The sequence below is a fragment of the Callithrix jacchus genome, chromosome 14 (assembly GCF_049354715.1).
Source record: "Callithrix jacchus isolate 240 chromosome 14, calJac240_pri, whole genome shotgun sequence".
Lineage (NCBI taxonomy): Eukaryota > Metazoa > Chordata > Mammalia > Primates > Cebidae > Callithrix > Callithrix jacchus.
In genome coordinates, this window is record NC_133515.1 from 83,933,350 (window position 1) to 84,199,184 (window position 265,835).

Genomic DNA, 265,835 nt, shown 5'->3' on the forward strand with positions numbered 1-265,835 from the left:
CGTAGAAAGCAGCTAATAGCACTGGAACATTTGATCATAGAACCTCCTGAGTGAAGGCCCTTAAGGAAAAGAAAAAAAAGGGAAATGATAATTCACTTGAGATTATGGAAAATGTTATGACATGTTGGAAAATTTGGAGAAAGGCATGAAAGATAGAGAACTAGGGAAGTGAAAAAATATAGAGGCCGTTATTAATTCCAGGAAAAACAAAAGATTGTACAAGAAAAGAGGTTTATTGTAATTCACTATTTGGCTTAGGACATAAATGCTGATTATCGGTTTTGCCAAAAATTATTTTATAAACATGTCACAGAGATAAAAGGAGAAAAATGTGAGCATTGGTGTGGAAAAACTAAGTTCTTATCTACCATGGCATGAAGTCAATAGATAATGTCTAAAACTCCTATTTCCAGAAATAGCAGAATAATTTTTAAATTGTAGAGGTAAATGCCAGGGGCAAGACCTAGAAGTGTGAAGGATGACTGTCTCTGGGGAAAGGGAGTGGGTGTGGACTGGAGGATTTCTATATGTAAGCATCACTTCAAATAACTATTACCTTGATTTTTAAAAAAAGTAGAAATGAGCTTTTTAAAGTGACAAAGCTTGCTGGTATGGCCCTTTAGTGCACTGAATGTCCTTTTACTCAATCAAACTGGCCACGTTATTGTCATCTCACAACCTCAGCTTTTCTTGTCATGATTGGAAAAGACAATTTGAAAAATATGTCACATTTTGAGCTTCTCAGTTACTCTACATATAACATTAGTCTCATGGTTTTTTAAATTAGATTTTTCTAAAAGTGAAACTTTCTAGAAGAAAAGGAAAGAGAATAGGGGCCCTATAGCTAAATGGATTCCAGCTCTGCCTGCCTCTTACTTGTTGTGTGTCCTTGGATAAGTTATTGCACTTGCCCTGTGGATCAGGATAACATCACCTTCCTCTCACATCACTTACAGGCAGGGCTGGGGGATCTTAGCTCACTGTAGCCTCAGTAGACCTGGTTACTTGCACTTAGTAGGTGTTCAGTAATTACTGATTTGATTTGAGTAAATTAACAATGATTTCTAAGATGTTTTAAAAATGGAAGCAAGTAGTTGCTATAATTTGGGCACAGGGCTGCACGAAGCTGGAGTTGGAGTAGAGATCCTCTTTTCAAAGTTCTATTCATGCTCAGTAGTCTAGATTTCTCTTTCATTCTGCCATAGAATTACAGAACTCAAGGAATACAAGTTGGGCTCTTGCAGTTAGAAAGACTCAATAGAGAAGAGATAGCACTTGTTTTTACAGGAATGGCTGGTTTTATAATGGAGCATTCCCAGCAGTTGAAGGGATGAATCTTTGTCATGCTCCTGATATTGTAGCTTCTGGCTCTGGAAGCTGAACTACTTCTGGTGGTTGGAACATGTCTACCTGTGGCCACCTGTGGTTGGCTGTTACCCTGAAGCTGGCTGGGTCTGTATGTCTCAAAGTTGGCTGTAGCAGGGGAGGGTAGTGAGTGGTTATCCCTCTAGACTCCTAGCTTGCGGTCCCCCCGATTTTTAGATGGACAGTCCTCTCAGGGAGCCCGGGGAACCCTGGGGACGGTGGAGGAGTCCTCTCTGATCCTGCTCCCTCCAGGCAGCTTCAGAACATCCCAAAGCTCCTGCTGGGTTTGTATACAGTTCCCCAGAGCTGGAGCACAGAAGCACCTGATTGTCCATTGTCAGGCTGGGACTGAGAGTTTTTCATCAGCTTCATGACCCCACATAAACAGTTCTTGGTAATTAGAATGAAATACAGTCTCTTTGTGCTATCCAAGTTGCAAGGACCTATTCTGGACAGAGAAATGATGTTGACCTGTTTGATTAGACATGGAAGCAGATGAAGGAGCAGCTGCATCTGGAAGACCTGGCTGGGTCTATTCAGGTTCAGTTTGACAAGCACCCTTGAGAGCCAGACCCTACCAGAGGCAGTGTGGGTTCCATCCTCTGAGGGGCTTACACACAGTGGGGGTGGGGAGACCAATACATGGACAGAGGACATACAGGTAATGGAGTGAGTGTTAAGATAGGCTGTGCAGAGAGTTCCCTTGGAACACAGAAGGACATGGAGACACAGAGTGTTCCAGGAGGACACAAGGGTGCTATGGGGACACAAAGGGAACACCTGCCTCCCACAGCCCTCCTTCTGGGGGCCCAGAAAGCAACTCCTTGAAGAGAGTTCCTCCTTCCTTCAGTCCAGTGTTCTTCTCCAATCTCAAAACAACTATTATAAAGTTCTTGAAGATAATGCTTCAAGGATATTACAGTGAGGATTAAATCATGTATTTAAAGCAAATGTGGGCCCGTGTCTAGAATTCTGCCATTTCTTCCTCTTATCCTGTCAACTTCACAACTCAGCCCTCTGATTCTCTGCCAAGCTTCTCCTTTCTCTCCTCTGTGCCCCTCGGACTCAAGCAGCCTCTGTGATAGCAGTGATCCCACTAAGCACATCCTCCCTCCCATTTTCTCTTTCCCTCCTCTCACTCTCAAATAGAACCTTCTCTCCTGTGCTTGCTGTCCTTGAAGGCAAGGACTGGTGGCCAATTTCTTTCATAGTGCCTGTTATGTACCATGTGTCTAGTAAATATTTATTGCTCGGTGATTTACATATACATTGGGGGGCTGATGCCATGTCAACTGGGAGACATGGCCACTGAGAAGAGGCTCTCGCTCTACCATGTCTATTGCCTGGGCAACCTCGACCAGTTATTTAACTTCTCTGAAGCTCAAGTTCCTCATCTATAAAACTGTGATAATATCTGTCTGGAATATTGCTTGCAGTAAATAAAAGAGTGAATGTAAAATACGTAAACATAGCATCGGCACATAATAGCAGCTCACTAAATGCTATGTCTCCTCTCCCTTCCTTACCTAAAAAATGACCCATGAATGAATGACTCTGAGTCAGTGGGGCTAACCATTTGTGAGTGACATAGAACCACTCAATTTTAAAAGTCAGCTCGTGAGGGAGTTTTCCACAAGGTACTTCAACTGTACTTACAGCATTTTCTTTCTGATAAGATGAGTTGTTATTTTATCTTCAGCGTGAGAGGCAGCAGAGCCTAGAACCAAAACCCAAGAACTCAAGAGTAGACTTCTTGAACTTGAATGTCACTTCTGCAAGTTGTATGACTTTGGACAAGTTACTTAACCTGCTTGGTTCTCAAGTTACTCACTTCTAAGATGGAGTTAATAAGAGTAGCTGTTACTATATGGCTACTGTTTTTATGTGCATTGACTAAGGTAAATTCCTTAAAACTCTAAGAACAATGCCAGGCACCAAGCAAGCACTGTATAAGTGGTTGCTATGTGACTAGTATTTCTCTTGTGTATGTCTGTTTTGCAATTAAGAAATTAAGCCTGGTTATTGGATACTCAAATAGATCAATTAAATATGGGGGCTGTGAAGGCGTTTACCCAGTAAGCTCAGCAGGATCTACTTGGCACGAAGGCCATCCTCTTACCTTGCTCCATCTTCCCTCCTCCCTCTTCTTCTGTCTCTCACGTCCACCCCCACAATGGGAAAATAAGCCATTGTCTATTTTTAGCTCTGACTGTCAGTAACATAGTTCAGGTCTCACACCTCTGGAGTCTTTAACAGGCCCTGCCTTCACAGAATCTCACCTGAAAAACACGTCCCTCCATGCTACTGAGTCAATCTTCCTCTTCTTACATCCTTCTTACAATGCTACTCCCTTGCTCCAAAGCCTTCAGTGGCTCACAGCTACTTTACTTGATTAAGTGCAGAATCCTCTGCCTGGCATTCAAGGTCCCCTTCCCAGCCTTACCTGCCTCCTACTTTTTTCCATGTCTCCTACACCACAGGCTGGTTGACTTGCTCCACATTCCCTGAGAAAGGCCTGTCTTTTCTTGTTTGTTTGTGCTGACGTTGTTCTTACCTCCTAGGATGCATCTGGACCAGGTGTCCAGAGCAAGGGGACAGGAGGTAAAGGACCCAAAGCTCCAGTGGCCCCCCAGTTTGGCAAGATGGAGCCAAGCCCACACCCAGAGCAGATGCCTCCTTGGTAGGCAGTAGAAGCGCAGGCTGGACCTGACACATCTGGGGTAGCTCCCAAACTGAAAATCATGCAGGTGCCAGGCTGAAGGGAGGCAGAAGTCAGGCGTGAGAGCTGAACCTGTGGGTTAGACCAGAAGTCTCTAACCAGAAGTAAGAAGCAGAGCTGGAGCTTGCACTATTCCCTAAATGTTGGCAAGAGGCATGGCCTCCTCATGAGGAGAAGGGTGCTTCTGGGGGTGCTGGGCCCCGCCTCCAGGTCCTTTTGGTGGTGCCTCCTGCCCTTTTCTTCTGCAGCACATGGCGTGGCTTCTCCACGGGGCCCAGCAGAGGAGGGAGTGACCTGTGTACAGCTGGGAAAGGAACAGGGGGCTGAGATCGCTTAAGAACTGCACGCGACGAAAGGGCACAAACCAGTGGGGGCACCATTCAGGGAGCTGATCCTCACTGCCCTTTTCTGTTTACTTTCCCTCCTGATCTCATCCCCAGTTTGGGACCAATGAGTTGTGCTTGCAGGGTATCTGAGTCTTCTCCAGGACTATATGCCCCAGGCAACTCCACAGGGGAGTCTCAGCCTGTCCTCTGATGGACCTCTGAGGATTGAAGAGTACAATGAACTGAAGGTTTTGTCTTCCCAAATTCATATGTTGAAACCCTAACCCCAAAGGTGAGGGTGTTAAGGAGTGCAGTCTTGGAGAGATGATTAGGTCACGAGGGTGGGGCCTCTGTGAGTGGGATTAGTGCCCTTATAAAAGGGACCCCCGGAGAGCGAACTCTCTCCTCCTCATTTTGCCAAGTCAGGACACAGGGAGAAAGTGAGTCCTCATCAGACACCAATGTGTTGGCACCATGATCTTGGACTCCCCAACCTCCAGAACTATAAGAAATAAATGCTTCTTTCTTTAAGCCACTCAGGGTGTGACATGTTACAGCAGCTTGCACAGGCTCAGACAAAGGGTCATCCCTCAACACTCACAGGCCCTCCCCTCTGCTCTGGGACCTGAGGTTTAATCCTCATGATGAACTACAGGATGACAAACATTTCTGAGGACATATATATATGTGCCTGGCTTTGAGCTGAGAACCTTACATGAATCATTTCAATCAATCTCACAGTAAAATTATGAGGCAGGTGTGATTATTAGCTCCTTGACAGGGGAGAAAAATTGAGTTCAGACAGGTTAAGTAACTTACTCTTAGCCACAGAGCTGAGAACTAGAGGAACCAGGGTTTGAACCCGTATTATCTACCACCAGAGCTCGTAGGACTAGCCTTTATGCTTTAGCGGGGCATGTCGATCAATGTGAGAGAGAAGCTCAGCCTCACAGGAAAGATTTTTGCTTTAAGTTCAGGTAGGAGAAATATATCTGCCACTCAGTTGCTAGGGAGGGGTTGGCAGAGGGGAGGCAAAAAGAGGGATCAAGAAGAGAGGGCAGCCTTGGAGGAGACTCTGGAGGCAAAGAAGAGGGAGCTCATTCCAAATGTCCTCAAATTCTTCCACTATTGGAGGAGAAAGCTATTTTCAGTGAAAGGAAAGGAATCTGGGGCCTGGATGGAATGGAGGGGCACCATCTTCCTGCTGTGGGGACAGGCCTGGGGCATCTCTTGAGCTGCAAGGCAGGTGTGCAGAATAAAATAGAAGGCCCAGCCATCTGTTGCCACTCTCCATCTGCACACCTCAGTGCTATTAATGAGAACAGCTTTTGGAAAGAGCTTCATCTCTCTGTTGGCTCCTATTTAGCCTCTGGCTGTCAGGTCACCCACGGTCACACCAAAAGCACCCTGCAGGATGGATGAAGGCAGAAACCCATTTTCCTTCCTTCATCTTAGGAATGGGTGAAGCTCCACTGTTGAAGCTGCTTTGCCTTCCAGAGCAAAGGACCCACTGCCCCCTCACCAGGGGCAGCCCTTCACCCTAGCACTGTGGCTGGCCCAGCAAAGGCTCCACTCTTGGAGGCTGGAATTTCTTAGAGGGCCATCCAGCTGGCCATTCCCAGGGGCACTCACCACTCCTTGCTGCATCTGGACAGTGAGTTATTGCAGCTTGTTATCTTCAGCAGCAGGTGCAGGCATTCTGGGCTGCTCCTTCCAGAGTGAGGCTGCAGAGTGAGGCCAGGTAATATTTACTGGCTCAAATGAATAAAGTAACTAGCCCTGTCACAGCACAGAGGATGCATCTCTCACCCAAGGTTTTTTTTTTCCCTCCATCTTTCTCTCTTCATTATGTTTGTAATTTTGTTTTATTATTTCCCATTGGAAAGCTGTGAAATGAAAATGATGCAATCTACTGCTGTGAAATAATGTCGTGCTCAAGTCCTTTTCCAATAAGCCCTGAGGTTTGCATTGTGATGGCTTCATTAAATTAGTCAGCTCCATGGCAAATGGAAAAGTGCTCAGAGCTTTGGAGTCTGCTAATCCGAGTTGGGCTGCCAGAGTCCACAGACCACGAGGGAGCTCAGGCAGTTGGCTCTGGATGGTGCAGGAGAAGAAGTGCCCATCTGCCACGTGGGGTGTCTCAGAGACCACATCTGCACAGCTGCCAGACTTTTGATATAACCCACAAACCTTCACCGTACCCCTTTGTGCCAGACTGGGTCCTAAGAGAATGAATGGGTTAGGGCAGGATGGTGGCTCAGTGTGTGGAGTCAGGGAAAGCAAGAGCACTTAACTCTCCTATGGGTAAACTATGGTGGTCCATAGGTACAAGTTGGACCTCTCTTTGAAGGACAGCCAGGACGCAGGTTGCCATATGTGAATGCATCTGCCTGAGATTCATGCAGATGAAATACATGGCTTCCCACCAACCCTTCCATCACCATCCCCCAGAGTTTATAAGAACAAATTCTCTCCTTTTGAGCTCTACTGAAGTATTAAAGACTTTCATTACTGATAGTTCTTTCCAGTTAGCATTTTCAGTATTAAGCTCTGTCATTATGAAGTAAAATATGCATGATCCCTAAATCTATGTGTATTATAACAAGATTTTTATTGTTACAAATTTGTCTTCTCGGTCCTCTGTTTCTGCTTTTGCTGTCTTTTCAAAACTCTAACGTTTGATAACTGTAGCCAGGAGATAATTAGGAAGTGGTACTAAAGAATCACAGGCTATGCTCTCACTCATTCACAGAAATTTATTGAGTGTCTACAGTAAGATATGGTCCCACAACCAGTGGGAAAGACAGTGGTGACAGCTAATTACAGCACTAAGGGATTTTGGTCTGAGTTGGCAGAGGGAGATCCCTTCCCCCACATATATAAATATTGGATAAAACAATTTGAAATCACAGCTGCATTTGAAAGGAAAAAGGGAGAAATTCCAGATTCTAAAAACAAGTAAGAATTCAGAGTCAGAGTCATGAATGAGCACTGAAGGGGAACTGAAGCCAGGTGCATATCAACAGGGCTGGGGCTTTAACACCCAGGCAGGTGCAGATGTGAAAACCACAGCCTCATGGGTGGCAGAGGCCAGAAATGGCGCCCTTCTATAGTTGTGTTCTAGAGAGACTAGACAACCCCATCCACCAGCTGGGTGAGTGGTGATGGCATGGAGCAGGACCAAAATTTTGGGTAGAAAAATGACAATCTGGAAAAGATCAAAATCCAAGCTTGTGCCAAGTAATAGAGTTGGGGTCCAAATTCTCATCACTCACAGTGTGGAAACCACCAACAGAGAAATCAATGTACAAATCCATTTGTAGTCTATGAAACCCAGTGGGACCCTGGCAAAGGCAAAGGTAAATCTTCCCTGAGGCATGCCTCCACAAGCAGGGCCCCTGGGATACCTAGAGGAAGAACCTCCTGCTGAAGATGAGTTCACAGGGAGAAATTACAGAAGGAAACTGTGGGTGAGTTGCAGATCACTGAAGAGAGCGAGTCTCAGATCCAACATGGTACCAGGCTCAACCACGCATGCTGAGCTCAGATTTACCTAAAAACTCCCATTTCTCCCCGTTCACTCAACACCATCATGACCTCAACTCTAATCCAAATAGCAAAGCATGCCTGCTATGCCCATATGCATACACACACACACCATATATATAGTATATAAAATATTCAGATGTATGTATAAACTCCCTTTCCTTTAATATATATATATATTCTATATGTGTGTGTGTGTGTATATATATATATATATGTATAAATTCCCTTTCCTTTAACACACGCATCATACCAATAAGATACTCAGATGTCCACACTGTTTCCACTACCAGATGCAACCTTATGGGAAGGAGCTTCTGCCACACCTGGCTGCTTCCTCACCTGGCAGTATGGTGAGACTGCTCTAGGGTGATGACTCTCCAAGTATGGTTTGAGGTCTAGCTCTTGTGAGCCCTTAAGATCCTTAGAGTGTAGGTCTTTTTTGTTGTCATAGGCTGATATCATTTGACAAACTTTCACCTTCACTCACAGCTACTGATGACCTACTAAGTGTGCTATCCAGGTTACTAAAGTTTGGCATTCAAACTCAGTATTCAGAGTTGCCTGAGGGCTCTCATTCAGTATTCACCAAAATACCAGACAGCCAGGGAAGGCTTGGCCACACTCATTCTGTGCTGCACATGTGCAGGCAAAGGCTTCCCTGGGGCTGGAGAATGTGACTATCCCACCCAGTGATTGTCAGCTTTGCCTTGAATTGGTGGAGGCTCAGAATGGCTGTTTTACTTGCTTTTAAATCCTAAACTCCTCTTGCTTTGGCTGCATCACCCTCAGGTTAGAGGCTAGAGAGCATTTGGATAACTGCACAGTTGTAGGGATTCCTATTTGCACCATCAGAGTTTTGAATCTCCATTTTCCACTAAGGAGGCTTTAAGACACATGCACAGCGCTCACATGAGAGCCATCCTATCTCCTTTAGCAAACTACCCTCCACACCCTTTAAGGTGACTCTTCATTATCAACCCAAGGGCTTTGGCTCTAAGAGGGAGGTCAGGGGTTGGCTGAGCCACATAAAAATAGGCTGCAATAAGGCATGTTTGCCCCTCTAGGGCTGAGGCCTTTATTCCTCTACCCCCATTCCTTTGGGTGTTTGAGAAAGACCCAACACCACCTGCATTCTGTGACTTTACAGGGGTAGTAAAATGTAAATAATGTCACTTGTCTCAGACAAGGAATAGTTTTTCAATCATCCATTTAGGAAAACACCCACTGAGAGGCTGCAAGTGCCCAGTCCAGAGGTGGCAATAAAGAAGAGATAACTTTCTTGCCACCAGGGAGCTCAAAGACAGGCACATACACTGAGGGTGACAGAGGACAGATGAGGACAATCCAAGGCTCTCTTGTATTTATTCTAGTGCGGTACCTGTTTCACTACATGGGGGAGAGGTTGCTAGTGAACGTGCCTGTTCTCGTTCTTCTCTGCAGGCCTGGTTTCAACTGTGTGGACAGAGTTTAGGAGCCGTCAGAATGTCTTCTATAGATGGCTTTATTGACCATGGCCTCCCTTCCTTTTCCCAGTGTGGAGTGAAACTGCTTCAACAAGAAAGCCACATCCTCACTACAGAAGGCCACAAGGGCATTGCTGAAACAAACAGATCCAGCACTGGAGGAGCTCCTGGGGCTGCACGCACTCCACTCTTTACTTTCCAAGTCTATAGCAGTCTGCAGTAATGGATTTTATAATGACGAGCTTGAACTAATTCCCATCACTGAAGGGCTTTCTGGATGAAGGGGAAATGGATACCTGCTTAGAATATAATAGTTCCTGTGGTTGGCAGATTCTAAAATGGCTCCCAGCAATTGCTGCCTCCTGATATTAATTCTTTCTCTTGAGTACGGGCTACACCTGATGCCTTGCTTCTCTAAAATAAAATATGCTAAAAGCAATGGCAAGTAACTTACAATGGAGATGAGGGTATAAAAGACTGTGACGTCTGTCTTGGTGGCACGCTTGCCATCCTGGCTTGCTTGCCTGGGTGAAGCAAGCGGTGATGCTGGAGAGTCCCACATGGCGGGGGACTGAGGGCAGCCTCTGGCCAACAGCTTGAGAGGAACCAAATCCTTCTAACAACTGCTGAGTGAGCTTCGAACAGATCCTGCCCCAGCTGAACCTTGAGATGACAGTGGCCCTGTCCAACACCTTAATGGTAGCCTTGTAAGACATTCTGAAGCAGAGGACCTCACTAAGATATGCCTATAACCTTGACCCACAGAAGCCATGAGGGAATAGATGTGTGTTTCTTCAGGCTGCCAAATTCCGGGGTCATTTGTTATGCAGCAGTGGATAACAGAGTCAGTTAGGGAACTCACCTGGGCAGAGAAGGTATGGGCATATATTGGGAGCTTCAAACAATATGGATTGGTTTTTCTCTTAAACCCTAGTCAATAAGAATGGACAACCACCATAATCCAGTCCCAGGGCACACCAGTACTCTGGGGATTTATTAGGGTGAGAAACTTCTATGCTAAAGGCCATAGGCCACAAAGCCCTAGCAGCCATTGAGACCATCTAGGGAGTGTTTTTAACCAAGGAGTGGTGTCAGAATCAGCTGAGATGTCTGGACTCTACCCTGCACCTACTGAACCAGGATCTCCACAGGGGAGCCTAGAGCCTCCAAATTAGACAATTCCCTAGAATGAGGCAGGTGTGCATCACCAATAGAAATCCCTGATCTGATCCCACGCCCCCACTTTGACATAACTGGAAATGGTGGGCAAAAGGAGCTACGTGTCACTTTAAGATACCACAGCTAGTTGGTGGCAGCCCAGGATAAGGGCACAGGTCTCCCATCTCCCGTCTTCTTTGTCCACTCTGCCACAGATGCCTCCCCACCCCATACCCCTATTCCATGAACAGCTCAGCTTAGCCCTGAGCCAACATAAGAAGAAAAGAGCAGGAGATGCCCAGAGACAACTTCTAAGGTTCTCTTTATTTGTTTTGAAAACAACCTCCATTCTTCATCTCTCAATGTAGTCCTGGCCTGGTGACAAAGAAGGCTTTTCTCTCTGGCCTCCAGAGAGTGCTTTCTTTGTAAGAAGAGGAACAACAAACACTTCCCATTAGGTTTCTGTCTCCAGATACCAATCAGGGAAAGACTGGCAAGGACTGGAACATAACAGCCTGGAGAATATGTGGGATTTGTCTCTGAGCCCCATTGGCTTGTGATGTTTTCCTCTGTCCTCCCTGAGACAGTTGCTCCTATCCTGGGGGTGCTCTGCCTCTACCTCCCAGTCCAGGATGTCCGAGGTGGTCACGGGCTGCTTGCTGCCCAGTTTCCAGTCTGTTCTGGTCCAGGGAAGCACCACCCTGTGGCCCTTGCTGCTTCTGGCAGGGTCCTCAAGAGCTTACCATGTCCCAGTGCTGGCTCATGAGCGAGGACTCACATGGGTTGACGACAATTTCCTTGCCATTCTCAGTGCCATCACCGAACATATCTGTATCTAGGCAGAGGTGGGATGCTATATGCTCAATGTGGGAACCAGTTTTGGTCCATTGCTGGGAAGACAAAGAGGAGAGTGAACGAACTAGGTGCCATCAGTAATATAGGAATTCTGGCATCATCAGAAAGGTGGATGCCTCATGTCTAGGGTCACTCAGAGACTTGATTTCATGGTTTCATGGAGCACTAAAACTGCAACTAATTGTTCTGCCAGGTATTGTTGTTGGTTTCTTTTTTTAAATTGGATTTAAAAAAGTTAAAAGCAAAATCAATATGTTCACTAGGAAAACTCATTAGGAGGCAATAACTTTCCAAGCAATAGCCCAGAAAACGTGAAGTGAGTTAGTCACAGGAGCAACCTGAGAAACGATCCGCACTTAGTATCTGCACGATGGCAAAGAAGTGGGGAAGAGCTGGGGGTGGTGGGAGCAGCGAGTGTGATGGTAGGAGGGGCCAGGGGCTCCTTAAAAATGTGTGAACATTCAAGGGGCCAGAGCAGAGAGGTGGGTCTCAGGTAGCAGGTTCTTACACTTGACCTTGCATGACAAAGGAGGGACTGGACACAGGGGAAGCACCCTGGAGCAGGCACTGAGTGCTTTGTTGCCTAGAGACAGTCTCAGCTGCCCTGTGTAATGGGCATCCTAATTCAGAGAGGAGGAAATGGACACTCAGAGAGGTCCAGTAATCTGCCGTGGGTCACACAGCCAGGGAGCTGTAAGAGGCATTCGAATCTTGCTTTCTTTAATACCAATACCCAGTTGAGAAGAAACTGAATGGAGACAACACTTTGCTGCTAGAGGAACTGGGCATTTGGTGCATCCAGAATGCTAGGAACTTTGGGGAACACACTGCCAGAGCCCAGGGCCCTGAAGGCAAAGGCCAAGTTGTGCTCATCCTTGGAACCCTGAGATCCTTGTCTGGGATCCCAGGTGGGGAACAGAGCAATGACAGGACAGTAGAAGACTAGCGGGCATGGTATGGTCAGTGGAGGTCAATAGACTTTCATGGGGCAGGCTGACCAGTGAGGGTGGAGGTGCCATTTCTGCTAGTGTCACAGAGGGGATCCCGGGCAGCACCTTCCCTCCCTCTCCTGACCATTCTTATCAAGTCTTCCTCTTCTAACAATTCCTCTCTTTTCCTGGTCATGAGACTAAGCCCTAAACAGGCAGTCACATTATGGAGATGGCCACATCCCAGGGACCTGCTGAGCACTTACCTGTCTGTCATCTCCATTCTTGCAAAGGGCAAGAACCACTGGGGCACCAGGGAACAAGGTGATGACCGACAGGCACAGCTCCTCCTGGAGGATCTGCTGGGTGTACGTGAAGGCCCACACCTGGGGAGAAGGAGACCAGGACGGTTTGTTCAGGATCTAGGAAGCTAGCCGCACCTATGGGCGTGATTAGTACAGGCTGGTAAGAAGCACCCGGGGTCCCAGTAGACAATAATCATCAGTGTCACCTTGGAAAATGCTACTCAAGTACAAGAGACTTAGAGGTGATATCTCTATGGAAATCTCCATCTCACACCCCATGAAGGGGCCTGGGCCATTCAGGCTGCTTCTGGGAGTCCTGAACAATTCTGGGATTTGGGCAGGAGCCTGAAAAAAAAAAAACCAGCTTAGCTGTGTGATCCGCAGTTTCTGTTAGGAGAAAACGTCTCCAGGGGGTCTATTCCAAACACCTGACTTTCAAGCATCCACATAGCAGGTCATCCCCCCACCCACTCCTCCATACCACATATCTTTAGACTGCCCCCCGTTCTTTGAAAGGGAGTCTGAGTCAGTGTCTAGAGCACATGAAAGTTATGACAAGAGGCAGATGGAAGGACAAATGGAACAAGTCTTCCAAGGGAATGGATGAAGAAGGGCTGAGGAAAAGAAGGTTATGAGGATTCAAATTATTTCAGGAAGGTGCATGTGCCAGGAAATAGATCTTTTGGCCCCTGACCTCTTGCAGGAAGAGAAGCTGAGAAATGGGATTGACAAGCAGAGTTCTGCTGGCATCAGGAAGAAGGGCATGCTGTGCTGTCCATTATGAAAAATGATTCCAACATTTTCCTCCAAAGTGCCAGAGATCACAGAAAAACTGTGGCTTATGAAGCCAGAAGCACTTCCCAGTACTTAATGCAGTGGGGCATAAAGTGCTGGTGTAATTGTTGTCGAAATGTGAACCTGGTTGTAAAATGAGGATAACATTGACCCTTTGCCTCCTTCCGGGGGCAAAGAAGATGATTCCTGAGTGGGGAAGCTGCAGAGGATGCTTTGAGGACTGCATCTGTTTCCACTACATCACTGAACCAAGTTGACCCGAGCCTCTGGACCAGGTCACTCACTGGCTACTTCCCCTTGGCCAAAGAATGAAAAAGTCCACTTAGCAGGCCAGCCCCCTACTCCAGGCAAGGTGTCCCCCAGGCAGACATGGTGGTCATCTGCCTCTCATTCTGCACCTTCCCTACTGGTCCCAGGTCCTCTCCTGACCTCCATGGGCTACTGAATGTCTTGAATTGTTTTCTGGGACCTGAGTGCTTCTTCCTCCTCTCTGACAGGCTCAGGACCTTCTGCTGTCCTGAATGTGTCCACCCTGAGTCAACCTGACTTGCTGGACAATGATGCCTGGCTCTCTTGATCTGGGACCCACAAGCCTAGTGGGAAAATGGCTCCTGCATAGGATTCTTTTGTAACTTTTCAAACTGCTGGTGTTGGGAGAAGCCTAGATCAGAATGTACTCCTTGGGGAGGGATGCAGATACAGGTGGAGCAAGACTGTCCATGAGTCTTGTTCTCACAGCAGGGCAATGGGTACATGGGTGTTATTTATACTATTTGACCTCTGTATCTACAGATATTTGAGATTTTCTGGTCAGGCACAGTGGTTCACACCTGTAATCCCTGCTCTTTGGGAGGCCAAGGTGGGTGGATCATCTGAGGTCAGGAGTTCCAGACCAGTCTGACCAACATGGTGAAACCCCGTCTTCACTAAAAATACAAAAATTAGCCAGCCATGGTGACAGGCACCTGTAATCCCAGCTACTCGGGAGGCTGAGGCAGGAGAATCACTTGAACCCAGGAGGCAGAGGTTGCAGTGAGCCACTCCAGCATGGGTGTCAGAGTAAGATTCCATCTCAAAAAAAAAAAAGGAAAGAAATTTTCTGTAATAAAAAGTCATGAGATACATTCCTTGGGACATATCAAGAAGTTCTTTTCTGGCCTTGTGAACATCACACTCTACACATCCCATTTGCCTTTCTCCAGGATAAGCTGAAAGGGGAAAGAAGTCTGTCTGCACAGAGCTGGTGCAATGACCAGGCTGCTGCTGCTGCTGCTAATAAGAGCTGAAGTTTATTGAGCGCTGATGATGTGCCCAGCATTATCCTGACAGCTTTACACAGATTGATTAATTTTCATAAGAATCCTATTAAATAGGTATTACTATTACCCTCATTTTCTAGATGATGAAACCAAGGCTAGGAGAGGCTATCCAAAGTCATACACCAGGAAGTGGCCCCCACACCAACTCTCTCCAGCAGCTCTGCTCTTGCTGATGCTGGAGAGTCAGGGCTGGCTCTGAGCTCTTTTAGACAACTTTAATCCAGGGAGAAGACACCTGCCCCTGAGATTCCTCTTCCAGGTTGTAAACATTAAAACCATAGATCAGCTCCTCCTTGACAGGGGAGAGTGGCAAGAGATTCTTCTTCTTGACCAGTTTCCAGTGACAACCTTTATGAAAAGATGAACAAAGGTTGTACTCCCTTACCAAGGTCTAGGGTGGGGCAGGCCAGACAGTAGCGCCCTCCCTCATATTTAGAGTAATTGGGCCATGAATATGAATGGAGACCCACACTCCTAATTCCATACCAGACCATCAGATACACACAGTGCTGGCTTCTAGCCTGAGCCGCTCCTCCGTTTCCCCCCAACCTTGGCTGCATATCCAAGCTGAATCATTCCCCTCTAACCAGTCTCCTGTGGTCCTACTAGAGACACAGTTCACCCTTGGAGGACCAACCCAGGGATGAGATCCATGCAAGTTTTTTAATTAGGCTGGGGCCATTTGGGTGGGGGATTCTGAAGTCCTAAATATCCAGAATGTGATCTAGAAGGTGGGCCCCTGGGCATAGGCCCAGAATATTACTTGGCCTGTAGGGAGGAGAGAAAAAGACCAAAAGGTCAAATCCAACAGCTGGGCTGCCAGGAAGCCGTATGCCCTGAGGTCAGCACAACTGACCTCAGATTTAGACTTCTCACCATTCTCTGGAATGAGGCTAAAGAGACAGTCACTGATAGGGAAAGATGAAGTTCATTCCTTCTGTCCCATTACCTGACTATACAGTCTGTAGGGAACCACAAATTAGTATTTCAAAAATAAATCCTCCCGTTATCTTACAATCACCATCATACAATGACATTGTGTTTTTTTGTGCTAAAAGCATTAACTGATGAAATGGAAAAGCCTCTTTGAGAGCCCACTTTGGCATTTCTTATTTTTTAATATCCTAGGGGCCTTGAAACTGGAAGTGCTGGCGGGGTGTACGGGTGGGTGGGCAGTTCTTTTGACATCTTCGACCCTTGTTGTCCACAGGTGCCTTTCAGGAAGAAATGCATTTGGGCATCTGGCGCCTCCCCAGGCTGGGACCTGATGAAAACATCTCGAAGATCCCAAAGGGGAATGTGTGAACAGGCACAGATAATGAAGCCCTCATGCTAAGTGGACTTTCCATTAGCTGGTGTTTCCTGGCATTTCCATAATTTAGCGTCTCCATGTCCCAGAGGACTAATGTCTGGCCAAATCTGGAAGAGGAGAGGAGGGAGGGGAAGCAGGAGACAGGAGCAAGCAGGCAGGAAGCAAGGAGAGGTTTTTCGGATTTCCATTCTGCAGCCTGTCAGACTTCCCAGAAGGGCCGTGATGGATGGTTTATTAAACGAATCCTGCAGTCAGAAATGGACTCCAGGAAGGCAGCAGTGGTTGCTCAGCAGGTCTGGCCTGGTGACTGCTGGGCCCTCTCCTGGTGGCTTTGTTTGGGGTCCTTGGCAAAATCCTAGCCCAAGAGGGAGGTCCTATGGCAGGCCAGGTCTCCCTAACGGCTGAACAGGCAGGCTTCCACCACTGTTTCAGCACTGACTGAGTGGTTAAGTTACATATGAAAGACTGAAAGGGCCAGTGCCCTTATACAAAGGCTGGAATGTAACAAAAGCCCACCAAGAGTTTGCCTAGGCTTTTCCTGGGCCTTGAAGCATGACAGGATAATGGAGGAATGCTTAACAGGACCCATTTAGGATGAAACACGTTTTACTGGGGGTCTAAAGAAACTCCCCAGGCCTCCACAACACGTTTTATTGGGGTCTGAAGGAGCTCCCCAAACCTCCATGATTTAGCAGGAGACAAGATAAGGGTAATCACCCCTGGCACCTGGACCCATCTAGATTAACTAAATTTACTGAGGCTCCAGAGGAAGGTCTTTAGGACTCAGACCGTAGTTATAGAGTAGAAGTTAATCACTTATGTCTTTGGATGAAGGCACACTTAGATGTAGACAAATGGCTTAGAAGGTATCTAAGCTCTGGAAAACTGTAATTTTGAGTTGGTCTGGTGATAATTTCCAGGCCTTCTCCCTGTACCTGGTTACAGAAATAAATTTTCTTCTTTCCCAGTTCATCTGCATCTCGTTATTGGGCCACCAGAATAAGCAGCTCGACCCTTGATTTGGTCTGGGAACTCTCTCCTATCGGGAAGCTGTAGCTATGGAAGGACAACCCAGAGACCGTCCTGGGGGTTGGTGTGGGTGGCTCCGCTCCTTCCACTGGGATAGGCCAGCTGGGGGCTGAGGAGGAGGGGAGTAGCTGCCAATGAATGAGGAGGGGATCAACTGGGCCAGACAGCCTTAAAACATTCTGTGCTTGGAGTACATTTCTGGGGACAACTACTGCTGGTGGGAACAGGGAGAGGCCAGGCAAGGGGTCAGCAGCCTTTTCTCTAGCAGATGGTGGTCTGGCCACAGTTGTGGAAGCTGGGATGCAGAGGGACCACAGCACACAGCCTGGAGCTTGGGGTCTTGCACCAGATGGTGAAGCAGGGAGGAAAGATTTTCTTAAGAGGTAACTAAGAGGGCTGGGGCGAAGTGGCTCATTCCTGTAATCCCAGCACTTTGGAAAGCCAAGGTGGGTAGACCATGAGGTCAGGAGTTCAAGACCAGCCTGGCTAACATGGTGAAACTCTGTCTCTACCAAAAATACAAAAATTAGCCCGGTATGGTGGCATGTGCCTGTAATCCCACCTACTCAGGAGGCTGAAGCGGAAGAATTGCTGGAACTCGGGAGATGGAGGTTGCAGTGAGCTGAGATCACATCATTGTACTTCAGTCCGGGCAACAGAGCGACTCCATCCCCCCATTCCCCCCCCCACCACCTGCTGTAAAAAAAGAGGTAGAAGCGAGGATGAGCCTCGGCCTAGGCAGAGGGGCTAGTCTTGGAATGGCCCAGGACCCCTTCCTCTAGTAGGCAAGAAGCAATCAATCAGCCCGGAGCAGTGGCTCTCAACCCTCCCCACACAGCAGACCTCTGGCAGTATCTGCAGACATTTTTTGCTTCTATGGCTGGGTGAAGGAGTGTTACTGGCTGCCAGTGGGTGGGGCCAGGGATGCTGCTAAACATCCTATGCTGCACAGGACAGCCCCTCAACAAAGAAGGATCTGACCCTAATACCAATAATGCTGAGGGCGAGAAGCCCTAGGCTCATCTTAAGGGCTTGGGCTCTGCACGACCTGTATCTGAAGCATGCACTGGCATTATTCACATACCACCTGGGCAGTCTCTCCAAGCCTCCCTTACCCCATCTGTCAATACTCTCTCTCCAGGAGGTGTGACAGCACCAGGCATGGGCAGGGTAATGCTGCTGGTTTTGTTGAAGTTAGACGGACAAAGGGATGCCTGTTTGTAAGGAACTCTTTCAAGGGCCGGGGCTGGTGTTAAGTGCTTCACATTCACTGTCTATTTAGTCCTGGTAACCACTACAGTTCCCATTTTGTAGAAGGGGAGTCTGAGGATCAAAGGGGTCAATGGTTACTTTGGGCAATGCCTGAGCAGACCCCAGGTTGATTCTGAACTTGGTCTCTCCTTGGTGAGGTGGGACCTGAGCCAAGAATCCAGGGCCTTGAACCTCCCTAGTCCATACTGGGTAACTTCATGGTCCCTGAAACATAGCCTTGAAGCTCTCCCTTCAAACAACGTTTCTAGACTGGATGAGCCTGAATTCAAATGAGCTGACCTCGTGATGCATTCAGCTCTCTGAAGCATCAGCCGTAGTGATTGCACCAGCTGTGACAATAGCCCAAGGGCACTGCGGGCTGCGCTGGGGTCTGCCTTAGCCCCTCCCTGGTGGAGGCTCTTTCTCCAGAGGCGGCAGGATGACCTGGCAGGCTCCCGGATATAACGCCTTCCATTGGAAACTTTGATGGACCCACTTTTGGGGTCTTTATTTTCAGCCCATTCTGACCTTTCCTCCCACATGGTAAGATTACACTTATATGTGTAATTAATGCCCACACTCAGAGTATTTTTTGCTGGGTCATGTTGTTGGACCCTGGGGTGATACCCGGGTTAGAATCCCCACAGAGCTGCTTGTTAACCTGTGGGTCTGAGCGAATTCGACTCTACTATAGTTACCCTGCATGTAAAATGAGGATGACATCAGTCCCTACTGCAGAGGGTCACTGCAAGGAACAAATGGGTTCGTACCTATCCCAGAGTGGTGCTTTCCATTGGTAAATGCTCAACTGCTGTCTGCCGTGTTGACAATGGTGACAAGGGGGAGCCAACAGGAAGAGAGATGACCCTTCAGACCTTCCTTTGAAATCCTGCCCAGGAGCTATGATGGAGGCAGGGATGGGGCCATTCCTAAAGCTGTGTTGAGAAAGCACAGGAAGGAAGGGTGGCATTGGGCAGGGAGGGTGGCGTGCAGGCAGCCTGTCCCGCCAGCAGACTCAGGCTCACACACCTCAAGGCACTGGTGCCTGTCCAGGTTAGGGGAGAGTTTAACTTCACCTGCCACCCGGGGTACCCACCTTGTATGCTCCACAGCCAGTAGCCCATACACTGGGATACAGGTATGAGGACGAGCTAAAAACATATTTTATATTTCCCTTTTCTTTAAATTGGGATGGAAACTAGATTGGTACACCTATATTCTTTCTACCTTTCATAAATATTTTTCTAGAGAGTCCAATAAAGTTAAGAGAAAACTTGTTAACCTGGAGATGTCTCAGGCTTCACCTGTTTACAAACGGAATGATGTATTTCTCTCGTATTTCACCTAAGGCATCAGTTTTCCGACGCCTTCAATACACACTCAGACTAAACATTTTGCGCCCAAGGTTGACAAGCCAGCCAAGAGAGGAGGGAAGGCAGGGTGAGGAATGGATAAGGCTGGGGGTGGAGTAGCATCAGGAGCCCATTTCAGAACAAGAGGACGAAACAGTCTCCTTTCAACAATGGGGACGCCCCAGTGCCTGGGGCTCACCCACCTGCAGAGAGCACGGGCAGCTAAAGCTGAACTCCGCCCCTGGTTCCCATTCTCTGGTACTTTTACTCTACAATTAAGGATCCTAGAGTCTCCAATCCAAAAGGTCCAAGCCTTATCAAAAAACCTGTGTAGATCTTATCCCTGGGTTCATACATCGTCCTGTATCCGCAGTCAGTTACTTAAACTGGGACTTTGCTTCTTTACCTTTGAATTTTTCCTCTGAGAAAAGACTATGTCCCTAGTACACACCCCCAGGCCTGAGGGAGACCATTTAGTGAGGAGTAACCCCTAGTTGGATATGCAACTAGGATGTGAAGAAAATGGGGCAGGCAAGGTAGGAAGCCAGCACCACCTGTGTCCCACATTCTGGTGTGGAATTGGGAGTAGGAGCCTCCATTCATACTCTTGTCACAATGCCCATAACTCTCAGGGAGGGAATTACTCTCTGGCCTGGTCCACCCTAGACCCTGACATGGGGGTACTACATTTGTTCATCATCTTTTCATAAAGGTTGTCATTGGAAACTAGCCAAGAAGAATCTCCTGCCACTCTCACCTGTCAAGGTGGAGCTGATCTATGGTTTTAATGTTTACAACCTAGAAGAGGTATTTCCAGGGCAGGTGTCTTCTCCCCTGATTAAACTTGTCTAAAAGAGCTCAGAGCCAGCCCTGACTCTCCAGCATCAGCAAGAGCAGGCTATGATATGTGGCCAGATTCTCCAAATCCATCTTCACCCTTTTTGGTAGGATATGACTTTGGATAATCTCTCTAAGCCTTGGTTTCATCATTTTGGCCTCAGCCCCATCTACTTAATAGGTTTTTATGTCACTTCCCTGATATGGCCTTTCAGGGACAAAAGAAGTGGGAGCAGAGAAGGCCAAACAAACCATGTTTGGGCATTTGAGGGGCAGATGTGACTCCCTCTGGATAGGCCAAGAGGCAGAACAAGTAGGGGGACAGAGGAGAAGAGGTGATGGGGGCAAAGCAGCTATAAGAGGAGAGAATGCAACAAAGCCCAGTGTTGGCAGAAAGGGTTGGGAAGCGGGAAGACAGAGGAGAGAACACTGAAAAGAGGAGAAAGGTCATGTAAGTCAGTCCTATGATAATATATACTAGACACACACTCAGGGATATCATCTTAGCTGGCATAGTCATGTGGGTTTCTATCAGTCCCATGTTGGTTTAACACCTCCAGATTACTTGGAATGTATCCGAGTCTCTCCATGGGCCCTGGAGGGCAGGGGCTCATCTCACCCAGCTTCAGGTCACCTTGCACGCCAGCAGGAGGGGTCTCTGGGTTGTGGTACAGTCTGTGAAGTGGACTGAGCATTGTCCTGTCTCAGAGTATTCCTCTAGCACCCTGTATTCACACCGTGGCAACACCAACCCAGTTGTTCTCTCCAAGGTAGAGAGGAGGGGCAGCTCAGTAACATCTTCCAGAGAAGATGCTTTGCTCACACGCAGGCCATGCCCAGGATGAGTGTGAGCTGCCCACAGAAGACTGCTGTTCCTCCCTTTTTCACATGATAGGAGGGTTAGTTGGGAAGGTCACTATTACCCTCTGATCAAATAAAGGCCTGACAACTCTCCTCAGGGCCAGGACATTGCAGGGCCCCTATGTGAGGCCCATAGGGACCTGGCTCCTTTCCTCCCACTTCCTTATGCAGTCAAAGGTGTCAGGTACGAGCAAAGCCTTCTGTTCTGCTGGAAACAGACCAAGCACACTCCTGCCCTAAGGAAAGGGAGAAGACAACACGCTGGCTGCAGCCCACCAGCACTGCTCACCGGCACTACCCACACACAGATTCAGAAGAGAGGGATGTATGTCACCTACTCATAATGTTTCGCAAAATGCGACTTGAGCAAATTATGTCATTCTCAGCCAAGTGCTCACTCCTAAAGTAAAATCAACACCTCGGTTTCCTTTCCCTTTTCCTGTCTGATTCAAGCAGCTCCCTCCCCTGCTCTACTAAAGCAGAGATATGGTTCCTGGAAAAGCCACAGCAAGATGGAGCTGGGTTGAGATGCCTCAAGGACCATGGCCAAGAGTCTGGCTTTTGTGGTAGACAACAGGAGCTATCAATGACTGTGCTGAGACTGGGAACAACGGGTTAATCACCACATGTAATGTCAGGAGTGGGGGCAGGGCTGCAGCCAGGGAGGAGAAGCGAATGGAGGCTGTTGATGTAATCTAACCCAATGGCTCCCAACCACGTGGTTTTATCCCTCAGGGGACATCTGATCATGTCGGAGATACTTTTGATGGCCATGACTTGTGTTGTGGGCAGGTGCTGCTGGCAACAGTGGGCACAGGCTAGGGATGCTGCTAGACTGCCCACAACACACAGGGCAGTCCCTACAACAAAGAAACATCTGGCTCAAATGTCAAGAGTGCTGAGATTGAGGAATGTGGATCTAGCATAAAGAAGTGAACATGGGATCTAAGAGCAGCCCTTCTAAGAATGAGACAATGAGGAACGCAGGAGAAAGAAGAGCTGCAGGAGTTGGACCAGACTGGAACCGGGCCTCCTGGGAGAAGGGGGTCACATGGAGAGAGCTAGTGGGACGAGGAGGTGGCCAGGGTACCTGACAGGGTACCATCTGTTGACTTGAGTGACAAGTGAGTTCAGTGTGGCCAGTGTTGAGAGAGAGTCCAGGTGGGAGAGCAATACCTGCAAATCCACAACTCCCAGCCCTCTCCTGGGACCTCATAGCATCCTGTTCCCGAGGACAAAACGCACCCTCTTCAGCATGGGAAGAGAGACCAGGATTTGGTTCCTGCTTCCTCTCCAGCCTCACCGTCAGCTGTTCCCTCCCCTCACATCCCACTCTCCAACCCCACTGTCCTGCAGCCCTATAAAGGTGGCACCCTCGCCAGTGTCCTTGCTCAGCTCCAGGTCTTTCCTGGGCCACCCTTTCTTCTCTTTCCTTCCCAACCTCGCCAGTTTCTACTCATCTCTGAGAATACAATTCCTCTCCAAGTCCTGTGGGAAACCTTCCCTGAGCCTCACACCTAACTTGGATGCCATCTCTTGCAACTTCTATGGTACCCTGGACAAAACTCTACCCAGGACAGAGATGACATCATAATGGCTACTTTCTAGCTTATTTTTGCATTACGCCCTTTGAGGGGCTCTTGAGGCCTGCAACCTAGTCTTTCGTCTCTGCATCTTTATAGTTAGCAGAGAAGTATCTGTTGAATGACTAAATGCATGGATAGGTGAAGATATGGCGTTTGTAAATCAATACACAGGAAACTGTCAAAGCTGGAAGCGTAAAGAAAATCTCCAAGAAATAGTTTGTAGAGAAAAGAACAGTGAGCTGAGAACCTTGGTGAATATCTGCCAGAAAGGTATGACTGTGTGGGTGAAGAGTTAGCAAGGAAAACAGATGAAAGGAACAGGAATGTAGGAGAAGGGGGACTGCACTGAGCCACAGAGCCAGGCAAGAAGCCATAGATGAATGTGCTTTATTTTTTTGAGACAGAGTTTCACTCTTATTGCCCACGCTGGAGTGCAATGGTGCAATCTCAGCTCGCTGCAACCTCTGCCTCCCGAGTTCAAGCAATTCTCCTGCCTCAGCTCCCCTGGTAGCTGGGATTACAGGCACATGCCACCATATCTGGCTGATTTTTCTGTATTTTTAGTAAAGATGGGGTTTCTCCATGTTGGCCAGGCTGGTCTTGAACTTCTGACCTCAGGTGATCCACCCACCTTGGCCTCCCAAACTGCTGGAATAACAGGTGTAAGCCACCGTGCTTTAATGCAGTCAGCAAGCCAAGTGCTATGAGACAGGCTGTGAATTTGCCGGTGACCTTTAAAATAGGAGTTCTAGCCTCAGATGGGAGAACACTGTCCCAAAAAACATGGCAGGGAGGGGGAGGTACTCTGTTGATGAATCAAGTAAAGCACAGGAAACCTTTCAGAGATGAGAACACAAATGGTCCTGCAGACTTAGGGGAGGCAGGAGATGCAGAGGTGAAGCTGGGGTTGAAGGAGGACGCTGCCCAGAGACAGGGTGTCTGACAGTGATGGTTTTACCAAATCTGACGTGACTACTTGCCAGTCACAGCTTAAATCAGCTGGGAGACTCACAGAGCAGGCATTCCCTCCTGTCCCAGGGGGCGGTGTCACCCAGCAGCAGCTTCTCCCCCTTTTCATTTCACATCTGCGAGGCAGCTCTGCCATTGGCCTTGCCTGACCCTGCCCACGGTTGCTGCCAGCAGGTAGGACACCAACTACAACAAACTCATTAAGCTCCTGCTAACTTAATGGGCAATTTCCTATAGGCAGAATGCTGCCTGTTAAGCTGTCTTTCAGAGGAACTCTATGCACTTGGAAAGCAAGTACTGTAAACACAGTGGCAGAGTGCGGGGATCACACCTCCCGTGCTCCACTGCTGATCTCTGGGAATAAATGGCATCTGATGTCATGTAAGAGCAGGTGATGGAGGGAGAGTCATCTGGCCACCTCCCTCTACTGTGACACATGGTCCTGTATCCCCAGCCAGTTACTTTACCTGGGACTTTGCATCTTCACCTTTGACCTTGGCACAGGGGCTCAGCTTTAGGTTTGGGGTTTCCTGGTTGTTCTGCCTTTGAGATTCCAGGCACTTCTGCCTCTGTCGGATATTGCCCTTCTGGATGGAGGACTCCTTGGGGATGCTGGAGGAGAGTCACAGGGAGAGAGGAGAGTCTACTGCTCATTGGATTAGCAACACTACCAGCTGGAGAGGGTGGGCAGTGTTCTTACATTGGCAGGGCCAGCTCAACCTGGGCTGTTACTGATCAGGCCAGCTCAACATGATCTACATTGCTCAGAAAAGGGCAGGATGCTACTAAGAATGAGGCAGCAAAGAAAGACCCAGGAGCCATAGAGGGAGACGAGTCCCTGCGATGGAGCTGGTGTCAGTGAGTCCATAAGCCAGGGCTCAAACCCTAGTGGGTGAGAAATACTGCTAACTGTAATGCCTCTTGCTACTGATTCAGTATATGGTCCCTGCTGGATTTAGGGGGTGAGGGGAGCCAACTGGTCTTCTTAGACCTCCAATATACATACAAGTCCTCATCCAGTTGGTCATTGTCAGTCTCCTCTCTAGAAAAAGCCAGCTGAGGGCCCCTCCTTGCAGTCAGCCAAAGAGTCAACAGGTAGGGCGGATACCTGAGTTCAGGGTAGACATTCTCCAGGTACCACTTGAAGCTCTGGCAGCGCAGATTCTTCCTCAGGTCCAATCTGCTCTCAACACTGGGGGCAATGGGGTTGTGGGCAGACACAAAGACAAAACACAGCTGTCAGAGGCAGGCACCAGCAACGACTCAGAGCACAAAGTGCAACCCATGCCCATGCTCGGTGCTCACATCTCTCTGGAGGGTGCTGGGGAAACTAAGCAAGAACAGATTTCTATAACTGCAGACAGAGCTGTGGAAACACTTAGCAATATCTCACAATGGTGCAGTAATGATGGCGAGGACTGGTGCTTTCACTGGAAGATGGAATTTGGGGGTGTTCTTACTTTTCATACAAAACAAAGCTGAAGAACATTCAGTGTGTTGTTAATAATTCACCATTAGGGCTCTGGGCCTACTTATTCACACTTTCTCTTTGGATTCTGCTGCAGAAACACCACTCCCCGCTGCCACGGCCTCAGAACCTCCTTTTGTTTGGCTGGTTCAGGGGCCTGGTCATGTATTTATTCATCAGATATTCACTGAGCACCTATTATGTGTCAGACATTCTACCCAACATGGGATACTATGGAAAGCATTTGAGCAATAGGCAAAGATAATAAAACAAGCCACCACAGCCCAGGTGACATAGGATGAGCAGGAGGGAACTACGGGAACACCTCAGAGGGGGACCCTTGCTTGTCGGGTCCATGGTGGTCAAGGTAGTACTAATGATGCTGGTATCTGGAAGGAAAAGGGGACATTATGTCATTATGTAGAGAAACCATTGGTAGGGGTCCCTGCAAGAGGCAGCGGGGAGAGCAGAGATGAGTACATGTGAAGACATGAAAGAAGTTCTGCTGGTAGGAAGAGTGCTGCAGGATCTTAAAACAGATGTGTATTCGAATGTATGGAGGGTGATTCGGAAGAGGGGAAATGGCTGAGCTGAGAGCAAAGACCATAAAAATTCCTGAGAGGCCCTGCCAAGGAGTTTGGGCTTTTTTTTCAAAGGGAACTGGGATGAAACTGACGGGTTCTAAGCAGGGCAAGATGTGGTGATGTTTGTACTTCGAGAGCATCTCACTGCTGGTCCACGAATGGGTCTGATGGGCAGAGCTGGGGCAGGGAGGGTAGTCAGGAGGCAGCTGTGGAAACTCAGGTGCGGCTCATGCTTTCAAACAGAGAAGTTGGGGTGGAAATGAACGACAGGCTGAGTTTCTCCACTGCTCTCCATCTGCACTGCCAGCACCCACTTAAGTTACATTCATGTCTTGTTCTTCCTGGGCAAACCCACAGAACTGGCCCTGCTTCCTGTTCAGCCTTACTTCCTTCCACTCTCCACCTCAAGATTGCACTAGAACTTCTTCTTACAGAGCACCAACCACAGCTCAACACCAGACTCTAAGCTCCATCAATATGGGAAGAATGTCAGGTTTCTAAAATGCTGAATATTGGGTGTTTAGTCAGGGCCTGCATGCTCAGCGCATGAAGGTAACACTTGGTGCTGTGTTACCAAGACTTGGTTATCATTTGGATGGGAAAGAGAAGGAGAAGGTTTCAAGGGTGACACCTAGATTTCTGACTCAGGCAACAGGTGCAAGGAAAACTCTTCACAAGGATGGGAAATATACGATGAGGAATAAGTTTAGGAGCAAACTTCACGAGTTCGGTTTAGGACTTGTTGAGTTGGAGGCACCAGGGAGATATCCTGGTGGAGGTGTCCAGCTGATAATTGGATAGAAGGGATTGGAGCTCAAAGGATAGGTTTGGCTTAGAAATAGAGATGCAAATACATCAGCAGCATAGATACAGTGCTTAATGCCCGTGGGACTATGTAGTAAGAAGAGGCTTTGTAACGGACGCTCTGGGAAGACCATCATACAAGGAGTAGGAAAAGGAAACTGAACCAGCAATGGGATCAAGCCAGCAGTGCCTAGCAGCAGAAGAAAAGCCATGACAGCAGAGGTCTGGAAGCCTGGGGACTGGGCAACATCAGAGGGGCCGGAGGTGGGAGAAGACTCATGCTGATAGGGCAGTGTAAGAGGAGAGAGTGCAGGGTACAGGGTGCAAGGAAGTCACGAGGGAGCTGGGTGGGAGCAGTCTCAGGGCTTGGGGGCCAGGAGTGAGGACAGGGAGAAGAGAGAGGAAGGCAGACCGTTGCTTCATGAAGCTGGGCACTGGAGGAGCAGAAAAGACAGGGCGTGGATGATAGCAATGCTGAACTGAAGGAGGGTTTTTGTAGTTCGTTTTCTTTCCTTCCCCTCCTATTTTTTTTTTAAGATGTAAGACACTGAATAAGTTTAAATGCTGATGGGAATAATGCAGCAGAGGAGAGAACAGAGATCAGGGAGAGAGTGGAGGTACCCAGAGGGCAAAACTTCCTTAGGAGTATGGTTCCCAAACTTGTCCCCATGTTAGAATCACCTGATATGGGGTCTTTAGAAAAATTCTGCTGCCAAGGCCACACCCCAGAGCAACTAAATCAATTCTCTGGAGGAGGGGCACAGACCGCAGTTGGGTTGAAACGCCCCAGGGACTCCAAGGTGCAGACTAGTTTGGGAACCTCCCGGCTAGAACTTGCTCCTGGAATTGTGGCACTCAGGCCTGCAGCATTGCCTTGCCTGCAGCTTATTAGAAATAGAGACCTCCAGAGTCAGAATTTTCATTTTAACAAGATCCCCAGGAAATTTGCGTGCACATTAATGTTTGAAAGGCCCCGTGCCAGGAGGCAAGAGGAGATGAATCCAGGCAGTGGGAACTCAATAAATGTTGATTTATGAATGAATGCAGTGATGAATGGTGCATCCAGAGTACAGGTGGAGGGATGGAGACCACAGCAGGAAGCACACCCTGTCCTTTGAGACAAGAGACAGAGAAGGATGCTGCAGATGTAGTGAAGTTAATGGGCTGGTTTGTTTTGGGAAGTTGGTTATCTACTTCAGCTGTAAAACAGAAGGTGTCATCTGCTGCCAGTAAAAGAGGGTGGACTAGGGGCTGGGAAGAGTGGAGGTTTAATGAAGATTGAGGGAGGACGCTAGCTAGGAGAGGCAGCAGGGCCAGTGGGCAGACTTCGGGCCTTGCTGAGACTGACGGCCATGGTGTATTATTAGCAGCACCAGCTGGCATTCCCAGTTCTGTTCAGCAGCCTGTGTGCACCGGAGGACAAGGTACAAAGTCAGGTTCATCCAGGGTTGAACCTGGATGAACTGTGGGGATGGTGTGGCTAGATGGACAATAGGGCAGAAGGTCTGAGGACAAGACCTTTTGAGCTCGGTTTTTAAAAGAGTAGAATTCAAGCTGGAGAGGGAAGGGAATGAGGGGGATGTGGTCGGCATGGCCAACAGATTGGAAGTTCTGATGAGGACTGAAAACGAATGCCTTGGAGGTTTGGAGTGAGAGAACTGGAGGGGCGGCATGGATTTATGGTTTTAGAGGTGCAAACCATTTTGGTGGGTTCTGATTTAATCCTCCCACACAGTGATGGGTTCGACCTATGAAGTTTAGGCTGCAAAAAACCCATCTGCTCAACAGCCTTCGTATGATGAGTGGGTGATGTTAGCATGACAAAAAGCCATTCGTTTCCCCCAAAGAAACATAAATGATAACATCAGTTAAGTTGCTATTTTTCTCTACTCTAATCAGCTCTGGGCTGGGGAATGCAAGGCCATTCCAAGTTTTGAAATCAGACAGGTGTGGTTTGAGCCTCCATCCCCCTCTGACCCGGAGTCATCTAGGGCAAGAACCTTAACCTGTAGAAGCCTCAGTCTCCTCATCTGTAAATGAGGAGTCATTATGCCCATTCCTCAGAGTTGGGAGGATTAATGAGATGGTTATGTAATGGTATCCAGCTTTTAATAAACATTCCTTTCTCTGTCCTCTCCTCCCATGAAACTTGAGCACTGCTGTAGGGGACAGCTGTACACATGCTGTTCCTCCAAGGAAAGAGAGAGCTTAGGCTTGGATGACCTAGAACTTGGAGGGAGGAAGTCCCACCTGGAGGGACTAAGGCTGTCTAGTCCTGCATCCTTCCTCTCTGTAAAAAGCAGGAAATATTGGTCCATTGCACAAGCCACAGCTCAGCCCCCCTAGAGTTGGCACTCCAGGTTGCCAGAGAGTCATTCCACAGGGCTGCCTAAAGCCCTGCACATCCAGAACTGGGCAGGAGCTCTGAGGAATAGGAAAAAACAGCCACAGCCTTGGGCCCAGCGGGAGCTCAGGGCAGCCAAGCTGATGGGTCCATTAGGACCCATTTGCCTTGGTCCTATGAGCCAGGCTCTTGTGGACTCTCTGCCCTCCACAACATGAAGGGACACTTACTTCCCAAAGGGCCTCTCCAGGGCGAATGGCCGGGCAGCGTAATAGTATTGCTTGTATTCGTCCATCCACACTTCAGCTGTTCGCTTGGTGTTCCTGGGGAGACAAAGAGTGGCAAGGAGTTTCAGTAAGAGGCTGTCTGAGAGGGCCTGTGAGTGCCAGTTTAAATACACATGTGTGGGCTGAGTCGGCAGCACCACCCAGGTGGGGGCCACCATGGTCAACCCACTATCATCACTGTTCCCAGTGCACTGAGCCTAGCCAAACCCCACCCAATCTCCAAAGGGGTCTTTGCCTCAAGGCACAAGATTTTAGTACAGGTTGAGTATCCTTTACAGAAATGCTTGGAAACAGATGTGTTTTGGGTTGTTTTTTTTTTTTTTGGAATATTTGCATACACATAATGAGATATCTTGGGGATGGGACTCACATCTAAACACGAAATTCATTCATGCTTCACCTACGCCTCCTACACATAGCCTGAAGGTACTTATATTTTTCCCTTGGGGATGTTGAATAAACTGTGGGTTGTATACCTGCATTTTGACTGCGACTTGTCACATGAGGTCAGCTGTGGAACTTTCCACCTGAGACATGATGTTGGTGCTCAGCGAGTTCCAGATTTTGGAGCATTTTAGATTTTAGATTTTTGGATAAGGGATGCTCACCTTTACTAACAACAAAAAACTTTCTCCCCAAAGATGCAGACCAGGAAAACCATGCCAGAAACTGAACTTCTGTGGCTCTCAAAGAAATAGGGAGAAAAGGCTCGGGAACCTGACACATGCCTTCACTGCCAGTAACCAAGAGTGCAAAGGCAGGGCCTGCACGGGCCATCTAGCCTCTGGCTGTCCACGGGCTCTTGCTCCCAGGTTCTGTTCTTTACCACAGTGGAAGCGCTCCGGTCCCAGCTCTCCAAGGGGAAAGTCGGCACACACAGGTCTTCCTGCAGGCTGTGCAGTCAGCCTGCTGCAGGTATAAAGAACTAAAGAATCAGGCTTCCTTTTCCAGACTTTTTGCTAGCCCTCTAGTTTTTATAATCAGGTTATCTGCCCTGACTCTGACCCCCATAAATCACAGAAAAGGAGACAGACAGAGAGACACACACTAAGGATGACATCCCTCAGCCATCATGGGTACCAGAAAGAGCCCCAGAAAAGAGAAACAAATGTCAGAAAACAGTCAGGTGGCTGGTGTGCTGGGCAGCAGTGGTATCTGCTGAAGCCAAGTAGGGGAACGTGGGGCCCACCTGTAAAGGGGGTGTTCTTTCAGATGCTAGCTCTGCTTTGGAGCAGAAGCATTCAAGAGAAGAACACGGCAAGCCCTTCTCATCTGGGACCTGCCATGACAGTTTGTACACACACAGCCTGGTCCGTGGGACACTGGAGGCAGTTAACAGCACCTTCCTGGCCCCTTCGTTGGCCTAGCCATCAGCACATTGGAAGCTGCTTAGCAGACATCTGTGCCACAATCCTCTATAAACTGAATGACCTACCAGTGGCAAGCAGAATGCCCACTGGCCAGGGCCCAGTCTCAAAGACAATGACTGTCTGGAGCTACAGGCTCTGCCCTTCATTCCCAGGCTGGCCCTGCTCCAGGAGGCCACATGGCTCCTGCACAGCCACCTCTTACCTGTGCCAGATGTCCCCAGCTCACCTTAACTTTTCAAAACCCGAGAGCTGAGGCAGCCCTGCCTTTGTTCCCTGCTGCCCCCTGGCCTGCTGATTTTTTCATCACTCTACCCCTGCCCTCCAGGTTTTTGCAAAAGGTGTGGCCAATTTTCCCATTTCTCAGACCCATGTCTCCTCCAGGACAGCTGTGTTGGGGTGGCAGTGTCGGGATATGATGCACACAGCTCCCCCTACCCCAATGGACCAAAGGACAGAAAAAGGAAGAGGGAGCCACATGGAGGAGTGAAGCTATCAGATGCTGAGACAGAGGGTGGGGGAAAGAGAGAGAATCAAGAAGAAAAGATGGAAAGAAGAATATTCACAAATAAATTCTGAAAGGAGAAGAGTGGAGAAATTGAGGGAGAGCAAATGAAGGGAGGAAGCAGGGAACAGGCAAGTGGGCACCCTTGGGTCTCTGGGCCCTGGTAAGAGCCACCCCAAAGATAGAAGAAGAGAGCAGCAGCAGACAGGAACACAGGGTCTCAGGCCCTACCCCAGCCTGGACCCTTTGACTGTGCTGCCAGGCCTTGGAGCAGGCACCTAAGCTGCATCCCTTGGGCCTTCCCATTCCCTGCATCTGCCCTTCGTGACCCAGCCCAAAGGTGAGGGCAGCAGCTCTTCTAGAACTCTGAGGTTAAAAGGGCCACCCCCTCCCCCACCCCCACACAACCCTAAATATCTGGAGCCCATGCCTTGCAGGAGGGCATTGACTGGTGACCTGAAGCCCACGAGGCCTCAGGTGAGGCCTTCCGAAGCCTCAGAAGCATGAGGAAAGCCTCTGGCCCTAATGCTGGACGTGACAGGCCTGCCCTCTCTGCCCAAGCAGAGTCTGGGTAGTACGAGGTGCAGCCTCTGCCAATCCAAATCACACAGGCAGCCTATCAGAGCACTAGGATGGCTGCAACCCTCACCAGCAGTCTCCTAGCCACGGCTCCCTGTGCTGCCACCCACCGCACTGAGCCCCTGGGCACTTACTTTATATACGTGTTGGCATTTCCATCAGGGAAAACGTACGGGTGCTTCTTCCGGAAGACGTGCCCCACGCGGCTGCAGGGGACGATCTCCAGGCTGCCCCCACACATCCACACTCGGAAGGAGATTTCTGCAAGATAGTCATGCCCCTCCTATGACCTCTTAGCACGGCTGCTCCAGCTTGGAGGCCCCAGCTCTAATGAAATGGTGAGGCGCCCACAGAGGCCAAAGAACAGACTCTGCAGCCAGTCTGTAGGCTTCACTGGCTGGAAGACTTCAGTTTCCCCATCTGTGGATGGGAATAGTCCTACCACTTTGGAGCGTGGTATAAGTGAGCTGATTGGAAATAGTACTAACTAGCACGCTGGCCCCTGGAGCACATTCAGGGACCAGCGTGGTGGGGGTGGGGGCTCTGCTGCAATGTCTTAGCCTGGAAAGGAGGAACCTTGGAAGGACCAAGAGAGTGGCCTTTGAACTTGCAGAAGAGTTCATTGTGGAAGTCTGGTTGGACGCACTCCCTGTGATCCCAGACGGTTAGAGTCAAGACCAAGAGAAAGAAATTCCATTTGAGAATATGAGAAAATTTTCTAACAGTCAGGGGCCAGATGACCATCATGAGAAGACTCAGAATAGGCTAGAAAATGTCATGGCAAGGATGCAAAAGAGAGGACTGAGTCCCCAGAAGGCCTCAGGGCAAGGTGTACATGAAAGCTCCTTTCACAATGAATGCGATTCTACCATTGTGGAAGAGCCACCTGAATCATAACCCAGGAGGAGAAAGTCTGTGCAGTTAACTAGAGCTGAAAGAAGCTCTAGAAAATGCTGGAAGCCTCAAAGCTGTTGTTTTGGGTGTTCCTAGGTTTGTACACACACCCATTTCTTTCTGGTTGGCTGCTGCTAGGGCCCTCAGAAAGGTGGGCGGGATAGAGTTAGCAGAGGAGGCTGTGATGAGTGTCTTTCTCCCTGGGACTGCACCCCAGCAGGCTTGGAGCAGTGCTCCAAGGGAGCGAGGGAATTTTATCACTGCCATTGGTTATAATTGCCAGTGCAAGGTGGCATTCAAAAGCAGAATGACTGTTAGTGCTAATATTGCTCTTAAATTCTCTACAGATAATGTACCCCCTAACTGACCGCACCAAGAACAGGCTGCTCCCTGAATCCCCCTGAGCCTGTCACGGGTAGAAAAGGCAGCTCCTGATCTGTAGATACTCTGTTCTGGCTGATGCTTCTGAAGTCAAGCCCGAGCATGTGGCTGCCCTGTGAGGGGCCATATGGAAGCAGGCTGTGTGTTCAGGGGCAGGGAACAAGGATGCAGGTACTCCAGGGCCTTCACATCACATATATATTTTTTCAAGATGGAGTTTGCTCTGTGGCCCGCACTGGAGTACAATAGCACAATCTCAGCTCACGGCAACCTCCGCCTTCTGGGTTCAAGCAACTCTCCTGCCTCAGCCTCCCGAGTAGCTGGGATTACAGGTGCCTGCCACCACGCCCAGCTAATTTTTTGTAGTTTTAGTAGAGATAGGGTTTCACCATGTTGGCCAGGCTGGTCCCAAACTCCTGACCTCGTGATCTGCCCACCTCAATCTCCCAAAATGCTCGGATTATAGGCATGAGCCACTGCACCTGGCCTTCATATCACATATGTATCCTGCACCCTGCTCTCGTTCACCTGTCCCCAGCCACCCTTACCTGTCACCTACCTGTCTCCTCACACATTTCCTAAGACTTCCTTCATACTAGCCCTATTTTACCACCTTCTCTGTACCTGCCTCTCTGCCTACTGCTCTTCGCTCCCATGAAGCCTGGATTCCCCTCAGAGTGGGGACCGTGTAGACTCCAGGAGGAAGAGAGGACTTCTCATGACTGCTACTGCATCATGGCGATCACATGGGGGGAAGGAAACAGGAAGAACTTAGCCTCAAGGTCAGCAGCCCCAAGTCTGCCATAACATACCAGCTGCATCTTTGGGAAACCTGCTTAAGCTCACCGAGGACTGATTTCTCTTAAAATCAGTCATAAAAATCAGATGTCATAAAAACACTTCACGGGACTGCTGTCAGCACAAATCAAATAGAACTTTGAGAACAACTGTTAAACTCTAAGTATGACTGAAAGATCGGCAGCAGTTATTATGAGACACCCCTCTGAAGCCAATCTCGTTAAAACATGGACATCACCCACCTGTACCCCTCTTTTAAATTCTTAGATGATTTACAGACGCTTCTTCACATCATCTGCCATGCTGCAGGAGACACCCGAAATGTGTGCACTTCACATTTGAGATTTTGACTTGCCATAAAGTCCCATGGTATAGAGGGAGTTGGCATTTGGCTGGGGCACTGTTTGAATCATTTTTCACATGAGTCATTGAGCAAGAAGTGAGCTCAGCCAACTGCCTGGCACCCACATCCCCATCTTGCAGTAAGCACATTGAGGAACCTGGGGGTCGGTGCGTGGAGCTGTGTCAGCACGTGTGAAACTAAGTCTCATGTCTGTGCTCCAAAGACTCAAAACAGGGTCTGCTCCAGTTCCCAAAAAGGAAAACCCTCCAATTCCTCAACACTAGAGATGGAGTCCTTGCTCACTAGATATAACTTACACATTTTGTGCCAGCTTTCTTCTAAAGATATGTATGTGTTTCATCTACGGCCTCTTCCTTTCCTTGTATTCAAATGAGACATATGTCCCTTTTCCTTTGCAAAGCGAATCCCTCCAACCTGTGCCTCCGCCCATGCCCCACCTCCATTCCCCACTAGCTGTTTCTTCTCCTATGCTCCCTCCTCCCAGCTCTTTATTCCTCTCTCCATCTATTGACCCCTCCTGTCTGCCACAGTCATGCACAGGTCCCAACTATGCCAGCACCATTGTCTGGCCCCGATCCTTTGCTACCTTCCTTCTGGTGTCCCCATGATCTCCTCCTACATCCCCTCAACACTCTGCCTTTGAGCATTTTCCTGACACTGCTGTCTTCTCTGCTCCCAGAGTTTGCTCTATGCTGAGGACTCACCTCTATCCTACCAGCCCCAACTCTGCCCTAGGCTCCAGCACCAACTTCCCACGGCTGGCTGAGGTATCTATTGAGGTGCATGGAACATTATCACACCCAAAATGTCTCCTATGCCCTCAACATCTTCCCACAGCCCCCTACAGCTCTGCCTCCTCTAAAGACATTCTTCCTCCTTCTCGTTTTCTTATGTCCATTGCCTTGATGCGAAAATTGAGTGTTGCAATTCTGCAAGCGTTGGCCATGGGAGGAAAATGATCCCTTCATGTACTTCTGGGCCAGATGGGCAGTAGCTGGTTAGTCTTAACAACCCTTCTCCATTATTATTAATGTTCTTATTTTGCGATACTGAAGCAGCTCTGATAGGACAACTGAGAGCAAGGACCTGGTGGCATTCAAAAGCAGGGAAGCACATCTCCCCAGCTCCAAAATTCATGCTCTGCACCTGACACCACCCTGCCTCCATACTGAACATCTTCCACCAGCCAGTACAGTTGTGGACACAAAGATACCGACTTCAAGGCACTCGCAAACTAACCAGAGTGACAAATATATAGCTAGCTGTCACATTCAGACCCTGTCAACTCACTCATCCAGTCCTGAAGGATGTCTGTCTCAGGTCTCCTTCAGGCCAGCTGCTGCTGCCCAGAGGAGCCTGCAGCCTGAGATGAGCTAAGAGTGTCTCTACTCTGGAGTTCAGATTTTTACTCCTGGAATTATTGGAGGTATGTGTCCAGACGTGGATCGCTGTGCTGCTTCCAGAGTCAACAGCTGCGGCTTGGAGTTTTCAGATTAGTGTCATGATTTATAGGGACTACGACATGGGATATTTAAAACCTAGGATATACAGGTGCTCTACCCTTACCTATATCACTGACTTCAAGAAAATGATGTGTATCCTCTCAGGACTGCAAGCCAGGCCTGGTGGTTTGCAGATATCTGCTGAGACCTTTGGGACAGTCTTGTAGTCCTGAGGCCCCGTGAAGGGGGCTTGCACAGGTGCCATCAGAAGGCTGTAGATTCAGGCGTGGGACAGTGGGCCTTCCAAGTACAGCTTAGGGGCTCTGCTCTTCAAGGCTGCAGCACCTGCAGAGTCATCATTTCTGAAGTGAGGAAGGAGGGAGCAAAAAAATTTTGCATAGGGAGTTTGTAGGGGGTTCTTGCTGACTCAGCACCCACATAATCTCCCTGGTGATGAATACCGCCTCACGGAGACCCAAATCCACTTTGAATTCCAGGCAGGGAGATGTGTAATTATTCCATCCTCATCAGGGGCACTGCTATCATCTTACTTTCTTTAAACCTTAGGTAAATATTTGAGAGCAAATTGCCCTCCCGCCCTCCATTCCCACCTCTTTCCTTTTATGTCTCCATTAGCTGATCAGTAGTTCTTACCACCCTTCCGGGGTCCTAACCTTTCACCAGAACTAACTTCTTCCTGGCAAGCCCATGAATGGTGGACAGGAATTCAGGGGAAAAGGGGCAGCTTTCTCTCCAGGAAGCAAACCACGGCTACTCATATGCCACTGCTTGGCCATACTGGTCAAGGTTCTAATTTCATTTTATAGGCTGGTTTCTAAACAAAGGCAAATAGAATTATTGCATGTGGGTACCACAATTTAAATGGAGCCTCGTATAATGTATATGTGTGTGTATTGTATATACATTATATATATGATATACACTATTATATATACACGATATACAACTGTCTGTTTCTCTGAGAGAAAGAGAGAAACAGACACTTAGCTGGCTATTGTCATTCATAAGTCCACACATATTTATGTACAATGGGGAACCTTGCCTTTCAGTAATTTTTACGTTCTCAGCATCTACTGAGCTAGAAAGTAAGCTCTGTTATTATTCTTTAATGAACGAATGGACTTGAGTAGAGATAATCTTATTGGCTCACAAAACATTGCCTTGAATCTGTGAGCAAAATTGCATTTCACCCACAACTGGGACAATCAAGTCTCCATTCACACTTCCTACTCTAGGCAAGTATTAAGCACAAGCATGCCATGATCTGCAATGGCCACACAACTGCAAATGCCAGGTGACACCCTTTATTTTTTCATATTCCCATGCAAACAGAACAGCCAGTGTCCGATGGGACTCAATGACACTTAGGGAAGTTCAGAAGCAGCAGGAAAGGATGGCCTCAAGGGGTCTCCCTTGGTCATGGGACTTTAGTTAGTAGCCCAGACAAAGAACAGAGTGTTGACTGTATGAGCTTTACTCTCCATCTGGCGGAAAAGATAATTTTCTATCACATTTGGATGTTCTTCCCAGATGAGGCCATTTCCCTGATCTTGAGCCACTAATCATGGAAAGGGTGAGGGTGAAAGAGAAAGTCAGGGAATAAGTGACTCCAACAGATCACACACAATCCTCTTACAACAAACCTTGCTCTCTAAAAGAGAAGGCAGCCCGCCTTGATGGAGCAGAGGCACTTTCATTATCTAATTCATCTTCACAATAGCCCTGTTACATGAGGACTACTCCCATTTTCCATTGTTGCAATAACAAATCCCCACAAACTTAGTGGGTGGGTTTGGTGGGGCCTTCTGCTTAGGGTCTCAGATTGAAATCGAGATGTTAAGGGGATGGCTTCTTTCTGAAGGCTCTGAAGAAGAATCTGCTTTCAAGCTCATTTAGGTTGTTTGTAGAACTCAGTTTTCTTTGGGGGTGCAGGACTGAGGTTCTCTTTTCCACATGGCAATTTGGGGCCTCTTTTGGCTACTTCCTTGTCATCCCCTCCAGCAGCCGTGATCGGGTCTCTTGGGCTTCGCATCTCTCTGGTTTCATCTGCTGCTTCTCCTCTGCCTCCAGCCTGAGAAAGTACTCTGCTTTTAAGGGCTCAGTTGTTTAAATTGGGTCCACTCAGAAAAGCCAAGATAATCCTGTACCATCAGGTCACTGATTAATGACCTCAAACACATCTGGGAAATCCGTTTGCTATGTACGCTAATATTCTGACAGGTCCAGGGATTAGGGTGTGGATATCTTTTGTGTAGGACCCTGTTCTCCCTTTACAGGGATCAGTTTCCACTTTAAAGACTTAGAAACAGGCTCAGTGAGGTGAAGTAACTTTCCCAAGGATGAAGTAACTTTCCTGCAGTGATTGCAGGATTTAAACTCAGGCCTACGAATGCTTGGTAATGATTATAGGATTTAAAATGAGGCCTACCTGATTCCACAGTTCTTCCTGTAACATACCCCCACCCCTGCCTCCAACCCCATCCCCTGCCTCCACACACGTACTCACACACTTGGGAGAGCTGAGCCTGACTACCTTCTGGGACAGCAGGTGGTGGTGGTTCCTCTCTGGGCCCCACCTCACCTCTCTCTTCTCAGCAGCCTTTTGTGCACACTGTGCTTTGGAAATCCCCTGTTTTAAATTCAGAACTCCCATATTTGCCCTTCATATATGTGCCAACGGTTCCTTTTTGGAAACATGCACCACCTACATACCTACAAACACACACACACACCCCACCCCTACACACACCCCTACACACACACACACACACACACACACACACTTTATACCAGGGCAGCAGATTCCTTTTATCTCTAAAGACCAACAGCTAAAAGTAGGATGCAGCTCAAAGTAAGTGGCTACATTACGTGTACCCTGTGTTATGTAAATTGCAGTTTAAGCATCCAATTTTAATGCAAATCAACTTCTGAAAAAAAATCTAAAAGCCACATTTTCCTAACATCTGCTCACAGGCTGAAATGCACATGTAATGATCAAAACTATTCAGCTCACCTTAGAAATACTTTGTGGAAATGGTGGCACTGTGGTCAGGGCATGCGAGTGTGTGAGACAGGGCTTTCACATGGCCACCACAGCCAATCCATCATCGTCTGCTTCTAATTCATGAAAACCAAGATGCGGCAGGACAGGACAGGGGCCACATGCTATTGAGTAGGTCATGGTCACCCTGGCCAGAGCCTGTCCCAATCATCTCATGCATCTTTGTGCTGTGAAATAAAGTCAACACAACATATGCAAACATATCTAGAACTCACAGAATTCTATTAATTAGAAAGGAATGATGTCTCCACCAGCTGCTATTACTCTTGTGTTTAAAGGAAACCCTTAAACATGTCTTTCTAGAGCTCTATTTAATGCAATAAAACTTATTTTAAATGGAGCCTCATATATATTGCCCTTCCTATCTTGAACCCCCTTCCCATCCAGTCTCTGGCTTTTTGAAACCACATTTAGTGAGCAGTTCCTACCATTACTGGCTCAGGAATGAGAAATTAGATGAATGATCTTGATTTTAAGGAGCCCCAAGTTTGGTAGAAGGCTGGGGGCAAGGATAGATGAAAAAGGAGACAAATGCATACAAGGGTTCAGTGCATTGATGGAGAAGAGAACCAGGTGCAGAGGGGTGCAGAGTGAGGGAGAGGGCTGCCCAGAGAGAGTGAAGGAAAGGGTTCCTGTTTGCAGAGGAGGCAGCCCCAGAGCTGAGTCTTGCAGAGTAGGTTGGGCAGAAAAGGGAAGCTAGGTTCTAATAGTGGGTTGGGCTTACTCTGGGAAGGGTGGGAGGTTCTGACAGTTGCTCTGGACCTAAGACTGAGGCAGGAGAAGGCTGATGAGGTTGGAGAGGCAGACAAGGCCATGGGAGGGAGGGATCCAGCTGAGGAGTATGGGGCTTCCCTTAGGACAAGAGGCAGCCCCTGAGAATGCCAGGCCAGGAAAGGGTGGGGAGGTTTGCATTTCAGAACGAGCACTTTGGCAGAAGTGTGAGAGCTCAGATTTATAGTACAGTAGAGATGGAGGACCACTAAGGAGAGTATTGGAGCAGATGGAGAGAAGGCAATGGATGTGAGTGATGCTGAGGGAGGGCAGCTGATCTGCAGCACTTGGTGACTTGGTGAGAAGGCCCCTTCTGCCACTCTGGAGCCAGGACTTCTTTCTTCACCTCTTAGTGCCATCTCCCCTTTGCATCTGGGCGTAACTCACACAACCCATCCAAATCCCTGATCTTCACAGGGTAGCCTCTTTCAACTTCCCCCTTCATGTACTCAGGTGCCTTGTTATCCCTGCCTGCAGATGTGACACTGTCCACGTGATACAGCCATCACTGGAAAAGCGCTGCATTTTCTGGCATATAGAATGCCAAAAAAAAACCAAAAAACAAAATCTAGAAATGGCTTTCAAAGTGCTGTTAGCTGGCTATAACATAATAGAACGTTGGGGTGGGGAAAATGAAGTATTTCCTGTGATGGCTGTTGGCAGTGCTTTTTTTGTGGTTTAAAAATTTTGTGACGGATTGTAAATGTCTCTCCCACACCTCCCAGCACCCTTTCCAACTTTTCTATTCCAATCAGCCCGTGTTGATGCCAAAAGAGTTGGAAGCCAGATAGATGAGATTGCGACTTGCTTTGAGCAGATGTGTGCTAACATTGCTACAAGGAAAGGTACTGCTACCAAAACCAAAATGGACCAGACTGTGCCATCCTTGAAATTCGGGCTGCCTGAATTCAAACAGAACTTCCATGTGGAAGAAGAATCAGACTCACTTTGTGCATTTCAAGAGGGCAGAACAAGCCCTGACAGGCAGAAGACGGGGTAGCTGGGCTTTGACTTAGAAGAATTCTCTAATAGTTCAACAAAAAATGTATCTACAACAGAATATACCAAACTGTGAAATAGTGAATGCATCATTAACAGAAGCATTTGTGCAGAGATTGGATGGCTGCTGTCTATAAGAAATTCTGTAGAGGGGATTCATCTGATGGCTGAGAGAAAGGCTGGAACAAATCACTAACTATAAGAAATACCGAGGTCGTCAAAACATAAAAATAGGCTCTGCTCCATAAGAGAGAAATTCCTGCCCCACTAAGAACACCAAAGGTTCATCTGCTCCAAGTTTTCCCGGGTTGGTGCAGGCAGACCCAGCCTCGAACCCCACACCAACAGTCCCCTATCACAGGCCTTTGTGGGCTGGGTCCCAGGGAAAGGATTCGATTTTGTACGAGTGTCAGGGTATTTTCCTGTTTTGTTTGCTGGGCATCCAGTCTGGACCCTGTATGGAAAGAGGCTGACTTTTCTGATGCATTTCTCTACACTGCCCAGTTTGGAGAACAGATGCTGTGGGTCAGGCCAGAAGCCATAAATTTCCAGGAAATAACTCTTAGTGACTGAGGGAGAAAGCCATAAAACACCCTAGAGGCAGAAACAGGAGAAAACAATGGCAGCGGACAACGCACGGATTACTGCTAAATGCCGGATGTGCCCCATGGATCATTCTCTTGGCCTGTGCCCCTGCTCAGAGAGCCCACACCAGACATGTGCCACAGTGTCCAGAGAGGGGAGGTGTCCTGACGCTTTGGGATGCTCCCTTTTACTCCACCGTGATGTGTTCATTCAACAAATCATTTCAGAGGGCCTCCTACCTCGCAGCCACTATGCTAAGCACCAGAGACAGCCAGGAACAAAACAGACCCAAACCCCTGCCCTCCTGCCGCTTCTATTCTCGTGATCTCCTAGGTCTCACCTGCTGGAGGAAACTAACATATATTATGCCTGCATACTGCCAAGATTTTACACACTTACTTCAGTGGCTTTTAGCAACCCCAAGAAGTAGAGTTAATATCCTGAAGTTACACCTTTAATACGCAAGGGAAATGAGGTAGTAAGTATCACTAGCTAGATGGAATGGGTCTTTCTGACTGTGATGTTTCTCCTGTGGCTCAGGAGAAACAAGCCTCAGCTCTACACCACCATGACTGGACCCAGTCATCTGTTTGTACAGTTTTGGGTCCTTAACCCAGCTCCCCTCCCTCACTCCTTCCTCTCCCATCATAAAATATGGGTGAAATATCCCTAGACCCTCCTCATTACCTGAAACTGACTGCTGCAATCACAGAAGCTAATAGACTTTAATGGCTGTTAATGGATGTCACTGTTCTTTCTGTTCCTCATTCTTTCTCCTCAAGCTCCTTCCAACTCCAGGTTTTCAAGTGCATCACTCCTAGTTCAAGCCTGTGTCTGACCCCTCAGACTTGGTGCTCCTCCTTGGTCTTCCTGGCTGTTGCATCTCAGCTTTCCCCTAACAGTAGGCCAGAGCGTGTTTCCCTGGTCCTCAACATCCATGCAACCCCATGGAGAGATTCCCTTGTTATCACTACCCTCCAACAACTATTCCTTCAGCACTGTACCCGCTTTCCCTGAAGGAGCAACTCACCATCTCCCAGGACCTCATCCCAAGCACGTGTGATTCTGACAGCTTGGCGCTGGATTCAAAACCACAGAGGTCCCCACCCCAGCCCCAGGGTGTATAGAATAGCGTAGGTCAGGATGCAGAGGCAGGGACTCACCAAAGTTCTCCCCACCCCAGATGTCCATGTCCATATCATATTTCCCCAGGTAATCGAACCAAGCTTTGTCGATCACGAAGAGCCCTCCAGCTATGATAGGAGTCCTGTGCATTTGGAAGAAAAAGAGAGGGGATCAGTTCTGGGGTGGGGGGAGGGTGGAGATCACTCTCAAACTCTTCTGCCTCTTGAGTCTGGAATACCCATTTACCATCCGGGAAAAGGAAACCTCACTGGGGGAAGGAAACTTATTTTCTTCCCATTTCTCTTCCTCTCGAGAAGGGACAATACATTTTCCAGTTACCTAAAATGAGAACAAGCTCCAGGGTTTTTCCCTGTGATTGTAAATCTCCTGACCTTGCAGACAGGCAAATTCACTCATTAACATACCTCCCATGGGGACACAGAGCTCACTTAGGACCCCAGTTATTCTGAGGACCTAGGGAGGTTTCCCTAGCCTCTGCCAAAGGCTCTGCACAGCAGGGCTCTCTTGGGAGCTCTGTTATTGGGAGAAGGGACAGTGGGATGCCAACCACATAAAGGAGAGGAGCTGAGGCAGCCCTGGTAGCAGCACATCCATTTCCTGAAACTGGGCTCTCCTTTTATTTTTTCCCTCTTTATGCCTTTGTTATGGGTTGAATTCCTTCTTAAAAAGATACACTGGAGTCCTAACTCCCGGTATCTTAGAATGTGACTGTAATAGGAGGCAAGGTCTTTACAGAGGTAATCAAGTTAAAATGAGGTAATGAACCCTGTATGACTGGAGTCCTAATAAAAAAGGGAAATTCGGACAGACACACAAACGGAGGATGTAAATATAGGGAAGAGACGGCCATCTACCGGCCAAGGAGAGAGGCCTAGAATAGCCCTCAGAAGGAACCAATCCTGTGGACAGCTTGATCTCAGACCTCTCCTCCAGGACTACGGGACAATACATTTCAGTTGTTTAAGCAACCCTGGGTGTGGCACGCTGTTACAGCAGCTCTACCAAACTCACATACCCTCATCTTTTTTTTCCCCCTTTCTTGGTCTCAGCCTCCAACCTTCTCTGGAGAGATGCCAGAGAAATGCCTGAAAAGGAGCTACCAAGAAGGCAGAAAGGGAGCAGTTTCCAAGCTAATCATCAGTGGTTGGTAGCTGGGCAAGCCCTCAGAGACCTGGCCCCCATTTAGTGGATCCAGAGGGTAAAGGGAGTTTTCTTTCATATCAAACAAGTAATTGATGGTCAGAAGCCCAGGTCTCCAGATGCTGCCACATCCTGCTGTTTCCTGAGAACTGACTTCATCCTGGGAAGTAACTGCTCTCTGATGAGCAGAGTTATCCCACAAGAAGAGAACCTGTCCTGAGAATGCCTCCCTTGGGACAGAGGCAGGAAAACCCCATGGGAGCTGCACATCATCACCTTGATCCCTTGCTCTTCCCATGCCCACACCATGTACTGACCCTGGTGAGGAGCTGATGTGAGCTATGTGATACTCAGCATGGGAAGAAGCTCCTTCTCCCTCTCCCTTTAGAAATGAAGGGCTTTGTCCCAGGTGCCATCTGGCTCCAATCTCCCTCTTGGTATCTCTCAAAATAGAGAAACCTAGAGGAGCAAGGAGGGGCCATCAGGCAGATGAGACCAAGGTCCTGTCCCACAGTAGAGTTCTCAGAGTCCCCATCCCCATCTGGAAGCTTACCATTCATAGTCCCATTCTTAGTTCTTGCTAGCCCTTTTGGTCCTCAGTTTGATTTAAGGCAATGAAACAAAACTGATGAAATATTTACTATGTGGCAGCACCAGAGACACAGAGATGCCCTTGGCTATTCCTGGGCATCCCTAAGTTGGTGGACTGAGAAATCCAGTGGCCTCTATATCTATCCATGTACTTCTTATCCTCCTGCTGCCCCGCCTGAGGCAGACTTGCTTTAGCTTAAATATTTCCAAGAGGCCTGGGACAGATTTACTGTCTAGTAGGTAGGACACCAAGGCCATCACTCTTGATGCTGAGACCACAAGCTCCCCTGTGTGGTGACCACTATACTCTATTCCACCCCAAACCCTCAGTTGGTCCCCAGGCTCAATGCAAACCCCTAGCCACCATACGTTGGGGTCACAGTGGAGCCAGGAGGAGAGAATGTGGGTCAGGGCAAAGCCATCCACAGCCTGGCAAAGCTGCCAGAGTTCATGCCACTGTCATGTTCCTGCACAGAACAGGGCAGCTGTGCTTATTAATACATCTCAGTGGCCTTAATGTTGGCCTCCACTTATAGCAGTGGCTGACTTAACCTCCCTGGACTGAATCCTGATACCCAAGACCCTGGGACTTTGCTCCTGGCCCTAAAGGACCAACATTCCCCTCGCTAGAAGCCCAATGGGACTCAACCAATGTTGGGCTCCAACATTAGCAGGAGGCACAAGGACATCATGGCTTGCATGAGGGTGGGCAGCACACCTCAGCACACGCTTCTGCTAGCCCCCAATGCCTTAGTGAGAAGTCTCCAAGAGGATGGAAACCTCCTCAAATAAAGGCAAAAGTGGAGATGGCATGGCAAAAGGCTCCCTTCCGCTGCTCAATGCTTCGACATCTGATATTGAACACATCTCTACACTTAACAGGACCCAGTGGTGATGGTCTACCCACCCCTGCGTGGACCTTTCCCACTTACCTGATGGGCTCCGTGGGGTCCAGGCGCCGAGCCTTCTGCTCTGGGGAGAGCTGCTCCCACTGGAAGTGGAGGCTCCAGTCAAACCCTACAACACAGCACCAACCCACCTGCTTTGGTTTCTCAAAAGCACTTTCTCATTCTCCGCCTTTTCCAGAGTCATGAATGTACCCACGTCCTGAAGAGGCAGGTTTCAAAGATGCTGGTCCCTGATATTATAGGTTTCCCTAGGCTGAGCAGCAGCATGGCTGCCAAAACTCCCTTCATAGCTTCCTGCTCTTCCTCTACCCATGACTGCTTCTCTGAGCCTTCTCTGCTATGTAGGGTTAGAAATGAAGGGTGGAGAATAAAAAGCCTAGGGGTAGGGCCTAAGGGTGATAGGACGGATAGTCATGGAATGTGGCCCTTGGCCCTGAGTTTCAGGAAGGAGTGAGCAGGAGGTTTGTGAGAGGCTCTTAGACTACCTGAGCCACCTAAAATTCATTCTTGCAGTGGAGGCAATAGCGGGCCCTATGTAGAGAGCTGGAGTGAGTCTCCCAGACATGCTCCCTTCCCGAGGGTTCGTAATTCTGTTAACAGAGTAATCACATGTCTCTAGGAGAAGGTGGTGCCTGTTGCTGGCATCAAAACAATGCAGGCCCCATGTGGCTGGGAAACCCTTGCTCTCATCATGTTATTGGGCCCTGGGGTAAGCCCTGTCTTAGAGCTGGAGCTCTGGGTGCTGGGAGCATCCTACCTACTCCCTAGCCCTTCCTTCCACAAACAAACAAAATATTTCCAAAAGGCCTGGGACAGATTTACTGTCTAGTAGGTAGGACACCCTTACCCTGGTGGTAAGGGCCAAGCTAAGCTATTACAGTGCAGGTTGAAGGATGAGCATTCTTGACAAGCCACTAAGAGCTTTTCTTTTCACTCTACCCACTTGAAAGCAATGATTGGGAGTAAATGAAAGTCCTTACTTGTGAGGAGGTGTCAACCTGACTCACCTCCTCTGAGCTCCGAGGCAGACTCAATGTAGGTGAAGGTGTCCAGGTTAATAATATCAATCACAGGGCATACCACCCGCGTGTAGTCCTGTAAGACAACAGACCTGCACTCAGCTTATGAAGAGGAGCCCAGCTGGGAGTCAGGGAGCTTGGGATGGCCTTGTGAGGGTAGTGCCAGAGATGAGTTCTGTGGCCTTGATGGAGCCCTTTCATTGCTGGATCTTAATTTTTCCATCTATAAAATGGGGCACTGGACACTGGGACCTCTCCGGTTCTGATGCCTAAAATGCTAAGGTTTTCCTTGACTGCTGGGACCCCCGTCTGCCACAGTAGCCATCTAAAAACAGTGGACATGATGGAGGCTGGCTGGGGAGTACTGCATATCCAGAAAGGGGAAATTGAGAAGAAGGGGCTCCAGAAATCCTTCACCATTAGTGGGGCTCTAGGAGATAGAGGACATGGTCAGCTGTTGAAACAGTTTGGACCTCTGTCCCCAGTCAAATCTCATGTCAAACTGCGGTCCCCAGTGTTGGAGGTGGGGCCTGTTGGGCAGTGACTTGATCATGGGGGCAGATTTCTCATGAACAGTTTAGCACCATCCCCTTGGTGCTGTTCTGGTGATAGTGAGTGAGTTCTTCTTACAAGATTTAGTTGTTTAAAAGTGTGTGGCACCTCCCCTCGCATTTTCTTTTTCTTTCTTTTTTTTGAGACGAGTTTTGCTCTTGTTACCCAGACTGGAGTGCAATGGCGCGATCTCGGCTCACCGCAACCTCCGCCTCCTGGGTTCAGGCAATTCTCCTGCCTCAGCCTCCCGAGTAGCTGGGATTACAGGCATGCGCCACCATGCCCAGCTAACTTTTTGTATTTTTAGTAGAGATGGGGTTTCACCATGTTGACCAAGATGGTCTCGATCTCTTGACCTCGTGATCTACCCGCCTCTGCCTCCCAATCCCGTCGCATTTTCTCTGTTGCTCTGGCTATGTGACGAGCCTACTCTCCCTTCACCTTCTGCCATGATTGTAAGTTTCCTGAGGTCTCCCCAGAAGCTGAGCAGATGCCGGCATCATGCTTCCAGTACAGCCTGTGGAATCATGAGCCAATTAGACCTCATTTTTTAAATAAATGATCCAGCCTTGGGTATCTCTTTATAGCAATGTGAGAATGGACTAATACAGCTGGGAAGGTGACCCCAAGACTGCAGCCCCAAGAAGCAAAACCGTACACCCACGGTACTTCATTCTAGGCCTGTGGTTCATGGATAAGTTGATGAATAGCATCTCTCAGAGTCCTAACTTTAATTGTCCCCTGCAGATGAATAGTTACAAATTTGTGCCAGGCCCCAACTTTCCTCTTAGCTTCCAGGCTCAGACACAATATGCCATTGGCCACCTCCATGTGAATTTCACCCACCCTTCGAAGGTTGGCTTTATTGTCTTCTCCTCAAACATGCCCCCTTCCTTAAGTTCCCTATTTCTGTTAACAGAATCATCAACTGTCTCCCCTCTCAGCAGCACTAAATGAAGAAGCTTCACTGAGCCCATCAACCAGACCAAATCCTGCTGGTTCTAACTCTAAAACTGCTCTTTGAGTTCAGCCTGCCTCTCCTCCATCCCCTCAAGCCTGGAGTACTGCAATGGTCTCCTAAACCCAACCCCACTCTATCTCCTGCTCGTCTCCTTTTATTCTACATATGGCTGCCGAAGTTCTTTCCGATTTGCAAATCTGACTCAGCCACTCAGCTGCTAAAAACTTCAACTGCCTCTAAGATAAAGTACTAACTCCTTAGCATAGCATCCCAGACCATCAAGAACAGGCCTGTCTCTAGCTTTCCAGCCTCATTACTTGCTACTTCCCTCAGGCCACCCCATCTATAGCATCAAAATCACGCAGGAAACATCTTCAAATTATGCAAGCCCAAGTCATCAGCTCCTGGGGCCACTGTATACGTATCTTTTCAAATTTCTCATTTCTGGGTGAGTAGCCCTGTACCTGATACGCAGTAAGGAAAACTTCCCACATTGCCCAGAGAGGTGTCAGTGAGCTGTGAACACAGAAAGTTTTGGACAGCTAAATGGGAATCAGGCAGCCCATCAAAACCAGCAGGTCCCTGGGAACCAGGCGGGACTGCTTTTCCAATCCTCTGCAATAAACGCCCCTTGGCCAGCACAGGCAGGAACCTCTGTTTCTCCTTGAAGCCGTTTAATTTCCTGGTTCAATCTTTCCCCCAAATGAGGCTGTCTTCTTATTTTAAACTCTAGATTCACTGAGTGCCTGATTTTAAGTTCACAGACTTAATTTGGCCCTCAGCCTCCCACATGTGACTCATTCTGACAGTAACAAGGTGCCTCTGAAAACCAATTGGCCCACATGGAAAGAAATGCTCATTTTCAATGCATTGCTTCTACCTCTGGGATGTCACAGATGGTTCATTCAAAATCAGCACTGCACCTGCCCAGCTGCCACAGTTCCTCTGGGGCTCTTGGGCCACTGTCATTGTGTGTTTGTGGATATGTCCACAGGATACATGGATACCTACTGCAGGCACACACACCACCACCCCACACAAATACCTGGACACGCACACACAAATACATACACAATCGTTCCTTGAATTCTGAAATAACTTCAGAAGTTCAGAAGTATCTTCTGTGTGTCTGACAAAGTCTTGGTTTTGCCTTTCCTTTGAGCTTTGGGGCCTCTGCAATTGTACTAGGTCCTTCTGTGACTCTCTGCAATAAAGGATTAACCATGCGCAAAGATGTTTGGCCTTGTCCAGCTCCTGGGATGTAACCTCTAACCCCTTAGAATGTCCTGCCTAGAGGAGTCTCTGTTTACCTGGGGCCACAGGCTACATCAGCTAATCTATGGTATGCTAACAATGTGGTTTATGGTTATGGGCCATGTGGTACCAACTCAACTTGACCTCTGGAAAAGCATGGAGACCATGAGGGTAGTCAGCCATGTCTATTTACTGATCCCCAGTAAAAGCTCTGAATACCGAGGCTTGGGGGAGCTTTCCTCTTTGGCAATACTCTGTGATGTTGCCAAGAGAATTAAGTGGTGTCTGTAGAATCTACCGAGAAAGGAGAAGTGGAAGCTTGTGCCTGGACGCTTTCTGGGCACCTTACCCATTGTTGATTTTAATCTATATCCTTCACTGTAGTTAAGCCATAACCATGATTCTAATAATTTTGCTGAGTTCTCAGTCCTTGTAGCAAATTATTGAACCTGAGGGTGGTCTTAGGGACCCCCAAACTGCAATCCTGTTTTGCTTTGACTTAAAAAAAATCTTTCCCCAGTATTTAAAATCTGCAAAGGAAAATGAAATGCTGGTTGCTTACTTTGGTCACAGACTTCCCCAGAAGCCATGCACGGGCCCTGCTCCAGGGCTGCACTGGGCTCTGACGTACTCCTCCTATAAGCTCTGAGGTCTCTGTCCTATTATTCCTGCCATAACTCAGTTGTGGCATCTGCTTGGCTGAGAGTCTTGGAGGCCAGACAGGTAGTGAGGAAAATTTGGGGCTAAGTACATGTAAAGTGATGACCTTGAATAAGCCTGCAAGAGGCTTTATAAATGAGTCACCGAAGCCAGGACATGACCTCTCTGAGTGCCCTGGAAGGTCAGTACCTGCTCCGCTTTTGTATCCCTCAGCCCCAGCCCAAAGCCTGGTAGGCAGCAGGTGTTTAATCTGCGCTGGCTAAAAGAGGGCATCTATTAGCTCCCTCTGAGGACACTGTGTCAGTGCTGCCAGCAAGCAGGTGGGTCAATTACAGCTGAACAAGATGGCTTCTCCTCCTGTAGGCTGGGGGATGGAGGGACTCTCAATTAAAGCACCGAGGTACACTGAGCTCTCTGTGTGCATGCCCCAGCAGGCTGTAGCTTTACAGCAAGGTCCATGCTTAGGCTCAAGCAGGCAGTTGATGGAACTCTGGCAGATCCTGGACCACACTCCCTCCCTCTCACCTCCCCCAAGCAAATCCAAGCCCTCTACCCTCCACCCCCACTCCTTGCCAACCGAAAGCAACTATAAGAGGCTAAATGCATCAGCCCATGGCTGTCCATCACCCCTGCCATCAGGCCTCTCGTTTCTCCACTGACTCATGTAATTAAAACCACACTGTGAATGGGCAATCAGAAAGCTCCTAGAGACATCCACACCTGTGATCAATCAGTACTCCCAAGCACCTACTATGGTTTAGGAATCGTGGCAGATACAAAGATGAGTAAGACCTCACAGTCTAGGGAAGATTAGGATGGGTGAGTAGATGGTTCTGATGTGGGTATAGACACAGAGCCTGGAGGCCTCTCAGCTGACCTGAAGGGAGGGGTGGGGAACACAGGAAGGAGTCCTCAAGGAGGTGACACTGTGGGGCAAAGACAAGGACACCTGAGTTGGTAGGACTCCTGGGTTCCCATTCTGATTCTGCATCTAGAATATGTGTGACCTTAAGTAAATCAGCCAGCTCTAGGGACTCTCTTTCTTCATCTACAAAAGAAAGACAAATTATTATTTGCAAAACTATCCTCTTGCCTCTCTAACTGGGCTTTTGTGAGAAAACAAGAGAGAAAGGCATGTGAGAAGGCTTTGAAGAATATATAAGCTATGATTTATGTAAATTTACCAAATGCATTACCAAGATTGAAGTTTCTTAAAATCTTTTTTTCCTACTAAAGAACTATGTGGATAAGGAGGGTGAAAAAAATAAGCTTATGTTTGAAAAAAAAAAAATCCCAACTTGGTACTTGTTTCAAGTACCATCATGTAATTGAAAGGAAAAGAAGGAAAATTGGGGAGGTTTTCAATGTGGAAAACACCAGCTGAGGACAGCGGATGACAGCTGAAGCCCAGCCTCTTTCTTATCTCTTTCTATTTTTGAAAATCTCAAACTCCAATTACAGCTTAAAATTTCCACTTCCACTCACAGGATCAAATCATGTTCTCTGAGACAAGACACATACAAAGACACCAGGAAATACAGGCTGACGCACGCCCTCACTCCCTGTCCCCAAAGGGCTGGCTGGCCCAGAGGAACTGTTCCAGGCCATTAAGAGTCAGAGTCTTAGCAAAAACCTCTGCAGCCCAGAAGGCCAGTGGAGACCTGGGAGGGTAAGAGCTGGATCATGGCTCCTGGGTTTGTCTGACTAATCTCTTTGCTACAAAAGCTTTAGCTCAGATAGTGGTGAGGACCCAGAAGTTTAGCTTAGGAGGCCGAGCTCAGTCTTGAGATTGAATGACTCCCAGAGGAGAAGGAGTGTGGTAGCAGGCAGACATTGCTCACATTTGGAAAGGAAGAGATGAAGGCTTCGCCAGACCAGCAGGTAAGGCTGGCCATGGATATAGAAATGAGAGCATTTTTCAGAGAGGGTTTCTGAGATGAACTTGGGGCCACTGGGACAGAAAGGGCTTCACAGGTTCATTAACTGCCCAAGGAAAGTAAGGCTCCCTTAACACATTCTGCAGGGACAATATCAGCCCGGGGGTCCCTGCCAGTTAAGCATCAAATTGCCATATGAGCCAGTGGCAATTCACATATAAACCCTAAATAATTGAAAACAGGGACCCAAACAAAAACTTGTATACAAATATTTATAACAGTGCTATTCACAAAGGTAAAAAGTGGAAACAACTCAAATGTTCATATGGATGGATAAACAAAATTTGGTGCACACTTGCCATGGAATATTATTAGCCATGCAAATGAATGCTAATACATGCTACAACATCGATAAAGCCCAAAGATATGCTAAGTGAAAGGAACCAGGATCAGAAGGCCCCATGTTGCATGATTCCATTTATATGAAATGTCCACCACTGGCAAATCCACTGAGACAGAAAGCAGATTAGCAGTGGCCAGGGGCTGGGAGAAGAGGAGAATGAGGAGTGAGTGATTGCCAGTGGGTATGAGGTTTCCTTTTGGGGTGATACAAAAGTTTCCTTTGGGGGTGATGAAAACTTTTAAAATTGAGTTGTGGTGAAGATTACACAACCCTGTGAATATACCAAAATTACTGAATTGCCCACTTTTAAAGGTTAAAATGGTAACTTTCATTATGTCTTTTATAACACAACACATAACACATGTGTGCACACACACACATGCATACTCATAGAAAGTCAGTTTGAGGACTGTGGCCATGGGGACTGAGTCCACTGCTGTGGCAGCTGCATCCAGAGAGGCCTGGGCACAGCTCTGGGCAGAGAGCTCCTGGAGTCAGGTCTACTGTGACCTCACCTAGCAGCCCCCAACATCCAAGGAGACCTGGGGCCCCATGAACTTCGGTTCCAGGGTGCATGACCAGCAAACTGAGAGGGGAAGGGGTCTGGTCAGAGGCAGAGGTCCCGAGGACTGAACAGCTTGAGGAGGAGACAGAAGTGCCAAGTGCGCACTGTAGTGTGCCCTGGACCTCAGCCCCTCTTTTCTTCCTCCTCTTCCAACCATAACGTCTCCCTATGGCATCTGGTTTTTTATTATCGTTTCTCAACACTGAGCACCTACTCTCTGACAGGCAGGGTGGCCACAAGGAGGCACTGGTGCCCCCACTGGATTTGTAAGCTACTGGGGAGGCAGAGGACTAAACCCAGAAGAGGAAATGGTGGGCTAAGGGGGCAATGACTGCCAGGAGTGATCCTAGCTGGCCATGCAGTCAGGAAAGTCTTTCTAGAGGAGGGGAGCGCAGATGCGGCCTCAAAGAGCAAGTGGGTTTGTGGAGAGGGGGTGATGGGCATCCAGGGACAGGAAGGGCTTGGTCAGAGCTGGTGCAGTGGGAATGTCAGGACATGTCCAGGGACAACGGGCTGCAGAAGAGAGCATGGAGGGAGGGGTGCATTTGGAAGGGTGCATTTACCAATCCAGATCTCTTTGCCTAGGTGATATCAAAAAGAGTGGGAGAGTAGGTGATGTCAAAAAAGAGTGGGAGAGAAGATTTTTTTTTTTGAGACAGAGTTTTGCTCTTATTGACCAGGCTGGGGTGCAATGGCACTATCTCAGCTCACTGCAACCTTCACCTCCTAGGTTCAAGAGATTCCGGAGAGGAGATTTTTCTAAATAACACTAAGTGGATGATACGCCCTCTGAATCTCAGAGAAAAGGGTTGATGAGGGGCCTTAACATCTAGGCCCATGTGACAGAACTTTGTAAACCCACTGAGGTTCTCTCATTGGAATGAACAATTGGGAAGGATTTCCTTGTTTTCTTCTGAGCAGATGAACATAGCTTGATTTTTTCATCCTCTCAACACTGTCATTATGCAGGGAGGAGTCAAGGAGCTACCATGAAGGGTGAACAGGAAATAACCACAGCACAGAGAAGACACTGCTGAGGCAATGCTGGGGTTCTGGCGCTGGTGGTACTGACTAAAAAACAGACCAGCCAGGCACCGTGGCTCATGACTGTAATCCCAGCACTCTATGGAGCGGGGGGCAAAGCAGGCAGATCATGAGGTTAGACCAGCCTGGCCAACATGGTGAAACCCTGCCTCTACTAAAATAAATAAATAAATAAATATATACATAATTATATATAAATAAATATATAAAATTATATATATATTTATATATATAAATATAATATATATAATATATATACATATATATTAGCTGGGCATGGTGGCGTGTGCCTCTAATACCAGCTACTTGGGAGGCTGAGGCAGGAGAATTGCTTGAACCCGGGAGGTGGAAGTTGCATGAGCCGAGATTGTGCCATTGCACTCCAGCTGGAGCAACAGAGTGAGACTCCGACTCAAAAAAAAACAAAAACCAAAAAAAAACACCACAAAAGAAACCCAAAAACAGACCAAGTGACATAATTGCCCTGAGACTGTTTCCTCCTCTGTGAAATGGGTATATTAAAAACATCTGAAGTCCTACTTCACAGAATGGCTGTAGGAATCAATAACTCAGGGAGAGGAACGTATAGGACAAGTGCCAGCCATTGAAATGATACTGCCATCTGCAATCGCCACATATTCTGTAGATCAGCAGGGAAGTGCGTAGACTTTGGGGAATATAAAAGAACAAGAAAAATTAAATTTCCTTTCACTTTTTGGGGAGTAACTGAGACACTGGAGGAATGAAGCATCCAGAATTGTAGAGTAATTTAAGGGCAAACAGGGTCAAGGAGTTCAGGTCTCTTGACATCTAGCCTGCCTGTCTGGTATAGCCTTTCAGTGAGGGGAGAAGTAAGACTGTCCCCAGGAATTAGGGGATGAAGCCTGGATAAGTTTGCTGCCTCCTTTCTGCAAAAGGCACCCATAAGGGTTCCCATTCTGGAATCTTCTGCTCTCCTATAGGACCAATTCTGGGCAGTTTTCTCCTGGCCAGGAAACTGCCTATGTTAAGTCCCAGCTGTTCCAAGTGCAGGCCTGCTATGGGTGACAGTCCCAGTCACAACACATCCCAGTCCTTGCTCCACCACTGACTGCCATGTGACCTCACACAGGCTGCTCTACCTTAGTCCTTCATCCACAAAATGGGGACTGCAATCTGTTCTGCCCACCTCCCAGAAGAACTGGGGGTGCATATGTGAAGTCATGAGCTGGAGAGAGAGCCTGGAGAAAGCTGGGGCATGAAGCCCAGCCCTGCTCCTCAGCCTCACTCACCTCTTTGACCCTGTGCAACAGAGGCTGGAGCCAGTCCCTGTTCACCTCACAGTGGCTGTCGAGGAAAGTCAGAGTAGTGCCCTGGGCAATGTCAGCACCCCGAATCCGGGACCGGACCAGACCTGCAGTCAGGAAGAAACCACTGAGTGGGTGCTACTGTCACTCCATTGTCCAGTGAGACCAGGGAGAAGCCACCCAACGTTCCCCCCCATCACCCAAACATACACACACCATCACAACCTTGACCCCCAAGACTCACACCGGAGGCTCTCGCACAGCAGCACAGACCTACCTTGCCGTTCATTATTGCGCAAGCATTTCACCTTGGGCAACTTGATGAGCTGTTGACAGTCATCAGCTGCAAAGACAAAAGGTTATGTCAAGTGAGTGCCTGGGGATGGGCTCACACGATGCAAGTGTGTACACTGCAGGTGAACCTGAAGGATAGGTGAGGCAGCCCCGCCCACTGTCCCCAACTGCAGTGTGGTACTCCAGGGTGTTTCCAGGCTGTGAGGACCTGGCGAATGAATCACTGTTGTCATTTTACAAGGTGGCCAGTCAAGCAAAGAGGCCTCAACTGGACCACTTTGGCCAGTACACAGTGGCACCTGCATACTTGCTTGAAAATGTTCTAGGTGGAAAATCTTGGCCTAGTCACCTGGGGATATTTCTCTTTTCTTTTTTGTCATTTTCTCTTTTAAAAAATTTTTAATTTAAATTTTTAACTTTAATTTTTATGGGCATATACCAGATATATATGTTTATGGGGCACAGGAAATATTTTGATACAGGCATGCAATGTCTAATAATCACATCATGGAGAATGGGGTATCCATCCCCTCAAGCATTTATCCTTGTTATTAATACAAACAATCTCATTTCTCGTTTCTTTTTTTTTTCTTTTTGAGACAGAGTCTCACTCTGTCGCCCAGGTTGGAGTTCAGTGGCGCAATCTTGGCTCACTGTAACTTGTGCCTCCCGAGTTCAAGCGATTCTCCTGCCTCAGCCTCCCGAGTAGCTGGGGTCACAGGGTGTGCTGCCACACCTGGGCAATTTTTGTATTTTTGGTAAAGATAAGGTTTCACCATGTTAGCCGGGCTGGTCTCTAACTCCTGACCTCAGGTGATCTACCCACCTCGGCCTTCCAAAGTGCTGCAATTATAGGTGTGAGCCACCCTCCCCGCTCCCATGTCTCTTTTTTTTATAGACCAATCAAAGCAAGAGATGAGAGTCCTGGTCACTTTAGTAGGTCTGGTAAAAACTGCTGGAAGTCCAGGAATAGATGAGATTTTAGACTTTCCTTTCAGCTCACAGACCTGCTGTTGGAAGGGTCCCACTCAGCATGCCTCCCATCACACAGAGCTGGTTCAGCTCTTCACTGCGCAGGAGACCCCATTCCAGGCATTTGTCCCTGTCACTCCCTGGCTTGCCTGCTGCTTCCTCACTCCTTTGGTTCACCAGCTCCCTGGCTCTGAACTCTGTATCTCCGCTCCACCATTGCAGTTTTGCTTTATTACTTTATTGAACTTGGCCTCCCTGCTTGGCTCTAAATTTTAAAGAAAAACAGAAAAGACTTACACTGGCTTCTAAGCTAGGTACTGTTCTAAGCACTTCAAACGTATTAACATGTTTAATCCTTAGATAAACCGTATATACTATAATTATCTTTGTTTTATAACAGGAAACTAATGCACATGAGGTTGATTATTTACTCAAGGCACATAGCTAGTGAGTGAGTGATTTACAGGTCTAGGATTTGAACCTAGGCAGTCTGGCTCCAGAGTCAATGTTGTAAGCACTGCTATTCTGCTTGCAAGTGAATCCAGCAGCACTCCCTTCTCTTGCCTCAGTGCCAGGCTACCCCTAAGCAGGGCAAGTGTCTGCCCACCTCCAAGCTCTTCTGCACTAGGGAAGGGAGAGCAGATCCTCGTGTTCCAGAACTCAGGGTCTTGATCTCATTACTCTGGGACTCATGTACAGCCCACTTCCACAACACCCCCAGAGGTTCCAAGGCTGTGGGTGTGGGTTCCAGCCTTCGTACAGCAGACCCCAGTGTGGGGGTGGCTCCCCATGCCCGGCTTCCAGCCTCAGTTCTGGTGGGGTGGGCTCCACTCTACTAGGACTCAGAGATGTCCACAGTGGTCATTTTCCCTAGTTCATCACCAGGAACAGGTGCTCTATCTGGCTCTGACTGACTGCACAGAACTGCACCCAGGCCCCTGAGAGGATGGCTTTCAGAGGAGGTGTTGGCAATACCAATATGTTCATTCTTAGAATGTTTTGACTATCAGGTACCTTTCAAATTTGACGTACAGTCTCTGGAAAGACCTTCATGTTTTTCTTGGGGAGAGTGGATTTGGTGTGAATTTGGATGGGACCCAGGTTCTTTGATAGGATAAGCGGGGGAAACGAGGTAGAAAATGGTGATGAGCAAGTGTGCCAAACGGTTGGAAGGCAGCCCTCACTGTGCCATGGCCAGGTGACAGGATGTCCCACGGGGAGGTCCCAAAGACAGGGCCCACTCAGGCCTCCCAGGGAATGATAGGAAGAGGGCCTTAGCTCAGACTGTAGATTATTGTAGAGAACTCAAAAAATCATTTTTTGGTTATAAAGCTTCTCTCCTTATGAGCCCAGCCACGGACACTGAAAGACTTCCATATCTATTACAGATCTGGGCTTCTCCCCATTCCCAGAAAACCAGTGGACTCACCTCTGCCTGCTACACAGTGGCTGCGAACAGACACTGGTGTCTAAGGAGCAAGTGAGAGACATGACTTACGATCATTGCTGAAGTCATCCACTAATATGATTTCCCGGATTAGATGCATAGGGGTGCGGTTTAATACACTGCGAAACGGAAAGAGAAAACATCATTGTGACTTCTAGTGGCAAAGGATATGTATTAACCTGAGTTTTAAATAGACACCATTGCATTTGAGGAATGAAAAATCAGAGCACCAAAGGGCTTGTCTAGTCACATTGCTTATCTGTGAGCCAGCAGGAATGTAATTCTGCCTTCTCCGTCTTAGTGAATGCCTCCACCACCCACACAGCCACCCAGACAGAAGGCCAGGAGTTAACCTCAGCTACCCTTCCACTCCCTGAAACCCCACAGCAAATCAGTAATGACTGGCTGGCTTGACTGGAAAATGTCACTCAAATCACTTTCACCTCTTATACCTCACCCTGATTTAACCTCTTCTGTCTGATTTATAGTCTCAACTTGTCCCAGCCTCTCCCAGGCCATCTTGCTCATGGTCTCCAGAGTGAGCTTTCTGACATGCAGCTTTGATTGTGTGACTCTCTTCGCCAGTGCAAATAAATAAACTGACAATCCCCCAGGGGCTCCTCACTATCACATCCCAAATCCTCAGCACGTTCCTAAGGCCTTTGCCATCGGAAGCTGGCCCACATTTCCCCACATCACATGCCCAGTGCCATTGTCTGAAGCTCATTCATAACCGAGAGCCTCTCTCCTGCTGCTGCTGCAGCTTGAAATGCCCGTGCTGCCCACAAGGACCAGTTTGAATGTTACTTCCTCCCTAACAGCTTTCCAAGCCACTTAGTGAGAATTAATTGCTTCCTCCTCTGGGATCCCACAGCAGTTTATATCTGATCCTATGGCTTTTCTCACTTTCCAGCCCTCAAGTTTGTTTTTGTACCTCGTCTGCCTGTGGTCCCCTCTGGCGGGAAAAATCCCAGGGCAAGACCCTTGCCCCATTGCTCTCTTTATTGCCAGAGTCCAGCACAGTGCCTTGGCCCATAACTATTCCCTGGAGGGATATTGACTTAACACCTACTACGTGCTCAGTGCTGAACACATGATGATGAACAGAAGAGAAACACCTTCTACCCTCCAGAAGCTTGCGATCTAGCAGCTACTTACTGCAAGCTGTGTATTCTTGGGCATTACTCTACTGCTCTGTGTAGCAAAGGATCCCATCTAGAAAACAGGGCTGATAATAGTAGTACTTATTTCACAGTGCTGTTGAGAAAATTAAAGGAGAAAGTGTATAAAAAACACTTAGCATGATATTTGGCACTTGGTCATAACAAATGATTGCAATCATGACTATTTGGTGCAGCATTAATGATTTTTGAATCTAACTGACTCAGTTAGTCTTCCTGTGCTGGGGATCTCTACCCAGGGGCAAGGTTAACACTGGGTTTTAGGCCTGACTGAGATGGCTGGATCCTGCTTCTCCTGAATACCCCAAACCATGTGACTTCTCAGAAACATGCCTGGGCTGCAGCAGACACCATGGGGTTCCCAGAGCCGTGTATGTTGGAGAGGTGATTCAGAAGGGGTGCAGGTGGAGGCACCCTGTGCAGCCCTCCTCCCATGAGGACCCTCCTGAGCCCTGATTAGAGTGTACCTCCCCTTCTATGCAGGATGCAGAGTGTCCAGAAGAGGACTTAGCCTGGAGCTACCATATTTATGAAGCCTTGATTCTCACCATGGCAACTAGTATCAGGTGGAGAGAGGAACCCCAACACAGTCCTGAGCCCACTGTCTCTGTCTTCAAGAGCTCAGGGTCAGGCGGGGAAAGAAAGGATGCAGCCTCTGCCAGAGGATGGTGGAAGGGGACGGTTCACCATCATCATCCCAAAGAAAACACACACAAACACAACCACCAGTCCTCTAATCAGGGAGGGAGGCAGGAGACAGCGGAAAACCTGCTGGAAGAATAACCCCTAATGAGGTTTGATTACGGCTGTAGCTTCTGCATTCGATTCCGCTAAATCCCTGCCGGCTCTTTGAAATTCAAGAGTTCTCTTCTGCGAACATCAAAAGGTAAATCGCGTGCAGCTCTGCACTGGTTGAACTGAGAGATGATTAGTGAATAAAAAATGCCCAGGGTTTAAAACAGAAAAGAAAAAAAGAGAAAGAAATAGTCAGCAGTGAGTGCTAATTAGACCATTTCCTGGTAACACCGGGCTTGTTTTTGCTTCTCTAATCAGAACAATTGGAGTGATGGTGGGGTCCCCTTAAACATGGCCTGCAGCTGGGATGGCCTGAGGTGGGCATGTGCTCTGGGCACCTGGGTGGTCAGAGGAAAGGTCAGGTCCAGTCCAATGGACTGGGCCTGGCCTAGGTGGTCCCCCAGGGCCCTCCCTTGTGCATACCCACTCTCATTCCTTCCACCCAGGGAGGAAATGGTTGCTCAGATCTCCCTCCCTTGCTCTCACCACCTCCTCTACAGGAAAGCAAATCCACTCTTTCCTACAGGCCCAGGACAGGATAGCTCTTCTCAGGCTCATCCCCACTCCAGCTGCCTTCCCCACACCCTTCCTTACTCTGCCTCAGCATGGGAATAAGTGCTCTCCTCACCCTGCCTGGGATGTTCTAGAACAGTCTTCTCTATGCAGCTCACCTCTCTGCCAGAGGGCAGGTACACAGGCAGCTTCTATACCTGCTGCGCCCTAACTGTGGGCCCTCAAGGAGCCCCCAGAGGCCACAGAACTGTGTGGGCAGTGTGGGCTCAGAGACCAGGTGGGCTGCACCACCCACTAACTGTACAGTCCTGAACCAGAGAGATGCTGGTTTGCTCCCAGCCTTCATTTCCTCCTGTAATTACATTTTCCTTGTAAAAGCAGGCGATATTAATACTTGACCTACTTCACAGGCTTTTGTGTGTGTGAAATGAGGAAATGTATTTGAAATTGCTTTGTGAACTCCATGGTGCTCTATGCAGGCAGGTTTTATCAAATGCTCCATAAATACCAGTAGAATGAAGACTCATGGCTGGCTGACAGTTGAGTTTAGTCATTCTGGAGTGAGACTTAACTTGGGTTCAAGTACTGTTTCTTTGTATCCACCATTCACTAGCTGGGAGAGCTTCAGTAAGTATTGAACCTTCAGCGCTATAATTTCCTCAGCTGTGTGAAAGGCGCTCACGGTGCCTGGCACAACAGCAGCTACTCTCTGAGTGGGGGGTATTGGTATTAATAATATTGAAACTAATAATAGCAATATGCATAACTTTCCCAAGTAGGCTCCTGGAGCCAGCAGCATCACCGTCACCTAGAGACTTGTTAGAAATGTAAATTTTTCGGCCCCACTCTAGGCTTACCGGATTAGATTGTCTACAGATGGGGCCCAAGAAACTGTGTTTTAATAAGCCCTCCAGGAGCTTCTGAGGCATGCTCAAGTTTAAGAGCCACTGCATTAGAACACTGCTGTTTGCCAGGGCTGGAGGCTCACACTATACACCTGTGGTCACCACTCAGGCTCATATATGCCAGACACTGCTCCAAGTACTTTCCCTATCTGAAATTATTATTATTATTATTATTGAGATGGAGTTTCACTATTGTTTCCCAGGCTGGAGTGCAATGGCGCAATCTCAGCTCACTGCAACCTCTGCCTCCTGGGTTCAAGCAATTGTTCTGCCTCAGCTTTCCAAGTAGCTGGGATTATAGGCGCATGCCACCACACCCAGCTAATTTTTGTATTTTTAGTAGAGAAGAGGTTTCACCATGTTGGTCAGGGTGGTCTCAAACTCCTGACTTCAGGTGATCCACTCTCCTCAGCCTCCCAAAGTGCTGGGATTACAGGCGTGAACCACTGCACCCAGACTATCTGAAATTATTTGATCTTCTCCACAATAATGCCAGGTCGTTATTATTAGCAGTCTCTGATTGGCAGAAAATGAAATTGTGGCAGAAAGGCTAACTTGCTTGCCTATGATCACACAGCTGTTAAGGGCAGAGCCATGGAAAGCTGGCCCCAGAGGCCAAATTCTTAACCACCTTACCGTGATAAACAGCTCCCCTAGATCTAGGATATTACGAAAAAGCAACAGTGAGAAGACTCAGCTTATAAAGGGATCCATCGCCCATGCCTCAGAGCCCCCATGTGAGGGGCGGTGGCGAAGGATGCCCCAAGAGGGAGGGGACAGTGCTGGGTCTCCATAAACATGCAGACTCACTGCAGGAGTCAAGATAAACCACTCTTGGGGCCTTGTTTTCTAAGTGAGAATGTCCCCAAATTCATCAAGATCATGCTTCTCTACTCCCACCCCATCATCTATGTATGACATCGAGCCTCCACCTGGCTCTGAGAGCCCCGCGTGAACCTGTCTAGTACCCAGCTAACTCAAGAGCTTAGGGGGATAGAGGGTCCAGGAAGGGGTTGAAAAGAGCCTGACAGCAAAGCCTGTCCAGAATTCCAGAAAGCTAACAATGAAAGGTACCTTAGAGAAGATCCTTTAATTGAGGACCTCCGAGATAGGATGTGCCCTTCACTCAGTCCCCTTAGTGGCTAGTGATTCATTTGTACAACAGGATAGGGAGTGAAAGGGAGGCATCGAATCTTAAGGCATGGAAGTTTCTAGAAGTAATCTTTCCTGCCTCCACCCCTAACATTCATTTCCGCCCTGCCTGCTTTTGATATAAGCTCTTGGTTGTCCACACATGGCTCTCAGGCCCCCATTTTGCTGTTTGTGTGTGTCATGCTTGGATCTGAGCTCAGGGCTGGCTGACATCTCAAGTTCCTAGGAGGCAGGAAATGGGTTCTCTCAGCTAAGTTGTCTGGCATGTCATGGGTGTCTTCTGAAAAGTACGGGGCTAATGGGCCCGGAGACCCCTCCCAGAGTGCAGGGTTCCAGGGCCTCAGGGCAGCGGTCCACTGGGTGGGCAGACAGAGGAGCTGGGCTGTGCCTCCAGGAAAGCCAGGAAACCTGAGGTCTAGTTCCTCTGTACTCACCACATGCACCACCTGCCCCCAGGCTCAGGAATGTGAGAAGGAATGTGTTCTGCAGACCACAAAGCTCAGGATACGTTTAACATAGTAATCTTATTATTATTATCACCAATACCATATAGAGGTGGAGGAGCGGCAGGAAGAGGAGAAACATGTCTCAGAGTCTGTGCACAGCAGCTTAAGTATCCTCGACAACGTAAACACTGTTAGGGAGGCCTGGGGGGCCTAGAAGCCCCCATATGACACTGTGATGCCCCCAGATGTCTGAGACATTCCCAAGAGGAAAGTTTATTGTGGAAAATGTGATAGAATTAGAAACATGAAAGATATTTTTATCATTTTTTACAGATGGAGCTAATAACATGCCCCGGGGTCACACGGCTAGGAAGTAGTAGGGTTTGGACTGGATTCCAGGTCTTCTGACTCCAGGTGTAGCCCCCTTTGAAGTGTCCCATGGCCTCTTCTCTTTCATCAAGCACTTACTCTGTGTTAGGCACATTTCTCAGTCCTTTCACTGAATCAGCCTGTAGCAACCCTATCAACCCTATGCAGTAAGTACGATTAGTATTCCCGTATCCTTCATTAGGAAGCTGATCCATAGGGAGGTTAAGGGATGAATAAGACCAGCCCTTGCCCTAAAGGAGCTCACTGAAGGTCATATACTGGAAAAATGCAGCAAGTGCTAGAGCAGTGATATGTAGAGAAGGGCCCAGAGGAAGCCCCTGATGGGGTGCATGTGTGTGATTGTGTCAGAGGGCAGAGGCACCTGGCATCAGAGAGCTTCCTGCAGGATGGGCAGGGAGAGGCCGGCCTGGAAAGTGAGGCGCCTCTCTCAGATGCTAAAATGTTTTCATGGAAACATCTGGCAGGCATGACCAGTCATGACTGGTGAAGCAGCCACCGTGGCGGTGGAGAAGGCAGAGGTAACAGTTGGCCTGCTCCATGAACCCGCCCTGGTGCCCCAGCAGATCACAATGGCGGGGCTGTGGTTTGGCACTTCAGAACCAGCCACCTCCACTTCTGCGTGTGTCCTCTCAGCCTGGACGCCCCAGACTCTCCTTCTCCCTTCACTGCAGGAGACCCAGGAGAATTGGGCCTCCTCCATCCATGTTGTCCTTACACTTAACCAGCCAGGCACTGCGTTATCGTTAATCTACCAGAGACTCCCAGTGACACCTGACAGTGACTTGGCACATTTTCTTGTCAAGAGCTGTTACTTTGTTGGGAAATTGAATTTGAATCAGGTGGCTCTTGGGGTGATTGCAGAAGCCAGGATGGGCACATGGCTGGAGGAAGAAGCCAGCCCATCACTGCCAAGGATGTCTGAACAGCAGACAGCCCTGTCCCCTTCGACAGGTGGAAGCACTGGTCTAAAAACTGTGTGTCTGGACAGGTTCCTCCCTATGTCCCTAAGGTATGTGGTGACCGTGTACAGTGGACATTCATCATGAGTGACAGGTGGAGCTGAAGATTTGATGCCTTCCCTCAGGGTGACCCTATTGAATGACTTAGCTCCCATCACCTGGAACTTCCCACTGCCCACAGCCTTACAGGGGTGGGAGAGACAGGAAAAGTGTGGTTTGCATGGTGGAAACAGTATGGGATTTTGCTGTGTTTGGTGTGCTCTCTGACCCATGTTTCATCTTATTTCCTTCTCTGTGGCATCAGCACCAGCTGATGTGCTGCTCAGCAGGAAGGGAGGGTCTCATGAGCTGTGTGTCATAGGGATGTGGAGGTACTACAGGCTATTGCTCAGCAGCAGGATGTGGCCATGGCAGTCCTGGCCCTGAAGGATGCTGACCACCACCACTGGGACCAGCCTCGCCCCACTCAGGCTGCTAAGGAGGAGGACTCTGGGATCAGAGTGCAAGGCCTGGAATCCTGTCTTGCTATCATTGACTAGGTGATACTGGACCTTGATTTAATATCTCCAATGCCAGTTTCCTCAGCTGTGAAGTAGGCATGGCAGGGGTCTCCTCACCTCTACAGCTGAGATGCACAGAATATGTGTACACAGGAGCTGGAGTGAGAGTGGCTGCTGTCATTGCCATCTGAGAGGTAGATGTGGTTGGTGGCCTGAGGGAAGGTGAGGAGGGCAGATGACTTCCGGAGGGGAAGGTGGGCATGGAGGAAGGGGATGAAACAGCCAGGGTCTCTGGAGAATGTGGTGGGAGAATTACTGGGTAAGTCTTCTGGGTGTGGGTCTATGTTCTGAGGGGAGTTCTGCTAGGGCCTGGCACTGGGACTTGGGCACATCAAAAACCCATACAGGCCAGAGGCCATCTGTAGCAGGATATACCTGTTAGAGCAAGAACATGACCCAGAGGATACACTGAGGGTGGACTAAGGCCCAAGGGGAATGGGGCTGGAACTGCAGGTAGATGGCCAGGAAGGCAAGCCTTAGGGATGGCTGCAGGTGGTTCCAATTTGTGTGGCCCATGGCAAGTGTGTGGGAGGGCAGAGAGTCAGGGTGCTGGTGCTGACCCCAGCCTGGTGCTGGGGCTGGGGTGTGCACTCAGCTCTCAGGGCCTCAGTCCCTTCCTCAGTTGTGGAAGTCAGAACCCATGCTCTAGACGTAGCCTAGCACAGTGGGGAGGCCCAGGGCTCTGGAGCAGGCACTTCTACTTACTCTCTTTGACCTTCTGCACCTTACCTAACACCACAGGCCTCTATCTTTCTATAAAATGGGATAATAGCCTCCCTTACAGGAATGTGAGGAGTGACTGAGCGGACACATGTGGCATGTAGAATTGTGCCTGGCATGTAGTTAGACATGTCTGGTGTTCCTAGTACTGGGCCGGGCACGTGGAGAGCAGACTCACTGTCACCAAGTGCTGGCCTGGAGTTGGCTGATAGATGAGCAAGGCTGCCTCACCTGCGGATGGTCCTGAGCAGCGTGGAACGTGCCTCGTTGTGGAAGGTGATGATGATGCTAGTGGGAGGAAGGTCTGTGCAATACACCAGCAGCGTGCATCTGGGGAAGGAAAGGCATGGGACAAGTGAGACCTTCAGGGACAAAGCAGATCTGGAAGGCTAGAATTGAGGGCACCTGGGTGGGCACCCCTATGCCAGACATTTGATATCTGGAGGGGCTTCCCCAGCTGCAGAGCACTAGGTAGGACCCCACGGCTTCACCTGGCCCTAAGAGCTGCTGAATAGCTCCAAGAATGACTAAATATGAATTTTCTACTACCTTGGGGGAACCTGGGCTTGGAGACAAATTAAGGTAATAAACGGAAAACAAGTGTGGTATTTCATGCATGTCTGAGTTACTGCACAGTGGCTCCTAGTAGCTGCATGAACACAACCCCAAGTCTTGGGCTCTGCTCCCCACTCTGTGCCCTTTCAGCCCATCTTCCCATGCCACTGGCCAGTTGGTAGATTCCAGCTGGCAAAGGCTTCACTGTGTTCTGGGCTAACAGCTTCAGGCTACCATGTTGCGTTGACACCTGGCCCTTGCAACACACACCTAAATCTGGCACGTAAGGGAGGCAAAGCCACGAACCCTGGTATAAGTGATGAAACCCCATCCTGAGTAGGCATTCACTTCCATGCATCCAGGATTATTTTGTATGACAATTACATCTGGGGTAATTTCAATTTAATACCTCGCTGCAAGTGAAAATTGCAGCCTGCAGCTTGAAAATTACTATAATAATGAAAATAAACCCGCCAAGTGAGGCTGGTGCCACCAGGGGCTATCACTGGGTAAATGCTTCCTCCTGTTTCTTGCTATTTCAGGGGATGTTCAATTATTGGAGGGGGGGGGGCATTAAAAGAGGAAGTAAATAACAGACTTTGGGGAGTCAAATATTTGCTTTTTTCATTTTCAATTTTTTTTCCTAGGCCTGGGGCTTTTAATGTGGGGTTCAGAGACCCAGGGATGGACTTCAAGGGACCCCTGAGCTCTCTGAAATTGTTTGCAAACTGTGTGTACAAATGTGTATTTCTTTTTCCTGGAAAGAGAGTTCACCGTTTTCACCAGTCTAAAGAAAGTCTGTGGCCTAAAACATTAAGATCCTTAGTCCCAGGCCAATAGCCCTGATGTCTTGTTGGCCTCCCACATTATCTCTGATCAGTTTTTTCTAAGGGGCATACAGTGAAGGCTCACGGTGTTGGTCCAGAGAACTTATTTAGAAAAAGCCAGGTAGTTCTGTTCAGGACTTAAGCATTAGGAGGAGTCAAAAGTTAGGGAAGGAAGGCCCCAGGAGCAGAGATGATGGAAAAGGTAAGCCTTGTTCTTCAAGCCTGTCCTCTCCACCAGCGACAATTTCTCACCATGTCCTTTCCGCCCCACCTTCTGGATTCACGCCACCTCTCACGCCCATGGTCTCTTGGTCCTTTTTTTCTCAGGGGAGCACTGCAGTAGCTTTCTGACCTTTCTGCCTCCAGCCTCTGCCCCTGTCAATCATGTCCTGTCCACCACATAGCTCTGCCAGGGCTTCCTCTGGTTTGAATTCCTCCAGCAGTTCCTAATGTATGAAGTCCAAACTCCCTATCATAGTCTTCTAGACCCTTCAAAATCACAGGCTTGTATGCTGCCATAACTCTCTGCCATGGGTCATGCTATTGCTTTTTCATGGAGCAATGTCCTTTCTCCTTCCTCTACCTGAGGACTCTTATTCATCCTTCATGACCCAGAGCAAATGTCCCCTCTGTTGGTAAGGACCTGTCCTTTGGGTTGCCATCATTCTGGACATCTCTTTTCTAGCAGTTCTTGTGATGAGACTCTCCTTAACTTGACTGTGAGTTCCTTTGGGGAAGGGATCATGGCCTTGTCCCTCTTTACAACACTAGAAGAGGATTTAAGTATACCAGTTATCTGTTTATGGAGAAAGGGAGAAAGTAAATCAGGAAGTACATTCCTAGGTCAGCTGAAGACATCATTTTTCAACTTTCCAGCCAGCTGGCTGCCACTGATCCTTACCAACTGGGTTTTATGTACTGTGTAGCCCCTCCCTCACTGAAGCAGGGCAGCTCATATGACCCATAGAATATAGTAGAAGTGACAGTGTATGACTCCCAAGGTTAAATCACAAAATCATTGCAGGCTGTGCCTTGGCCACTTGAAGGGACACAGCTGCCACGCTATAGGGACACTCGAGCAGCCCTGTCTGTGGAGAGATGTCCAGGTGGAGAGGAACTGTGGCCACCTGCTGAAGGCTGGCACCAACTTGCCAGCCATATGAATGAGCCACCTTGGAAATGGGTCTGCAGCTCCAGTCAAGCCTTCAGATGACAGTGGCTACAGCAGACTTCCAACTGCAGCTCCATGACTCTAAGCCAGAACCACCCAGCCAAGACGCTCTGAATTCCCGACTCACAGACACTGTGAAGATAATCAATGATTCTTGTTGTTTTACACCATGCAGTTTAATCGGGAGCAATTTGTTGTGTATTAGATGACCAGTATAAAAAGGGAAGGGCATGCCATGAAACAGCTCCTGGTGAGAAGAGACCATGGTCTTGCTTATCTTTGGATACAGACCTGACTCACTTAGCAGCAGAGGGCAGGGAGGGCACTGCTCATAGGTGGTTGAGGTGGAACCAAGGTTGAGGGGAACCTGGGGTGGGGGGCGGTCTTAGTTGGCAGATGGCAGGTCTGTGAGAGCATGGAGGGGCTTGGAGAGGCCCAGGCAGAGGGGAGGAAGCCAGCATGGTCAGCTTCAAGAGGAACAAGGTGGATATCAGGGTGGAGGGTCATCATCTGTCTCTAAAGGAAGGCAACAAGTCACAGAGCTCAGCAAAGCCTCCTGGTCTCTCCATCAGAGACAGTGAAGGAAAAGAGTCCAAGCAGAGCAACTCAGCAGGCTGCTACCACCAGGAAAAGATGTGTTAATGGCCAGGCCCTAAAGCTGCTCCTGGTGGCTGTGGTCCCTCCCATGGGGGAAGATGCTCTGAAACCCCTCGTGGGGTGAAATCCCAGGCACTGCCTTGGGGATGCATACCTCTCTACATGCAGGGAGGCAGGAGCCCCACACCCAAGCTTTTGTGGTGCAAGTTACTCAGGGTTACTCAGGGGCAAGTTGGGGAGGGAGGGTGGTACTCAGAGTTATCTCCTTAGAGAGCTCTGGGGGCAGAGGTCATTTGTCCTGCCTTGGAGGACCAGCTGAGAAGGCAGGTGTATTGACCACAGTGACATAGATGTGTGCTCACACACAGTAAGGCAGAGGCATAACTCTGCCTGGGTGACAAAGCTGGCTTCATGGAGGAGGAGGTGCTGGATCTCATGGGGTGAAGTAAGGAGGGACAGACAGAAATGGGACACAGAATCCCAGTCCCAGGCACAGATCTGGACCTGCAGACCAGGTGAGGCAGTTCCCAGAATCCTGGCTTGGAGGATCAGGATACCACTGACCAGCTGTGGGACCCTGAACCTATCACCCGCCTCTCCAACTTTCCGTCTGCTCCTCTGTAACACAGAATGGACCCAAGGCTCTCCTGCTAAATGCTCTCACAGCTGTCAGAAGCTCTGACTGTAGTCAACATTCAATATGCATAGTTAATTCCAATGGAATGTCACAAATGCCATTTTGTAATTGAGGCTCAATTGTCAATGGGCATCTGGCATTACTTTCCCAAGCCTCAGTTTCTTCATCTGGAAAATGAAGATAACAATTCTTGAAGATGTTTTCCCTTAGACTATTACTATGTTAGGTGATTACAGATGCTTGACAAATAGTAACTATTATTATTTTTAGCATCAGCCCAAATCTGCAGATGACTCTGCTTGCTGGGTGGAGCCAGATCTCAGGGTCCCATCCCACAAGCAGGTAAGGGTCATTGAGAGGTAAGAGGAGGAGAGATCAAAGAATGCAGCATCAATGTGAGTGAAAAGAACCTGGGCTCTGATGCTTGGATTTGAGTCTAGACATGTTGAGAACCGGCTGTATGCCCGTGGACACGTCATTTATCCACTCTCAGCCTCAAGATTGTTCCCTGTAAGATGAGGATAAATACACGTTTTTGTTGTGAGGACTACAGCTGATGCATGTAAGCACCTGGTGTTTAAAGGGTGCTGAGGAAATGGCAGCTAGCCTTGCTATCATCACGCACACAGAATGGCTGAGCCGGCCTCAAGCCAGGTTCAGTTCATTGACTAGAATCACAAGTTCATGGTTTAGAAAAGGAAAGGACTATGGAGATGACCCAATTCAAGCTTCTAAACTGGGCCCACCTTACTGACACAGCAGGCATGGGTTGGAACCTGAGCCATTGTCCTCCTGGTCTCTGAGATCCCCAGCCTCTTTACCGCAGGGTAAAGAACAGGGCTGTACCCTATAAGCTCCTCCAGCACGCACAGGCCCAGGGAGGGAGGCAGTGGGGTGGCATCCCACATCTCACAGGCTTGAAAAGCTTCACAGGATCCTCCTCTTTGTCCTGCTCACAACTCAGGAGCCTGGACTCACCCCTTGGCTCAGGAGATCCTCACCACCACCTCTACTCCACAGATGAGCTGCACTGAGAATCAGTCTCTCTCAAGGTGGCACACCTGGTGAGTGACTGGGGTGAGGGAAATCCACATCTTAATCTAATGCTCCTAATCTAGTGCTCATCCCTACAGTTCCCCTGTAAACTCACCAGGGTTCAAGGCACCTAACCCTAACCCTAAACCCTAATTCTTACAGCCCCACACAAGAGTCACCTGTGGTCCAAGGCCCAAGGGATGAGCATGGGGATGGGTAACAACAAGGTTGAGAGTCCAAGAAAAAAAATCCTGCAGGCGGGACATGGTGAGAGTAAGCCCAGACAGCAGGCTTTCTGTGGGAGGGATCTAAAAGATGAATCAAACAGCGAGATCTATTAGGGGCACGAGGGAATGAAAAAGCCTGCCAACACCGAGCTCTGGCGCCAGTGGACGGACGAGAAAGCACGTTGATAATTTATTAAAGATGTAGTGTTTTACTGGAAGAAGAGCCAGTGAGCAGGAAAGGGCGGGGGTGGGGGACACGGAAGAGTCTCCATGAGCCAGGAGGAGACTCTGGTCTCAGACTCACCTCCTGGGGACACAGACTCCCGGGGTCTCCAGACCCAATGGCCACAGCAGCTCATGAGGAAGGCATGCTCCTCTGAGCTGATCCCTAACATGCTGTTTCTTTCTCTTCTATTTTTAATGAATGACTCAGCATAGACTCTCAATTTCCCCCAACTTAAACTGGGGCTCTAAGGGCTTCCTGGACTGCAAAGCTCTGGAGCATTCAGTGCCACTTGTGATCCGAAAATGCTTCCAGGGAGGTGCTCTGAGATGTTAACCCCAGGGTCTGGGGAGGAATGGCCCCTCTTGCCTCTGCAGAGTCAGTCACTGCTTCCTGCTCACCCCACAACACCCCCAACCCTTCACCTGAATATGTGACAATTTGGCATGTCAGAAACACGCTCAGTGATGGTTGCTGTTAGTCATTGCAGTCATGTCATGATGTGTACGATGCCTTTTATTATCCCATAAGCTTCTTACATCCTGGAAGCAACCTATAACGGACAGTGTGATGATCGTCATCACCCTCATTTTATCAATGAGCAGTCAGGGCTCTTGGTGCTTCTGTGGCTTGCCTGCCACAGGACCCAGCCTCTCAGACTCCAAACACATGGTCTTTCTCTGGCAGCATGCTGCCTTCATGGGAGAAAAGACTTGGTCATAAATTAGAAATATTCTGGATTTTATTCTCCAGCATAAAACCAGGAGGGAGTGATGAAGAGGCAGACCCACTAACTCTGAAGCAGAGAGGAGAGTGTAATTATTGTTACTAAAATGTCAGTGTCAAAGAGAAGCCACTCTGGCTTCTTTGGAATTGACGATGGCTCCAAATCTTGAAAGTGGGCTCTGGCATCCCAGAGGGGAGTCTGAAGACAGTTAGTGAATGGGAAAAGGTCAAGCAAATACACAGCATGATGAAAGGGAAATCAAACAGGCCTGGCATGGGACATACTGGGACTTAACCTGCACTGATTGGAGATCCTGGTTTATAGTGATGATGGTAACCGCCTCCTGAAAGCTGTGAAACTACTGCTCACTGAAGCCTTCTTAGCAGGAACCATACAGAGCACCTCACATGTTTGCTGCTCACAGTAACCCTGTGAGGCTGCTACTGGTTTACAGATTCACTCATGAGGAAACTGAGGCACAGAAAGGCTAAGGAACTCACTCCAACTAGCGAAGGGAATTTGAACCAGTCCTGTGGGACTCCAGCATCCTTGTCACACGTTGTAACACCTCTGTACAAGGACTGTTCCAGTTGTGACTCAGGTCTATTCTGTGGCCTGGTACACTATGTATACTCACATGCCCACTCTTGAATGACCACTGGAAGAGGCAGTTTCTAGTGAGCTCTGGAAACCAGCAGGTGCAGTGACCTATCCAGGAGGGAGGTACTGGCTGCTGCTCCTGGGTGGTAACAGGAAGATAGGAAACTGCTGGCTGGGCTGCCACAGGCACATCCCAGACAGCGGCTTCCACTGGAGTCTGAGCAGGTGGGAGAAGATGTGACCTCAGCAAGGCCCTGGATGAGGTGGTTCATGCACATCTATTTCTAAACAGAAAGCTATTTGTTGACCTACACAGAAATTAGGATTTCCCCCAAGTCTGGCATTTCCAGCACACGTTGCAGAGGTCAGATCCAGGCAGAGAAAATGAATGAGTCATTTTTATCACGTTCCATTTCTCTTGTTTCCAGGGCCAGAAAGGCAAAGAGAAACACAAACATGAGACATAAAGTAGGAATGGGACCAACTTCCTGGGGGAGAGCTCTCTGTCCTCATGGCGGTGACAATCTATGGATCCCAGGTGCAGGTGGCATGGGCACAAATTTCCCTCCCCCACATCCCTCTGTCACTCCCTCATCAGTGCTAGTCCAGAATGGCTTCATGAACAATGCCTCATCCCTTCCTTTCCTCACCACCAACCCCAGCTCAGAGACAATGTGTGTGAGGAAGAAAGAATGAGAGGAGAAAAGCTGTTGGCCTCTGACCTTTCTAGAATGTCAGTTCTCTCAGGACACAGGGCAGTGATCTTGCTACTCACTTTTAGAATCATAGATTTCATTTTTAGATCTGAGAACATCTAACACCTCCTCAGCTCAGATCTATGTAAGGAAGCCTGCTCTCAGCTATGAGGAAAAATATAAAATGCCAAATCTGTGTCTGGCCCCTTGGTTCAAACTGAACTCTTTAAAAGAGAAAAATGCAAGCAGTATAAAAAGTATGACAACTATAAAATCAAAAATTCCTTTTAATCTTATTTCATGGGCAACACTGTTACACGTAAGGCATGAAATTTTTATTTCATGTCAATTTCGCTGGGATTTCACATGCAGATTAATTTGTTCATTCACATCAACATATACTGCTCTTACTTCTTGCCTCAATAGCCACCCTAACTTTGGTTACAGAAATCCTGTGTCTCAGAAAAGACCCTTAACATAACAGTGAGATTCACTATTCCATTGTATGCCACCTTTGAATTGCTGAACATGTAATTAATTCCAGTGGTCTAGGAATGGAATAAGTAGGTCAGAGCAGAGAAGTGAACTGCTAAGGAACATGGCTGGGTGCTCTGGTGGGCAGCTTTCAAAGACAGTTCTCAGTGCCTGCCTCTTTTAACCTCTAACCCTAACCCTAATGAGCATCTTCTCTTGAATGACCCCGTGAGATGACCCTGTAATACACCCTCTGCTTCCCACACCTCTGCCAAGTCTGCTGACCCTTCCAAGATCCCCAGCTCACTATGCACTATGTGCCAAAACCGAGATATTCTCTGATCCTGCCTCTTTCTGCCCCAGACTCAATGTAATTAAATGTAATCCTGTGCATTTGTCTTCTTTATCTCTCCATCTGGCTGTTTCTCTCCATTGCCATTCTTTCTTTTCTAGATTACTGCAGCAACTTCCTCTCTGGTTTTATCCCTTTTCAATCTACCCTGCATGCTGCAGCTAGACTGACTTTTCCAGAACTGCATCTTTAACATCTTTCAATGTTGCCTAATTGCTCACAAAATCAAATTGAGACTCTTAATCATGGCTCACTATCCTTAGTGACCTGGCACTACTTCTGACTCTTGCCTTCTTCACTCTCAAAGTTCCAGCCACCCTCTGCTTCACCTGCTCTTTGTCCCCTCTGGAACTTTGCAAGTGCTCTCTCTCTTCCATATATCTGAAATCTCCTCACTTCCAAGGCCTGGTCATTTTTTTCTCTTCTAATCTTGGCTTGGAAGTTACTTCCCCTGGGAAGCATTTCAATCTCCCAAGCCTTTTCCAATGTGCCTCTCTAGGACCCTGTGTTCACCCCATTCCTGTAATTTATTACCAAGCACTGTGAAATTACTTTTCTGTCTCCTCTACTGACTGTTGCTGCAGTGAAGGTGAGGACTTATTTGTAGTGGTAACCTCAGTACCCAGGATGGTGACTACGCATACTAGACATAAATAGATGTCTGAAGAATGAGTGGAGGGATAAGTGAAGACAGGAGGCAGGTGAGGTTTGCAGGGGGTCAGAGCTGGAGAGGAAAATGTCCTTTGCCAAGCTGTAGGTGACATCCATACAAGGAGCTCCAGAGCAGTAAGCTGAGCAAAGGCCAATGACAGTGATGCAGCAAGGAGAGGCCAAAGAAGTTGCCCTAACTGAAAAAGAGTCTGGAAGCTGAAGTATGGAGCGGTGAGTTGGGAAGGGGGCTGGCGATAAGAAACCTTGAGCTAAGGGTGTCTTGGGGAATATCAGGTGGTGTCTGGTGTCCGTGGAGAGCTCTTAAGTTTTGTCTGTTATGCTGGAAATACTCAACTGTGTTTAAAGGGCTGGGATGTTCTTGTTTACCAAAGTTCTAAGAATGATGAACGATGCCAATGATGAAGTAAGAGGAGAAAGACTGAAACCTTTGACAGACTGTGGCCCAGGCATCCTCTTCTCCTAGACATGTGTTATCCAGTAGGGCAGCCACGAGCCACACATAGTTACTGAGCACTGGAAATGTGTCTGGTCTGAATGGAAATATGCTATAAGTGTAAAATATGCACACAATTTCAAGCACTTAGTATGAAAAAGAATGTGAAATATTTTACCTATATTTTTACATTGATGACATGTCAAAATGTTAGTATCTGGATACACTGGAATAAATCAAAAAGATTACTAAAATTAATTTTACTTCTTTTACCTTTCTTCATGTGACTGAAAAATTTTAAATTAAATATGTGGCTCACATCTATTTCTATGGGACATCATTGTCCTAAGTTGTCCTGGAACTTTAATTGGTATATAACAAAAATTTCAACGTTAGTGTCGGATAATGGTTTCCGGGTCTCGGTTGTTTGGTATGAGTAAAATAAAATAAAAACATTATAGAGACCATAATTAGGTTCATGACATTTTATTTTGTGGGAAATAATATATATTTTAAAAATCCCATCATTTACCATCATCATCATTTCAAAAAGAAAGAGTAGTTAAACACCATAAAAGGCCACAATCTCAGAATAATGAATAGCCCTTTAAATTGTAAAATTGAGCTTTAAGAAAATCTCCCTCCTGTCTCCTCTCTCGCCCAATTCCACAGATCAGACCTGCATTCATTTAGCAACTGGCATCTGAAAGTATTGTTTAAGGGTTCATTCCACTGAATTATGATAAAGCTTTGACCAACCCCAGCAAAAAACACATCTACTGAACACAGAAGACTGGACATCTCCCATTCTTTGTCCTGAAACCAGCAGATCCATCTCAGTTCTCAGTGCTGCTCAGGCTAGCAACTTGGTAGGGTCTTCCAATCTCTGGCCCCAATCCACCTCCTCAGGCAGTTCTGCTGCCTGTGCTGACTCGTGCAATCTGGGCTTAGAACACCTGACTTAAAGAACGGAGACTCCTCTGGCTACATTTAGAGACCTCCTAGAAATGACCATTCCTCCATTATTCACCAGGATCCTTCTGTTTGTCCAGACAACAAATCTTGCTCTCTTATGTTGCCTAACCCCTTCTAAGTGAGTGGAATGCTGAGGTTTGGTGGAAACCCTGGGGGAAGTGGCAGCTTCTCTCCAGGAAGATCAGCAGATCTAGGGAGGCTGCGAAGGGGTTTCCCTCAGGACACTGCCAGGACCTGCATGCATTGGCCGGTACCAAGCACCACCCAGATAGCAGCTGTGTGTGCATGTGCATATGCGTGTGTGTGTGTGTGTGTTTGCAAAAAAAATTTTTTCTCAAAAGGCAAAATGCAGAGCCTCGCTGGGACAGAAAGTATGGAGTTGGGGCAAGACTTATTTTTGAAATGTTTCCTTAAAAAGATACTTTGGTATCTGGGACCAGAGCTCCTTCATGTCTTATTTTAGTCCTGCTCAAATCACATCATAACACAGTAATAATAGACGACACAATTGAATCCTCACTCTGTCTCAGGTATTCTTCCCAGAGCTTTCAGCCTGCACAGTAACTCCCTGAGGTGGGTGCTACAACTCCTCCTCTCATAGTGGTGGAGAGCACAAGCCATAATCAGTGAGTGGTGGAGCCTCAAAATAAACCCAGATGGTCTGGCTCCCCAGTCGGTGCCCTCATGAGCTCCACAAGTATGCCCTTTGAAGATTATCCAGACTCACTGCCTCTGAAACCTTTATTCCTTGTTGGCTTTTCTCTCTCTCTTTTTATTTTTATTTTTTTTTTGAGACAGGGTCTTGCTCTGTCACCCAGGATGGAGTTCAATGGAGCCATCTTGGCTCACTGCAACCTCTGCCTCCTGAGTTCAAGCGATTTTCATGCCTTAGCCTCCAGAGTAGCTGGGGCTATAGGCATGAGCCACCATGCCCAGCTGATTTTTATATTTTTAGTAGAGACAAGGGGAAAGTCCCTCCAATTGCAGCAGCTGTAAGGCCTACAGTCAAAAAACTCCAGGAATGTTCCAGACTCAGCACCCTGAGGGCCAAGGCGTCTATGCCTCTTCTCCAGGGGACTCACATCTGCACACCATTCTGAAAGGTCTGAAGCAGGGAGGGAAAAAGTGAAGGCTTCCCATAGCTTCCTGCACCTTCCTACAGTCAATCCACCCCTGAGTCAATCGGCACTCAAATCTCCTTCTTTCACCACCTGTTACCCTCACTTTTATGTTCCCAAGCCTGATCTACACCCTGGTCTGCCCTCCTGCAACAGCTTCCTGACTATTCTTCCTGCCTGCAGAAGAATCACTTCTAGCCACTCCCCCACCCTCTCCACAGCCCTTCTCTCTTCCATCTTGCTAACACACTGCTCCCCAACAGGACTGTCTCCTGACATTCAAAGCCACCTGGAATTAAACCTTCAGCATCCCAAGGACTCCACCCTCATGTTACTCTTCGGCACCCTGCCCCCATTCCCTGGCAGGAGCTTCTAGCCCTCCTAAACCAGCCCAGTCACTGCCCTCAATTGTACCTGTGTCACAACCTCCACAAACCTCCCCAGATTCTGTTAATTTTTCCCTCCTCCAGCTGCCCAAACTGTCACTGTCACTCAGTTTTGCTGAAATCACTTCCTCCACTACGCTCCTTGTGGCCACCTATGCCTCTCCTCCAGGGCCATTCCCTTTCTAAATCACTGTGCCACCTTCCTAGATAACTACTGCCTTCTTGCAGGCAGAGGCCATGTTTCCACTTCTTTAAATTCCTATGGACAAGTTATTCAAGCTACTGGAGTCAATTTCTTCATCTCTAAAACCAGAGTCATAGCAAAGTTGTGAGGCTGAACCTAGAGAACATATATATGGTGCTTCCCACACATCAGGGGAATGGTACAATCAATACGTGTTTGCCAATTGTGGCGCTGGATTTATGTGTGAACACAGAGAATTCTTCGTCGAGCAAGGATGGTTTTAAATTTCCCGTGGTTTGATTTTCTCCCTCTGTTCTGAGGATTCACTCGCATACCTGCACTGCTCTCCCAATCCCTGATGTTTTCAGTAGCTTGAGAAGGAATCATGAGGTGCTCTTCGGAGCCCTTTTCACTCAGTTGATACTGATGGACAGTGTGAGTGCCAGGCACCGTGCTAGGCTCAGGAAATGCAAAGATAAGTCAGCTTCCCTGCCCTAGCTGCTCAGAGGCTTGGGAGGGAGGGAGATAGTAAGCTGATGTCTGCAACGCACGGCAATGAGCGCTGCTCAGGGTGAGCAAGCATGGAGGATGGAGGGGCTGCCAAACTCAGTCCAAGGGGCAAGCAGTCTTCCCGAAGAGGAGACCCTCCACCCAGACTCCCAAAACACAAAAGGGCATCCTGAACAGAGAAAGCAGAAAAGACGAGGAGGCCTGAATCCTCATAGCACAGTTGGAGGCACGGGCCATGGCCTGATGGGGGTGGCCTTGACTTTAGGGTGGGAGTGGAGACTCATGAGCTGAGAGTATATGAAGGGTTTCAGGTGAGAAGCAATCCTTCTGCATTTAGAAAGCCAGAGACAATGAGGCGGGCAGCTGGGGCCTGCTGCAGTCACCTGGGTGAGAGAGGGCAGCTGCTGAGCTTGGCAGCAAGATATCTCAGAGAGTAAGAGCTATCTCAGAGGAGACAATAAAATGGGGGAGAGTGGGATGATGGCACAGATCAGGGCTTGGCTGAAAGTCTGAAGGGTGATGGCACCCGGCCTGAGATGGAGCAGATGGGAGCAAAGAGGGTGCTTGCTATCTTGAGAGGTGGGGGCAGGCGGGTTTGGGGCAAGGAGTAAATGATGCGACCTTATGAGGAATCAAGGAGGAGAGACAGGGAGGGGCTGGGAGGCAGAAGAGATTCAGCCAGCACGCCTGCTCTGCTGAGGTCACTGCTACTGGGAGGGTCAGACAAGGTCAGGAAGGGAGAGCAGTTTGGATAACACAATAAAGCTTCCGTGAAGATCAGGGGGTCCTCTTGTTGCCTCAGGAACAGCAAGGATAAGCTCAAGGGCATTTATTTACTGATCTTACTCCTCGCTAGCCCAGTGGGACCCTCACTGCTCTGTGATCCATGGGGTCCCCAGCCATGTCCTGCTTCCATCCCACAGTCCCTGCTTAGTTTTCCAGCCACCTGGGGCCTCATGTGGCCCTCTGTGCTCCATCCTGCATCTGCCACCCTCGGGCTCAGAGGTCTCCCTCCCACAGCAGCCCCCACCCAGCTGTCATCTCCTCTCCTGCTCTTTTCATCTCTTGTCAAGCACATTTTGTAGTTGCTGGCCCCAGGCTCTGAATCACTCCCTCTGCTGGCCTTGGCTTCCATCTCCAGTATCTTTCAAGTACAAATTTCACCAGAGGTGGCATCACAGTCACCTCCTCACTCATTTTGTTTTCCAGTTTTTAAAGTAAGTCTGACATTCAGGCAAGTGGAACGTTTAGCGCCAGGAGCCAAGGCCGAGGCCCAGAGCTCTCTAAGGATGTCCTTGCCCACATGCCCTGCACCCACCCCACCTTGTTCTCATCTCCACTATGACTCATGTGAGCCGCAGCACCCTGACTCAGAGCTGGGGAGCAGGGTGCAGAGCCACAACTTCTACAAAATCATCCATGTCACCCCTTTCTCCACCCTTGGACCTGTCACCTATCTGCCCTGCCTAACAGACCTGCTCTGGCCCACAGCTGTGGAGCAGCAGGAAAGATCATGACGTCAGATGCTATTGCTGGTCCTGATGCCAGTACTAACTTGACTACTCATGGCCACAGCTAGCAAACAGTCATCAAGTGCTTACTAGAGGTTAAAGATGAGGCTCAGCATTTGACATCAATCATTTCACCTCACCCTGAGGACCATTATTATTCCCATTTTACAGATGAAAAATGGAGTCTCTGGGAGTTTGAGTAACTCATCCATGGTCCAGCTAGTAAGTGACAGAGATGTTATATGTCAAAGCTTACAGGGTTAGGAAACCTCTGCCAGCCACTTAGTCAACCAGTTATGCTGCCTGGGTCTCAGCTTCCTTCTCTGCGGAATGGCAATGACCCTTTCACCCAAAGAGCCACTGAGGACATGAGAAAGAGATGGGAAAGCACTTTGTGAAGTCCTATAGAAATACAATGCATGGGCTGGGCACGGTGGCTCATGCTTGTAATCCCAGCACTTGGGGAGGTCGAGGTGGGTAGATCACCTGAGGTCAGGAGTTTGAGACCAGCCTGGCCAACATGATGACACCCTCTCTCTACTAAAAATACAAAAATTAGCTGGGCGTGCTGACAGGCATCTATAATCCCAGTTGCTTGGGAGGCTGAGGCAGGAGAATCGCTTGAACCTCAGGGGTAGAGGTTGCAGTGAGCCAAGATCAGGCCACTGCACTCCAATGTGGGAAAAAGAGCAAAACTTTGTCTCAAAAGAAAGAAATACAAGGCATGAAGAGTCTTACACTAAGGGCTTACTGCATAGTTCATCCTCTCCTGTAGGAATCGCCCCAGGACCCTGGTACCAGCATGGAACCTCCTTGAAATCTCCTCAAGCCAATCCTACTTGCCCTGTTTCTTCCTGGCAGTAGAGGCACATGTGTTATATCATAAGAGCCAGTGGTTCTTTGAAGCACTTGGGGGGAAAATGGTAATGGAACTTGACAGTGATCCAGGTTTTAAAGGGAAGAAGTCTGTGTGTTTCAGCTCCTTATTTTAGCCTGAAAAATGTGGGCAGGTCACCAATGTTTGCAGTCAAGCTGCCTTCTATGTGACATGCCAACTCCAGGAGCAAGCAGCTCTGCTGTTGTTGTGTTTAATAGGTCTGGGGCTGTCAGATAAGTGAGAAGACATGGCAAACCAGCCTACATGTGCATCTCAGGCTGGGAGAGGTCTGGCGATCTGCACTGCATGGAAGGCATGAGAGGGTGGTAAAGACCTGCATGAGGAAATGGACAAGGTGGCAATGAAAGGGCTCTGATGCTCTGCAGGTCCCTGGAGTCCTGTTAGGAAGGGAAGTAGGAGAGGGGAAAGAGTGATCCAGGGCAGGGGGAGGGGCAGCACTGCCGAGCAGGAGGGCTTCATGTTTCCAGAAATAGCATCTAACTTATTCAGTTCCTAAGCCAGTTCCCGCATGCTCTTACTGGCAGAAGTATTTTCACACCAGCAGACAGAGCTGGAAGTGACCTTAATAAGCATCTCCAGCTTACTTCTCTCATCTTATATGGGAGGAAGCAGACACCCAGGGAGCTGAAGGCATTGTTGGGCAGTATCTTAGAAAGGGCATGCATCTTCTCAGACTCAGGCCAGTTATTTTTTCCTCTTACTGTATCACGCTGTCTTAAAAGGTTGGACAAAATGGCAAAAACTAACCAGAAGAAAGGCAGGTTACTGAGCAGGGACTGAGAGCCAGGCTCTGTGCTTGGCTCTTGGGCAAAAGGCACAGACAGATGCAGAAGGGGCAAAATGCTTGCTCAGGCATTCAAATGGTGAAGAAACAGGAAAATATATGCAACTTCATTGATCGGCAGGGAGAGGCAAATTTGAACCACAAGAAGACACCATTACTCTGCCTCCAGGTCAGCAAAAATGAAACAGACAGACGATAGCAAGTGACTGATAATGAGGACTTGGAGCAACTGGAACTCTGCTCAAAGCACTTCATTAAATATTTGATGATAGCCACAAAAGCTTCTAGGGTTACACCCTACAGAAACATGTATGTCTGTTCACCAAAAGATAAGTAGATGCTTAATCATCGGTGCTCTAGTCATAAGGGCCAAGCTGGAAAAACCCCAAATGAGTATTGATAGTAGAGTAGATATAGAAATTGTAATATATACATTTTGAGGGAATACTACACAGCAATGAGAATGAACAAACTGTGTCTTGCAAAAATGTGGCTGAGTTTCATGCACATAACTTTGAGGGAAGCCAGATATACAAGAGTATATACTGTGTAATTCCATTTAAATAAAGTTCAGAAACAACCAACATTAATCTACAGCTTTTGAAGACAGGATAGCCTCGGAGGATTCTGATGGGGCACAAGGGTGGCTTCTGGCAAACTGATAATATTTTTTAATTTGATGTAGATAGTTGATGCAAGAACATAGATGTGTTCTCTTTGGAAAAATTCTTCAAGATGAATCTGCATAAGGTATGTACTTTTCCATATGTATGTTATGTTTCAATAAAAGATTTCCTTAAGAAAAGATAGAGTTTCTCCTGTTGGGGCGGATTTTGGTTGTGCAAGAAGATTTCAAAAGCCACTGAACTGGAACATGGAAAGCTCATGAAATAGGCAAAAGCTGCAGCCAAAGTCAACAATACTGTCTTCTCCACCCCTCCTGTGTTCCCTGTAGTACTGAAGAGAGCACCCCCGGAATGCAGAGTGCAAATCAAGGGAATGCTCTTCACCCCTCTTCCTCAGTCCTTTAAAGACAGATAATTCAGAGGAGAGAGAACTGATACCACATTGCCCTTGGTGTTATTGAAACCCTGAGCTGAAGGGCCATGCCTCCCATGGAAAGTGATCTGTAAGGTAGGGAGGTACTCGTGGCCTGGGAGGGTAGTAAGGTAGCTCCCACTGGTCCACCTGGGGGATTTATTCACTGGGGGCATCCAAGTTCCCTGAAGGCAAACTTTCAGTCTGCTTTTTTTTTTTTTTCCTGATCTATACCTAATAGTCTTAGACTTAATAATTTATAGAATGAATTTTTCCTGGCAAATATTTAATCCAAATCAGTTTTCCATCCTGAGCATTGAAAACATTTCTACATCTCTTTCCATTGCCTCACTCCCGAGGTAATGTGAAATGTAGGAGGCAAACTTAGGGAGAGAGAATGGCAATCTGTCCCCAGAACAAAGACCACTTGGTGCCTTTCAAAATCACACAAGGTTCTTCTTGGGTTACCTGCCCACTGGCATTTGGCCCAGATAACAGAACACCAGATGACACTATTAATTGAATTAGATGGTTGAAATGTATTATTTTAGAACCTCTGGGCAAAGCTAAAATATAATAATCAAACTATTTTAATTGGGAAACCCAGAATCCTCATCTATCACCTCTTCTCCTTGCCCCAAATCACAAGTCAAACACATACACACACACACTTTCTCTCAGTGAACTTTAGAAGTTTTATGTTTGTGACAGAATAAAATAAAATATATGGACCCACAATCTGAAAAATTGATTTTGCATTTCAGCCAAGCATAGACTGGCTGTGTGACCCTGGGCAAGTCCCCTAACCTCTCTGAGCCCGGGTCTCTAACCTATTGTGTGGTTAATCAGTGAGTCTAGCTGTTCTGCTCAAGTCTCTGCAGCCCACACTGGTGCTCAGTCTGGAAACCCAGCAGCGAGTTTGGGGATGAAAGACAGACTCCTTTTCCAGCCCCTACCAGCTCCTTTTCCCCTAAGACTAGTTCCTGCTTCTCACTGCTCCTGCCTCACTTCAGAACAAACTCCCCAGTGGAAGACCCAATGCCCCCACTACGAGGATAACAGTGCTTTCAGGCCAAGTTCCCACATCAAGCTTGAGCTCCTGGGCCAGCCACCTGTCCAGCCTGCACTTGGTTTGGGAAAGTTGCCCACCCTAGGGGCGGGGGCACCACTGCTGCCTGGTGCTGTCTTGCTCCACTGCACTTTGGCTTCCTTCCTCCTGGCTGTAGTGCTCGCTGGGAATGTGTTACTTAGGGCACCTCCCAGGGTTGCTGGGACAGTGAGGCAGTGACAGTGTGAACACAAAAGCATTCCAAAGTTTCCTGAATAAACTCTAAACTCCTTATCCTCAATTCAAGACTTTGCCACACTGTGACCCCAAGTTATCTTCCAGAATATTCTCCTCCCATTCCTCCACTCCACTGTCCTACACTCTAAGTAAATTGGGCTTATTCCTATGAAAAACAGACTCTTCTATCTACTTCTATTTCCTTATGCTTATCCCTCAACTTGGAATGTCTGCTACCTGGTAAAATCCTATGTGACCCCACTCACCAGCCACCTAACGGCTGCCCATGCCATCTCCTCCAAGAAGCCTCTGCCTCCCATGCACATGTAAATTCCTTCTCCTTTGCAGGACAGCCTAATGCTGTTTTGTCTTTTTCACAGGACAGCTCCTAACCCCTATGCTGTGCTGCACGGCCAAGATGGAAATAATACACCCAAACCAGAGACAGGGCAGGAGCTGGGTGCTTGAACACTGAGGGCAGGAAGTCTGTGGATTAAATCCAGGAGCAAGGGTATGGCCTTAGTGCAATCCACATTTGAGCATCAGGAATTGGTCCCATGTGCATTTCTCCCACTAGGCCATGAGCTCATGAGGAGTGGAGACTAATTCCTAACACAGGACTTGGCACATGGCAATTGCTCAACAAATGTGTGGAGTAAAGGAATGAGCAAATGAATGAATGAATGAATGAATGAAATGTACAATGCAAAGTCAAAGTTGGCAGGAATTCGCTAGGTAACAAGGTCCAAAAAAATAAATTGGCTAAGGCAGTTTAGATGAATTCTCATAAGTGTTGCTAACTGGTCCCCTTTTGAAGCCTGAGGAGTTACCCCTTTGGGAAATCTCCCTTAAACTCAAAAAAACAAAAACAAAAACAAAAAACCAGGTACTCAAAGGACAGCAGGAGGGATCTACAGGCTCAGGATTAAAGGAAATCAGGGGACCAAGATTGGGGAGGAGTCATGACCCAGAGGCCCTTGCTATGTGGCCAAGACAAAATAACTACCAGAAAACAGACAGAGCAGGCACTGTGGTGGCCTTTCCTCCCCTCTCAACCTGGCAAGAGGGTACTGCAAACTTCCCCAGGCCGTGGACACAGTTCTACTGCAGAGACACTTCCAGGATGTCCTGCAACTCTTCCTGCTGTTCCCTTCCTCCCCCAAAGCTCCCTGAAACTCAGAGATGCTCTGGAGGGAAGGCACTTAGACCTATTATCAACAGGCTCCCATCCTGTATTGAAAAATGGTGCATGGGGGGACCAGAAAGTCACAGAGAGGGATAGCTTGTTTGCAAAAGCTAAGTGTCTGTGATGGGCTCCTTGTCCCCTCCCCTCAGCCTTGGTGTGGAATCACTAACACTGTGCTGAGCTAGTGGAATAGCCTTGACTCTGAGGGAATATGAACATTTTTTATGCTTTGCCATTCCAGCTGTAAAGATTTTTATCGTATTACTTCTAAGTGACGAGTACAAGCAGAGAAATGATGATGATCTTTGGCAGCCATTCCAACCGAGTAAATAGAAGGAGGGAGAAATTCGATGAGAGGCTGGGCCACTGCCCCTTCATTTCCCAGGAGGAAAAGGAGCCAAGGAAAAATGTCTTCCTGTTGTGAGGTATCAAAGTGTGGAATTTTCCCTCCAGGCGAGTGATGGGCACCCCACTGTCTGAGCCATTCAGTACCACACTGGACAAAGGCTGGGAGAATAGGCAGAAGAAAACACACAGACCCAGCCAGTCCAGGCAGAGGTGACCCAATGAGGCTTCCCCAGCTAGAGCTTCCAGCACATGGCTCACAAGCTCAGTCCACCCTGATACCTGCTCCCTGCAATCAAAGCAACCCCATCATAGGCACTGCTGACAAAAACATACATATGCTTTCTCAAAATATTCCCTCCCTCCTGGAGGGGCATGTCTCTATTTGTGGCTGCTTGTCTGCCAGATGTTTTATGTACCACTTGGATAATGGCCAATCCAGCTGTTGTCACCAGAATGGGGTGACGGGATGGGAGTGGGATGACTGGAAAACAAGGACTACTTGTTGGACCAGTCAATGCTTTATGTATTAAAATGTAATTGCGGTTTTTGCCACTAAAGGTACTGTCAAAAAATACAATTACTTTTGCACCAACCTAATATATAAACAGCAGAACTCCCCTGGACAATCATCTCAGACTGACCCCAGCTAGAAGTCATCTGTTCCTTACAGTGAATTTATTATTTAAAGTACTTCACCTACCTCCCACCTCCAGTACATGTAGCACCATTTTTTTTTTTTTTTTTTTTTTTTTTGAGATGGGGTCTCGCTCTGTCACCCAGTCTGGAGTGTAGTGGTGTAATCTTAAGTCACTGCAACCTCCACCTCTCGGGTTCAAGTGATTTCCCTGCCTCAGCCTACTAAGTATCTGGGACTATAGGCGCATGCTACCACATGCAGCTAATCTTTTGTATTTTAGTAGAGATGGGGTTTCATCATGTTAGCCAGGATGTTCTCGATCTTCTGACCTCATGATCTGCCTGCCTCGGCCTCCCAAAGCGATGGGATTACAGGTGTGAGCCACCAGGCCCGGCCTACCCCATTTTATTCATCCTCATGATCTCACACAGCAGTGACCTGGAAATTAACACTCTCTTCTGTGTTAACAGAGTAATTGTCAACCTTATGAGGGGAAGTTGGAGCTAGGATGTCCCCAGGCAAGCTCCATGTTTTGTTCAATTGAGGTGGGGGGTGTGCATGTATATACCTGGAATGAAGAGACCGTGCATGGAAGAATGCACTCATTTATAACTGTGTGGAGACTTGAGTGCTGAAGCTTTGAGATCAGCCAGTCCAACACCTTTATTTCACCGCTGAGAAATGAAGCTGAGAGGAGCAGGGATGTGCTGAAAGCCACTGAGGGGCACCTTGTTCTTGCCTTGTCACCTAGCCTGAGACTAGGGATGAGAGAATGAGGCTGCAGCAGAGACATGCATGTCTACAGGCTGACAATGGAGGTTCCCATCTCAACAGTAAAGACCACATCAAATGCACATTGGGGTGGGGTGGGCACAGGAAGGCTGCTAACCCCAAGCACATATGAATAGGGCATGCCTATGAAGCTGTAGAACTTACCTTTTGAGACATATTGGATGTGGTGTCACTCAGTGCCCACCACCAAGGACCCTGTAAACCCAGGGAAACGGGGGCTCAAACCCTGCCCTGTCTTAGCTCCTTCTACTCCTGATTTCTACTGTCCACATTCCACATAGACGAGACTCTCTCTTAAAATACTGTAGACTTCACGGGAGAAGAACCAAAAGAAAAATGGCTACTCGCTTTTATTCCAGATAGGGAAATGAAGGCCCTGACTCTCTGGGCTGCTGCTGCTTTTTTTTTTTTTTGAGACAGTTTTGCTCTTGTTGCCCAGACTGGAGTGCAATGGCACAATTTCAGCTCACTGCAACCTCCACCTCCCAGGTTTAAGAGATTCTCCTGCCTCAGCCTCCCAAGTAGCTGGGATTTCTGGCATGAGCAACCATGCCAGGCTAATTTTTTTTTTTTTCAGTAGAAACAGGGTTTCACCATGTTGGCCAGGATGGTTTTGAACCTGACCTCAGGTGATCTACCCACCTCAGCCTCCCAAAGTGCTGGGATTACAGGCATGAGCCACCAGTGCCTGGACTCTCTGGGCTTCTTTTATCACATGGTGCTCTGCATGGCTTGCTTGTAAGGGGTCCACATTGCCAGTGCATTGGGAGATTTGATCAGCACAGCTGCCTACTGGGCGAAACTTCTATAGCCTCCTCCTTTTTCCCCCTCCTCACCCACCTGCTGCCTCCCCCGTCACACAGCATCTTCAGATTCCTGAGCTGCTCACCCCAGCACTCCCCTCCCGGCAGCACTTGCTCTAATGCTCAGCTAATAGTTCTCTGTTTCAGGCACTGTCCAAATGCATCCTATAAATCAGAATCCAATTACTGTGGTAAGAAAATTGGAAGCAAATTTAATAAGCTCAGACCCCTCCCACATGCGGTTTCTTCCCCCTTGTTTTTTCAATAATGAGAACTCTTTAAGGAAAAAGCAGTTTTCCTTTAACTCAGAGTCTGTTCTCCTGATTCTTTCTATGAGACCCCTGAGGATTAAAGGGTGATAAGAAGGGGCTTCCTTTAGCTCCTCTTTTCCTCTCTGCACATAAAGCAGGTGGGAGAGGGTGGTCAGTTGCCTTTCCAGTCTTATCCTCCCTTTCATTTGTTCAACATTTATTGAATTCCTATCACAAGGCACTATAGGAGATGCTCAACATGTTACTCACCCTAGAGGGTAACTGATATCAGCAGGACCTTAGCTGCAGGACACAGGTCACCAGCAGCATTAGGTCAGATCTGAGGCAGACAGGGCAACAAAGGTCCCAGAGCCCTGTCAGCCCAGACAGGCCAGCCCCAGGAATTGCATCAGGATGAAGCTGGGACACAACAGGGAGACCGGAATCACAGAAGGATTAAGAGACATAGCTAATGACTCCAACCTACAGTCAGGATTCCCCTGAGAATCAAGAGCTGGACATGGGAGATCCTGTAGACAGAAGGGCCCGGTTGAAAGAAGAAAACAGGGCTTTGCTGGCCATCTCTGGAGCTCTCATCACCACAAGGGTGACTCTGGCATGGTGACTAAACTTGGCTTAGAGATGACTGATCCAGTTGGTGGCCTCTCACAGTGCTAGCCTGGGGCTTTGCACACAGTAGGTGATCATACTCCTAGATAGCTGCTGGTCCCATGTGCTTGTCCTCATTCTCAATCCCCTAACGTTTTCTTTTCCTGCACATTCAGAGTAAGTTCTTTAAGTCTGAAATTCTCTGAGTAACACAATCCCAGCTCCCACAGGGCAAGGCTGGTGCCCTGAGGCAGACATATGGCTGATACACTTTCCCTTTTTGTCTTCCCAAAGGGAGTCTAAATTCTGTCTAAATCCTCTCTTCACTTCTTGCTATAATCCCAGCAGATCACACTTTCTTAACAGATGGAACACACTGGGCTAGGTGCAAAGCCTGGAACTGGACACTGTGAGCTGGGCTGCTTGGAAACAGACTCAGTTCTTCATCACCTACCACCACATATGTCCAGCTCTTATAAAATGTTAGTTTCTGCCTCTAAAGTGTAGAAGAAGGTAAATGCAGAAATTAGTCCTGCTCAGGTATCCCTATGTACCTGCCTGCTCAGTGAATTACTTGGTGTCTTCTTTCTGCAGGTGGGAGCAGTCACAGGTGTCTCTCAGGGGGCCATCATCCAGATGCACCAGCAACAAAACTTTCCTGGCTGGGAGACCTCCCTTTGTCCCTCAAGAAAGCCTTTGCCTCTGGACTGAGGACAAGGTTCCACCTGTTTAAGACTCAGGAGGGCTTCTCGGGCTCCTGTCTCCTCCCTCTTCCCCTCTCTCCTACAGGCAGTTTCTACTCAGGGAAATACAATAGCCTAATATTTCAGTAAAATTCTCTCAGATGCCAAGGAGTAGGATAAGTGCCCAGGATTTAAACAGGAATCATATAAGACTTTGACTGTCAGAAGCTTTCAGGCCAGCAGAAGGGAGTAAGCAGATATAGCCCATGCCCTGGGTCTTGCAGTTAGGGGACGGCCAGGAACGGATGCTAATGCAGAGTCTCATGGATCCCTTGAGGGGAAGGTTAAATTTACAGAAAGTCAGAGTTAGAAGAAGCTATCATATCATCTAGTTCACCCCGCTTGCTATATTCATGGAGAAACCAAGACTTCAGCTGCTTTTGGCAATGATGGTGATTAACAAGGACTGATTGAGTCACTGCAAATCATACATGCTGTGGAAGACAAGGTTTCTGAGTTGTGCCACCTAGTTGGGGAAATGGAGTCCACCAGCCCTCACAGAGTACCAACTTAAGAACTGCCAGAAGAATCAGCCTCATAAGTCATGAAAATTCTTGCTCTTCTGCTTATAAACCCATTTCCACAACGTGAGTACCCATGGACCCAAACAAATATAAGAGGTTAAGAAGCTAACACCAGTACCACAACCTCTCAGCAGGCCAGTCTGCTATTTAAGGCTGGTGCAAAGTGAATTTCCTGCACCAGACAAGAAAAGCCCACATAGGTCTTTGGCATTTCTGGGCCCCAGTTTGGAGGCCAGGAGGCAGGAAGTGGAGGAGTTAGGATTGAAACTGACCTGCATACTAGGTCTCACCTGGGAGCATAAGGGCTGCTATGACTCTAAAATGAGGCATGAGGCAAAAAGTCTTCACAGAGCCTCTTCTTGCTGGGAAACAAAACTTACTACATAGCTCCAGGCCTGATCTCTGCAACCCACTAAAGGTGTGGCCTGACTAAAGGCTGGCAGGATGGATCTGTGTGAATGAGCCCCTCCACGGGCAGACAGCAGAACCACTGGCAAGCTGGCTCCTCTTCTCACGTGGCAAAATGTCCAAGGGCTGGCACAGGAAAGCCCTCTCCTAGTCACCAAAGAGACCACCCACCTACCTACCCTATGATGGTCTGTTCATCTTCCCTTCCCCTACTTTGGAATCCAGGCCTGGGTATGGGAATCCAGGAAAAAAAACAGGCCTTGGCTGTAGTGTTTTGGGTGCTCTATGGGTTCCTGTTGAATAATCCCTAGGGTGAGGAGCAGGTTAAAGTGAAGGAAGCCACCGCTGCACCCAGTCTCCTGTTGGGAATTGGGGGATTGGGGATGGGTCTCAGCAGAAAGCAGTAAGCAACACAGACAGGGTCAATCACCAAATCCAAATCCCTTTAGTGTCCAACTGGCAGCAGATGGTTCAGCCCAGTTCTTAGCACTGGGCGCTGCACACGGTAGACCCCAGATCAAGCCTGCTGTTGATCTCTTTTGACTGCAGGGGACAAGAGAGTGGGAGAAGGAGGAAGTACCTCAGATGGCGAGTATCCGGGACGGCCCGATTGCTGGAGATCCGCTCGCTCTCCCGCTGGTTGAAAGCATACAGCTTATAAGGGTCGTCACCAACGCGCCACTTTTTGGCATTCAGATACCGCCGCTCATCAAACTGGTCCCACAGGTCATCCCAGTCAGCGTCTGAAGGCTGCGCAACACGAACAGGAAGTCTGAGAGAATGGCTCCATGTCCTCCACTAGTCCCCATCTGCCTATCAGTACCCAACCCCAGAGACCAGGCTTATTCTGACCAGGTTTGGCTCAAAGATGGGGTCAGAGGCAGAACATCAACCAAACCATCAGCAATAAAAACACAGCAATGACAAGGATGGCTGCCACCATTTTCTGAGCACTTCTATATACTGGGTGCTGTTCTAGGATCTTGACTGACATTACTTCATGTAGTTCTCAGAGCATTGCTATGAGAGGGATACTGTGCATACCCTTATTATACAGATGAGACACAGCCTGGAGAGGTAAGATCCCACAGTTGGGACATGGCAGAACTGGAACCTGAATTCTAGTATCCCAACCCCAGAGGCCATCTCTCCAGTGCAATTTGAGAGTGTCGGCCCATGGCTGGTACAGTGTTTCATGAATGACTGTCATTCCTCCTCTGCTGTAGAAGAGGCAGTAATGGGACGGAAGGAGGAGTTCTATCTATAATGGTGTGCTACTCCCCACCACCCTATCTGTTCCTTTCTTCCTCCTACCCAGAAATCTAGTATTTTTAAGAAGCATCAATGGAGGAGTGACTAATAACCCTTACTGTATGTGGATAGAGCACTTCAGAATGTGTAAGGTGGTTTCTGTATTCATGATCTTGTTTCATCTTTACTAAAACCCTCTGAACTGAGTAGGGAACATGAAGTTCCAAAAACTTTACTGGCTTGTCTGGGGTTGCACAGATGAAAAGTGGCAGAACTCAAAGCAGAGCTCAGTCTCTTGGGTCCCCTCCAGCAGAAGAGGCAAGGGAATGCCTCCTAGCCACAGCCCAGGCTGCCTGGTATGGGTCTGCCCTGTCCACACCAGCTCCACAGCCAAGAGACCGTCCACATAGCCAGCAGGAGGGGTGGACTTCAAGGCCTTGAGAAGCTGGACACTTAAATTTGGAGGTCACTTCCCAATGCATGTTAGCACTTGCACCCCTGGGGAGAAGCTGGTCTGTAGCTAAAACAGCTCAGACCTTTCACGTTCATAAAAGGTTAAGACTGTGTTTCCAGGAAGAATGTGCTGATCAGGTTCTGATCTGGAACATGAGGGTTGGTATCCTGGGGATATTGTCCCTATGGTGAGACGCTCATTCATGTATTACTGACCCCAGTGGCCATGCAAGTGTCTCAAGGTGCCTGGGTACTAATGGCGCTCAGCTGAGAGCTGTCCATCCCATCACTGAGTAGAATGCACCTCCTGTACTTGGGAAACCTGACCAGGGAGGACCAGGGTAGGATCAGCAGACAGTGGTGCAGGGGCTTGGCCCATATGGCAGGGAAGAGGGGCTGCTGGCCAGTATGCATGTTCACCTGGGGCACCACGGTGAGCTTATCTGGTAATTGATCTCTCCCGTTCTCTCTCTCTTATCTCCTTTTAAAACAGCATTCTTCTGCTAAGAGCATAAAATGAAGCTTTGGAGAACAGAGATTTTTATCCAATAATTGATTTTATTAATGTCCTGTGATACTGCTGCTACAGAACATTCTAGAGGAAATCGGTGGGGGTGTGAAACCCCCAGCCTGTGCTATGCGATGTCACCCCCTGATAGCTATCACCTCTGCTTGGAACATCACCCCATGGTGACCTTGAAATCCCATCCTCATGGGAAGGGCCATAGAACTGTCTCCCAATGACTTGTTTCCAATTTAATTCATCACAATTTTCTCAATAAGCTGTGAGCCCTTACAGTGCTTCAAACTAGGGAGGAGCAATGTGGAGCTGGAAGGCCCCTGCTCTCGATGGGATTGCAACATTGCAGAGAGACGTGCATGGAGATGCCTGTAACACACTGCAAAGCGAGTTCAATTACATGTGCGTGATGACAAGGCTGTGAGAGCAGAGGAGTGAGGGGAACTGGGGACAGCTTCTTGAGTAAGGTGTCAAATGAGTTAGATCTTGAAGGATGAGTAGGGATCTTACTTTGCTTAAGGGAAGATAGAGAGGGGAAATAAGTATGTAGCAAAGAGGCAGGTAAAAAGCAGTATATTAGTCAGGGTTCCTAGACAGAATCTGTGTGTGTGTGTGTGTACATGTGCATATGTATATAGAGCCACATACATATAACAACATTTCAGTCAATAACAGACTGCATAAATGACAGTGGTCCCCCATGATGATAACACTGTATGTTCACTGTACCTTTTCTGTTTTGATATGTTTAGATACACACATACTTTTTTATTATTATTATACTTTAAGCTCTGGGGTACAAGTGAAGATCATGCAGGTTTGTTACATAGATATACACAAGCCATGATAGTTTGCTGCATCCATCCCCCGTCATCTATATTAGGTAATTCTCCTAATGTTATCCCTCCCCTATCCCCCCACCCCTTGATATCCCTCCCCTACTCCCCCAACGTCTCCGGCAGGCCCTGGTGTGTGATGTTCCATTCCCTGTGTCCATGTGTTCTCATTGTTCAACACCCACTTATGAGTGAGAACATGCAGGATACATACATACTTACCATTGTTACAAATGCCAACAGTATTCAGTGTAGGAACAGCTATACAAATTTGTATTATAGCCTCAGAGCAATAGGCTATACCACCTATGTTTATGTAAGCACATCCTATGACATTCACACACAAGGATGAAATTGCCTAATGTTTCTTTTTTTAGAGACGGGGTCTCACTCTGTCACCCAGGCTGGAGTACAGTGGCTCAACCATAGCTTACTGCAGCCTCAAACACCTGGGCCCCAGCAATCCTCCTACCTCAGCTCTCAAGTAGCTGGGACTACAAGTGTGCACTACAGTGCCCAGCTAATCTTTTTTACATTTTACCGTAGGTGGAGACCAAGTCTCACTATGTTGCCTAGGCCGGTCTCGCACTCCTGACTTCAAGCAATCCTTTCACCTCGACCTCCTGAAGTGTTGGGATTACAGGTTTTGCCATATTCGGCCACCTAATGTTTCTATATGAACTTATATATATATAGTTTAAGTTGACACAGAAAAAAATTTGTTATAAATAGGAATTGGCTTGTGTGATTATGGAGGCTGACAAGTCCCAATATCTGTGGTGCTCGTACTGGAGATCCAGAAAGAGCTGACGTTTCCAGTGGAGTCTGAATGCAGAAAAAGCCATGTCTTAGCTCAAAGACATCAGCAAGAGGAGTTCCCTCTTAGGCTTTTTGTTCTATTCAGGCCTTCAGTGAATTGGAAGGGGCCGCCGACACTGGGGAGGGCAATCTGCTTTCCTCAGTCTACTGATTCAAATGTTCATCTCCTCCAGAAACATCCTCACAGACACACCCAGAATAATGTTTGACCCAATGCCTGGGCACCCTGTGGCCCACTCAAATTGACAAATAAAATGACCCATCACAGGAAGGAAGACCCAGAGAAAAAAGAATCCATTCAGGGAATGGCTATATCTGGAATGGCAAGGTCAGAATGTGGATTTCAAAGAGGAAGTGAAAGAAAACTCCAGAACGTAGCTGAGTCTGCCTGAAGCAGGTCATGAAGAAAACATCTCTGGCCATACTTGGAGGACAAGGAGACCAGCTGAGAAGCGGCCTCAGCCATATAGCCTGGTGGGAAGGGATGCTGGAACTGGGATCCTGCTGGTTGTCAAGTGGGTCATTGTGTCCATGTGCTGGAGAAGCAAGTGGAGGGACACGCATGCATGATGACACCAGGGAGGGTGAATGCAACTGACCTCCTGGCCTCACCCTACTCTCTATTCACACCAAATAGAAGCATGGGGCCAAGAGGGCACCAGGTTGCTGGTTTGCCTACAGGGCAGCTGAACATCCAGCATCCCTGGCTGCAGTGCCTTCTGGGAGCACTATGTGCTGTGAAGCTCTCTAGAATTTTGGAACTCTGGAATTCTGGGCCCCAGAAAGCCAAAGTAGCACCCAGGCAGGCAAGAGAAATTGAATGAAGTCATGGAAGGTGTACTCTGAGGGGCCTGCTCCCTTTAGATTGCCAAGTGCACAAAGCACAGTCCTAGTTTGCTGCACTGAGACCCCCTGAGGGGGAACAGCCCATGCTGGGAGCTGGGCTTTTCTACAACAACATCTGAATGTATTAAATAATGGTGAAGGTGTGTTTAATATAATACCACTAAATAAAAGAATCAATAAAATAATACCACAATTTCAATAGCACTGTATGTTTTATAAAGCAGCTTGCACATATATGGTCACAGAATCCTCACCCAACCCCTATTTGTGTAGGGAGGATCAGCTTAGAGAGGTTAGGTGGCTGACTCAAGGTCACCAGCTGTTAAGTGATAGAACCACTGATTTAGACCTCCCAACACAACGCCAAAGACAGAAACAACAGGAAGCATCTCCTCTACTGAGGGTCAGTGGGCGAGAAAGACCCTGGGAGTGGGCTTCCAAGCTCTTCCATTCATGAGTCTCCACATCCAGCTTCCAAGAGTCCAAAGTGCCGCAGGAGAGCACAGTGTGGAGTGTTCTGGACACCCCATCACAGGACACCAGCCTTCTCGCTGACTCTGCGTGGGGCCTTTGCAGTCCATTGTATCTATACTGTGAATTCTATTTCCTGGCTGATACAAATACTGGGAAAGCTTCTGAATACACATGCTCACCTTCCCACACTTTCTCCTGCAGGAAATGATACATCCCTAGCAAACAAGAACAGACACCCAGGAGCTCCCAAAGGGCTCCACTCAGAACTAGGCCCACTCCTGTGGGGACTTCATCAGCACCCATGGACCACAAGCAAGTCCCTGCTTCACTTTCTGAACAGAATTTATTCTGTCTGGAGGGAATGTGTTTCAAAAGTATGATGCCACAAACAGAAAACACAACATTATCTTTTTTAAAGTTTTAGTTTTAATTAAAATACCCCTATATATTCATGGGGTACAATGCGATATTTTGTTACATGTAGACACTGCGGAATGATAAAATCAGGTTAATTAACATTTCTGTATTTCCTTAAATTCTTATCATTTATTTATGGTGAGAAAATTTAAAAGTCTCTATTCTGGCTATTTTGAAATATGCAATATGTTATTATTACTCACTATAGTTATTCCTCTTGTCTAAGCAACTTTGTACTCTTTGACCAAAATCTCCGCTAGCCTCTAATACCCACCATTCTACTCTCTACTTCTCTGAGCTTGACTTTTTTTAGACTTCACATATAAATGAGATCATTATTCAGCCTTAAAGGAGCAGGAAATTCTGTGATTTGTGACAACATGGATGGATATTATGCTAAGTGAAATAAGCCAGGCACAGAAAGACTAAGACATAATTCATTTTCAACAGAAACTGTCTCATTAAGTCTGCCAAACCCCTGGCCAAGACCATTGCTAAAATAATCTGGCATCAAAGACTAAAGCTTCATGGCACATCTGTTAAGTTGCTTAATTTCTCTCCTCCCACCATGGTGAAAGGAGAAATCGTGAATCTTCTTCTCTCCTTCCTTCCCTGGGACTGTTTTTTCTCCCTCTCACTTCAAGAGGATTATCTGGCTCTGAAATCCTGGTTTATCCCTCCCTTCTGCTAGAGTTTAAAGCTGTTCTACCTTCCCACTCATGCTTCTGTCTCCCTCCCTTCTTTCCTGAGCTTGGTACTACTAGTTCTCTCTTACTGTCCCAATTGTCTTCTTTTTCACCTTGAAAATGAGAAACTCTTTATCCCGTCTCCACTAAAAATACAAAAAATTAGCTGGGCATGGTGGCACATGCCTGTAATCCCAGCTACTCAGGTGGCTGAGGCCGGAGAATTGCCTGAACCCAGGAGGCGGAGGTTGCAGTGAGCCGAGATCGCGCCATTGCACTCCAGCCTGGGTAACAAGAGCAAAACTCTGTCTCAAAAAGAAAGAAAGAAAGAAAGAAAGAAAGAAAGAAACAGCTTCTATATGACTGTGAACTGCATCTGATCCTGAAGAGAACATCTCAAATTTACCCTGTAATAGCTAACACCCATGAAGAGTACCTACCATGTGTCATAACTGTTTACATTTAATATTCACTATAATAGGTACCAATATTACCATTCCATAAGTGGGGATACGTAGGCACAGAGATAGCAGATCCCAAGTCCTGTGCCTGATATCACATAGCTTATCAGTGCTGGAGCTGGTAGTTGAACCCTGACAGCTGGCTCCAGCCCCCATGCTCTTTGCCATTAGACAGCATGGCCTTATCACAACCGCACTGCCATTTTCTTGGACCATCTTCAAAGACTGAATATGTGTGCATTTCCTGTCATTTTCCTCAGCCAACTTCTTTCTTTGCTTTGGGCTGTTCCTCCTTCAAAGGATGTCTGCACCTCCCTTCACCATCAGCCCCTCTACTCCTCACCCTCCTTGCTTGGATGCCCCATGGACATCCCTCCCAGGTCCAGCCAGTGCCACGGAGGTCCCAAATAGCCCACTCCAACCTTAAAGAACCGTAACTTCTAGATATTTCCTTCTTATATTGAACAAGAATCTGTCCCCTGGTAACATCTCCCTTTTGGATCTAGTTATATCCCCTTGGCCATTTGGAACTAATCTTTCTCTTTCATATTCTTCAAATATATAGTGGCAGCTATTATATTTCCCAGATCTTCCAATACCTGTACCATACTGAGACTTGCACCTCTGAAAAATTAACACAGAGAAGTGTGAAACAGGTAACAAAGGCTCTAACTATTCTATACCAACTGAAGTCAAATGAGTTCATCAAGGAATTCAAACACTGTGGAAAGCTTCCCATATGTGTGTTATGAAAAGGGAGGTATCCCCCAACATAGAGGCTACCTTTTATATCAATGTTTCATGGAGAGATGTTGTTCTATGAAAATGCTGTGCCTGTGGTGATGCCTGCCATTCACTGGGCGCTTCTTATGCACCAGGCTTTATACCATATTTTATTAGGAGGAGAACCCTTTTCTCCTCACCCTCTGATCATATTTCCATGGAATTGTTATCTCCTAAGAAAATAAAATATGGTGTGAAGCCTGGCACAGTCAGTGCAGGAGAACACATAACACCCTGCCTAGGGCCTGGCTGTGAGTGCTGGGAACACTTCCAGTGTTTCTTTCCATCCTTTCATGCTCCTCCCCAAGGAAGGCAAAACTAATCTCACCGGTTGGAGCCACACATGTTTTGCTGGTGGGCAGGAATCCTGTGTGGTAAAGCCAGGTCCTAGCCCTCTAGCCTGCGCTTCCACTGTTGAGGTGGAGCAGGTTGTCCTGTTCTATTTGTTTCTAGGTAGTAAGCACAGAAGGCTTGCCTTCTAGAATCAAGCCTTCTATCTCATCCAAGCAGCGGTTTGAATATGTAGATTTGGGGTCTGTGCCACCATCTCTCCTTAAACACTGAATGTGCTGGTCCCTTGGTTTAGTCTAAGTGGGGATACTGGGAGCTCCGTTTCATCCTCAGGCAATTCCACATTCTCCAACTCAGCTTTTACCCAAAGCCTTCCCTTACGGTTAGAGGAGCTTGCTTGTCTAAGGTCATGAAATTAATAAAATTATTATTTGAATCCAATTTGTTTGCTGATTCTTGTATGTGTTCCTGTATTGGTCAGGGTTCTACAGAAAAATATCACCAACTCTGTGTGTGTGTGTGTGTGTGTGTGTGTGTATTTGTGTGTGTGTGTGTGTGCGCGCGCGTGCGTGTATGTATACACAGAAATTGAGAGGAGAGATTGATTGATTGATTTCCAGGAAATTGGTTCATGTGATTACGGAGGTACAAGTCCAAAATCCTCAAAATAGCCTGGAGACCCAGGACCCAAGTTCCAAGGCAGTTTTCTGGCAGAATTCCTTCTTGCTTGGGGAGGTCAGTTTTGTTTTTTTAAGACCTTCAATGGATTGAATGAGGCCTATCCGTAGCCTGCTTTATGCAAAATCTGCCAATGTAAATGTTAATCTCATCCAAAAGACACCTTCACAGAAAGAGCCAGAATAATATTTGACCAAATATCTGGGCATTGTGGTTCGGCCAAGTTGACATATAAAATTAGCCATCACAGATCCCCTTGTCAGAACCTCAGAGGGAAGCAGTGAGTGAGGGGTACCTGAAATGATTTCTAACCCTTACAAACCTCATACATAGTAAGAAAGTAGATTCAAAATTTTCAAATGAAAAAACTGAGGCTCAGGGTGGATAAATGATTTGCCCAAGTTCACACAACTGATGTCTGTCTCAAAGGCTGTACTGTCTTCGCTCTTTTCAACAGACCCAGTTTTAAGCAGCTGTGGGGCCCTAGAGTTCACATCTCCATGTATGCAGGCTGCTTCCAGGACCACAGCCTCTGTCTCCCTGATACCTCTCAGAGAGCCCTTGCTTTCCACTAGCTGGAAGCTTCTGCTATCTAGCACCAGAGCAAACCAGATATTTCCAGAAAACCCTTCATGCTAAACCATAACTAGATTCTACAAGGGTTCTGATGCATTGATGGTCTTTCTAGAAGGAAAATCTTCAACATGAAAGGAAGAGTGAAGCCAGGAAAAAAGTACAGGATGCTGAAACTAGAGGCAGAGTAGTTGAACGATAAGCAGAGATAAGATGTGAGGCTGTCCTCAGGGTAAAGGTCACTGAGAAAATAAATCTTGGCTCCCAAAAGGTGGGAAAGCTGAACCTGAGTCTTCTGTAATTAAGCCCAAGAAGGGGACAAAGTGATCCAGATCAGTTGTACCCATGGCTCCCAGTAGAGGTAAAGGTAAGTACTACATGGAAGAAAACATCTCCAATTTAGGACCCCAGAATTCCCACAAAGCTCATCAAAACACAAAATCACAATAAAAAATTATCAGACACACAAGTAAACATTATACCACATTTTAAACATTTTATTTACTGTAGATAAAATACAGATATAAGACAAGACAAGTCTACTAGGCAAGAATCAGCGGAAATTATTAACAACAGATTTAGGTCCTCCAAGGACTTTGGATACAGAATACCAGATATAGAATAAGGCATAACTGTAGATAAAATGTTTAAAATGTGGTATAATGTAACAAAACTATACTTGTACTCCCCAAATTTATACAAATAAAAATAAGCAAAATAAAATATGGAATAAAAATTAGTAATGAACAAAAGACAAAAAACGGCTGGGTAGATTTGAAAGAGAACCAAATCAAACTTCCAAAAATGAAAGACTAATGATTGAAAATCAATACCAAATAGGCTGAAGAAAATTGTTTATAATCTGCAAAGCATTTTCACATGAATATCTCATTTTTATTACCCTTATGCAGTAGCCAGGCTGGTTATCCTGTTACCTCTTCACAGATGAGAAAACTGAGGCTCAAAGAAGCAAAGGGGCTTTTTTAAGATCATATAAACAGTGAACTTAGGCCAGTCACAGTGGCTCATGTCTGTAATTCCAGCACTTTGGGAGGCTGAGGTGGGTATATCACTTGAGGTCAGGAGTTCGAGATCAGCCTGGCCAACATGGTGAAACTCCATCTCTACCAAAAATACAAAAATTACCTGGGTATGGTGGTATACGCCTGTCGTCCTAGTTACTTAGGAGGCTGAGGCACAATAATTGCTTGAATCAGGGAGGCGGAGGCTGAAGTGAGCCGAGTTCGTGCCACTGTACTCCAACCTGGGTGACAGAGCAAGACTCCATCTCAAAAAAAAAAAAAAAGTTCTAATCCAAGACTTTTCATTTCAAAACTGTGTTCCTTCCATATCACCAGGTGATCCTGTCACCCACAAAGCCACTCTTCCCCACTGTCAGCTAGTTATAAAAACACAAAAGTATCTGCTTACTCCTGTACCTTTCTGTTGCCCAACCAGTTAGGGAGTAGTGACCTTATTTCTCTAAGGGCCAGCCGAGAGGGGGAGATGATGGAACATAATCCTGAGTTAAAAGCTAACATATCACCCTATGCTCCCATATCACACCACTAATATAACTCCTACAAGCAGAGAATGGATGGTCTGGGAAGAGGATGCCTGTCGGTGGCAGACATTCCCCACAGCGTGCAGAACAAGTTCCAGTGAGGAAGGAGGGGCACCCAGTCCTTCACTTGCCTGAGCTCATGCAAAGAAAGCAGCTAGAAAATCCTTTCCCCTCACCGAGGGACTGCACATCAATTATGGATTATTAGATAAGATCTTCATTTTAATATTTCCTCCATGTATTATCACCTCTTCCTCTCACTGGAATTCTGTCTTGGGAGTTATTTAACTGATGTGCAGAAATCTAAATTTAATTTATTATGATCTAACTCACTTTAGAAGCCAAATTACCCTGCACTGGAGAAGGATCAAGTCAATATCCCACTTGGCTTTCTATTTATCTTCTGTGAGGTTTTCTCTCCTTCTCTTTAGTATTCATTTTTATCTCGGGTCCTGGTGATAAATTTAAATTTTCCTCAGAATTAAGCAATTGCTCCTTCAATGTTGTAGTTTAATAGTTAGTATTAATTATATGAAAGGCACTCCTTAAATAGTTTGATAGACAGAATGGACATATAATAGAGGAAGAAAGGGCTATTTCTCGCACAAAATGAGGTCGCACATAATTCAGCAGGGATGAGTTTACTTTTCTGTTCTACCTCCTCCTGTCCCTTTTCTCCACTTTCCTCCTCACCCTCCTTCCTCAAAAGCCAGGTGCCTAGAAAATAGCTCTGCTAAGAATTGCTCTGCTATGGCATCTCTGAGCCCCCAGAGGGTCTGCCAGCCAGAACACCAAGCCTGGATCCCTCTTTAGTGCAGGAGTCTTTCTCCATTTGATTTCTGTCTCATTTAGTCTCCGACAATAAAATCCACCACTGCCCAGCTCTCTCTTCCCCACCGCTTCACCCATAAACACTCTCATCACCCACGTCTCAATTGCATACCACATGCATTACAATTTTGGGGGAAGCTTCCAGCTTTCTGGAAGAAGAAAAGTTCCAATAATTATTATAATTGCCTAAAAATTCTAATAGTAAAACATAATATGATTAACTGAAAGGACAGAAGCCCGGTTTTTGTTTCTGGAATAGAAAAAAAAAAAACTCACACATTTGGACCGTCGATGGAGATTAATTTACTTACAAATTAGCACAAGAAGGAGGTGCCAGGGAAGTCTAAGTCAGCATGACTGGGGAAGCAGGCTCCCGGGCATGGGCCAGGAAGTATGAGTTCTAATGCTGATGTATCTGCTTCCTTCCTATCAACACCCTGTAAATTATACCACCAAAGACTTAACTTGAAACTCCCTTATGTTGACAGGCATCCTGGATTGCTAGTCACTTGTCTGAAGGACACATCCCAATTGCCAGTGGACATAAGGACTGAGAGAGCTGGTCCAACCTCCACCCTTTATTTCTGCATCCCCTTCTCTTTGTGTTCAGAGAACAGAGTGGCAAGCTGGTCACTGGAATAGGAGAAGCCTCTGTGTCCTACAGCTCTGGTACCCAGGAAGCAGGAGATCAAGGCAGGAGGGAGCCAGGTATCCACAAAGGACTCAGGAAAAAAAAAGATTTGGTGGACTGAGCGGAAGCACAGGAGGGTGAATTTGCCTATAACCAGGAGGCCAACACTGGAAGACAGCAGGCACTAAGAGCAGGAACCAGTACCCAGGAAAGTCCAAGGGGAGGGATTGGATTTAGGTAGAGCAAAGATGGACGTGTCTCAGAGAGGGCGGCTTCAGCTGGATGGAGCTGGATGCTGAAACATGCTGTCTCTGGTGCACAGTTGAGCCATCTTGGATGCAGAGTCACCTCATCAGGCAGAGGGCAGGCAGTCTGCAAGGGTGAGGCTGCAGCCATTTCTCAGAGACAGCAATATGAGAGAACAAGAGGCCAAATCCTCCCAGGGTGGCTCCACAATGTGGCCAGAGGAACCTCCACCAGGACAGAGATGGGTCCTCAGAGTCAGATGTTTACCCCATGGAAAACCACTAGGAGGAAAATAGCCCTAAAAATAAGATTTGGATTTCTCAGGGACAGAGCAGCTCTCCCTCCAAAAGCCAAGCTTGCCTCCCCTTCTTAGTTCACTGTTAAGGACTAGAAAATATCTTAAGGCACCATTAGAAAGCTCTTTAACCTTAAGAAATAGCTACAGAGCCAAGCAATTTTCAAGAGGCCTTCTGAACTAACGTATCTAGCCGGGATCATAAATGAGCAGACCTAGGGTCACTGAGAAATGTGAGAGAGAGTGAGTGCCTTGCAGGTGCAGCACAACACCTGTCTAGTTACACTGCTTTAAACCTGCCCTTGGGCAAAACAAAATATGCCCATGGGCTGACTGGCCTGCAGGCCACCAAATCACGACCTCTGGGACAGTAAGGCAATACATGAAGAAGGGTAAAGAAAGGAAAAGGAAGGAAGAATCAAACAAATGGAAAAGTGATCATAGTAAACATTATGCATTTGTGATTTATTTTTTCCTTCAAGAGGTCCCTTGTTTTCAACCCAATTTCACCTAGGCAAAAATGCAGCCCCAAGGGACTGTGTGTGTGTGTGTTTGTGAGTGTGTGTGTGTGTGTGTGTGTGTGTGTCTGTGTAGGGGTGGTAGAGATGGGCTAAGAAGGGAAGCACAGCCCCAGAGATGACCCCTGTCATTCCAGAGAGAGAGAGAGAGAGAGAGAGAGAGAGAGAGAGAGAGAGAGAGAAGAGAGTGTGTGTGTGTGTGTGTGTGTGTGTGTGTGTGTTGGGAGGGGTGATGGAGATGGGCTAAGAAGGGAAGCGCAGCCCCAGGGATGCTTTCTGTCATTCCAGAAAGCTGGGTTGTGAGCTTGGCTCGGCTAAGCATATCCTTTCTGATCAGTTTCAGAACTATGGTCAGATTCCTCCTCTCCCAAGGACAATGCTAATCTTCACCCCCACCCAGCTTCATAGCCCAAATTAGGCCTCAGAAATAGGATGAGACTTGAAAAATTACCTAGTAAAACATAATGCATACATAACATATTATTACTGCAACATAGCTGCGGTTACTATTATTTCTTTTGGTGGCTGAATGCTAATGGGGGGAAAATGCAATTTACAGTCAGTCAAATTTAAGTTTAGCTGCTTCTCTGTTCGCTGTGGCCGAAATGGGGTCTCTGACAGCATCCACAGATGACTGCGTGCCTCACCTTACTGTCTGTCTGTGAGAATTGGTCATTATCAATATGAATGCTTCCTTCTCCATAGGTGTTTTCTACCCAAAGCTCCATCTCACACAAGTTTGAGCACAGTGCCATGCAAATAATAAGACAAGAAAACTATTTTAAGAAGTGTAATACATAAGGTTATTAGCTTAGAAGGCTAGAAATTGAGCTTTGTGCTAACTTGCTTTTTATGCACATGGAGAGTGGGGGCTGGAGCCAGCACAGAAGCTGTGCGGGGTGATTCTGGAGAGAGACTCGGGTGGGATTAGAAGTCTGGACCTGCCTGAGACCCCAAACTTGGAGGAACCTGGACTTCAGAGCCTCCTGCTTGACTTCTGGTCCCTTCTCCTCCTTTGAACTTAGCCCCGAAGGGACTTCTCCATGTGTCCCAGGACTTTGGCTCCATGAGCTAGAATGACCTGTCCAATAGTTACACTCATGAGGAATGTGGTTAGCATGGTTTGCAGCTTCCTCAAATCTCCCTCTAGATTCTTGGCCTGCAAAGATAACCTTGAAAGAAATCAAGATGAGAAGCTGTGGGAAGCCAGGCAAAAAGACTGGCTTTCAAAAGTGATTACTTCTTACACTGGACACAATCACCCAGAACAACGATGACAACTACTGCAACTAATAGTGGTGTAGTGTTTACTACGTACCAGGCTCTATCCTAAAAATGCCTCATTCTATACTCAGAACAAACCCGAGACAGGTACTTTTATTAATCCCATTTTACCGACTAGGAAACTGAGTTTTGTGGGATTAAAATGACTTGGCCAAGGCTACACAGCAAGTCAGTGGAGGTGCTAGGATTAAACCCAGGCAGGCGGACTCTGTGCACACCCTTGACAAGTCCCTGTCTTGACAGCGGATCATTCATGGAGTGAGGCTTACAAAACCAGCGCCTGCCTGAAGACAGATGCCAGAAGGACAAAGGAGGAGGCACGGCAGGAAGCACAGTTGTACATTTTCTTTCAAGGTCATTCTGGAATCCCCTTCCCTAATCCGTGTGCCCAAACGTGACAAACTGGAATATGGCTAGAAAGAGAGTTTCAGAGTCAAGTGCCCCTAAGCCCTGCCACTCAATCCACTGAGGTGGTATTAGCAAGAAGCTTCCAGCTTTCAGTTGAGCAGAATTTGTTCCCCTCTCTTCTATGCCTGCAAGGGGGAGGATAGATCTCCCCAGATAATATGTGCAGCAAGGGCCCAGAGCTTAGCACATTTTCTGTCTTCTCTGTAAATAAGGTGGCATCCAGATACCCTCTAGTTCTCTCAAAACTAGGTCAGCCACTGAATATGTAGGTGTGGGATGGGAGCAAATGACTTTGAAATGACTTTATCTCATGGGACTCCATGGGGGCTGCTAGCTGGCTTTTAATGGAACAGGCTTTTTTTTATGTCAAAAGCAGACCCTGAGTACCCAGATGCTGTGCCTGCTGAATATGGATAGGGCAGGATGCCTGCCCCAACCAAGGGTGGCTTTAGTGCTACAGGAGGCGTGGCAAGTGATAACGGCAGTGTGCTGAGAAGCGGGAGAAATCCTACATGCTGAGAAGCTGGGAGAAATCAACACTGACCATCTCCAAAATACAGCAGGAACCTTGCTCAGGGAATCTTGGATAAACTATCAGAACAGGATTTGTGATGCACTTGGTTATGTAAACAAGACCCACAGGAACATTTTCCTGACTTTGGGAAGCACGAGTAATTGCTCCCCAAGTGACATGCATGTCACGAATCATTCTTGTCCATTCATCAAAGCAGCAATGGCACGATCCCTTCTGCAGGTCCATCTGAACTGCTGGAAGAATGTAAGGTGCTAGAGTGAAATTTCAGACGTTTCCCACCCTAATCCAACTTCCTTACCTCCACCGTGGCCTTCTTTTCGCTTTTTCAGAATTAGGAGTGCTCTTTAATCAAATCTGGTTACTGTATGGGAATCCAGATTTGCAATTCAGATGCATTGGGAACAGATTAATCACTTCAGCAGAGCTGGTTTGGTTTATGTTTGACTTTATAAAAGTACTCACTGCAAGATTCCCTCAAGGAATCCGTTTCCTTAGTGCATTAAATTCAGATTCTGGAGACAAAGAAAATTTAGTATCTAAACAACTTTTCTAGAGCCACCTTCTGGAAATGAGATAAAAATTATCAAAACCCCTGTTACCCCCTTGCCTCACCCACCTATGTCCTTGCCCTGATCTCACAGTGTCAGGGATCCAAAGCTCTTTGGCCCACAACCTCTGAGCAGGACATTTCCTTCCTGTAATTTTGTTATGCTGTGACAGTGGCCATGGTCTCAAAATAAATCTCTTCTTCCTAAGAAGAGGAAATCAAAACGAGTGGGATGAACCTGATCCTCAGATTTACTTATTTGTTTGTTTGTTTGTCTGAGACGGTCTGGCTTTGTCACTCAGCTGGACTTAGGTAATGCAATCACTGCTCGCTGCAGTCACAAACTCCTGGGCTCAAATAATCTTCCTGACTCAGCCTCCCAAGTAGCTGGGACTACAGGCACACGATACCATGCCCGGCTAACTTTTTTATTTTTTATGTTTTTGTAGAGATGAGGAATCACTATGTTGCCCAGGTTGGTCTCAAATCCCTGGCCTCAAGCAATCCTCCCATCTTAGCTTCCCAAAGTGCTGGGGTTACAGGCATGAGCCACTGCACCCTGCTGACCCTCAGAGTTTTCAACACCAGCAGCTCTCTTCAGTTTCCAAGGACCAGATTCTCTCTGAGGCCCCTCCTTCAGAACCTTAGATCTACATGGTGTGACAGCCTTGTCTCACTCACTAAGTATCTCCCCCTGGCCTTGCTGTCTCCAGCCCTGTCAAAGAGTCTCTCTCAGCACATTAAACATTAAGGCTTTCCAGGCAGAAAAGATGACTGTACCTTCTCGCCTGCCTCCAAAGTCAAGGCTGGAAGAGAGGCAGCCGGCATGGGTGGTGGGAGGGTGCAGTGCGTAGAGAAAGTAGGTCATTATTGGTAAAGACTACAATTTTCAAGCAGTTGTTAATACTCTGTTTATATGGATTTCTTCAGTGTGACATTTTAATGGCATCGTAATTGTGTGATTACAGTGCAGTAGACACCACTCTGGGAGGGAAGGTGACAGGGACTCTAGCTTCCTGCTGGGGGAGGTGGTTCCCTGCATGGATAGCCGAGAACCATGTGGCACTGCTCAGACCAGGATGCCTGACAAGCATGAAAAATGGCTTCCTGGAGGGCCCTCTGCTAGACAAGGGCCATAGGTTCCCAGGAAACTTGGATGTGGCTTAGCCCTTGGATAAAACCAGTGCTCTGGGCTGCAGGAGGAGAGATAATGACAGCAGAACTTGCAATTCATTCATTCACTTTATGGATTCATTTATTTATTCATTATTTCTTGAGTTCTTACTGTAAACTGAGGGAAAAGGGCAATAGATATGCAGGAAGAATGAATGAAGAACAAATGAAGGAGGAGGACAGGGGCAAGGAAGAGGAGCTCACATTTATTGGGCACCTACTGGATGCTCAGCACTGAGCCACAATTTGGCTCATTCATCTTCCTTGGCCTCTCAGCAACATCCTACCCCTGGAAAAGCCTCACTTCGAGTGCCCTTGTCTCTCTGTTTCAGAATCCTTTCTCCTGGGCTTTTCAGACCTTGGCGTCTTCTTCATCTCCTTCTCGGGCTCCTCCCTTCCCCTGGTTTCTCACTGTTGGAAGTGTGCGTAGATTTAGGCCTAGACCTTCCTCTCTACTCATTACACTCTCCCTACAAGTGACTTCCTCCATTCCTATGCCTTGACAACCTTCTGTAAGTAGAGGATTCCAATCTATTTTTCCAGCCCATATCTCTTTTCTGAGCTCCAGGACAATATCAAACAAATGCATACTGGACATGCCCACTTAAGGTCCCACAAGCATCTCACCTTGTATACATTTCAAATGAAACTTTTGATTTGTCCATCAGAACTGGTGCCTCTTCCAGGCTTTCCCAAGTGAAGAAATGGCACTACCAGCCACATAGCTGCGCAAGTAAGGAATCTGAGCATTACCCTCAACAATTCCTTCTTCCTCATTCTAAACCTCATGCTAATCATTTGAACCCACACATACCTAACCCATCCCCACATCCTGTTGGTTCTACCTCCAAAACACGCCTCCATCCATCCAATCTCCCTCTGCCATCTCTACACCATGCCCAACCACCACTAACTGCGTTCTGGAATACTGCACTTGGCCACACCTATTCATTTTCCAAAGTTACCTTGTTTTGTTTTGTTTTTCAGACACTCTTGCTCTGTCACCCAGGCTACAGTGCAATGGCATGATCTTGGTTCACTGTAATCTCTGCCTCCCCAGTTCAAATGGTTCTCATGCCTCAGCCTCTCATGTAGCTGGGATTATAAGTACCCACCACTATGCCTGGCTAATTTTTGCATTTTTTTAGTAGAGATGGGATTTCACCATGTTGGTCAGGTTGGTCTCAAACTCCTGGCCTCAAGTGATCCATCCACCTCACCCTCCCAAAGGGCTGGGATTACAGACGTGAGCCACTGTGCCTGGCCCAAAGTTGCCTTCTTAAAAATGACATCTGTTCCTGTCTCTCCCATTCTGACTCAAAAGCCCTACAGTGGCTCCCACTGCACTCAGAATGCTGCCCTCACTCCTTACTATGGCCCCCAAGGCCCTACCTGATCAGAACTTGCAAACCCTCCACATTCACCCCTCCCTGTCCCTCTTAGCGCATTATGTTCCAGCCACACTGGGCTTTCTTCCATTTCCCATCCATGTCTTCCCATCTCACAGGGCTTTCTGCCTGGAATACTCTTCATCTGACCAAGGGTGGCCAGCAAGGAAGTGGCAGGACAGGGAACTAGCCATCTGCCTACAAAGAACTTTCAATGGCCTTGGCTTTTCAGAAAAGCGAAGAGCAGCAAGGGCTGGGGCCATCAGGGAGAGGCTCAGGGAGGAGGCGAGTCTTGACCTAGGCCTACAGAAAGGAACCAGACTGAGACAGAAGCACTGGAAGGAGGGAGGGAGGGGACAGTGAGGGCGGACACCCATGAGAGCTGGGTCTGCCATCTCTCCTCCAGTTACTGTCTCTGTGACCTTGGGTAGCAACTTAACCTCTCTCCCTCAACTGAGAGTCGGCTGTCTGGCTGTCTATTCCGTAAAACTGTGATGCCATTTGATGGATCTAATGGACTAAAATAAGTAAAGCACTAAGCTCTGTGCCAGGCATACTTTTAGCACTCAAAAAACAATAGCTACCACTTTGGTAGCTAAGTGAAGACAACACTGTGTGTCCATGGGGCAGTAAGAGCTGACTTTATATCTAGCCTCCATGACCTTGACTCCTCAGGTCAGAACCATTTCTGCTCACTGTGTCTCTGGTTGCTTTTCCTACCTATAAAATATAGGGGTTAGATAGAACAGACATTCTTAACTATTTGAGGAGACAGGCAATGTGATAGAAGCCATGGTCTTTTCTTCCCCAGAAATAGATGCAAAATTCTGCTCACAGGATCTAGGATCCACTGCCACCCTGGGGCCACAGAGGTATCTGGCTGTTGAGAAGAGAGGGTGCCTCTCTGAAAAGATGAGCTCACATCAGCAGACCTGTCTGGCAGCAAAGAAATCAATGATCCTCTCCCTTCTCCCTCCCAGCTACCCCTCAGGGGGCCAAGGCTGGTTCCTCGGCTCTGCCAGCCTCTGCCCACCCCATGCTGAGCACAGTCAGGAGCCATGCTGTGCAGAGGGACTCCATAATTGGTCCCTGCTCTGTTTGTGCTTCAAACAACAACCTTTAGATGTGTTCTCTGGATGTGCTACCTGGCCCTGGCTGCCATAATGCTCAGCTTGAAAACACATCTCCAGAGATCCACAGCACTGGGGGAAAAGCTGGGCATTCTTCAGCTGCTGTCCAGGAGCTGAAGGTGTTTGAAACAGGCAGAAGCAAAAAAGGATGGGAACGTCGACCTGCTCAGGAAATTCTCTACTCCTTGGTGACAGTTTCCAGTGCAGTAGATATCTCCTCATCCTCTCTGCAGAGCTGGCCAACAGGTAGATGCTGGGGATTTATGTCTTTAGAACTGTATTTAATTTTTCACACTGCTGCTGGGATGGCTCTTCTAAGGTACAGTTGGATCCCATTCACAGAATAAAGGCCAGGTTCTTTGCCAAGGCCTGTAAGTGCTGCCCTGGACTTTCTGTCTAGCTTAAGTCTGATTCCCACACACTGGTATCCTTCCATTAAACTGCCACCACCATGACTTGAAGGAAGCCACGCAAATCTGGTCCCTGCAACAAAATGTCCCCTCTTCTTATGGCAAGGCCTACAGTTACCTGTTTATTGGGCCTCTTTCCCCAAACAGTGTGTGTCCTAGAGGCAGGAATGTGTCTTTTCTCTCTGAGAGGTTGGTAATGAAGACTGCTCACAGTTTCAGGGGAGCTCTCCCTCCCTACCTCACTCCACTAAGGCCCTCAGGCTACAGACAAGTGGACAGACACAGAACTCACAGCCCTTAAACTATGCCTTGTGGAGGAAATGAACAAGTTCAGACATAGTGAGAAAAGGTGTTAAGAATGAACTCGCCCTGAGTCAGGGTGAGCAGGTCAGCCAGGATAAAAAGAAACTGCATGGCAATGAGGCAAACATGCCCCTGTGGGGTGGGGCCAAAACTGAAAACAAACCAACCAACAAAATGGAACCCAGCATGAAAAAAATCCCCAAACACCACCACCCGCACACACAAAACAAAAACCTGAGTCTAAATAAAAACAAGGAAAGGGAAGGAAATTACCTAAACATGATTCATGCTATGGAATAGCTTAAGAACATCAATTTAATAAAATAAGAGCTAAAAGATTAGATGATTAAATAAAGCAATGGAATAAACAATGATAAAACTGAGAACCACGAAACACTTTTGCAGAACCAATAAATACATGTCAAAACTCCAAGAAGCAGTGCAGGCACAGCAGGAAATCTCATTACTGAGACCAACTAAAGGGTTCCAGTCCTGGCTCTGCCACCCATGAGCAGTGGGACCTTGGGCGAGTCTCTGGGACTCAGAGGAGAAAGCTTTAAATTACTAACGCAACTAGAGGAGAGGAAAAAAAACGTATAGAAAGAGTGAAGGTGATTCAACATCAGAAAACTGGTGAACCTGAAGCAGAGAAACAGATGGAACACACAAAACAGTCTTCATCTTTTTAAATAAAAAGCTCCTGAGATGAATAAAGAACTGAATCTGCACATCAAAATTGTGCACCGTGTGCCATGAAAAATTGATAAGAAGTGACTGACATGAAGACTTTGCCTGGTTTAGGTATTGAACTTTGAAATGCAAGAAAAAAATGATCAAGCACCCAGGCAGAACCAACGAGTCACCTACAGAAGGTGAAATGTTCAACTGACCTCAAACTTCCCCGCAGCAGCATTCCATGTCAGCGGGTAATGAAGCAGCACCCACAGGGCTGAGTCCAAGTGCATTTTAACTGGGAACATTTTAACCTGCTCCTGTTCAAGTATGGATGGTGGGAGTATGACATTCCCCCATCTGAGCTCAGAAAGACAGCACCTATGAGCTCATTTTGAAGAATCCACTAGATGATAATATCCAGTCAATGAATTGGTGGTTCAAATTTAAAAACTCAGGAATGGAGCAGAAGAACCAGTAGGGCACTGAATCTATATAATTACAAAATTGAAAGTAAACAGTTTTGGGAATGGTCATGAAACACTACAGAAATGTTATATAGACTCTGACAATCTAAAAACAATGATTGTTCAGGCAATGGCTTTAAGCTTCTATCCCTGTAAGCATTCATGAAAGCCACACTTAAGGAATAAAAGCAGATGAACCTCAATTTTCTCAAGACTTAGGCTCTGACACCAGCTCTGCTACTTACTTTTACGTGATTTGGAGGAAGCTACATAACCTGTTTGAACCTTAGTTCCCTCACCTGTAAAATGGGGAGAATAATGCCTATTTCACAGGGTTTTAAGGATTAAATGAAAATACCATATGTAAAAAGCATGTACATAGTAAATGTCCATTAAGAGGTGAAGCTGACCAAAGATGGGTATAAAAGTGAGCATCTCCCTTTTCCTGTCCTCCCCCAAAAAAGGCAAGAGGAGAGACTCATCAGCCCTGGATCTGGATAGCTAGTGAGACTCTGGGCTCTCAAGTAGGTTCCTGTATCAATTCCCAGTGTTCTAACTCGTTGCAGGGAGAAACGCACAGACAGGCATTGGGCCCCCAGAGCAAACTCCTTTCCCCAGGACTGAGGCAGAGAAACCAAGACTGAAGGGAGAGCAAGCCTTCACCTCCTGTCATGGGCATGGTGAGAAGCAGTGTGGATCCAGCTGCTTGCCAGTGGATGCTTCCTTCTGAAGGCCTGGATGGGTTTCTGTATGACCAGCCCTGAGGAATGCAGCATGCTGGGACACACGGCACACAGAGGTCAGCAAGCCAAGTTCTAGACCCAATCTATCTGCCACCCACTAGCAGTGTCTCGATCAAGTCATTTGAACTCTCCCTGTTTCCTCATCTATTGAATAACAGGGTAGGTGTCAATGGTCCCTAAAGCACCCCTGGGTTTACCATGTCTATAAAGTGCAAAGATCTGTGTTGGTTTTACCCTTACACCAATCTTTCCTGCTATAATTAATTCAACAAGCACCCCAGAGAAATGAAGAGGAAGGAGAAAGAACCCAAGACAGAAGTGTAAATTAGCAGGTGAGGGGATGCAAGAAGGAGGGAGGGGAGGGCTAAAGCTCTGTGGCCTCTGAAGAATCAACCCCTCACTAGCTTTAAAGAGGTAGGAGCTTGGCCAGGCGTGGTGGCTCATGCCTATAATCCCAGCACTTTGGGAGGTGGGTGGATCACCTGAAGTCAGAAGTTTGAGACCAGCCTGACCAACTTGGTGAAACCCCTCTCTACTAAAAACACAAAAAAATTAGCCAGGCATAGTGGCACATGCCTATAATCCCAGCTACTTGGGAGGCTGAGGCAGGAGAATCACTTGAACCTGGGAGGTGGAGGTTGCAGTGAGCCAAGAACATGCCATTGTACTCCAGCCTGGGTGACAAGAGCTAAAATCCATCTCAAAAAAAAAAAAAAAGGAGGTGGGAGCTTACTCCCTGCCAGTGTGAATTGAGTTAGTGCCTACAGCCTCTGCAGGGCATCCCAAATCTACTCCTGAAAAAAGAATTGCAGAAAGAAGGCAACTCTACCTTATAAAAAGGGTCCAGGAAAATCTGCCTCCATCTATCCTAACATCGATGGGCTAACACTTGAGATGAATCAGAATGTCTGCATAGTCTCAAAGTACATCCTCCAGTGTACTAATGGCAAAAGGGGAAAAAAGAGTGATTTTATGATGGAGACTGCTGGCCAGTACACCACCTTAGCCAAGCCATCAAGGTTAGCATCCCCAGTAATAAGACATATTGATATCGCACATCCCTTGTAATGATGTGCTGACAAGGCCTCAACACCACGTCTGTAGTATTTCTGCCAAAAACAGGTGGCTTCAATCTGCTCAGGAGAAAGCTGAGATATTCTACAAAATAACTGACTAGAACTCTTCAGAGTGTCAAGGTCACCCAAGACAAGGAAAAACAGTCACAGATTGAAAGAGACCATTACAATTAAATGCAAGGTGGCTCCTGGCTTAGTAACCAGAGCCGCTGGGATCTGCTAGGCAATCTGCCTAGATTAGACCTTGATGCAGGCTGAGGGCAGAAAATCTGGAATGGGTAGAGGAGGAGGGAGATGAGAGTCACTAACAACTGCAGCAGCAGGGCCTATAGTTTGCTCTACTAGCCATTCTGCCTGGATCTGCTCGGGCTGCCGTCACAAAATACCATAGACCAGGGGGCTTAAACAACAGAAATTTATTTTCTCACAGCTCTGGAGGCTGGCAGTCCAAGATCAATGTCTGAGCAGGGTTGTTTCTCCTGAGGCCTCTCCCCTTGGCGGGCAGATGGCCATCTTCTGGCTGAGTCCTCACATGGTCTATTCTGTGTGTGTACATCCCCAATGTCTCTTTCTGGATTTCTAATCTTCCCTTCTTGTAAGGACACCAGCAGATTATATTATGCCAACCCTGATTATCTCCTTATAGGCCATATCTCCAAATATAGTCACATGGGTGTTAGAGCTCCAACGTATGAATGGTAGGGGGTACAGAAGGGACGCAATATAGGCAATTACCTTGCCTTACAGGACATCCTAGAAATTGGGACCAACCAGAATCCCGAAGCTGTGCTAGGATAGAGGGGTGGACGGCACTGGGATCCACTGTGCCCCACATGAACTCCTTCCACTGGGCCAGCATATCTATTCCTCAGCTGTTAAGAGTGCTGGCTGCAAACTTCTACAGAGACCTGCCCCCTGAACAAGACCTACCTCTCCTGGGAGGTTACATCCCCAACCCCAGCGAGCAACTGGTGCCAGCAGCTGAGCAATCTTTTCTCCGAGGCTCCCCTTGGAACCAGACTGAAGCGAATCTCCTACTATGAGACACATCCTGGCAGAGCATCTCCTCCCGCCTGCCCTTTCTTGCTTCCCTCATTCCTCTCCTCCTGGGAGTGTTCTCATTAAATTTACAAGGCTCTGCTTCTGTGAAACCTGACCCAAGACACAAAGTACTACCTACAAAGCTTAGGATGGTGCCTGGCACACAAAAGGGATCACAAGGTATTGGCTATTATCCTTACAACATACCAGGCTCTGTGCTAGGCATACCATACACATTATTCACTGAGTCCGCAGCAACCCTGCAAGGCAAATAATCTGATCATCATTTTATGGGTGAGCAAGGGTCCCAAAGCTAGCTATGGCAGACTTCTAATTTGGACCCCAGTCTGTCTGGTCCATGCTCTATTAATGCCATTTCTGCTTTATATATGAATTTTGTCCCCACATTTTCAGAAAGGTTCCTAAGACTCTAATCTTCCTCCATGCCTATGGCCCTCAACAGATATGACTTGGCCCCGGGCCCCTTGCAAGCCAGGATGCCCTCCCATAAGCCATCAGGCCTGCTAGCAGTGACTGTGGCCACCCAGCATACACCTGCCATCTCCCATTCCCTTGCCCACAGTAGGTATTGCTGATGGGCCCTCACAATATGAATTCTCCTAACTCCACTGTGACCTTAATGACATTTAAATTTACTGTAAATAATACATGTAACACAGTATCTATTTTTATAAATATTTAAATTTCCTACTGAGAAAACACACGGTTTTTATCTTTACCTGCAGGAGATCTGGGTTCTTGGATAGACTGGTGAAGCAAAGGGTTTAAAGACTGGGGACCAGGTGTCGTGGATCATGCATGTAATCCCAGCACTTTGGGAGACTGAGGTGGGTAAATCACAAGGTCAGTAGTTCCAGACCAGCCTGGCCAACATGGTGAAACCCTGTCTCTACTAAAAATGCAAAATTTAGCTGGGTATGGTGGTGCATTCCTGTAATCCCAGCTACTTGGGAAGCTGAGGCAGGAGAATTGCTTGAACTGGGACCGGGGAGGTGGAGGTTGCAGTGAGCCCAAATCGAGCCAGTGTACTGCAACCTGGGCTACAGAGCGAGACTCCAAGTCAAAAAATAAAAATAAAAAAAGACTGGGACCCTCTGCTCCAAGTATTGAGTCAGGGAAGAATTAGATGGGAGCAAAATCTGGCACCCCTTCACTACTCCCTGGGAGCCCACTCTGCAAGAAAATCCTCTTAGCCTCTGCTCAAACCTTGCACTCCACAGAGACCACCTGAGAAGGTCTAGAAAGCCCAGCACCTCTCATCTGGAGAGATACCGGCACCGCCGCACGAGGCACAGTGGAATGGCCGAGAAAGAGGGCGCTCGATGAAGTTAAAAGGCAAACAATTTAAAAGAGATTAAGCAGTGGAAATGGGATTTAATGATCAGCTTTTGCCACTGTGAACTAACTGAACCCACTGGCATGGAGACTAATAGTTTAATATGTTGTTCAACAAGGGTGAGACGTCTGTGTGAGTAATAAGGGCACCTGTAGTTATGGTGACAAGGGTAAAATTACCCTCGCCACAGGGCCTCGGCCTTGGGGGTGGCACTCCACTCATTTCCCAAGTACAGTCAGGGCCAACCACTCAGTGCTTCCCAGCCTCAGCAGAAGCAATTTTCATGAGAAGAAAGGGGCCTGGAGATGTGTAAGTGGAAGAAATCCTTAGAGAGCAAGCAGCAAGAAGGGTGGGACAGACACTTGCAGATTTAACATGAACAGGGTAGCAGGGCCCTCCAGGCACCCCCAGCCCAGTCCGAGGAAGAGCCTCCTCGGAAGGACTTGAGAGGAATGACTACCATATATTATTAACTCTTGCTAAAGAGTTACATTAGTTCATTTTCACACTGCTATAAAGACATACCCGAGACTGGGTAATTTATAAAGAAAAGAGATTTAATTAACTCACAGTTCCGCAGGGCTAGGGTGGCCTCAGGAAACTTACGATAGTAGCACAAGGGGAGGAGGCATGTCTTATGTGGCAGCAGGTGAGAGAGAGTGGTGGGCAAATGAGGAAAACCCTTTATAAAACCAGATGTCATGAGAACTCACTTATATCATAAGAACACCGCCCCCATGATCCAATCACCTCCCACCCGGGCTCTCCCTTGACACATAAGGATTAAAATTGTAGATGAGAGTTGGATGGGGACACAAAGCCAAACCATGTCAAGAGTCCAGAAGGGGTGGGGCCTGCTTATTTTATTTTATTTTTGAGATATTTGACAAATGGCATCTGGAACAGTGAAGGCTTCTGGGGATGGAAGGACGGAAATGAGTTGGTGAGGAAATTTGTGCAGGTTCTTTGAAATGATGACAACAAAAAAGCACAACTAATTTTACTCAGCAAGCAGCCCTCATGACCTTTCATTGTGGCCTGCAGGCTCAGCAGCCGCGTGGTGGGGCCTGGGACCTCTCCCTAGCACAGGCCCTGCAGGGTACAGAGAGCTTCTCAGAGTGGTCATTAGACAAGAGAATGAATGAGTGACCCCAGGCCCCCTCACAAATGACAGCATAAAGGGGCTGGTGATGGGGACTCAGTCATCTCCAGGTACTATGCTCAGTTCTTTACTGGACATCATCTCACATCATCCTGAGAACAACTCCATGAGGCAGGAGAGGTTAAGTACGTCCCCAGGGCCACAAGCTGGTATAAAGCAGCCAGGCTTCAATACAGAGCTCCTAAATCACCACTCTGCATGTCTCACTGCCTTGAGGATGGGGACAGAAGCCCCAGAGTAGGCACCTCTCAGAGAGGACAGAGCTGCAATGGCTCCACTCAGCCCTTCTGCTGAAACTCTCTTTCAACTCAAAATAATGTCATCTTAACTTAAATTCTAACTTGGATTGAGAATTTGTTGATATCAGAGTTTATTTTGAGTGGGTTTTGCTTTATTAATTTTCATTTGAAAGGAGGGCTTCCTTCTGAAACTGCAGAGCCTAGTGCCTGACACCTAACTCACCTGCCCCTTCCACACTATCATTTTGAGGAGACTTATGCTCACTCACTCATTCTCTTGTCTAATAACCACTTGGTGAGAAGCTCTCTGTGCTCTGCAGGCCCTGGGCTAAGCAGAAGGACATGAGCCCACCAAACAGCCCCACAACCCAGTCCTACCCTCAAGAAGCCTACAGAGATGAGGATTATGACAAGCAGGTCCAGGGGGAAACAGGGTTTCTCATGGAGGTTAAGTGGCTATCAGTGTCTTTCCAGAGGCAGGCACTCAGGCTTCAGCCTGGAGACTGGACCTTGCCGGGGGTGGCAGCTTGAGGCAGAGGAAAGAATGAATACCAGATTCTAGTCCCAGGTCTGCACCACTCACTGTGTGACCCCAGAAGACCTGTCTGGAACCTCAGACTGTCCCTCTGCAAAATGGGCATCATGATTCCTGGCCTGCCTAGGTCACAGGGTCATTGTGGGAATTAAGTGAAAGGATACCTGTAAAAGTGCCTTAACAACCTAAGAGCTTTCCACAATAGAGAGGCTTACTCTTGGACCAGAATTTAAGTATGAAATTGCACTAGAATAAGGGGTGAGTGGTGGCTTGATCTACCCTATAAATATATCTCTGTGAAAGTCGATTACATGCTTATGACTCCTCTCCAGGGATAAAACCCACTTTTCACGTGGCCAGCCCCTTCCCCAGCACACCCTGGCTTATCTCAGCCACATGGCCCCTTCTGACCATCACTGCCATCAGAGATGAGTGAATCAGTCAGGGACAGGGGAACACGAATGTTAGAGAAGTGTGTTTCACAGTGATCATACAGGAAAAGTGTTGGATCATTATCCAGGAGATGAAAATATACTCTGTCCACAGAACTGTATTTTTTAATTGTGTTCATTAAAAGGGGATTGAACCAAAAATGAAGCTAAATTGAAAACTAATTTTGCTAGAACTTTTCCATCCAAAACACAGCTATAGATTGTAGTATTTTCATGTGGGTAAATGAAACCCCAGGGAACAAAGAGGTTTAGAAAGAAGCAAAATACCCTGAGCAGCCCCTGGTGCCCCTCAGGTAAGTCAGAGCACCCTCTCTGGGTAGCACAAAGCTGGGGGTGGGGCACAGCCCACCTCTGCCTAAAACTCAAGATGGCCTCTGGGATCACATAAGGATGGGCTTGTCTATACATCCAGAAGCTATTTTTAATCTTCTACTCCTCAACTTTTGTGCTCGACCTAGGAGTGGCCTCCCCAGGCCCTTTTCCCCCCAACACTCTACCTTGCCCACGTCAGAATCCCATCCCACGCAGGGCCTCCAGTTGCCATGTAACATGGCTACTAAACAACATCTTCCCACTTAGCACACAGATATTTAAGATCTAAGGGGGTGCTTCAGGGGGCCCAAGACTGGTGGGACCAAATTCCTGCTCAAGAAGCACAGAGCTTCCTAGGGAACTGGGAGGCAAGCAGGGCCAGGTAAAGATCATTGGGGGCTTAAGCACACAAGAAATTATGGTACTCCCTAAGATGTAATTCTAAATAAAAACAATAGGTGACATTAAGCACAACTTATGAGTATGCTGAAATGGATAGAGGTTCTCTGTAGATTTTCTAATATCAAAATTCTGGATAAGTTCACGGGAGCTTACTTCATTTACTTCTAGCTTATGGGGGCTCTGCCAGGCTACTTCCATCAGCATGCGCTCTGTGGGCTTATCCAGGAACTCAGCACTGATAGTCTGGAGGCCCCAAGCAAAGGGCCCAGCTGCTCAGGAGACACCACTTCCAGCAAGGGCTACTATGGAAATGCAACATGGGGTGGGGAAAGGTGCATCTGAGAGAGGCCTTGAAGAACAGGTAACATTTTGACAGATTGAGATGTGGGAGAAAGTTTTCTAAGATAGCCAATAGACTGGTCCAATAAAGCTATAGTGGAGGGGGGCAGGTAACAAGGTATGTTTGAAGGTTCAAACCAAAACTGAGAATAGTGAATATCTCAATTTTCTCTGGAGTAAAGGTTCCAGTGGATGAAAAATAATGCTAATAAATTAGGTTAAGACCAGAGCATGGATGGCCTTCATCATCCATTGTGTGACTTGGGTCTCATTTCTGCTGGCCTCCTCGAGGAACTCTTTCCTGTAACTGTGCCTCTTTCCTGACATCATCAAAGCTCCCCTCTCTGCTGGACCACTCCCATTAGCATACATGTGGTGAATTTGCCATCTTTAAAATACCCTCCCTTGCCTCGGTCCCAGAACCCTCTACAGCAGTCATCTGCTTTCTCAGCTTCCCTTATAGAAAGCGAATCCTGTGTTCACTTTCTCCCCTTCCTTTCTTGAGCTCCAACGCCATCAGGCTTTTATTCCAGTGATTCTACTGAAATTGCTTTCCTGAGAGTCATTCATGACTCGCACATGGCTAAATCCAATCGGCATTCCCGACTCTCATCCTGCTTGATCTAGCAGCATCCATGGTTGGCACGGTAGCCCTATCCCTCCCCTGGGACATTTCCCTCCTCTGCCTCCAGATGCCACTCACTCCTGCTCTCCCTCCCATCTCTCTGGCAGCCCCTTCTCACCCTCCTCCTCTAACTAAGCACTGAAATGCTCCAGTTGTGCACCTGGCACCCTACCTGACTCATTTAGTCCCAAGGATTTAGACTCCGAGATGACTTCTGAATTTATATATTTGCTGAGAGGATATATATATATATATCCTCTCATATCCAACAACTTGCCCTGCACTTCCACTTTAACGTCTAAAATATATCCTGAGTGTGTGGTCCCAACCCAGTCTTGGTTTCCCTCTGGACCTGCACTCAGCTTCTCCATCTTACTAGAGGCAAATCCATTCTTCCCATTCCCCAGCCTTGAACAAAGGTGTCACCCTTGACTCCTCTATCTCAATCCCTACTGTCAGCAAACTCTGTGGACTTCTCCTTGAAATATATCCCATGCCACCTCCCAGCACCTGCACCACTGTCACCTGAGCCCATCTCTTACCTGAACTATAATCTCCTGGCTCCTCCCCTCACCCTCTAGAGATTATTCTTCACATAGCAGCCAAGAAAAATACAAGTCAGATCACGTCACTTCTTGGCTCAAAGCCTCCTCCTGGCTGCACAACTCACTTAGGGACAGGTCCTCACAGTAGCCCAAAGGCCCCATATGCTTTGCCTCCTCCTGCTCTCCCCTCACTCAGTCTACTCCAGCCACACTGGGCTCCTCTTCAGGCCAGGCTTCTCCTCCCATCTGGTACGCCTTAGATTCTGCATGGCTCACTTCCTCCTGCTCAAACCTCATCTCTTACAAGGACTTGCCTGGACCACCTTCCCCTTATTCTGCTCTGTTTCTCTTCATAGCATTTGTCACCACTGTAAGGTTAGGTATACACACACACACACTCACACACTGCTTTGTTTTCTCTCTCCTTTTGCTACAATGTTGGCCTCATGAAGACAGGAATTCCACTGGGTATCCCTAACACCAGTCCAGACCTGGCATACGGTTCTACTCCACAAATATTTGCTGAACAAATATCAGGCTCAAAGTATGAATTTTATTAGAGAAGTAATGGGGAACCACTAAAAAATTCTAAGTGTGACCCTATACAGCTCTAAGACCATGAGCTGGCAGGGATGGCAGGCTCGTGGGATGGCATAGAGGGAGGCCCAGACCTGAAGTTGAAACACCTGACATGTGGCTCCACTCGACCATGACTGCTGTGAGCAGCAGGCCAATCACTTCATCTCTTCGGGCCAACTTCCTAAACATTCTGTGGCAATAGTTATTAAGACAGTTAAGACTGATGTGAGTACTTGTATTGGGTTAAGTACTTCACATGGATCATCTCGTTTCACTGTTGCCTTAACTCTAAGATATAGGTATTACTACTATTCCTACTTCAGAGTTGGGGAACACACAGTACAAAGGTTTATAACAATGCTAGGAAGTTGACAGGCCTCGATCCCATTGCAGGAGACCTGACCCCAGAGCCGGCATCCCTCTCACCTTGTTCTGCTTGCCCATGAACAGGGTCTGGATCTCATGACCTGCAAGGCATCCAGCCATCACCAACACTCCATATTTTGGAGAGAGAGACAAGTGGAGGCAGGCATGGGGAGATGGATGGGGAGAGAGCACAAGAGTGAGGAGTTAAGGAGGCCGCTGGAATTGTCTAGATGTAGATTAAAAGAAACTGACTAGAAAATGGCAAGACAGGGATGGATAGAGACAGGGAGCAGAGAAAACACTGGGAGGCTAGTCAGCCAAACAGACATAGGTGGAAGGAGGTGAAAGACACCAGGGTCTGGGAGCTCTAAGTTGGGTGGGGATAAGGTTGAAGACATCTGTAACAGAAGAACGGTGGCAATGAGAGGGTAGGGCATTCGAGTTCTCTAGAGAAGCAGAAGCAACAGGGTATGTGTGTGTAGGTACACAGAGAGAGATTTAAATGAAGTGGCTCATGCTATTGTGGGGTCTGACAAGTCCAAAACCTGCAAGTCAGGCCAACTCCAATCAGAGTTGAGTCCAAAGGCTGGTAATTCAGGCAGGCTTTCTATGTTACAGTCTTGAGGACTGCAATTTCTTCTTCAGGACAGTTCAATCTTTGTTCTTCAGGCCTTCATGGATTAGATGAGGCCCAATTACATGATGAAGGGTAATCTGCTTGATGGAAAGTCTACTGATTTAAATGTTAAACACATCTAAAAAACTATTTCATAGCACACTGGTGTCTGACCAGACCACAGTCTAACTGAGCTGCCACATAACATTGACCATCAAGGAGAGCCCATCCTCAGATGTCCTAAGTCCGCCACAGACGCCTGTTGAATGTGGGGCACTTTCAGAAGGACATTTCTTCCAGTGAGGGGTGGGGCTCCTCAGAGTGTCCATCTTGATTTCCTTTTCCTTGTATTACTTTGCCAAGTCTCTGAGGCCTTGTAGAAGGTTTACTCTTCCCACGATTATGGCTGTTGTTATTATCCTTCTTAATCTTAGCACGAGGATGCTCTGGCTGGCTTCCAAGAAGAAGAATTACTTTCTGTCTCCCTTACACCCTCCCGTTGCTTTTAATTGGATGCAGAGTGTCATGTCTTCTCTCCTCAGATGGACAATGGAGCATAGCCTGTGATAGTTTAAGTGGCCATCATGCCCTGGCTCAGAGATGAATTAGCCCTCAATCGGGGTGATGCCAAGTCACCCTGGCAGACACATGAAGACTTTTGCTTCTAAAGAGATTCCCGAGGCTCTTGTGCTCATCATTTAGATGGAACAGGGCTGCCCCAAGAATCACAAAGGGGTCTAGTCCTGCCTCTGGCACTACTGTGCTGGGAAACTATGGACCAGTCTTTTCCAATCTCTGGCCTTTAGGGTCCCCACTGACCTGGGTAATCTCCAAGGTTTCTTCCAGCCTGACATTCTCCCATGCCATCATGGCAGGTCACTGATATCCTGCTTATATACAAAGAAAAAGGACTCTGCTCCAAGTCCACAGTCTTTCTTCCTCAGTCTTTCCAGGGCTGCCCACTTTCTGAGTGCCGCCTAAGGTAAGAAATACATTTCACACTGCAGCCAGTACACTGCACAGCACACACACCTACAAGTGCAATGAAGACCAACATTTTATGAATGAAACTCCTTTTTTGCTGGTAATGTTTTCTCCTTCTGTCTCATGCCTTTAAAAAGTATAATTCACGGATGCATCATAATCTGTATTAAAACAAACAAATGCTGGTCCACCTGGCACTATATACAAGTATGGTGAGAAACCAGGAAACACAGGCCCTTGCATGAGCATTAAAAATAGGCCCTGGCCAGGCATGGTAGCTCACAGCTATAATCCCAGCACTTTGGGAAGCCAAGGTGGTGGATCACCTGAGGTTGGGAGCTTGCGACCAGGCTGACTAACATGGTAAAACCCTGTCTCTACTAAATACAAAAACATTAGCATTTTCTTACTCAGAGACCACACATCTCCAACCTCAAGGGTCTTAGCACAGTGCAAAAGTTCCTGGACAAAAGGGGTCATGTCTGACTGAGATCAGCAAACCCTGGCAACTTTAGGAAGAAACCTGGTACGTGGAGACCAGTGGAGGTGATATTAGTATGTCCCAACCATTCCTTTTGGGGTTAGTACATAGTCTTAGTTGCTCATTATTTGTGTTTATGTTTATCACCACAATTTATGCCCCCCCCGTATGGTGAAATGGGAATGTAAATTAAATTCACATCCACTACAATGTACTCATATGGACTGTGCAACTCTATAAACAGTAGATTTTGCCCCTGGAAAGCTTAAAGCAACAATTGCTGCCTGAGGGATATGATACTCTAAGAAGGCCAAGGTGTGCTCTGTGCGTGTGTGTGTGCACGCACGTGTGCGCACATGCATGTGCACGTGGTTGGGGTAGGGAAGCCTTCACTGGTGGCATCTTTATCAGGTAAGAGGCTGGCTTAATCCATAGCTAATGAGCATATATAGTAAGGTGTGTAATGCATGTAAGTGTGCTTGTAAACCTTAACTCCATCTTTAATGCTAAATATCCCTGTTAATAATTCCAGTCATTCTCACAGTTACAGGCAGAAACCTTTTCTCCTCTTCTGCCTGCTCAGTGCAGGAAGTCGAGCTCCTCACCCACGAGGTTTCTCAGGTGAGGTTGCTTGGGTGTCATCCAGGTGTGAGAATGCCTGGCCTCTCTGAGGGGCTTTACAAGTATCCCAGCCACTTCCTCTGAGATGATGATGAACCTCTCTCCCAGGACATGACAGGCAGGAGCAGCTGCTCACCCCAAATCTCCCTCCTCCTCTCACCATGGTCGAAAGCCAGATCAGAACTCTCAGTCTATCCGGGGCCAGCTCTGTGCTGAACTAGACAGAGGCCCTGATTCAGCCCTGCTGGGATGAGGGCACCAACATTCAGGACTTTGGGGCAACTGCCCTCCCACGGGTCCAGTTAGTGGGGCCCTCTCCATCTTAGCTAGAGCCGCCACCGCCTGCCTTTCCCCATGGCATGCTCCCACACATAACGGTGTGTCAGAAACACTGCTGCTTTATTACCAATATGCAAAGCCTTCGAGGCAGAAGGGGGTGAGGGGGGGACTGTGAAACACCAAGGGTTATTTATGAGCCTCTGACTCCCACGCAGGGTTTTATTTGCTTAATGAATAGCCAGGGCCAGCCATCAGCCCAGGGATTTATTTGTCACTGGGAACAGAAGACACTAGGACGTGGAGATGTAAAAATGACAAATTCTCCAACTCAGCCAAGGTGGTATTTCATTGACGTGATATCTAGTGGAGAAGTGAAGGTGAAGAGAAGGGAAGAACGGCTCCCATGCTAAGCAGCAATGGCTGAGAGTAGCTTAAAGGTGAGGGATTGGTCATGTTCAAAAACCAAAAAAGCTGCTTTCTAGAATGAAGAATGAGGGCTGGGGATGAGAACATTTATTAGCAGTTCTCAGGTGCTCTTCCTTACCTCAGTTCCCTGAGGGTTGTTCCCTGAGCCCGCATTTCTCAAACTGCCCCAGCCAACAAGAACTCTAATGTTGGCAGAGGGAAGAGGATTGGCCCAGAAGAAAAGAGGATTAAGTTTGAGTTTCTGTTCTGCAAAATCACTAATGGGGTGACCATGAGCAAGTCATTCGTGGGATCTATTTTGTCATTTGTAAAAGGAAGGGATGGACAAGCTCTTATTTAAAGTGGAGGAATATAAGGAACTAAAGTCAGAGATAGCAGACTATCAAACAGACCTTGTCACCTCCACATTCACTGTCACAGAGGCCACTTCACGACGTCTGCAACCAACATCATCTCACTGCCTCCACCACCATCATCTTCATACACATCATCTCCACCAGCGTCCGACCATCTGGTCCTCCGCAGAGCCAATCTCACATGGAGATTGCCTTATTTCATTTATAATACAATATAATATAGTTATGCTTCTCAACCTGCCTTACAACCAGATGGAACTACATAACTGATGGAAGGTTAGTGGAAGTTATATGTACAACACACAGGCCACAATCTTTAAAATGAAATTGATGCCTCCACCCCTCGCTTCCCCCTTTTCCTGGTCTAGGACATGGATGTGATGCTGATGGCCAGTCTCAATCATGTGGACAAGAACAACACTCTAAGGCCCAGAGGAGCAGCAATCCCTGGTTCTCCATGTGACCTTCTATTGCAGCGCGCAACTCACCCTGGACCACCTTTAGACCGTTTAGAGAGAAAAGCAGCAGCTTTGATTTGGTTGACTGCTATAATTTTTTGTAAGTATGTTACAACAGATTAACCCACATCTTCACTAGATATCATGCCAATGAAATACTGCCTTGGCTGAGTTGGAGAATAAGCTTTCCATTACCCTTAGGAAAGAGTGAATCTTTCTCTGCTCTGTGCAGGCACAGAGCATCATTCCTATGACAGCCTTGTGCATATCATACAGAATTATTTGATTATTACTTTTGTGTCTTCTATACTGCGAGCAGCTGGAGAGAAGAACTTGTGCCTTCTTCATTCGGATGAAGTTCCAGTAGCCTGACCATTTCGAGTTTTCCGAAAAGCACAAGAGGAAAGCAGTGGGGCTTCCAGTACTGAACTGATATGCTAGGGAAGAAGCCTCACAAGATCTGTGGGAACTGCTGTCATTCTCAGTGTAAGAAATGTCAGCTGTAACAGCAGTACCTGTCCACTCATCTCATGTAAATCAAACAAGTCCAGGGCTGGGCACCAGGGCTGGACAGAAATAAAGAAGGCATTTGATTTTGCTAAACATACCACTCTAGGTTTAGCAACCAACCACTTAATAGAGGCACTTAGAGGCTTAATAAAATTGTTGAAAAAACTAAGGAAGCAAAAGTCAAGAAAGTTCACTGCTAGCATTTAAGAAAAATATAGGAATTGCAGGAGACTGTCCTGAATGGTCTCAACTACATACAGCAAAGAAGTGGGTGAGGCTACTATTACCATTCACAGGAGGATACCCAGGAGCACTGTCAAAACCACACACCCTCATTTCTGCCATCTGCTGACACCCATGAGCCTTCCCACTGACCTGTTGGAGCAACAGTGACTTCTACTTCTCTCCGATCTTCCAAATCTTGGGCACAGCCTTATCCCTGGTGGATTTTTTTTAGTGAGAAAGTCTGAGAAAAGTTTGCAGGCTTCTAGCCCCTGGAATATGAGAGACAGCCAAGAAGGATGGAGACAGTACTGATCACCAACTGTCTGTATCTGTCACAGCCTAGATTTAGACATGGCTTAAGACTCGGCTCCGTCAGCAAATCTTTTTCTTGGGTAGCCTATTAATCCGTGTATTTTCCATTCACTGGGGACTGAAGGATTTAATAGCCCCAGTTTAAAGGATAGAAGGCCACTAATATTCAAGCATCATGAGAAAGTGCATGTGTATAGTGACTACAAGTTTTTTCTCAAAATGGTAGACATGCCAAGTCCTATTTGGATGCCATGTGATCACTTAAAGGATAAATCTCTGAATTATCTTAGGAGTCCTATCAGGTCACCCTAGAGAACAGGTAGCCCAGAGGTTGGGGAGAAAGTCCCATAACTCTCTGCCCTAACAAACCTTCAAGGAGGTGGCAGGGAAACTTTATAAAAGAAAGCACATGACTTGCTCACATTTCAACTCTGAGATTATTGGACCATCATTTCCAGCAATTACTATTAGATATGAGTCTACCATCACAGAATCAGTCATGAGGAAATTATATGTAGGCTCACTAAAATGGCTAAAATCTTACTTTTGGTCCAGTCTATCTTTGCATTGCCCTGCAAATCCTTTGACAAGACTCTCTTGTGTACCAATGCCACTGGTACCTCTGCTTACTTTGCTCACCACTTCCTCCCACCCCCAACCCACCATGTTGAAAAAAACCTAGTCCCCAAACTGTTACAGCTTGTTGACACATTCACAACACTGACCCATCTAAACAAGATCAATATGGAGAAAAAAAATTAAAGCCTTTAAGTGCTCTCCCTAAGCCTCGAAAATAGCTACTATCCTTAGGATCCCAGAAGGAAATATGACTTTGAGTGCAGGCTCTTGGCTATACGTTCCAACTTCCATGGAGGAGCAGAGGCTTCCACTTCCCCTCCACCCTCCACAGAGAGGCAAGAGCATGGCTGGACACAGAATACTGGGTTACAGTGTTCTCTCTCTAACAAGAGTCTTCCTGTTTTGTAGCTCTGACTCTGGAATTACTAAGCTGTGCCTGCTCCCTCTCCTCTGGGAACTTCTCATGGCTGCCACAATCAGCTGCTGAGGACCTGCCTCCCTCCACTTGGAAGGAGCCATATTCATCCTTATGGAAGGCCATGATGAAACCATGGTGGAGTTTTCAGAGGAATATGCAGGGGGAAGACTCTTGTGGATACAAAATGGGTCCTTGAGGGCTATGGTCATGAGGCCAGCTCTCTGATATAGGGGACCAGCCAGGCATTGGTGCAAAGCCCTAACCTACAAAACTGATTTTTCTCAGGTGGTCAGTCCTCTGTGTCCATGATCCCTGGCTGAGGATCCACTCACTCAAGATACCACCCAGCCACTGACATCCCAGAACACCCAAACCCAAGGTTGGGAATGAGAAAGATAGAAGAGTTGTCAGGAGGGAGAACAAGAGTGGCCGCAAGGGCTGCAGCAGAGAGCTCCTGAACACCACTGAACTGCAATGAGAGGCAGGGTATTTTTCATCTCCAGGCTGCAAGAAACAGATGAAGTAGGCAGAGTACCTGGGCTCAGTTGTTGCCGTTTTACTTTACTGTGTTGTCTGAGGTCAAGCATGTTAAGAAGCATCCTGAAGCTGTGAAATGACTGAGCAGCCCAGAGGTCCATGTGAGCAAGTGCGCAACTTGGTTCTACAATCTTCCTACCAGGGAAGCTGTTGAGATTATTTCCCAACCACCACACACCCCTCTTTCCCAGCACAGGAAGTCCCTCCTCAGCCCAATCCATAGCATTGCTGAGCGATCAAGGTCAACTCCGCAGCACTGCTGAGTGATCACGGGTCTGCAGTGAAGAACAGAAGGTGTGATGTGCACATGATTTCCAAGAAGCTCTTGCTCTGCCTCAGGCTGTACTATGCTCAGTGCCGGAGAAACAGCTGGACTCTGTAGGAGAAGGAGCTGGGCAGGTTGCAACGCCATGCCCTAAGGAGGCCCACTGGATCAGTAAGCTGCCGGAGCAGCCCTGAGCTGGAATCACACCCCAGCCCAAGATCAGTGCCATACTGTCATCAGTGAACATCCTAGGGTCCCAAAACTGACCTGGCTGGCACCACAGGGGAGAGGGCAGATGCTGGAGAAGAATCAAGCCTCCAAAATGAGCTTGAGTGAGCTGCTTCTCCCAATACTTGGGTTCAAGTCATTGAAAAGTGACTGACAGACACCCCGGAGTATCTCTAATTTGCTGAGCATCTCTCTCCTGCTTCCATGGACAAGGGCTCCCACCTATCTATCATGTGTGGTATAGCTCCCCATTTGCAAAACTCAAAGCACCACAGGCAAGCACAAGATGAGGTCCCTGTCTTCCTGGTGGCTTCCCTCACGGCCCTGGCACTTCTACAAACAGCAGACCACACAAATAAAGAACTCTGAAATCTCAACACAAGACTCTGAAATTATCCCAATTCTCTCTTCTTCAAAGCCAAATGTTTAACATGCAGAGTCTACCCTGTTGGCTACCTTTCCTTCCTCGAGATCCTCCAGCTAAATTCTGATAATGCTATTTTGCTTCCTTCATTTCCTAAGGAAACTCCTGTGTGTAGTTGACATAAACCTCCTCATCCCAAGACCGGCTGTCTTCTCTCTTTCATGTCTCGGGTTCTGGCGACCTGAGACACTGTGAAGCCTGTCCTGAGCCCTTGGCTCCTTCCCGCCCTGGCCTGCCTCCGTCTGTAACCATTTTGATTTCGCCAATGAGTGAGTCTTTGTCCCTCCTACTCCCAGCCCACTCCAGCCTCCTCTCCTTTCCCTGAGAGAAGCAGGTGACAGCCACATGTTAGTTCTGGCACTAATTTCTCTCCAGAATACCCTCCCATGTTTTCAGCTGCTCATTCAACATTTCCACTTGAATGTTCTCATTATTGAAAAGCATGTCAAAAACTGAACTCATGACAGCAGCAAACAAAGCCTTGTATTTATCAAGTGTTTGAGAGTTCACAACTCCCATTATGCCTAGTTTATACACAATATTATACTTAAACCATACAAAATCCTGTGCTGTAGGCCAGGCAAGCATTGCTATTCTCATTTCATAGTTGAGGGGACTCAAGGCTCAGAGAAATTGCCTAAGACCAAATGGCAGTATGGAGCCAGTACTCAACTCAGTTTCTCTTCTTTCTGACTATTCAGACCAAAGGTCCAAATAGCTTTCAAATCTGGTGATGTCTCTCTTCCTTCTTAATCTCCCTTACACCAACCCTGACCTTCTATGCCACTATTTCATTCTAGGCTTCTGTCTCTAGCTGCCTGGATTATTACATGGCTTTTTGCTTCACCTTACTAATTTTATTCTTTTGCTACTTATAGTGCATCTGGAACACTGCCACCGAAATAATCCTTTATAATACTTACTTTGTTTCTCTTTCAGAAGAAAGTTTCAATGTCTCCTCCCAGCTCACACTTCAGAATAAAATGCAGCATAGCCCCAGAGCCCTTCACAAAATAGCCTCACTCACTGTCCTTTGCAGCTTCACCTGACTAGACCCTCTGGCTCCTAATGGCTAATCCATACACTGACTTTTTATCTTTTTCTAGTTGTTTGTTTTCTTCATTCTGCTTATGTCTGCTCTAATCTTTATTAATTTTCTTACTTCTGTTGTTTTAGGTTTAGTTTTCTCTTTTTCTAATTTCTTAAGGTAGAAATTTATGTTATCGATTTCAGATCTTTCTTCTTTTTAAAGCAAGGCATGTATAGCCATAAATTTCCCTTTAAGCAACGCTTTACTTTAGCTGCATCTCATAAATTTGTGTATGTTGTGTCTTTGTTTTCACTTGTTTCAGACTATTTTCTAATTTCCCCTGTGATCTTTTCTTTAACCTGTTAATTATTTAGGAGTGTGTTGCTTAATTTCCATATATTTGTGAATTTCCCAAATATCCTTTTGTTATTGATTTCTAATTTCACTGCCTTGTGGTTGGAAAATCTACTTTGTATGATTTCAATCCTTTTAAACATAGTGAGGTTGTGTCATGGTCTAACAAATGACCTATCCTAGAGAATGTTCCATGTACACTTTAGAACATATAGTCTACTCTTATTGGGTGGACTGTTCTATGGGTATCTGTTAAGCTGAGTTAGTTTACGGTGTTGTTCAAGCAGTTTGTAGTATTACTATTTTTTCGTTCTTCTGTCTAGTAATTTTATTTATTGTCAAAAGTGAGGTATTAAAGCTTCTGCCTATAATTACTGAATGGTCTATTTTTTCCTTCAATTCAGCCAATATTTGCTTCAGTATTTTGAATCTTTGCCATTAGATGTGTACGTGTTCACATTTGTTAGGTCTTCTTGATAGATTGACCCTTTTATAATTATAAAATGTTTTTGGATATAGTAAAAATTTTGTTTTAAAATCTATTCTGTTCAATATTTATATGGTTCTCTTTTGTTTACTGTATGTGTTTTATATCTTCAACATTTATCCATTTATCCCAAGCTTTTTGTGTTTTTGAATATCAAGCATGTCTCTCAATAGCAAAGACATGGAATCAGTCAATGCCCATCAGTGGTAGACTAGATAAAGGACATGTATATATATTGTATATATGTTATATGTGTGTATAAATAATGTATATATATTTACACCAAAATGTGTGTGTACACACACACACACACACACGCACACACACACACTATGAAATATGATGCAGCCATATAAAAGAATAAGATCATGTCCTTTGCAGGAACATGGGTGAAGCCAGAGGCTGTTAGCCTTAGCAAACTAACACAGGCACAGAAAATCAAATACTTTGTGTTCTCACTTATAAACAGGAGCTAAATGATGAGAACACATGGAGACCTAGAGGGTAACAACAGATACTGGGGACTACTGTAGGGTGAATTGTGAGAGGGACAGGATCAGGAAAATTAACTAATGGGTACTAGGCTTAATATCTGAGCGATGAAATAATCTGTTCAACAAACTCTTATTACATAAATTTACATATATAACAAATCTGCACATGCATCCCTGAACTTAGAAGTTAAATTAAAAACATAATAAAGTGTGTCTCTTACAGACAGCAAATAGATTTTGCCACTCTCTGTTTTTTGATTGAAGTGTTCGTTTATATTCAATGTAATTACTAATAAGGTAGGATTTATATCTGTCATTTTGCTATTGGTTTATGTATGCCTTATGTCTTTGTTCCTCTATTTCTCCATTACTGCCTTCTTTTACATTAAAAGGGTATTTTCTAGCATATCATTTTTATTCCCTTGTTACTACTGTTTTATTTATTTTCTTAGTAGGTCCCTGGAGATTACAATTAACACCTTAGTTTAAAATAGTATAGTTTGAATGAGTACCAACTTAATTTCAATAGTATATAAAAACTTTGCTCATATCTCTGTTCCCTCCTTCCCACTTTGTGTAGGGAATTGTCATATAAACTATATCTTCATGCATTATAAGCCTATCAACATAATTATGTAATTATTGCTCTATGTGGTTGTCTTTTAAGTCAGATAGGAAAAGGTTACAAACGAAAATACATTTACATTATCTTTTTGTTTACTTCTGTAGTTACCTTTACTACTGCTCTTATTTCTTCATGTGGATTTGATTTACTGCCTACTGTTTTTTCACTGCAACCTGAAAATCTCTTTTTAGTAGTTCTTGTGAGGCAGTTCTAAAATAATTTCTCTCAGTTTTTGTTTATTTAAGAATGTTTTAATTTGTCCTTCACTTCTGAGGAATAGTCTTTACTGAATATGAAATTCTTGATTGACAGTATGTTTCTTTCAGCAGTTTGAATATGTAAATAACACTGCTTCTGGCCTCCAAGATTTCCAATGAGAAGTCAGCTGTTAATCTTATTGAGAATCCCTTACAAATCTCTTTTCTCTTCCTGCTTTCAAGATTCTGTCTTTATCTTTGACTTTAGACATTTTTACTATGATGTGTCTAGGTGAAAATTTCTCGGAGTTTATCCTGTCTGCAGTCTGTTGAACTTTTTCTATATGTAGATTAATGTTTTCATAAATTTGAGGAGTGTTTGGATATTATTTCTTCAAGCATGTTCCCTCTCCCCTTTCCTTCTGTTACGCCCATTATGCACATGTTGGCAGGCTTTATGGTGTTCCACAGGTCTCTGATGTTCTATTTATCTTCATTCTTTTTTCATTCTGTTCCTCAGACTGCACAAGCTCAACCTATTTTTAAGTTTATTGACTCTTTCTTCTGTCAATTTAAATCTGCTGTTGAGTCCCTTTAGTGAACTTTTCATTTCAATCATTATACTTTTTAAACTCCAGAATTTCTATTCAGTTCTTTAAAAAAAAATTTTAGCTATTTATTGGTATTCTTTAATTAATGAGACAATATTCTCATACTCTCTTATTTCTAGACGTGACCTCTTTTAGTTATCTGAACATATTTTAAATAGCAGATTTTAAAGTCTGTGTTTAGTAAGTCAAAAGTGTAAGCTTCCACATGAACAGTTTCTATTGACTGCTGTTCCCCTCTTTGTATAAGTCATGCTCTCCCATACTTTTGCATTTCTCTTAATCTTTGTTGTTGTTTAAAATTAAACATTTCAATTCATATAATGTGGAAACTATGGAAGTCCTTCCCCAGGGTGTGTTCTTGCTATTTGTGGTTGCTGCTGCTGTTATTGCTGCTTGTAGTTTGGTGACTCTCCTGAACTAATTCTATAATGTCTATATTCTTCATCAGTGCAGTCACGGAAGTCTTGATTGAACAGGGATTTCCTTAAATGTTTTGAATCAATATGTCTCCCACTGGGATTTCCTTAAATGTTTTGAATCAGTATGTCTCCCAGACTTTTCTAAGAGACTCTGTGTGTGTGTTGGAGCACACATTCAACGCTAGCTGTTTACAACTCTGCCTCATTCTTTACTTCCTGTTTGCATGGCATTAAAATCAGCCAAAGGTGAAAGATTAGATCCTTCTTAGGGCTTTCCTGGGTATGTTCACAGTCCTACACGTGTGCAAGGCATTCCAGATTCTTAGGAATTTTCAAAGAATCTCATTCTCCAGATTTTTCTTTTCATTCTTTTGGTCAGTCCCTTATATACCCCATGTGGTATCACTGTATCTTCTAACAGTGATGTTAAACACTTACAATTGATAATTACACACACACACACACACACACATACACATATATATATATGTTTATCTGTCACCCAAGCAGGAGTGCGGTGGCATGATCTCAGCTCACTGCAAGCTCCGCCTCCCAGGTTCAAGAGATTCTTCTACCTCAGCCTCTTGAGTAGCTGGGATTATGGGCACAACCCAGCTATTTTTTTGTATTTTTAGTAGAGACAGGGCTCGTGATGTTGGCCAGGCTAGTCTCAAACTCCTGACCTCCAGTGTTTCACCCACCTCAGCCTCCCAAAGTGCTGGGCTTACAGGTGTGAGCCAATGCACCCAGCATTACCATTGATATTTCTGACAAATGCCATGGTGTTAGGGCTGTATGAACTCAATAAGCCTGGAGTCTGATAAAATAAAGACGAGCCCGAAGAATAGGGCATTTCCAGGGAATTGCCAGACAGGCCATATAGTAATAACTGTCTGAAGATGGAGTTTACGGGGAGTTCCAACTCCATTCTGCTCCCTTTAGTGGCTGCTAGGCTGCTGATTTTCACAGCTATTGTGGTTGTGAGGCTGTTGGTTTTTAGGACTACTGCAGAGCTGGCAGGAGGTGAATGGGGATAGGGCAAGTTAAAATTCCATGAAGCTCTTAAATCTTACTGAGATTCAGCACTTCATTTATTTATTTATTTATTTAGAGATAGAGTCTTGCTCTGTTGCCCAGGCTGGAATGCAGTGGTGCAATCTTGGCTCATTTCAACCTCTGCCTACCTGGTTCAAGAGAGTCTCATGCCTTAGCCTCCTAAGTGGCTGGGACTAAAGATGTGTACCACCACACCCTGCTAATTTTTTGTATTTTTTGTAGAGATGGGTTTTTACCATGTTGGCCAGGCTAGCCTCGAACTACTGGCTTCAAGCAGTCTGCCCGCCTCAGCCTCTGAAAGTGCTGGGATTACAGGTGTGGGCCACTGTGCCTGGCCAATTTAGCCTTTTTTTTTAAACAAATGCTCCCCAGATTGTTTCAAGTATTTGGTTAATTTCTAGAGTTAAAAAAATTGTTTTGACAATTTTTGCCAGTGTTCTTGTTGCTTTTATGGAAACATGGTTTTTTGGAGGTACCTACTCTGTCATTCCAGAAGTGTTTCAATCATTGACTTTTGAATATGTTTTGTTCATTCTTTGCCAAGATTTCTTTCACGCTGTTTTCCTGTCTGAGATGCTTAACTTTTATAACTACAAATGGTAACAACAATGATAATAAGCAGCATTTCCTTAGCAATTCTCAGTTTTCAGAGAAACATTTTAGTGTACAGAAAAACCACTGAGGTAGATAATACTCTCCTCATATTACAGTTGAGGAAACTAAATGACTTGTCCAAGTTCTCACAGTCAGTAAAGACTTGAATCAGGCCTGCTTACCGATCTCAGCCATATTCCTCTATACCCCACAATCTCATATTTCCCATCCAGTGGCCAATCAGTTTTCACTGTCCTCACCGAGGTTCCAATACGCTCTTCCACATATGTCCCGTCAACCACTGACAGAACCTCAGGCCTCTTTCCTAGTCCTGTCATCTATGAAGGGAGAATAGTCCACATAAGAAGATCTTTTTTCTTTAGATCTACATTATTCATGAAACATAGGAGGGTAAATTAAAAGAATGTGCAGGCCCATAGCCATACTTAGCCTCCTAAGGTGTTATCAGGAGGCACAAGCCATAAGAAGCAGAGATCTTCATGCAATCATCTAAGAATTTTATAGAAGACTTTTTGCTTGTAATCTACATTATAAGGCTCACATGAGAAATGTATTTAGAACCAAGTAACAAGAAAACTATGCTTATTTTGATAAATGGATTGTTTCTCCCTGGCTAATGAGAGAATCATAAAATCTCCCTTTCACTTTGGCTACCAGGAAGCTTGGAGACAAATATAAAGCATAACTATAACAATTAGAGTTAATGAAATTTTGGGTTCTTTTCCAAACCCAAAACTATCCACACTTTTTCTTGGAACAAATTGTTTATTTCTGTTGCTGTATTGTCATAAACCTATGACAAATGTACTCAGTATAAATCACTTTATTGAGATATGTGACAGAAAATTAATTCAGATAGTAATAGTAATGTTTTGGGGTTTTTTTGTTCTTGGGTTTTGTTTTTATTTTACATTACTGAAAGAGGCTAAAAGGAACAAGAGGTATTTTCCTTTCCTTGTCTAGAAAACTGTGTTATCTCCTGGCCTCAGAAGTTATTCTCAATTTGTCTGGCTAAAAGCAGAAGCTGCTGGATGCTAAAAGACAGCCTCATCCAGTATTGGAGGGGCAGGAAACCAACTCAAGGAGGGAGTAGGTCTTAAGAAGGGTCCCTGAGACTAAGAAGGAATCTGGTTTCCAGAGGTACCATGAGTGGTGAAGACGGGGGCTCTTCTCACAGTGCTTTGGAACTCTGAGGGATCTCAGAAGGGACTAGATAGATGCTCCAAGCCAGAGCTCTCAAGCTCTCTTAACATGGAAACAGAAGAAACACTGGCTTACAGACCACATTGGCTAGTAGATGACCAGTGTGATCCTCAACCCAAAGAGTTCTTCCTCAGCTCTTCAGAACTGATGAGAACCCCTGAGGCTTTTGTATAATACTAGGTGGATGGGAGCTCTCTCAAAAGACAGGCTGAATTTCCTGCCAGCCCCACAGGTGGAAGCTTGGCACAAATTAATTTGATTTAGAGAAATAAAGAAATGTGACATTTCTTGCACCCTACTGTTGTGCTCTGAAATTCATGTCAACCACATGGGCTATAAATAAATGAGTGAAAAAATAAACAAACCCAAAGCCAGAGTGCCTGGGATGAATTCCCAATTTGTTGTATATCCAACATCAGGGTCCTGTAACCTTGAACACACAAGGGCTAATGGAGAATTCAACATTAGCATAATAGACACCATCTGTGGGGGCTGTATGGGAAGAGACGGAGGTAAGAAAGTCAGAGAGACAGCTCCAGACCTCACAAAGCTTACAATTCAACAGAGCAAGTGTCAATAATAACACATCAATAAGAACAGGGACATCCATACAACCATTGGCACATTTTTATTAAGCACTCACTGCAGACACTATAAGGCAAAAAGATAAAGAAGAGGATTAAGATAGTACCCAGGGGCAGGAAACATACAGGTTGGTGAGGAAGATATGAGAAGGGGAGCAATAACACACCAAAAAAGGGAAATGTGCCATAAAAATGATTTGCCTAAAGTGCTATGGAACAAGAGTTCATTTCTGCCTGAAGAAAGAGAAGGCTCCAAAGAAGATGAGGTACTTGGGCTGGTCTTGGAAAGATGGACAGCATTTGAGAAGAATGAGGTGTCTGAGGGCACTGCAGGCCATGGGAGATGAAGTTACAGAGCCTTACCTGTCACACTCAGGGCTGCGGGGGTAGAGTAAAAGTTTCATCACAGCTGTCCCTCAAGGCGCAAGAGGATGTATGAATAAGTAGTGGTGATGAGGTCAGAGAGGGGCATGTATTGGTCGCAGACAGGGCTTGGGACCCCATGCTATAGCATTCAGATTGTGAACTATAGGCAAGATGATGGGAAGAAGGTGAGGAGGAAGGGGAATGATAAGAACCATGCTCTTGGGGGTTTTCTTGAATTGCTGAACGTGGGAAGATGTATTTGAGAAGATGGAAAATTCGTCACGGGAGAAAAGTTAAGAAGCCCATTGCAACGTCCTGGGCACCCGAACTTTAATAGAGACAGAGAGTCTCAGAGTGAATACTGGAGATATGAGAACATTCACAAATGTGAAGCAGAGCCAAGCTGAAGGGAGAGTAAAGAGGGCAGATATCAAGAGAGAAACCTAATGTTTCAGGCCTGGATAAAACAGGGAGCACAGGAAGAAGAGAATTTAGGGAAAAATTGATGAGCTCAGCATAAAATGTCCTGAACCTAAGGTCCTAGTGGACCACTCTGACAAGATGCTTAGCAGGTACTGCATGAAGAGAGACATGTTATATAAGCATGCACTCAGTTTTATACATCCTAACCTGATCTTTCCAAACTGATAAATCAGTGGAGATCCATAGTCACCCAGCAAAAAGATTCTTCACCTGAAAAAAAGCATTAATAATAGGGTACTTTAAATAGTTAGCTCCCCTGGGGAATATAAAATAGGCTTTAATACTTTTTAAAGGTGACTTCCACCTCTCTCTTCAAAAACTCATCAATTGTAATAAGTAAAGCCTATCTATATATGAATATGGAATGAATTGGGAGACCTGAGCCAGATAAAATTAATCGAGGTGGGTGCCATGAAAAAAGTGATGAATCTTAAAGGGAATGCTGACAGGATGACATCCGAATTGGTGAAGAAAAAAGGAGGGCTCAGATGCAGTGCGGGGTTTGCAGTATCCCTGGGATGTGAAGCTTCCCATAGTCTCCCTGCTCTTCTTCCACCCCTGAGATGAAACTACGTCTGGATGGGAGGTGAGAAATCCAGCTCTACTCATAGCCTAGTCCATCTGCATTGATGGCAACTCCACCCATCCAACTGCTGAGATGCAAACCTTGGGGTAGCCTTCACTCCCTTCCTCTTCCTCACTCTCCGTATCCAATCCATCAGGAAATCGAACTCCTTCTCACTTCAAAGCGTATCCAGTATCTGACTCCTCTCGCCACCTCCGCTGCTGCTACCACCTTGGTTCCAGCCACCATCCCAGGCCCGGATTATTTAACAACCTCCTAATTCGTCTCCCTCCTTCCTCCTGTGCTCTCCCAAAGTCTATTTGCTATACAACAGTTACAACGGTCCTTTCTAAAACAAGTCAGATCATGTCATTCCTTTCCTCAAAGCCCTTGAATGGCTCCCCATTTCCTTTTGAACTTAAGCCAAAATCCCTTTTACAGTTTACAAAGCCATGCTGGATATGGCCGTGGTCACCTCTCACCTAACCTCCTACTTCTCCCCTTTCTCTGCATCCCAGCACACTCCACTCTGGCTATACCTGTCCCTTGCTGTTGGTCAGACGTTCCAAGCACTCTCTTCCTTGGAGCCTCCACTGCAGTTTTCTCTGCCTGGAGCATATATTTCTGAGGTATCTGCAGGACTAAGTCCCTCACCTCCTTCAAGTAAGGGCTCAAATCTCACTTTCTCACTCAAACCCTGTAATACCATAGTCTGCTCCTGCCTCAATAGTCCCCCGGGCCATGCTCCTTTTTCTTCTGTTTTTTTTTTTTTTTATTTATATAATTTTATTTTTATTTTTTATTTGAATAGGTTTTGGGGGAACAGGTGGTGCTTGTGTACATGGATAAATTCCTTAGTGGTGGTTTCTGAGATGTTGTGTACCCATCACATGAGGATCACTGCTGATATACCCTTTATCATTTTTTAATTGCATCTATTTGATTATTCTCTCTTTTCTTCTTTATTAGTCTGGCTAGCAGTCTATCTATTTTGTTGACCTTTTCAAAAAACCAGCTCCTGGATTCATTGATTTCTTTGAAGGGTTTTTTGTGTCTCTATCTCCTTCAGTTCTGCTCTGATTTAGTTCCTTCTGTCTTACATAGCATTTACCTCTTTTTGACTTACCTTGATAATTATGCTTATTATTTATTGGCTATCCTCTCTTGCTAAAATAAAAATGAGTGGGGTTTTTAAATTTGTTTTACTCTGTACCTTTTCCATAGTAGCTCCTCAATAAATAAGGCAGGAATGAGTTAATGAATGAGAAAGAAACAATGTAGACAAACAAGAGGGGAAAATCTGCAACTCAAGGACCCCAGCCAGAAACATGTGCTTGAAGATGGGAGGCAAAGGATCTGGTCCCTGCAGGGGCCATGGTCTGGCTGTGGGGCTCCAGACAAGATGTTAAAACTCTCTAGGCTCCTCAACATTACAAGGAAGGGATGGATCAGGTGTTTTGTTTTTCCATAAATTTTTTTTTTGAGACAGAGTCTTGCTCTGTTGCCCAGGCTGGAGTGCAGTGGTGCGATCTCAGCTCACCACAACCTCAGCCTCTCAGGTTCAAGTGATTCTCCTGCCTTAGCCTCCCAAGTAACTGGGACTATAGGCACATGACACCTTGCCCAGCTAATTTTTCTATTTTTAGTAGAGACAGGGTTTCACTATGTTGGCCAGAATGGTCTCAAACTCCTGACCTCGTGATCCGCCCACCTCGGCCTCCTATAAATTATCTAATTCATTCAACAAGTGTACATTGAAGGCCTGTTACCTACTAGGTCCTGTGCATATAAAGATGATTAAGATACCACACCACACTGGTCCCTCCCACAGTCCAGAGAGAATGATCTGCAAACAAAGAATGAAAATACAACATAACAGCAGATATCCATACAAGGTACAGTGGAATCACAGATACAACAGTGATAAAATCAGTGGCGGGGTGGGCAAGAATAAAGGGTGATCAGGGAATGCCCCTGCAGTTATAGGGTGCTCCCTGAATCCCAGAAACCAGCAATGGATGTCCCCGCCCTCTGTGCTGTTGTCAAGTTTGCAGACTGCCAATTCACGCACTGTGCTCTGTCAAGGAACGGTGATGAACTATTTTATTAGCAGACCCTTTAATCATCCAAAGATCAACTTTTTCATGTAATTTTTTTCTCCATGTTCCCATGAATAAGCCTTTTAAAGCCACAGGTTGATATAGAAAGACAAGCCTTTTGTCCTGACACATAAAGAGATCCCAGAAATATTTGGAAGGACACAGCAGTAAAATACACCACTCATCTCACCCAGGCCGTCGCATTGTGTTTGCAAACTCAACACACTGCCCTCTTAAAATAAACACATCGAATAGGGCTTTCTTTCCCTGAAAACTAAGGTTTGCATTCAAAGTAAGTAATGTTTTCCTCTTGCATTCTCGATTATTATCATTTACTGACACCACCATCTTCATCGGGACATTGATTTATTAAGTGTCCTCTGTGCCTAGGATGTAATTCAGAGCGAGATAAACAGATGTGCAGTCTCTCCACTCTAGGAACTTGTACTTCAATACTGCCTATTAACAGAGCACAAACTAGAAAAGATTCTTCTAGAATTACATACTGGCTACACTTGATTCCAAGTGCTTCTGGATAGACAGAAGTATAGGGTAGCAGCTATACTACTGGTCCAGTGGCTCATGCCTATAATCCCAGCACTTTGGGAGGCTGAGATGGGGGAGTTGCTTGAGTCCAGGAGTTCAGGACCAGCCTGGGCAACATGGCGAAATTCCATCTCTACAAAAATACAAAAATTAGCCAGGTATGGTGGTGCATGCCTGTAGTCCCAGCTACTCAGGAGGCTGAGGTGGGAGGATCCCTTGAGCATGGGAGGTGGAGGCTGCAGAAAGCAGAGATGGCACCACTGCACTCCAGCCTGGGCAATAGGGTGAGACCCCATCTCAAAAAATAAAAAAAAAAGTATAGGGTAGCAGATTCATCAGGCATTGGGAATTCAAACCAGGTACATTCACAGGAAAGCACTGTCTGAGAAATCTTCAGAAAAGACTTCAAGAAGGGAGGTAGAGGCAGAGGTCAGATGTCAGAAGCCATGTGCATGTAGGATAGAGAAAAATGAATGACCAGACTGCTCAGGGAGAGGGTTAGGTAAGGTGCAGGCAGGGATGAGACTACGGAAAGATTTAAGCAGCATCAATGATTTGAGGCAATAAGGAAGATGAGAAAACTGGCTAAAACCTTGAACTTCAGAGGCCTAGCCATTTCTGAGTCCCAGAATCAAGAGACCAGCTGAGGTTTAACAACTACTGTGCCAAGCTGAGCTCAAACATGCCAAACTGAGGAAACACGGGTCTCTAATATCCACACACTGAGGTACACAGGTATACTCACAGCCCATTAATCAAGGATCAAAGTCTTTTTGACTTCTTTTCTTGGACAAAGGTAAGAATGGGCCAGGAGGAACTTCCATGACCCATCCCCCATTTTGATATACACTCATTTTATTTTATTTATTTTGTTTGTTTGTTTGTTTTGAGAGAGAGTGTCTCACTCTGTCACCCAGGCTGGAGTTCCGTGGTACGATCTCAGCTCAATGCAACCTTCACCTCCCAGGTTCAAGCAATTCTCCTGCTTCAGCCTCCCAAGTAGCTGGAATTACAGGAACTCACCACCAGGCCTGGCTAATTTTTGTATTTTTTGTTGAGACAGGATTTCACCATGTTGGCCAGGCTGGTCTCAAACTCCTGACCTCAAATGATCTGCTCACCTCAGCCTCCCAAAGTGCTAGGATTACAGGTGTGAGCCACTGTGCCTGGACTTGAAAAGCCGATTTTAATTGGCCATTTCTCCCTGTCTCCTGAGGTTATCAGGAAGCTTAAAGTAAAACGTAAAATTTTACAACAGGAACCACATGAAACCTCTGTGGTCATGTCTGTCTGTTCCTAAGTTTCTACTCTTTTTTACCTGTATCTCTTATTCTGTACTATCATCCTCTTACCACTGCTGCTCATGTCACTCCAGTCCTTCACGGAATAAAGTAGAGAATAACAATACTATTAAACTTTTATTGAACAAGTTATGAGCATCCATGTGCAAATCACTTTTCATGGATTATCTCATTCAATCCCCATAGGATTCCAATGAGGTAGGTGCTGTTACTATCCACATTTTTACATATAAAAGAAAAAAATGAGAGTAGAAGTTTCAATAGTGTGCCCACGTATCAGAGATGGGGTTTGAACCTAAGTAGGCTGACTCTGGAACCCATATTCTTAGAGCCACTACACATATATACATCCAGGCACAAAATGCTCTGTAAGGCATTGGTTGGAATGCAGCTATGTTATAGTCGATGAACGTAGCTATATCACAGTTGATGAACATAGTATGGAAACTACCTGGCTTTTGAACAATACTTTGCAGTAGAGGTTGATGGTCTACAGGCCCAATTTGGCCCATAGATGTGAGTTATTGGGAACCTCTAGTATTTTTTTAAAATCAAATCTAACTTTGTTTTCTAGGTCTCCCCAGCTCCCACCATCCTTAACAGCCTGGCTCACTCATTTATGTCACTCATTTCAAGTTCATGGGTCTTGCTTTAGAATTTTCAAGATATTCTCGCATCTATCAGCTCATTCAGTCTTTGAAATGTTCCTACAACTGAGGCAACACAGAAATCAAAATCTCCTTTTACAGATGGAGAAACTAAGGTTCCAGGAAGCTGGACTCCTCACATGGGCTCAAATGCCGGGAAGTGGCTTGGCTGGAAATAGAACATTCTTTGTATGAGGAGCAACCTCACAGTATAGATCACCTTCCCCATAGAACCCTGAACAACACAGGATGCCTAACAGCAGTGATTACCAGAGCAATGCACACTCCTCTAGGAAACATGGAGCAGGGCTTGACAGTTGGTGGCTGAGAACAGGGGCACCAGGAAGCCTCACCCGTAGCCCTGCCCCTACTCCTAATCAAACGAAGCAAGTCATGGTGGGAAGTGAAGTAGGAAACTCCTGACATGATATCTGCCAGTGGGCTGTTTGCCAGGCTTTTCTGTGGTGTGGCATCATTCCCTGGGGAAGTGGGTTATCTTGCTGGGAGAATCCTAATTCATCCCAAATCCCACACCCTCTCATTGTCCTCATGCTGCTCCCTACCTTACAACTTTACCAAAAGACAGAGCATTCCAGGGCCACAGGTTCCCATTTGGAGCTACTCTCTGAGCCCTGAACAGCTTCAAAATTGGTTCTTTCTGAGGACCCGGTACTCTGAGAGATGACGGACACTACAAGCAACATTTCTTAGGCCCCAAGGCATTCCCTAGTCTCCCTTCCAGACTCAAAGTCATGAGACCCTGAGCTAGTAACGTTGAGGGTTTCCCTTCTAGAAGAGGAGGTGCACTCAAGCAAGGGTTCTCAATGTAGCTGCATATCAGGATGGCCCAGGAGAGCATTTTCAAGATGCAGATTCCTGAGCCATACCCAGGATGTACTGAATTATAAACTCTGCAAGCAGGTCCTGGAATGTGCGTATTCACCAGCTCTGCAAATGAGTCCTGTGCCTTAAGGGACAAGGCTGTGATGAAGTCTTCTTCCCAGCCACAATCACAAAGGGAATGACACACCAGGAGCTGTAAGGTGGATGCCGAAGCTGGTCCACCCACCTTCAACTCCAGCTTATTTCAGTGCCAGTACCCAGCCCGTCCTGAGCAGCATCAGGTCTCAGCCAAGCACCAGCCCCCTGGGGCTCAAGCTTAGGGTTTATAAGATTCAGAACATTTTAATTTAAAGCTGCTGAGCATGTGAGATGCCTCCAAATGCCCAAGAGCCAGTTCAAACCACTCTGAGTGAAAAGGGCCAGACCCGAGGGCCATGAAACCATTTGTCCTAAGCCCAAAGAGGGATGTGCAGAGTCAGGGATAACCCCATCACCTGCAAGGACCACTAGATATATGTTTTGCCCACACCAGGATTGGGGATATGGGGGCAAGAAGCCCATATTGGTCTTTATGCTTACTTTTTGTCAGGAACCGAAGACTTGGGGCCCTGCTGGTCCCATAGCTTTTGAATAGAGGACACAGAAATGCCTAAATGTACACCAGCCATTTCTCCCCATGAGGACCCTGATCAAGGAGTTCAGAAAAAGGGAGACAGGGCTCTACTTCTTTATTAGCAGAGAGCCCTAATGGTGGCAGATTGCAAGACCCAGACTAGAAGCCTGAGTTTGGGAAAGACCTCTCCCTAGAAGCTAAAGCGCTGAATGGATAGATTCTTAGGAGCAAAAATAAGAGAGTGAGGAGATAGCCAGGTCCTGGAACTACCTCCCCACCCCCACTCCTGCCTCACCTGCCTCCCCACCCTCACTCCTGCCTAACCTGCCTCCCCACCCCCACTCCTGCCTCACCTGCCTTCTCACCCTCACTCATGCCTCACCTACCTCCCCATCCTCACTCCTGCCTCACCTACCTCCCCATTCCCACTCCTGTCTCACCTGCTTCCCCACCCCCACTCCTGCCTCACGTGCCTCCCCACCCCCACTCCTGCCTCACCTGCCTCCCCACCCCCACTCCTGCCTCACCTGCCTCCTCAGCCCCACTCCTGCCTCACCTGCCTCCTCAGCCCCACTCCTGCCTCACGTGCCTCCCCAACCCCACTCCTGCCTCACCTGCCTCCCCACCCCCACTCCTGTCTCACCTGCCTCCCCACCCCAACTCCAGCCTTACCTGCCTCCCCACTCCCACACCTGCCTCACCTATCTCCTCACCCCCACTCCTGCTTCTACCTGCCTCCCTACCCTCACTCCTGCCTCACCTACCTCCCCATTTCCACTCCTGCCTCACCTACCTCCCCACCCCCACTCCTGCCTCACGTGCCTCCCCACCCCCACTTCTGCCTCACCTGCCTCCCTACCCCCACTCCTGCCTCACCTGCCTCCTCACCCCCACTCCTGCTTTACCTGCCTCCCCACCCTCACTCCTGCCTCACCTGCCTCCCCACCCCTACTCCTGCCTCATATGCCTCCCCACCCCCACTCCTGCTTTACCTGCCTCCCCACCCTGACTCCTGCCTCACCTGCCTCCCCACCCCCACTCCTGCCTCCCCACCCCCACTCCTGCCTCACCTGCCTCCTCACCCCCACTCCTGCTTTACCTGCCTCTCCACCCTCACTCCTGCCTCACCTGCCTCCCTACCCCCACTCCTGCTTTACCTGCCTCCCCACCCTCACTCCTGCCTCACCTGCCTCCCTACCCCCACTCCTGCTTTACCTGCCTCCCCACCCTCACTCCTGCCTCACCTGCCTCCCTACCCCCACTCCTGCTTTACCTGCCTCCCCACCCTCACTCCTGCCTCACCTACCCCCCCATCCCCACTCCTCCTTCCTCCCCCGCCTCCCCGAAGCAGCAACTTCAGCATCCTTCTATAGCACTCTGTCATTACCCTTTCAGGCTGAGCTGCCCACTGAAGCCACATCTCACCTCTCTTCCATGCCCACATGATGTGCCAGGAGCTCTATGTGATATCCTTACTCTGTGCTGCTGTCATTGCTCCCTTCATTGTAGGCCAGGTCAACTCCATATCCCAAGCCCCAGAGAAGTGCCCCACATCCTTGAGATCAGGGACTGAACTTGACTTCCCCACTACTCATCGGGATTCAAGCCAGTGCCCTCTGCCTGACCTGCTCATTCCCACAGGGGCCTGTCACTGGCCAAATGTCCCCTCCGACCTTCAGTTCCACCTCTGTTCCTTCCCCCTTGCCCTGTCCAGCCAGCCTTTCCTCATGAATGAGAAGGGAGAGAGCACACTGCCTTCAGAAACCCCACTTTCTTGCCTTGCAAGCCCCTCCAGTTCCCATAATGAGTATTTTATCCAGTGATTCTCTATAGCGTAACACCCTGACCTACTTGCATGTTTTCTTTGCAGTCCTCATCTGCTCTACTACAGTTGTGGATGTCTGTCCATCTTCTTTGGTGTCATCTGTCTTGGACTCCCCTAATCAGGGGTGGGCTCTGTGTCTTCAGCACATTCTATGGTATCCCATGCAAGTTCACACTTATTAAATGCCCAAAGCAGGAATGATTTCTGCAAGACTACCCGGAAAGATGACCCAAAGCTCCTCAGCCAGCTCCTAAGTCTAGTCCAGTGTTCAGGACTCCTAAACACTCTAAGCCAGAGCTGAGCTGGTTCAGCTGCTGGGCTCCCTGGTCATCAGGGGACCCCCCCCCAGGCCAGTGTGCCTGCTAGGCCAGAGCATGGAACCATCCTGAAAGCTCATTTGCTGGCCCTCAGGTGATGGAGAATACCAAGACTCATAATGTGTGTGGCAGGGTGTAAGGGTGGAGGTCAGAGGTTGGGGGAGATGTCAGACTGTGAGATAGGAGAAGCAGCCACAGGGAAAAGCAGGAAGGACCAAGGCAGGCAGCTCTTCTGAGAGTGGCAGCCAAGTAGCCTGGCTAGAAGGAGGGGACCCAACCACAAACCTGTAGTCTATAAAATCCCTCTCCCTGTTTTTGGGGATTCTGCTCAGCCCTCCCTCACTGATTCCCTTCTGACTTCACATTAAAGTTTACTACAATGCACAGCTTGTAAACAGCATCAAAACAATTTATGGCAGCCTTTATGTGCCTTGGTTTAAATAATAAACATTTTTATTTCACTCTTCTGTGAAATGAAATTCTTGGGGGGCAAAGTATGGAAAACTATGGGACCAAGAGGTAGGAGTGAGAGGGCCAAAGGAACAGAAAATAAATGCAATGGGCAGTGATAGGGACGCATGGGTTCCCAGACTCTCTGACCATGGTAAGCAGTCCTGTCCCACTCTGTTTGGGTCATGTGTTGAGCGAACACCATCCTTCCCATGATAGACAAGAAAGGCATGGTCCTCAGGGGCAGGGGGCCATGGTGATGGGCACAGGACACAGGGTTCCCATAGAGAGCAGGCATCACAGATTCAGGATGGGGTCCACAGCCCTGCAGTGGATGCCCCCAAAGGGAATAGGCTGGGAGAGTCAGTTAAGGAGGAAAAGACTAAGGAGACACCTATCTGGGAATGTGGTTTGCAACAGAGACGCTTAGGGGACAGAGCTAAGCAGCGGCCTAGCAAGTCCCCAGTGAGTCTGAGGCCACAAAGACCCTGGCTCCCATGTCCTAGCCACTCAGGGCTTTGATGGCCAGAATCCTGCCCCAAGAAAAAGCAGAAGTGAACCTTCTGGGATGTTCTAGCTGTGGGCCAGTATGACTACTCCTTAAGTGGAAATCATTCAAGCTCCCAGGCCTCTCGCTAAACCTGAATCATCAGCAACAGCCAGCTTGTTACTTTCCTTAACTAATGTCTTTCTGTTTCCTGCAGAGTAAACAACTTGATTCCATTAGATGTTGTAAAATATTTACCAAGTGGCCGGCCGAGGCAGCTCCCTTCTTTCCAGCATGTTAAGAGGGAAGAGAGCCCTGGGTTATGCCTCTGAACACAGATGAACAGGCATCACCAGGAGCTTCTGGCTAGTGCCATGCAGACTGGAGAGGAGTGGAGGGAGGACTGGAAAGGGGCAGAGTGATAAGGAGCAAGTGGCAGGCAGACAAAGCCTGCCTTGAAAGGGAAGGAGCACTAAATGCAAAGTGTGGGCCTGGACCAGCTCCTGGAACAGAAAGGGGCACTGGGAGGGAAACTAGTAAAATCCGAATGAAGTCTAGAGTTAACAGTGAGGCACCTGTGCTGCTGTTTTACTTGTGACAATGTGCTGCAGTAACCTAACATGACAACTTCAGGAGAAACTGGATGAGGGGTGTGTAGAAACTCCCTATTCTCTTTATTTTCACTTTATAAAATCATTATGAAGTAAAAAGTTTTTTTTTTTTTTAAATAGCGAATGTGCAGCCTTCTTGGAGCTGAGGGATTCTCTGTGACAGCTGTTGGCATTAGCGGATAACACAACACCCATGGGGAACTTCCCTGTGTGGGACCTCACCAGAGAGACAGCCTGCGAGTCACGGCCAAATTATGTAAAGAGGAGAGGGGCAGAAGGCAGAGCGGGGACGTTCCGCTCCCAGAGACATAAGTAAAGGAATCAGGCCAAGAGATGTTGCGCCATCTCAGAGAGAACACCTTCAGGGCAAGAAAGTCCACTGGATGGAGGCAATGAAATGAACAGGATGGAAACCTTCTGGCCTGCTGCAATGCCCCCACATTCTGTCTGTGGGCACACATGGTTACACCCTTCCTCAGCTCTCTTCTCACTTAAGGCAACAGTCAGGGAGTAATGGGCACAGCGGATCAAGATGGTGCCATGGGAAGGCATGACGGTGAATGCTTGGCATCCACTGGGCTAGGCTGTGGTGCCCAGTTGTTTGGTGGAGCACCAACCTAGATGTTGCTGTGAAGGTATTCTTAGCTGTGATTAACATTTGCAATTAGTAGACTTTGAGTCAAGCAGATTACCCTCCATAATGTGGGTGGGCCTTACCCAGTCAGTTAAAGACTTAAGAGCAAAGTCTCAGGTTTCCCAAAGAAGGAATTTTGCCTCAAGGCTGCAACACAGAATCCCTGAGCTTCAGCTTGCCAGAAGAGTACACCAACTCTCACCTGCCCTTCCAGCCTGCTGGCTGGACCTTTGGATTTCAGAGCTGCCAGTCCCTGCAGTTGCATGAACCAATGCCTTAAACGAGAATGGCTTCACGGCAACGTCTAGCCTGGTGCTCCACCAAACAACAGGGCACCACAGCCCAGCCCAGTGGATGCATAGCATTCACCGTCATGCCTTCCTGCTGCACCATCTTCATCCACTGTGCCCGTTACTCCCAGTCCAGCTCACTCTCACACTGGCTCTGTTTCTTGGGAGAACCCTGACTAATACTAGGGAAGCAGAGGGCCCAGAGAGCACGGGCAGGGGTCAGAGGCCCCTTCTCTGCTGCCCTGCTGCGACCATCTTTGTGGGTTCAGAGCCTGGGACACCCTCTATAGGGGCTTCCACCACTTCCTCACTCAAAATCACCAAAATAAAGACTTCACATTGATTGTCTTAGAGAATGTCTTTCCCTGTACTCAAAAGTAACAGCAAGTGACAAAGATTTCAGGAATAGCTTAGTGGACATTTCCCCTCCCCGCCACCCACGCAACTCTCATTTTCAACTTAAAAACAACATGTTGCTCAACTTCCTGACCCAGTCTTGTGAGCCCTGGGCTGACAGCATTTCCTCAGTGATGACCCAAATGTGCCACCTGCCAAGGAGATACCCCACTGAGTGCTGAGCTACCCGATGGCACTCAAAGGGACCACCAGCTGAAACAGGATGATTAACCTGAGGCATCCCTTCACCTAAATGTCCTTGGCAGCAAAGTCAGAAGTAGCTCACAGGACACTGCCCCAGCCTGTGGACTCTAAGCTGACCTAGGGGTCCAGAGGTGTGAGCTGCAGCATCAGCACTCCCCATGGTACCAAGTCACTTGTCTCCCTGTGCTTCTGTGAGCCTCGGCTTCCCCACTCTGCAAAGCACAGAACCTTCACCTGGCAGAAACATACGTGACCCTGACAGCTGGGTGGATGACCTCCCAGAAGTCACATCCTAGGAGTCACTAGAGCACACACTAGAGGTCAAACAACAGATTGGGAAGCTGGGCATTGTCCTGGGCTGATACCACCTGCATTTGGGACACTTTCTCAAAGAGCAGTGGCCTGCTCCCCACGGAAGCCTGGCCTCCTGCAGGACACTTGGGCATCCTTCCTCTGCTCAGCCAAGATACCCCTTCCCACTGCAGCAGCCAGGCGCTCCAGCTCCTGCCCTCAGCTCACCACTGACCCCGGAGGGGCATGTGCTCAGGGAGGTGGGAGAGAAACTCCAGCCTCCATCACCCTCCACTGCACAGGATGGCACTGGTGTCAGGCACTTTAGAAATCTAGGGCCTCTCTGGGAGCGTCTGCCTTTTGCCTTCAAATGAGGATTGCCAGATTTAGCAAATAAAAATACAGGATGCCCAATTAATTTGAATTTCAGATCAACTACAAAACATCTCATGCAATATTTGACATATGTAATAAAAATTATTTGTTGTTTCTCTGAAACAGAAATAGAAATGGGTGTTCTCTATCTCATCTGGTGTCCCTCCTTCCAAAGGAGGTGAGCCGTGAGGACTACAGCAGCATTCCTTGCTTGTCACCAGCCTCCGAGAGCCTTGTCCCAGTTCCTCATAGCTGGAGCTACTCACTCAGCCCAGCCTAACCCCAAGCTGAGGCAGAAGGAGTTTAACCAGCTCTGGCCCCACATGAAAGCAGAGCCCCAGGCTTCCAAACAGCTCACTTGTCCCCAAGCCCCCAGTCTTGGGTGGCATTTCTTGGACCTTTACGCCCATGCTGGTGTTCCACTGGGCACCCCTTTGAGGCCCAGCACCTGCCTGATAATGCCAGATTCTTTGCCTGTCCTCACATTCAGTGCCTATACCCCAACATAATAGGTAGAGAACCCTGACTCAGGGAGCCGGAGGAGGGGGGCGGCAGTCAGTCACTTCATCTGGTAGATCCGAGACTAAAGGCAAGTATAATGTCAGAACCCTGCACTTATAGGTGCCAACTCACTGGCTAGCACCTGCAAGTGGGTGAACTCTCCACCCAGGTGAATGGGACTCTTCTCAAATCCCAGTCTTCCCCCACCTGCCCTGTCATGCCCTCCTGTTCTGCCCAGCTTCAACTCTGATAGCCATGGTTCAGATCTTAGCTAAGTCTGGTTTCTGATCAAGACCACCCTTCAAAATAAGGCCGACAAAAATGCAACCAGGGACCATGCCATGCCAGAAATCTCACCACTTCCCCTGAGGCACCGTTCCATTTTTTAGCCTGAATCTCAGGACGGTCCTGTCACCAAGAAAAAGCAGTTTCCTGCTTCCACTACTAGATTCTCCTATTGCTGCTTCTCAGGAGTTCAAAGTCCACAAATACTTAGCTTCTGATTACAAGGGCTTCTTCACTACGCAGTATCCATGCTTTCTAATGAGAGACAAAATGGCATTCATATTTTACCGAAGGCTACATCTTTTCTTCTCATGCTGTTCTTTAGATCATAGCATTTAAGTCTGATCAAGGTTGGTAAGACCCTTCTGGGCTTCTCTTACCAGACCTTACACATCCCTGAGCCCCTGCCATTGTTTGGCAAGAACCCCACTATAGTGTCGTTATGCAAAACCCAAGGAGAGTGAAAATCCACACAATTGACTCATTCATTCGGGAACGCCTCCTCTGTGCCAGGCACTGCATTAGTCTCTGTAGCTATCAGGGAGAGCAAGTCAGCATCCCTGCCTACAAGGAGATTACAGGTTGCTTAGGGAGAGAGTAAGAGTAAATGGGCCACTTCAAGGAAGTCCATTGCATGCTTTGATCCCCTGGGGAGAGCTGTCGGCTTAACGGCTATACTGATTTTTTTCAAAAGTGGTTTGAGATGAGACTCAAAGCACATTTACATATGTGTGAGCTTACTCTGGTCATTCTGTCGATGCCACCAAAGATGATCTTAGCATGGCTGACTCCTACCTCTCATTCCAGTCTCATTGTAAATGTCCCCTCCTCTGAGAATCTTTCTCCAACTGCTTGATCTAAAGTGGCCTGTCCCTCTGTCCCCACATCCTGTTTCATTGTTACTATGGCATTCGTCCATGCCTGATCTTTTCTTGCTTGCTCATCTGTCCTCCACTTAGAGCAGATTCCTGTCTGTTCCATTCAACACTACACCCCAGCACCCAGCACAGCACCTACCCCAACCAGGTTTGCTGCACAAATGAATAAACAAGTGAGTGAACAGAAAGAACACTAACCCTGTAGTTTCCAACCTCCAGGGGCCCTTGAATGTCATAACAGGTCACTGCAAGCTATTTTCAATATATTCCAAAGCCTAACAGGCTTCATTTGTTTGCTTATCCTTGACAAAGTCCCACAGGAGAAACGAAATGTCACATTTCTTTGCCTTGGACTGGAATGATATCAATTCAGCATTACCGGTCCCCAAGCTAATCAGAAACTCTAATTAGAAAATATACTTTGATTATTAGAAGTAGAAAAACAAAAGCATCATAACATCACAGCCATTTATTTAATGGGTAAGATCTTTCAACACCATGGAGCAAAATATATAAATAACTAAAGGGTTCTCCTGGGAGAGAAGAGACTGGGAATAGTTACCTATTTCCTGGGTGGCTAGGCTGAGGCTAGAGGTCATACAGAGAAAATCCGGGCCAGAGTTCAGCCCACTAAACCATCTGAGCAAAGGAGGATGAGACTAGGCCATAAAAATATTGCTCATAAAAGAAATCAGACTCTGGAGAAGGAGCAATTTAAACGAAAGCTGGAATTATTATTCGCAGCACAGATACTGTGTATCTGCAGGCTTGCTGCTCTCAAATGGATCATCCATATAAGCTGGCAATCTTCAGAAGCACTAATGAAGATCTGGAAAGTGTAAACCCATCAGTGGGGTGCCAGCAGACTACTTTTCATTTATCCTAATATTATAAGAAACATAAATGGCATGGGCACTTATCCCTTTGGAAGCTCTGACCTTTGAATAGCACTTTAAACACTTGAATTAAAGGCGCTATATAAAGCCACAGGCTTGTCATTTCACTTGATCAAATGACTGGCCTTGGAATGCAAAACTTCAGGGGAAAAATAGAACAGGCCAGGTCAACAGAGACTCTGGTTACCGGAGGCCAAAGGGGCTGTTAAGCTATTATCTAATCTCTGAGCTCTGATGTGCCCCTGCTACCAAGTGTCTGTGCCACTGATCCAACTAGGGTACTGGGTCCTGGCAGGAGTAGGCTCAGTGAAAGGAGAGTGGATCCCCGCTGGCCAGTCCTTGGCAACGGATGCCTAGAGTAACCACTTGAAAAGGATTGAACAGTAGAAACATTACTTCTCCTGCCTTCCAGGGCAGCAGGAGAAAGACCCTGCTAGTATGATGACTGGCTGCTTTATTTCTCTTATGAAAAGTAGCCCAGCCAGAGAGGACAGCAGCCATAGCTGAGTCTGATAACAGGACCTCTAGTAATGCTGGGCAGGAGCAAAAAGAAACCTGGACAGTGCTAAAAGCAATGATTCTCTTCACTTGCATTCTTCCAATCCGACCAGAGTGCAGCTTGGTTTAGAAAATTAGGTATGTTGTTTAAACTTCAATTAAAACTTTGAACTTAAAGTCAAATTAAAAGTCCCAGGGGCACAAGGAACCTAAAACAGTAGTTCTGGTTCTCAAACATCAGTGTGCCCCAAATCACCCAAGAAGCTCATGAAATGCAGATCCCCAGGCTCTGTCCCCAAAATGCTGATTCAGCAGGACTGAGGGTGACACTGTGGGAGCCTACATTCTAAGAAGCTTCCCAAGTGTTTCCAAAGTAGGCGGGTGATGAGTGGATCCCACTTTGAGAAAACGCCAAGCTGAAGGCGATCATCTTCTGGTTGACCATTGTCCGTTTGGCAGGTTCAGGCTCATCTGTCCCCATTTTCCTTTCTCAGGACACTTGCCTCAAAAATGTGGTCATGAAAAGGATACGTGTTTAGATCAGTGAAACCAGACACAGAAAGAGCCAAAAACCATCACGGGCATACTCCTGGAGGCTGGTCCAAGTTCCACGACCTCAGAGCATGGGGAGCCCCTGGCCAGGAATTATGACACCAATCACTGAGTCATCGCCCACCACAATCTAGTGCCTATGATCCAGGTCAATGTATCAGGGTCTGAAATCATCCAGCCCAGGGGTTCTGAGCCTTTTGTGTGCACCTGCCATGGGGCAGCCTATGCATCCCTCCTCAGAATAGCACTTATAAATGCAAAAAATAAAATGTGTAGTACTATAAAGAAAACAAACCATATTGAAATCTGGTATTTCAAAGTATTTTTTAAACTTATGATACAGTAATACGTGTGTTTCTTCATTGATGCACTAAACAAGACCTAGCAGCAGGTCTAATAACTGCTGCAGTTTCAAGGTAGCGGCAGGATAAAGACTTTTCAAAATACTTGCAACACTACACACAGTAGCAAACACAGGGAACCAACTCAGGTGCTCATCAACAATGGCTTGGGTAAAGAAAATGTGGTACATATACACTATGGAATACTATGCAGTCATAAAAAAGAATGAAATCATGTCCTTTGCGGCCATATGGATGTAGTTGCAGGCCATTATCCTCAGCAAATTAACTCAGAAACAGAAAAGGAAATCTGCATGTTCTCACTTCTGAGTGTGAGCTAAACATCAGGTACTCATGGATATAAAGACAGCAACAGTAGACACTGGGGACTACTAGACAGGAGAGGGAGGGAGGGGAGCAAGGATTGAGAAACTATTTGGTACTATGTTCACTACCTGGGTGATAGGATCATTTGTATCCCAAACCTCAGCATCACATAATATACCCCATGCAGCAGACCTGCAAGTGTGCTCCTGAATCTAAAATAAAAGCTGAAATTATATATATAGCATGTTTTATACATAATACCTGCAACAGCTGCATTGTGCAAATGTAAAGCTAGACACAAGCCTGAGAGACCCAGTTTAGCAGCTAAGGCACCAGGCCTGGCTCCAGGACCACACAAGAGGCAACTTCTCACAAGTTGTGAGCGGCTCTTCTCACAGTCACCAGGGGGAAAAAAATCATCGGGTGCTTTACTGTTTTTATTCATCCAGCTTGAAATCACCATGTGACAAGTACACTCTATCTAAAAGTAGATAACGCTAGCTCAGCTTAGTGAGATGGCAGTGGGCCCGATGTTGATTGCTGTCAGGCTTAGGTTTGCATGATGGCTATGCTCCCTAAGCCCCTTCCCCCATATGTTGCCTCTGACCTCTTCCACCCCTCCCTGAGCCTGGGAAGCTGAGCACTACTAACCCATCCCCATGGGCTCTTGGCCCTCTGGCTTAGGATTGGGTTCAGCCTCAGCTGGTCAGAGGCACCAACAGGAGACCTTAAGGAGGGAGGAAAGAAAGATGAGGCATTTACTCCTCACCTCCTCCTGCTCAACACTGCACCCCTGGTGGTTACGGCTGCTGTCGGGGCCTCTGCCAGGGCTCCAGGGTGGTTCCCTCCACCAGTAACACCATTCCCTGCCCTGCTGCCCCAGCCCTAGGTGGTAACTGCTTTCTGCTGGTGTTAGTCCCTGAGCAGATTATCTTACCTCTGCCCACAGAGCTTTTCAAAAAGTCCCTTCCATGAAAGTCCCCTCAGTCACCCCCACCACCTGCACCAGCTGTTTCCCACCAGGACCCCCACTGGCACAACCCTTCACTAGCTATGTGACCTTGAGCAAGTAATTTCACCTCTCTGAGTCTCAGGGTCCTGGCCCATGGAAAGGGAGCCACGGTGCCCACCTCCCAGTGGCCTGGGCTGGGAGGATTAGGTAGGACAGTGCGAGTCAAGCAGGGAGCAGGGTGCCTGACGAGGGCATTCTTGGTGAGTCTGCTTTCATTGCAGGCTGGTACTGGGCTCTGAGGATGGGCTGCTCTGCAGTTTATTCTTAGTAAACACACCTAGCACATCCTTTGGACTGCAGGGTCAGAATCATTTAGGGGAGGTATTTGGGTAGACTAAGGGCTCCAAGACCTCAGCCCACAGAAGCGATCAGCAGTCAGTAGGCCACACCCTAGAAGAAGAAAGGAAGAAGTCAGGTTGGCCTCAGGAGAGAGAGACAAGACGTGGGCTTAGGGCACTAGATGGTACTGCTAGATTTCCTCTTCATTTACCTCCTTTACCACTCTGGCCAAGAATCCCCACATTTGGCACATGCACAGAGCTTTTATATACAACATCCCATGAGATCTCCACAACTTTGTCTCATCCAAAAAAATAAGTAGCGCCTTGTGACACTACTTATTTTTTTGCATGAGACAAAGTTCAGAGATATTAAGAGACTTGTCCAAAGTCAGTTATCTATCAAATACCAGAACCAGGCTGAGTTGTCAAGTTTTCTAAGCAATATCTCGAATTATTTTTCAATAGAAGATACAAGATAGCAGATATAAATGGCTCAACCAAAACCCTGCTCCTTCAGTAGTTTTCGGCTAGAGAGTCCCACTGAGAAACAGAAAAGGCATTGAAGAGATGTGGTCATCTGCCTACTAGTCATTGAGCATTTGTGGTTTTGGTGTGTGATTACTAGCCATTGAGTGTTTGTGGTTTCGGTGTGTGATTTAGTATTAATAATTTCAGTAAAAGGCACACAGATAAAAGAAACATCTGTTTAAGTACAAGTTGGAGGGTTGAAAATCTGAACCTCCTTATTTCCCAAGGGACAATATTTCTTAAGCATTGGCTTTACTGGGGAAAGTAAGCCAGGCTTGTGGCTCTACCCTCCTTGCCCATTTGTCATGAATGAAAAAACAGTGTTAGTTCTCCTTGAATTAAGAATAGAAATCACAGCCCATTTCTATTCAAATAGAAATAGTCTAACGCTTTATGTATACATCCTAAACTGTTACTTGTCCTGAATAAATACTCTCAGGAATTCAATTTGACATCAAATTTCTGGGTAATGGACACTATATCTGAACATCTGTGTCCCCCTAAAATTCATAAATAGAAATCCTAACCCCCAAAGTAATGGTATGAGGATGTAGGGCCTTAGGTCATGGGGAGGAACCTTATGAATGAGATTAGTGCCCTTATAAGAGGGGCCCAAGAGAGCTGGGCATGTTAGCACATGCCTTTAGTCCCAGCTACTTGAGAGGCTGAGTGGGAGGAGTTTGATGCTATAGTGAGCCAGGATTGTGCTCCTGCACTCCAGCCTAGGCAACAGAAGAAGACACCGTATTTAAAAAATAAAAATAAAAATGATAAAGAGCCCCAAAAGAGGCCCCTCACCCCTACCACCATGTGAAGACACAGCAAGAAGGCTCTGTTTATGAGCCAGAAAGCAGGTCCTCACCAGACACACGGACTGCTTGATCTTGGACTTCCCAGCCTTCATAACTGTAAGCAATACTTCTGCTGTTTAGAACCCACCTAGTTTACACTATTTTGTTATAGCAGCCCAAGCAGATTAAAACAATGGCAAATTAAATTTCCCCTACTCTTTCAATGGAAATTGCCAACTCTCCTTGAATATTTAGTATTTATTTCATCCCAATCCCTTTCCACTCCCTGCACTAGATATGCTTCACAGTCACTAATTTCTACAATCAACAGAGAGAAAAAAAGGTGTTATTACCTGTACATCACAGGTGAAGAGACCAAAGGCAGGAAGGTTGCATGACCTGCCCAGGGTGAGGAGGAAACCAGTACCCCAGCCAGAACCAGAACCAAGGAGGTCCCAGGTCAGGGTTTTATCTGCCAGGCGGAGCAGAATCTATCATGACCATTCAGCTTTTCAAGATCGTTTGTCTCTACCCAAAAGAAACCAGTCACTCTGGTCTCCACTTTGCCAAAAATCCACACAAGATCCCTGGATACACACAAGCCCACGACCAGGGGCTTTCTTCAGAATAAGCCCTTTTTAACTTACACAGGGCCAATGGCCCATTCCTGCTAGAGAGAAAATCCTTCAGTGGAAGGAAAGAACCGATTATACACTCCTAATCTTAATAGGGGAAAGCAATTTCATTCTGAATAGACTGAATCAGCCTTCACAGAACATGGGGAACCTGTTCATAAAACATTTGCTAACCATTAACTACAGTCCTGCTATTAAACGCTTTAATAGCAGCTCCTGAGAACTGTGCCTCGCCAGTCTAGCTGCACCTTTAATCAGCTAGTGGCTGTCAACATGACACCAGGGACCCAGCCACGGCGCAGCTGGGGTGATGTGTTTAAGTTAAACAGCTCTCTCAATTAGTTCTGGTGCTTGGAGCCCAGCAGTTCACCTCTCCAAGGGAAGCCAGTGAGGGGCCCAATGACAGCCATTTCTGCAGAACCACCTGGCTCTCTTTTGCATTGTCCTTCATCTTTCCCCTGCTCCACCCAGCCAAGACTTTTCTAGGGAAGCCCCAGGACACAGGAGGGTGATGGGTTTCTATTGCCACAGGACTGACAGAGGCTGCTTTCTGATTGGCAGACTTTCTTCCTAGGAAGCTTTGAAGAGAAGGCAGGACTTCCTCCGGTTCTTCCTTCTGCATTCCTGATCTTCCTTTCTATTTCCTTTGTAATTGTTGGTGTTTCTCTTCTGCCTTTCAAGTATTCCCTGGATTGTTCAGCCACAGCCAGGCAGTCAGCTACCACCTGTGAACCTGGCCTTCCCCCGAGCTCAACTCCTTACCAGACTTCCCATTTGGATGACCTACAGATGCCTCAAACTCAACACATCTACAAGCTCATCTCCACCTCCCACAACCAAGGTGCCTATTCTTCACCCAACTCCAATTTTAATAACAAGTTCTTATCTCCATCCACCTTCTCAAACAGAAGTGTGGCCTCTTCCTTAATTTCTCTTTCTCAACCATCACATTTGCTATAGGTTTATTAATTTTACTTCCAAAATCTCTGGTATCCACCCTCTTCCTCTCTTTCATTTAAAATAAAATCATGCCATCTTAGTTTGGGCTCCCACAATCACTCCCAAAGACAACAGAGCCCTCTTTCTGCTCACTCCAATATGTACTCTCTAAAATGCCATCAGACTGATCTTCCTAAAACTGAACAGTGACCATAAATTTCCCCTCATGGAAACAAACTCATCATCCTGTAGCACATATAGCCTTTCCCACTTGGGCTCCAAACCCTCTGGCCACTATAACCTCCAGGTACTTTCTCTAAGAAACCTGATACTCCAAGTACCCCAGACCACTGTGCAACCTCAAGAAAAAAGGCAGGCACAGCAATACCTGCAAGTGTTGGCTCATGTTATTTTCCCTGCCTAGTATGTTCTTTCCTTTATTCCTTATCCTTTAAACCAAGTTCCTTTTCCCTTTCGGAATAAAGTCCTTGCAGCCTATTCTTCACCTGCTGAGAACTCATTACCACATCTTATAACCCTCTCATCCTCCCCCAAGTGCCTACTGCTACCACATGCACTGAATAGCCCTTGAAGGCAGGATCACTTTACATGTATTCATATCTCAGCATTTAATATAGTGCCTAAAACAAACAGTTTCAATATATTCTTTTTTGTTTGTTTTTAGAATCAAGTAGTACTTTTTAAAAAAATTTTACTTTAAGTTCTGGGATACATGTACAGAATGTGCAGGTTTGTTACATAGGTATACATGTGCCATGGTGGTTTGCTGCACCTATCAACCCGTCATCTAGGTTTTAAGCCCCACATGCATTAGGTATTTGTCCTAATGCTCTCCCTCCCTTTACTCCCCACCCCCAACAGGTCCCAGTGTGTGATGTTCCCCCTCCCTGTGTCCATGTGTTCTTGTTGTTCAACTCCCACTTATAAGTGAGAACATGCAATGTTTGGTTTTCTGTTTCTATGTTAGTTGGTTGAGAATGATGGTTTCTAACTTCATCCATGTCTTTGCAAAGAACATGAACTGATTCTTTTTTATGGCCTCATAGTATTCCATGGTGTATATGTGCCACATTTTCTTTATCCAGTCTATTATTGATGGGCTTTTGAGTTGGTTCCAAGTCTTTGCTATTATAAATAGTGCTGCAGTAAACACACATGTGCATATGTCTTTATAGCAGAATGATTTATAATCCTTTGGGTATATACCCAGTAATGGGATTACTGTGTCAAATGGTATTTCTGGTTGTAGATCCTTGAGGAATTGCCACACTGTCTTCCACAATGATTAAACTAATTTACACTCCCACCAACAATGTAAAAGCATTCCTATTTCTCCACATCCTTGCCAGCATCTGTTGTTTAATGATCGCCATTCCAACTGGCATGTGATGGTTTCTCATTGTGGTTTTGATTTGCATTTCTCCAATGACCAGTGATGATGAGCTTTTTCTCATATTTGTTGGCCATGTAAATGTCTTCTTTTGAGAATGTCTGTTCATATCCTTCACCCACTTTTTGATGGTTTTTTTTTTCTTGTAAATTTATGTTCTTTGTAGATTCTGGATATTAGACCTTTGTCAGATGGATAGATTGCAAAAATTTTCTTCCATTTTGTAGGTTGTCTGTTCACTTTCAAGATAGTTTCTTTTGCTGTGTAGAAGTTATTTCATTTCATTAGATCCCATTTGTCAATTTTGGTGTTTGTTGCAATAGCTTTTGGTGTTTTAGTCATGAATTCTTTGCCCATGCCTATGTCCTGAATTGTGTTGCCTAGCTTTTCTTCTAGGGTTTTGATGATTTTAGGTTTTATGTTTAAGCCTTTAATCCATCTTGAGTTAATTTTTGTGTAAGGTTTTAGGAAGGGGTGCAGTTCTATTTTCTGCATATGGCTAGCCAGTTTTCCCAGCACCATTCATCAAATAGGGAATCCTTTCCTCATTGCTTGATTATATCAGGTTTGTCTAAGATGAGATGGTTGTAGATGTGTGGTGTTATTTCTGAGGTCTCTATTTTGTTCCATTGATCTGTATATTTGTTTTGGTACAAGTGCCATGCTGTTTTAGTTACTGTAGCCTTATAGTGTAGTTTGAAGTCAGATAGTGTGATTCCTCCAGCTTTGTTCTTTTTGCTTAGGATTGTCTTGGCTATACAGGCTCCTTTTTGTTTCCATATGAAATTTAAAGTAGCTTTTTTCTAATTCTGTGAAGAAACTCAATGGTAGCTTGATGGGAATAGCATTGAATCTATAAATACTTTGGGCAGTATGGTCATTTTCATGACATTGATTCTTCCTATCCATGAGCACGGAATATTTTCCCATTGGTTTGTGTCCTCTTTCATTTGCTTGAACCGTTTGTAGTTCTCCTTGAAGAGGTCCTTCACGGCCCTTTTAAGTTGTATTCCTAGGTATTTTATTCTCTTTGTAGCAATTCTGAATGGGAGTTCACTCATGCTTTGGCTCTCTGCTTGCCTATTACTGTGTAAGTTTCAATAAATTCTTGAAAATGAATTGCATTTCTCCCTTGTAGTACCTAGGGATGGAAAAGATTCGAGAAGACAGCCCTACAGAGGGGACTTCCAAATGAGGATTTCGTTCTCATTTCATCCTATTGGGTAAATATTTGTCTTTACAGATGGCAAAGAAGGAGAGACAGCAAGGCTCATGGCCGGCTCCACAAGGATGCAGAATAGACGTTACATTGAGACTGGTGGCTATTGGCTCTCTCTGCCAGACAAACTGCTGCAAACACTTGATTTTCGTGGGGATACAGACTGAAATTTAACTGGGTACTAATCTGCTGCTGTGTTCCTATTGTGTGCAAGGACACAAATGTAAAAGAATGTATCTGCCCACATAGCTATCACTGGCTCCCAGAAAAGTCCAGCCACAGGCACAAAACAGAGGAGAAAAATTTAAGATGGTAAAATTTTAAAATATTAGTTCTAGAAATGGCCTTCTAGAGCTAATAGAGTCAACTACCCCAGTGCTTTTTGGACCTCCCTCAGGGGCCCAGATTCCAAGGTTGTGTTGTCCCAAACCCTCTCCCCTAAAATCAGAAGAGCTCCACCTTGACTCAACCCATATCAGGGGACTAAATTTAACTCAAGGGATTCCACTAGAGGAACCATTTGGAAATGAACATCTATCCCAATTCCTTCAGGTTATTCAACTAATAGAATGCCCAAGATGGGATGTTCATGTGCCAAAATGTATGACACAAATATATCGGTGATTTTGGTTGGACTGGCAGAAGTGAGATCATCCTATTGGACTTGCCAGACACAAGTGCACCTGGAGACGGACACCAGCAGTCATAGCTCACCACAACCTGACATCACTTCTTGGAAATGGCTCTGTTCTCAATAAATGCAATAGGAGAAGGAGAGGGAGACCAGGGAAGGAGTAAGTATATTTTAAAACTACATAGCCAGGTCCTCTCCCGGAAATAACTTCCCCATTGTCTGTACTGATCTCCAGAATGAACAAAGATAAGAAGGGAGAGAGTGGTAAAAAAAACTCTGCATGTTTAAAGTGATTTGTCTCCTCCCTTCTTGCTAGCAGAAGAAGCGCTCACACTTTCAGGCTGGCTGAACTTCTCTGGCAATGGAAAGTTGGGGAGATGAAGGGCAAAGGTGATGTCTGATGTTTTACACTCTTGCTTCAAGCCTCCTGCTTCCTCACTCCTGCACTACTGAGGGTTGAGATGATGGTGGGAAAAGCACCCTTGTGGGTCTGCCCTAGTCCCTCCACTGATGGAAAAGCCATGTGAACATGGGCAAGTCAGTGGCGCTCTCAGAGATCCATTTTCTGCATCAGAAAAGTGGGGACAATACTTTTCAGGAAAGTGGTAAGAATTATGGCAAATTAGTGCTACAGGTACAGCATGCAGCTTAGTGGCTGGGAGAGATGAGCAGACATTATGATGAGCAGATGGCATGATGCTGGGAAGGGGAGTCAGGGCCAGCAAGAGGCCAGGAGGAGGGCCTTGGAATGAGCGGACGCAGCTGCACACCTTCCTGCCAGGTCAACTTGATGACAGTCCAGCAGGGCCTCAGATTTGCAGACCGTACTGAAAAAGTTATGTGTGACTTGAAGTACTAGGGAAGGCATCACATTCAAATACTGCTAGGGAGCCTGCAACCTTGAGACAGATCATAACTAGCCCTGCTACAAATCTTCACTGCTGGGTGCCCAGGAAGAATGAAGAGTTGGACGGAAGTCAGGAGGCAGACCTGGGTGGGAATTCCAGCTCTGAATATATTCATGCCTTGTAACTTACCTAAATATCCCCCAGAGACTGTCCAAAAATTTAACCCATGGGAATACAGTATGGCACAGTAACAAGAGCATAGGCCTTTGAGTCTGGATTCTAATCCCTGCCCCACCCTCTTCCTAGCTGTGTGACCTAGAGCAAATGGCTCAACTTCTCTGATTCTTACCTTACTTTGCCTGCAGGGTTGATACATGAGAGAGATGAGATCATAGCTGTAGGTGCCCAGACGAGGAGGCACGCATGGCAGGGCCCTTTTTAATGGCCCTGTTGCTCTTCTCCATTCCATAGAGGTTTCATTCTGTGTGTGCCTGCTATTCCATGCTTTGCATCAGCTCTTCAGCTGAGCTGGTTGTAGGCCCCCCAGAGGCCAGGGCATGACTGTTAAGGGAGACCAGTGAAGAATTCCTAGCAGTCTCCTAGCTGTAAAGCACCCAAGCACCTGTCAGAAACCAGAGGAGCAAGGCTGGGCCTCAACAGGGCTGTGACTCACCCGCTCCACTGGAGATTCCAGCAGGGGGTGGTGTCCAGCCACCTTTAAGGGTCTGGGTTTGCTTGTGAAAAAGAAACAAGGGGCTTATTTATGTCACTCAGGCTGAGAGAGCAGTGAGGGGCATACAGGGAAGCCTTTAATGAGCACTTTTCCCTCAGAACTGCTGACAGGAGTTGGACACGAAGCACATCTCTGCCAAAACATCATCATCCCTGGAATCCCAGTGGAAAGATAAACCCGGCTGCAAATATTGGTTTCTGTGAAGAGCCGGAGCCCAGAGCAGGCAGTCTGCATGGCTCGGCTGCAGGTGCACAGAGATACCCGCCCAGGCCACCGCTGCCACCACTGGAAGTGCCCCCACCAAGGCCAGCCTGCTCCCCCAGTGCCACGCAATGCCAGCCTCCTGAGCTGGCCTGTCTTCCAGAAAAAGAAAGGACAAATCTAGTTACATGGAAAGTTGCCCAGGTTGTGGAAATTTTCCAGACCTAACCAAGCTGGGAAAGGGACAGGCTGCTGTACACCCACCCACCTCACCCTGACATTGTCCAGGGGCCTGGACACCAGCCCTTCCCTGCCCTCAGCAACACTAGTGACATAGTGGGGTGGGGACAGCCTTCCTTAGCCAAGTCTCCTTCTCCCCCAGCAGGCTTGGCACCATCATCCCTCGGTGACTATAGTATCTGCCCTGCCATTACCTCACACCAGACCCTGGCCCTCTCACCCCATCCCTGGCCTTGGTCCCCTTATTTGTCACATAGGCAAAGGCCAGGGGCCAAGCAGGAGATTCCCATAGTCAGTCCCAGTGCTCCGTGCTGTAGAGAGGAATGGCAGCAGGAACCTCTGAACTTCCAGCAATGCAGTGAGCTCAGGAACAAGGGATACATGTCCTCATGGGGGTCAAAGAGGAGATGAGACCTCCTCGGTACCCCCTGGAGAAGCCCTGAGAGGCTGGGAATGCCATGCTGAGGGCAGAGGCACAGGGATCACTGAGAGACTCGAGCTGTCTTCACGGCATCCCCAGACTTTGCAGATTTTGAGCATCCTCCTCTGAGCTAGTTTTGTGCAGGCAGAGTCCACTTGCTCAGGAAAGCAGGGTGTGCTCAGGGCATTAGGTCTGCTGTAAAACAGGGCCCCTGGCTCTGCCCATCGTAGCTCTGTGACTGAGGTAGTTTTCCATGCCTCAGTTTACTCAGCTTCAAAGACAGGAGAGCCCATCCCTCTAGCAGAGGGAGGACTTAAGAGTTGGAGCCAACTTGCATGGCAAAAATAACCCTCTGTCATTTCCATACAGTGCTCTGCTTTTACTACTATCAGCTCACTTAATTTTCATTAAAATGTTATCAAATGGGCATGTCTCACCCCATTTTCCAGACAAGCATTAAGGCTCAGAAGTGCCCAGGGACTTGCTCAATGTCACTCTGGCTAAGGTGAGTCAGGTAGTCTGGGTGTGCACATGATTACTCCTCCTGTGACCTAGAATGTTGGGGAGGAGCAGGCAGGAAGGCCGCAGACACAGCCCCCAGATTTGGAACCTGCTCTTCCTTCCTGTGGCCTCGACTCTCCTCCTCTGTACCTAAAACAAATTTCAGGAGCCTCCCCTTCCTCCTGCCTCAAGACAGATCCTTATCCTTTCCCCAAGCCCTGCCCAGAAAGGGACTCTAAGTCCACTCCCCAAACTGGAAGCTCTGGTCAGAACCCTGGAGCCCAGACCAGCAGAACCCCATGTTCCAGTTTCTTCCGAGAGAAGGCGAAGGCTATAGACTAAAAAAGGTCCATAACTGGCTGGGTGCAGTGGTTCATGCCTGTAATCCCAGCACTTTGGGAGGCCAAGGCAGGTGGATCACTTGGGGCCAGGAATTTGAGACCAGCCTGGCCAACATGGCGAAACCCCTCTCTACTAAAAATTTGAAAATTAGCTGTGTATGGAGGCACATGCCTGTAATCCCAGCTACTTGGGAGGCTGAGGCACCAGAATCACTTGAACCTGGCAGGCAGTGAGCTGAGATCGCACCACTGCACTCCAGCCTGGGTGACAAAATGAGACTCCATCTCAAAAAAAGAAAGAAAGGTCCATAACTAATAGCAAATGCACTTTGAATAGTGCAGAGCTACTCCTGTTCTACCTCTCCCTGCAAAGAAGCCACACTAGAGACAGTTCTGGGACAAGTTTTCTGAACAGAGCCACTCACCACCACCCTAGGCAGACAGGGCAACAATGGGACCCCTAGGTGTTTAAGATGAGGCTGGAGGACTAATAATAAAGTGGAAACAACACAAACTTCCCTCAGCTGATGAATGGGTAAACAAAGGCAGCATATCCATACAATGAAATACTATTTGCTAATAAAAAGGAATGAAGTACCAGCACATGCTACAGCATGGATGAACCTTGGGAACATCACGGAAAGTGAAAGAGAGCAGCCGCAAGAGGCCACGTGTCATATGAATTTATTTATATGAAACGTCCAGAGTAGGCACATGTGTAGAGCCGGAAAGCAGATTAGTGGTCACCTGGAGCGGGGTGGGGCATGGGAATTGAATGCTACTGGTGCAGGGTTTCTTACGGAGGCCAAAGATGTTCTAAAATTAGATTATGGTACTGGTCGTATAACCCTGAGAATATGCTAAAACCATTGATCTGTACTTGTCATATGGGTAGACTGTATGGTATGTAGATTATATCTCAAAAAAGATAGAGAGGGACAGGGAGAAGGCCAAGATCTCAGAAACAGCATTATATATTCTTGTTATTTACCACAAGGCCACTTAAGGAAGGTGACATTCTGTGTTTGTGAGAGTATACTTGTCTACACACAGGTTACACAGCTTGAATCTGCCCTCTAATCACCATATTTATCATTTATTGCATCCCCGTTATGTAGTAAGCACTTTGCTTGTATTCCCTCAGTTACTCTTCACAATAGCCCCATGAAGGAAACACTGTTATAATCCCCATTTTACAAATGAAGAAATGGAGTCTCTGAGAGGTCAAATGTAAATATCTTACTCAGGGATGGAAGACCATGAGTGCCAGCATTGGGATTGAAACACATGCAGTCTGTCTCCAGCCTTCCCTTTTAACCCTGACCCCAGGAGCCTTCATTTATGGCAACCCAGGATTACAACCTCCCTGGAGCAGCAAGGCCCAAGCTTCCTGGAGGCTTGACACCCAGCAGTAAAAGCTGAACTCACAGTAGGAAGATGTCTTTTTCTTCCCGAGAGGCCTTGGGCAACAACGAGATGGATTTCCTTTTAAATGACTGTCCACTGTTGTGTGTGATAGCTCTTTGGTTTTATCTAATCCTGCTCAGTTCACGTTACTGCTGTCATTTGTCTCCTCCATCCTGATAGGGTGATGAACGTCGTGCTCGGTGAGAAGCAGGAGCTGAGACAGGAAGGAGAGAAATGCATCAAAGCTGGCCTGAACTGAGAGAAGAGGAGGAGGGTGGCTTAATCAACCAGGGGCAAAGTCACAATCCTTCCTGCGTCCACTTACCCTACCCTCCGAGTCCCACGAAGCATCCTCCACGTACCTCTGGGAGAAAAGAGAAGAAGCCAGAAGCCACCACTGGAGCGATGTCCCAGGAAGCTCACTACCCCATAGCAGGGCAAGACCTTCTTCCCAGGTTGACCCTGGGCTATTCCACCATCCACTCATTCACCAAGCACCTTCCTAAACTCAGTCAGAACCTGGCACTCTCCCAGCTTCCCTAAAGGAGCTCATAAACCTAAGAGATAAGTTTTGGTGTTAGAAAGGGGACCATTTAGGTCCCATTGTTCCCCTGGAAGAAACCTAAACATGGCCACACCATCTGGGTCTTGCCCTGGCTGGCCTGTCCTCAGGAACAGAGATGCTGAAAAACCCCAGGGTGTGCCCGTCCCCTGAACGCCACCTCCTTCCAAAACCTTCCCATTTTACATTGAACTCAAACAAGCTTGCAGTTAGGTTCCCCAAACCCTGTGACTCATCCATTTTCTACCAGCCTGAAAAATGTTCGGCAGCAATTTATCAGCGTGCCCAAGGGGAGGCAGCTGACAGCCAGGAGCCAGCGCAGCCGAAACAAACAAGGGTAATGCTGTGAACCGCACTTCCAATTTTAATGCGAAATCTTGCCTCCTGAAGTCTGAATGTTTTTTCAAGTTCATCCAAATTCCAGTGTGTAGCCACATGCCCAAATCATTGCATTGGTGGGGATGATCCAAAATCCTTTGTCTAATTGCAAAATTGAAAATTTGGAAGTTTGAGTAATTTGATGTTTATAGGATGCAGAGAGGCTGGCCCTACCCAGCAGCAGGCACTGTGCTTGCAGGAGCAGTAAGGGCTGTATGGTCTTTTTTTTTTTTAAACAGAGTTTTGCTCTTGTTTCCCAGGCTAGAGTGCAATGGCGCGATCTCGGCTCACTGCAACCTCTGCCTCCCAGGTTCAAGTGATTCTTCTGCCTCAGCCTCCCAAATAGATGGGATTACAGGCATGCACCACCATGCCTGGCTAATCTTTTGTATTTTTAGTAGAGATGGAGTTTCTCCATGTTTGTCAGGCTGCTCTTGAACTTCTGACCTCAGGTGATCTGCCTGCCTTGGCCTCTCAAAATGCTGGGATTACAGATGTGAACCACTGTACCCATCCTCTGGTCTTTATTACCAAAGAGGGATCAGGGCCTCCTCAGACTTGGAAAAAATGAAAGTAGAAGTAGAGTCATGAGATTGGAAACTATTATTCTAAGTGAAGTAACTCAGGAATGGAAAGCCAAATATCGTATGTTCTCACTCATAAGTGGGAGCTAAGCTATGAGGATGCAAAGGCAAAAGAATGACACAATGGACTTTGGGGACTCAGTGGGGAAAGGCTGGGAAGGGAGTAAGAAATAAAAGACTACAAACTGGTTCAGTGTGCACTGCTCAGGTGATGGGTGCACCAACATCTCACAAATCACCACTAAAGAATTCACTCAGGTAACCAAACACCACTGGTTCCCCCAGAATCTATGGAAATAAAAAATAATCATAATAAAAAGAAAGTAAAACCAGGTTCAACCAAGAATTTGCATAAGTCAGAGTTCCTCCTGGACTTGACCTTTTTCAGCTCTTTTTTGAACAAAGTCCAGAGGACATCAGAGCATCCAGAGGATAATGGAGAGCCAGTGACTTCGAGGAGAGCAATTAGGAGCTGAAATCAAGGGTGGTTGGAGAAGCTTCATTCAGAAACTGGTGTCAAGTAATATCACCTCCTTCACTACAACTGTCCTAGCCCCTTTCCCTGTCCACCTAGACAAGGAGGGCTCCACACAGCCAAACCCGAAGTGGTGGAGGCACTGTGAGTTCTGTCACTGTGTATCCCAGGCCTGCCCCTCCTGCCTTGCCTGATGACCTGGCTCACCTGGTCACAGGAGTCTGTCCCTCAGTTTCTAAGCTGCTCTGTGGCTCCTCCTTCTCAACTGAGCCTCCCTTCCTCTCACCTCTGCCTGCCTCTGAATTCTGACAGCTCTTTGTTCCTTCAGACCCAACAGTGGACTTCTGGGCTCTGGGGTAGGACCAACTGCAGAATTTAAAAGGCTGAGTACAAAATGAAAACGCAAGCTTCTTGCTCAAAAGTCATTAAGAATTGCAAGACAGCAACCACAGAGCATAAAACCAAGAGCAGGCCCCCCATGCAACTGTGTGGCCACACACCCAGAAAGCGGCCTAGAGATGCTGACTTAGCAACCATCAGTGGAGACAGTGCCCAGGAGACAGTGAAGCTGCAAGGTGGGGGCCACCCACATGTGGGAGAAAGAAGTAGAGGGGATGGGGAGGAGTCAGAAAGGCAGATGTGCTAGAGAGACATGGAAGAACATGAGAACCCAGAGCAGAAAGGAGCATTTCAGGATGGAAGGATTGAAGGCACATCTTCCCTCTGCTGTGGGGTGCAGAGGTGGAGGGTGAGGGCAGAAAGAGCTTGGTGGCCTTCCTGGCTTCCAGTCAACTTCCCCCAGTGTGTGTATGTCTCCTCTCTCTCTCTCTCTCTCTCTCACACACACACACACACAGAGAAATACACAAAAATATACAAAATTTTTGTCCCTCTTGCTTTTCTCTTTTGTTCCCTCATGGCTTTCTTCCTCTCTCTCATTCTCACCTTCGCCTGGCCTCTCCTCTCTTTCATCCGCTTTCTGTCCTGCATCTTTCCTTCTCTCATTTCCTTTCTGTTTCACAGCCCCTTACTGTGATTTGCTTGGAAAATTCTGCCTTCCTTTGCCTCTCCCTTACTGGACTTGCTGCTTTACAATCTGGAACTCCTGGAAGTCAAGAGGTGAGAGATGAGAGCTGTGCAGACTATGGCACCAAGCAGAGATGTGCCAGACAGGGTGGCTCAGTCTAAAAGACTCCTAGCCCAGTGTTCCTTCTGTGATCACATGTGACTTCTCTGCCTTGCTCTGGGCTTGCTGATTGTCTATTTGTGCTCTATTTGAACTCTATATTTTCTATACATAATGATAAATTTTGCTAAATTTTTTCATTTTGATAAATGAAAAAGGTTTTTGTTCCTTTTTTTTTCTTTTGAGACAGAGTCCCGCTCTGTTGCCGAGGCTGGAGCTGGAATGCAATGGTATGATCTCGGCTCACTGCAACTTCCTCCTCCCGGGTTCAAGCAATTCTTCCACCCCGGCCTCCCAAGTAGCTGGGATTACAGGCATCCGTCATCATGCCCGACTAATTTTTGTATTGTTGTAGAGAGGAGGTTTCACCATGTTGGCCAGGCTGGTCTTGAACTCCTGACCTCAGGTGATCCACCCACCTCGGCCTCCCAAAGTACTGGGATTACAGGCATGAGCCACCATGCCCAGACTGGTTTTTGCTCTTAAACAGCTGAGTGTTAGATGCACAGAAGATAGCAACAGGCAAAGAACCAAAGTTCAGGAGAAATACTAGGAACTTTAGGGCACAGGGAATCTTAACAGGGAGAACTCCTCCCTGGAGTGCTTGAGTGATGGCAGCAAGTGGTCACCTGGAATAGTATGTAAGGGCTTCCCATCAAGAATCAAACACCCCAGCTCCAACACTAACCAGCTGCATGATCTTGAGCAAGATATGCAGGGTCAGTGCTCCAGGGTCCTCATCTGCAAAATGGGAATAGGGACTCACCCCATGTGATTTTTGTGAGGTTTAGATATAGAAATAACTTTACCCTATGCCTGGCATATGATATGCACTCAACACGTTAGTTATATACTTGGAACTTAAATAATATTTGTTGTATGTTGACTATATGCAGATATTGTTCTAGGCACGGGAAATAGAGTAGTCAAGAAAACAAAGATTTTGTTCTTGAGGAGCTTGCATTCTAGTAGAAGAGACAGACAAATCAGTTGATAAATTACCTCTACTATGACGAAAAATAAATTTGGGGAATAAAGAGGAAGGGGAGCAGCACTTGAGGTAGGATGCAAGGGAAGGCGCCTCTCAATAAGGCCATGATGCAGCTTTCCGGAGGGAGAACAACTGCAAAGGCCTGAGACATGCTGTGGCTCTAAGGACCAGCTAGGGGCCAGCGGGACTGGAGCAGGAACGTGAAGGAAAGAAGAGATGAGGTCAGGGTGGCAGGGAGGGAGGTACCAGCTCATGTGCAGCTTTAGAGTCCTTGATGAGGACTGTGCGTTTTATTCTAAGTGTGACAAATAGCCACTGGAGGGTTGTGAGTTGGAGTTTGACTTGGATTCACATTTTAAAATATCATTAGCCTCTGTGGGCAAAAGACTAAAAGGACACTGTTAAGGACTGTTAGATGGTCCAGGTGAGAGAAGATGAGGGCCATGCTAAGGGGAGGGGCAGAACCTTCTCCTTTCATTGCCACACAGGGCCTCTGCCTTAGACCAGGCTGGCTACCTGTCTACCTGTATATTGATTTGGGCCCTGAGTTCTCTGTGCATAGTAACAATTACATGAGGTTTTACACTGACAACAGCTGCCTGTGAGTTGAGGACCAAGAGGTAAATGTGAATGAGAAATGACCCTGAGGTGCAGAGGCAGTAAGAAATAGAGGACTAGAGCTCACTGCCCAGGAGAGGACACAGAGTGAAAGGAGACAGTGCCGAGCAGACAGTGCCAAACAAAGCACACAGCTTGCAGAGTCAGCCCTGTTGGATCCAACTCTGAGCTGCCTGACCTTGGAGAAGTCGCTTGACAGCCCAAGCTTTGGCTTCCTCATCTGTGAAATGGAGCTAACAAAGGACAGCTGCTGTGAGTGCCAATGACAGTCCATATGCAGAGCTGGGCACCCAACAGGGATTCAACTGCTCCTTTGCATCTTTTGGGGATTCTGGGGGCTTAAAACCACCACTGCTTTTTATTTCTCACATCGCTGGGTCAGCTTGGGATTCTGCTGACCTGGGCTGGGCTGGACAGGTTGATCAAGGCTGGTTCCACTCATGCTGTCTATGGGCAGCTTACAGGTCTGCCTGGAACTAACTGGTTCAGGATGGCCTCGGCTGGGAAGCCTGGCTCTACTACACACGATCTTTCATCCTGCAGCAGCAGACTACTATACTTGTTCTTAGGTGGTGGCAGAGGTCTAAGAGAGAGACCGGGAGAGGGGAGGGAGGGAGAGAGAGAGAGAGAGAGAGAGAGAGAGAGACAGAGGGAGGGAGGGAGGGAGGGAGGGGAGGGAGGGAGGGAGGGATAGAGAGAGAGAGAACACGCATGCAAGCCCTCTTGGAACCCAGACTGAGAATGTTCATATTGTCACTTCTACAATATTCTATTGGCCAAAGCAAATCACAGCCAGCCCAGACTCAAAAGGTAGAGACACTGACTCTCTTGACTCAGACTGTAAAGGCTGTGGCCGAGAAGAATAGGAAAACTAGGGCCATGCTGTCATCAACCTATGGCAACAGGATCTAGGATGTAATTGTGGTTTTGCCCATGTATCTCAGTATGGTTGGGATGTTTATCCCCCACAAATCTCATGTTGAAATGTAATCCCCAGTGTTGGAGGTGCGGCCTGGTGTGAGGTGCTTAGGTTGTGGGGGCGGATCCCTCACGAATGGCTTGATGCTGTCCGTGTGATAATGACAGCAAGTTCTCACTCTGAGTTCACACAAGATCTGATTGTTTAAAAGACTGTGGCACACCCTCCCTTCTCTTGCTCCTGCTGTGGCCATGTGAGATGCCTGCTTCCCCTTTACCTTCTGCCATGACTGGAAGTTTCCTGAGGTCCTTGCCGGAAGTAGATGCCAGTACCATGCATCCTGTAGAGTCTGTAGAACCTTGAGCTAATTAAATCTCTTTCCTTTATAAAGTACCCAGTCTCAGGTATTAGACTGGATACAGCAAAAGCAAACTAGCAGACATCTTTTATATGCAAATGTGTCTGTTGCATCTCTGAGCCTCCACCTACCTAGAAGCTGCTCCTAAAAGGTTTGTTGATTGATCTGGAAGCAATCAGAAATAATCTCTGTGTCCTGGAGATTGGCTTGAAAAGAGTTTCTTGAATGATGCAGAATGTGTGTCACAGCTGGATATGGCAGCATTTCTGAGAAATAGAGAGGCACGGCAGGGAGAGGCTGAGCTGGCCTGCACCCAGCCCTAAGAGTGACAGCATGTTTACAAGAGCTATTAGGGGCTGCTGCTCCTCTGTGCTCAGGGGATGATTTACTCCACTAGGACTGCCAGGCTGCTGCTTTTCCTTTCACTGCTGAATTGATGATTGAATCACACATATTCCATTTGAATAACATGATTTCACTCTGAGGCAGGCAGGAAGTTCAAAGCCCTCTGTAAGAAGACCCTTCCCCCATGCTGGGCTCTGCGACTCTGGCAGGTTCTACAGACACATTTGTGAGTTAGGGAAAGACATCTCTCTAAAGCACCCTACAAACAACTCTGACAGCCCCAAGTCCCATAAGAGCAGGGACTGCGTCTGGTTGTTTGTCAGAGAATTCCTCGAGCACAGTGCCTGACACCTACACCTACTTCAATAAATACTTCTAGACTGAATGAATCAACCTGGTGGGAAGCTGTCTTTTGAAAACAGACACAGATCACCAACAGACTTGGAAACCACTGTGTATAGATAACAGCTGGAAGAACTGGAGAAAAGAGTTAAGTAGGAAGGAAGCCAGGACGTGATGCTGCCCACAAATATTTAGTGAATTGTCCCACTCCAGTCTCCTCCCATTTACTGAGTACCCACCATGCACCACATAATACAATCCTTCTAACAAGTCTTCAATGTCTCTTCTATGACTCACATTCCCTATACAAAGAAACTAAGGCTTAGAGAAGTTCAATGACTAGTTCATGAGGACGTAGCTCCTAAGTGCCAGGCAAGGATATCACTCAATGTCCGATCCACAGCTCCACACTTCAGAACCAACTCTGCTCCTACCTCCACTCCCTCTCGGAGACCACCATCCTCCAGAGATCCCTTTTCTGTGAGAAGCCTATATCAATCAGCAAACTGTGACAAGGGGCAGGTCCTACAGAAATGGCCACTGGAGGATAAAGTTGCCAACATTTCTATAGGGTAAGCCCTATTTAGTCCTGGTTGCAAATGCAAAAGAAGCACCAGATAAGGTTGGTTTTGTTTTGTTTTGTGTGTATAGTATATATACATCTAGTGGCCTCAAGAAACAAATAATCCATTTGAAAAAACTGGAAACTATGAATAATGCAAAAATACTATCTTACTGATTTAGACAGTAAACACCAAAGGTAGGGAACGATATGATTTGTCACCCAAACTGGAAGACTTTTAAGAATAAAGAAAGGCACTGCTCTTGGACAACAGAGGTAAACTCACACTAGCCAAGATGAACCAGGACTTAAGATCACCATAGCCAGATGATCGTAAGCCCTGAAGTTAGGTACACTCAGCTGTCAAGTGCATTATACAAGCGCTGAATTTTGCGCAATGCCATTCCATCCCTCATGACAACAGCACTAACTGTAGATGTCATAGAGAAAGAATAATGAATACTGTTGCTATTTATATCAGTATAGTAACAATTCTTATAATAATTGCAGCTTCTGTTTATCGGATTCTGCAGAAAATATGCTATGCTATTACAAACATCACCTCATGTGGTTTCTCACAGTGATAAGCAGTGGGCATTTTTAGACCCACTTTACAGATAAGTAAAACAGATATGAAGAGGTTAGGATAAATGACATGGCCAAGATCACAGAAGTGAGTATTCCAACCCAGGTCAGTCTGATTTTAAAGGATCTCATCTTAATTCCAAGCTACCGGTCTTCCCATTATTTTTTTACCTATGTTCCTCAAGGAACTTATGAAATCTAATATACAGAACCCATCTTTTACCATTCACAACTCAACTCCTGCCATCTCCAGCAATTTCTTTCTCTCCATTTTAACATCTGTCTCCCTCTATAACTTCTGTCCTTTTCCCTTCAATTATCTCTGGAAATATTTTCTCTTCTCTCTAAATATTTCTTTCCCCATCTTTATTGCTGCTGCAAACCTCCAAAGATACTATTCTTGTCTGATAAGTCTAAGAGCCCCTTTATCAAGGCAAATGAATGCTTAGGTTGCAAAATAAAATTTTAAATAATAAACAGTTTTATCATTCAATAATGACATTGAAAGTATCCAGAAGTCCCCTTTCGGAATCCCCAGAAATCTTCATTTACCTCCTTCTCTATCTCTAATTAAACCAACTTTTCCCTGAGCAGCAGCAAAATTCACACATTTCTCACTCAATTCTATCACCTTTGGGTGTCATTCCTTAGTTAGCAAGGTAGCCACATCACTTCCCAGTTTCCATTGCGCATGTATAAGCTTTTCAGTTACAGTCTAGGTTAAAAGGCTATTATGGGCTGGCCGAGGCACCTGATCAAGATTTATCATGTTGTGTCCTCAGGGTAATGTATAGCAGGTTGCAAAATGGAGTTGTGGAGCCTAGCTTAATCAAAGAGTGAGACCAGGCCAGGCCAAGAGGCTGGAGCAAGTTGAAAGAAAACAGTTCAAGTCAGAAGTTGAGGACATTGCTATGTGCCAGAGGTGAAAATGCAGGAGGAAAAGGAAAGAGACAAAGGTGATCTTGAGAAGAGACTGGCTCCAGTGGAGACAGTGTTGTTTCTAAAAGGAGCAGCCTGGAAAATAGCCCAGCACCAATTATGTTTATTAGTCAGTAGGGACAACAGCTGAAAAGTATCAGGCGTAAGCTATTGCAGGGAAAGTTCAGGCTCATGAGGAGGAGAAAACTTGAATGGTAATGATCCTCCTGGACAACTTTCAAGTTTTAGCAAGACTGTGGAAATGTTAATGAGGTTGGATTACATTAGATGATCATAAGTTCACCTGGTCAGGCCCCTGACCCCGTCTTAATAGGCCTTCCTCTTATCAAAGGAACACAGAGCGATAAGAAGACCCTATTATTGTTTTAAAGGCTACCAGAAAATTGTCCTTAGAGTTAAAGCCAACTAAGTGGGTTACAGAATAAAGGATCTACGTCTGAATTTCTCATCGAAGCAATCCTACCTAGGTTGATTTTGGTCTTCTGAAGGTTTCTCTTCCCACTCTCTGGAGCCAGATCAAATCAATCCCATTCACCCTGTGCTGTGTGTGCCTGGCTGGTGTGAGTTGTCTTGGGGCTGGCCCTACAGAAGTACCAGAACCAGGGAGCTCTCAGGCCCTGAGGCCACACTGCAGGCTCAGGACAGGGCACTGTAAACATTCAGAAGCTGGATCGCATGGTGAGAGCACAGGCTGGAAAGCAGGCAAACAGGCAAGCAGGCAGTGTCCGAGAACAGCACAGGCACACAAGATCAAGGCAAGGGGCGAGACACAGGCCTGGGAGAACCCAGGCACAGGAGAGCAGGGGAAAGCAGGGCAAAGCAGGGTTCAGAGACCAGGGAGCAAAGGACTACAAATTCAGTTCTGACTCACTGGACATGTCTCGTCTTGAGGTGTGGCTCCTCCATGCCTGAGAGGGAGAGCAGAAGAGCTACGCTGGGGTGCTGAAATTGCTTTCAGAATGAAATGGGTAGACGCAAAGGTCAGCAGCAAACTATTTTCAATTCCAGAAAACATAAACAAATACATGAACATGCATGTTATAATATTTGGCATAGATGACCATGCCTTTGGGACACCAGCTTATTTGAACCAAGTCCCATTGCCCTGGTGCCACATCAGCATAGAAGTTGGATGTCAGGAAGGATTCTCCTCCAATTAGGAAGCCATGCTTCCAGGAATGATGGCTTCTGGATAAGGCTCCCATCCATTGGCTGTATGGCAGATGCACCTGACAGTGTCAGGACATACCTTGAAAATGACCCTGTATGGACGACGCACCTGAATGTATGCTCAGAGTTCTGAGCTAAGAAATCTGGGGGTGGCCAACCTGGAGCTTCATTTCTTACCTATGAGGAATAGCTGAGTCCTTGGCCTGTCCTGAGGAACTCGGGCTGTATAGGCAACCAAGGCCCTATGTTTGGGTTTAAATGAAGGCTGCCAGGTGGATTAAATGAAGACTTCCCTCATTAAGGGAAGGGTGCTAACTGAAAATGCTAGGTGAACAGCATGCTTTTTGCAAGTGGTTGTGATTCTCCTGCCCAACCTGCTGCCACCAGGCCTCGCTGTAAGTTGCCCTTCTTGCTAATAAAACCGTACATCTCATTCACTAGCTCTGGGTCTCTTCTTCAGTCTCTTGAACATGGTGCCAGCCCTGTTGAGGTTAAATGGAGTCTGGCACAACACCGACAAAGTGGTGGTATCAGATAAGAGCACCCCATGGGCTTCCTTAGTCATGTACAGTCCCACAACACAACACGAGTCCCCCATTCTGGGCAGAGTGAGCCTCAAGTAGCTCAGCCCCTACTGCAGCTACTCCCTCTGGTGGTCATTCCACAGTTCCCCAGGCACTGGGCCCTCCTGCTGCTCCCAGGGAAGGCAAGGGCTGGACACTCAGGGAACTACTTCGGCTTCCAGCAGTCCTGAATTTGGCCAGTTCCCCTGCAACCTGGCACCCAAACAGATTGGCTTAGGCAGGCATGAGCCCTGCAAGCATCAGGATGCCTACTCAAAGGGATGCAGTGACACACATTAATGTGCATGGGGCAAAATCAGAGCTAACCAAAAAGAGTTTAAATAAAACAGGACAAAGAAAAGCAGAATATGCAGTGAAAACATTAACTCAAGTGCGTCTGGCCACCTGAAACTTAGACTATGTTACTCAGCACCTTAGGTCAGGATAAAAACCAAACCAAACACATTACCCTGAATAATAGGGAGAATAAGGTTATCAGATAAAAGATAGGACACCTGGTTAAGTTTTCATTCTAGATAGACAATAATTTTTTAGTGTGTCCGAAATATCACAAGTCAAGTCATACTAAAATTATTTGTTGTTTGGTTGAAACTCCAGTTCAACTGGGTGTACTCTATTTTCATTTGCTAAATCTAACATCCCTACTAGAACTAAGTGGTGTCCACTCCATTCCTAAACTCTAAGCGCAGCCCTAAGTCCAGCAAAGGTCAGTTGCAAATGAATAATAATTAGATGTTTGTATATGGAGAAAAGTTTTCTTTAAAAAACAAATCACTGCTTTGCAGAGAGGAAGCTGAAGAGAAGTTATATAAATTCAGGAACTACTTTATAAAGGAAACACCCTGTTCTGAGCATTTCAGATGACGTGGTTTCTCATCTCAGGCTTTGTGACCTGTGCAAGTCACTTCATTTTTACATGAAAGGGTTAGTTTGAGGATGGAACTAGGAAATCACTGTGTTCTATTAATCCCTAATGTTATGATTCTATTCAATTACAACTATGAGAATGGGGGAAACTGCATTTATGCTCTAGACCTTAGAAAAACAAAACTGGAAGATACTTGTTTTAGTTTGAAAGATGCAAATACTTGATTTTCTGGCAGGTACAGAATAAACGTGGCCATGTTCTAAAAGATATCATAGGACTGAGCCAGAAACACACTCAGAAAGAATAGAGGTAAAGCCATAAACTCAATATTGTTGTTTTGCCTCAAGATGTAAAGGCTTCCTCCCAAATATTCTGAGATTGATATGATGAAAGAAAAGCATGTCCCTCTCTAACATACCCCTATCTGAGACAATATCTCATTCCAAATGTGTTCTTGCTGTGAAAATGCTTTCCGAAAATAAAACCCAGTGGATCCTAGTAAAGAGAATCTGTTTCAGATATGGTAAAGCTCAGTTAATCACAAAAGATACTGATAAGGCCTCCTGAAGGTCACACCAACAGCCAGCAGAAGTCAAGTACATGGGTCCGTGGCAATAATGAAGACAAATACCAAGTTTGTCATTATATCTATTTCTTCTCTACACATAGCAAGAGTGTTTTCCAAAGGATACTGATTCAATCTTAACTTGAAAATCATTTGGGAGCTACGAAAGTTGAAAAACTTACCTTTCTTTTCTAACATAAAAATAAGCAGGAAGGAAAGGGTAAAGACTGCGTTAACTCTGAAAATATAATATTACAAGTGTTTTGGGTTGGACCTGCCTCAAACAGTCCAATTTATCTCAGCAAAAACACATTTGTTACTTTACAGCAAAAAATAGTTAAACATTCCAAAGTGCACATGCTTATTTTGTTGGGAAAATTATACACATTTGTTTGATTAGCTTTGGTAAATATAATAACCAAGTCATCATTCAAGACTCAGACGTGGCTGCAAAATTGATTCAATGAAATGTCAAAATAAATCACAGCTTAAAAATGCATGGTATGTAACTTTTAAAAATGAAAACCACATCTATCTCTGTCAGAGTTGTGAAGACTGTGCATTAAAATTATATCAAAAACGAATGCAGTTTTGAAGGAAAAAATATTGATTTAATCGACTCTTCCTGACTAGTGATTCAAATCATGATTTGAATCAATGTGATTTTAATCGAGCCCACCCTATCCAAAAGTCATTTATACATACCTCAGAGTGCAAGATGTTATTTTCAGCAGCCTATTTGTCTTCCTAGTTAGAGGATGCTGAGCCTGATATGAAAAGAGTTATGTTGCCTATGTCACATCATCAGGGCAGGGAGCAGAGGCTTCTACAAACTTACCTAGTTGCAGATAATCCCTGTCAGGCCAACCATACACCAACTACAAGTAATAAGAGACTGACAAGCAGTCTCGAGGATGCCAGGACCTGAAATCAGGCAGAGTCCTGGGTCAGTCAGTGGACTGCAGATGGTCCCAGCAACAGGGAAAAGGAATGCTTCCTGACCTACAGATAACATACAACAAGCAGGCACTTGGCCTCAGACAGGGTCAAGGCAGCCTCAGGATCCATAATGCAGACAGAAAGGCCAAATCTCCACAAACAGTTCAAGTGTGACTCTTTTGTCTCTTGCAGAATTCTGAGATGCAGCAGGTCAGGAACAAGGCTGCCCTCAATCATCAGAGGCTATAATAGTCAGCAGGTCTCAAGTCACAGATGGAGCTGAAAGCCAGAGATCAGGACAAGGCAGAGGCTTAAAGGAGACCAGTTTCCAGAACCAAAGGACTAGGAGGCTGACCTGAAGCTGAGAACATGAATTAGGTATTCAGGGCAATCATGCAAGGGTTGATCAGATGAACTAACTAACCTCTGCCTCTGCTGCCTGAAGGGTATTATCTACCTGGTAAAAAATTTTAAGTGTGTGGCATAAGTCTTGGCATATGGAAAGTGCTCAGTGTTAGTTGCTGATAATATTGATGATAATAAAAAGGAAGAAATAATAATAAAAGAGAAATCTACTACAAATAATAATAATAATAATGTAGCCTGCTAGGGTATCCAGTGGTCCAGTTTGCCCAGGATTGGAGGGCTTCCCAGGATATGGGGATATGCTATCACTAGAAAGAGCCAGGCAAACTGGAATGGTTGACAACTCTGTCCCTGCCATGTACCTAGCCTGATCGACAGGGCATGGCTTGGGTCAGAACCTGCAGATGGCCTTAAGTGCCTTTAGCTGTGGGGATCAGAGGAGGGTGGAAGCAGGGAGCCAAGCACCACACCTTCTTGGAGGTAAAACTGAGTTTTTGTTGTATGAGGATCATGGTCTGGCTTTTCCCTTCAAGGCACCTGGTGAAAAGAATGTAGTGCATTGATAATCATTAACGAGCTGTCTGGTCTAATCATTTCCTCCCATTAGTTCCAGTTAATAAGAAAATAGAACAAGAAGGGAGGAGAAGGAGAGTGAGGAAGCTAGTTCTGGCTGTGACTGGGTTTACTGAGTTTCAGCTGATCTCAAAGGTCTCATACCCAGTCTTAACCTCCACCCTATGATCCACTGAGTGAGTCTGGCACAAGGCAAGCACTCAATCTATATACACAGTATCCGAAGAAGTTGAGCAGTGGGTTTGGGATTAGATCTGCTGCCTCTCTGGACGTGTCTTTGGAAAGGTGTAGACGCCTGGCTAGGAATTACCGTAATGAAGCCATGGTTCAGTGGGCAGGGACTACTGCCCTGTACTAAGCAGCCCGAGGTCCAAGTCCTTCCATACGTATGATCTGAGGACAGGGCTGTTACACAACCTTGTATTCTTCTCCTGCTCATGCTGCTGTGGAGTCTCAAAAACTGAAAGCAAGCCAGAGAAGTCCTGGTGAAAGGCTGGGTGCTTAAGGAGCTGCCGGGGATCCCACCATTTCCTCAGGGACTTAGGGTGGATTTAGGAACATGATATCTAGAGGTTGTTTGTATATAGCCCAGTAGAGGGGAAAGAACACTGGATTCAAAGTCAGAACCTGGATGTTTATCTCAGCTCAGCCATTCCACAAATGCAGCCTCAGCTAACACACACTGAACAAGCATTGGGACCGGCCACTGTGTGGGATACTTCCTCCAATTTTATCCTTTTATCCTCAACATGACGCATTATTATCCCCCATTTTATTGATAAGGAAACAGTCTCAAAGAGGTGGAAAGGTAAAAGAGGTAAGCGGTCAAGATAACACACTACATAGATAGTTCAGTGTGTTGGCTGCAGCTCAAAGAAGCAATGCTGGAATATTGAAGACATGGGTCAGGACAGGGACTGGGAATATGTGCTGAACTAATGATGGCTGATTCAAGAAACAAAGAATCTTGGGGCCAGAGGAAGAGCCTTCTTTGGACCAGGCATCCAGCACAGCATGTAAAGCACTACAATTGATGTGTCTAACTCCAGATGTTTATAAAGGACTTCAGTGCCCTGAGCTGATGGCTCAGCTTTCCTGGGCCATGGGGTGGGGCTATATTCTTGGAAACATTCCTAAGGGGAAGCATGGATGCAAACATCTCAAACAAGGCTGGAATAATGGCTCTCTCTGCTCCTTGGTAGCTGAGCAGCCTAATGCAAGTCATTTAACCTCCCTGAACCTCAGTCTCTTCATCTAACGTGGCTCACCCATAGCTGGTGTGAGGATGAAATGTAATGTGTGTGGTCAGGTGCAGTGGCTTCATTACTATAATCAACAATTTGGGAGGCCAAGACAGGTAGACTGCCTGAGGTCAGGAGTTCAAGACCAGCCTGGCCAACAAGATGAAACCCCATCTCTACTAAAAATACAAAACTTAGCCAGGCATGGTAGCATGCACCTGTAATCCCAGCTACTCAGGAGGTTGAGGTAGGAGAATTGCTTGAACCTGGGAGGCAGAGGCTGCAGTGAGTGCTGAGATTGTGCCATTGCATTCCAGCCAGGAAGACAGAGCAAGACTCCGTCTCAAAAAAGAAAAAAAAAAAAAAAAAAAAAAGGAATATGTGTACGTGTGTGATACACTTTGCACTGCATAGGATACGCTGTAGTACTCCATTTAGGGGAACATCATTCAAGCACATTTGCTAAGCTGCCAGGTAAGCCAAACAAAAGCTATTTGACTCCATTAGTGGCATTTAACCATAACAGACTACTTTGTCTAACTAGAAATCTGACTCAAAGTCTCCATGCCCCACTCCCTCAGCTTCCAGTCCTTCAGAAAGGTGGGCTGGGATCTCCTTGGCATATTTACTACCAGGGACTTTGGGACACCCCAGGGCTATCAGAACAATGAGAAGGGCCCCCAGAGAGAGAGAAGAATTGGTGCTAAAGCATGACCTTCAAGGCCTCAAAAAGATGCTCCCAAGAATGGCTACAGAAGAGTTCAACTCCAAGTCAAGGACAACAAGGGAAGGTTAATCACAGGAAGGCACAGGGCCATGGGGCAGGAGGCACATGGGGTAGGCAGGGAAGTCAGCATCTGCTACACCCAGGCCTGGGCACTGATGTGCTTCATGCCATGGCACCTGGGAAAACTCAGTCCAGACTGACTTTTACCACCTCTATCACCTGGTCCCCTTCCTGTGTATTTCCCTCCACCCTCGGGGGCTCATGAGAAGTCTCTTCATTTCCTTTTGGTGCACTGCTGGGACCCCTCAGCTCCTCTATGCTTTCTTGAACCGATGTTCAGTTCTTTTGTAACACGTGCTCTGCCACCATCGCCTCCTGTATGAGTCCATTTTCAAACTGCTATGAAGAAATACCAGACACTGGGTAATATAAAGGAAAAGGTTTAATGGACTCACAGTTCCACATGGCTGGGGAGGCCTCACTCAATCACAGCAGAAGATGAAGGAGGAGCAAAGACACGACTTACATGGAGGCAGGCAAGAGAGCATGTGCAGGAAAAGCACCCTTTATCATACCATCAGATTTCACAAGACTTATTCACTGTCATAAGAACAGCATGGGAAAACCTGCCCCATGATTCAATTACCTCCCACGGGGTCCCTCCCATACTTGAATAGTATGGGAGCTACAATTCAAGATGAGATTTGGGTGGGGACAAAACCAAACCATATCATTTCCCCACCCTGGCCATCAGGTCTTTCCCACATCCTAGGATCTCTGGACTTGAGCCACACACTACTCTGGACTAAACCTTGGTTGTCAGGCACATAGAGCTGCTAGAACTTCAACTTGCTGCTACCCTCTATGAAGTCACTGCCTTTAATTATACAAGTCAGCACAGGCCCCCAGCCTTGGGATCACCCTGCTGAGCAGATCCCTGCAGTGCCTGGTCTCAGCCATGCTCCTGATCACAATGCTGTATAGCTTATAGCTCCCTGGGCCCCTGACCTTTTCCTTTTTCTCCCCCTCCAGGCATTTCTACTGCAGAAGAATGTGACCTTGAGCAAGTAACTTCATCCTTATGGATCTCAGTTTTCACAACCATAAAGATAGAAGTCATATGAATGGTATGAGCAGTTTTTCAACCTTTTAGTGTGGGGGAAAAAAACATAAAAGAGTGTACTTTTACATACATTAACTAAGAAAATGCATGAAGATAGAGGCCCTGTGAACTTAGTAATATCTTCAAATAAATGTATATTTTATTTATTACAACCCCATCATTTGAAAAGTAGTACACATATAAGTGAGATTTATTACTTAGTCCTCCTATATCTGAGCAATGATTGGTGCACTATGGACTCCTGGACCCAGGGTAATAATTCCACCACTCCCCCATTGTTTCACAGCCTGCAGGTTGGTGAACAGGAGATCAGACAACCTCCAATTATGATGACCTTTCAAGGTCATCAATTCAACAAAGATTTACCAAGCACCTGCTAGGATGGATACATTCTAATTAGGGAGACAGATAAAATCCAAGAGAACAAATTTTAAAGTAACCAATTATTGTAACTGTTACAAACCCAAGACCAGTCTAAAAAATCAGGCAGCATGGGGAATGTGGCCTTTTAGACAGAACAGTAGAAGGCTTCTCTCGGGTAGTACTATTTGACTGTATGACCCAGAAGATAACAAGGCATCAGCCATAAGAAAGGCATGGGTGGGGAGAAGGCAAAAAGCATTCCAGGCAGAAGACACAACTTCACACAGGCTCTGAGAAGTGTGCCAGTGTGGGCCGTTGAAGGATCTTTATGGCTGAGAATGAACACATAGAGGGGCAAATTATGAAGGGAAAAATAGCAATTCTGTCTGGAAGTATTAAGTTTAGGAGTATGCATGACATCTAAGTGGGAATGTTGACACAGCTGAATATAAGTGGAGGCTAAAATTCACAGATAACTGTGCTAAAAATATATATTTAGGAGTCAACAGAGAGAAGATATTCCAAATTCTGAAAAGTAGGGGTATCTATTGAGGTGAGGGCAGATGAGAGGAGGGGAAGGGAGGGAAGTGGAGGGGAGAGGAGGAGGGGAGGGGAGGGAAGACCTGTAGACCAAGTCCTTAGAAACACCACCACTGAGTTGGGGAGAGAAGAAAAGGGACTGGGAGAAGCCAGAGAAGAAAGAAGAAAACCAGGAAAGAGGGAAACAGGACCTGGTGAAGCCATAAAATCCAAAACAGAAAAGAACTCAAAGAGGAGGGAGCAGCCAACTGTGTGGAATGCTACTGAAAAAAGGAGAAGGTCAGATTCAGACAAAAACACAGCCATCGGATTTGACAATACAGATGATGCTATAATCAGAATGTTTGTGTCCCCCCCAAATCCATATTTTGAAACCTAAACCCCAATGCGATGGCATTTGAATGTATAGCTTCTGGGAGGTAATAAGGTCATGATGGTGGATCCCTTATGGATGGATTAGTGCCTGTATAAAAGAGACTCCAGAGAGCTCCCTTTTCTGTAATGTGAGGACACAGCAGAAAGATAGCAGTCTGTGAACCAGAGTGTGGACCTCCAACCAGATACAGAATCCACTGCCGCTTTGATCTAGGACTTCCCAGGCTCTAGAACTGTGAGAAATAAAGTTGTTGCTGTTAAGCCACCCAGTTTATGGTGTTCTGTTACAGCAGCCCACACAGACTCAGAGAAAAAGGAGGGCCATAGGTGTAATGATTGCGGCAGAAGCCATTGGAGTGGGATGAAGAGAGACTGAAAGGTAAGGAACATAATGGGACATAATGTGTTGGCAACCCCTTCTAGAAGTCTCGCTGACAAAAGAAAGAATTAAAAAATGGGCAGAAGATGGAAGAACAGGGTTGAGTATTATTCAGCAAGTACTCTGTCTCCCTCAGTCTCCATGGGAGGTGTGTATGTCCCATCTCACTGATGTTAAGTTTGGCCAGTGGGATGAGCAGATATGCCCTGAGCAGGGGTTTGAAATGTGCTTGCTCCACTGGGCTTGGCATCTCATGGTCCTTCCTTTCTTTGTGATAACATGTCTTGGGTGGCCTCTGGATGAAGGAAAATGAGTGATGTATGGCACAGGTTTGGGACACAACCCACAACTTGTAGCCCAGCTTAGATCTGTGGAACTCTAGCCAACTCACAAACCTGTAAGCAAAAATATATGCTAGTTGTGTGCCACTAAGATGCTGGGGATACTGGTTGTGTAGCATTATTGTGGATATAGCTTACTAATACAAGGGAAATATGCAGTCAGGTGGGGTTATGTTTAGGATGGGTGATGCTACAGTATGTGTGTACACTAGTGGGAATGACATACTGAGAAGAGGATTTTGATGGCCAAAAGGGATGAGATAGCTTTGGCAGGGCAATGCCCATGAGAAGAGCAAGAGGGTATAAGATCCTGAGGATGAGGGGAGGGGCTGGCTTTAGATAAAAGGAGGGTTGCATCCTCCACTGTAACAAGACGAGAAATAGCAGATGCAGATACAAGAAGGTTTAAAGGTTTGGTAAGGAAAAATGAGCAGCTTAGATTGGATGACTAATTTCTCAGTGAATGATGAAGCCAGACCATCACTGGAGAATGTCTTTAGCTTGGGAAGGAGGTATCTCGTTGCCTGCTGTTTGCTTTTGCTTAAATGCCTTTCCAATTTTTTTCTGCAGATCTAAAGACTAAGCCCTTCCTTCTCTTTGAAACGCTAGCCTACCATGACCCTTCTTCTTCCTATAGCATCTGCAATCTCAACCCGAGCGGGATCTGATTAGCAAGTCTCATCGGATCATGTTTGTTTTCTTCTTTTGAGTCCCACAATACTGATGACATAGTGATGGTCATGCTGAGGAGACTTAATAATTACTTGTTAACTGGCTCAAAAAGAAAGGTATATGATTGTCACCATTTCCTCTTATAGACTAGCTGAGTTGGGTCGAAGCAAATCAGGCAATACCAGCTGTTAAGGGGTTAGACAGCAGAACTATTGTTTCTGGAGACAGACACATTTTCTGGTTTGGGTTTATTTTTTTCTCACTTCTTATGCCAACTGAAGCTTGGTCCATTTTCTTTACTTCACTTCTTCAAGAATTTTTTCATCAATCCTGCCTTGGAGATACTGACATCTTCCCTAAGAAAGCAGAGGGTTATTTTTTAGATGTTCTTTAATGCCATTGCTTAGAGGGCTTTCTGTTTTATTTTTAATGAAACAAAAAGTGCCAGATCTGACAGGTAACGCTAGGGAGCCCATATTTCGTGCAAGGGATCCCAGAAATACCAAGTAGCTGTCGTGCTCGCTTCAAAGCTACTATGCAGACCTTGTTTATGCCTGAAAAACAGCAGAGGGAACTTGTTCTCAAAGGCCTCCCCAGCCTCAGTCAGACTGGCTGAATGGACGTTAGAGTCTCAGTCTGACAGTTTCGAAAGGTTCTGTGTGCCACCTTCAACACTTATTGAAGTTACATGCAGAGGAAACAGAACTGGTCCAGAGAACTCTGTTGCCTGGCAACTGGACCACCATGGGCAAACTGGTAAGGCAGGGGTGGGTATCCACTCCTCCATCTCCTCAAGGGCTCTGATTCACCCTCCCAAGTTCCCATGATTTCCAGACACCAAAATTATCAGGCTAACCCACCCCTCCTCCACTGATAGAGCAAAGTGTCCCTCAAGAAGTTTCCCAGTTCACAGCCAGCCTGGGCAAGGGCTGCCTCTTCTGAGGGCCCCAGACCACCCTACTCTCACCTCTAGCCAAGCACTGATGATGATACTAGGTACTTCCCTCACTGCACTCGGAGCTCCCTGGGACTGGGGCTGTATTGAATTCACCTGTATTTCCTTCATTGGCCAGGCACACGTGGATGGCCAATGAATGGCTTGTTAGACTCTAACAGCACAGGGAGACAGCACATCCGACCCACCTGGAGAAAGCTCCAGCTCTGTTTGCAACTGCCTAAGCAGTCCCTTCAATTTTTTTTTTTTTTTTTTTTGACACTGAGTTTTGGTCTCGTTGCCCAGGCTGGAGTACAATGGCATGGTCTCCACTCACTGCAACCTCCGCCTCCTGTGTTCAAGTTATTCTCCTGCTTCAGCTTCCTGAGAAGCTGGGATTACAAGTGCCCACCACCACATCCAGCTAATTTTTGTATTTTTAGTAGAGACAGGGTATCTCCATGTTGGTCTCTAACTCCTGACCGCAGATGATCTGCCCATCTCGGCCCCCCAAAGTGCTGGGATTACAGGTGTGAGACACCACACTCAGCTGGCAGTCCCTTCATCTTTAAGGGACTTTTTCCTCATCTGTGAAGAGAACACTAAAAATATCTACTTCCTGGCACTGGGAAAAGAGAAGTAAGTAATGCATGTTTTATAAACTGGTCAGTGTTTCACAAAGTCAGTATTAATTCACATTTAAGTTTTAGAGACTGTATTACCTCCCTCAAAAATATTTTTACTTTTAAACAGACCCTCTGATGTGTCCTTCTCCTCTTTTTTGAAGGGCAGTGCCTTCCTCTTTCAGCAGTGAAGGTATTTCAGGCATGAGTGAAAGACACTGGGTTTGCTTTGACTGGGGTAGGTAATCAGAACCCTTAATGACGGAATATGGACCAGAAGTCAGCAAACTATGGCCTGATGCCTAAATCCTACCCACCAGCCATTTCTGTAGGACAGGTAAGTTAGAAGGGCTTTTGTATTTTTAAATGGTTGAAAAAAAATCAAAAGAATATTTTGTGATACATAAAAATTATATAAAATTCAAATTACAGTGTCTATAAATAAAGTTTTATTGGAATACAGCCATGCTCATTTGTTTAAGCATCATCTGTGGATGCTTTTGTGCCACACCAGGAGAGCTGAGTGTTTGTGACAGAGACCATATGGGCTGTAAAGCTAAAAAATATTTACTAATTCATTTTTTAACAGAAAAGTTTGCCAACTCCTGATAGAGACCATCTCTGTACTTGACCCAAGGCCACTCTTGTCAAAGGATTAGAATTAGTTAAGATTTTATTCTGGGAATTTCACTTTAGTCCATCCAGGCTGCTGTAAAATACTATAAACTAGGTAGCTGACAAATAACAAATTTATTTCTCACAGTTCTGGAACCTCTAGAGGAGACACCATACCCCCTCTGGAACCTGGGAAGTCCTAGATCAAAGCACCAGCAGATTTGGCGTGTGGTGAGGGTCCACTCTCTGGTTCATAGACAGCCATCTTCTCACTGGTGCCTCACAGGGTGGAAGGGATAAAGGAACCCTCTGGGGTCTTGTGATGGTTAATACTGAGTGTCGATTGGATTGAAGGATGCAAAGTATTGTTCCTAGGTGTGTCTGTGAGGGCATTGCCAAGGAGATTAACATTTGAGTCAGTGGACTGGGAGAGGCAGACCCACTCTCAATGTGGGTGGGCACCATCCAGTCAGCTGCCAGTGCAGCTATAGAATAAAGCAGGCAGAAGAAGGTGGAAGGAGCTGACTTGCTGAGTCTTCCAGCCTTCATATTTCTGCTGTGCTGGCTTCCTGCCCTCAAACATGAAGAACTGTCCTAAGTTCTTCAGCTCTTGGACTTACACCAGCGGTTTGCTTGTAGCTCTCAGGCCTTCAGCCATCGACAAGGCTGCATTGTTGGCTTCTCTACTTTTGATGTTTTGAGACTCGGACTGGCTTCCTTGCTCCTCTGCTTGCAGATGGCCTATTGTGGAACCTCACTTTGTTATCATGTGAGTTAATTTTCCTTAATAAATTCCCCTTCATATATACATATGTCCTATTAGTTCTGTCCCTTTAAAGAACACTGACTTATATGGATCTCTTTTATAAAGGTGCTAATCTATTCATGAGGGTTCCATCCTCATGACTCATCACCTACCAGAGGCCCTGACTCCTAAATTATCACAATTGGGGTTAATTTAAGTATAATAATTTTGTGGAGACACAAACATTCAATCTACAGCAGAGATAAAGAGACAAAACAGATGATATTCAGGAGAACAACAAGGAACATGCTGGGGACTCAGACATGCATCATGGGAAGAATGGGTTAATAACTCCAGGGTGCCTTCAATTATCCAAAGAGTTGTCATGATGAAAGGAGATAAGGCTCCTTCTCTATGGCTTCAAAAAGTAGACCTGGGAAAGGAGACCCATTTCAGTCAATATAAGGAAGCATCCTCAGCTGTCTGAGCTGTCTCAGGGAATGAGTTCCCCATCATTACATGTATTCAAAGGAACAAATGTACAATGTAGTGAATATAAAATTCAGTAATCAATGACAAGATTACCATTGGCTCAGTGACATGGGTACCTTTTAGTAGGCTGGTGCAAAAGTAATTGTGGTTTGGCCCATTACTTTTAATGGCAAAAACTGCAATTACTTTTGGACCAACCTAACAGATTTCTCATCTTGCAAAGACCTCCTTAACTACACCAGGAAAATTCACAAGGGTAGACTCCTGGATGCCATGTGTGTACAGTGTGATTCTAACACAGTTTACTGAACCAGAACTCGCTCCTGTCTGAGACTGGTTCCTTCAGGGTCCTTTACCGAAGAACTTGAGAGCAGATCAGGGTAAGAATGAGAGAGAGGACAGGGTGCTCCATGTATGGTTGAAAGTGTAACATCCCTGCCCACCATGTGGGCTCTGGAGCAGGGAAGTCTGGTTTGCTAGGAAAGAAGCATACAGCAAATTTATGGAGAGAAGGAGGGGGATGGGATGAAGAAAGAGTTCATCCTGGGCTCCCAATAGCCTTGTAGTCCCTGGTTCCAACCTCTTCCTGAGGCCTGGTCTTCCATGATCACACTTCTGGGTTACTACAGAATAGTCTCAGTTTGCAGAAGCTAGCTTGAGATGGATTCTCTTCTAGTTCAAACAACCTGAAGTAATGTCATTATGGAGGAATGAGACTCAAGTCTTGACAATCTGACCAGTGTCCTCAGTCTCTTTCAGCCTTGGGAATCTAAGATTTTATTAGCCATCTAGAGGAGATGCCACGCCCCCTCGTGAAGCAGTGTCTAGGGAGCCTGGGACTGCACATCCACAGCACAGACCACAGGCATGGCATGTCAACTTGCAAATATCACACTTGCTTCTCTCCTCTTTAGGAAGATAACGTGAATCTATCATGCCATGCTGTTGTGAAGAATAATGAATAGCACCATTAACAAATGACAAGTGCTACATTTCTTATTATTATCTATCATGTAGACATCCCTTTATTTCTGTAGCATCCAGAAGGTATTGAATGCGAATGTACTGAAAGCACTTTTGCAGTCTCCTATAAAGAAAAACATCTGTGAGCATGGAACAGTAGAGCTGCCGGGTTCTTCCAAGTCCTACACTGAAGTACCCCAAGCAGGACCTAAGAGGCCCTTCTCAGTCATGCTGATTCACTGGAAAGCAATTAAATCTAGGTGATCCACATTCATTTTAGTGCAATAAGATCTACCCTAGCTCCAAGCTTTGACCTGGCACCATTTGGAGGCCATAACTGTTTATGTGATCAGAGAACCGCAGGAAACAGACATGGCCAATATGTGGCCAGAGGCTCTTGATCACTCTTTTTGCTCCAGCAATAGGATAGCCTTGGGCCTCCTTTGATCCAGTTTATTGCACATGCCAGACTTCACCACTCACCAAGTCTCTCTCGGTTTCTTTTCTTCTCTCCCTATTTTCCACATGGAGAAAGGAAATGCATTATTAAGTAATTTTCCCAAAGAACATGAGGCTGGTCTTGAAATTGGAAGGTCTAGGCTGTTTCTGGCCCATACAGACACTCACTGTAAGGGGAATGCCAGATGAGGGGCAGGGAATAGAGTAGGAGAAACTGAGCTCTGGACCCATTGCTGCCCCAATGATACTGGGATCCACGCAGGTCATCTCCCTTTCCTGGCCACGTAGCTCCTCTATCCAATGAACAGATTTGAACAGGAGCCAGGTTACAGCCACAAGACAGGAATATCACGGTTAAATCAGGAAGAGGCTAGGAGTTGACACCCAAGAATAACCACAGAAATGTCAAGTCTGGAGTGGAGTCAATAAACATTTTCTAGCCGAGCACTAAGAGTGCCAATGATGAGCTGAGTTAAAGAGGTACCAGAAACAGAGTTGAGTCGTGAAGCAACAGTGGGAGTGGAAAAAGTAAAAAAGGTGGCAACAATCCAGAGGAGACAATGCAGAGGTGAATTAATCTTGATAGAGATTGTTGTTGGATATCTCAACATCACTAACACAAAGACAACATGCGGTAACCAGCAGGATCCCACCCAGCTCTCATAGTCTACAAATTTCAACCTTGCTCCTGTTGTGCTAGCAAATGTGCATCAGCCCTGACAAAGGAGCAATTGCAAGCTAAGTATCTGACATAGTGTGAGTTCTGTATTAAGCCACTTCTTTCCCACTTAGTAATAATTGGACACAGAAGAAATCATCCCAGAAAGGGGCATATGCTAGTCTCCATCTCCATTTAATAAAAACGATCCGTCTTGACTTTCTACTTTTTACTTGCCCTTAAGATGTTCTTGGGTCCAAAAAAAAAAAAAAAAAAAAAGTCACTTCCTACTCATCAGGACACCAGTTCACTGAAAAAGGATATACTGTATTCAACAAATCAATTCCTTTCCCTAGAAAAAGTTCTAAAGTATCGATTTGGCATATGACAAGAAAAGTCTCTCTACCTTTTTGTGCCTAGTTTTCTCATTTGTAAAATCTGAGAAATGGTACCTGTATTAGTTTTCCATCACTACTACAGCAAATCACCCCAAACTTGGTAGCTTAAAGCAAGACAAATTTATCATCCTACCTAGATTAGAAGTCCAATATGGGGCTCCCTGAGCTAAAATCAAGGTGTCAGCAGGGGTGCCTTCCTTCTAGAGGCTCTTGGGAGAGATTCTGTTTCCTTCTCTTTTCCAGCTTCTAGGTTTGACCACATTCCTTGGCTCACGGCCTTTTCCCCTCATCTCCATCTTCAAAGCCAGAAACAATGGTGTAAAGCTGGTTGCTTCTCCAGGAGCTTGGACATGCCCATCCCTCTCCATGCCTGAAAATTATGTCACCAGAATCTGCACTCAACACTAAACTTTGCACTCGGCACCAATGCCCACTTCTGCACTCCGCACCAGAATCTGCACTCAACACTAAACTCTGCACTCGGCACCTAGCCAGCTGTTGGAAAACCCGCCAAAATTTAAAAGAAGCCCTGCCAAAACCTGCCCAATAGCACAGCCCACTCACTGGAAATCCCGCCTACCTACCAATAGCAGCTCACCCCATCCAAGTCCTGTTTCTCCACAGCCAATTAGGACGCCTTCCCTCCCTGTAAAACCCCAGGCTGGAGAGGAGTCAGGCACGACTTCCCTGGCCCCTTTCCCCGGGACCACAGAACCTCGTCTGGGAGTTAAATAAATTGGCATTTAATTTTCTTGTGCTGGCCTCAGTTTCCTCATTTCAAACTCGGCAATAAACCTTACAACAGAATAACCCTTACAAATGGGTCAAGTCATTCTAACATGAAATCACTCACTCCCTCTTCTGCCTCCTTCTTCCACTTTTAAGGACTGTTGTGATTACACCAGACTCACCTGGGTAGTCCAGGATACTCTTCTTATATTGAGGTCAGCTAACTAGCAACTTAATTCCACCTGCAACCTTAATGTCCTCTTGTCATGTAACCTAACATATTCAGTTTCTGGGACTTAGAATGTGCACAACTTTAGGAGGACATTATTCTACCTATTACAGTAAATATCTTCTCACAGTGGTAAAATTTTACTCTACTAACTAAGCATATGGCCCTGGTTAAGTCTCTCATCATTTCAGTTTCCTCCTATGAAGTTGAGGGCTTTAATCTAAGGCAGTCTTTAAGATGTATAACTTTAAGAGGATAAAACAGACTCATTAAAAGATTAGCTTCTGTCTTGTGCATTACAGTCTTCAAAGCACTTGTCCATGCCTTGTCTTATTTGATGCCTGCACCAATCCTGAGAAATATATAGGAAAGATGCTGCCATTATCTTCACTTTCTAGAAGTGTATTCTGGCAATAAGAAGGTAAAATCATGTGTTCAAAATCACACAATTAAAATATGACAGTCCTGGTTTAGTATTGGAGTCTTCTGATAATACATGCCCTACATGAAAACCTTTTCTGAATAGCTTGGAAATGTACATATGGGGAAGATGGTAACCACCAACACACTACTACTAGCGCTACCACCACCATCCAGGCACATCACAACTCATCCAAGTGAAGAGGCACAGCAATGGCAGATGATGATCCCTGAAGAGAACTCAGGAATCTAGGTTCCCATCTAACTTTGGATTCTCATCCTCTAATTGTGTTCCATTAAAAGTGCCCTCCTTCAACCGTATTCCTCCTTCCTTGCTTTGAGACTGCATGTCATCAGCATAGTCCTCATTCTAACGAAAGGAAAAATAGTCATGATCCTCTAGCAAGGAAGAGGGTCTCTGTACAGTGGCAGGTGGTCTCCAGGCACTCCTGCTTGTGTGAGATAGGATAACTAGATATAGTGATGAAAGCTTCTTCCCATCATCCTAAGTTCAATAGAAGGGGAAATATAAATGGTGAAGACATTTTCTAGGAAACGAGGAAGGAGAAAAGAGCTAAAGAAGATTACCTGAAAGTCTTTGAGATGCAGGGGACATTTGTTATCTTTTGGCTCCTGGCATCTTGCTATATCTCAATGCCTTTTGGGGAATAATCCCCTCTCCTCACTCTCAGACCATGTGCTTGCTCCATCCTCCACTCTCCACTCCAAGGTCAGAGAATTAATTCTTTCCACAAGTATTTATCGAGCACCTAGTTGTGCACTAGACACGGGAGATATGAAGGCAAGGCAGACAAGGCCCCTGCAGTCATGGAGCTACCAAATAAACAAACGGGCAAAAAATTAAAAAAAAAATTGAATGAAATACTTTTGAGAGTGTTATGGCCTGTAAGAAAATAAAATAGGGTTTTCGCTACAGAGAAAGACCAGGGATATTATTATCTAGACTTTTCAGTTATGTTCACTAATTCTTCTCTTCTTTAAGCCTGTTTGGGTCAGACTTCCTGTTGTTCACACCCAACAGGCTTCCTGTATTGGCTTCCTAACACAGGTGGCCTTTGCTCCACTGATGCTGAAGTTCCCTGTCCTGTTTGTAGAGCAAGACTGTACTGTCTGGCCAAGACTTTTTTGTCATGGGAAATGGACAGATGGGAGAGAACCCAGAACTGGCACTCAGAACCTCAGCTTCTAGTTCAAGCTCAGCACTAACTAGCTGAGTACTTTCTACCCAGGCTGGAGCATTTACTAACTGCTGAAATGGGGACATTTCCCCAGTTAATCTCCATGATCTGTTCCACCTCTACCATTTTGTGCCGTATCCTCTATGTGATCAGAGCTTCTCAGACTTACATTATAATTGGGAACTGTAATCACAAGCTGGCCTCAATCACATTCTTCGTCTCTATTAAAAAGCTGCAAAACAAGCATTTAACAGTTGATCCAAATCCATACATATTATCAGGGGAGATCCAAACTGCATACTCAGCAAACGCACTGCATTCTGCAAACAAACACTCTAGTGCTAATAAATGTTAGTGATTCAAGATGATGCTGACTTTACCTGCAAAACTCACTGTAGGCTCTAAGGAGTTCTACCTGTATTCTTCATGGCTTATTAGGGAGGAAAGCCTTTGGGCAATTTCGTTTGGTTGGAATAGAAGCATTTATATACTTTTCTGTAGGTGGAGGACAAGGGGATGTGCATCGTCTTCTGACTATCTCAGTGGCTATGTCAGAATCCTATTAATATAATAATCCCTTTAAATCACCCTGCCATGAATGTACCTATGCAACAATCTTGCATGATCTGCACATGTATCCCAGAATCTAAAGTACAATTAAAAAAATAGATTCATGTGGTTCAAAATAAAAAAGGCATACAATGAAACATTTCCCTTCTATCCTTGCTTATCCCCAGTTCACGACACAACCCTTAAGGGAACTCATTGTTAGTTTGTTGTATTATCTTTCCAGAATTTCTTATGTATAAAGATGTAAGTATAAATGTAGTTGACCCTTGAGCAATGTGGAAGTTAGGGGCATCAACCCCCTTCCCAGTTGAAAATCTGCACGTAACTTTTGACTTCCCCAGAATTTAACTACTGATAGCCTATTGTTCACCAGAAGCCTTATCAATAACATAAACAGTGCTTAACACATATTTTGTAATCAAATATGTTTTATATGTTATATGTATTATATACTGTATTCTTACAATTAGTAAGCTAGAGAAGAGAAAACGCTACTTAGAAAATCATAAGGAAGATAAAATATATTTACTATTCGGTAAGTGGAAGAGCATTATCATCGAGTTCTTCATCCTGATCATCACATAAAGTAGGCTAAGGAGGAGGAGGAGGAAGAGGAGGGGTTGGTCTTACTGTCTCAGGGGTGGCAGAAGCAGAAGAAAATCTGTATGTAAGTGAATCTGCATAGTTCAAACCCATATTGTTCAAGGGTCAGATGATGTTCAAGGTTCAAAGATGTTAAGTACATCTTTTAGCAAATTTAGGGCAATTCACATTTCTTTTTCTGTGCATTGCCTGTTTATATCCTTTGCATATTGTTTTCTATTAGATTGAAATTCATTTTTTATTGACTCTTTGGAACTCTTCTTTTAAGTTGATTAGGCCTTTGTCATGTGTCTTTTCAGTTTACTTAGGTAGATTCTTTTTGCTACTTAGATGATTTTTTCCTCCAATTTTTATCTAGTCAGATATATCAGATTTTTATTTTATGGTTTTAAGGTTTAAGTCTTAGTTAGAGAGGCAACCTGTGTGTTTTCTTCTTGTACTTTTATAGTCTTGCTTTTACCTTTACATTTCATTTTCACTTTTCTATATTGGTGTATACATGGTGTGAAGTATGGATCCAATTTTATTTTCCCCCACAGGGCTATCAGATATCCCAGTTGAACGTATTTAATCTTTTCCCCATGACTTAAGATGCTACCTTTATCAAATACTAAATGATCATATGCATCTGGGTCTATTTCTGGACTAACCACTTGGTTCCTTTGAACTATGTGTGCATGTCTCTGTAGCACACAGTCTCAATAAATGACACACTATAATAAATTTAATATCTAGTAGGGCCAGTCCCCCTATATGGGATTTTTTCAGAATTTTTCTCACTATTTTTATTTACCTTTTTATTTGACTTTTAAAACAAACTCAACTAGTTTTATAAAATGATCTACTGCTACTTTTAGATTGTATTTGATTTATAAATTAAATAGAACTATGTCTGTTGTCTTTCTATCCATGAGCAATCTTTACATTTGCTTCAGGATTCTTTTATATCCTTCAGTAGTGTTTTCAAGTTTTTATATAGATCCTGGATATTTTTTGTTCAAATTCATTATTAGCTCTTTTACATTTCTTGTTGTTATTGTAAGTGGTGGCTCTTCCTCTGACAATATATGGTAAGTAGTCACTTAACATCATTGATAGGTTCTTGGAAACTGACTTTAAGCAAAATGATGTGCAGTAGGTCCTTGAATAACATTTCCTTCAACGTATTTTTGTTATAACTTTGATGAGAAAAAAACCCGGTTTTGTTAAATGTCATTTTGCTTAAAGTTGCAGTTTCTAAGAACCTAGCCTCAATGTTGAGGACTTACTATATTCTGGTTGGTGTTTGTAAATATGAAGGGTATTAATTTCTATTTTCTTATTATTGCACATTGTTAGTTTATGGAATTATTTTATTATTTGAAACAGTTTTTTAGTGAATTATCTTTTGTTTCCAACCACACAACCAGAGCATCTTCATAGAGCAACCATTGCCTCCTCCCCATCTCTCTTTTTTATTTTTGCTTATCTAATTACATTGGTAGTATCACCAGTGCAATCATAAATAACAGTACTAATAGCATAGATCCTTGTTCTTTAATGAGAATTACTTTAGTGTTTCCTCAATAAGCATAATACTGGCTTATAGCCTGAGATGCTTCTAGACTTATAGTAGTTACATTCTGATAAACTCATTGTAAGTTGAAAATACTGTAAGTCAAAAATGCGTTTAATACACCTAACTTACTGAACATCATAACTTAGCCAGGCCTACCTTAAGTATGCTCAGAACACTTACATTAGCCTATGATTAGGCAAAATCATCTAATACAAAGCCTATTTTATAATGGAGTATTAAATATCTCTGATAATTTATTCATTACTATACTGAAAGTGAAACACAGAGTGGTTGCATGGGTACTTGAAGTATGGTTTCTATTGATTGCATATTTTTTTTACCATAATAAAGTCAAAAGATTGTGGCAAAGTATCATGAGTTAGGGACCACCAGTATAACCTTAGCCAGTCAAGTTTTCTTGGGTGCATTTTTTAATTTAAAAATGACCATTGAAATTTCTCAAAGGCCTTTCCAACATCTATGAAGATAATATCTTTTTTCTTCTAATGTTAACTAATATAGAACCATATATGCATTCTAAGAATAAAACTCTCTTGATTATAATGGATTAATCTTAAAATGTACTGCTGTAATTAATTTGCTACTTTTTAAATCATCTTTGAATTGACATTCATAAGTGGGATTAGTCTTTGGATTTCTGGGTGTGCCTACTTTGTCAGGTTTTGGTAAAAGTTGTACTTGTTTCTCTTCTGTTTCTATGCTCTAAAACGTACTGAAATTTCTGTTCCTTGGAAGTGTGGTAGGATTTTCCCTAAAAAACCATCTGAACTAGTACATTTTCCTTTGAAGAGCATATACCTGTTTAAAATTTTTTTTTAAATCTCTGCCTTAGAAATTTTGGATTCTCTTCTGGGGTCATTTAAGTAATTTTTATTTTCTTGAAAACGAATCCACTTTTCAAATCTATTTGCATAGAACTGAACAAAGTAGTCTCATGTTCCTTTAGTTACCTGTTTATGTCACTGTTTCCCACATATCATTCCTTATTTTATGCATCTGCGCTTGCTCACACATTTTCTTGATTGGGTTAACTAGTAGTTTATTTTATTGTTGGCTTTTTCACCATGATACGGTTTGGCTGTGTCCCCACCCAAAGTTCATCTTGAATTGTATGTTTCCATAATCCCCATACATTGTGGGAGGGACCAGGCAGAGATAATTGAGTCATGAGGGTGGTTATTCCCATGCTGCTGTTCTTGTGACAGTGAGTTAGTTCTCATGAGATCTGATGGTTTTTCTAAGGAGCTTCCCCTTTCACTGGGCACTCACACTTCTCCTTGCTGCTGTCATGTGAAGAAGGATGTGTTTGCTTCCCTTTCCATCAAGATTGTAAGTTTCCTGAGGCCTTCCCAGCCATGCTGAACTGTGAGTCAATTAAACCTCTTTCCTTTATAAATTAGTCTTGAGTATGTCTTTATTGGCAGCATGAACATTGACTAATACACCCCAAAACCAGCTTTGAAATTTATTTTAACTGCTTTGTTTCCTAATTGATAATTTTTACTTTTATCTATTTCTTCCTCTGCTTTCCTTCTGCAATATTCCATTTTATTCTGTTATAGCTCCTTAACTTAGGTGACTAATTCATGTTTTATCATTCTTCTGTGTAAATATTTAAGGCCATCAGTTTTCCTCTGAGTACTGCTTTAGCTATATAACATCTGTTCTGTTGTTTAGTGTTTTCATTAATTGTTTTCCAGAAAATCTGCAATTTCAGTTTTTCTTTTCCTTTTTCAGCCATGCACTGAGTTTTTTTGTTTTGATTTTCCTTTCAGTTAAATGACCTTCTGCTTTCCTAATTTGGTATTAATTTCTAGTTTAATTGCACTGTAATCAGAGAATATTGCCTGTCTTTTTCTACCTTCAGGGATTTATTCAGGTTATCTATGTTGCCTAATAGATGATCAATATTTGTGAATGCTTCATAGACCCTTGAAAGATATATTTTCTTCATTTAATCTATAGGGTTTGCCATTTATCAACCAGATCTACTTTATTACTTATGTTAATTAGAGCTTTCATATTGATTTTTATTCTTTGTCCAGTTATCTGGAGACTGAGACATGTAAATTAAAGTGATCTGTTATCAGTGTGCTTTTGTCTATTTCTCCTTGCATCTCCTAAAATGTCTGTGTTTTCAATACTGCTGTTGAGTTTTTTCAACATGAGATGTACTTTTTATCATTATATAGTTACTTTTTTATCTTATTTAATGCATTTTAATCTGAATTTCAAATTGTCTAATGCAAGTTCATAACTACTACTTTTTATATCTCTATTTTAAATTAACCTTTTAAAGTATTTGCCTGGTGTGCTTTTACTTATCCTTTTATTTTCAACCTTCCTATATCACTTTCCTTTAGGGGCATCTCTACAAACAACTTAGAATTGGGTTGTGATTTGTGATCCTTTCTGAAACTCCTCTTAAAAGGTAAGTTAAATTCATTTATATTTATGAATATAAATGTGATATGAAAAATAGGCTTATTCTTAGCTCTCATTTAATATTATGTCTTCTGGGTTTCTTGGCATTATTTTTCATCTTTCTGTGATTGTTATTCCTGTGTGATTCTTCTGGGAAGGTTTGTGTTTTTATTCTAGTGGTAACATTCATAACTACAACATTATATAATAATCTTATCCTATGTCTTTGGACAAGATTTACTATGTATTACAAACAAAGATAAATTTGGTGTATTCCCTTTTACTGTTCATTCCACAGAAGCATAGCAAAGGCATGATTGGGGTGGAGAAAGAAAGAGACATACATCCTGACAGCCAGTTGTAAAAGTGCACAGAGATGTTAACACAATGGCAGCTGCATATAGAAAAGAAAAAAAAAACATATTACATAGCCTCTAGGCACCATTTACTCCAGCAATGCTGCTGTCTCCCTTACAACACTTGATATTAGTCAATAATATCCTCTTTCTGTACCATTTATTAAGTAAAATTATGCTTATATTACTTCAATTGTCAGCTCTCGATTATATCGTTTGACTCCCTGCTATTATAGAATGAGGCAATCAGAGAACTTCCTTTTTTCCCCTTTGCCTTTCAATATTTGTTGGTTGTGTCATTTGTCCATCACCAGGGCACAGAGAACTTATTTTCTTCTCTGTTCTTCTAATCCATATTTGTCTTACTCTTAGTTTTAGTTTGGTTTTATAGTTAAAAATATTCAATGCTCAACCTCCATCTTCACTTTGTTGGCTGAAGTTCACCCTTTACTAGTTTGTTCAAGAAGGGCTCATGGGAACAATATTTCCTGAGTTATTGCATGTCCAAAAATTGTTTTTATACTTAAAAGATGACTACGATGGATATAAATCATGGGCTCACACTTTCTTTCTTTCTTTGCTTATCTTGTAGATGTTGTTTTGCTATCTTCTGGGCATTTGGAAGTTGCTGCAGAAAAAACTGGGGCCAACTTGATATTTTTCTCCTCATAGGTAACTTGATCTTGTTGCCTGGATTCCCAATGGAGTCTTTCCTTCTGTCTTTCTTATTTATTGTTTACTTCACCATTTCTTTATTAATTTTATAGTCATTTCAAACCTAAAGAAAAGTTGCAAGAACAGTAGAACAGAACAAATTCTTACACCTCCTCCACACAAATCCTCTAGATGGTGACAGTTTATATTTTGCTATATTTTCCCCATTTTTGCAGAGATAGAAGAAAGAAACAGATATAGATTTTTTTCACATGCTTCCATCATCTCTAAATACTCCAGTGCATGCCTCCCAAAGACAAGGACCCTTCTCTGTAATCACCATACAGCACTCCTTGTTAAAATATCAACAATGATACAGCACAGATCCAGTCCATGGACCCTACACAAATTTCCCAAATGTCCCAACAATGTCTCTTTTTCACTTCCCTTTCCAGGATCCTATCTACCAACTCATGTTGCATTTAGTTGTCATGCCTCATCAGTCTCATCCAATTTGGAGGAAATCCTCAGTCTTCCTGTTTCTCAAATCTTTCAAAGTCTGAAAGAGTACAGGCCTTTCCTTCTATAGAGCCCGTGTCCATCCGATGTTTTCTTACAACTAAATACGAGCTATGCATTGTTGGCACAATGGAAGTGATGCTGTGTTCTTCTCAGCTCATCACATCCAGGGGCAAACTAGCCCAACCCATACCACCACTAGTGATGTTAACCTTGATCATCTTGTCAAGTTGGTGTCTGCCAAATTTTTCCACTGAAATTTTCACCATGTTTCCATGTTATTTCATTATACTTTTGTGGGAAGCTTTACTAATATTGTGCCAATATGCTATTTGTTATGAAACCTCCAACCACAAGATAGCATCCATCAGCAACTAACAATATCTATGAATTACCACAGTGATGGTGGCCAAGTGGTCAATATGTACCTCCATCATTCTCTCTACATTTATCAGTTGTCAATCTACTGTAAAAAAGAGTCTCTTCTCCTTCACTTACTTATTTACTTGTTACATATTTATTCATTTACTTATTTATAACAGTATGGATTTACAGATTCCTATTTTATTCAATAGGTTGTAATCTAACACTCTTATTTGATATTTTCTTTGATGCTCATATTGTTCTCAACTGGTCAGTGAAAAATCCTTCAAGCTGGTTCCTGTGTCCTCTTGACACATCCCCATCTTTTCTGGAGCATCTCCTGACTTTCTGGCATGACAAGATCTTTCAGGTTCATTTTATGTTTTTTCTGACCTGTCCCATAAGTTAGCCATTTCTCTGAGTCCCCCTGGTAACTTTTAGTGTAGGGCACTATTTAGAAACCAATATCTCTGTAATCCCAGCGCTTTGGGAGGCCGAGGTGGGCAGATCATTTGAGGTCAGGAGTTTGAGACCAGCCTTGCCAATATGGCAAAACTTCAACTCTACTAAAAATATAAAAATTAGCCAGGTGTGGTGTCCTATACCTGTGGTCCCACCTACTCAGGAGGCTGAGGCAAAAAAAAAATTGCTTGAACCTGGGAGACAGAGGTTGCAGTGAGACAAGATCGTGCCACTACACTCCAGCCTGAGTGACAGAGCAAGACCTTGTCTCAAAAAAAAGAAAAATAAAAAAGAAACCAAGATGCATTCATTTGCTATTGGAGTTCCACTGCTTCCAGATGAAGAAGAAGGAAAAAAAAAATACACACACACACACACACACACACACACACACACACACTCTGACACTTCGAATTCCAATCCAGCATGCTTGGTTCTTTCTAGCCTTCCTTCTTTCCATGTTTAGAAATCCCTTTCAAACAGTAAAAAACACAGTTCCTATTATCTGCTTTATATTTATTTACTTGCTCAATAAATTATTCTTCCCCTTAACCAACCTTTCAACCATTCTAGCCATGCCCCTGCCCACCACCTCCACACCCACTTTTCTACACTGCTTCCATAAAAGAAAAGGGAGGGGAGGGGAGGGGAGGGGAGGGGAGGGGAGGGGAGGGATTATTCTCTATCCTTTGTGTCTAAAACTTCCCAAGGCCATAATCTTGGTGTGAACTGTTCTGGGTAATTTCACCCAATACTCAAGTTTGTGCTCTTTCAACCTTTAGATTTAAGTCTTCTTTTATATCATGAAAACCTTCCTAATACTTTAAATATTTGTTCCATTGTTTGTGTTTTCTGTGTCTGTTTTTTATATGTCTATTATTTTTTGTTTCCTTTCAACAACTGAAATTATGCTTTTGTTGGTTCTCCACTGCCTGTCTTCTATGTCTATCATTTTCTCTCCAATCTTTATTAATGCTTCCCTTATTTCAGTTGCATTTATTCACCTTTCATCTGTGTTCCACACTGCATTTTCCATGTGTCTATTTCCCTTGAGATTCTTCCAACTTCATCTTCATTTCTGAGACAAATCTGCCTTTTTTCTTTTATTTCCTCAAGTTCTGCCAGCTCACATTTCACCACCTCTTGCCACCTTGTCACCCTCTCCCAAACACTTATCTCTGCTTGGTGGGTCTTTCTTCACAGAAATGATTGCTTCATTGAGTTATTTAAATTCACTGTGAAATACTTGATCATAGTTTTCATCTGCTCCCTAAAATTATTTTCCTGGGAATGTTCTTTATTTGGGGTAATTTTAGTGGCTCTTATTGACATTTTTCCCTCTAATATCATTGCTTCCCATCTACCAATGATCCTAATTCTTTTTTATTACTTACTGTTGTTTCAGATAGGCTTTCTTGGACCATTTCTTTGCAGGAAATTCTGAGGATGGAACGAGGGCCCAGGGTAGACTTTCATTACTAAAGTGAGCTTTCTTTGTGGAAAAGAGCTAATTGCTAGAAAGAGGCACATGCAGACTTGTAGGCTGCTGAAAAGATTCTGTACCTTGATCTGCATGGTGGTTACACAAAAGTTTATCAAACTGAAAAATATTTGTGTGCTTTCCTGTATGTGTGTTAAATCCCAAAAAACATGTTAAGGAAGGAAAGAAGGAAGTTTCTTTGTTTGCTGCCAAAAACATTATTTCTTGTAGATAGGTGTCTTCTGGATGATCCTTTGTATACATATACCTCCTCTGCTTCTCTGAATCAAAGCAGGCCCAAGAGGTACCTTTCTTCAGTTCTGCTCATCCTAGTCCTTATTTGCATTGATTACAAATAAGAGATGTTGCTGTGGCTTTTCAGGATGCCCCTCATATCCAGGCTGTGTGTTTTTCTAGCACTCTTTGCCACCTGCTGTTCCTGGCTACTCTCCTAAACCTCCTCACTTCCCCCTCATGGCCGCTCCCACACCCTGCTGCTTCGGACAGCCCTTGCACACATTGCAGGTTCCACAGATTGTAGCTATCCTCTAATTCCACTTAAAATGGCATTTTGGGGCCGGGCGTGATGGCTCACACCTGTAATCCCAGCACTTTGGGAGGCCGAGGTGGGTGGATCACGATGTCAAGAGATCGAGACCATCCTGGTCAACATGGTGAAACCCCGTCTCTACTAAAAATACAGAAAATCAGCTGAGCATGGTGGCGCGTGCCTGTAATCCCAGCTACTCAGGAGGCTGAGGCAGGAGAATTGCCTGAACCCAGGAGGCGGAGGTTGCAGTGAGCCGAGATCATGCCATTGCACTCCAGCCTGGGTAACAGCGAAACTCCGTCTCGGGAAAAAAAAAAATGGCATTTTGGAGTTTTCTATTGTTCTCCTTGCTGTTGTATCCAGCAATAAAGATACTGTAATGGTATCCAGGAGGAAGAGCAGAAGACGTTGTCTTGTTCAAGCAGCCACATTATACTGGAAGTCTTATTTGTCTATTCCCCTGACTCACCACTACATCTCAAATGAGTTACCTCTTGAGCCTCAGTCTCTCCATTAGCAGAATGGGCAGGGGAAAAAATGCTGTCCTTCTCATTTGCTCCTTTGGAAGATTATCAAAGAATGATAGGAAAGGCACAGACATGAGGCCAAGTCTCTTTGCGGTTAGGAAGGGGTTCCCAAACTTCAAGCAACATGGTGCTTTCCATGGTACTGATCATTTCACCTCAGTCGTGTTTCTCCTTTAACTCTCCCCTAAAGCTTGAGGCCTGCTCTCCCATAGACCATCAGCAAAAAAACAAAAACAAAAAAAAAAAAACAGCTAATTCTTTAGAACTAGGATCTCACCCCACACCTCAGACTCTCACCACCTCCCAACAACCCACACACTCATGCTGAAACTCACAGCAGATTCTTAAAAATACCAATTAGCTAGCTGTCCTGTCTCATATCTCTGGCTGGCTGCAAAAGTAGCAGTAGGAACATGCCACTACTTGGCACCATCTGCCTGGCTGTGAGCAAACATCGGCTCCCCAGCCAGGTGGTGTGATTCAGGAAATACCAATACCAGACTCCTGCCTCTGACCCCACATGAACTCTGAAGTTTCAGGCTACAGATGGACAACATCAAATCACCAGGGCCCCAGGACTCCACCATCACTACATCAGTCACAGATATTTCCCTTACTAATAGAAGTGGAAGATGGGAACATAAATTCTTCAAAAGCAATTTGCCTGCCAAGGACTAAGGAACGTATGAATGAAGTGTGAACAGTAAGTTTTTTTCAAGTTAGGGAGGCTGGACACATCACCCACTCAGCTACACAGGCAGGCTCTAGAAGACCTAACCCAGTTTAGTTTTCTATCAGGCCAAAAACATCTCTAGCTGACTTAAAGGCAAAACACAAGGGTTTGTTCTCTCTTCCCTAGGCTACTCCTTCAAGGAAGGCCCAGATCTTCAAGAGCAAAATGCAAGAAAGGCAACACTGGTCGGAGCATTGGGCATTGGGTTGTTCCAAAAGAATGAGGATGAAAACAATCCTTTGATAAAATAATCCTTTGAAATCATATGCCCTTTTTCAGAAGACTCTGCAGCACAGAAATAGTGTCCTTGGGGGATGAGGACTATGTAAGCATTAATCATATGCATGCTCTGTGATGGCTGTCATGGCTGGAGGGTCTAGCAGGCACCCAGCATTCCTGTCGGCAGCTCCCTGCTCCCTACTGAGCTTTGGATTTTACAGAGGCAAACACAGCACAGCTTCAAACAGGCAGACTGCAAAGAGCTTGGACTAGGGGCATAGAAGCCAGGATCTAGGTAAGTTCTGCCATTAACCATCTGATATTCTTGAGAAAGTAACTTCCCCTCCCCTAGTCTCAACATCAACTACAGAGAGAGCAAGTAGACCTGATCGACTTAAAGGCTTCCAACCTCAACAAGTGAGGATTCTGGTTAACCCCCTGGCTGAGCCCAGCTGTTATCTCATTCCCAGATTTCAACCCCTAATACCATAAAGGGAGGCCTTGTGCTTGGTGTATCAGCTGCCACTTCACCCAGGCCTGGAATGCAGCTGTTAGTTACCGTGGCCAAATGCAGCCATTACTTCAAAACCAACAGCAGTGGCAAATGGCAGAGAAAATAAAATTCAGCAAACTCTCACTGCAAAACTAAGCCAGCAGATGAAAGAGTGGAGGAGGTAACTGCCTCTGTAACATTTCTCTGAATTGCCCACCTTTTACTTCTCCAGGAGAAAGAGATAACAGAAGGAAGCTATTGAGTCGGAAAATGCATCATCCCTTGTTCTCAGTTGAATTCAGGCTGCTAATAGCACTGATACTTTTAGAAAACTAAAGACAAGGAGTGTCTAGCTTAAAAGGAGCCTGTCAGAATGTGAAATGATGCTCCTTTTCCTTCCTCGAGAGTATAAACTGACTTAGCTCAAATTATGTCTAATTAGGATGCCATGAAAATGAAATACACATAAATACAGACACAGAGACACTCACACAGGAACTGGCCCCTCCGTCCTGCAGCAGTGCGGACAGATTGTAATGGACGCGATGTGGTACAATCATTATACATCTCTCCAGCTTATTTGCGTGCAGTGTGTCTCAATAATGTGTTATGAGGTGTGTTTGTAATTGGCTACTGCTGATAGTGGTCCTTGAAGGGGAAATGGAGTGTGTCTAAATGCAGACAAAGCTACTTAGCGCGCCAGGACAAGATGAGATGCTCCTCACAAAGTCCAAATGGGATACTCAGAGCTTCTTCCACCCATAGCTTGGGAGAGAGAAAAAGGAATAATCTGTCTCAATTTTCTCAGCTCCAGAAACAATATTTATAAAATAGAAGGTGATTTCAGAGCTCATTTATTTTCCTGGTTCACAGTCCCCACTCTCTGCTGACATCATTTTCTAACCAATTTTATTTTCAACAATCGCAGAAACAGCCTCAATTCTATTTGAAATCATTAAAAACAAATCCATTCTTTCCTTGTCTTTGAGCCTAATCTTTCAAAAACTAGTTTAATTTCTGTACTGCCTTTCTTTGAAAAAATATTCCAGGCCTCCAAATAGCCACACCTGATCCTTCCTTCTCCCTTTCTTACCTCCTAAATCCCTGTATTCCCTATAAATTTCAGAAAGCACACAGCTTCCTCCTGACACCTGTTTCTAAGCGCTCTATTCACTGTTCTCTGACTAAGCACATCAGCGGTTGTCCCACGTGTAGACGGTGAGTGATTCCAAAGACCATGCCTTCCAAACACTAGTCACCTTAGAAACTGAATAAGCCAAAGATTTTAAAAGTCACAGAAAGAAAGAACCACCTTTCTTTCCCAGAAGGCAACATCCAATAAGAAAAATCAGAGTCTAACAAGAAATACCAAGCATGGTGCTGGTTTGCATGAAGACTGTGGACATATCCTGGCACAGTGTCCACTTAGAGCACTAGGGAAGAGAATGGCAGCACATGGGCGAGATGTCAGACTTCCTGAGTCCTTCCCTGACCTCTCAGGGAAACAGCCACGGGAAAGAAGAGCCAAGCTTCACACGGCATGCTTGGTGCTTGGGCAAGGCATGCTCACCCTGTAGCAATCACCATATTTTCTTTCTCAGTGCTCCGAAAACCATCTGTTCTAAAATTGGGGGGCATTAATGTAAAGCTGATTGGTCTTTTTCTCTGAGTGGGAGAAACTGACTCTGTGACATGTATATCAACTCTCACATGGGCACTAGATTCAAGTGAAACCATTCTTAAGTCAGATTTTTAAAAAAATATATGACTGATCCTGACTCAGATGGGTTGAGAAAAATGGTGGGAACTTGAACTCTAATCTCAAATCCCTGAATGACTTGGAAGTCGAGTACTTTGGTCTTCCCTCACTCAGGCACTCCATTTGTAAGACAGAGTTAGACACACTGTCTCCTACCCCTATGGTCATCCAGCAGAGCTAGAGGATTTAAAACAGCAGCCACTCTGGCCTCACAAAGACAGCAGCTAGATTGAGGCAAAGAACACAATCCTCCTCCCTGCTGCAGCTGTGAAGCCCCAGCAGACAACCCAGGCTGCAGATGGGGACTGCTACCTTGTTGAGCTGCCCAGCCTACAGGGCACAAGCCTGTGGGGATCAAGGACAAAGACCCAGGGATTCTTCATTAGCAAGCTCCAAGGACACCAGAACAGGGACCTTCCAGGGTAGCTAGCCTGCAGGACTTCACAGGTCTCCAGGGAGGAGGGCCAGGGCTTAGGCTTCATTGCCATAATGCTGAGCACAGCACTGGACCCAGAAGGCAACCTCCAATGAGAAAAATCAGAATCTAACTAGAAATACCAAGTATGGTGCTGGTTTGCATGAAGACTGTAGACATATCCTAGCACAGTGGCCACTTAGAGTCCTAGGGAAGAGAATGGCAGCATATGGGTGAGGTGTTAGCCTTCCTAAGTCCCTCCCTGACCTCTCAGGGAAACAACCATGGGAAAGAAGAATCAAGCTTCACACAGCATGTGTGATTGCTAAACACTTGTGAAATTTAATTTGTTCACTAAATCAACAACAGGAGAGCCAAAAGGCAGAGGCAGGGAGGACTAACTGCTTATTTACCAGGCTGGTTTGACCAGGGATACTTTCCTATAAGCCCCCCGTATGGCTTTTACCCATGGCTTTAAACTATAACCCATTAAGCAGAAAATAAACTATAACAAACCACTACAAATTGCACAAAAGCTCAGCCCTGAACCTACCCCTATAGGGAATCCTGGCTTCATCACTATGACAGTCTGACATGCATCATCCCTTTTCAGCCTTTTAAAGCTTTTTACCTTTTAAAATAAAGTGAGATAATGCAAGTAAACAGACATTTGCTTAAAACATTTTTTTTTTTTCAGACAAAGGTCCTTATCTGGTGTTAATCATATTTTTCTGTGCAAGATGAATTTCAATTTGATCCTTTCCTCCTTTTACTACATGTTGTTTGCTTCTTTTTGATATTTTATTTATCTTTTGATGTTTGAAACAGGCCATCAGAAGCATGGTCACCAAAGGACAACCTACAGATAGCTGTTGCCTCTAGTGATGGGGCTGGATGCTTTCTCCCACCAAAACTCTGTATTTGCTTTTATTTTTTCTTTGTATCCCTCCTTGTTCCATTGAGGACCCTCCAAAGTCTGGGAACTGAGCTCCCATTTCAATTGCCAATGTCATAAAAAAACTATCCTCTGGGAAAGGCTGGCAGTTACACCCGTCTTCCTGTTCCTGGCCATGCAGCAGAAGCATCCTCCAAAATGCCCCTCCCAGAGAGCAGTGAGCCCAGCTCCAGGCACAGGAGAGCAAACAGCCAGCGGCCACTTTTTTTTTTTTTTTTTTAAAGTGTCTTTCTTTTTTTTTTTTTTTTTTTGTTATTTTTTTATTGCATTTTAGGTTTTGGGGTACATGTGCAGAGCATGCAATACAGTTGCATAGGTACACACATGGCAGTGTGTTCTGTTTGCTTTCACCCCTTCACCCACATTTGGCGTTTCTCCCCAGGCTATCCCTCCCCACCTCCCCCTCCCACTGGCCCTCCCCTTTTCCCCCCAATAGACCCCAGTGTTTAGTACTCCCCTCTCTGTGTCCATGTGCGGCCACTTTCTTATCTTAAGCACTGTTTGAACCAGTCCTGGACAAAAACCTGTGCTTTCCAACAACATTGGTACATCAGAGCCAACCTCCTGATCAGCTTGTGAGAAGTTCCATGGCATTTACTGACCTGTGACTTTGAATTCATAGACCCTTAGCCTCTCAGTCTCATTCCTCATTGTAAACTATGACCATGCTGCCCAACAAAGAGTCTTGGGTAAGATTACAGATGTATGGGACAGCACCAGGCACATTGTTTGGTATGAAACACGTGCTAAAATGAGGACCTTTCGATTCCCTCTTCCTGACCCAATCATTGTTAGATGTCACGATCGTCAAAGAGAAAGGCCAACGTTCATGACCTAGGTCATATTCCAGTTCTTCTCACTGGAAAAGATATCTGATGATAACATCTCAGCCAACTGATTTCCCAGTGAATCAGGATCCACTTGGTCCCCTATCCCCTGCATGACAAAGATCCGCTATCACTGTCATGGATCCACAGCTCCTGTAGCCTGCCCTGCCTTCACTTCAAACCTTCTCCTTCTTGCCATCTCCAGATTCTCGCTTTGATCCTCATGCTTCACCAAGCCCCCCTTTCTCTGGTTATGGAATCTCATCCCCATGTGCTTCTGAACTCTTACCTTGTGATGGATAAAACCGAGAAGTCCCCAAGTGATCCCAGTAAGAAAGTAATTCCAGTCTAGATGAATTAGGCCTCTGCAGTAGTGGTGTTACATGCAGCTACTAATAAAACCCTACAAACACTTCCCAATGAATAAAAATCCTTTCAAATTAACACTGAAACCCCTCTCTTAGAATGTGGCAGGATAGAGAAGTAAATGCAAGGTAGAAACCTTTTCATTTTCCTTAGATTTTCAAGAACTCTAAATTTTAAAAGAATATTTGCTTGAAAGTTCTAATCACTTGCTATTGAAATTTCAGAAATCAATGAAGCAATTCTGGACAATGGTGGCTTGAATGTGCCCCTGCTGATAGCTAGTGGTGTCTCGCTCAGCACCAATTCAACTGCAGGGAGCCACTGAAAGCAGCACACAGGTACTGAGGCTAAGTGAGACCTCAGGATTGCAGGGCTGGGTGGAGAGGTCATTGCAGGGTTGAGAGAGAGTCTGGAAAACAGTATCTAAGAACAGACACAGGAGCAAGATCAGATGTCCCTGAATCCTGGGGAAAGCTTGGCCCAGAGTGGGAGAGGCCCCTGGGAGGAAGGCAGCTACAGCCATCATGAATGTTCTGAGAGGATCTCTTGCCTCTGTGGCCCAGAGGAAGGGGTGGGAAGCTGAACAGGCCTGCTAAGTCCTCTCTAGCCTAGAGCTAGGGTAGCTCAGGGGATTCCTTCTGGTGCCACAAAGAAACAGACAGCCTACCTGGTGGTGCCACCCCTACAAGGTATAGGAGCCAAGACTGTAACACACTGACAGAGCTGGAACATCATCATCTTGGACAAACATTTCTATTTTAAGTTCCAGCTCCCTTTTGAGCCTTATGCATTTCAAGGAAATCACTTCTCTTCTAACTACAGGCCGTCAAAAAGACAGTAAAACACAAATAAGACAGCTTGGTCACAGACAGAGGTAGGGGAAAATATCTTGGGTAACTGTCAAACTTCACCCTCATACAATGGGCCCTGTAAATCAGTGGGCCTTAATAACCACGTTCCTTTCCCTTCAGGTCCACTAAGATAGGGAAGCTAAAAGCCAACTCAGTGGCTTTTTTCTCAGCCTGCAGCTGCAGAAAAATGTATGGGAACAGACACATAACTCTCCCTCTCAGATAAATACAACAAAGGAACACAGAAGCAGCCTAAGACTCTAATAAACTCCCCCACACTGTATCCTTAAAAACTCTTAGTCTGTAAGAGAGTGTGCCTCTGATCTAACTGGGCCAGAAGCTCTTCTCAGGTTTGTTTTCTCTAAAATAAACCTGTCTTAACTGGTGAGCCACCTTTCGTGTTTCTCTCCTCTTTCTTTAATTCTTACACACACCACCATTCTGTCAACTTCACCTGAAGGCAGATGGTCCTAAGCCACACAAGTGGACAAAGGAAAAAGGGTATCCCCAAAGAGGACCAGAAGCTGGAGAGATGAAAAAACAAAATGCTTAGAAGGGGAAGTTGTTGATGAAACAGAGCTGCTAAAGGAGGAAAAGGGCAATTCAAAAAATAATAATAGCACTTAACAGTATTCAATTACAGCACACGAAAAAGAAACACTTTCTGGGAATAAAAGTCATGATTTTTCACACTAAAATGCTCAGCAGAGGAGTTGATGAAAAGGATAGTTGCTGTAGAGACCTAAATTAGCAGCTTAGAAGATCAAGTAGAAAAACACATACACACAAGAGCAAAAATACAAAGAAAAATCAGGGGCAAAAAGATATTTGAAGAACAGACTCTAAGAACCCAGCTTGTGAATAACAATAATCCCCAAAGCAGAAAAAGGAACAAATACAGAAGAGACAAGAATTAAACAAATGGAAGTAAAGAATTTATCTGACTTGAAGAAGACCTGAGTCTGCAAATGGAACTGAGCTCCTTGCAAGAGATATGGGAAAGGCCATACACCAAGGTGTCCTTATAAGTCCCAAAGATGAAGAGAAAAATGTCACAAGCTCCAAACAGAGAGAAGAGGCAACTAACTAAGAAAAAGTAATATGACTTCAATCATACGCCATCTGCAAAACTGGAATCCAGAAGACGATGGAAAACCATCCAGGCTAGGCACGGTGGCTCATGCCTGTAATCCCAACACTTTAGGAGGCCGAGGCAGGAGGACCACTTGAGCCCAGGAATTCAAGACCAGCCTGGGCAACCTAGCAAGATCCTATCTCTACTAAATAAATAAATAAAATTAGCCAGGGACAGTGGCACATGCCTATAGTCCTAACTAGGGAGGCTGAGGCAGGAAAGATCACTAGAGCCCAAGAGGTTGAGGTTGCAACGAGCCATCATCACACCATTACACTCCAGACTGGGTGACAGAGCAAGGCCCTGTTTAAAAAAAAAAAAAAAAAAAAACCATCCATACACTGCCAGGTGTGCAAGGCAGATGTTATCCACCTGTCTAATTTGCAGAATATTTGCAGATACAAGAGTTCATTAAAAAAAAACCCACATACCCTATCCCAAGCAGATATTCTGATCAAAAAACAAATGAATTCAAACAAAAATCTCAAGATGGGTGAGATGAAAGGAAAACAATTGTGTGATGAACCTTGCAATTTGTACAGTTGAATCTAATTAGGTACTATTAAAGTGACTGGAAACAGGTAATGGAAGTGACAAATAAGAAGAGGGATTCTGCAAAAAAAATTTAACATTTACTTCTAGAAGTGTTAAATTATCTCAACAAAGTCCAGGAATTAGGGGTAGTGGAGGTAAGGTCAATAAAAGTCTTCTAAAGGCCCATCTGCCCATAGTGTAAGGAAGTAAAAGTACTCATAAAAGGCTCAATTTACCAGGCTGTTGCCAGGCACAGCAGCTCATGCCTATAATTCCAGCTGCTGAGGAGGCTGAGGCAAGAGGATTACTCTAGGTGAGCCAGGGCAACACAGCAAGACCCTATTTCTAAAATAAAAAAAAAATTAATTAGCTGAGCTTGGTGGTGTACACCTTAGTCTTAGCTACTTGGGAAACTGAAGCAGGAGGATCTTTTGAGCCCAGGAGTTTGAAGCTGCAGTGAGCTATGACTGCACCACTGCACTCTATCTTGGGTGACAAAGAGAGACCCTGCCTCCAGAAAATATGTATTAGAATGATAATGAATGGATAAAACATCCTGGCAGGAGGAGGGGGGTGTAAAACCATCATCGATATCTTATTTGCATAGAAATATGCCTTTGAATGTCCTAGAAAGATAACAGTCAGCATAGAGAGTATAGAAAGATATCCAAACTAAGAAGGGAAAGAAAATTGAAGTAGTAATTGGCCAAACCAGCAAAGGTAATAAAATGGAGAAAGATAAAAATAAAATAGTATATATTCAATTATATCTATTATTTCACTAATTTTTATAAGCTGAACATTCTTATTAAAATACAAACATCAGACTGGATTGAAAAATAAAAATATGTATTCACGTCAACAGAGAGCTATATGTAATTTAAAAGAAACATTTTATGCCGTAAAGAAAGATTAATAATATATGGTCAAATGCAAAAGAAAGCAAAGAAGGACAGACAATATTAACAACAGATAAGGTGAAGGCACAATTTATCAAAATATAAATCACTAAGAACAAAACAAAATAACACTAAAATATTATAAAGCCAAAACTCTTGATAATAGGAGATTTTGATTAAAATTATAGTGTATGATTTCAGAATTGAACTGATCTAGTAGACCAAAAAGTGACATAAACCAAGAAAGAAAATGATAAGTTGAATCAAGAATATTTATCTAATACATATGTAGAGAGAGAACTATATAACCATCCAACAAAGAATATTCAGGGGCTTTCTTTCATATGTCCAAAAGATACTTTAAATATTGACTATGGCCATTAATAAAAACTTTGAAAAGCAGAGATTTGATAGGCCACATTCTTATCTCATAATTCATTAACATCTAAAATCAAAAATATCAAAAATCCTAAGGATTTTGAAATTAAGAAACATGCTTCTACCTGAGTAGTTCTTCAGAAAAATAGAAAATCAAAATTGAAAATATAAACCATCTAGTAAGAATTGAAGAAGAACAGTCAGAATGTATGGGACACAGCCAAGGCTACATGCAGAAGAAACATACAACCTTACATGCCTTAATTATTTTTAAAACAGGAATATTCAAAAATAGAGAAAATTACTAGCAAGAAAAGTTAAAATTAATGAATGAAAACGAAATGTAATAGGAAGATGCAAAAACTGGCTCTTTGAAAACATCCATAAGATAAATTAGGTTTAAGAAAGGATAAAATACATGTAAATAGAAATGTGAATGGAGATGTGACCACAGGTATACAAGAGAGGATTAGAAGAGAATACCATGTGCAACTCTGGTAAATTTGAAACCCTAAAAGATGTGGGTAGTTTACTAACAAAATGGATACTACCCAAACCGACCAAAGAAGAATAAGAAAACATGAAAAGACCAGTTACTGTATTAATAGTGTAGGATATGCTATGCTAAAAAGTAGTTCTTGCTTACACAATAGTCTTGGGTAAGTGTTCTGGACAATAGGGAAGTTTGCCCCCATTCAGTTACTTAGAGACCAAAGCATCTTATAGCATATATCATGCGATCTTGCCATCCCTAGAGTCTTGTCATCCACATTATCTGGCAGAAGAAGAATACAGCAGAGTATGCATGGGAGATTTTATAGTGTGGCCTATAAATAGAACCCATCATTTCTACTTCATTTTATTGGACCCAAGTTAGTTATATGTGCTAGTTAATGCAAGAGAGAATGTAAAATGCAATCTTGCTGTATGCCCAAAGAATGAGACACCAGAATTTGGTGAGCAATTAGAGATATCATGGCAGAGATGGGGAAGGTGACTAAAGGGCTACTATTGAAGAAGTCAATAGAACTAGATAATTTCACAGCTGAATTTTATATGATCATTAAGAATAAATTGGCAAAAATTATTTAAACTATTTCCATTTGCTAAAAAATTTCCCTAATTCATTTTATCAAAGCAATATACACTTATATCTAAAACCAAAATATAAAAAAACTATAAACAAATCTAACTCATGAAAATAGATGTTACAATTCCAAATAAATGTCAACAAATACAACCCAGTAACATAAATAAAAATAAATTGTAACTGAATAGGGCTTATTCCAGGAATGCAAGGATGATTCAAAACAAGAATATCAAAATAAATCACTCCATCAATAAAAGAGAAAAATAGTATGATTCCATCAAAAGATAAAAAATCCAAAAAAACCCTAATAAAAACTCAAAGTAAAACAAGAATAAAAGGAAAGTTAAAATGTGAAATAGAATATTTAATAAAGGTGAACAGCAAATAATGAACACAAAAGCCATTTGCATAAAAATCAAGGGAGTTCTATACTGCATGGCATTTGATTTTGAAAGTTCTCATGAATGCAACAAAATAAGACAATAAAATAGTTAAGATAAATCTCAAAAAGGAGAGACAAATTTTGCTTATTTTGATAATAATGTGATTTTTGAACCTAGGAAATTCAATAGACTAATTGAGAAGTAACCACTGGACTTAATAAGAACATTCTGGTAAAAAGTATGATATTGCCATAGTAAAAAACAAATAGGTTCATAGAAGAGAATGGAGTTCCCAGAACTAGAACCCAATGTTTATGGGAAATTATGTGACAATGTGGTCTTTTAGTTACTGGGGGAAGTGATGGCTTATTTAATTAATGATGTTGACACAGATGACTATTCTTTTTGGAAGAAAATAGAGTTGAATCCCTACTTCAAACTTGACATAAAAATAAATCCCAGATGGACCTAAGATTTAAAAGGTTTTTAAAAATATCATATAAAAGAGGGAATTTGGGACAGTCTATATATAATCTAGGACTTAGGATGATCTTTTAATCAAGACAGGGCATTCATGAGCTACTTTTAAAAAAGACATATTTGATTATATTTTTCAAAACCAAAAAGTTATATGGAAATATATACCATAAAGTCAATGGTATTATCAAATTGATCAGGGAAAAAAATCTGCAACACATATGACCAATAAAGAGCTATCGATAACATGCAAAGACCTCTTTTAATTGGCAACAAAAAGATAAACAGCACAGTAGAAAAATGGGGAGAGGATATGAATTGATCCTCCATACATGGGCAGATCCTTACGGTCAATAAACATATGAGAACATACTCAAGCTCTCTGGTAATCAAAGCAATATAACATTACAGTTGGATCCTATTTCATACTCTTTCAATTGACAAAGTGAAAATGACAGCATTTATACCAAAGAGGACGCTGGGCAAAGAATAATCTCATACTTTGCTAATGGAAATGTAGATTGTTATTCTGTATTATAAAGCAATCTTAAAATATCCATAATATAAAAATTAAAGACCCCTTTTGCGTCCAAATTCCCACTCCTCAAAAGTTATATTTTAGAAGCAAAAGCTCTAATACATAAGAAAATGTATACATAGATTATGTCAGTTCTCTCTGTAGCAACAAGAGATGAGAGATAAGGCATATACCCATCAAATGGAAATAGCCAAGTAAAATAAGTTACATCCACACTGCAGAATATTATGCAGTCATTAAAAATAACGAGCTAGTTGACCAGTAGGATTTCTAGAATACAATATACACTTAAGTGAAGAGAAGATCAATCTCTCACTCTCCTTTTTAGTAATAACCAAAACAGATCTGTAAATGTTTATGTATATTTACAAACTGGTTACACAATGCAAAGAGAAAGATATGGAAATTCACATGTCCAGATTCTTATGTTGCTTACCTTAGATGGGGTGAAGGAGAGGGTGGTGAGTGAAAGGAGCAGATAGATAAATAAGTCGGAGTGAGAAATAACACATAGACAATAGTCCATTTATGTAAATCACCCATTTTGATTTTCTCTCTACAACTTTTTCTATGTATACCTTGTTTTAAACTAATTAGTATCCTACCATAAACACGATTTTTTTTTTTTTTTTTTAGACAACGTCTCACTCTGCTGCCCAGGCTGGAGTGCAGTGCCACAATCTTGGCTCACTGCAATCTCCCCTCCTATGTTCAAGTGATTCTCTTGCCTCAGCCTCCTGAGTAGCTGGGATTGCAGGCATGTGCCACCATGCCCAGCTAATTTTTGTACTTTTAGTAGAGATGGGGTTTCACCATATTGGCCAGGCTGGTCTTGAACTCCTAACCTCTGGTGATCCACCTGCCTCAGCTTCCAAAGCACTGGGATTACAGACGTGAGCCGCTGCACCCAGTCATCGACCCAATTTGGAATCCTACTGTTTTTTTTAAACTTGGTACATGATAAGTATATTTTCATGCCCACTGCGTTAGGACCATTCCCGATCCAGCTTCCCATAAGAGCAATTTGGAAAGGGGCACAGAGGAGCACACATCTCAAATAATGACTGCAGATCCGCCAGCTTCTGTGCTTGATACACAAAGGAAGAATTCTTCGAGCCCCTGGTCACACCAGCAGGGAAGACTTCACAGTTCACTTTCTCCAACCAATGTGCGTGGGCTCAGACCTTCTGAACTCAGATGCTCAGCATGCCCCTCCAAGGATGTGCCCATTCTAAGTGGCTTTGGCTATGGCCCTGCCAAGGTTTCATCTGTAGGGAATCTAGACAGGCAGGAAGACTTCCCCACAGGTGATTTCCTCTAACGGCAGATATGCAAATTAAAGTTGAAAACAGGTGATCAAGAAAAGCCGGCATGAAGCTTGGTGAGGAATACAGAACATATACAGTGACTTTCATTTAGGCCAGAAGGGTAAGAGAAAGGGAATGCCAAGTTCAGATTTCACTGAATTGCCCCTTTAAGAGCAATGAACATACTATAAGCAATTAAAACCCTTAAACCCAAAACATTTGCTGAACAAAGTCCCCAGTGAATGGAATATAATATTCCCAACTGGGGAAATCTGTTTACTTTCCAACACACTCCGGTCTTAGCACAAAAATAAACAAATGGCTTTATCATTTAACTTTTTCTCAATCTGGCCCACTCCTGGTTTTCATTCATCTCTAGTCACTCATGCTGAGTCCCACCACCTTAGGAAGACCTCCCTGCCCACTGCTGCCCAACAATCTCCCTTTCTCTAAGCTCCCCCAGAATCTGCCTCCTGTTCTACAGGAAGGTATCCTAGATTGGGTGCTGTACTAGATTGTGTTGGTAGTGTCACCTCAACTGCATCATAACATAGTGTAGAGGTGCTAGGATAATGGGATATTTGTTAGCATTTGTTCTCACTTCCATCTACCTCCCACTCCCTCCTCAGCCCTGCCCCAACCCCTGACCTCAGCAGATAACAAAGACCTGCATGCTCCCTGGCTTCCAGAAAGATGGTGTTCCTAAGCCTAAAGCAGAGATACCAGGAAATAGGCCATCTTCTATCATTTATAAAAGCCAATGTTCTTTGAAAGAATAAATAGCCCAGAGGGTGAAAAAAAATGCAATACCTTTGAGGACTAGGAAGAGGGAATCCCTCCAGCTTGGAAGAAGAGTGGGACACAGCCAGTTCTGAAAGTGGTGGATGCCCCAGAAGGTAGCAGAGCCCAATTAACATGGGTGTGTGATGCCCCATGGGAAGGCCGGCCCCCGGACACAGGGGGCTCCTGACATCACATGGAACCCTCTAGCCTGGGATCAGCAGAATGTGAAGGGCATAGTCGTTGGTGAAGCAGCCATGATGATGATGCCTGGAAGACTACAAGCTCTTCCCACATTACCTGGCATGGAGGAAGCCTCCTGAATCTCTATGAAGCTGTGAGTAGAAAAGAAATCCCCTTACCAGCTGTGAGTAGAAGAGGACTCCCCATCCCTACAAGGGGGAATGGGAGCTTGGAATAGCATTTAACTCCAAGAAAATAAGGACAAGTGGCACAGAATGTAGACCTGGTCTTCTGGAGTATGAATCACGCAAGCTTTTCGTGAGCAAGCGCAACATCTAATGCAGGGCTTCTCGAATTTTCATTGCACAGAGATCACTTGGGGGTCCTACTAAATGCAGATTTTGAATCGGTAGGTCTGAAATGGACTGAGATTCTATATTTCTGGTGAATTACAAGGGGCACTACCTCCCCACCCCGAACCATAAGCCACACAGAGAAATTAAAGGTCAAGGGTAAGCAAACATTTTCTATACATTTTTGTTTTCTATAAAAAATATACAAAATACTTTCTATTTTCATAGTAAAGATCTAAGTTTTGTGGGCTACACAGTCTCCATCACCACTAATCAACTCTGCCATTGTGGCACAAAAGCAACCATCGACTTACTGTGCTCCGGTAAAACTTTATTGATGGACCATGGAGTCTGAATTTCATATATTAATAATTTTCATGTGTCATGAAATATTATTTTTCTTTGGAGCTTATCTCTGACCATTTCAAAATATAAAAACCATTGTTAGCTCACAGGCCATCCAAAAGCAGTAGATAAAGTGGGGGCTGCATTTGACCCATGGGCCACCTGGTCCAAGGTGACCAAAACAGTACAGAACCCATAACAGGCATTCTCGACTGATTAAATAGAAGTGGGTTGCTCAGTTAGCCTATTTCCTATCCTGAAGTTGGCTTTCCCTTCCTGTTATGCTTCCACTAGCGCTATGCTTCTAAAACAGCAGATGCTTTGTGGACGAGTAGAGTAGATTCCGGCAAATGCTTCTTTCAAAAAAAAAATCACTGAAATGACTTTAAAAGACCTCCCTAAATCCATCTTCTTCTAATAAGCAGCCCTGTAGAATAACAGGTTCCTATTTTAGTGAAACAGCTTTAAGGATGAGATTAAACTTCAACCACAGTTTTCTGAGCTAACAGAAGAGTGACATGATCAGGGGAGGAAATTCAACCTTGCAGAACAACGCCTGGTAAATTTAAAAGCAATTGTCTCAAACTTTTATCCCCACATACCCCGGTAAAGATTGTCTTCCTCCTCTCAGCCTCACATTCCTCTAGACTCAAAAGAGAGAAAAGACAGCTCTCTATCTTGCAGCTCCTTCCACCATTAAACAGCATCCCCAGTGACACAGTTCTATCTTTCTGGTAATACAGCAATATATCTTAGAGTCTAAGAGGAAAACGGTGTTCTGCAGTCAGAAGTGGTGAGGGACGGGCCAGCAGGGAGCCACTGCTCAGAATTCAATCCCCCACCCCTCCACCCTCACCCCAACCCCCACCCCCACCCCCGCTTCCTACACAGGGCTTCCCACTCAGCAATGCCCCATATGGGTTTGCCGGATGTTTGGACAAACTTGATGCAGTGGCCTGGTGAGGGTGATTTTGCCCACTCTGTCTCTCCACACTTGATAGGCACTCAAAGGGGAAAACTTTCAAGGAGCTCACCCATCTTTCCTGCTTGCCAACTGTCCAGTGGCACCCCCACCAGGGCTCTAGCATCCTATGTCCAGTCTTAGTTCCCCCACTTATTCATGTTAGAAGAAACTGCAAGACGGAGAGTTATCTTTTCTCTCTTTTGAGTCAAAGTGGAATGTGAGGCTGCGGGGAAGAAGAGAATCTTTATGGGGATACCTGGGGATAAGAGTTTGACAATTGCTTTTAAATTTACCAAGCATTGTTCCGCAGGGTGAGATTTCCTCCCCGATCGTATCACCCTTGTGGTGCTGGGCAAGATACCAGACCTTTAGGAAACTTAAGTCCCTCACTGGTAACAATAAATATAATCAGCCAGGTGCAGTGGTTCATGCCTGTAATCCCAGCACTTTGGGAGGCCAAGGCAGGTGGATCACAAGGTTGGGAGTTCAAGGCCAGCCTGGCCAATATGGTGAAACCCCATCTCTATTAAAAATCTATAAATTAGCCAGGAGTGGTGACAGGCGCCGGTAGTCCCAGCTACTCAGGAGGCTGAGGCAGGAGAATTGCTTGAACCTGGGAGATGGAGGTCACAGTGAGCCAAGATCACGCCACTGCATTCCAGCCTGGGCAACAGCAGAGCGAGACTGTCTCAAAAATAAATAAATTAATTAATTAATCAAAATATGATCATTACACCATCAAGAGATAATATTCAAAAAAGAAAATGTTAACAATTAGCATGGTTCAGGCACTGTTTAATGAGAAAGGCACCAGCCTGAAATAACCAGTATGACTATACTGGTAGCAGTAGCTGAATCTCAGCCTGCCCACCTTGTGGGGTGGTTGTGAGGAATGAATGACTGACACAGATAAACCCCCAGAATTTCTCCTAAAAGCCACTCACACTTGCTTCTCTCATGGAAGCTTATTCTTTCTACATGGACTCCTGGTGAATAACAGAGGCCACAAACCAGGTCTTCTGCTAGCACTGAATGCAGGACACTTGACAGTCACTTGCGCCACTTATTGAGAGCTTGGCCGGAGCCTCCTGCTGGATGCAACTTCTCTCTCCAGACATCCTGGGGTGCACCCAGGACCTCTGGGAGATCATCCTACCCATAGTACCCAAGGCCTGCTTGGGCAGGAAAGCAGCAGGCACCTCACACTGCTGAGGACACACAGTCAACCCACTTGTAGGAAGAGTCCTTTTTGGCAGGAAGGAGTGGGCAATACAGGCACCTGAGATACCCAAAGGCTCATTCAAGCCACCTTGAAAAACAAGGACCAAACCTCGAAGTGCCACAAGAAAGAAAAGCAATGTGGTCATTTCTTTGGCAATTAACTACAGCACTGATTTCACAGAGAAAACCCTATCATCTTATCCCTCACAAAGACTCTGTGCCCATGGGAAAGATCTGCATCCAGCCTTGAAAGAGCCCTTATTTCTTCCCTGAGAAAACAGACTGTACTTCACCAAAGACCTTACACATGATGCCCAATGCATGTCAGCTTTCTCCACCCCATTTTGAGAATAGAAGGAAAAAAAGAACACTTTAACTGTGGCTCAATATTTATTGACCCACAAATATGCTCAGTATGACTGGGGAAAATGGGAAGTCTTGGCACAGAAAGAAAAGAAATGCACATTATAAAAAGGAATAAGTGTAAAACGTAGAAAATAGCATAAGTGCAGCTTATATATGGTTAATAGCAGGTATTTGTTTTTGCTGCTAATAATCCAATTAGCAGTCAATCCAATGCATCCTTTATTATCAGCTGATCCATAATTACTGCTCCATGCTGAGTATTTTCCCCGGCACATGATAGCTTTCAACTGCTCAGCATAAGCAACCAAATAATTGGTGTTGTTATGCTAAATACAGGATGATTCCTCTCTGAGGGGCGATGCTGCAATTTTTAGCCATCCACGATGGCCTTTGTATTATCAGCATCTGTTGGTTAATCCCTCACTGTCCTCTCCTTAATCAGTCTTGAGGTATTCCTAAAGCACCTTAACACTCTCAAGAATGTGATACTTTGGAGAACTCTTTTTTTAAAGTTTAACCCTAGGACCAGACACATTTCCAGTCATCTGTAGCAGGATAGCATTCACAAGAGGATGTCAGATAGCAGTGAAAGCACAAGATACTTCTCTGAAAATATTGTAAAGTTTTCTCTTTAAACATTGTTTTAAAATGATTCATCCTGGAAGAGATAGCTTCTGCTATAAGACTATTTCATTCAACATTTTCTGATCTAAACTATTCATTCTGCGAAGCGCAGTGAACCCAGGCTCTAAAAGCAGGTTGCAAAGGGAAAAATATACTCAAGTCCTCCTTTTCGAGAGACCAGACTCAATGTCACTGTGAGGGGAGAGAAGGAAGTTTGGGGTGAGCATATGGAAGTGAAAAGAGGGTGGGTTCTCTGGAGGCAGACAGACCTGGTTTGGAATCTAGATCCCTGGCTTGCTTATAAACAGCATGATCTTGAATATGTTATAAAACTTCCCTAAGCCTTGGTGTTCATCATCTGAAAAACGAAGCTAAGAATGCCGGCTGTGCAGAGTTGTTAAAAAGAATAGATGACCAACTCAGAAAGCACCCAAAACTTGCTACAGGCTCAGATTGTTAGTTCTCTGCCTTTTGTTCTGGATGCAAAAACAAGAAGCTAGTTTTCTATAAGCCAGTAGCTCATGTCACATAATTCTGTTCTCTGCAATCACACCTCCGCCTCTTACCTATAAACCATAGGTAGATTTCATCCCAGATGTACCATGGGGCTACTATACTAGCCAAAGTCCTACTCACAGTTCCCATTGTCCTGAATGCCACTGCACTCTAGGACCCATCATCTTCCTATGATCTAGCACATACTTTGGTTAGCTACTGCCTGTGCTACGGCAGTTGCTAAATGTCTCTGTATATAAAAGGGAGTAAGACGTGGGTAACTAGAAAGTCAAACCAATACCTTTTCCCAAAGACTTATTTGGGAAACAGAAACCAATAGCTATAGGAAAAATGGAAACTGCTAGGCTCTGACCCTAAATGAGGTGCCAAAATCTGGACTCAGAAGCCACACGCTCAGTTCAGCTCTTTCTTTTTGAACTTTTTATTGAAGTAGAATGCACAAAGAGAAAAGAACCTGTACTTCAGGAATGTCACAAGGTGAACACACCTGTGTAATTAGCCCCCCAATCAAGAAACTGAACAGGGCCAGTTTCCCAAAATGTTCTGTCCCCATCCAGTCATTAACCCCAATCAAAAGTAACCATGAACTGACTTACAGTGCCAGAGATGAGTTTCGCCTGTTTTTGTACTTTATATAAATGGAATCACACAGCCTGTGGGTCAAATCTGGCCTGCCACCTGTCCTAGTACGTCCTACAAACTAAGAATGGATTTTATATTTATAAATCTTTGAAAATAATACCAAAAGAAGAATATTTCATGAGATGTGAAAAATATATGAAATTCAAATATCTGCTTCCATAAATAAAGTTTTATTGGAACACAGTGACACTAATTCATTTACATATTGTATTTCAAATCACAACTGCAGTGTTAAATAGTCACATCAGAGACCATATAAACTTAAAAAATATAAAAATAAATACTTACTGGAAAAGTTTGCCTACTTTAAGTGCATGACATTCCCCAAAATACACAAGCCTTTCTGTTGGGATTATATGTAGGAGTTGAATTGCAGGGTCATAGCTGTGCACGTATGTTTAGCTTTAGTAGACACTGCCAAGAAGTTTACCAAAATATACACTCAATTTTAAGAGAAAAGCTAAAATCTGGAGCAGAAATCATAATTTCACTTTTAAGATAGGCAGGGAGAATTATAGAGAGTTGATCTGAGCAAATGATTAGAAAACCATCAGGGCTTCCTGGAGAGGGAAACTATCAGGGTTATCTACGTTTACATTTCTTCTCCTTCTTATTCCACACATAGTTTTTAAAAATGCAGTGTCCTTTAACATTGCCATGCTTAGGGGAAAGGGACAAGAATAAAAAAGTCATGTTTCTGCTTGGGATCTTAGAGCACAGCACCAACTTGATTGTTAAGCCCATGTTACAAAAACACCACCATGGGCCCAGGAGCTTACTGGAACTGCAGACAAAATATCCAGGAAGCATCAGCAGCCTCCTGATCTTATGCTTTCCTAAGTTTAAACATATATGTGGGCAGCAACTACATAACTCAAACCCAACCTCCAAATCTGCCACCAAGAGTCTGGCTCCTGTAGTTGGTAGAACCAGTAGGCCATCAACCAGACAGAACTGAGGAGTCATCCATCAGCTTTCAAGGCTAATCAGCAAGATCTGGCAGGGTGCCCCCCACATTAGAGGCATGGGCAGGACACCCTGGCACTAGAGATGCAGGCAGGGCACCCTCTACATTAAGGTAATGTTGGGTATCTTCTAAAGTCACTTCCTGGAGTCATTTCCCCAGGAACTTGTCTTGCATTTAAAATAGGATGTGTTAGGTTCTTTCAAATGACATTTTTCCTCTTGGAAGGGAATTGCTTCCGATGGTTTAAGGACCACATTCATCAAAAGGGACTCAAACCGTTTGTGTCTTAACTCCACAACCCTGTTGATTTCAAAGTTGGAGTAGCCTAGGAATAAACAGCACAGCCTACCCTACGGGCCCAGGAGGGAGATGGCAGCAGGGTAGCATGAGCTCCTGGCTAAGGCCAGAGTCAGTACCTGATGGTGGGACTTGTGGGGAGGGGGAAGGGCAGAGAGCCTCTCTCTACCTCTGGCACCACCGAGTCTGCCATTACAATCCTAGCTCTTCCCACTCCAGAAAGCAGTGCTCCTGTGTACTGGCCCTGACTGGCCCAAGGATGGGTTAAACCTGGCCTTTCCTAAAAGAAAACCCAAACTCCTCCTGAACCTCTGGTGGCCTTCCAGAGACAAGCTCTGTATTTCCCTTATTCCTTTTCCAGTTCCCTTCTGTAGGTTAAAAAATAAAATTGAAAAAAAAAAAAGTAGCAATGCTGATGTTTTAGCAGCAGGAGGGTGTCTTTTCTCAGCAAGTGCACTAGCTTTTTGTCCATATAAACAAACATATAACATACACATATATATTTCATTTTCCCTGGAAAAGGAATCTTACCTGAAGTTGAGCATGGCTCTAACAGAAACAGCACGTGTGTGACTGTCAAAAGAGTGAGTTCAAGCCCACTTGCTGGTTAGGCTAACTTGCCAAAGTCTCCACCCTGCTATAACCTCAGATTCATCACACTTCAGAAAATGAGAATAATAATAACACTCACCTCACAAGGTCACAAGGATCAAATGAAGCATTTGTGAATATAAATGCTTTGTAAACTGTAAAACATCACACCACGTGGTGGAAAAAGAAGCTACCTCTTATCTTCTTTTCCTGATTCACCCTTTAATTAGTTGAGTCTTTCAGCTAGTTCCTCTTCTGATAAAGACCACCTGCCCACCACAAGGACATTAGTCAATTCAGCACCCAGCTGGCAGCCATCAATTGGCCATCTATTAATAGCCAATTATCTGGGTGGCTTAATTAATCCATGGACCACGTGGCCTGATCTCCCTGAGATCCTGGAAAACAATGAGCCTGAAATACAGGCACCAGCTAATTTTTCAATGGCCATCAAGGAATTTGGCATCTATTATGTCTGCATGTTGCAGCTGCAAGAGATGGGCACATAAATATTGATTGGACCAGTCTCTATGGCTGGGAGGTGGGGGTGGGAGGGACATGAATGATTACTGTTCTCTGAGGAATAAAAGAAGCTACATAAATCTTCAGCCCAGATAACTAAGGAAGAAAATCCTTATTTCCAAACCATAGTGCAAACAGAGAAAAGGGACAGTTAACCACTTCGGAGAGAGTTTGTCAAGACAGAGTGGTCCACCAGTTCTATAGATATTTCAGGCTCTCTCCTGCATGCAGATCAGGTTGCAACAGCAGAATCGTTAGGAAGAGGCAGCTGGGGTGGTTGTTCTCTTCTTCTGGGTATTCAAATCCCAGGGCAGGGACATGTGAGCATGCCCCGCTCTCCAGTATTTCCTTGAAAGATCTCTGTAGTGCTTACAGTTAAGAAGACAAGTGACATGAGGAGAATTTAATTATTTTTAAGTGCCTCATCTTGTCTCCAGGAAATGGTATGCAGAAGAGGCTTTGCACTTGAAATCAGCATTGTCCAGGATGCTGGGATGCCAAAGATCAGATGGCTCTGTATTCCCAGCCATAAGGGCTCCCGCTGATAAAAGGGCCAGAGTGGCAACCTCCTTCCTTCAGGAAAGTACTCGCTTTGTGTCCAGAGCAGTGCTCTAAGAGGAAGCTACTCCTGACCTTGGGGCCTGCAGGAAGTGTTGGGCTCCCGCAGGGCAGAGGGCAGAGGGCTGGTCACCACTTGAGCCCCTGACCCAGGACCCTGGGGATCTACAGCCAGGCTGGCTTTTCAAGGGACAGAGGAAGAATATGAAAGGAAAGACAGAGAATGGACAGAACAGCAAGAGTAAAGAGGATGCCCTGGGTGTCACACACTTCCAATACCACAGAGATGTCCCCTTCTCTGTCCTTCTGTCAGCCTTTAGCACTCATTAGGTCCTGGGATGGCAGCAGCTACTGCCAAATGCAAAGACTGCTGCCCCAGAAGGTCACACGAGGCCATTCATTCTGAAATATCAAAATACCCGAGCCAGCACATTCCAGGAGCTTCTGCAGAATTCCCCAGGGTACCTCTGTGTGTGTGCACCTGTGTGTATATGTGTGTGTGTTTGTGTTCTTCGATATCCCAAAGGGCTTCTTTCTTAATCAGCCCGATATCTGAGGACTCAGAGACTGATTTATTTTTTGGTTAATCTAGCTTTTCTGGTGAAATAATTAAAAGATAAGTAATAGACACAGAGTATCTGTGGTATAATTATTTATAGCCTTAAGGTTTCGCTTCAGAGTTATTCACAACTAACCTGAAAAGACTCAGACTGCTGGCAAGCAAGTGGGTTCAGGCAGTTCTAGAGTGGGCTGCTCCCATTTCACAGTCAAGGAGACTGAGCCAGGAGGAGAGGAATCTCAGTCATCCCTGGAACTGCCAGTGGCTGCACTGGCTGCCATGTTTACCAGGAAACTCAGAGAGTGAAACATACTTTATCTTGACATGACGGGAGCTACTGAGAGAAGGTGGGACTCTATCTCCTGATGCTTGGGTGCAGCATGAGTCTCTGTGGACTCTGCAAGGAAAAAGGTTCGCACAGACCAGAATAAATGCAGGCAAGTGGGAGGGGTCTGCAGCCAGCGGTAGAGGGCATGGGCACGTCCGGACTCACTCCCTCAAATAGATGATGAGTCTATGATTCTGGGTCTCTGGGGTGGAATGCGCAAAGGCCATGGCAGAATTCACAGACTCCCCCAGGAGAGGAGCTGCAGATCTGGCTTCTTGCTTTCTTAGATTATTTTCCAAAAATGCATTGGGGACTTTGAGATGTTATAGAATAGTGACAAAACTGCAAACATGAGAAATGAAACAAAGGCTTAAGCAATGAAGGTCTTCAAAAATTGGTTCCTGGGTGTCTGATAACTGATAAGATCGCAATGGAAAGTTGGGATGGGGAGACATGGTGAAGGATATAGGCACGGGAGGTAAAATCAGATGGCATGAAAACCAGGCTGTGCAGGAACCCTGGGCTTCAGGCGTCAGCCCACAGCAGCCTTATTCTGTCCCTGTTCAGTTTATAAATGATCTCTGATGAGTGGAAATTAGCACTTTTAAATGATACAACCAGACGGGCAGCCCTGAAAAACGTTAGACTCTGGACAGACTGGGGAGGCTTGTGACAGGGCCATTAATTGATCCTCCCTTCCAGCTTTGCCCCATCTTCTCTGATTTGAGTAGGTATCATTCTGTGCTCTGGGGAAGTTTGAGATAGGAATTCCTGGTCTTTCTTTCCAAAAACATCAGGCCACTTGGGGAAACAAAGGTTAGGGAGAGATAAAGCTCCCCAGACTGACTAAAGGAGATTCCCCTAGAACAGACATCTGCAGGTCCCTAGGACAGGGCCTCCTGCAGGAACTTAAGGGAGAGAGTGGACTTGGAGAGAGAAAGACAGCTAGGACATGGCAGAGCTGCCACTGACTTGGCACTGATGACCAGAGGCCTGGACTCTGCACAAGCCCCTGGGCCTTGGGGACAACACAGAATAAGATGAAAAATGACCCAGGGTGAATTTCTCACCAGGCCAATGGGACAGAGGCTCAGTGTTTTGTTTTTGTTTTAGAGGAAGCTTCTTGACATCTAGAAAGTGACCACATATGATTTCTTGACTACCTGGGATTCCAACCTGCTATCTGCATATTTCTGAGTCACTCAAACAAGAGCCTCTGTAGGAGCTAGCTGTGTAACAAACACCACCCCAATGCCTGCTCCAGGGAACTTCCTTAGAATGGGGAAGAAAAGCACAGCACCTTGCACAGGCACCTGCACAGCAACTGAAAGGATGAGCATGCATCTCATCACGAGCTACTTCTGGTCACGCCAGAGTCACACTGGAACTGCCTTTGCAAAAATTGTAACAATGAGAAAATGATGACAGTGAAAGAGATCTGACCCAACCGACTCCATTCTTGCCTCTAACTTCCAAGCTGTCCTTGTTCATTCCTAGGTGTAAGCTGAACTGCCTTTGAGAAGAGCCCTGAAACAAAAATGATAACGGCCCTTTGCCAAAATAAACCCCCCTCTTGCCTGGGGACCAGACTGCCTTTGTAGGACTAACAAATTAGCCACAAGATTAGAAGTGATGGTTTAGGAGTCATGCAGCTGGAGGCCACAAAATTCCAAACCTCCCCAATTGCTCCTAGGGATAACATCACTATTGTGAAGCCTAAGATTGGCATTTCAGATGTTTTTCAGACCCTACACTTGGTGGATCAGCTAACCCACCCAGATCAACAAACTGGCCTATCTGATCATGTGGTGATCATGTGGCCCCCACCCAGGAACTGACTCAGAGGAAGAGAACCGCTTCAACTCCCTATGATTTCATCTTCAACCCTACCAATCAATATCCCCCACTCCCTGGCCCCCTACCCACCAAATTATCCTTATAAAAAACCTCAGTCTCTGAATTTTCCAGGAGACTGATTTGAGTAATAATAAAACTCCAGTCTCCCATTCAGCCACTCTGTGTGAATTAAACTCTTTATTACAATTTCCCTGTCTTGATACGTTGGCTCTGTCTAGGCAGCGGGCAAGAAGAACCCATTGGACGGTTACAAAATTCCCTGAGCAGAGTCCAATACGCACATACTGAGCATCAGTAGATTAATAGTGTCTCTCTATAAAATGCATGACTTTTTTAAATGGGAGAAATTATCTACTAAATGAGGAATAAAATAACAGTGTCATATACTTAAGGCATTGGTGGGATGCAAATGTTACAGAAAGACAAGCTATTTTCTAATGGTGTTTGCTATATTTCTAGTATAGCACCAATACACTTACAGGGGCCAGAGGCATTTTATTCAAAGCCTTTATATTTCTAATACCTTCCTTGAAAATTACCCTCAGGCTTACAATTCTTTTGCTTTTACTAAGCCCTAAGCACCTGGACTATATTTAGTTTCTTGGAAATAAGAGACAAATTTGCTGATATTTTTAAAAATTTAGTCAGTTATTGTATGAGTCTCCAAATGACAAACAAATGATAGAGAAGAAATTAAAACATTTTTCAGCTACTTTTAAGTGGCATAGTATTTATCGTTTAAATACAGTCTGAATTAAAACATCAAAGCTGTTATGTGATTTTTCAGTTAGAAATTAGAGCTTTGCTGAATAATTGGGGGGGGGGGGAGGCAAGAAAAGAATGAAATTAACATTAAAAAGTCAAATTTAAAGAACACTTTATTTAAGCTATTAATAGAAAGAACCAGCCCTTCTGGAAACTAAGAAGAAAATCCAATAAGTTACCTTAAACCAGGAGTGCAGAGATTTCATTTTACCCTGCCCACTTTGGAGGTCCTATCACTAGGTGAAGGGGGCATTTCCTAAGGCCATGAAGAAAAGAGAACAAGGGCCTGATTGCCCAGAACCAGAACCTGCCTCTCTGAAGGCAATTTGCTCCACAGAATTTAAGAGTCGGGTGGTCCCAGACCAGATAGCCCAGCTCTCTCCCATCTCTACACCTTTCCCAACTTCTCTGAATGCATTAACAGGAAGGAAGCCCACTCCTCTTGCTTTGGAAGAAAAGCTGACTCCCTCGCCCATGCTGGGAGGATGCCTAGAGGCCTGAGCAGGAAGAAAACCTCTCCAAGGCTTCAGCACATCCAAGCCAAAGAGCTGTCCCCATGATTACACCCTAGGAAAACCTAGAGCACTGAACTCACTCAAAAACCAAATTGTTTCCCTATGAAGGACAAAAGTCCCATCCGAATTCCTACTGTTGAAGAAACAATCTCTTCACTGGCAAATGTCTCCCAAACCAATGCCTCCGTAACCACCCATCACAAGGACCCTCCTCACCAGAGTATGCTCTGTCCAATGAGGGGAGCCTCCTGTGCCCCACATGGTGCCTTCCAAGGGCAGAGGTGATGTCCCCCTGAAGTGGCTCCTGCCTTAGCACCTCCACAATTACACCAACTCCCTTGGAGCTCTCCAAGGGTGAGAATCTGGAGATGAGCCACAAGAGCTCTAGAAAGTGGGTGGGAAACTACCGCTGTAAATCCAGACTGTCTATGGTTTTAGCGCCATGGAAAAAGCAAGCAGCAGGCAGTTTCAGGAGGCATCCCATTCCATTCTTGTCCTGATGCTGCTACTTGGACAGCCTGGTTAGCTTGGGCCAAATTTTTCACCTTCTTAATGTCATCTGCATAAAAGTACCATTTTGTCTCCCTTATGCAGTTGTTGTGAGTATTAAATGAACTGACATATGTAAATGGAGTCTGTGAATTTGTAAAGCACTATACAAATACTGGTGGCCGCTATTTAATATGCGTGCATAGGCTCACATGAGCTAGGTCTATGAGCACACTCAAGAAGAAAATCATTTGACTGGCTGGGTGTGGTGGCTCACCCCTGTAATCCCAGCACTTTGGGAGGCTGAGGCGGGTGGATCACGAGGTTAGGAGTTCAAGACCAGCCTGGTCAACACAGTGAAACCTCATCTCTACTAAAAATACACAAATTAGCTGGGCGTGGTGGCAGGCGCCTGTAATCCCAGCTACTTGGGAGGCTGAGTCAGGAGAATCACTTGAACTTGGGAGGTGGAGGTTGCAGTGAACCGAGATCGTGCCACTGTACTCTAGCCTGGGTGACAGAGCCAGACTCCATCTCAAAAAAAAAAAAAAGTCATCTGAGCATATTTACATGGAGCCAACCAAACTACAATCAACAGACTTAGTTTTCTTCATCTAACTCTCAAATGCCACCCATCAATAGGCTGCTCCAGAATCACATGCAGCCCTGATAAAACTAGTAATTCTAGAACCTTCTCCCAAACTCACAGAGTCATAATCTCTGCAGTAAGCCCAAATATATGCATGTTAATGGAGCTCTGCAGGTGATTCTGACATGCAGTCAGGTTTTGGTACCACTGTGCTCCTTTGGACATATAATACAAATGTCCTGTATAGATGAGTCACAGGAAATAAAACTGTTCTGGTGTTATATAAGGAGTCTCTTTCTTCCTCTCTTCTCAGGTACATACACACTAAGATACAGAGCGACCTTCACCCACCAGATACAAAATACATCTACAAATATGCACAACACAGATATGTAGACACACAAAGCCACACATACAGGGGGAAAACAGGAAGGAGAAAAATACCAACAAAAAAGAAGATACTTAATAGTAAGAGGTGTCAAGATTTTCTAAGTCTATAAAATTCATGGTTATAGAAGAATACAGAAAATGAGGAAAAGAAGGGATAAGATGTTAAGACAAAGACTAGAAAACCTCTAGTTCAAAACCAGAAAACCTCTTCTTTCGTGACTGCACAGTGCGATATCCTGACTCCTGCTACTAGACCACTCCCACCTCAAGTACCACTTATTTGCTTATAATTCTGCCTCAACCAGGAACTTACGAGGCCCTCCCATATGTATGCCAAAGGACAAGGACACAGCATGCTCATCATAGCAGCCCCCAAACCCAGCACAGAGCTTGGCATACAGCTGCCTGTGATAAATGTATACTGAGCACATGCCAGGATAAGAAGAGGCAGGAGAGGAGGAGGGACAAAGAGTGCACAAAGAAGGAAACAGATCTCTTGTCCCAGATCCCTGGTGTAAACTAAGAATAAACAAGCTTAAGGTAATGAGGGTCAAAGCAAAACAGAGAAAGTTAATCTCCCTGCAGGCATCATTAACTGTATCACAGGGAGCAGAACCATGTAGGGAAAAAGAAGGAAAACTCTCCAGATCTATGGGCAGGGGCTGAGTGGGAAAACTGATCTGGTGCTATAAAGGCGGTTTGAAGTCATCAATCTGGTCTCACCACCTCCTTGCCTGACCCTCTCCAGGGGTCCTCACACCCACAAGACCCTACCCCATCCAGTCCCTTCCCAGACTTTATCCCTCCAACCTCCACACACTTTGTGCTCAAATTATGCCAAACTCACACAACATGCTGTGTCATTCCTCTCAGCCTGTTTCACCCAGTTAACCTCTACCTGAAATGCCCTTTCTACCTACTGACAAACCTGTTTATCCTTCTCAACTCAGCTCTATTATGTCCTCCTCCTCCTGCAGGGAACCTCCAGGCTCCCATGACATGCAGTGCACTGAACCATCTTAGCTCTGTGTACACTTCACATCCTGGCCCAATGATAAGCGAACCTCTCTCCCCGCAGAGAGTAAATTCTCTCTCTCTCTACCCACAGCACCTAACACACTGCCTGAGCACACCACAGGTGCTAAATAAATGCTTGTTGAAATAGACTGAGCATTGGCAAGATTCCGGAACATAAGTGTTAGAAGACTTAGTTAAAAAGGGGAAACCAAGAGGCAACTTGATACAGTGGAAACCCTGAGAGTGGAGCTTGGAGTTTAAACCAGTAGAACGACATAAGGTAAGTGACTTCAAGACCCAGAACCTGTTTTCCTGATCTATGAAACAAGCACATTACCACCCAACGTCTACAACTACTTTTGAGGAAGGCACCCACTATACACCTGGTAAACAGTAGGCCCTCTATACTCTACTTAACTAGCGAGACTCTACCTCCTGTCCACATCTACCTATTTTTCAGTCTCCCATTTCCGACCATAAGTTCCTCCAAGTCTTTTGCCCAGATCCCTAGACGGCCGTTCTGGACCCAGTTTATAAAGACTGCCTGGCTGGCCAGGAAATCCCCCGGAGGTCTTCTTCTGTGTCCCTGGGCCAAATCCGTGAAGAGAAAACTGAAGGCTCCCACGTCACAAAAAACCATGACCAAATAAATTTTCATGTGCCTTTTCTCCTATTGATCTGCTTTTGTCAACTGATTTTCAGTGAACCTTCAGAGTGCCACGGGGAAGTTTTCCCTTCGCCCCTACAGGGCTCTGGATCTAAGAGTGAGCCCATAGGGGGAGCCTTCTGGCTCCCTCACAGGAACCGACTGGGTAGGAGTTGGAAAAGCCACTTGGATTCCCATTTCCTCAACTCCCCGCCAATACCAAGACGTCTGTTTTTATAGGCTCTTTCGTGGTGTTCTGGGCACATTCAACTTGAAATGCAGCTGAGAGGCTCGGAAACAGTTAAAGGACAGGGGTGGCAGCCGCCCGGGAGGCTGCAGGGCGCTCGCCCGCAACCCACAAGCGCGCGCAGCGCACCCGGCCGCCGGCCTCCTCAGGTCTGGCCTGGCAGCTGCGGGAGGAAGGTCAACGCAGCCGCCACACTTCTCCTGGGCGCTGGCACCGGCCGACCATGCCGCCCGACCCAACCTCCAGCGACTCTCCGGCAGCGCCCGCAGATCGCCAGCCCCCGGGCCGCCCGTCCGCGGCACCCCCTCCGCCGCGGGAACCTCGCGCCTTGCCTAAGTTGGGAGCCCCGCTCCGCAGGCGAGCGCGCGCCCACCACCCACACCCACTGCCACTTAAGCACACCGCGGGTCCGGAGATGCCCCCGAGCGTTTTAAAATCCAGAAACATCGCATGGTAGCCACATCCCGCGGCTGTTACCTGCTCGCAGCACCCACAACCTCGCCGTGGTTTCCCGGAAGCCCGCAAACACCACACGCGGGCTGAGCGCCCTCCCGCAAGCCACTGCCCCGCGCCAGCGCGCCGCCAAGCCGCCTACCTTGGGGGTTTGCACTTCAGGTCCCGTCGGCACCTCCAACTTCCTCTTGGTTACCCAGAAGAACAGCAGCACCGTGATCCAGAGCACCCCGAAGACCGGCAGAACCAGGCGGCGAGTCAGGCGCCGCATGGTCCTCTTTGCCTCTTCCTCTCCGCGGCGCTGCGTCCCTGGGGCACCCCCCTGCGGTCAGGGTTGGCGGGGCAGGAGTCCCGGCGAGCGCCTCGCTCTGGGGAGCGCTAGACCCAGGATCCGGGTGGAGGGGCGGCGGGATTCCGCAAGGCGCCCTTCCCGCTTCTGAGAGAAGCGAGCCTGGGTGGGGGGCGCCGGGCGGCCCGAAACCTGGCAGGGAAGGACCGAGGGCAGCCAGGCTGGACGCCTGCTCCAGCCGCAGAAGCGCTGTGGCTGCCGAGATGTTCCCCACGCCGCCACCGCGGCTGCCGCCGCCGCCTCGCCCGCTGCTGCCGATAGGGAAACTGACTGGAGCAGCGGGAGGGAGGAATCCGAGGCTGTGCCAAGCACCCCGGGAGGAGCACGAGGGTGGAGGGAGTTGGGGGGAGGGCGGGCGCTACAGACAGACTTACTCCGAGCGAGCCCAGGTGGGAGCGAGCGGGGCTCTGAGAGGGGGCGCTACCGCCGCCCGCCGACCGAAGTGCACGGTGCTGTTGCGGGGCCGCCGGCGCCGAGCCCTGGGCACAGCTGCCAGACCTTTGTGGGATGGGGCAAGGCGGGGCGTGGCGGGGCGGGAGCGATGCACTCGGGATGCCTGCCACCCCCAGCTGCCAGCTGGGACCCAAGGTCCGGCCCGCGCCAGGCGGCGCTGTGCCTGAGAGGACTTTCCGCTCATCGCGGGGGCTGCACGTGTTGCTCAAACCGGGGTCCCACCCTTAATGTACTAGTCCTACCACAGCCAGCGCTGGGATCCCAGGGCGTTGGCAGGGCTGCTGCCCCAACCCCGCGGTTCACTTGCCTGACCACTGAGGGCCAAGACCGTGTTCAGCCTACTCTCCAGGGTGTTTCTGTGCCTGCTTGCAGATGCCTGGTAACTTTTTCTGCTTAATGGAAAGCTGAGCTGGTCTAAATTTAACTTTAAAGATATCCTTTAAAAAAATTAAGGCGCAATTATCTCCCATAAAGGTTTTCTCTCCCTGTAAGCATCAGGGATTTGTGGTTGCAAGAAAAGAGGTCCCAAGTTGGACCAACCACTTGGGACTCTTGGGAAGTGCCCCTGGGCAGGGGGATACTGGGTGCAGAGGGTGATCTTTCAAAGGTCCCTTTTCCCAAGGGCCTTTGGGAAGGGCACCCCTACTCTCACTTGAAGATTAAAACCTCTTGGATCCAGAAGCAAAGCAAATTCTGACTCCAGTTCCTAGGTAGGCTCAAGTAGGCTGGAATCACGACCAGATCACCAACCAGAGAGTACTGACCTAGCTTAGTCAGACTCACTATGTGAGTCTTGGTTAAGTCATTTACCTTCCCCCAGCCTTCAATTCCTTATCTGTAAAATGGAGGGAAAATACCTCTTCTAACAAGCAAATGAGTAATTGGTGAAAGCTGAATGCAAGGTGCTGGTGTTATCCAAGCACTCAAAGAGGGGAAGGGAAAACTTGCTGTCTGGGGAGCAGAGGCAGCAGGAACCATGCCACTTTTGTTGGAGAGTTGCTTGCTTCCTGGAGTTTCTTGGGGACATGAGAATGATGTACCCACTGTGGCAGCCACCATCCTCCCTGCCTCTCTCTCCCCATAGAGCTCTGTAGGAGAAGCTCCTGTAGCTGTGTGCAGGTGAGACAGCTGTAAATCAGGGCTCCAGAATTCCTTCTCCAACATGTTTCCTCCAAGACATGTACTGAGAAATTGAGGTGTCTACTCAAAGCCTCTTGTGTTTGGTACCTTGTCTTTCAGCCACAGGGCAGTCCTGTCTCACAGTCCCAGAGAGTTCTTGAATGGGCTGTAGATAAGAAGTTGTGGACTGGGAACCACAGTTGAAATTAAACAGCCCAGGCTGGGCGTGGTGGCTCATGCCTGTATTCCCAGCACTTTGGGAGGCCGAGAGGGGCAGACTGCAATGTCAGGAGTTCGAGATCAGCCTGGCCAACATGGTGAAAGCCCGTCTGTACTAAAAATACAAAACCTAGCTGAGTGTGGTGGCACTTGCCTGTAATTCCAGCTACTCAGGAAGCTGAAGTAGGAGAATCATTTAAACCTGGGAATCAGAGGTTGCAATGAGCCAAGATGGCGCTATTGCACTCCAGCCTGAGCGACTGATCAATACGAGAGAGAGAGAGAGAGAGAGAGAGAGAGAGAGAGAGAGAGAGAGAGAGAGAGAACGAGCCCTGAAAAGGTGAGAGCACTGTTGCCAGCCCTTTCAAGATTTACCTGCACTCTAAAACCATCGCACAGAATGCCGGGGTTGATCTAGCATTTGCTTTTATCAGAATTCTGCACACTGAAAGGTTGGAGCAGGCTCCCCAGCCACTGCTTTGGTCCGGCAAAGGCCCAAGTAGATGACCATCATAGGAGAAGTTGGGGGAGCAGCAAGAGAACTCACCTCTGCAGCATCCAAAGCACCTTGGATCTCTTTCAGGAGCTTCGCCCTGGACCTGCAGGTTTGGGCCTGCAAAGCGTTCTGCTGCAGGCTCTGCAGGGGACCCCCAGGCAAGCTGCTAAGCTGCTGAGCTGCTGTTGGCTCCAGGCAGAAGCTGCAGCACAGGAGTCCATTGCTCAGCGCTTTGTGATGCTGCTTCTGAGTAACAGATGGCAGACAGTTACACAACACCGCCAGGCTTTTGAGATGTGCAGCAACACCACACTGCTCACCACACTGCTGGGATGCTGAGGTGCTTCATTCCGACTGTTAGGCATATGGGGAAACTGAGGCCCTGGGGTGAAGACAGCTCCATGCAGGACCTGGGAGAGTGGGAATTTCCTTCCAAGAATGATTCGCTTCTCAAATCATTATTTTGTCCTCTACTCAAGTTGGGAAGATTTCCTGGGCCTACGGAAGCTGTCAAGGGAATCCAGGTTTGGTAGGTGTCATTAGCTGATCCAGCCAGAGAGCAAATTAATCTGGGTTGTCAAACCAGTAAATGCCCTTAGGACTGAAGTCTATTTCAAGTGTTACTTCAAACATCTGGAAGTGAAGTGAGTGACCATATTGGACTTGGTTCTGTAGGTCTCTCCAGGTACCCAGTCTATCCAGGGGCCCCCATGCTCAGGAATATATTTGGAACTCTTTAATACTCAGCTTTAAGTGTGGGAATCATAGTGAGATCCTGTCTCCAAACAAACAAACAAACAAATACCCAGGAGTTAAATAGCATGTGTCTGCAGTCCCAGGCACTTGGGAAGCTAAGACAGGAGGATTACTTGAACCCAGGATTTTGAGGCTGCAGTGAGCTACGATCTCACCACTGCACTCCAGCCTGGGTGATGGAGCCAGACCCTTTCTCAAAATAAATAAATAAATAAACAAAATAACCAGCTTAAGTAATGCAGAGCATGGTTGATCCCAGTGGGGGATTAGCTATCATTGGCGATTAATCCAAGTTACTTTTTTCTTATCACAGCCAATATAAGGAGGAAAAGCTCCTAGCAAAATATTTAACATGGCAGGAGATGAAAAAAATACACTTTGAATTAGGACTCTCCTGGTGTCCTAAAACGCATCTACCTCCCTGTCTTGATATTTTTTAGCAAGCTCCTCATTTTTTGCTGCGTCTGTGGTTTCCCATCTGCAATGTCATGTTCTCTCAAAGACCCTCCCAGCTGACACATTTAGGTTTCTGACCTTCCTTGTCCTGGGTCAGGACCTTCTTTACCACTCCTGCTGGCGAGTTCTGTGTAAGCTGTTCTCCTCACAGCCGAAGACATTAGAGAGCAAATTGGGTACTGGAGCAGATGTGAGTCATTCATGTTAGTATAAAAACTATGGAATGAAACCCATTATGGCCCGGAAAGCTGTGTAAAGCAGCATATGGAGCAAATGCAAGCTGGAAGCAGGAGGAAGCTATGAAGTCCGATGCATATGCTCTGCGGCGGCTTTTGCTGTGGGTTCTCACACTTCGCTTCTCGTTTCCTGTAGCCGTCTCCCTGTCATTCTCGCTCAGCCCACTGCAGAGGCTGCAGCCTTTGTTCCTTTTGGATCAGATTCTCTGAGTCCCTCCTCTCTGCCCACTGTGTGACTTCAGGGAGGCTGTGTGAGCGCAAGTGGCTGTGTGTGTGCGGCTTGCCATCTGCACGCTTAGACCTGTCACAACCAGCGAGACACCCTCTGTGCCAACCTAATGAAATTTCACCCACAAAGGCCCAGACAGTTTTCTGTTGAGGTCTTTACCTCTTCTGGGCCATAGAGAAAGGTAAGCGGTAGCCAGGCGGATTGCAGTTCAGTGGGAAGATGAGTCGTACACATGTTGGCGCAGCCCTGGCAGGGTTCCCCAGCAGCAAAAAGAGAAGCAGTGAAAATTCAAAGATCTGTCTGTCTTTATTCCACAGTCCTACAGATACAAGTCTTTGGGCTGACTCCTGCAGTTGGCTCTGTTCAAGTTCTCCAGTGTAAATAATACATCAACCCCCCTTTCCTCTGTGTTTCTCTCCATTTTCCTTGCCACTGTAGAGCCTGTCAAAACCGCATGTCCCGGGCCTCCTGCAAGGCTTTCTTATAAAGTGAGTGATGGAATAGTTTAAACCACATGGTAAATGAGGTTGAGCTATTACCAATCTCTTACCTCATCTTTCTGCCACGTGTCGGTGCATCTTTGTCAAAAGAATAAAGCCAGCTGGCTTTTCCTCTCATCTTTGATGACTAGATGGGTGGCTTTATCTAAGGGATCTGACAGTCACCTTTCTGGATCTTTCTCTTTCCATTAAGCAACTCCTTTCACCACCCCACTACCCTCAACTCCTCTCCCTCCTTTTATTCTTATATACTGCTGTATAATTCAATTCTTTGAAAGGGATCTACATCTTTGCATTTCAAACGCCTGTTTCTTTTATTGTTTGAAATGTCCCAAACTTTCTTTGTTCCTCACCCAAATGCCAAGTGTAAAACTTAATATTACTACAATGATATGCCTTTGCTGGTTGTGTAAAATGGTTTGATCTTCAGTGATGGTGCCCTGTGGTGATCTGAGACATTTTCCTTATCTTGCCCCACACCCCCCCAAAAATGCAAAGTTCTAGCATGAAGGTGTGACCCAGTTTGCCTAAAGAAAAGTAAAAGACTGGGCGTGGTGCCTCACACCTGTAATCCCAGCACTTTGGGAGGCTGAGGCTGGCAGATCACCTGAGGTCAGAGTTAGAGACCAGCCTGGCCAACATGGCGAAACCCCATCTCTACCAAAAAATACAAAAATTAGCTGGGCGTGGTGGCAGGTGCCTGTAATCCCAGCTACTCGGGAGGCTAAGGCAGGAGGATGGCTTGAATCCAGGAGGTGGAGGTTGCAGTGAGCCAAGAGTGCACCATTGCACTCCAGCCTGGGCAACAACAGTGATACTTTGTCTCAAAAAAAAAAAAAAAAAAAAAAAGAAAAGAAAAAAAGAATAAAGAAAAGAAAAGAAATTTAAAAAAAGAAGAGTAAAGTAAAAGAAAATTAACATTATTCACTTGAATTATCTAGAGGAGAATCTAAAAGAGGGCAGCACAGGCAGAAAAAAACAGAGGAAACTAAGAACAGATGTCACTCCCCAGGTCCCCAGTTTCAGACAGCCAAATCCAAGAACCTCCTGCGTTATCTCTGACAAAGACAGTCTTTCCTGTTAGGCTTAAACTTAGAGCATGAGTGAAAGGCAGAAGTAGGCAGGAGAGCTCAAATCCAAGAAGGAACAGAATTGTGATGGGGCCTCTCCAATCTGGCTAGGACTTCAATAGCAGGAGGAGCCAAGTATACCCCATGAGTGGATGTGGGACAATCCAGTATAACCTCTAGTTAGATGGTAGATTTTGTCATCAAGTCACTACCAGATATTGCACATTGAGCAGGGTGACTTTATGCTCAAGTTTTCTTGGGAAAATCCTGGTTTATTCTCATTTTTCTGGCAGAATTAATACTGCTTCATTTTACTTTCAAGAAATTTCAATTTTAAACAATAAATTAGAGGCCACTCTAATGAACAGGAGGACTTCTGGTAATGATTATAGAAGGAAAATTGCTTTTCTTAGATGAGTAAAAATGTGGGTTTGCTATTTAAGTTGTTTTGTGTGTGTGCTGAACTTGAGATACTCTAAATGTCCACATGGGACATTATTCTAAATAAATAATATTCAAGATGATTATTCAAAGAAGAGATGATTTGGACAAATAAAGCCAGCTTTAAGTAACTAAGGAAGTAATTAGGTTGTGCATATCAGTCAATGACAGTCTTACCCCTTCCACCCAACTAAAGATGTTTTTACCCATGTTACAGCTCATGGAAGCAGCCAGGTAGCAGCAGACTCTGTCTGTGAAGAGCAAGGGATTCCTAACACCAGACTTCAATCATTCTTCCAACAACCTCTTTCTTTCACCCACATATCTACAGGGGCCATGAAAGTAACATGAATCAGTGAAATGGAATAGGTTCAGGAGGAAAAAACAGCATAACACCATGACAACAATGAAACTGATATTCAACCTTCATGTTGAGGACACAGGAGGGAGCATTGCAGTCCACACAGGACGAGCAAGGAATCAGCTCCAACTCATCATTGCCAGTGCCAGTAGAGTGTTGTCAGAGTTTCCCAACTTCTCAACAGAAGCATAAGTCCAGATGATGATGTGAAACCTCCTGGATTTTAACTGCTATCAACTAGTTCAACAATCCCTGCCACCAGCCCACCAAAACATTGGATGGGGTAAATAAACAGGTCTGCAGTCCAAATCCAGCCTGCTGCTTACCAGTTTGCAACCTCTACTTGAGCCACCAATGTTTCCATAAGCACTGAAGTTTTCCTGGTTTCCATCTTCTAATGTGGGAACAGATTTACCCAGCTAGGACAAAGTGGAAAGAATGCACCAGATTATATTAGGAGGGGCCTTGGACCCTAACATAGTTCAACACCCCTCATTTTGTAATTGAGGAAAGTGGAGCTAAGAGGAATTGCATGAACTGCCTGCAGCAGGGTGAGTTCATTGGTAAAGTGTGGGCTATAATACATCTACCTTACCCTACATTGCTCCCAAGTGACATCCTTCACTAGGTTTCACAGGACAAGTGAATCAGGGAGCTGAGACATTTCTGGAGGGGGTGGAGGGTAACTACTGCTAAGCCCAGAAGTTTCTAGGAAATGTGCAAAACAAAGAACAAAGACACTGTGAGCAAGACTCCGGGTAGTTTGCTGTGAGGAATACAAGTGAATAAGGCCTATTCCAGCTCTTCTAGAAGATGTAAGCAGGTGATTTGATCAAAGACTTGAGTGTTAAAAGATCTGGTCCTTCCTCTTGAGTTTCTGTTGAGTAATGTTGAGTCCTAGATAAAGGCATTTCAGTCCACCTGAGAAATAGCCACATTGCAACAGGAAAGTTGTTTCTGCAGCTATGCCCTGCACCTGTCTTCGGTTTCCCTCTAAGTGCTCTGCAAATGTTAATTAAACATAGATTATTTGAGAAGTGCTTTTCGTGTTTGAACTCAACTGGGCTGCGCCAGATGATGATATTAATATCATTCCCCTGTTGGCAGAATGCTGTTTTTTAAAATAAAAACTCTTTTCCTTTTACAGTTTTTGCCACACAGACAATTTATTTTGCACATCCTCTGGCTATTTCACCTTTTGTGTCATCATTTTCATGAGACAAGTGAAAATAATATTTCTCTTATGCTCCAAAGAGCCAAATCCCTTTTTCTAGCTTGATCCGAAGAAGGCCAGTTGTAGCCGTAATGGGAAAAAGCCTGATGTACAGTCCAAGTGCAAATCCTCAGGGAGAAATAATGCATCTCTTTGGGGGAAAAAATAGCTTATACTTATAAGGTAGGAGATTTTCAATTTATAAAGGTTTCCTATTTCTTTCAATTGCCAGGATAACTGCATTCCAGAAAGGTTGGGCTTCTCCTGTGTAAGGCAGAACTGCTCTTTTAGATCTGGGATGTAGATTTAAAAATGATGAGTGACAAGCATCCCTCTCCATGCCCTGGACCACTGCCCTGGGGGTTTTAAAGCAGTGCAGATCAAAGGGTTAAAATCCATTACCCAGAGAGATGGAAAAGTTCCTCTCAGTGATTTCTTCCCCCATCATTGCTCTCAGGCCTGAATTCCAAATTGATTTCCTTAATAACTATTAAATATCTTTTTAATTAAACCAGGCATCCTCTTCCTTGGCAAACTTTTCTTGATGACATCTCTGGTTAATTAAAGGTTTAAGCTGCAAAGACGTATTACATAAGAACAAGGGAAGCTGCTTTATGGCGCGCCAGTGAAGGATCCTGCTGATTCCTGCTGCAGAAGCCAGGGCTATACCAGAGAGCTGTTCTTGTTTCCCTTTACAGCATTTCCTTTCTTTTAGAGGCCCCAGAAAGTGTTAATAATAAAAATGGTTTGGTGAGTGGGGGTTAATTTTTCTGTTTCCTGAGGTTGAGTTTCTCCTTTCATGCTTGCCTGGTAAGTGTTCATCAAGTGTTTTTCATTAAAAACATCACTCATTTTGATCACGATTCACTGATGCTGACAAAACATTTTACCTTTTCATCCAAAATTCCTGAGGTAGTTGATACATTTGGTAATCAAAGAACAATGAATAAAAACCTCTTTTCACCCATCAATAACATGCAACCACCTCTATAATGGAATGTACCAGGTTCTAACAAGAAGAAACAATCATATTTTGTATATATGTTTACATATTTGATGTTGCACATATATATATATATTTGTTATTGTCATTGTTGTAAATTTCCCCAATTCGTTTACCTTTTTCGTTTTCCTGGTTCATTTCTTTTTACCAGGACCCCTATTTAAAATGACAGAACAGAGTTTGTCACTATGGAATGGAACTTGTTTTCATGAAAAGTTAAATACCTCTTAAATTGGGAACCGAACCTGTGACCTTGACTTTGTTGTCATCATAGTTTAAAACACTGGGTCTCAAACCTAGATATACATTAGAATTATTTCTTGTTATTGCTGAGAGTCACACGCCACTGCCTTACCCTAAGCCTGCTAAAATTTAATGGATGATCTCTCTAGGCACCCAAGTTTGGAAACCACTGATCTAATCAATATCTTCCAGTCCAATCAGTTCTCACTGGCCTCCCCGGAAGTGGGAAAGATGGTGCGCTGTTTCAATATTTCAGTCTAAGAAACAAATCAGACCTCACCAGTATCGCACAGGAAAAGTGGCTCCAATTCTGATGAAACATCAAGGATGAAATTTAAAAGATTTTCTTTTCTTTTCCTCTTAAACTGGAACCAAGAGCACAGACAATCCCATGTCATAATCAGTCATGTGGAGAGACCACTCACAGACTGTCACTGGTCATAGTTCTATAGCTCTACATTAGTGGTTCTCAAAGCATTAGAGAGAATCAAAATCACTGGAAGAATTTATTTTACAGGGCACTTTTTTATAAAAATTTTCAAACATATGGAAAAATAGAACACCCACGCATGTAGTATAACCAGATTCAAAGAATGTTAATGTTTTGCCGTATATGTATGTGCCCACACATGCATGGGTTAGTAATCACTGAACTGTTAAAAGGTAAATTACAGATGTCATAATATATAACACCTAAATAATAACACTAAACAACCCAGAAGTACTTCAGCATGCATTTTCCAAAATTAATAGCATCTGCCAACATAACTGTGGCACCATTAACACACCTAAATGAATTTAAAATAATGTCCTATGATCATATAACACCAATTTTTAAGAAACTTAAGAAGACCAAAACAAAATAAAACAGCAAAGCTTCCAGGGCCGGATTCCTAAAATCTTTGATTCAGTTAGGTGATGCTTTGCAAAACACTACTGTACACAACTAATGAAGAATGCTTCTCTTTCCAATAACTGAAAGGAAGTTCATTTTTTTTGTACTTGAAAATTGCTTGGCTATTTGCATGGGACTTAACAGTCACAATTTTATTGAATGCTCTTGGCAATGCTACCCTAAGAGAGATAGAGTGATAATAAAACTGGGGCCAGTGATTGGTGAGACAAGCCCAGGTTTTCTAGGGAGCTAACCATGGTGGCTGTATTCCAACGCAGGTGTAATGGGAGGATACCAGGCTGGGAGTCTGAAACCGGAATTCTGGTTTTCTGTCAGCTCCTAACTCTGCCCATGTGATTTGGGGCATTGGACCAAACTTCTCTGGACTTTCATGTCTTCTTCTGAAAAGTGAAGAACTAAATCAGTGGTCTCCAAGAGACTTTCTATCTGGATATTCCTTTTTTTCCAATATATTTCTGCCTTCTTTACTAAAACTCTTCATTCATCTCCATTTGGCCCCATAGCAAATTTATACAGGGGCTTATTGAGTCATAAAGGAAATAACCACTATTAGGATATTGGTGAGAAAGACATGAATTTGACAAAAATCTTACCACTTGCTATGGCCAAATACAGCAGAATGCTGGCTGTCTGCCTCTGATGCTTGCTGTCTTAAGCAGCCCATTAGAGAAAAGATGAGCCCCCACAGAAAGAGTTACAGGAGCTCAGGCCTCCTCTTCCTCACTCCCTTAAAAGAAAAATGCAAAAATCAAAGAGCACATCCTTGGCAAAGTCAACAACTCCTAAACATAAAGGATAAGTTCCATTAACTACTCCCATTTCATTTCACAGGTGATCCCTGCTTCCCCAGCCTTCCCTGTATAACAAGAGCTCAGTGTTTCCCCAAACCTTTACCAGGTCCACTGGCATCTCCCAGCGCTGGTCCACCACAGACCTGGGGGCTAGTGGGTGAGGACCAGAGCTATTTAGATTCTTTACCTGGGGAGACTTTCATTTCAGATGCATTGCGTGAATTTTTTACAATCAGAACGTAGTCACTCATTGCTTGTGTGATGAAAAATAAATAATTAAAATCCTTGAAGGCTGATGGGTTTTTCTTTGGACTCTCAAAGACAAAGTAATCTCCAGGGTGCAGCAAATGACCCTGCAGTTTTCACTAGTGTGTGGTGTGTGTGTGTGTGTGTGTGTGTGTGTGTGTGAGAGAGAGAGAGAGAGAATGAATTCAGGGCAAGGAGGTGGTATGAGATCCCATTTATAGAAACAATGGAAATGGCCCATTAATGCTAATACAACACCAATAATAATATCTAAGCACTTAGATATAGACCATGTGTACATTAAGAGGCAATACAAAAAGTAAGGTTAGAAAATCCTGGAAGAAACTGGGCTAGTACAAAAGGGTGCGAAAGATGTTGAGTAAAAACCAACTGCCCTACTTCATATTCTCTCTCTCAATATCTCTTTTTTTCTCTCTCTTTCCTTCTCCTGGCCTCTCATGACCTCTTTTATAATATTGTCTCTCCCTACCAGACATGGAGCCTCCTCATAACTTCACTCATGACATGCCCCTGCCATAGGTGCTCTGAGGCAATACAAACCACCTGGCTCATCAGTATACTAGTCTTCCATTACTGTTGCTCAGGACTCTGTGATGAAGATGAAGCCATCACCTGCAGCCTTTATGTCTTTTGAGTCTTTATACCTCCACACCTTAGTGACAATATTAGGCATATTGAAGATGCTCAACACTGTGGTTTTTCAATAATGTCTTAAAAACTGAGCCTTGCCTTCCACTTTGGTCTCCCTGCAAAAGGAAATATGAAGTGGGTGCAGGAAATAGAGCATCAACCCCACCCCTCAATGACTATGTCACTGCTGCAGCTCTGGTGGGCATGTGACTTATGTTTGGCTATCTCCATCTGAGCCACTTTCTATCTTGGGGGAATTCTCCCAATTTGATGAGAGACTTAAACAGCCTTTGCCAACAGAGTTGAAAACTACTAGTTACTTCCTTTCCTAGCCTCCCTTGCAGCTAAAGCCCAGATTTACACTCTGCCAATCAAGCTTTGGCAACAAACTTCTTACCTTAGAGCTGGTGAGACAAGAGAGGAATGAAACTAATGACAGAGGAAAGGTCTAATTCCTGGTGAAAAGAAGCACAGTGCTGGCAGCAAGAGCACAGTGCTGGAAGCAGACCAGCAGAGTTCCGGAATAGAAGTGGCAGTGGTGTAGATCCTGGCATTCAGTTCTCTGTGAGAGCAGCCATGGTTCCCTCACCACATCAGTTCTGCAGTCCGGTATTATGATCCCCTGTGGAAGCTTAGCCCTGGTTCTCTGTGAGCATCCAAAATTAATATTTTGTTCCTGCTTTATCAGCCAGGCTAATCTTCAGTTGCTTGCAAATCAGCATTTTTTTTCAAGACAGAGTCTAACTCTGTCATCCAGGCTGGAGTGCAGTGGGGCAATCTCGGCTCACTGAATCTCCACTTCCCAGGTTTAAGTAATTCTCCTGTCTCAGCCTCCTGAATAGCCGGGATTACAGGCTCAAGCCACTATGTCCAGCTAATTTTTATGTTTTTAATAGATACAGGGTTTTGTCATGTTGACTAGGCTGGTCTAGAACTCCTGACCTATTGATCCGCCCACCTCAGTCTGCCAAAGTGCTGGGATTACAGGCATGAGCCACCATGCCCCTCTGCAAATCAACATGTTTCTTATTCATCAAGGTACCAAATCTCTCTGAAGCTCAGTTTCCTCATCTTTAGAATGAGGTAAATTCTTTGGGCACAGAAGGAAATAACGTATGTCAAGTGTCTGGCACCAGGGTACTCAACACACATTATTTCCCTTAAACACAAGCGCAGCAGCAGTCATAACCCCTGCTACACTGCTGCATATATTCCTTGCTGATATTTGAGTACTTGTGTGGCTCAAGGATCCATGCACTTCTAGAGAGATCCCATTTTATTGGTTGGTTTTTAAGCTACAGTGAGATCAGAAGGCCAGAAATAGATTAGACCCCATGTTTACATGTAGCATTGCTCAGAAACATCAAAAAATAATTTGTATAAACTGAATCCAAGAAGGGGCCCAGCTCTGTCCTCAGTTCAAAAAAATCACAACTTACATCTCCCCATTTCCCTGAACCCTCCAGACAAAACGGAATGACCCTGACACAAATAAATGCTCTTGTAATGCTTTCTTTCTTTCTTTCTTTCTTTCTTTCTTTCTTTCTTTCTTTCTTTCTTTCTTTCTTTCTTTCTAAGGAGAGGAAGAAAAAGGAAGAAAAAGAGGGAGAGAGAACAGGAATATTGCCTCATTCTAAAAATGGGTATTAATAATGGCTGATCAATATTTTGTGTATTTAAAGTGGACAATGTATATTTTGTGTATTTAAAATGCTTTCAAGAATATAATTCTTTCCATTTTTGAGATTTGCTAATACTGGAATAAGAAACAGCTGCAGAGTTATTACTTCTTGTCATCTCTTTTGCTCCCAGGCTGGGTTTTGCCTTTGTGAAGGCCCCTGTGCTGCAAGGACATTGCTATCAGGTGGTGGTGAAGAGCCACACTGACTAGGGAGACCAGGCTGGAATTCTAGGTAGCTCATAGCTAACTGCTGTAGACTAGCTTTGTGGGTGTAGAAATGGAATCTGCTAACTGCAAAAAAATAAAACCCCTCTAACTGGCTTATGCTAAAGGGGACAATTCATTAGATACATGGCAGAGTATCTTACAGCACCCAAGGACAGTAGGATGATCAGACATTGAGATTTCTCTAGGACTACATGAAGCTTGTCCCTAATCCTCTCAGCCACCCACTTCACTCTTTCCCCTGGATGTCCACATGGATTATTCTCCTGTTTCACCTTCCTGCCCTTTTTATCTGAAATAGCAGCCTCTCACTCCCATCAATCTCTACTTAGCAGCTTTATTTTCCTTCATAGCACTTATTACTGCCTGAGCATATAATATGCTTATTTATTTCTTTTCTCTCCTTTGCCTCTCTAGAATGTAAATTCCATGAGGAAAGGAACTTTGTTTTGTTCACTGTTGTATCCTCTGTGCTCAGAAGAGGGTGTGGCTTACAGAAGGTATTCAGTAAAACTTTTGATAAGAAATGAATGAATGAATGATCTTTCTTGTTTCTGGGTTCTCATAGAAAAATAATGGCTGCCTAACCCCAAGTCTCTGTGACTTCTTCTCTCACCTTATCCAAGCTTTCAATACTGATTTACTTTCTTGGTGTTAAATCTTGAAGACAAAGTATCTGATTGGCTTAGTGCAGCCTGCAAGAGTTCCTTTGAAGGCCACCAGAAAGCTTATGGTTCAGGATAGGGCTCAGAGCACATTTTGTGTTTTCACAGCCGGGACTAGGAAAAAATAATTTGCATCCTTAAATTAAAAACCATTATGTACTTTTTTGTATAAAATAAACTGAAACCATCAATAATCTTTGGAGAACTTGGACAATCACAAATTATTTTTGTTATTACACATATATACACATATTCAAACAGAAAAATTACACAAAACACATGTCTGTGACTTTTTTCCTGAATTCCCAACTGTTTCCATCAAAGCCCTTCTAAGTGGATCTTTTCAGGATCCCTGATTAAAAGGCTAGCCTCCACATGGGGTCTGAATCCTAACTCTGCAAATGAGCCTCACCTGTGATTGATCCTTGATGCTGTGGTTTTCTTTTCTCCTAAGGCAGCATTCCAGTATTTAGCTGCTGATCTTCTGTTTGGTTATGAGATGGACTATTTTCATCCATCACTGCCCCACACCCATTATCTGTGTTTTCTTTCCAGTTAGCTTTAAAATGGGACATACTTTGCTGTAAAACTCTGCATTTCTCTTTGACCCATTCCTCACCAAGAAGAAAATCATTCTAATCAGTTTCCTCTTCTGTTAAGTTAAAGCTGGGTGCAATCGCTGTTGCATTAATTAATTAATACTCTTGGTCTGGTTGCCCTGGCAATGCCCACCAAAGCAGCAGAACCTTTTCAACAGAAGAGCACATCAAGCAGTCAATTAACTGTTTTCTTCACATGCAGAAGCCAAGTGCACAGAGAACCTGCTACAGAAATGGGCTCCCAGGGGAGGCTCAGGACACACTTGCTGACTGGCTGACAACATGTAGGCCAGCAAAGCGGGTGCTGAGTCTGCAGCCTCAAACATCTGAAGGCTGCAGAAGGCGTTTAGAGCTGGTGGCTGAGACACTGTCCAAGGGGAATAGCAGCCAGTGTGATTTTATAAGAGCCTCCAGTGTAGTGCCAATCCCTTAGAAATAATCTGGAAAAGCAGAGAAAGAGGGTCTACAAGCCCCCAGGCAAGCCCAAGCAGAAGTTATGGGAGCAGAAACGAGAGCTGAGGAAGCAGATGGGCGGAGAGAAGACAGCTCAGGTCATAGGAAGGCAGAGATCCAGGACTGTTGGTGTCAGGGAGAACAGCAGCTTGGGCCCTGCACCTGCCAGTTTCTTGGATTCTGTTTCCAAGAGGTCTGCCTGACTGGGTCAAGTAACTGTGAGTTCTGTATTTGTTCAATAAATTCTCCTTTAAGTGGGCTAACTTAGCTTAAGTGTATCTCTCTGTTCTCGATATTCAGAAGAAATTTGAGAATCAATTGGTGATTGAACATGCAATGGGGCAGACCATTTCAACCTGAATTGGAGATGTGCCTGAGAAAACCCAACTTTCCCAGAGGAACCAAGAACACAGCCTTGGAAGAAATGAGCTGGAAATATGCTCATCTGTAAGTAAACTGAAAGCTAGTGCTTGTGTGTATGTATATAGTGGCATTCTCTATTACTCAGCTTGACTCGGGGAGATTCTCCTGACTGAACATCTGACCCCATTTCTATATATGCCTTAGGCCCAGGTTCTGATAAATAACTCTCCTAGTACCTTGCTATTCTGATTTCAGATTTTTTTTTTTTTTAGATGGAATCTTGCTCTGTCACCCAGGCTGGAGAGCAGTGGTATGATCTCGGCTCACTGCAACCCCTGCCTCCTGGGTTTAAGTGATTCTCTCTGAGTAGCTGGGATTACAGGCATGCACCATCATGCTCGGCTAATTTTTGTATTTTTAGTAGAGACAGGGTTTCACCATGTTTGTCAGGCTGGTCTCGAACCCCTGACCTGGTGATCTGCCTGCCTCAGCCTCCAAAAGTGCTGGGATTGCAGACGTGAGCCACTCTGCCAGGCCCCCATTTCAGATTTTAAAAGAAGAATCTGATTGGCTCACTTCTGCTCAGGAAACTACTCTAGCCCACGCAATCATATGAGAAGTAAGGGACGACAGCACATTGCAGTTATGACTGCCTTGGACAACCTCCTTCATTGGGGCTGCTGGCAATTGCCTGAGAGGGAAACTTGGTTGTGGGCTCAGGAACCCTAGCCTATGTCAATGGCAGCTTCTAGGATTAGAATCTCCTGACCCTTTTTATTTCCTGTAGTCTCTGGGTACTGCTGCCCTTCATTCAATCCTTCTTCTTCCATATTTTCTTTTTACCTTTTGAAATGTGTTCTTTATTTTCCCATCACCTCCCCACTCCAAGCCAGATCTACTCTTACAGTATATTGTTAGGTTTCAGTGTTTGATGGAGGGTATGTAGTCTCAATCCAGAAACTCTACATCTTTTGGGTTTTCTCAGGCACATCCCTCCACATTCCACTTACCTAATCACAGCAGTCACCTTCTCGCTCTCTGAAAAACTGTGTCTCATCGACATAGTACTCTAGAGCCATCTGTTTACTGAAGTCTGTTTTGTAAGTCATTTATCAGCAAAATTTACTTTCTTAGAATATTTTGAGGACCTAAATTTAATGAAGATAGTTGTATTGCAATTAATCAGTATAGTTCCTGAGTCCAAATAAAGCCATGAACTAATATTCACAAAGTTTTCAATTCCGACTAATTAACTAGAGACCAGTTGCCTAATTCTAATTCCTAGGACATAATGAAACCAGATGCTTTCTGAGTGGGTTCAAAATGAGAGCCCCAACCCAAAGTAAAAACTGCACATTCTTTATTCATTATTACTCCTTTATTCATTCACCAAATGTATACTAAGCACCTGGTATGTGTTAAGTCTTACCAGCTAAGGTGAAGAAGACAGAGTGAACAAAACAGACAAAGGCTTGCTCTTGTGGAGCTAAACATGAATAAGGTATCTGTAATACTGATCTCAGTCCAGGGACTCTACACCTCTCACCCCACCCATCCCTTCACGCTCCACTTACCCAGTCATTGCACTCACCTTCCTGCTCACTAGAAAATATTTGTCTCCAAACCTCACAGTGACATAGTACTTTATACCCATTTGTCTACTGAGCTCAAGAGTAGACTTTCCTGAGAAAGTGAGATTTGCACTCAGTGCTGAAAACAAAATTAGCTAGTCCAGCAGCAGCGATGGGAAGAGAATTCCAGGCATATGCAAAGGCCCAGTGGCCAGAGGAGGTATGTTGCATTCAAGGAATTGCAGGAAAACCTAAGTGAGAGGCCAACACAAGAGGAGGCTGGAGAAGGAGGGGAGGCAGTCACACCCAACAGAGCTCTTGAGGTCGTGTTAGGAGCTCTAGGCTTTACCCTAATAGCACAGAGATGCAGTGCCGTTGAAGGGTTTTAAGTGGGAGTGCAGGCGAGTAAGGAGTACAGAGGCATGTTGTCACATTCATGTGTTCAAAAGTCCCCTTTGGCCACGAAAAAGAGCAATTTTTTAGAAGGAGCTAGAATGGTATAGACAGGCCAACAAGAGGCTAGCTTTTTGGCTAACAAAAGCAAGATAAAGGAGGCGGGACTGGAACAATTGTGGCTGAAATGGGAAAAGGGGATGGATTTCTGAGATATTAGAGGTAAAAACATCAAAACTTCTAAATTGCTGAGAGAGCTAAGGCACATACGTAAGAGATGATAGAATTAACCTGCTTCAAATGACATAGACAAACTGGTTGGAGCAAAGGGCAGTGTTAGCTTTAACTGGGGAAGGTTTCAGGGAGAACATGGCATTTGAACTGGGACTTACTGAAAGATAGTTAGATTTGAATGTGCTGGAATGCAGGGAGGGAATGGGAGTTTCAGATCTCCCTAAGGAATATGTTTGAAGGTTTAGACCATAGGCTATTGCGGTGATGTACTTTGTACATAGGCTTCTAATTGCCATGAGGAGTAAAACTTGAAAAAATAAGTCAAGTAATACTGAAAGTGTACAGAGGTACTCATTTGATATCTGCCAGTGTGTGTTGGTTCCCTCTTTTGTCACAGGCATTGTGAGTACACACAGGTTGACAACATACAGGTCATGCCCTAAAAATCCTTATGGTCCAAGTTCATTGCCTTTGTAGCTCATGAAACAGTCTCTAAGCAGAATCTGAAAACCATCAGCATCAATGACACCTGAGAAGCTTGCTCAAAGTACAGATTCCCAGACTTCTCTCAAGACCAACTGAATCTGGCTCTGTAGACCAAAAGCCCATAGTCTTCCTCTAAAGAAAACTCACAGGGGGTGCATATGCCACCTCAAGCTTGAAAATGAGAGTGAGAGACAAAGGAACATGTATTTTAAGAACAAACATGTTCAATATGTGACATCTACATATTATTTTAATTCTCCCAATGACACTACCATGTTTGTATTATTATTATTATTATTTTGAGACAGGGTCTCAATCTGCTGCCCAGGCTGAAGCTCAACAATGCAATCATGGCTCACTGCAGCCTCCATCTTCTGGCTTGAGCCATCCTCCTGCCTCAGCCTCTCAAGTAGCCAAGACTACAGCCACATGACACCATGCCTGACTAAGTTTTTTTATTTTTAGTAGAGAGAAGGTCTTGCTATGTTATCCAGGATGATCTCAAATTCCTGAACTCAAATGATCCTCCCACGTTGGCCTCCCAAAGTGCTGGGATGACAGGTATGAGGCACCGTGTCCTGCCTAGTGTTTATATTATTTCCATTTGACAAAGAAACCTCCATGCAGAGAAGTTAAGGGATTTACCTAATGATACAGCTCCAATACTATAAAGTAGAGATTCTGAAGGTGAGATCTCCTCTCTCACAAAAGAAATTTTTTTTAAAAATATGGTTAACACTCAAAAACTGAGAGCAGTTCACCAAGAGAACGACAATGGTCCATGTGATGAAAATGTCCCCATGGAGATCTATTCGTATTTTCCCAACACAAATAATCAGGTGTAGTTTCTATGATTGTCTCTAGACCAAGGGAAAAGGAAAGGAGAGATGGAGCAGAAAGAAGAGGAACTGACTTCCAGGTTAGGAAACTGTGCCAGGTGGAACTGAAAGTCACTGGAAGAGTCACATGGGAAATTTACATGTGCTCACGTGGCAAAGTCATTGATTTGCATGGGAAACTGCCCCTCTAGCGTAGAGACTCAGCTGGAATTTAGTGGGCTTGAATCACAGACGCAACAAAGCTACTTCTAACAGGGAAGAACAGCAAGCAAAAATATCAACACCCTTTCTTCCTCCTCCACAGCCATTTAAATATAAACTCCTAGGTCAGGCGCTCCCTGGTTTTTCCTGGATTGCAGACCATATCCAGCAAAGCAGACACCAAATCTGCAATTAAGCCATTGGGAGTTATGTGGAGAGAATTGCCAGGCAGAATAAACAGACCCCAGGACTGGAACAGATGAGAGCAGAGGTTTAATTCTGTTTTGCTGGGGAAGATTGGCAAGCATGTCCCAAGTGAAGCAGATCATTGCAGTGGAGGTAAAATATTTCGTAGGATATTTTCAGAGGGAAATGCATGCACGGGAAACTGTTCCAATGAAAAAAAAAACTTTGCATTAACAAACTAGGTAGCAGCATGTGGGTAATTGATGCATATGCATGAGAGCATAATTAAGAACTATAAGTCCTGGAAGATTTTCAAGCTCTATTGCAATTATAAACCATGAAAAAATATACTTCCTTGGGGTTTAGGGCTATTATTCAAGCATCTCTTCTCATTACGGTAGCTGGAACTTACATAGCACTGTGCAGAAATGGAATAAACCAAAGATAAGCTATCATAAACTAATAATGATTCCTGGCTTTGTGCCTTGATCTCTATATGTATCAGCTTCCTATTGCTGCTATAACAAATTATTCCATGTTTAGAGGCTTAAAATAATATAATATTTTTCTCTTATAGTTTTAGAGGGCAGAAGTCTCAAATGAGTCCTACAGGGCAAAATCAAAATGACAGCAAAAGTGGTTCCTTCTGAAGGTTCCAAGGAAGAACTCATTTTTTGCCTCCTCCAACTTGCAGTCCTTGACTCTTGGCCCCTCCCTCTATCTTCAAGGCCAACAATAAAACATCTTCAAGTCTAGAGAGAGTTTCTGCCATTACCTCACTTTCTGCCCCTCTGATCTGCCTCCCTCTTAGAAGGACTCCTCTGATGACATCAGACTTCCCTGAGTAATCCAGGAGAACCTTCCCATCTCGACATCCTTAACTTAATCACAGCTGCAAAGACTCCTTTGCTATAAGATGACATAGCCACAAGATCCAGAGATTAGAACATGAACATCTTTGGGGATCATTGTTCAGCCTACAACACTACAGAAATCCTATGAAGTAGATGCATAAATCCAATTTTTCAGATAAAGAAACTAAACTTGTGTCAAGAACCCTTGTGGCCTGTGTTGGGTAATTTTATGCATGTGCCCCTTTGATATTTACTTCTGCTGCAGACACTGTACTACACATAGTAGAGGAAAGTCTACTTTAAGGAGCTTCTACACTAGTGAAAAAAGCAAACGGTTATTTTAAAATTCACTTTTTAAATAACTGTTTATAGATATAGGCATACTTGTATAGATATAGGCATACTTGTATAACTATAAATAGATATAGGCATACTTGTGTTGTAAAGGAAATAAATAGGGTATTGGAAAAAAAAATAACAGAGCAGTCATCATGTAAATTTAAGGGTAGGAGGTCAGGGGAAGCCTCTTTTTTTTTTTTTTTTTTTTTTTTTTTTGAGATGGAGTTTCACTCTTGTTACCCAGGCTGGAGTGCAATGGCGTGATCTCGGCTCACCACAACCTCCGCCTCCTGGGTTCAGGCAATTCTTCCACCTCAGCCTCCTGAGTAGCTGGGATTACAGGCACACGCCACCATGCCCAGCTAATTTTTTGTATTTTTAGTAGAGACAGGGTTTCACCATGTTGACCAGCTTGGTCTCGATCTCTTGACCTCGTGATCCACCCGCCTCGGCCTCCCAAAGTGCTGGGATTACAGGCTTGAGCCACCGCGCCTGGCCACCTCTTTAAAAAAGTGGTGTTTGTGCCAAGACCTGGAGAAGCATAGGAGTAGACTGTCAAAAAGAGATGGAACAGCGTTTCATTCTGATGGAACAGCAAGTGCAGATACCCTTGAGTGGGGAGGAACGACTTCAAGAAAAGCAGCATGGCTGGAGTATGGTGAATAAATGTCATCTCCTCCTGGAAGCCTTCCTGGCCCTGGGTTGTGAGCTTTCCTTGGATTTGCATGACCCCTAACACTCATACCTTATCAGATCACTGCACTAATTCTAACTCCCTGGATATTTGGGATTCCTTGACTAGACTGTAAACCACAGAGAGCCAGGACAGGGTCTATCCCTGAATGCCCAGTTTTGCACAGTTCCTGGCATAGAGTAGCTGCCCAATAAATACTCACTGACTAAGTGTGTGAATGAGCAATATGCAAATCCCTCCTTCCATAAAACTCCCTGTGCTCAAGTGTGATCAGGACACAACGTGATTGACATTTACAATTCTGCTGTGCAGAAAAGCATTACTCCTTTTTTTCTCTATAACTGATCTAATCTCCCTCCAAGCCTCCCCTCCTCTTCTCAGTCCTGCCCTTCAACTATTAGATAATGTGGAGGAAAAGACGATAGTTAGTGAATCCAATTCAAATTTTAGTTTATCTATTAGCAGCCTCTTTGTGCAACTTCACACCCTTTGGTTTACTCAGTCTTTCAGATTTCTGACCCCTTCTCACCGAGGTAGAAGCCAGGAAAATGAAGGGGGTTCTTCAGCTTGTGATGCAGCATCCCCCAAAGCCCCTGCTCAATAAAAACTCTGAATTCTTCCATCTTTGAATAAAAGCTGTTTGGAGACAATATCCGTGTCCTATCAGGTACTACTGATAGCAAAGAAAGTATGGAATGAATTTCTCATGTTTATTTCCTATGTTATCAATATTATTATTAATTACGAGGAACAGACAACATCCCAAGAGAGTCAGTATCCTGGGACTAACTAGTAAAAAATATAAAAATGGCTGGTAAAACAATATTTCTTAGTCTCATTCCCCTTACCTGTAAAACATGGAGAGTAAATGCTGTCCTGTCCTACTGGGAAATATTCTTACTGGGTTCAATTTACAAAATCATAGTGAAAAAAAACATGTTGGGGAGGGAAGATTTAAAAATACGGGAAAGTAAGTGCGACCACCCATCCCACTCCCACACTGCACCCCTAATCTGATTTATGCTCCCAGCATTGTCATTTTGTCATAGATCAAGATCCAACAGAGTCATATCCCAATTATTCCCCCTAGAGTTCTAGAACTTTCATGTCTTGTGATTATGCCTCCATCTCCAACATCGACTCTCAGTCTTCCTGGTTTTGTTACCTTCGCCAATCTACTTTAATTTTCCCTGCCTCAGCTTCCCTACCTACGTCACTATTGTTAGCAGATAACTAAATGACCCTGCCATGGCACAGGTCAGAGGGCAGTTGTTCAACGCACGTCAGTTACTTCCAGGTTAGGAAGCCTGCCTCCTCTGCCCTCAGGCCATGCTCCATGAATTCCTTCCTCCGGCCTCTGCTCTGGGCCTGGGAGGCCTTCCCATCTGAGACTTCTCCAGGAATCCTTCCCCTCTTCATAAGCCCAGGGCAAGTTTCTCTCCAGAAGCCGTGTCAGTATTAATTCTTCAGCCCACACTAATACCTTCCTTGCTAAATGCTCACTGCATCCATTCTTAGCAGAACCGCACATTTCAGGGCTTAATTCTTTTCCATTATTTCCACATGCCTTGTTTCCTCAACTTGCTATAAAACTCATGAGGACTGTGTCCTGGACATCTTAGTGCAGAGAAGCATGAGGGAGCCTAATCCCCAACTCACTGACTGGCGGTACTGTGGATCCTTCTGTCCTAGGACCCGCAAACTCGAACAACAGGCTCACAACATCAGAGCCCATCAGCCCTCAATCACATGGGCTCTGGCAGCAGTTGGAGGCCTCTCTCGAATGGAGAAGCTGGTGAGAAAGCTGATTTGCCTGTAAGTAAATAGCTGTTGTAATTATGGAAGATTATTCTCAACAGACCAGCAGACAGAAACCAATTTGCATAACAGACGCGGTTATTCATGGAAATGTTTGTGATTTGTCTACCAAAGCAGATGAAGACCCTAAATTAATGTGTGTACGCCAGCACCAGTAAACCAAACACTCACTCCTTTACCCTCTTTATAACATACACACATTGCCCTCAGGTTGAATTCAGCATCTTCAGATCCACTTTCAGAATTGGAATCCCTGAAGAAAGCAGAAGTTCCAGAGAGCAGGGCAGGAGGAAGCATTCAGATATGTACAAACCACCAGGCATTTTCCATTGTGCTGGAAGCTCAAGGTTGCCACTGCCTTTCTGATGGAAATCTCTTGAGTCTGGTGTGTCCTGGAAACCTAAGACACATCTTAGAGTAGGATGGAACAAACCAGAACTGACAGAGAAGTTGTCTGATAAGCTCAGAAACACTAATTTTCACATACATCAGAATCACTGAGAGCTTTTTGTGAAAACATGGATTTTCATCTCTTAGCCCCAGAATTTCAGATGTAGTGCTGAATTAATGTGCTTCCCTGCATGCCCAGGGAACAAGCTGTTCTAAAATGCAACCAACACAAAGTTATCGGTAAACCTGAGTAATATGACATGCCATGAAAGTGCAATGTGTTTGAATGAAGTCAGGGATCTGTGGATCCTGGAAGCTGATTGGACACAAAAAGGTATTCAGGCATCTTACAAGATATAAATTTACCCAAAGGCACTGAATCAACTCTTTTAAGCCAAGTAATCAATTAAGTTAAGAACCAGGTTTTTAAGCAGACTGGTTCCTTCATAGACCACTTTCTTTAGGGATGGGCTTTGGTAGTGAGAGCTCTTGTAAACAATTAAAGAGTCCAAGCTACAGGCAACAAATAGAAAATCTGCAAATGAAACTTCTTAAATACAGGGTTTTAAGGGGGAATTCACACTTGAACAAAATGACCTAGGATTATCTTTAAGGCTTTGTTTCTTCTAAAGATTAGCTCTTAAATGCCTATTAACAACATTTAATTGTTTGCTGACTTAAAAAAAAAAAAAAAAAGTCTTTGTAAGGAGATGGGGGGAAAGGTTTCAGTTTCAAAATCCCAAACTCTTAAACTCAAAGGATGGCTCTGCTTAAACCCCCTACATACTTTCTATTGTTTTTGGCTTAAAGGATATTTATATAAGCCCCCATGGGCTCCTAGCAACATTAAAGCCAGCAGCTATTAGTTAAATAAACCAACACAAGTGGTGCTTTAAGGGCAGGGCAGTCTTCTGGAAGTGCTTTGATCAGGACTAATGGGAAGCCACACTCCTGATAGGGATTAACTGTCTAAAAGGAAATTTTCCCAGGAGTAAATTCTGCTGTGGGAGTGACTGGGAGTGAGACACTTGGAAGCAGCCATTTGAAAAATGCAATCAACATAAAATGATGTGTAAACCCGGACAGCGTGGCCTGCCATGAAAGGGCGATGTGTTAAAATGAAGAAGGTGATGTCATGACAAGCACAAGCAGATGGACAAAAGGAACTGACAGCTGGTCACTATGGAGTCTTTGAAAGCACAGCCCATTGCTGCTTGTGGAGGGCTGGCCAGGGGAGGAAGGCAGTGCACATCTGGCAGCACAGACACTTCATCACTGTTCTGCAGGGGATCAGGCTTGTCTCACTCCTGGGTCCTTAACTCTGTTTAGCCATCTAACAATCAGTTTGCTTTTCCAGGTGCCCAGGAATGGCCCTTCTTGGAGGGCAGACATAAACATCTGGACATTTTAAAGGGGCATCCTCCATGGAGGATTAATTGATACATTACAAGGACATGAACAGGACCAGCGGGGACCTAGTTTCCCAGAGGCTGGTCACTTCTGCGTGCCCTGACCTGGACATTTGTGAGCACCTGCGCCTTGAGCTGTGAAGTCCTCATCACAGTATGGCCCCTCCCAGGCTTAATGGGACACTCACACTCCTCTCTTAATAAGGGTGGTGTTATTTTCTATACTCCCAATATGCTTTATTTGTCTAAAAAAGCGCTAGAGTGCATTTAACCTATTTTGTAGAAAGTTGCAAAGGTAAGAGGAAAGATGCTGAGCACATCCAAGAAATGACTGGAAATTGGCTACTGAGACCATTTGGCTGGGCAGGATGAGGATACAGATGTGAGATGGAGGGAAAACGTTTCAAATATGGAACATGAGTGCATAAGCATCTGAGAATCCTATTCTATGGCTGAGTTTTCTCCCCTATACTATGAAGGTGAAGAGACTTACCTGATTCAGAAATAACTGGCCATGCCTAGTTCTGCCTTCCTACCTCCTAGGGGTGAGTAGCCACACAGAGCCCCTGTTCTGCTCTGCCTCTCTGGGGGATGCTCCTCCCCCTGCCCCAGGGCCTCTTTCCAGGCTGGGCTGCACGGCTGTTGGGGTTTGGAATTATCAAGCCCACATGCCCACTTGGTTGACAGACCTAATGCAACATCACTAACGTGGTGATGTTCTATCAGTAATAAAAATAGTATTTGGACTTTCGTTTTATTTATCAATGTATTAAGTGTTCTTTACCCCACATGCTTGCAGGAAGAGATATGTGATTTATTGAGGACCACAACAGATTTTGTGGAAAGATCACAGGGTTTGAAGCTAGGAGCCCACTGTTTGAATTCTGACGCCATCACTTCCTAGTCTGGGAGCTTGGGCAAGTCATTTAACTCAGCAGTTCTCCGTGGGTGGTTTTTAAACCTGATATTCCAGGATCCTTTTGGAGACCTGTGAGATCAAAACCATTTTAGTAACTGTACTAAGCTGTTACTTTCCTTTCTTGTTTGTTGACATTTATGCTGATGGTGTGCAAATTGAGGTAGCGGGACCACACTGTACTAGTCATTGTGTTCTCTATCACCACCCACTCGCAGGAAAAAAAAAGCCAATTTCATTTAAGAATGCCTTCAATGATGCAGTAAAAATTAATTTTGTTAAATCTCAACCCTTGAATACATGTCTTTTCAATATTTTGTGTGAAGAAATTACATATAAAGTGAGCAATTTTGTAACAAATTGCCCCTGTTGAGAGCCCTCCCAGGAAGAGCTATCCTCAGCACCTACAGGACAGATTTCCAGCAAGTTCTGCAGCATGGCAGCACAGTGGCTTCCCTGCCATTCCGTGAGCCACACCTCTGCCATCTCCATTCAAGTCTGGATCAGCTCTAAGGAAAGGGCAGTGACTTCTTTCTTGGTCACTCTGTCTCAGCTATAGGATAGTGGATGCCTCTATATCTGCTATTGTATTGTTTAGTTTCCCCCTGACATTTTACTCCCTAATTCCTCATTCCTCCAATGCTCTGTATAACTTTAAAGTCTTCTTTTTTTTTTTTTTAGGGAAAAAGAGAAAAAGAAGGGGAAAAAAAGAAAAAGAGGGAAAAAGGAATATTACTTCATTCCTAAAATGGGTTTCAATAATGGCCGATCAATATTTTGAGTGTTTAAAGTGGTTAATGCATATTTTATGTGTTTAAAATGGGGACCTCTATTGTGTTTATTTGTTCTGGCTCTGAGTTCAAGTCCTGGATATCGTTATCAATTTGTTGTCGCGTTGAATCTAAATCTCATTATGTGTCTTATGTATCTGGGTGTTAAGATCTCTTATTGTTACATTGATCCTTTTACCCTTGCATCCTTGTAGCTTTGAAATCTATTTTATTAAGTGTGAGAATTGCAACTCCTGCTTTTTATTTATTTATTTTTGCTCTCCATTTGGTTGGTGAGTTTTTTTCCATCCCCTTGTTTTGAGTCTTTGTATATCTTCAGATATATCGTTAGATTTTGTGGATAATATATATTTTGTGTGTTTAACATGGAGAGCTCTATTGAGTTTATTTGTTCTGGATCTTAGTTCCAGTCCCGGGTATCGTTATCAATTTGTTGTCTCATTGAATCTAAATCTCATTATGGGTCTTATGTATCTGGGTGTTAAGATCTCTTATTATTACATTAATCCTTTTACCCTTGTATCCTTGTAGCTTTGAAATCTATTTTGTCAAATGTGAAAATTGCAACTCCTGCTTCTTATTTATTTATTTTTGCTCTCCATTTGGTTGGTACGTTTTTGTTTTTTTTTTTCCAACCCTTTATTTTGAGTCTATGTATATCTTTGGATATACCGTTAGATTTTGTCTGTATCTTTTGATTGGGAGATTTGGTCGATTTAAATTTAGGGTTGCTGCCATTTGTTGTTAACTGGCTATTTTGTCCTTTCGTTGATAAAAATTCTTCTTTATGTTAATGCTCTTTACTTTTTGATGTATTTTTAGAAAGGGTCATACTGGTTGTTCCTTTCTGTGTATAATGCTTCTTTTAGAAGTTCTTGTAAAGCAGGCCTGGTGGTAATAAAATCTCTGAGTACTTGCTTGTTCCTAAAAGATTTTATTTTTCCTTCAAATGTAAAGCTTAAATTGGCAGGATATGAAATTCTGGGCTGAAAGTTCTGTTGATTAAGTATATTGAATATTGGCCCCCACTCTCTTCTAGCTTGTAGGGTTTCCGTTGAGAGATCTGCTGTAAGCCTAATAGGCTTACCTTTATGGGTGACTTGATCTTTCTCTCTGGCTGCCCTTAATATTTTCTCCTTCGTTTCGATCTTGGTGAATCTAATGATTATGTGCCTTGGGGTTGGTCTTCTTGAGGAATATCTTTGTGGTGTTCTCTGTATTGCCTGGGGTTGAATAGTGTCCTGCTTTGCTAAATTAGGAAAATTTTCCTGGATAATGTCCTGGAGAGTATTTTCCAGCTTGACTTCATTCTCTCCCTCACATTCAGGTACACCAATCAAGCGTATATTAGGTCTTTTCACATAGTCCCATATTGCTTGGAGACTTTGCTCATTCCTTTTTATCCTTTTTTCTCTATTCTTGTCTTGTCGTTTTGTTTCATTAAGTTGGTCTTCTACCTCTGATACCCTTTCTTCTGCTTGATCCATTCGGCTGTTTAAGCTTGTACATATTTCACTGAGTTCTCGTGTTGTATTTTTCAACTCCATAAGTTCATTTGTATTCCTCTCTATATTGTCTATTCTTTTCAACATTTCATCGAACCTTTTTTCCAAGTTCTTAGTTTCTTTACATTGGGTTAGAACAAGTTCCTTTAACTCCCAGAAGTTTCTTATCATCCACCTTTTAAAGCCTACTTCAGATAATGGAACACAGTCCTTTTCCATCAGGGCTTGTTCCGTTACTGATGAGTCCTCTTCCATCAGGGCTTATTCGGTTGCTGATGAGTCCTTTTCCATCAGGGCTTGTTCCGTTGCTGATGGGTTCTGATTTTGAGTATACTCGGCCTTCTTAGGCTTTTTTCCCTTCATTGTAAATGAATCGCCTTTCTAATTAGTTTTCTGAGTCGACGTCCGACTTATTGATTCCCAGTGCTGGGATCCGAGCGACCCACTGTGGCAGCCTAAATAGCAGCGATAAGACTGATGGTGCTCTTCTGCCCGGGAATCTCTGGTCTGGCTTCCCTCTTGAGTCCGCAACAAGCGGCTCTGACTTCCCGGAGGCTCCAAACTCCGGTCAGTAGGGGAAGCAGTCCCATTGGCTCTGCGTGAAGAGCTGCTGCGCCGAGACGTCGGCAAAACCGCTGCGGCAGCCACAAGAGTCGCGCTGGCGACCCGTGGGGCTCCTCCACTGGGAATTGGCTAATCAGTGAGTGACGAAAATTCGTCTAATGATGTGGCGTCGTCTCGTTCTCTGAGCTTTCACTGGGAGCTACAATCCTGAGCTGTTAGTGGTCGGCCATCTTGGATCCAATTGTTCTTTCCCTCTCTCTTTCTAAAGTCTTTATACTAAACTTCCTTGTTCAATTTCCTGCGTGGTTTCTCTCTCCTGATTGGACCAGGTTGATAAGGTGGTTTCCTCTACAAGGAGATCTACCATCTACCGATAAGATGGTTTCCTCTGCAAGGAGCCTCCAGGCCGCCCCTGTCCTGTGTCCAATAGTGCCCTGAATGTTCATTAAGATTCTGTGGTAGCAAAAAAAGGGATTTTAAAGACCCTGCCCAAGGGCCTGGACTTGCATAGTCTGAGCCTGGGTGGAGAGCACCTTGTCTTATTCGCCCAAGGCCCCATTTGCTTCTTGGGCTGTATCTCTTGTGCCCATTTCTTCTCACAAGGTGGATGGAACAAAAATGCCTTCCCAGCTGGGTGGGGAAAAGCCAAAGCTAAATGGCAGCTCTGAAATTGGTGAAGCTGCTTTTTTCTTCCCCTGCCTCTCCCAGATCCTTCCTGAGGGTGAATGGCTGGAGTGGAATAGCTTGGTCAGCCTGGAAACTGCAAGCTGCCCCTCTTCCCACCACACTCTCAATCTGGACTTCATCTGGGTCTCTGATGGGATGAGCTGGGATGGTGCAGCCATGAGGATGAGGATTGATGGCAGACTTGATTGGAAGGACACCTCCCAGGGCCTTCTGGGGTTCTAAGAAACCAGAGAAAGCCCAAGAAGAGTAGCTCACGAGGACCTGTCACCACACCTAGAAGAGGTCACTTACTAATACATCCTCTGAACTTCTTCCTATTTCTACTTCTGTCAACATTTCTTCTGCTAAACTACCAGCTCGATTTCTCCAAAACGCCCTATGTCCAGTTACAACCACTCATCACTCTCCTTATGAGTTCTGGTATGGTGTTCTGTCCCTTTCCCATGCTGCTCCCCCTCCCTAGAGCATCCTCCTTCCCCTGGATACAGCTAAGCTTTCAGGTCCAGCACCACATCCTTTGGGAACTCTTCCAGGATTCTGAGTTGATCTGAGCAGCCCAGGTATATTACTCACACCCTGCACTGGGCAACCAGACTGCCATCTCCTTAAAGACAGGAAATGAATTTTCATCTCTATGCTAGGGTGTAGCTCAGTGCCTGTGTGCCTATATTTTTCTTTTCTTTTCTTTTCTTTTTTTTTTTTTGAGACGGAGTTTCACTCTTGTGACCCAGGCTGGAGTGCAATGGCGCAATCTCGGCTCACTGCAACCTCTGCCTCCTGGGTTCAGGCAATTCTCCTGCCTCAGCCTCCCAAGTAGCTGGGATTACAGGCACGCGCCATCATGCCCAGCTAATTTTTTGTATTTTTAGTAGAGACGGGGTCTCACCATATTGACCAAGATGGTCTCGATCTCTTGACCTCATAATCCACCCACCTCGGCCTCCCAAAGTGCTGGGATTACAGGCTTGAGCCACCGCGCCCGGCCTATTTTTCAAAGAAAAAAGTACATAAGTAAAAAAGGACTACTTGTCTTATCTGAGCTTGAGGTTATTCAATGCATATCCGCTGTTACTGGAACCTGGTTAAATGTCATTAATACTAATGAAGAAACAAAGGCACAAAATGTTTAGGTGACCTGCTTAAGTCACACAGCCAATAAGTGACTGAGGCCAAACTCTAACAGGTAGCCTCTCATGGATGACATTTGGAGGAGCTACAGGAGGGTGATGTTCTTGGAACATGGGTCAGGGCAGCCAGGAGGGCACGAGAGTCTGTCAGGTGGTTGCTGAAATTACTTCACTGTCTGTCCTTTTAGAACTAGGGAGGGAAAGCCAACGTCACTGGGAAGTTGTCCTCGGCATGTGGTCGTAGGCATTGCTCAATGTTCTCTCTGGGAAGTGGTATACTGTGATGAGAGCTGGTGGGGAGGGGACCTAATAGGCCTTATCAGAGGAACCAGCAGGGACCCCCTTACCCCTGTACCCTCACACATCTATAGACACAACACTCACATCTCAGAAGCCAAGCCAGACAATTTGAAGCAAATAGCTCTACTGCCCTGAGTTCAGTTAACATGTCCTGAGCTCAGCCAGCACTTCCTGCTCATGGTGTGGTTATAAGAACCAGAGCTGAGGTCGGAGCAAGGGGCTCAAAAGATGGATGGTGCCTGGGGCCCAATCCCATCAGAGAGACATGGGACAAGTATGACTGGCCACAGAGGTAACTTATCAGTTCCGCTGCTGAAAGCCATCGGTGTTTATCTGCATTTCTAGGGGATCATGGCATTGCCAACGGGTAGCTCATTGCATACCGAGTGCCTCACGGGTCTTGTGTGTGGTTGTTGTATCCGGAGCACTTGGCGCTTCACGTGCCTCATGTATATTTAGTGTGTGTCATGAATATTCAGTGCCCACTCAGCTCCTTCATCCTTTCCTATCTGTACATACACACACATGCCTCACATCTTTATCTATGCCTAACATGGCTCACAAGCATTTGCTTCTACTTTGTTTCAACTATCCTCCTGATTTGTTTGTCTTATTTACTAGAGCAGAATCCAACATTCTAAGCCCAGCCAATTCACATTACACCAGGTCTGTCTACTAGAATAGTAAACCCCAATTCTGAACTCCACTTTACAATCTGCAAAGGTCTTTCACATTCACAATCTGATTTCATCTTTGCCACTGTCCCATGAGGCAGGAGTTAACATCCCAGTTCAGAAGATGAGCACACTAAGGCTCAGAGGTTA

General features: G+C 45.5%; 1 protein-coding gene and 2 long non-coding RNA genes across 7 annotated transcripts; 2 read left to right on the plus strand and 1 right to left on the minus strand.

Annotated features, from left to right (window-relative positions):
- Positions 1-10,884: 10,884 nt before the first annotated feature.
- Positions 10,885-234,590, minus strand: GALNT14 (polypeptide N-acetylgalactosaminyltransferase 14). 4 transcript variants are annotated; one of them, XM_002757888.6, is made up of 15 exons: positions 234,116-234,590; positions 89,770-89,939; positions 65,206-65,304; positions 57,405-57,472; positions 54,918-54,983; positions 54,626-54,747; positions 46,027-46,114; positions 45,044-45,128; positions 42,398-42,501; positions 32,053-32,179; positions 29,411-29,503; positions 25,089-25,172; positions 24,448-24,592; positions 12,631-12,750; positions 10,885-11,470 (listed from the first exon to the last, which is right to left on the minus strand). In XM_002757888.6, exons 1-15 carry the CDS (start codon positions 234,242-234,244, stop codon positions 11,312-11,314), a joined length of 1,659 nt encoding a protein of 552 aa, XP_002757934.1. In that variant the 5' UTR covers positions 234,245-234,590; the 3' UTR covers positions 10,885-11,311. The 4 variants fall into 4 exon arrangements, with proteins under 4 accessions (XP_002757934.1, XP_035128779.1, XP_078205711.1 ...); XM_035272888.3 differs by lacking the exon at positions 65,206-65,304; XM_078349583.1 differs by lacking the exons at positions 10,885-11,470; positions 12,631-12,750 and adding an exon at positions 12,802-13,014.
- On the plus strand, positions 182,400-192,880 carry LOC118147362 (uncharacterized). Of its 2 annotated transcripts, XR_013526696.1 has the most exons (4): positions 182,400-182,613; positions 184,178-184,266; positions 185,178-186,852; positions 187,001-191,900. It is a non-coding gene; the product is annotated as an uncharacterized LOC118147362 (long non-coding RNA). The 2 variants fall into 2 exon arrangements; XR_013526695.1 differs by having other exon boundaries at positions 185,178-192,880.
- Positions 234,591-236,390: 1,800 nt separating the features above from the next.
- On the plus strand, positions 236,391-241,811 carry LOC118147363 (uncharacterized). Its single transcript, XR_004733686.3, has 2 exons — positions 236,391-237,138; positions 240,515-241,811. It is a non-coding gene; the product is annotated as an uncharacterized LOC118147363 (long non-coding RNA).
- The last annotated feature ends 24,024 nt before the right edge of the window (positions 241,812-265,835 follow it).

What these genes read in the sequence shown, in the direction of transcription:
- GALNT14 (XM_002757888.6), bottom strand. Translation starts at nt 234,244, where the DNA reads ATGCGGCGCCTGACTCGCCGCCTGGTTCTGCCGGTCTTCGGGGTGCTC. An exon ending in TGTTGCACAGGGTCAAAGAG is followed by an intron (nt 46,115 to 54,625) that starts GTGAGTGAGGCT and finishes GTTGTCTTACAG; the next exon opens with GACTACACGCGGGTGGTATG. An exon ending in GACCCCACGGAGCCCATCAG is followed by an intron (nt 42,502 to 45,043) that starts GTAAGTGGGAAA and finishes CCAAATGCACAG; the next exon opens with GACTCCTATCATAGCTGGAG.